At 40.0% G+C, this 266,507-nt stretch overlaps 18 protein-coding genes, 2 long non-coding RNA genes and 2 other non-coding genes across 38 annotated transcripts; 9 read left to right on the forward strand and 13 right to left on the reverse strand.

Annotated features, from left to right (window-relative positions):
• The first annotated feature begins 9,130 nt into the window (after window positions 1-9,130).
• On the forward strand, window positions 9,131-12,710 carry LOC103716255 (cyclin-dependent kinase inhibitor 5-like). The gene is made up of 3 exons (XM_008804182.3): window positions 9,131-9,608; window positions 11,701-11,904; window positions 12,190-12,710. Exons 1-3 carry the CDS (start codon window positions 9,271-9,273, stop codon window positions 12,257-12,259), a joined length of 612 nt encoding a protein of 203 aa, XP_008802404.1. The 5' UTR covers window positions 9,131-9,270; the 3' UTR covers window positions 12,260-12,710.
• Window positions 12,711-20,717: 8,007 nt separating this feature from the next.
• LOC103716254 (protein NPGR2) lies at window positions 20,718-40,952 on the forward strand. Of its 6 annotated transcripts, none has more exons than XR_005507397.1 (8): window positions 20,718-21,182; window positions 22,111-22,431; window positions 23,590-23,839; window positions 26,696-27,920; window positions 28,178-28,328; window positions 31,519-31,865; window positions 36,952-36,998; window positions 38,259-40,952. XR_005507397.1 is itself a non-coding variant. In XM_039117007.1 (7 exons), the coding sequence occupies exons 2-6, from the start codon at window positions 22,177-22,179 to the stop codon at window positions 31,833-31,835; spliced, it is 2,190 nt and encodes a 729-aa protein (XP_038972935.1). In that variant the 5' UTR covers window positions 20,718-21,182; window positions 22,111-22,176; the 3' UTR covers window positions 31,836-31,865; window positions 36,952-40,952. The 6 variants fall into 6 exon arrangements, 3 of the variants coding, with proteins under 3 accessions (XP_038972935.1, XP_008802400.2, XP_038972940.1); XR_005507388.1 differs by having other exon boundaries at window positions 26,696-27,912; XR_005507391.1 differs by having other exon boundaries at window positions 26,696-27,912; window positions 38,539-40,952.
• Window positions 40,953-44,652: 3,700 nt separating this feature from the next.
• On the reverse strand, window positions 44,653-62,038 carry LOC103716253. The gene is given in 16 exon segments (XM_039115780.1): window positions 44,653-45,142; window positions 45,145-45,442; window positions 45,746-45,839; window positions 45,932-45,965; window positions 45,968-46,010; window positions 46,134-46,277; window positions 46,376-46,483; window positions 46,576-46,617; window positions 46,619-46,666; window positions 46,865-46,932; window positions 48,590-48,713; window positions 48,807-48,861; window positions 49,925-49,995; window positions 59,226-59,363; window positions 59,480-60,996; window positions 61,834-62,038. Coding segments are annotated over 15 exon segments (2,784 nt in total). The 5' UTR covers window positions 60,860-60,996; window positions 61,834-62,038; the 3' UTR covers window positions 44,653-45,005.
• Window positions 62,039-65,501: 3,463 nt separating this feature from the next.
• On the forward strand, window positions 65,502-80,788 carry LOC103716252 (DExH-box ATP-dependent RNA helicase DExH1). 2 transcript variants are annotated; one of them, XM_008804176.4, is made up of 16 exons: window positions 65,502-65,799; window positions 67,865-68,010; window positions 68,399-68,502; window positions 68,591-68,806; window positions 68,937-69,032; window positions 70,575-70,850; window positions 72,443-72,646; window positions 72,738-72,893; window positions 73,324-73,416; window positions 75,338-75,552; window positions 76,298-76,457; window positions 76,544-76,817; window positions 76,955-77,147; window positions 77,740-77,926; window positions 79,135-79,503; window positions 80,276-80,788. In XM_008804176.4, exons 4-16 carry the CDS (start codon window positions 68,597-68,599, stop codon window positions 80,405-80,407), a joined length of 2,565 nt encoding a protein of 854 aa, XP_008802398.1. In that variant the 5' UTR covers window positions 65,502-65,799; window positions 67,865-68,010; window positions 68,399-68,502; window positions 68,591-68,596; the 3' UTR covers window positions 80,408-80,788. The 2 variants fall into 2 exon arrangements, with proteins under 2 accessions (XP_008802398.1, XP_008802397.2); XM_008804175.4 differs by having other exon boundaries at window positions 68,403-68,502.
• Window positions 80,789-82,820: 2,032 nt separating this feature from the next.
• Window positions 82,821-90,107, forward strand: LOC103716250 (protein BREAST CANCER SUSCEPTIBILITY 1 homolog). 2 transcript variants are annotated; one of them, XM_039117017.1, is made up of 13 exons: window positions 82,821-82,952; window positions 84,309-84,362; window positions 84,437-84,507; window positions 84,583-84,690; window positions 84,798-85,117; window positions 86,205-86,483; window positions 86,663-86,763; window positions 87,195-87,381; window positions 87,513-87,607; window positions 87,714-87,843; window positions 88,058-88,223; window positions 89,402-89,520; window positions 89,679-90,107. In XM_039117017.1, the coding sequence occupies exons 1-13, from the start codon at window positions 82,864-82,866 to the stop codon at window positions 89,988-89,990; spliced, it is 2,031 nt and encodes a 676-aa protein (XP_038972945.1). In that variant the 5' UTR covers window positions 82,821-82,863; the 3' UTR covers window positions 89,991-90,107. The 2 variants fall into 2 exon arrangements, with proteins under 2 accessions (XP_038972945.1, XP_038972947.1); XM_039117019.1 differs by having other exon boundaries at window positions 84,816-85,117.
• On the reverse strand, window positions 87,845-87,947 carry LOC113463329. The gene has a single exon (XR_003387416.1). It is a non-coding gene; the product is annotated as a U6 spliceosomal RNA (small nuclear RNA).
• Window positions 90,108-90,177: 70 nt separating the features above from the next.
• On the forward strand, window positions 90,178-106,963 carry LOC103716272 (actin-related protein 2/3 complex subunit 2B). 3 transcript variants are annotated; one of them, XM_026808167.2, is made up of 10 exons: window positions 90,178-90,462; window positions 95,670-95,736; window positions 96,088-96,295; window positions 98,655-98,824; window positions 100,020-100,097; window positions 100,179-100,311; window positions 100,675-100,766; window positions 100,840-100,896; window positions 101,616-101,667; window positions 103,293-103,624. In XM_026808167.2, exons 1-10 carry the CDS (start codon window positions 90,458-90,460, stop codon window positions 103,487-103,489), a joined length of 1,059 nt encoding a protein of 352 aa, XP_026663968.2. In that variant the 5' UTR covers window positions 90,178-90,457; the 3' UTR covers window positions 103,490-103,624. The 3 variants fall into 3 exon arrangements, with proteins under 3 accessions (XP_026663968.2, XP_026663969.2, XP_017700487.2); XM_026808168.2 differs by lacking the exons at window positions 90,178-90,462; window positions 103,293-103,624 and adding exons at window positions 94,168-94,244; window positions 106,164-106,963; XM_017844998.3 differs by lacking the exon at window positions 90,178-90,462 and adding an exon at window positions 94,168-94,244.
• On the reverse strand, window positions 92,825-104,008 carry LOC108511613. 6 transcript variants are annotated; one of them, XR_003387399.2, is made up of 7 exons: window positions 103,709-104,008; window positions 101,720-101,824; window positions 96,729-96,976; window positions 96,258-96,435; window positions 96,053-96,183; window positions 94,070-94,260; window positions 92,825-93,123 (listed from the first exon to the last, which is right to left on the reverse strand). It is a non-coding gene; the product is annotated as an uncharacterized LOC108511613 (long non-coding RNA). The 6 variants fall into 6 exon arrangements; XR_003387400.2 differs by lacking the exon at window positions 96,729-96,976 and having other exon boundaries at window positions 96,053-96,176; window positions 103,709-103,994; XR_003387398.2 differs by lacking the exon at window positions 96,729-96,976 and having other exon boundaries at window positions 101,720-101,830; window positions 103,709-103,993.
• Window positions 106,964-116,413: 9,450 nt separating the features above from the next.
• Window positions 116,414-118,114, forward strand: LOC120104381. The gene is made up of 3 exons (XR_005506787.1): window positions 116,414-116,649; window positions 117,126-117,232; window positions 118,080-118,114. It is a non-coding gene; the product is annotated as an uncharacterized LOC120104381 (long non-coding RNA).
• A 1,410-nt stretch (window positions 118,115-119,524) lies between these two features.
• LOC103716271 (bifunctional lysine-specific demethylase and histidyl-hydroxylase NO66) lies at window positions 119,525-121,903 on the forward strand. The gene is made up of 4 exons (XM_008804206.2): window positions 119,525-119,810; window positions 119,896-120,008; window positions 120,241-121,300; window positions 121,379-121,903. Exons 1-4 carry the CDS (start codon window positions 119,727-119,729, stop codon window positions 121,454-121,456), a joined length of 1,335 nt encoding a protein of 444 aa, XP_008802428.2. The 5' UTR covers window positions 119,525-119,726; the 3' UTR covers window positions 121,457-121,903.
• Window positions 121,904-124,702: 2,799 nt separating this feature from the next.
• On the reverse strand, window positions 124,703-135,419 carry LOC103716247 (heterogeneous nuclear ribonucleoprotein 1). Of its 3 annotated transcripts, XR_605486.4 has the most exons (4): window positions 134,978-135,419; window positions 127,745-129,045; window positions 126,835-127,046; window positions 124,703-125,147 (listed from the first exon to the last, which is right to left on the reverse strand). XR_605486.4 is itself a non-coding variant. In XM_008804170.4 (2 exons), exons 1-2 carry the CDS (start codon window positions 135,197-135,199, stop codon window positions 127,888-127,890), a joined length of 1,380 nt encoding a protein of 459 aa, XP_008802392.2. In that variant the 5' UTR covers window positions 135,200-135,419; the 3' UTR covers window positions 127,435-127,887. The 3 variants fall into 3 exon arrangements, 1 of the variants encoding a protein (XP_008802392.2); XR_605485.3 differs by lacking the exon at window positions 124,703-125,147 and having other exon boundaries at window positions 126,520-127,046; XM_008804170.4 differs by lacking the exons at window positions 124,703-125,147; window positions 126,835-127,046 and having other exon boundaries at window positions 127,435-129,045.
• A 16,010-nt stretch (window positions 135,420-151,429) lies between these two features.
• Window positions 151,430-154,969, reverse strand: LOC103716270 (MDIS1-interacting receptor like kinase 2-like). Its single transcript, XM_008804205.4, has 2 exons — window positions 152,482-154,969; window positions 151,430-151,725 (listed from the first exon to the last, which is right to left on the reverse strand). The coding sequence occupies exons 1-2, from the start codon at window positions 154,967-154,969 to the stop codon at window positions 151,430-151,432; spliced, it is 2,784 nt and encodes a 927-aa protein (XP_008802427.2).
• A 1,624-nt stretch (window positions 154,970-156,593) lies between these two features.
• Window positions 156,594-165,104, reverse strand: LOC103716245 (protein NRT1/ PTR FAMILY 5.2-like). Its single transcript, XM_008804168.4, has 4 exons — window positions 164,929-165,104; window positions 164,188-164,405; window positions 160,564-161,117; window positions 156,594-157,782 (listed from the first exon to the last, which is right to left on the reverse strand). Exons 1-4 carry the CDS (start codon window positions 165,047-165,049, stop codon window positions 156,915-156,917), a joined length of 1,761 nt encoding a protein of 586 aa, XP_008802390.3. The 5' UTR covers window positions 165,050-165,104; the 3' UTR covers window positions 156,594-156,914.
• Window positions 165,105-172,044: 6,940 nt separating this feature from the next.
• On the forward strand, window positions 172,045-177,145 carry LOC103716269 (MDIS1-interacting receptor like kinase 2-like). The gene is made up of 2 exons (XM_039117054.1): window positions 172,045-175,505; window positions 176,252-177,145. Exons 1-2 carry the CDS (start codon window positions 172,139-172,141, stop codon window positions 176,617-176,619), a joined length of 3,735 nt encoding a protein of 1,244 aa, XP_038972982.1. The 5' UTR covers window positions 172,045-172,138; the 3' UTR covers window positions 176,620-177,145.
• Window positions 177,146-178,427: 1,282 nt separating this feature from the next.
• On the reverse strand, window positions 178,428-180,047 carry LOC103716268 (probable LRR receptor-like serine/threonine-protein kinase At1g34110). The gene has a single exon (XM_017844991.2). It carries the CDS (start codon window positions 180,045-180,047, stop codon window positions 178,428-178,430), a length of 1,620 nt encoding a protein of 539 aa, XP_017700480.2.
• Window positions 180,048-191,902: 11,855 nt separating this feature from the next.
• Window positions 191,903-196,947, forward strand: LOC103715442 (MDIS1-interacting receptor like kinase 2-like). Its single transcript, XM_039117049.1, has 2 exons — window positions 191,903-195,434; window positions 196,187-196,947. The coding sequence occupies exons 1-2, from the start codon at window positions 191,939-191,941 to the stop codon at window positions 196,552-196,554; spliced, it is 3,864 nt and encodes a 1,287-aa protein (XP_038972977.1). The 5' UTR covers window positions 191,903-191,938; the 3' UTR covers window positions 196,555-196,947.
• A 4,586-nt stretch (window positions 196,948-201,533) lies between these two features.
• On the reverse strand, window positions 201,534-203,591 carry LOC103715445 (probable leucine-rich repeat receptor-like protein kinase At1g35710). The gene has a single exon (XM_017844782.2). The coding sequence runs from the start codon at window positions 203,589-203,591 to the stop codon at window positions 201,534-201,536; it is 2,058 nt and encodes a 685-aa protein (XP_017700271.2).
• A 7,677-nt stretch (window positions 203,592-211,268) lies between these two features.
• LOC103715446 (LRR receptor-like serine/threonine-protein kinase GSO1) lies at window positions 211,269-214,284 on the reverse strand. The gene has a single exon (XM_017844783.2). It carries the CDS (start codon window positions 214,203-214,205, stop codon window positions 211,269-211,271), a length of 2,937 nt encoding a protein of 978 aa, XP_017700272.2. The 5' UTR covers window positions 214,206-214,284.
• Window positions 214,285-225,721: 11,437 nt separating this feature from the next.
• LOC120105017 (receptor-like protein 35) lies at window positions 225,722-227,162 on the reverse strand. Its single transcript, XM_039117061.1, has 2 exons — window positions 226,525-227,162; window positions 225,722-226,372 (listed from the first exon to the last, which is right to left on the reverse strand). Exons 1-2 carry the CDS (start codon window positions 226,996-226,998, stop codon window positions 226,370-226,372), a joined length of 477 nt encoding a protein of 158 aa, XP_038972989.1. The 5' UTR covers window positions 226,999-227,162; the 3' UTR covers window positions 225,722-226,369.
• A 345-nt stretch (window positions 227,163-227,507) lies between these two features.
• LOC113463267 lies at window positions 227,508-227,591 on the reverse strand. Its single transcript, XR_003387235.1, has one exon. It is a non-coding gene; the product is annotated as a small nucleolar RNA snoR114 (small nucleolar RNA).
• A 14,728-nt stretch (window positions 227,592-242,319) lies between these two features.
• LOC103715447 (LRR receptor-like serine/threonine-protein kinase GSO1) lies at window positions 242,320-245,354 on the reverse strand. The gene has a single exon (XM_039117064.1). It carries the CDS (start codon window positions 245,301-245,303, stop codon window positions 242,820-242,822), a length of 2,484 nt encoding a protein of 827 aa, XP_038972992.1. The 5' UTR covers window positions 245,304-245,354; the 3' UTR covers window positions 242,320-242,819.
• Window positions 245,355-256,070: 10,716 nt separating this feature from the next.
• Window positions 256,071-259,115, reverse strand: LOC103715449 (probable leucine-rich repeat receptor-like protein kinase At1g35710). The gene has a single exon (XM_039115793.1). It carries the CDS (start codon window positions 259,090-259,092, stop codon window positions 256,171-256,173), a length of 2,922 nt encoding a protein of 973 aa, XP_038971721.1. The 5' UTR covers window positions 259,093-259,115; the 3' UTR covers window positions 256,071-256,170.
• Window positions 259,116-266,507: the final 7,392 nt, after the last annotated feature.

Genomic DNA, 266,507 nt, shown 5'->3' on the forward strand with positions numbered 1-266,507 from the left:
GAAATACACAAACTAGCATGGTGCAATTTCATTAATCAGCAGGGTGCTGCGAACTTGGGAACTCATCATTGTCGCACTAGAAAGCATCAAACAGCCCCGTCGATAACAGCTACCTCAACTCATGGAGGCACAAATTACGAGGCACTGATATGATTCATGATCGGCCATTGCCTTCCTGCTGTTTCTATAGTTTGAGGACTGATGCCATCATGACTTGAGTTTGGAAAGGAGTCGAGATTTGGTTGGAGCACGGCCTTTGATAACTCATATATTTTTTTTTTACTCTTGCAAAATTTAGGAAGGCAATGTGGGTGAGTTTAATTAGGATCCTGCTGCTATGCCCGTTTGCCAACTCCTCATGATTGTTGCTTGTTAATATTATTTTGAAGGGAGCTACCGTACTAGCTTTAGACCGTTGCAATCTGATATTTACAAGCTCTTAGCTGCTTGTGAATTCGCGGAGGCTAAATACATTTACGAAAAGATAAATAATATGGCTAATTGGGTGGCCTCATTCGCAGTCCATCATACTGAAAGCAAGATACCTCACACCTTGTGTCGTTTATTTTTTTATTTTTATTTTTTTTGATTCTGTTAGTTTTATTCGTGACTGGGAGCAGCTGATATAAATGTTAAAAAAGAAAAGAAAAAAAAAAAAAAAGAAAAGAAGAAGAAGAATGAGAGGGGGGGGGGGGGGGGGGGGGGGGGGAGGAATCCATGGGGAGTTTGGGTTTGGCAGAGGCATGATTGGCCAAATGGCTCAGCGGCAGCTTGTACGGGGAATGGCGATAAAACTCGTGCCACCGGGTTTTTTTTAATTTAGTTATTTTTTGTGACACGTGAACTAGGGTTAGGGTTTCAGGATATTTGCCCTTTCCGCAAGGGGCAGGTCTGTGGGCTTTGGATTCGGTTCCGCTTTCGTTTTGAGGGGGAAACTCGAAAATGGCGGGGTTTGGCACGGGTGCGGAACGCGGCGGGTTGTTGGCGGGAAGTCGCCACGTGCGGCGACTGGAAGAAGAAAAGCGGGGGGTGGGGGGCGGATTTTTGGCGGGAAGTTCGATTCCTCTGCGTGGCGTCTGGGCAAGCATATCAAGGTTGGATTCCCCTTGGATTCCCTTCAAGAGAGAGAGAGAGAGATGGATTTGTTTTACTTTAAATTATTAAGTAGGGTTTTTGAGGATTCTGGTTCCACTTTCTAATTACGACTTTGTGGACTTCAGAGGCCTTCACTTAACTTCTACCAAAAAAAAAAAAAAAACAAAGCTCTCCCTTTAATTATTTCTGTACCGTTATTTGGGTGTTGGCTTGTTATAGTCATCATTATGCAACAAAGATTATGGCTATTGTTTGATTTTCTTTTTTTATTATGTGTATATTAGTTTGAAACAATGGTATTATTTTTATATTTCTATCGTCAGTAGCGATCAATAATAATCGTTTAATCCCACAAATGATAAAAGATTGTTAATGTTTCGAAATAAAGTAAAGAGGTAGGTTAAATGGACAAACAATAGGCTTCATTTTTGCCATAATAGGAAATAAGGATAATAGAGGAACTAAAAAATAAAATAAAAAAATTTAGTTTTCTCCATAAAGAGATTTAAACCAAAAAGTGATCATGTAAGCAACCTCGTGAGGCCATGCTTATAATTGCTATTTGCTCGCTCTAGCTTACAATTGGATTTTTTTTTTTTAAGATAGAACGGTAATCATTACAATGATCGTTATGATCTCTCTTGCAAAGAAAAACAATATACAATATCACCAAAATAACAATGTTAATTGACAAAATTTTTGCTAAAGTATCCTGACAATACATTGTAAACCTATTTTGAAAATGATGAAGAAGATCAAATAGTGTCCATTTCATAAATGCTCATCAAAGTGGGCTTCCGAATTATTTTAATATATGTTTTAAAAGAGTCATATTGTAAATGGTGATGAATATATCAAATCATCTAAGTTCATTTTGATATATAAAGAAGGGCCGGTCTAACTATGTATTCTTTGCCTTTAATTGAACCTTATTTGAGAGTGCCGGCTAATATAGTTGGTAGAGTTAAGTAGGAGTCGGTACAAATGACTTGCATGCAAATTCCACCTTCATCCAATTTTCAATCATATTTTCTTCCATTCTAGTTCTTAAAATAAAGTAAAATAACTTGATATATGCACTTTCCACTTAAATTACTTTTGCCGCAGCTTAGGAAATACGTTTTGCTCTTGGCTTTTTTTCTCTCAAAAAAACTGTTTTAATCCAAGGAAGAAAAACTGTGAATTACTGGACGGTCATACGATGCAAAAGAAAAATAAAAAAAAGGAAAATAAACCAAAGTTTTGATTGAATGATTCAATTGACAATGATTCAAGGTCTAATAGGAGGACCAAAATAGAGAAAATATATTTAGCTAAAAATATACATGCATACGAAAACATTACCATGAATTTTATAATAGCAAATGAAGAACTAATTGCTTATTTTTCCCCCAGACGAAGAAATAGATTATATCTACCTTCTGGGATTTTCCCTCTAAATTTAGAGGGAATGGTAGATCATCAAAGATCTACTGCTAGATTTTCTTTATTCCATACCACAAACGTATACGTAGGAAGTCCACATGGTTCTTTTCATGCACGGGTAAGCATAGGATTCCATGACAAAAGTCCTTGGATGCAGAGGCTTGAAACCTCCTGGCTAAATGTGACGACACAGGGAAGTGTGTGTGGAAAAATATAATTTATGGGGAGAAGTGAAGGCCCAAAGATGTTGCTCTGTGCATGGGTAGTCAGGTAAGTTAATTTCTCCTAAATATGTGAGCATGGAAGCTTAAAAAAAATTCCACATAGTGCATATGAGCCTCCTTGTTCGTGGGATCAAACGAAATAAATGGTGTCACCTCTAGATTTGGGTTCACAAACTTCCAAATCTCAAAATTGGATACAAAAAAAAAAAAAAAGTTCAGCTAAATTACATGCAGTTGCACGAAAACCAGCTGTAAACCTTTAATTAAGATCTGCTGTAATGTGATAAAACTCAATATAAGTTTCACATTTCAAGTATGTCATAATTATTGTTTTGACCGAGTAACAAAAATTTATTTAGTCTGACGACAAGTTATCGATGTCTTGACTAGATCGAAGCTTCGATGCTACGTTAATGCTTCTTTTAACAAAAAAAGGAAGGGGAAGATCCCCACTAGATGCTATGTGTGAATCACCCCAATGTTCTTTTAAAGAGAATGGAACTTCTAAAAGTCAGCAGCATGGGCCCAATAGTTTTCTTTCAGCAAACAGGAAGACAGTTCATGCATCTAACATGCATGAAATTTGTACATTAATATGAATAATAATAATAATAAAGAGGATGCCCTCATAATGAACAAGTTAATACATATATAGGATTGCTTTTATTTGTAAGCAAAAGCCAACTCATGACTCATCCTCATTGGATGATTAGAAATATTGTTTTTTGACCAGCCAAATGGAGCTGGAATCCTTTTAGCAACCCATGATGTCAGTATTGCATTTGAATGAGGTAGGCTATTTGAATGATGCCATTATTTTAACCAAAAAAAAATGAGGTAGGCTATTTGAGAGTAGGAGCATGGTAATTAAATTCGCCCAGGAGTCATTTATGTATAGTATAAATAGGATTTAACTTCATATGATGATGTGTCAAACTTGTGCAAATCCCTAGGCCGGACAAGTAGATCAATGCATCAAAATTGATTGTTTTCATGCTGTCCTTCTATCCTGACTTTAGGTTATATCCTTTCTTGTATGCTAGATAGGATTCAATACTACAACTTGGACATGATTAAGACAAGATCTTAGTTAGAGCTTAAATGATAGTCTCTTCATGCTAATGATGGCTATCTGCCAATTTTAAGGACAAGTATCAATCTAGAAGAGTGCTTAGAGGATAGCATAAGAGAATTCTACTCAAACTACAAAGTTGCAGTTTCACATCCATGCATGGAATAAAAAGCTACCACTCACAAAATGAATGATAAGTAATCTTATAATTGCACTCAATTGTCTCATGATGTTAAAACAAGCCATCTGGCCAAATAATCTCTTTTCAAGCTACCCTACACAAAAGCGAGCCATAGCGTAGCAGCTGCACATGAGGGAGGAGGTTTTGTGTTTTTTTTTAAACAAATAATGTATTTCAGCACCGGCAGATGTTTTCAAGCATTCAACATAATTAATTTTGTATAGTAATTCTTATTTAATGTGTATGAATTATATAGTTTTTGGAAAAAATATTATGTATTCAAAGAAACAAAAATTATTCTCAAGTATACCTGTATCTCTAACACCCTAGTTAAAAAAAAAAAAAAAAAAACAAATTGCAAGGTAACATGGCCTTCCCCATTGACGGTAAATTTATAAAAATTTTAAAAAATAAATTATAAAAAATTTTCTAAAATTTATATTTATTATATTTATATCTAATAGTTCGTAAAATTTGTACTTACATCTAGTTAAATTAACAGTATTAGTAAAACTGTTTGTCTTATATAAAAAGTCGAAATTAATTTTAAATGAGAAAAACGATGCATACATTTTTTTTATATTAAGCGGTTCTTATGTCATTTAAGAATCTTTTTGTTATTTAAAAAAAATCTAATATAATATTTAGATTCTATATAAGGTTAATAATTTGACCAATATTTCATTAAATTATAGATTAATGATAAAATTAAATTTTAAAAAGAACAAGTTTATGTTTTTCGAATGGATGTAGGTGCAATTGATCTTTGATAGAGTTTTTTATAATTGCTGGAATTAAAAGGGATTATGGGGAGACTTTGGCTGGGTCAAGATTTCCGTTGGATTCTGCACTCATCCAAATTAGATTTATGGACACATTCAAGTGCCGAGTTAGGAACCGCTCAGATACGGTTCCAGAGATCATTGAAGGTAGACTTTAAGATCATTCAATTATATTGAGAGAAAATATTCAGTACCATCCGTTCATTTTAATCATGACAGGGGAAGGAGACCGAGAGGGCGAGAGACAAGGAGGAGGCACCATCGTGCTGCGGTGAGAGTAACCAGGAGGTTACCAAACCCACCACACTCATTCCGCCAAGAAATTTAAAACCTTTTAGAGAGAGAAAGAGGGGTTCCACTTCCACTGGCACTAAAACCCAACCTAGCTTTCCACTTCTCTCCATTAGGGATGAGCATCCAATGACTTGAAGGTCAAGTCACATCTCCTCCTCCTCTTCCTAATTTCTCTTCGTCTCATTTATTTCGCTCGGATAAATTGGGAGGAGACGATAATTTGACATGTCATCCTTTCATTGATACCGCTTATGCTATATTGACTAAAAATAGCAATTACTTATCCAAAAAAAACTAAAACTAGTAATTAGAATTTATTGAAAAACAAAAATAGCAAGTGAAAATTAGGAGACACGTTCATTGGACAATTGGACAGTGATTGAACACATGTCATGCTCCTAGCAATGAGTTGGATGTGTATACCTCTATAAATATTTGAATTTATATTTGTCTGCTAAAAATATTTCAGTCATTTAAATTTTAAAAACTTTCTCTCAAAAAAAATATATATGCAAAACTAGTTTTTTTATAAAAATAGACATGAAAATAGAAATTTATAAGAATATTTATGTAAATTCACAATTCTTTGCACGTCTTTGTGAAATTGTAGAAAAGTTCGAAGGTGCTTTTTTATAGTTATATTTATTTATCTTAGTTTGAAGAAACCTATTTTGTCAAATTAATTTAAATCAAATACTTTTGGTCCTATTTTTTTCTTCATTTTTGCCAATGGAGCTTAATTCTCTTATTTAAATAACCCATATAAAACTATATTTCAAGAAAACTAATGATATACCTTATTAGATATTCGACTTTTACCGTTCATTGATAAATAATATGAGATTTCTATCTTTTTATTATTGTTAGAATATGGTGCCTCCCGCGAAGGCAGGTTCTATAACTATTTCCTGATGTTTCTTTTTACTTTATTGGTTGAGTTAGATGGGACGTGCATGGTGCATTGAGGGCTGCTAACAAAAGTGAATGAGGTCATGCATGGACTTGGCATGATTCATGAGGGTTGGGTCAAATTTTAGCCCACGTCAGATGAGTGATTGGATGTATGGCAGCAATGCTTGCTGCCACCTTTTTTTTTTATATATAGAAACAACATTATAGATATAGCATAAAGATGGTCAATAAATCTACAAGTGACTATTAGTTTTGGAATTTTAATTTTTGAAAAAAATTACAATTTAAAAATAAAAACCAATCCTATCATCTATTTGTTATTTATTCAAAAACTTTAAAAAAAAATTTTAAATCCCATATCAGATGTGTGAAAGCAAGTCTTTTTGCTTAAATAGAAATTTTTTTCTAAAAAGCTTAAGTTGGGCTTTGAGAGAAGTGAGCTAGCGATCACGCGCACTAGGTCATTCAGGTCAATTCACCTAGAGATTGTGCTTGTTAGAGAAGAATCGAACTAAATTAGGTTGTTGTATATAGAGGAGGAATCATGTTCTTAGGATAGGCTAAACTTAGTTATTTAGTAGTTTGAATACAATGACTTGGGTCATTGATGATAGCAAAACATAATACAGGCCTTTGAGTGCCCTCTCTAAGCAAATAACATGCTGATATAAGGAGCTAAACAACATGTCCAAATGAACAAGAATAAATACCAAACTCCAATATCGTATTTACCATAGATTTATTCATGCCCTCGCATGGATCTTGAAGGTTGTGATGTATCCAAATAAGATGCCGTCACTCTAGAAAGAAGCTAGAATTTTATAGTAAGATTTAAGCATGTGTATTAATAGCATGAATATATAAATGTCGAGACGTATGGCCTGAATGTTACCTTAGTGGTTTTACCTTTCCACGTAGGAACTATTTGGAAAATCTAACAAAATTAGATTAGATTTTATATAAAAATCAGGCTTGTCGGCCTATCCAGCCTATATTCTTCTAAAGGCCTATTCTGATCTTAACTTAAATCTTCTCTATCAGCCTGTTGGCCTGTAAGGAGAAAAAAAAAATTATTATTGGTTTTTTTTTCTCCTACAAAAATTGAATTGAGAAAGTAGTGGATTAGTATAGGGCTACTCAAATAGATTGATCACTTCATGAATTTAATGAGAGATCTAGTCCATCTTATTGTATTTGTCAACCATACTCTTATAAATGTGAGGTGAGGGCTTTGGATATTGAGTGGCATATTTTATGATGCTCCAAATAATCAATTACCAAAAAAATTCTTTTAAGTGGGGTTCCCTCGTTGGAGCTCCGTCCTATCATCACACACACACACACAAGTTAATATTGTTGGGATTTTTTGATGGATTCAAATATTCCAGTTGCTAATTATAATCCTCATGCATTGGCTATATCTAAACATCTTATGATTTTTTATGGATTCGAATTCTTTATTTGCATACCATGGCCTCATATTTTAATTGCACAAATATCTAAATTTTATTCACTTCTGAGATTTACAAGACCCCTCGATTAAAAAGCAAAGTTATACGCAATCAATCTTTGACCGCATGGATATCTAAATATCAACACCTAAGATTTTTAATGGACTCAAAACCTTCGGTCACAAAACATAACTGACGCATTGATTACATGAAGATCTAAACGTCAGCACTGAAGATTTTTACTAGATTCGAACCCTTTGACCACAAAGCAAACTGTCATGTACCCAAGTATTGGCCGCATGATCAAATATCAGCACCCTTAAGATTACGATTAGATCCGAACCCTTCAGTTACGAAGCAAAGCTATCATGCAACCAAATACTGAATGAATGCGTTAATATGTAAATATCGAAGCTCTTAAGATTATCAGAGATTCGCACTTATAAAATTTTCAATAGATTTTAACCATTTTATTAAAAAGCACAAGTATCATAGATTAACTGCATAAATATCTAAATGTTAATGCTTTTAAGATTTTCACAAAATTCGAACATTTTAATTGTAAAATATATGTTTTATTTGTTGACCGCAAGAATATGTAAATATCAACACTCATAGGATTTAGAATGTACCTCGACCTTCTGGTTCCCAACCTCAAACTTTACTCATGGACTAGATGAATTTCTAAAAAGATGTTGAGACGCACTTGTTACATGGATATGTAAGATTTCTCAAATCCACTAACACCAACTTGCCAATTTTATAACAAATCAACTTCATCCATCGCAATAGAGAATTATTTGTATTCACAAATAGAAACCCCAAGCATGGGTGACATTTAAATGCTAGAACTAACAATTAGTCCCAATACATGTATCTCATGCCATAATTACAAGAAAATCACAACATAATTACAAGAAAAAAATATAATATTACACACACACACACACACACACATATATATATATATATATATATAATATTACTTAGGGTCTATTTGGATGATTGAACTAAAAATCCTACGAGATTCATGGACTGGGCCAATACAACTAATAAAATCACAACATTATAGACCGGACTAGGTCTATATTTATATATATTTAGGACTGATTTTGGAGTGGGTTGGTATAAATTCCGCATGAAGAAAAAAAATAGAAATTTATGAATATAGGCCTAGCATAGTCTATAATTTTATAATTTTATTAGTTGTACTAATCTAATTTACGAGTCTTATAGAATTTTCAATTCTATTGTGTTTATGTGAATAAAGTAATTTTAGACTTACTAAAAGCATTTTATTGGCTACACTTCGGTACATCGGTAGCTCACACATAACGGATATGAGCAGTGCCCAAAAAGTCAGGAAGTAAAATAGACTGCAGAAAAGATGAGATAGGTCCATCCAGATGAAGCCGAGCCGTATAGGAGGCCACCTACAAATAAAGTTCCTTAGATTCTCTTAAAAAGAAAAAAAAAAATTACTTCCTTATTTTTGATTAAAAAGCCTTTGTCTTATCTCCTTGATTCTCCTACTCTTCCCACCATTCAATTTCTCCCCAAAATATCTCCTCCTCGATACATTGAAAGTACACACTCTTCGCCCCCCCACCCCCTACAAATACAATAAGAAACCTTCCCCCTTTCCCCCTCTTTCTCTCTCTCTTACCTAAGCACTCCTCTCTCTCTCTCTCTCTCTCTCTCTCCTGCTTCTCCTTCTTCCCTCCACCTTTTCCCTCGTTTCCTTCCCCTCCACCTCTCTCTCTCTCTCTCTCTCTCTCTCTCTCTCTCTAAAAGCCTTCGTGGGAGAGCTTGGGAGGAGGAGATAGAGATAGGCATGGGAAAGTACATGAGGAAGGCGAAGGTGTCGGGGGAGGTGGCGGTGATGGAGGTCTCCGCCCAGTCCTCCCTGGGCGTCCGCACCCGCGCCCGCACCCTCGCACTCCAGCGCCTACAGAAGCCCTCCCCGGTGCCGGACTCCTCCTCCTACCTCGAGCTCCGCAGCCGCCGCCTCGAGAAGCCACCGCCCCTCGCCCCCAAAGCCCCCCCGGCCAGGCCCCCCCATCGAACCAAAGTGGCGAATACCGCCGACTCCGACAAGGGCTCGCCGGAGGCCTCGCCGGATGCCGAGGTGTCGTCCGGGGAGAATGTTCTCGAGGCCGAAGCAAGGGACAGGTGGGTTTTGTTCGACAACTTGCTCGCGAAATCAGGCTTCTTTACTTGAGGGTTTCGGTCTCTTGGCTTATTGCTAAGTATGGTTTCTCGTTCAAAAATCTATTGGGGGATTTTGGAGTCGCAATAAATCATTTCTTTTTTGTTTTAATCACCATGGGCAAGGTTAGATGCCTCTAATTTTATTTTCCCCTCTTTCTAAAATTTCTACTTTTCAGGGTTTCAGAGAGAGGGAGAGAGAATCACTTATTCATTGCAGGCTTTAAAAAAAAATATTGGGGTTTGAAACATGTCTTTTGATCTTAGTCATGCTTTGCCTTCATGCTTCTTTCTGCTGAAGGGCTCTATTTTTTTTTTTTTTAGTCTATATCTAAGCTCTTTCATGCTTTGGAGGTCTTTAAAAAAACAAAAAAGAAACCCTGTTCTAGGGATTTAGGTTAGGGTTTTCATCTTTGAAATTTTTCTTTTTTTCATGCATTGGATTCTCTTTTTCTGGTGCTGGTGCCAGGCTTTACCATGTCTAATTTAAAAAGATTTGCTTTCTATTAATTTCTTACTGTATGATTTGGTGGCTGCTGAGACCTTTAGATGTAATATAAGTCTTCAGTCTCTCTCCCGAAAAGTTCTTTCTATTGTTGGAAAAAATTTCTCCTGCACAAAAAGGTTTAGTTTTTCTCTCTCCCCTTCTCTTCTTTTGGTTTTCAGGCCTGTTCCTTAAAATCGGAGACCACGAATCTCATCTTTAATGTGATCGTATTTCTGTTGGTGAAGCCTTGGTCCCATGTTTGTATTACTGTAGAATCTCTGACTTTTGGCTTGTTTACCTCTTTCACTGGCGTTTTGGTGGTTCTTCGATTTGGTTTCTGGAACAGAGTACCGCATGCAACTTGTGGCTAGGTCCATCTTCCGTCATGCTCTTCTATTATCACTAGGTTGATTATGTAAGGGGGTTTTCCTCTTGTTCTTTGAGTGCTGGATGGGCCCTCCTCCTTTGGTGATCAGTGGTTTTTCCATTGTTTGACATGGCCTGAACTTGATGACTTCATGCTTCCTGCTTATGAGGTGTTCTCAGAGTCGTCTTAGTAGTCTTGTGGAACTTTTATGCCCATATAACTTGGTTTACCAAACTAAAATCACACTTTTTGCTTATTTTTCACTGGGAAACTTGAGTGGCTTTCTGATGTTTTAAATGTTATTCTAGTTCTATGACTTTTCCCGCTTTCTTCATGGAAGACTTGCTGGTTCGCCTTGGCAAATAACCCGAATAAAACGAGATGGATTTAGTGGGCCTTGCTATTTTGTTACTACGTGCGATCTTTGACAAAAGTTGGCTGATTAATCTTCACAGTCCGGGGAACCGTAAATCTGAAAGCTTTAATGCATTTGTACCAAGTATCTGCACAGAAATGGTCTTCCTCTGTTCAAATCTTGTTTTGTTAAAAAATGAAGTCACGCTGGGACCATCCTCTGGCTGCATGTCGCCGGATTTGCCGCATGGGCCATGCTTCGCTATATGCGACATTTAAAGAACAGGTTAAGAAAATTAATAGGAGCAAACTCAACAATTTTCAGGTTTATCAAACTGCTTGTAGCTTGCTGACACACTTCATCACCTATGGTATTAGTGATCATGCTTGTAGCTTAAAGATTTTGCATTTTTTTCTTGTGATGCTTGTGGGATGTTTTCATTTTGAAGTGATATCATGTAAATGAGCAGGTCCGAGCACTTGTGATTTTTAGTTTAAATTTTTGTAGCCATGATTGGAGGGCTGTTGCTCATGGTAGACAGAACCATCGTCTTTAGAACTGTTTTCTGGTCCCTTTTTGTGATTAAGCCTAATTATTGAGGCTGATTTAGCTGTCTTTAAACTACCAATAAACTGTGCATTAAGTACTGTTAATTCTGCTTGTGTTCTAGTTTTTTGAGGCTTATGGCGATTGCTTATGATAAATAATGCTCCCCCCTTCCTTTTGTTTGTTTCTTCTCTTTCGAATCCTATACTTTGGGAAGTGGTGAAGAAATGGAGATTTTACATGTGGACAACTGCAGAGTAGTGATGTGATAAGGGTTTTTTGTGCTATTACTTGATTGCAGGAGTGTCAGGGAGACTACGCCTTGCAGTTTGATAAGGAATTCAGAAACCATAGGAACTCCTGGTTCTACAACGAGGCCCACCAGCTCAACTGCCACCAACCGGAGAATGCAGAATTCAATGCGCAGGAACATCCCAACGGCCCATGAGATGGAAGAATTTTTTGCTGGGGCTGAGCTACTCCAACAACAAATATTTATGGAGAAGTATACATTCCTTGGTTCTCTACTTTTGCGATATTATTGTTTGCTAAGCTCATGGCTATCCTGTGCAACAAGTGCATAATCTGAATCAAAAGGACAGGTTGATGAATGAGCTTTTAGGCTAAAGCTCACTTGTATAAGCATCAGCATGTCCTATAGGCCTTAAGTAGTTGTTGGGCATAACTTGATCAGAGATAGCAATGTTGGAAGATAGATGATGATATGCACAATCTCAGTTATATCGGCGATTCACAATATTTGTTTTGGTTGTTTTAATCCTTCTTGCAGGTACAACTTTGATCCAGTGAATGACCACCCACTTCCTGGCCGGTATGAATGGGTGGAACTGGACTCTTAGGCTGCGGATCTCCACCTTGGTGCTGCTTCTTTTCCTGCAGCTTCTTCATTGATCTCTGCCCAGGGCTTTCAAGGGAGGGCTGGGCTGCAGCAGTGGTGGTGGTGGCTATCACTACCCTTTCTTTTATGTTGTAAAAAAACCAGTAGTCCCAAAGGAACTTTGCAATCTAATGGTCTGTAACCCATATAGAGCTGATGAGCTACATCTAGAGAAGAAAAACCCACAGGTTCAAACTCACTGCAACTCTAACAGATCATGCAGAGGGGAAAAAAAGTAGGGTCAATCTTTTTATAGTTTTCCTTGATAGAACCAGTTATGTATTAGGCTCTTTTGTTGGGTAGGAGGTATACATTGCTGCATCTGATCTTGTATTTTGTCTATACTGCTGCTGATGGACCTGAAAAGCTCATTGGGAAATAAAGTGACCCATTTGCCCTTGTATTCTGCCCCTGAAATATCTCTTCTTGGATTCCATCTTTCCATATAACAATGCTCCGTACCTTGGTGAATGCCTTGTTTCTGCCGGAGTTTTGAGTTGTTGTCTTTGTTTCTACTGTAGGTACTTGTTTCTGCCGGTGTTTGAGGTGCTCTTTGTTTCACTCGATGAGATTACTCGCTTGTACTTTTTACTGTTTGATGATTCTGTGGTAGAAACATGCTTGTTCACCACTGGCAAATCTTGGGTCATCAAGGGATGTCTTCTGTAGTTCATTTGGTTTTTTATTACCTTCTGAAAGACTGTCCATTCAAGACTATGCTCGCGGGATACCGTCCGTTTGCATTCCAAGACCTCAAGTGCATGGAAAGAAAAGTATGAGCGCGACTTTTTATTAAAACACTGCCTGACACCGAGCAAGAAATGGAAGAGTGATTTAATTTTGTTCGGATACAAGTTTTTAGTTTGTTAGGGGCTCCTGTTTCACTTCATGGGGTCGCATGAGGTTTTTCACATGAATTCCAAAGTCTTCTTTTGTTTGATGGTTTCAAAAGTTCTTTGCTTGTCCAACCTCTAAGCCCATTTGTCCATTGTTCTCACCCATCGTTTCGTATGCCATCGACCTATGAAGCTGTGGCGAGTTGGCATCAATACAATTATCATCTTCTCTACATGTTCTAAGTAATTCGAAGATATTTCAAAACCTCGAAAGATCGTCCGTTCTATTTCATCACTGGAAGTAGAGGATATAAGGTAGATCTTGCATCACCAATCAGAAACTTTCTGCGTTCTGACTCCTTCCATTCTTGCAGCCGGCCAATCCATAAGTCTATTTCTTTCTTTGAACATCTGGCGCTCTTGGTTCCTTCATTTAGTAACCTTTTATATCTGTGTTGGATGCAGCTTCTGTTCTCCAAACCATCTCCCTTTGGTAGCCTAGATGGATTCAGTTTTGCTTGAATATATGATTCTTTTTTGTAAGAAATCTCTTAATATCTTTTGTCTTGTATCTAATTTCTGTTCTCCAAACCATCTTCCTTGGGGTACCCTAGATGGATTCAGTCTTACTTGCGTTTATGAAGTTCATGAATTTGGGTACCTGCTGACAGCACATACTGTTTGTTGATCAGTTTGTGCATTTCACTTCATGCAGTCGGCCGTGTTAGTCGGAGAGAGTTTCATTGAGGCTTGCTATTGTTTGATTAGTGCAACTCCATCGGCGAGTATGCGCTTTACAGAATGCAGCCACCAATTCATTTGAGTGAGTCTTTCTTGCTACTGGAGTCCCTATCTCTTAAAGCCCCATCAGATTTCCAATCCGAACCCTATTTTCGACTGAACAAAATTTTATATGATCTCAAACAAGCCCCTAGAGTCCGTGTGCCTAGGTTGTGCCTAACCCTAAAGCCCATTGTTGGGAAGGGCTGCACTCTATCATGCAGCCCACAATAACCAATGGATTAATGTAGCATAAAAGCTAACTTTGGTCGGCCATTTAACTCCCTAGACCTTCCAACCCTACATTAGCTAGTCCTAAGCTCCCCTGAGCTGGGCAAGTTGAACCTAATTGGCTAATATATCACCAGCAAGATGTACTCTTGTTCATTTTTTCCCTGTAATATCCTGTAGCTGCAAGCGCTATTATCTTGTCACAAAGTTAATATTGAGCGAATTGACTCGTGGAATGAGGGGAGCATGCTACTCTATCCTTCTATTGTGCTGAATTACATGCCTCCAATTGGAAAAGGCAACACCACAAATCCTGAGATTGTCATCACTGATTGATTCAAACAGCAATAGGAGTGAAGTATTAAGCTTGAAAAAGGATTGTACAGAGTATTAGGTTGATCAATTCATGTATCTAATATAATAGTACTACGAGGTGATAAGCAATGAATAGCCTTTGAGACTTTGGAGTAGCATTTGTTGTTAAGAAAAAAAAGGCTGTTACTAGAGACTCAACAGACCCGAGAAAGGACAGCAAAAGGTCAGTTTTCTCAATCAGATGTTCAAAAGTCAAGAGAAAATAAGAAAATTTCTTCTGAAGAGTTATCAAAATTGTTCGCATTCAAAATTTTCCACCTATGCCACCAAAAGGTCAGTTTTCTCAATCAGATGTTCAAATCTTAGCTACACATGATTAATATTAGATAGACCATTACCAAGGTACTTTGACCTGTTGCTCTGAGCAGAAATGTGAATCCCAAGCATAATTTTGGTATTTTTTGGGTCAAAGTTGGTTTCTAAAGCTCATGGATGAAGTTTAGGATCGACGGCTAAGATTTAAATTATTTGATATGGTTAGTTGTAGTTATAGGTTTAATTTAAGATATTGAGTGTCTTCTTTATAATAATGTGAGGAGTAGAACAGTGTCCAGCATTATGAATATTTATACTAAGTTCAATAATTTCTCAAGCCTTTCGTTTGATCTTTGGCTTTATTATGGATTTATGATCTTCATCTTCTCCTTATTTTCTTCACCTCTTCATTCTGTTCTTTTATGACTCACAAATAGTACAGAGTTCACCTACACCGTATCTTATATGATAGAAGGTTAGATAAGAAGCTTATGGTGAGACAAATGGATTGGATAAAAGTAAGGAGATCTAAAGGTCCTAAAAGCCGGAAGTACATGGACTTGATGCGGGTAAACTTATGGAGCTTACCTAAAGTTGTCTTGTTAGCTCACTCTTGTTCTACCCTGATGAAAAGAAAGTTAAGTAGTTGAAATAGGTGTAGAATTGCATGCCAGCTGAAGTAGATTGACCGCGCCAACTCAAAATTCAGAACAAACACCAAACATTAAAAACAATATTTGTAGTGGAAGAAAAAAAAATTGGAAGGAAACATAATTCTATTCAAAAGAAAATAAAAGCCAAAACAATGTGTTTGGCCCTCTCTCACAAAGATGCCTCACTAGAGAGGCTCCACATACAAAAATTATTCTCTCCTCAACTCTTCACATGGCTTTCTCCTCCCCAATTATAAAACCATAATATCTCTCCTATTACATGACAAAAACATCACTATTTCTCTCCAGCTAAAAAACAAACTCAAATATATTAATTCTAAGACTCAACCTAACAAAAGTGGACTAGCACTAAAAGATACACAATTCCAACTAGATTGGAATAGAATCCTAGTATAAGTAGGACAAATAATGGACTTCTAACAATAGATACCACGAAGTGACAACTCATAGATGGTGATGGGAGTGGAAATGAGTGAAAAAAGAGGATTTGTTTGTAAGGGTTTCTTAGCAAATTCAAGTCCCCTTGGTCCGTGGTAACGAGATGTAGTTATAGAGGACTGCCAATAATTAGACATTTAAAGATGATAAGTGATTGGGTGCCTTGCATGGTCTCTCATGTATGGAAGGTGTTTTGAGTGACAAGGAGAGCAAGGAGGCTTAAAATGAAGAGGCTCTTGGAAGAGCATATAAATTTAAAGTGATACGAGTGCGAGGCATCAGAAGGAAATGAGAATATTTTAGAAAAAGATCTTTCTAGCACTGACTACAGATTGGATTCAAAAAGGTGATGATGTATCGAACTGGGATGAAAATTTGAGTAATAAACTAGAATTACTTTCAAGGTAATGGATGGGGAGATCATCAGTTCATCATGATTGGTACAAGCATGAGATTCTCATGTTTCCAACTAGAAAAGTAGTAGTAACTTCTTATCGCATAGTATGATAATTTCATTAATCTATGCCATGCCTATTACGTGATGTTGAGGGTTTCACGACTTGCTTTTGGAGTTGTGTAGGCATTAAATTAGTGACAATCTTAAACTAAAAAAATATTGATGGAAAAATGAACAATATGATCTTTATATGTACCCTTGAGTAGTCCTCTATTTACAAAGGTGAACAAATGCATAATAGATAATGATACAAGCTTTTTACAATATATGAATTATAGTCAGTTACAAAAGATGGTATATTAATCTATTTAAGGTCAGATAGATCATCTGGAAAAGGCATCATATCAAGTTAAATAAGATAAGAGGACAAACATGGAAGATAACCATGAGACTAACAAGGAAGATAACAATGTGAGTCGGCCTTAGATTGCTTTCTTTAACACAAAGTTCTGCTTGCTAAGCTAAACTTAAGTGCCAACATAAGTGCTAGTTATGCTGGATATGCATCTGTCTTCATGGACAATCCAAAGACCCACAACCAAAGGCCTTGATGCAAAAGTTAGATGAGTAAACTCTGCATCCATAATTCCATATAGAGGCGATTCTATTGCTCGTAATTGCCTAAGGTCCAACAATGGTGTAAATCATGTTAGAGACGTTTTGATCTGCTATCCTTGTGTGTCAACTGGCCTACAACAAATATTTATCCTTAAGGGAAAAAAAAAAACTCAAAATCTTTATCTTGCCCTTTCTGCCTTTCTTTTTGAAACACAAAAGTTCAAAAATTTTTGAGAGCTCAATCATTTTCAAGTAAGTGTTAGAAGGAGAAAAGAAAGGATACAAAGTGATAAGAAGAATAAATAAAGAAATTAGAAAATTCTATCCAAAGTAGAAATTTCTGATTCTGAAACTGAGTGATTTTTCCGGATTTGACTGCATTAAAAGTCCCAGTAGTCTAAAAATAAAAATTCATAATTACAAAAGAAAGTAGCAAAATTAAGGTAATATTATCATTTTATAGTATGCCCAAGCAAACCCTAATTGGTCCTTGTCATTTAAGATATTTTGTAGATATTTCATATTGCATTATGTTTTCATCATTTCCTTCTATAAAAGTTAAATTGGAACAATGAAAGGGCTAACCCTATTTATGAGAGAGAAACATATCTAATTTTCTTAATGAAGTAGGAGAGGGAGAAATTTAATGACGATGAGATGGATTTCTCCAAACTGTATTTTACTACGTAGATGTTTCATATAACAACAACAAAGTAAACTAAAGATGCATAAAACATAACAAACAAAATTAGCTAGAGATAGGCCACCGAGTTAATGTTGCCTAAGTGATGTTATAACTCTAAACTTTTTTGTTGAAAAGTATCAATAATTCGCCATATCACAACCCTCTTAAAAACAATATTATCTTTGTATTCTTGATTATTCCTCTTCCATTAATTTTTTAAAATATGTATGCCAACCTAAGTCAAAATACACCATCAGATGTTGGTTTTATTTAAGACTAGTTTATAATTATATTCTTTTACCATCTATCTATTTTACTTGTAATAATATAAGGACCATATAAAGGTGCCAACTACCTTGTTGTTAAAGTTTCTTGACAGTTGTATTAAGTCATGGAGGTGGATTTGGCTCTCGTTTAGTTTGGAATGGAATTAGAGGTATCTAAACTTTGTATAAAAATCCCATATATTACTTAATTAAAATAACAAAAATAGAATATTCATACATTAGGTGGTTAATTAGAGTTGATACATTGGTAAGCAGAAATAAAACATACTAAAGCTATTACAGAGGCTACAATAACAATACTACCACTATGGTAATGAAGGTTGGATGGCATTTAAATTCATATTGAGATGAGTATAGCAAAGACTATGTATGATATGGTTGAGCCAAGTAATAAAGGTTGCATGACACATGCCTCTTGGAAAGACCCTAGTTGTATTAGACCGTCAAATGATTGAGTTAGCATCGAATCTAACTCTTTACAATAATTTAAAAGCACCCATCCTACTTATATCAAAGTTCTAAATGATGTATTGTACCATTATAACATACCAATATTGAAACCTTTATTGATCGTATTCTGTAACAATTGTAATGATCATTATTTGCTTTAAACTGGTATTCCAAAATTTATACTAGAAGTCTAGAATAATCATTATTGCAATAAATATTCTAGAAATGATTTGGTCAAAAATAAAGGACAATAATGGAAAAGTTATGGTGTCATCTTTTCATTCATTTTTGGATAAAATATATATTTGCTATCATACAATCAATTTTGAAGAGGAATTTGATCAAAAAATAGTATTTTATTTTGAGAAGAGGTACAAGTGAAAACAATATCTATTAAATGTATTATAATATATATTATAATGGTAAATGATGCATTAAAATGTAAGGTTTTAAATTCTGTGGGATGGAGGTATTCTGTTTTCTCCATAGAACAGTGTGCTCTCCTGTCTTACCCCATCCTAACGGCAGTCTCGATCATGTATCCCGATAAATTTTCCTATCTTTCTTTCCTTCTTTTGTTCTTTCTTTTTCTTCTTTCTGTACTTTATTCTTTTTTTTCTTTTTCTTTCTTTTTATTTTTGAGAAGAGGTACAAGTGAAAATAATATCTATTAAATGCATTATAATAGATATTATAATGGTAAATGATGCATTAAAATGTAATATTTTAAATTCTGTAGGATGGATATATTCTGCTTTCTCCATGGAACAATGTGCTCCTCTGTCTTACCCCATCTTAACGGCAGTCTCAATCATGTATCCCGATAAATATTCCTATCTCTCTTTCCTTCTTTTGTCCTTTTTTTTTCTTCTTTCTGTATTTTATTCCTTTCTTTCCTTTTCTTTCTTTTTATTTTTTAGAAGAGGTACAAGTGAAAACAATATCTATTAAATGCATTATAATAGATATTATAATGGTAAATAATGCATTAAAATGTAAGGTTTTAAATCCTGTGGGATAGAGATATTCTGGTTTCTCCATGGAATAGTGTGCTCCCCTGTTTTTTCCATCTTAGCGGCAGTCTCGATCATATATCCCGATAAATATTTCTATTTCTCTTTCCTTCTTTTGTTTTTTCTTTTTCTTCTTTTTGTGCTTTATTCCTTTCTTTTTTTTTAATTTTCTTTCTTTTTTTATCTTGTATTTCTTTTTCTTTTTCTTTTTTTATTTTTGAATTCTTTTTTTTATTTTTTTATTTTTCTTTCTACTTCTCTTCATGCATGATAGGTTTCGGAGTTCTGGCTCCATCTTAGTTTTATTTTTTAAAGAAATAGGATGGAATGGCCGGAATACATTTTGTCTTGTCGAAACGTAAAATTTTGTTGAAATGTTTAATACCTATCTTTATTTTTCTCATACATACATACATACATACATACATACATATATATATATATACATACATACATACATATATATATATATATATATACATATATATATATATACATATATATATATATACATATATATATATATATATACATATATATATATATACATAGATATATATATACATACATATATATATACATACATATATATATATATATACATATATATATATATACATACATATATATATATATATACATATATATATATATATATATGTATATATATATGTATATACATACATATATATATATATATATATATATATATATATATATATATATACATACATATATATATATATATATATATATATATATATATATATATATATACACACATATATATATATATATACATATATATATATATATACACATATATATATATATATATATATATATATACATATATATATATATATGTATATATACACACACACATATAAATATATATGTATGTATGTATGTATGTATGTATGTATATATAATTCTGTCAGCATGTTGCAGACAAAAAAAAGAAAAATAAAATATCCAGTCCCCGTCGGAAGGAGAAGAAATTATTAGTTGAACCGTTTCTGAACGGAGAGGTAGAGCAGCTCAACGGAAAAGCGCGGCCGGCAGTGAGCTGTAAAACTTGCAAGCAAAAGTTGAAGGAAGCGCTTTTCGAACTTTCTTTTGCAAAGCAAAGGCAGAGAGAAGCCACTCCCCGGAGCAGTACGTCACAGCCCGGGAAACGAAAAAAACGGAGCGATTCCACAAGGGAGAGGGAACACAAGTTATTCTCGTGAGAAACGCGTTTCCCCAAAGCCGTCGCACGCGGGGGGCATGTGGGACAGGAATGCCACGTGGCGGCAGCCTAGCCGCACTCAGACTTTGGAAACGGGGCCCACTAGAAGTTTTTATTTCTTTCTTTTTCTCCGATTCTAAAGTTCTCTCCGTCCCATATCCTCCTTCTCTGACCAAATTTATCTAACTCCTTTCTTCCCCCTTATTCTTTTCTTGACTCTTTCCTTCGTATTTGATTGTTTCTTTCTCCTTCTCGTTCCTACCACCCCTTTTTCTCCAAATCTGATGCTCGGCGGATTATTTAACAAAAAAGAGTAGCGTTTTCTTCTGAGTTCTGTTTGGTATATCTTTTGTAAGAAATCGCGATTTCTTGGCAAGATTTTTGGAGGTCGAATTTTCTTGGTGGTAAAGTTGGGCCGGATGGAGGAATTGAAGAACTGGGTTGGTGGCCTGCAACAGCGTCGTGTGGTAAAGAAACGTCCTTTTTAATGTCTCGTTGTGTCGGCTCTCTCTTTAATTCGTAGGTTTTTGGAATCGGCGTTAACTCCGGCAGGTTGGGAAGGTGGAGGAGATCTCCCATCTGGGCCGAATTTCGTCTGCGGTGCGGCAGATTGAGGTGAAGTTTCTTTGCCTTTCTAGGGTTAGAGTTTGCAGGGGATGGAGTTTCTGGGTTCTGGAACGTGTTTGTGGTTATGAAGTGTTTCTGGGGTTCCAGGATTCTGGGTTTTAGGGTTGAAATTGGTGGGTTTTAAGGGTCAGGCGTTTGGATTCTTTTTCTTTCTCTTTGTTTTTTGTGGAGTTTGGGGAAGCAACGCTATCATCTGTTTTGAAATTTATTCCATGGAGAATTTTCTAGTGCAAGTTTAGCATTATTGGTCCTCGTTCCAGTTTCTTTCATTTGGAGGTTTCTTCTGGTAGTTGATTTTTGGAGGAGCAAGGGTTAATTGTTCACTGCTGCGTTGATTTTCTCCTCGTTCTTCTTTCTTTCTTTCCACACGCCCCCTCACCTTCTAAATTATGTGGGTCAGGACATGTTTGCAAATCTGATTATTATTTTTGTGCTTTTTGGTGCATGGAGGAGTAAAATTCGTAGGGTTTTGTGTGGGATCTGTTGAGGTGATGGGGCAGGTTTTGAAGGGAACAGATTTGGTAATTTGTTGTTGGTCCATGCATCTCTGTACTGCTTATGATTTGTATGAGTTCAGAATTCAATGATTTTATTCTTCTCATCTTGGGATAACTTTATTGGGCTTGGAAAAAATTATTTTCTTTCTTTTCCTTTTCTTTCCTCGAAGAGCGGGGTGATATATTTTGTGGAAGGGTAATTTCTGCAGGAACAAGAATTCGGTGTTCTCTTTTAGTTGTTTTGGTGTCCAACACTGAAACTTGGCAACTTCCTTGTTAGTCCTTGCTCCTTAGGATGCGATATCTAAAGCTTTTAATTTTTCAACAATTGTTTTCTCGTTAACTTCAGTATATTCAACCTTTGGTTCCCTATTGAATTCTCTGATTGTTATGTTAGCTGTTCTTTTCTCATGTTACAGAGGTATTTCTGATATCAGACAGCTGGGGTATAATGGTGAAATGAGTGTTGTTTATGACTAAGCAGCATGCATGGTAGGAAATGGAAGAAGGGACAGGCAATCTCCAGTAGATTAATTCCACACAACAAAATGAAGTGCTTGTGTTCTGGGGAACAACTGAAAGTGGATGAAATGATTCAGTCGTCTGAGTCTGTCACTACCAAGGATCGCTCAGCCAGTGGGTATTCTTCTCAAAATGGTGAGGGTGAGCAGAGGCTTGACACTAGCAACATTGAAGAAGCTGAATCTTCTCTCCGTGAGGGTGTACGTCTGAATTATGAGGTTGGTCTTTCCTTGTGGTTTTCTTTTTTAACCTTTGCTGTTATGGAACTTCATGGGGAACGGGCAATTTATGCTGACAACTTATGGTGCAGAAACAATGGCTTTGCTGTTACCTTTAGTAGTTTTATTATACATTATATGGTTTCTGTTGAATCCACATAGCTAACTGTCTTAAGAAGCAAGACTCTCATAACATTCAGGAGTCTCTATATATAGTGTTTTGTTGAGTACTCAGCAAACTATGGCTTTTCATTTCTAGACAGTTATATCTAGCATGGATTAGTTTTTTTCGTCATTCATCTTTAGTTACAGAACTGTAGTAAAAGATGCACAATTTGATTATTAGTCAGCTCTGTTTACACAAATCCTAGCAGAGCCTCTATTCCTGTCCTTATTTCCTATTTTGCTATCCTCTTTGGCCTTAAGCGCATAAAATACTTTTTAGGATCTATATTTCAGTTACTGAAAAGAAACATATCCTTTCTGTGGTGCTTTTACAAAAATGTTCTACTTGTAGTTGAATTTGTAGAATCATTATTTGAGAATACTATAATTAATACATTATTTTTTTTTGTATGATAGAATTTTGTGTCTTTTAATTCTAAGGTCATGTCCTCCAGTGATGCTTCCATAAATTTGTATTGACATCGATATTCATTATTGTGCATATCTGTATGAAATCTTAGAATTTGTTTCCTGTTGGAAAAGGAGTGAGCAGGGGTGCTGCTGCATGTTTCATCTGTTCTGATATATTGGCTAGGATGGATTTCTGCTAAATTAGCTCTCTCGAAATTAAACATGAGCAAATAAGTTCACTGAGATTTACCCTTCTTCTTTTGATTGGTCCTTTTTTTTGGGATTGATGTTGTTATCTAAACACTATGGTTTTAACTGCCCATCTTTTAGAGATAGGACCTCGTGCTTTTACTGAAGCTTGCATACATAGATCACTTGTTTGTATAAGCATTTAAATGTTGAGCAATGAAACAACAGATTCTAGATAGATATCCTTTTCAGAACCATATGGAGTTGTGAAATACAGACACCACGGCCATGCAGATGACTGTGATCAATAGGATTTCACCATGCACATCATTTAGGTGCATGGCTTCTGCACTGTCCCTGTTAGTGAAACTCATCTAACTTGATATTTTGCAGGAAGCTAGAGCATTGCTTGGAAGATTAGAATATCAGAGAGGAAATACAGAAGCTGCACTTCGTGTATTTGATGGAATAGACATAGCTGCAATAGCCCCTAAGATGAAAATATCCATTTCTAAAAGAACAGAACGTCGCAAGTTTCGTTCACACTGGGATGTGCCACTGATGTCGAAACATGCTGTTAGTCTGCTTGTTGAAGCAATATACCTTAAAGCAAGAGCACTGCAAGATCTTGGCAGGTTTAAAGGTATAAGCACATTAATTTTTGAGCAGGTTAATATGCATTACTATGCTCAATTTAATCTTTAGCCTGAAGTTCCTTAGCCTTTTTGTTTTTAATCAAGGAGGGCCAGCTGGATCAGTAATACGATTTATATTGCTTCCATTAATGAATCTTGGAACCGGAACCTCTTCCAATAAATGCCACTGAGTAGTGCAGGGCCAAATTGGCGGACCAGAGTCACTTTGACCATTCCATACACTTTTTGAATTATATTTTTAATATTTCAATAATCTAAATCCACATCAAATCTGTCATTAGTTTTAGTTTTATATCAAGTAAGGACTGGCCCTTGTGATGGTTCTGTTTCCCTTTTAGATTCTCTAGCTTTAATCTAGATGTTCTCTGGCCCCTTTTACTCTTTTTACTCTCAATATGTGTTTCCATTTCCACTCTTATGTATTGGTTGGCCAAGCCACCCCCAGGTTAGGTATATATTCCTAGATCATATTCCTTTTTTTGTTATAATAAGAAAGTTGTATAATGCCAAGTATTCACGGCACTCATTAGAATTACAATGTCAGCAGCACATGTAATTGAACTGTTGGAGTATGACCTGTCTATTTTCTGTTATTTGCAAATATCCTGTGTATACATTATGGATTTAAATATTTATATTCTTTGTACCTTATCATTAGAATGAAGGCAATACAGGTTTCTTGCCATTTATGTTAAGGTGATGCAAAAAATCAAGGACAATTGACAGATATTATAAACAGGGGTGGAACCAGAATTTTTAGGGGGGGGGGGTGCAAAAATATTGATATATCAAATCAAAAACCCAGTAATCAACCTGTTTGTCAAAAAGTTTAACGACATCATGAATAATCTCAATGAAGCAGGATTATTAAAACATTGACAATCAATGAAACCATTAAGTCTCATAATTTATTTAAAGATGTATTTGATTTATAAAATAAAATTTCTATCTTTATTACATTTTACATGTGATTGAAAATGGAGTGTATCATAGCATTATGTGGGCGAGAGGAAGAGGATGATTTGAGGAGCTCCCTTTGATTTTGAATTCTAACAAAGGAAGCAAAAAATTAAGAAGAGACAATATTTGAAGTTTGGTTTGTATCTTAGCCTATTATGTAAACTATAGATGGTGCTGCTTCCTTTTCTTTGTCTATAAAAGAGGTGGAGGAGGATTTGCCCTTTTTTTAAAAAAAATAATTTTGAATGAGAGGACAATGAAACCATGAGAGAGGAGCATCCAGGTTTGTGATTTTATTATTTGATGCATATGGTTCTGAGAAAGGAGCATTTGATGTATAGCTTTGAACCGACTAGCGTTACTTCACTAGTTTTAATAAAGGGACTACTAATTTACTTAGAACTCATATTTTTAACTTGCTTGAGATTAAGTAAGAGCGGTGTACTTATTAAAAGAATGGTCGTACTCTATGAGAGAACAAGGCATGGAGACTAGAGACATTTAGAGGGAGACATGGGACGATAGGCTGAAGTGGGTTTTTGATTTGGTATTGGATTAACTAGTAAGAAAATTCTCCCTCTCTCTCTCTCTATGGATTAGATAAGTTTCCAAGATTTTAGAGAAGATAAAATTATAAATAACTCAACTAGTTAAGAGACTAATTAGGTAATTATTTAGATGCCAGCTTTTATTTGAAGCAAAATTTTAGGGCAGGGGGCCTGGTTTAATTACGATATAACTGTGGTTGATCTTATTTGAAGGGTGCCACCTATTAAACTATAAAAGAAATCCCCATGGGTGTGTTTTGGGGTTTTTTTTTTGTGGGGGGGGGGGGGGTGCGGGTGCCTGGTCCCCTTGGTTCTGCCCTTGATTATTGAAGGCGTACTCAGTTCTATTCTAGAAAGGTCAATCATTTGAGATGTGTTATCTCTAAGGCAGTTAACAGGGAAACTTCAAAAAAAGGAAAGCACATATACATAGTTTTTTCATCTTAGGTAAAGTATATATCATGACTTCTGGAAAAGTTAATTTGATGGATATAATATACAAGATTCTTTTATAGACATCCTGACATGTACTAGGGAGCTATGAAATTATTAGAAGTACCAAGTTTCTAATTGCAGCAGTCTACACTGAGGGTTGACGGTATATCCTCTAAAATCTTGTCCTTGATTTCTGATATTTCAGAATATGCTGCATTTTGCGTCTCACTGTCTGAATGGTGTTGATCTTTGCATTGAAAACATTGGAATGCTGAACAGGAAAGTTGAAGGAACATGGTTCTAAAAAAATAATCAAACCAATAATGAAGTATTTGGGGTATGTGTCTTCTCAAATACAAATGAAAATGGTCATGAGGTCAGAATTATAGCCATAGAATACACTAGAGTGAAATCATCTTTATCTTGGTTAGATAGAAAATCTTCTAGTCTTTACCACTGCTTGATTGGTTTTGGTCATACCATCTCTACCTTGTCTTTGAACTTGCTCGCTCTTCTAATAGTGGGCACTGCTATAGAAGCACGGGACTCATTAGCTGATAAGTGCAACCCATTTCTCGGAGATGCGCAAAGGTGTTGCTATTAAAATAGTAAAAATCATTGAACCTACTTAGAATCCCTTCATGTGTGTGACTATTAAAAGTCGATCATAGCTTTGCATGTTAAATCATGCCATCAATCTTAGCTTCTCATGCTGCCACAATTTGAGCCGTTTTATGTGCCAATTTGTAGCTAAGAGCAACGGGATGACCTAGATAATCTGATGGATAGATGGAGTGGTGTGCTTTAGAGTGCTTTATGTGGGTTTGCATGGTCAAGCTTAAGAAGTAAATATTAAAATGTGTAATATGTGGCTAATCTTATTTGATTATCGTTTTGCAGAAGCTGCTCAAACATGCAACATTATTCTGGATACTGTGGAATCTGCATCACCTGAAGGCCTACCTGAGAACTTTACTACTGACTGTAAATTACAGGAGACAGTGTGCAAGGCAGTTGAGTTGCTCCCAGAGCTATGGAAGCTGGCTGGCTTCTCCCATGAAGGCATCTTGTCATACCGGAGGGCCCTTCTTAGTCACTGGAGCCTTGATGCTGAGTCTGTTGCAAAGATACAAAAAGAATTTGCTATTTTTCTTCTTTATGGAGGTTGTGATGCAAGTCCTCCTAACCTCCGGTCCCAAATGGATGGTTCGTTTATACCTAGAAACAATATAGAAGAGGCTATTCTTCTATTGATGATTCTCCTGAGGAAGTTTAGTCTCAAGAGGATTGAGTGGGACCCATCTATCATTGATCATCTCATTTTTGCTCTATCTGTATCTGGGCAGCTAAATTCTCTAGCCAGTCAGATTGAAGAGTTATTACCTGGTGTCTTGGATAGGAAAGAACGGTATTATACCCTTGCATTATGTTACTTAGGGGAAGATGATAATTTAACTGCTTTGAATCTACTGAAAAAGTTATTGAGCGCCATGGAGGACCCAAACTGTGTTAAAGCATTATTGCTAGCTTCAAAGGTTTGTGGGGGGAACAGTGCTTATGCAGAAGAAGGTGTTTCTTTTGCACGCAGGGCACTTTCTAATTTGGATAGAGGTTGTGACCAAATGGAAAGTGTTGCCAATTGTCTACTAGGTATTTCTCTTTCATCTCAGGCTAGATCTTCTGCCTCTGATTCAGAGAGAGTTTCAAGGCAGAATGAAGCGCTTGAGGTTTTGGAAAAGGCTGAACGAATGATGCTTGGAAAAGATCATAGGATATTATTTAATCTCAGCCTAGAAAATGCTGAGCAGAGGAAGTTGGATGCAGCACTTCGTTATGCAAAGCAGCTTTTGAAATTAGAGGCTGGCTCAAATGTCAAGGGATGGATTCTATTAGCTCGAATATTTTCTGCTCAAAAGAGGTTTGTTGATGCTGAGACTATAGTGAATGCTGCCCTGGATCAGACTGGAAAGTGGAGCCAGGGAGAACTATTGAGAAGTAAAGCTAAAGTCCAGATTGCACAGGGGAAACTGAAGAATGCAGTTGACACGTACACTCATCTTCTTGCCACTATTCAACTTCGGACCAAAATCTCTAGTGTTGGGATAAAGTCTTCAAAGGTTGTACAGTACCAAGTTCTTTCTCTGGAGCCTGTTATGAAGTTGTTCTGCAAAATACTTACTCATATTTCATTAAGTGGCCTTTTGATCTAATAAAATATACTCAATTTTCATTTAGCTAAAAATTATTTTACATGATATTGTTTTTGATACTTCATCACTATTCTCAGTATGTAACTGATGAATGTGGCTTAATGTAATGCCTTCTTTATTTGAATTTATGGATACTTTCTTTTATGCTTACTTTCCATGTCATTGGTGACAGGGTGGGAAATGTGACAGAAGTTTGGAAATAGAGACATGGCATGATCTAGCTAACATCTACATAAGCATGTCTCAATGGAGGGATGCAGAAGTTTGCCTTTCTAAATTAAAAAGTACTAGTCCATACTCTGCTTTTGGGTGGCATGCCACAGGTAATTTGACTATTGCTTTTTCACTTCTTAATGCCTTTCTTGCATCATTTATATGAAGTTGCATGCTAGCTCAAGGTGCATGCTTTTGTATAGGCTGTGGTGTGATTAAGTATTTTTGGTGTGACTATTGCTGTTTCACTTCTTAAGGCCTTTCTTGCATCATTTATATGAAGTTGCATCCTAGCTCAAGGTGCACACTTTTATATAGGCTGTGGTATGATTAAGTATTGAATTTTGAGGTTTTATTATTTTTGTAAGTCCTTAGTAGCTAGAATTGAGGGCAGGTGTGGGTGCGGGTGTGGATTCAGGGAAGCAGATAATTTGGAAATCCAATTAGTGAAGAAGCGCTTTAAAAGCAGGGGTGGGTTGGAATTCTCGGAAGATTCAGAAATAGGTGTATTCACCTATGTAGAAGATGTGGGCCATAGAATTATTGCATATAAAACCCTTCTTTTACATATTTACTAATTAAGACCTCCCTTAGCCCAGAAATTCTCCAATAGGACCCCAAGTTAAATTTCTGCCACCCAATATTGAGTATGTACTGCATTTTCTCCCATATATCTTCTCACTCAACCCTTTGGAGCTTACATGCACTGAGCTTCTCATGATCCAAAGTGTGGTCATCTTTAGGTTTGAGCTATAATTGAAATCTCAACTTTATTAGCAGTGGTGGAATTGAGGAGCTGACTAGTTCACTAGCTAGAAACTCCTAAGGGCTGAGTAAGGAGAGACATGGGAAAAAACACAGTAAATGTTTTGTTATGGCTAATGCAAAGTTAGCTTGGGGTCCTTCTGCAGAGTTTCTAATGTAAGGGGGGTGTCGATCTGCAAATATGTAAAAAAAGGGGCATTTATATGCAAATAACCCAAAAAATTAATAATGTTTCTTTACTATTAAATGACTGCAAAATTTAATAAGACTCCTTGAGTGATATGGTCCTGCTGGAATTGCCATCGTTTATAGGATATCAGGATTCTCGCAGAAACACAAGTGATGAGATTTTTGGCCTGTTAAGTTTACTTGGTTACAGAAGTCTAATTCTTTTTAATCTGCACGGAACTATAAGCTTCAATAGTGCTTCAAAGACTAAATGGAGATTGAAATTTGGTATATGTATAATTGCAAATTATGTGATAGGATTTTTGAAGAATGATTGTGTCACAAATGGATCCATGGGTGCAAAACAAGTTTAATAGAATATCTAAAATGATGAGATTTTGTCTGATATGTTAAAATAAAGATATAATGCAAGTCAATGTTATCGCAATTATTGATGCTGCAAAAACTATGTAAATTTATTAAACAAGGTTGACATCCACCTCTTGGATTATGTATTTTAGTTGCATAGAGGAAGTGTATTCAGTTGCATTTGTCTTATAATATCCCATGTGTTGAGATTTATACTATTATAGAGTAAATTCTGTGTGCATTTTGGGTGATTTAACATGCAATTACTGAAACTCGCACATAAAGTGCTAACATATGTTACTTTTCTAAGGAGACAACGGGTCTTTTTTCCTCTCTATGGGATTTGGGCCGGTCCACCCCAAAACCACTCCTAGGTATTTATGAATATAGGCCTAGCCCAGCCTGTAATCTTATGATTTTGTTGGTTATATTAGCGCAACCCACAAATTCCATAGAATTTCAGCCTAATTATCCAAACAAGCCTTTAGTCTCTGATTGTGCTTCGCACCCTGATATAGGTTTACTTGCTGGAATTAATAGTTAGACACAAGGTTCGGCGTCTCAGTACTGGACATCGTACCAGTACCGCACTAGTACAGTATCAGTACGAGATTTTTTTAGCGCTCCGAGTGTCGATACGCCGCTTATACCGGGTACTGGTATTGAACCGGTATGGTACGCTCCGTGCCATCCGGTTCGGGCCAGTACATCATTATCATGGTTAGACAGTTCCATAACTTATTTATTGAAATGATATTGCTTGTGTTCATGGTTTCTAAAATTTTACACTTCTCTGCCCACCTGCAGTTGCATGCTAACTTGATTGCTGGTGGGTTGGGGGTGCAAAGTTGAGGAGGCTTAAAATAGGGTCATGCTTGACAATAAATGTTACATCCCATTAAACACTTGGAAGTGCATATTCATGTTCAATAAGAACTTATTTTTGTACGTTTGTTCCTCTAAATTTGTGTTACATAGACCGAATTTGTGCTCATTCCACTAAATTTTTGATAATGCTTTTGTTCACGGCCTCTAATCAATGATATGAAATCATTTCTCGCTGCCCACCTGCCGTCGCATGCTAACTTGATTGCTGGTGGGGTTGGAGGCCCAAAGTTGGGGAGGCTTAAAATAGGGTCATACTTGACAATAAATGTTACATCGCATTAAACACTTGGAAGTGCATATTCATGTTCAATAAGAACTTTTTCTGTACGTTTGTTTCTCTAAATTTGTGTTACATAGGCCGAACTTGTGCTCATTCCACTAAATTTTTGATGGTGCTTTTGTTCACGACCTCTAATCAATGATATGAAATCATCTCTCAAGAAAATAATATAATTTTTTTCTAAATGGATACTTGTGCCAGCTTTCTCGCACGTGTATATTTGGTTTATATTTGATTGATTAATGTCATATCACATTAAAAATTTAGAAGTTCATTTACATAATCTTTTTCTGTATCTGCTTGTTCCTTTAGATTTGTGTTAGACAAAAAAGATGGACCCTCAAAAAGTTATAAAGTATTAATTCTATGTTGTTTCCTATTCTTGTATTTAACCTTTTTGTAGTCAGCAAAAAATTCATGGTGCTGCTATTTTACTTGTATTATATGAGCCATGAGTGAAATTGATTTTGTGATGCAATCCCAATTAGTGTATTTTCAAAGAAAAAAACCCGAAGGACTCCATAACACCAGCTGAATTTCTGGTTCTTTGCTTAAAGTATATGAATGGTTTGCTGTACAATACAAGAAGAAAGTTGCACTTACCTCAACATGCTATCCTATGAGCAGACATTTTGATGCCAGTAAATCTGCCTTTATCCTTTAATTTTGCTCACATCATTGATCCTGCTCGTCAAGAACATTATCAAATTTTCCTTTTCACTTTGTTCTTTGCTTTTGTGTAAAATCTCTTCATTTCATGGTTAGAAATTACTGCTTTCAATGTTATGTGAAGCCCTAGTCTTATTTTAATCCCACTGATCATATCTCAGGGAAGCTATATGAAGCAAAAGGCCTGCTCAAAAAAGCTCTAGGAGCTTATACCAAAGCACTAGATTTAGAGCCCACCCATGTTGCAAGTTTGGTCTCTACAGCAACAGTTCTGAGACAGCTCGGCAATCGGCCAATGGCTGTTGTGAGAAGTTTCTTGACTGATGCATTGCAGCTGGACAGAACTAACCACATTACCTGGTTTAATCTAGGTCTTCTTTATAAAGCTGAGGGTGGCAGATCAGTACTTGAGGCCGCTGAGTGTTTTCAGGCTGCTGCTCTTCTTGAAGAGACTGCACCAGTCGAGCCATTCAGATGACATCTTTATCTAATGGAGGAATTTTATCCTGTAAGCTATTGTACAGCTACAAGGGTACATTCATTTTCTAGAAAATACTATCATATTGCAGTTCAGAGATTGTGGCTTTCTGGAAAGATTACAGCATATCAACACTGTGAGAGTACTTAAACATTGTGGGATTTCATTGTTCACAGGTGTTTGCATTTTCTGAAATAAAAAAGGCATTTTTTGCAGTTTAACAAACGAGATGTCTTATTCTTATGTCAGTAGGTGATAATTGAAGTTTGATTCAGAAAGGAGAACTGAACTAAAGATGATGAACTCAAGAAAAATAGGTTCTCAATTCAGGCTGAGTGGTAGTTTTGTTGATAATGGGTGGTGAAACAAAGTGAGATAAAAAGAAATATAATACTGGAAACTCTGAATATTAATAACTGGATACTCTTGAAAATGAAGAGTTGCTTGCCTCTTTCAGGATGCACCAATTGGACTTATATATATGTAAACCATTTGAATTTGAACTTCCAACTTCTAAAGCATCAAACTAATTCTTTTCTTTTAATGTAAATTTAAAAATGTCATTGCTTGCTTATGTTAACTAGCAGATACTCATGCTTATGTCCAGAAATAGTCTTCTCTTTTACTTTTTTATGTTTTCATTAGCCTCCACACGCACCATGTCACATGGACCCATTATTAAGCATCTAGTTGCATGAATCTTGGAAAAGCCAATTGCTGAGCTCATCATGCTTTTGTTTCATGCAATAAACCTGGATAGAAAGTTTAACATGGGTAAGGTTGTCCATCTTTAGTGTCCTAACAATTAATATTTTGTTACTCATTCAAGTAATATCATTTTACTCGAACAAACACCATCATGCCCTGGACCCATCATAATTTCATTGAACTCATCATTCATTTCATCACTGAATGTGGATTGTCTATAGATATTAGAACTTGGAAAAATACTTTCTCATATTAAATTGAGTTATAGCCTTAAAGGCTACACATGGTTGTTCTCAATTCAATTTGGACAAAAAGAAAGTACATTTGAGACTATAGGGGATTTTTCTTTATGCTTGGTGATCCGCAGATATGTTACTACCTTATTGGCTTCCACAAAAGAGAGTTGGAAAGGCAACTAGAATTTTCTTGGGTATGTTAGTTCACTAAAAAAGTGTGGGCATAATCCCAAAGCAGCTTGATTTTCTCAAAAAGAGAAAGGTAAGGCTTGCTTTTGTATATAGAGAGAATTAGGAATCTGCTTCTCTGGAAATCTCGATTTGATGTCTAATTGTACCCTCCTGCAGCTGTTTATACCCCAATGCAAATACTTCCATTTATCTTTTAGGTGATCATCACTTGCTCTGAGTGCAAGACATGAATGCATCAACCTCTAAATGGGCCTTTTCTAAATATTTATTTTCTTTTTGACTTTTAATTCTCTTAAATACTATCAAAAATATTAAGATTATGGGACGACTGATTGAGATTTGAACTGTCAACTTGTAAAAATGTGATGATTGATATTAACGGAATCATGGACTGGTGTACCGCCCGATATAGGGCGTATCATACCATACCGGAAGAAAATTGGTACAAAACTTAACTTTAAGTCGGTACAAGCCCCGTACTAAGGTGTATCGACCTGTACTGAGGCATACCGAGTTGTGTACCGGTCTGTACTGAGGCGTATCAATCCATACCGAGTTATACTGAGATAAAAAAATGAGAAAAATGGTTAGAGAGCTATTTCGGTACAAAGGTGTACCATATCGAGATTGTTGACCTTGGATGGGATGTTGGTGATGATGCTTTCAAGATTTGTTTGGGTACTTAAAACTATTCATCTTATAATTCTAGCTGGTAGCTGAGTTGCATCTTGGGGGTTGCTTCTTGGTGATTTCTTTATGATTCGCATATGTAGAAAAATCCTTGGTGCTATTATCATGAACAAACATTGGATGAAGGAAAAGATTGGTTCTTTTTCTTCTTATACCGCCTTGCATTGCAGAGGTGTGTGTAGAATCGATATTATGCTTCTAGGGATGTAGGTCATAAGTGGAGGAAGAGGTAGTGGTGGTTGGGTGATGGCTTAGGTGGTGGTGAGTGATGTGGCCAAGGAGGAGATTGGTGGTGGTGGTGATACAGTTAGGTAGTGTTGCTAAGATGGGTGTTGGAGGAGGAGGTGGTGGCCTGCGGATGTGATGTGACCATGGTGGGATGGGGAGAGGGAAAGGTAGACATGAAGGAGTAGAGGTGGGCGGTGGTAGTGGTGGTCAGGTGATGGCAGCTGGGTAAGGATGAGGGAGGCGGAGGGGCCACTGATGGAGGTTGACCTCAGGTGGCAGCAGCACGCGCACGAGAGAGGGAGAGAGAGGTCTTTGGTAGCAGTGATAATGGTGAAGGTTTGGCTGCCTTGGATGCTAGATGTGCCCTAGAAAGAGAAGGGAACAAAACTTAGCTGCTTGGTGAGTAGAAGAAAGAAAAGAAAAGGGGTGTAAGGCTCAACACTGTCTACCATCAGTTTTTTTTTCCATACATTCTCAGTCCTCCAGGATGTAGGCTAATCCTACCTTATGCCCCTATTTAAATAGTCCATAGTGGGTTGCGCTAGTGATGTAAGTACTCATTTTTCTTCGTGGTATATGACTTGGGTTGGGCTATATTTTATTTGAGATGGATTTGTATACAAAATTATTATTGTTGACTTTGTATTATCGTGGGTGGTATCCCACGGTAGCATATTTGTATTATGTTTTGAATTTGGGGTGTGTTATATCCCTATGGACGAACCTAGGCCATGACCCATGTGGATTAGAAATACTACAACACGTGATATTTGAGCAACCACGAGCTAATCATGGTATTTGTGATTGGGTTTAGACCTTTAATTTAGCGAGGATGTCAGGGCTTAAATAGAGATAGTATGTGAGGACCCATACAAGAATGTGTTTAGTCCCACAATGACTATGCACTGGATAGATCTTGGGTATCTATACATGGCCGAGAATCTTAAATAACACCTTTTAGGTAGTCTTTTTGGGCAAGATTCTTGGTTGTTACAGAAGGCTTAGACTTAAGATTGATCTGTCAAATAAATAAAAGGATATAATAAGATCATGTGAGGATGAAAGTTACTAATCTTATAGATGCAAGATTTCGGATTTTTAATTTTTGGCGTCGTTTTGACATAACTAATATCAATATTTTTGTGGAGCAAACATAATCAGTAATTTTACTCCTTAAGTTGTATGGTTCAACAATAGTTTCTTGTTTGTTAAGGTGCATCCATGTTCTGCAAGGTAAACAAATGGCAGCAGTTTCAATCAATACTGTGATGGTTTGTGGGATCCTAGCCTATAGACAATCTATTAAGTGAACATACATAGTTTATTGTTGGTTGATTGCTGTTGGAGATAATTGGACCACAATATCTGAATCAAGTTGGTTTTCTTATGTATTATTTAATATCAGAAAATCTTAGTTTATTGTAAACTCTAGGAAATAGAAATGACTTATTGCCTCATTTTTCTTTGTTTCGAATAGTAAAATATAAAAAATTGAATCACCTGGCATTTCCTTTTGAGTATACATAAGGATATCTAGAGATTTTTACAGCTTTATTAGTGTATGATTGCCAAATTATTTTGTTCTTCATGGCTTTCTTTTAATACTTCCCAACAAACGAATAGTTCTGTGAGCCCTGTCAAAACTTGTAGTTGTAGGTCTCACATGGGTACGTAAGGAAGACTGCTTTGATTAATCAGGAAACAAGTCACTAAACAAAGTGTTGAGCTTTTCAGCTCAATGTTTGTTTATATTAAGTGATGGAGGACGTTGGTAGCATCCATTGAAGACCTATAAAAGGCATCCTAAGACTGGTTCTAGTGCTCAGCCTTGATTTGGACTGTATTGGATGAGGTGGGGCTCTCTTGGAACCTTGCTTAGGGTCAATTAGCCATTATAGAATCTTAATTTTTTGTTTTTCAGTAGTATTATATTGATCGTTCAGTTTTATTAACATTTTCTTAAGTGTTTAGAGTTAGGGGTATTTTCTAGATTTTCTGGACATGAGCTGTCATATGGCTCATGGGCCACATGTTAATTTTATTCATGTTTTGGGGCTTTATTTATGGTCTTTAGTTGGGTTTTATTAGTCACATTTATAGATTTATTTTTTGGAGTTTAAGTCCTAGTAGAAGTAAGGGTATTAGAACTCTATAAATGAGGTTGTAATTTCTCATTATTAAAAAGAGGTGGTTAAAATTTCAGATGCAATTATGCTTTCTCTTAGAGTTCTGTGATGCAATTCTAACCTTAGATGTGATGCCTACAGGATTCTAGATGTGATGCCTAGAAATTCTCTCTTTTATTCTTTTTTTTTTAATTACAGCACCCTAAAACCTCAAATTTAGATCTGATTTCATCCCCACTGAACCCTATCTACCAAAAGCAAGAAAACCCATTGTTACCCATCCATCAATTAGCCTTCAAATTCAGGAATCAAAACAAAAATTTTATTCCCTTTTATTTACTTCCAGCTCACATAAAATCCTCAATACTTCATCTTTGTGTCTCTAGTTTGCACCCAATTTTTTTCCATCCGCATACCAACATAAACCCTAGCTTTTTACATAATTTCCCTACGCTTTTAGCCCAAAACAACCCGTTAAACATCCCTAATTTTTCCTAATCAAGGCTGTCCTACATCATTAAGTGGTGATCTCATCGATTGTACTTGTTGATAGATATCTCTTTGCAAAAACCTCTTTCTGGGAGACTTGCTTGCAGGCTCTATATTCATAAAAAAAACGTGTAAAGCTCCTTTGTCTACAAAGGAAAGAGATATAAAATCTTTCTTGTACTTCATCGGAAGTGATGTAGTTCACTCCAATATTGTTCACAGTGTGACTTAGAAGCATGAACCAAATTGAACTTGAACTCAAAATGTATATTAGCGACCATCTGCATTAATTGCATGGTGTGAGTAATAGAGGGAGTGGTATGAAAGATCTTCAAATACAAAGTTACAGATTTAGAGCTGGATGAGACACAAAGTGCAGCTTATTTTTCTATTATTTTATGCTGCTTCAATCACTTTATGGATTGGTAATTTCCATGGATTCTTCAGCATGCAGATTCAGATGCAAAGGACAGATCAATTTACAAGAGTTTTAGGTGAGAATTTGTTATCTGAATTATTTTTAGTATCGCTATACCTGAAAATTTCCATGAATAATGTGTATATGCTAAATTTCCTAATAAAATTATCATGGTAAAGCATGCAATGTCTCTTCTTGATGTATACTCATAATTAGGTTTTAGATAGGCCTCCAACTTGATTGTTTCTTGTTTTCAGAGACACCACGGTAGTTGACATCATTCGGTTGATAACAGGGCTTTAATCTAAGAAAGAAATAGAGCTAACATCTTGTTTCGATATATTCTTTGATGTTCGTAGTTTTTTTAATTTGGCATAGGATACCTTTGTGTTTTTTGAAAAGATCTTTCTATAAAAAATGAAAGAAAGAAAGAGGATAGGAGTTTTCTAAGTTACGTAGAAATTAATGTATTACTCATGTAGAAATAAGAAATTTAAAAGTGCAAACTGTGAGTGAGAAGAGAACCAGAGGAACCATGGGAAAGTGGGCATTTCCATAAGCAAGCATCATAAGTTACCGTCATTCATATGTGGGTCAGATGGGAACCATGGGATTAAGGGTCAGTATTAATGGCAAATTCTGTATCTGGAAGCTAGCATTATGTTCTATTAAAGCTACTGTTCCTGTACGAGCAGTGGAATCAATAACAGTGAAAGTCATTTTGGAATCGCTGAATTGGGTAAAAGAAAAGAGGAGACTGAAAAAAAAATTTGAGAGTAGTGGGAGACTGAATAATTAAAAAGAAAAAAAAAGGTCTTTACCTTTGACTAGAAAAGGAAAGAGGAACTACTAAATTGGGACCATCTTGACCCTAACCAATCCAACTCAAATCACCTTCTAGGCCATTTGTGACCTAGCTGTAGCAGGTTTGGACCACAGAGTCCATTGCTTTGAGCCAAGGTGCCAGGCCAGCATGTTGGATGATGTTATATATACCCTTCATGTTTCTGTTACTGGAATTCGGTAAACAAGATATTCACAGAGCCGTGGTTTCATTCACTTTATGTATATTTACCTAGGTCCCATGGGGGTAATACTTTGTTGAGTTTTATATTCAGGGCACCCACCCTTGAAATAAATTTATGCTTTCTCACTAATTTGGGGAACTATTATGCTGGTTTAACTTCCTCATCCTTGTTTATGATTTTACTCTATGCTGTAGTCTATAGATGTTCCTGGTAGACATTTGCTAATTGTTATAATTGAGTTCCAGAATGCTCATTCACAATAGTATTAATTTTTGGCTTCACGAAATAATATTTGTCATGTCAATCAGCGAGTCTCTGTTTGGTTGCTGAGGAAGTGAAAGAACAGAAAGACGGATCTTTTCTATTCTTTAATACTGGAAAGAAAAATAAGGAGAAGAACAAAGAGATAATAATGAGCCAAATTTTTCCAACTAGCCTAGTATTTTTCCATCGAAAGCTAATAACTTTGAGAGATCAACAAAGGCAAGTGGTTCAATGATGAGAACTTTCTCTACAACTCTGCAATGTCGTTTGAAATCAAACATGAGAAATTTTGATATGTTCTTTTCTTGCACTGATTTTTTCCAGCTCGCTGCAACCAAACAGAGCCTAAGAGTGTAAAACATATATCTGCTGGTAGCCCGGCAAGAATTGATCATGCTTGTAGAGAGTTTTATAAAAGTGGTTTTCTGTATATATTGCACTCCAAGATGGCAAGAGAAGCCCAAAAGGTAAGCTCCCATCTATTTTAAGAAAAACTTGACAGTAAGAAAAGTCTTTTTTTTCATACAAAGTGGTTTCTTGGTGGTTTAAACTATTTTGATGGATTAGCATGGAATTTCTAGGAGAATAATAATACACTAGTTGTGATACTCTGGGAGAACAATAACGTAAAAGACCATACCAAGGAAAGCTAGTATTTTCATTAACTTTTTTTAATTTTCATTGCCAGCCTATTGCAGTTTTGTTTTGAAGACCTGCTCATTGAAGAAATTTGCATTGTTGTTGATTTATTTTGGATTTACTTTGCTTGTATCCTTGTATAAAATGATCTCATTTCCTTTTTAGTATTCCCTATCCCCTATTTCTGTATTTTTCTTATTCCTTACATCCACTTCCTTCAAACTTTTTCCTAACTGCCAAATCTTTTGTAGATATGAAGTAAAATTCCAGGTCTCCTTTGTGACTAAGAGGCAACTACATTATAGTACAAAAAGGCAAAAATGCATGCTATGTTCATCTTATTTATAGATTCCCTTCTTTTTTTTTTCGTGCTAGACGAAAGGGAGAGAGGGGGGGAGGGAAACCTCACTGCGTAGCAGCCCCCACCTCCCTTCCATCAGAGAATGTTCGATGCGGGTAAAAAATTTTGTTTATACCCTCCCCGATCCGTGGGTCACCCCATGTGTGAGTACGTCACCCCTAGCGCCAGCTAGAACCAGATAGCATTTCCACCGAGCGTGTCCAGGCGGAGGCATCTGTCCCCACATATTATCGACGCCTGCGAGTTTCGAACCTGGACCGCGCCGATGGAAGAAAAGCCCTATTTAACTGTGCTACCACCTTGGTGCTTGAACTTTTGCAAGTTCTGACTGCTACATATGGTGGTAGTATTAACAATAATGTTGTTGTAATTATATGTAATTCATTTCATCATCTGTCATTCAGGGAGCTGAGTTCAAAAGCACCGCCAACAGGGTGCCTGGTTGGCCTTGATTGGTGCTTTTGAGTACCTACCAGTTGCATCATCTTGTGGAACTTGCCTGATCATTCTCTTCAAATTGATACTCGAGGCACTCACTGTCAAGAATAAGGATGATTGGCACTGGTAATTGTACTTGCTGAGAATAGCTTATGGCTTCATCTGTGTACTGAGAATAATTCAACATTTTCTGACACGGTATCAGCGTAGTTTGGTACGGGTCCCAGTTTATTAAAGTTGATTCTGGCATCATAGTTGTAGTTGATATGAAGGTCAGATGAATTTCGGCTTCTCAGCATTGAATGAGAAAATCCAATCCTGCATATTACGGTCCAATAATTGTTAATTAGCTTTCATGTGATTCTTCATTTCACTTCTTGCACCCAAAGAAAGATGGCTTTACTAAGAGATTCTGATTGGCTTCTCAATGTCTCTCTACTTATGCCCTTAAATCCAACTCTTTTCATTGCTGGTAAAGTGATCTACGTATTTCATGATCACAGCTGAAACAGATCAATAGTACCTGGACCTGGAAATAAGGGGCGGAAGAGAGTATTCTTTCTTAACTTTTTGGGTGTGATCAGAGTGATGATCAATGAATAAATCAGCCCATGGCAAGTTTGGAAGGATCCGGGTTGGCTATTAGCATTCAAACCGGTCATTGTTTACCTGATTTATCTTGATATTTTTTCCACAATATGATCTGCTTGAATACATTATTTTCTATATCCTGCATCCTCCTAGCAGTTGTTATATTCCCTTAATATCTGTTTTGCTGGCCCCAGGCTTGCTGATCAAGTGGAAGGGGAGCAAACCCAGATCATAACAGGTTGACGGGTTTCTGTTATTCTTTGCATGATAACTAAAATGAGGGGACGGACCTCAAATATCGAGTACAATGTGTTGCACAGAGTACGACGAAGAAGTCAATACGACTTTGGAGAAACTTCTCCAAGATATAAATTTTATAATAACAAAGTCCGGTATATATGAGGCATGGAAGAGCCTATCGTGTGCGCTCCCAAGTGGAGTTTGGAAATTGGAATCCATTGTTTTCAAACAGCCTGACTACTTACTGGTCCAGGGAGAAATCCTGGCTTCTGAAAGAAAGGTTAGGGACATGGCCTGTGCAGATGGTACCAATATTTTTCTCTCTTGCTCTTCTTTATTTTTCCTTCAACACAAAAAAAGGGTTAACCATGAGCCTGCCTGACTTGCAGGGTTGCAGATCTCACTGCACTTTTTAGCTTATTGTTTGAAACAATGAAATGAAATGTTTAAAAGTCTATTGATTCTTGTTTGCTCGGGGTGGGTAATTTTCTTTGCTTTAGCTAACTAAGTTGTCCTACACAGCATCTTAAAATTTATTTTTGTTAATGTTTATGTATGAATATCAGTTTTCATTTAATTTATTAATATTTCCTGATAGATTGGTCTAGATTTTCAAGATATACAAGAGTAATAAATAAAGAAGCATTTGCAAGAGGCGGGCCGCATGATTTTTTTTTTTTTTTTGGCAAACGCTCCCAGTGGGCTGATTGAATGAATCTTCTCATAAAATTTCTGATGTGCTGGGCCAACGCTTCTATATACATTAAATGTTGGGGTACCGATTTGTTTCATACCAATCAGCTATTCGCTCCCAATTTAATGATTCAGATAAGTAGGCTTCTAGATGACGTTAGACATTAGTGATGGCAATCGGGTCGGGTCAGGCATAAATGAGGTCGGTGTCAAAAATTATAATTTGAATCTGACCTATTTATTAAAACAGGTCAGAAATTACAATGTAAATCCGACCTGTTTATTAAGCATGTTAATCCAATTCGAGTTTAACCTGTTTAATAAACAGAGAATCTATTTAAACCGTTTCTTCTTGGCCTTTTAAACAGCCCACCCGACCTCCTCCCCTCCCCGTTCTCTCCTCACCCGTCTCTTTTTTTTTTGAGGGGTTAAAATCTCACCTGTCTCCTCCAAGACCTCCTTTCTCATCCTTCCAGCCCCAAAGACGTCGCCTTTCTCACTTCATCCACCTCTCCCTCCGTCCGCCGCCAACAGCCGCCGCCTACAATCCCGGAAGTTCCCGTCTCGGAAGCCGGAAGGTTCCACGACCCCAACCGCGGCCTCAGAAGTCGGAAGTTCCCACGACCCCCAACCGCGGCAAGCCCTGGGCCATCAATCCGTGCGTCTCCCTCCGCGGCCACCGCTCGCTCCTCCGACGACCCCATCGGATCCTCGATGAAATCCTCCGACCTTGGCCTCCGACGCGGCGGCGGCCCATCGTCGCGTCGAGTTCCCTCCTCATCGACCTCCTCGGTATCATCGAAGCCTGGCGTCCTCGGATCTTCTGCTTCTCCTCGGCATCATCGAGTCCCCCCTCACCGATCTCTTCAGCTCGTTTGTTCGTCAAATCTGAAGGGACCAAGGTCAAAATCCCACGAAAAGCTTAGATCTGATGGGACGAGAGTGCCAGCAATCGGCAGAGGAGGCACATGGCCGGCTCCACTCGATGGAAGGGGCGACGCTTGAGGGAGACTTTCAGGGGCTCGGCAGCCAGGAGAGGAACGAGAGGGGAGAGGATGGAGGAGGGAAAGAGGGAAAGAGCCTAGGGGCTCTAGGTTTGTTTTAGTTAGGTTTTGATGTGGTAATCTCATCTCCTGCTCCCAGCCGTTGGATCTTGGAATTGTTAGCCTCCATCTGTTTATTTGGGATAAAATCAGGCCCAATGAGGCCCATATATAAACTGTTATACGGGTTAAATGGGTTAGACATCTAAAACCTGTATCCGACTTAATTAATAAACAGGTTAAACGGGTCAACCTGTTTATGATCCGAACCTGTTTGGACTAAACCCAAACCTATTTATGGTGGATCGAACACGGGTCGAGTTGGCGGGTCGGGTTATATTTTGCCACCCCTAGTTAGACATCGAATAAACCTAGTTCGAAACTAATGAGTATGGCAGGAGAAATATTAAGGGACAGTCTCTTTCCTTTTTTTTTTCCCTCTTCCTTTTTCCTTTTCTTTTTTTTCCCCTCTTCCTTTTTCCTTTTGTTTTTTTGGCATGCCCTTCGAAACTAAGCCCCATTTGGGGGAGCTTTTGGAGGGCCAATAAGCACTTTCTGACCCTCCAAAAGTATTTTTAGATAAAAAAGGATATTTGGTAAAAATTTCAAAAAACTGTTTTTAGCTTTTTTAGAAAACTAAAAACAGCTTTTTGGGAGAAGCTCCATTTTGAAGCTTTTCGAAAACGCTATTTTCAACTTGTCGGGAAGCTATTTTTTTATCAAAATACCCCTATTTAAAAATCTCAAAACCCTCCATTCCACCGCCTTTCCCTCTCTCTCTCCCTCTTTATCTCCTTCTCAACGCTGCTTGTCATTTCTTTTTTTCTTTTTTTTTAGTGAACCCATAGCTGCCCATGGTGGCAGCCACCACCCGTGGCCGGCGATCCCTCCGCAGATCGTCATGACGCCACCCGTGGCGCAGCGACCGGCCTGTGGAGCAGTTGGCTCGGTCGTGGGGTGGCCGGGCCTCCGCCAGCCGCAGGACCACAGCGTCCCAACCGCAGGATCGAGGAGGCAAGTTGCAGCGAAGCCCCATGGCGGGTCGACCGTGGGGTGCTCTTTTGGGCGGCGACGTGCCGTTGCGGTGGAGCTGTGGGGCGGTGGTGGCAGCCGCCTCGGCTCCCTTCCGCTGAGACTGCCGCTAGCCAACCGCGACCGCTGCCAGCCATGACCCGACCCCTTCCTGCGACTGCCACGGCCCGGCCCCTTCCGATGCTGTCGGCCTTGCGGGAAGAGAAAAAAGGAGAAAAAAGGGAGAGAAGGAAGGAGAAGAAGAGAAGAAAAAGAAGAAAAAAAAAAAAAAAAAAAAAAAAAAAAAAAAAAAAAAAAGAAAAAAAAAAAAAAAAAAAAAAAAAAAAAAAAAAACAAAAAGAAAAAAAAAAAAAAAAAAAAAAAAGGAAAAAAAAAAAAAAAAAAAAAAAAAAAAAAAAAAAAAAAAAAAAAAAAAAAAAAAGAAAAAAAGAAAAAAAAAGAAAAAAAAAAAAAAAAAAAAAAAAAAAAAAAAAAAAAAAAAAAAAAAAAAAAAAAAAAAAAAAAAAAAGAATAATAAATAAATAAATAAATGCATAAATAAATATGTATATAAATGAACGAAATAAATAAATAAATGCATAAATAAATATGTATATAAATGAACAAATATAATAAATAAATAAGATAATAAATAAATATATTTCAATGAAATAAAAAATAAATAAATAATAAATAAAAATATTAGTAATTTTTTAACTAATTTTACCACCTAGCTAAAAAATTTGTTAAAGAAATAAATGATCATCAGAAGGGTAAATAAATTTACACTAATAATTATAATATTTTATACATTTATTATTGTATTATACTATAAATATAATATTATATTATATTATATCATAATATATTGATATATTATGCTAAATAATTTAATATTATATTAAAGTATTATCCTATAGTATATAATGTTATGTACTATATTATAATAATATTATATTACATTATATTAGTATTATACTATATCATATATTTATATATTAATACATATTACATTTCATTATGCTCTGTTGTATAATACTAATAATATCCTTTATGATCATTTTGTTATACAAAAATACTTTCTCAGTTTGTTTACCAAACATATGTTAAAGTACCACAGCACTTTAGAAATATAGTTACCAAACAGCAAACAACTTTTTATAAAAGTCCTAATTCCAACAGCTTTACTTTCAAAAATCTACTGCCAACAGCTCCCCCAAACAGAATCTAAGCAATTCCATTAGCCTTAGTTACAAAATAACAAGAGCTTCAATTTATTATAGTAATTCACCAAAAAGGAAAAGTAATCCATCCATTATCTTCTGCCCCAAGCAACGAGGATCTGGATCTCCTTGGTACTTCGGATTATGTCCCTACCTCTTTGTTTAGAGAGCGAAACCATAAACAAGCAAGACAGCATAAGATCTCAATTAAGTTCTATGAAGGTTAAGGATATAAATAAGCAGTATGGTACAGGGCAAAAAATTTAGTCAGATTACAAAAGGCTACTCCCCACAACTTCATTCTACGGAAACCTAATCAGTTTGATCTTATGACAATTAAAATAGGTTACTCTAAAATCAATAGACATCATGTTTGAACAGATTATATCTGTATATCCACTCTATCAAATGACGAACCTATCTTGTCAGCTCAAATCACAAGAGCCCTCGTCTACAGGAATGTCTCATTATGGGTATCAAATCACCAGAATATCTGACCAAGAAAACAAAAAAACCGCCTCATGATTCATCAAACGGCCAGCATCCTAGCGTTCATCTTGGGAACCGTGACAGGTAGAGATCAGGTGGGACATAGCCAGCTGTCACGATCCGCTCACTGTAGGTCCGGCCATGTAGGCTGTGTGCTGCCATGCAAGCTGCCTCTTTCCTCATGAATTCTACAAGAACAACCCTGGTTCGAACACATCGAGATCCTGAACCTGATTATCATCATCGCCATTGCTTGCACCTGTTTTGTCAACAGCTTTGTCGACAGCAGTACTCAGAGTTGCATTTTCAATGGACATGCAGTCATAATCTCCTTTGCTTAAATTTGCTCCATCTCTAACAGTAGTTTTTGAATCGACATTCTCCATCAACATGTGCTCGCCATCTCCTCTGCTTGCCTCTTGTTTGGCAGCAGAACTATTCAAATCAGCATCTTCGGCAATCGTGGTATCCACCTCCAGTTTTGGTGATGATTTCGGAAACTATGTCGTTCTCCACTCCAACACTTTCTTCTCTTTCAGCATCTACATTATCATCGAGCTCAGTTCGAGGGTCTCCTGAAGGTTCATTAAGCTGTTGAGCATCTTGAAAAAACAACGACACTATCAGATGGAGAAAGTCAGCAGATTCCTTCTCAAGATCCTTTGTGGAAGTCTCATGATTACTTTGTCTGTCTTCTGAAACATCCCTGGCATCTTGAGGCTCATTTGGCATCATTTGTGGCAGGTATATTTCCATCTTCCTCGGAATCACTTCTAGACTTGCTGCTGTAGATTCTATCTCGGTTGAGCCAGCAAGGGTTTCTGGTTCAGAAGCTTTAGGAGCAGTTCAACAGTGCTTGTAAACCTTATTATATTCACAGATTTGACAGCTCCAAACCTGCAAGTTTAGAGCAGAAAGTAATTGTTGCCACTGTGCTTTTACAGAGCATGCAAGAGAGATTGAAATCAAGTATCTAAAACATAATGCACCTTCCACACTCTAACCGAATATCTTCCAATGTTCCTCCAATTCAGATTCTGATAGCAGCAAAAATTCCTCTCGGTTGAACTAATTTAAATTGATGGAGATATCAGCAGTGTCACAGTCCGAGAAAATAAAGCAAAAATATGAAATACCTAATGATAGCTATATAATAAACAAACAAATCCATTTTGGTAGGTTGGTAGAAACCAAAAATGAAATATTTATATTAGCTTGGATTATGGGAAAATATAACATACCACATTTTTTAAGCTGCAGGACCTTTGTGGAGTCAGCAAGTAATGGCTTTGCATGCATGGGAATACCATATGATGGAGCGCTTTCAGTGTTTTCCTGTGAAACCAATATGGTTATGGTTAAGATGATAATCAATCAATAAAATAAGAGATTACAATATCAGAGTGGAAAGAAGATTTGGAAAATTAGAAAACCTCCACATGGGCACTGGGAAGAGCTTGAACTGCAGTTAAAATGCACCCACCAAGCTTCATTCCATTAAGTCCAGCACATGCCTTCCGAGTAACTGAAGGATCTGCATACTGCAATATCAAATGTAGCTATTAGTCAGAATTACTAGCATGCCTCGAGAAAAAAGGCAGATCAACGACATCAAGGATTGGAACTGACATACCTCTAGAAAGGCACATGGTCCATTCAGCTCCTCATTAAAACTTGTAGTGGTATGCTCTCAAAGACCCAAAGGCACTAACAATCTCCAAAAGCTAAAAGAATGGAAAAAACCAGTTTTTACTTTTTAGGTAGATGGGCAAAGAGTTCCACACACAAGCGTGCATTGGGAGTGCGGAGCAGTGAGAGAGAGAGAGAGAGAGAGAGAGACTGGATAAGCAGCACGAAGGTCTGATGGTCATTAGGATTTAGATTTTTTATAAGAATAAGATCTTCGTATTACATTAACTTACCATGTCAGACGACAGAGCCTTGGAAATTCCACCAATGAAAATCTGCAACAGCAAAAAAGCCATGTCACCTAATATCACGACAATATAAGTGAATGAGAAGCAGCAAAAAAGTCATGTAGCCCACCAGGATGAAATAGAAAATTCCAAGTTTTTGTTGCTTAGAAGGGTTTCTAAGAACTCAGGTGGTCAGATAGTAATAAAAAGTGGCCCAATGCAGAATTTAGGGGAGACACTCATATCAGTTGAGTTCCAATCAGGCAAGACACACTTAATGTGCATAAACAGAGTAGTTTACTCGATTTCATTAAACTAAAAGAACTCTAAAATCAGAAAAACGGGTGATGAAACATTAAGGTCAAGAAATAAGTCCTTGAAGAGTATGCTCAAATGATGAGAAAAAGGCGACCTTTAACTCGATTTCATTTCTGACCATTATGTGACGACTCCTTAGCACTTGATAAGTAACTAGAACTTCAAGAAATAACAGATTATTCCTAACAAAGTCAACATACAGATCAATATTTTGGAAACAATCTGTAGTTAGCACATGGAAATCAAATAGTCTAGAATCTAAGGAGAATACAAATTAACATGCGATGCAACATGGTAACCCACTTATTCTGAACCAAGAAAAAAAAATACAAGCAAAGAAAAAAAGTAGATATTTTTTGATAGATTAATTTTTGCTTCTATATTTCCAATATTTCTATTATACTGGTAAAAGCAAATACAGGCAATATTTTCCTTTCCCCTTCTATAGGCAGCATTCCTTGCTAGAGCACCCTCTATAACAAAACCTCTATAAAAAATCAGCTATGATAGGAATAGCCTGTTAATATGGTTTGCCACAAAACACGATACATGAGTTCATACTAAAATAATAATAATACTCACGTAATTAAATACATTGCATTTTGACAGCACAACTTAGTCAAGTATCTATACTCTTCTCGTGGGTTTTAGAAATTACCAATGATTCAAATAATTCAGGAAAGTGTTGTGTCCAGAAATTCTCTATTTATATAAAGACTCCCATGCCTTACAATGTTACAAGGTAGTCCAAACGGTTTATCAATTCCTATCTCACCCTGTTATTTTCCTCCATCTGCTTTTGGAAAGAATGAGAGACGGGTGAAATGAAAGGCAAAGGATGGTGGCAATAAGTTAGAAGAAAAACAACAGAGGCATCAAAGGAGAGAAAGAAAAGGGTCACAAGTTTGGTAATTCCTTCATCCATTTTCCAACAAGCATTATCTTGGCCTACTACCACAACAATGTTCCTCCCGTTACAACCCATCCCGCTCCTCCTCCCACTCAGACTGCTCAGGCATTGTTCATCACCTCCCCTCTACCTAGGCTCATCAGCCATGAAATTGGGATCATGATAAAGGGACAAGGAGAGGGCAGGATGGAAGGTATGTCTAGCCATTTTGGTCCCTCGGTCTACATCCTCCCAGACAGCCAAGGACACCAATGACATCACCTCCCAACTATAGAGCATTGTAGAGCTGGATCGGAGCTGTCCACCAGCCAAGACAAACAATATCTGCCACCTGTCCTTAGTTCGCGTGCTCTTCAGGTCATAGACTAAGTCATCAAAGTACTCAACGACCTCCAAGAACTCTTTAGCGCATGATGGACTGATGGCTATTGTTGAGCAATGGCCTGATCAAGATCACTGCCACCTGAGGAGAAGCAGAGGTGGATAGCATTAAGACAGCTAACTGCCTCCACAGAATGAACCAGCACCAGTGTCCAGAATGGCGTGGCATCGGAAGGACATCCAGTTGACAAAGTTGGCAGCAGCAGCACCATGGAACAGCTGGTTGAGAGCATGGTCATCCAGGCACTGACATCAGGGTGGGGGCAGCAACCTCAACGCAGTTGAAGGCAACAGTGAGGCAAAGGCTGAATGGTGGTCACTGAGCCATAACCTGAACACCTGCTGTTCATTCCTGGCAGTAATGGAGCCAACATCAAGAAACCCCTTACACCACCTTGAACCAGAAGAAGCACTTGGAGGCAGCGACCACTAGAAGGTGGAGGGAGACAAGGACAGATATTATATTGGTGTATGGCTAGAAGGATTTTAGTGTGAGTCTAGCACAGCTTCATTTCCTCCTTTTTTTTCATCTCGAGCATCTCTCGTCCTTTCCATTTTCTCCATGTAAAAGCTAATGGAATAAAGTAGGATAAGGAGAGAAATTGGTAACTTTATGACTGCCTTCAAACGCTAAAGGGCATGAAGTCTTTTTCTATAAATAGACAACTAATTGCTCTGGATGTAGCAAAACCTGCTCTGGTGTCATCACTACCTATAATTTAAACTGAAAACAAAAAGGGAAAAAGCTGAACTTTGCAGCTAGCTCATATAATTATATCTGTCCCATTTTATATTTTACTCTACATCAAATTCAATCTGGATTTCTATCTGACCTGATCAAACTGGAACATCAGCTTAAGCTTGAACAGGAACTTTTGTCAATTGACCAGTGTAAGACTTTGGCAGAGCATACCAACCTAGAGAGATTGCATTTCATCTATCTTAGTTTTGGCATATGCAAAGTAAACACTAAGATGTCAAGTAGATGATAAATGCTTAAAGTTTGCAAGCATCTATTCCAGGGGACTGCATAAAGTGTGACATCTTATATATTACACCATCACATTGTTAAACACTGGACCATGGTTCAATGCTTATCGTTATTCAGACTCAATATATGGTTTTCTGCTGAACATTAACATGTTAATGAATCCCCATTTTCTCCCCTTTAATTACAAGAGAACTGACAGCAATTTGAGAGGAAGTAATTGCCATACAAAGTGAAATCAAATAATTAGAGAAGGATGACATACACCAACCTCATTAATTTATCACATTCCTGTACATTTCTATTCAATGTAAATAAAAAATCAGCAATCACAAATGGGCAAAGGCAAAAATGACACGTTGAATCAGCCATTAAAAGACAAAATTCTAGGAAATATTAAGCACTGAGAAAAAAAAAATTAAAACTAAACGAGCCAACTACAGGCTGCATTAGAATATGCCTCGGATACCTTTTGGGTGAATCCTTCACAACATCAGATATTGCTTTAGCCTCTTCCACTGGTTTCTCTGGGGCTCCAGTCTGCATGAAAATAGGAATTGTCTGAAAACCTGGTACAGGAGTATTGACCATAATATACCTCAGAAAGCTTCATTAGTTAAATAAAATGCATAGCAAACAAGAAGCTATCATGATGATCAAGCACAAAACAAAGGCATGCCAAAACATAGAGAGGTATGAAATCACAAACTGAAATGGATGGCATGAGAACCGTTTGTAGCCTATCCTGATGATAAAGGAAAGTACAGAAACAAGAGTTTATAAATATGTTTGTGTCAAATCTAAGAAAATCCAAACGAGCAAAATCCAGTAGTTTTTCATGAAACACAATACAATATATGGACTTATAAAAATGTAGGACCAACAAAAAGAACTGAACATTTGCTTGCTGAAATAAGATAAACTGCCCACTAATTGAAATGCCTTAACATGCAAGACAAACAATGTGACAAACTGTTTATTACAAATTTCACAAAGCATTAACACATCAGAGGACAAGAAATTTTCGAAATATGGGTTTTGTCCAAGTGAAAATGATCGATTCAAGTTCAAAGTGCCATAGTTTACCACCAATTAAAGCAAGTAGACATCTAAATGAGAAAAGTAGATTTTTCCATAATTTGATAACATTAATGATGTGATGTTCCTGCTAAATTGTCACCTTACAGAGTGAAGTGAAATTACAATCAAGATATCTGCTCAATGAAGCTTCCTGTAATTTTAACTTTCCCTTGCAACTTATCCTACACAAACTTACTACCAGGACGATTGACAATTATTTTAAAGCTAAACCAAAATAATAAAGGGACCATCCTCAGAAAGTTCTTCAGAACACTCTCAATTAACAAATTTTCATAGATTATGAAGCTGATAATTACCATTGCAGGTGCTTTATTAGTTGCCAAGCCAAGTAACTGTAGTGGTTGCTGAATTCACATCATAATCACCATAATTTGCCTCAGCTAATGAATCCAGTGATATAGCACTTATCACTCAGGAAAGCATCTAATGTAGCCACGGTACAACTAGTACCAAGTTTCTAGGAAAGATGTTAGCCATTTCAACCAAAGAAACATGTTCGGATACTGGTCTTATCCCTATAACTGGGAAATATCTAGGAAACTTGTGGGATTACTAGTGGTAAAGTGGACTAATATATGTCAAGAATAATAGGAAAACTACTTTGACACAATTCTTACATGTTCCATAATTGTTTTCACAGCATTTGATATGTTCCCCATTTGTTACCAATTTTTGTTAACCTCATCAACTGCATTTCCACATCACATCTTCAGCATTGGGTTTGAAATCACTTCCCCACGCTTGTTTCATAACATGGTTAGTTTGTCTGAACTTTTTTGCAAACAGTAAATATTATTAATAGTCCTCTGACTAGTTAGCCTAGAACCCCAGAACTCTCTATTCAACAGCTTGTCGACTGGTAATGCAATTAGAACATTGAATCTTAGAAGTAAAATTATTTGATTTTAGGACACCGTACCTCCTCTAGCATACTTGATATGGTTTCATTGATGCAGTGACTAGAAAACAACAGATATCATTAGAAGGGGTTCACTAAGGCATAATCATCAATAAAGACATGAACCTTTAAGATGATCCTGATAGTTTGAACATCAAATTCTTTATCAGAAACAAAGAATCAGATCAACAGGGAGGATATATACTGCATGCACTTCCATTAAACAACACACACCTAATACAAGCCGCCAGAGAAGAAATGGCAAACAGGACTTCAAGTTGAAGTATTTTTTAACCATGTCAAGCTTTCTAAAATGGTCGCACTTTTTAATTTTGGTTAAGCAAAGAAATTAAAATGCCACATTCATTACTGCACCGTCAAGTTTCATTAGTGCTCAAATAAAACCTTTTGCATGGCAATGAGGGAACTATTCTAAGAAAGGGCATTAAAAAAATCATTCTACATAACCTCAACCTTCTATTTGTGAGCTTACAAACAACAAAGTTAAATTTCATTTACATCTACTCATTAGTAAGCACTACTGATACTGCACAGTATTACAGTGGCATGTGCAGATCAAGATGGGATCAAATAGAAGGATGCAGAACAACAATTAATGTAAAGCTAGTTTAAGCAAAGATATAGTATGATACCCACACATGGTCACCAAGTAAGAAAACAATCTTGCATAGGAGAAGAGAAATGTTTGAAAAACTTTCAAAATTAGCTGATGTATTTTGATTTAATCTTAACATATACTTCAGTTCAGGAAAGAGACAAATAAAAACTCAGTAACTTCTTGTTTTAAGCCAATTTGTATTGGTATTTTAGTTAAATTAGTTAAAAATATTTAATTTAAACAACTCTCATTCGCTTTGATAAAAAGTTATTATAAAATCTAAAGCAGACATAGGCAATGTTGGATTGAAACAGTTCTTGAAAATCCTTAATTTAAATCAGATTTCAGTCAAGATCATCATGGTGCATACTTAAAGTCACAGGATTGTATCTGATAAGTTCTTACATGGTAGAAAGGCTTTATAGGACAATCTTGACAGAATACAACTAGAATATCAATTCATAATGCACCATTATACACAAACCATTTTCGTCATACTGATGGAATACAAACCCCATATGCATAGTACCAGTCATACAAAGCCTTGCTAAGCACCAGTGAACTATGCAAGCTCACATGAGTTGATACCGTATTAGATTGTCACTATTGACCCAACTATAAGAAGACCAAACAAAATCAAACAATCCAAACTCAATTATTTGAGTTTGATTCATCTGGGATGACCCTCTGTGTCCCCTCATTTTTTCTGATCTTTATTCTAAAAAAATGTTAAAAGCAGTTGTTTAATAATCAATATCACATAAAAACAGAAAACAGGCATAAGCAAAGCTTTTCTAACAAATCATCAATCTGCACTTATATTAAGCAGGACTCAAGAAACTTAGAGTTGAATTTGTTTATCCTATTTTTTACTCGTGTTTGGTTGTCTTAAAGTTCATCCAATATAAACCCAGAAAGAAGGGTTTGAATTTTGAATAGCATACTTTTAAGCACGGAACAATTTGTGAAAAATTAAGAATAATTTTAAAATATTTGGAAGGTGGTATTGATCTGCTTATCCCTTATATACAAGACAAGTTCCTTTCTAAGTACTTATGGTGCTCTAGCAATATGAGAAAAATAGTTTTAGGAGCATAATGTTAGTACTTCAGTGAAGTGGTTAAGTGCATCATATACAATTTTATTTATGATTTATATTGTTCACACACATATAAAATATATCTCTATATACTTGTCTATTTCATATTACATATTAAGCATTATTTGTTGTCAATGATTATAAATATTAGTTTCTATTAATAAATTTTATTTTGGTTCCTATTGTTCACAGAACAAAAAAAATCTCAAACATTTTACGCATTACTCCCCAAAATGCCTAAGTGTTGTCATTTGTGTATGGGCACAGAAAAAAGAGGACTCTATAAGATAAACCAGAGTTTATTAGTATGCCTATCCATGTACCATGTAGCAAGATCTCAACTGATAGATAAGGTCACTAAACAAAGCTGCATGAGCAGCAATCAGGAATAGAATGACACTTAAACGTTCAAGTAGCAGAGAACCTAAAGATGGAGTGCCACATATGCTAGAGACTTTGATAAGCCATGGAACCGAGAAAGAAGTAAGATGCTTGCAATCTTTGAAGCACCAACAAAGAGGAATATTATCCACGATAACAAATATATATTATATGTGTCTTAATATATATGTGTGTGTGTGTGTGGGTGGGTATGTATATACATGCACACATACACAAAGATGCATAAATATATACACATTTATTTCATATTAATTTGAATAACATCAAGAGAAATTGCTTTCAAGTGAATCAAATCTATTTAAGTATCATGCTTTAACATTGTTGAGGCATTCGAGCACATCACCTTTCCTCTCATTGCACAATATCCTATTATAATAATATATAAATCGAGAAACATGATAAGCATATACCCTTGTGTTGGTCACGATCCCTAAGACACCCTATGTTAATGACTACAATGAGCAGGTTGGAGAATTTCTATCTATTAGCAGTTCTCTAATTAAATTTGCAATAATATTATTGATGGAAAATAAATTTAACCTTCAGAAAATCATTTTCACCCCAAACAGCAATCTTCTGATTTGCTGATTTTAAATTTGATACACTAGTATCACACCTTCATGAAATAACCCCAGTGTACAGCAGACAGAATCTATAATCTTTGAATTTTTCCCATCATACTTGCACTATGTCTGTTGAATTCCTCAATCAGAATACTACTATTTAACATGTCTCAAGACTTCAAGTGACTGTTTGATGTTGCAGTTTTCATTTACTACCAATGTGTACATGAAGATTATCAGATATAGAAAACAAACATTATTATGGAAGATTGTGGATTGATTTGGTGAATGGGACCAAATTATAGCATATTATACCAGCATGAAACATAAATGAAAACTATAATCATCATAAATAAAAGCTCCTACCAAATTTAGCCATCTGAAATGAATATCAATAGAAATCCACAAACTAAAAGATTCACCAATTTCCGCCACATGGCATTTCTAATTATGATAAGTTTGGCAATGATCGCATCAAAAATGATCCAATTTTTCCAATCCAATCTCCATTATGCTCAAGTTTGACATCTTCTAAAGTCATTGCATGCAGGTAACCATCATTGCCTCCTGTCACTGTACCAGGCATCTAGCCATTTGCCATGTCAGGAGTTCAAAAGTGCTCTGGTATCATAAAAAAATCTTAGCACTCGATCAGAGTGCAACATTTTGTGAAAAACTTGACATAAGCAGAAAACTTGCAGACATGCTCAGGCACACAGTGCATATGCTTGGCTATGAAACAACCAGACATATGCAAGCAACAAGCATCACCTCATGTTATTAAGTGTACCTGGCACTTGGCCATCTAGGAGTTTCGGAGGCACTAGAGTAGCATACGAGGTATAGGACAAAAACAGCAAGCATAGAGATGGCAGTGTGTTTGTTTAGTAGGACTCAACAATGAGCATAGTATTTTGTTAAGGAATCTCCAAAGTTCACAGAAGACAAAGTTTTAGACCAAAACAAATGAGAGAAAATAAACTCATTGAGAAAGTTATCCAGAGAGAAAGTATGGGAATACAAAGATTTAAAGCACATCTAGAGACTACTTTAACAATGGATTATGGCAAGCAATTCCATAGCCAAATAGATAATAGGCCATCCACCACCTTTTTTTAACATCATCAAAAAGAATTAGTAGTCAAGGAATTTAGATAACTAGGTGACAAAAAGTGAACTAAATCACAAGATATAAATTACCTGTATCAAGCCCAAACAACAAATGTTCAGATATGTTCGGCTGGCAAAAATCATTCAAAACTATTTCTTAAAGAAAAGAAGAATCATTAAATGAATCTATAGAAGGTTAATCTCAGATAGAGCTGAAAGAAACATGAAATGATGGTTGGGTTACTTAAAACTGGCTCCTATATCACATGCAATTAATTATATTCCAGATAAAGGCAAGTGGCCTCAAATCTTAGCCAAAGTAATGTGTCAGGTCAATTTTGTACTTTCACAGAAAACTAGGAAATGATAATAGGCAAATGAAAATTTGTTCACTTTTCTGAATTGAATACTCCTCTATCTAACACCTAATACTGAAAAATATTATTGTTTTGAAGCAGATAAAATATTAACCAGGAGAGAATAGACTGAACAGAAGAATCTCAACCACAAAAGCTAGAAAAAAGGTGGTAGCATGGGTAGATAATAGAGCACAAAAAGGAATTTTCCATAGCTCCATTTCAATTTGATACTTTAAAACACCTTTGCATACAAGACATGCAGTAAGGATAAAAAACACATTGTTGCTGGCTTTTATTACAGTTACACCCTTAGACCAGATTTTTTTGCATTAATGACAGCAATGTCATCACCATCTGCAACCTAAATGTCTCTATCCACAATTACGGATGAAGAATAGATAAGCTGAATGCTTTTCTTTCAGAAGTCAAAGACAAATAAAAGCCTTAGTAGTTAACTTTGTTGATTGGACCCTGTGATATTAAACCCTCAAGTGGTGCAAAAGTGCCAGCCAGCATTCTAAGAGCTCATCTAATATAACTTTGTAAAGTTTGCTATCAAATTAAAGCAAACGCCATGGAATGAGTCACCAGAAAGGACTCTACCAAGTCAAAATGAGCCACCAGAAACTAGTTTTGAAAATAAGCAGCAATCATCAACATTGCACTACACCTGGAAGTCTGCTTTATATAGTCCTCGCTTTGTCGCGATCCTGAATGTGAATTATGACACACCCAATAAAAATACCCTATTTAAAAGAGATTCCAACATGATTGTCAGATAAGATTTCACCTATAAATACAAAGATATCATGTCTTGCACAAACCAAAAACTACTGAAATTGAAAAAAAATAGCTGTGAAAGCTTAGAAAACAATCTTTAGTAACCTTTCGAGTGCAAGGAGTTGTAAGTTGCAGTAGAATAAGCAATCATTTTCAAAAACAATAAACTATGGCATGAGACATGTATTTTTTGAGAAGTTTGTAAGGCAATCTTTAATGATTTTTCAAGATGCAAGGAGTTGTAAGATAATAGATGAAGCACATTATCTTGAGAACACCAAGCTATAGCATGAGACATGCTTTCAAATTTCACTCTTGATTATGAAAATGTCAAATAGTCAATAGAAAACATCACAACAAAATTAAGATAAAAAATTCTAAATGTTAAGAAACAATAGTAAATAAAAATAAAGCAGTTTCTCCACTTTGGGTGCATAAGTCATTTGCACACTTTTTCAAGTTATGTAGAGTAGATACTGAATAAGTTAATGGTTTAATAATAAATCAATGTGACAGGATAGACATTCTGCAATTCTGTTCAAGTGTAGATGAGCAGCGGAAAAGGAATACAGAAAATTAACTTTTTAAACATTACAACTATTGTAGTGGCAACAGAGGCAGATACAGAAGTGCCTCAAGAAAAGAATAGCTAAAAGAAGGTGACAGCAGCAGAACTGAACTCATGCATAAGTAGCATAAAGAAAAAACATGATATACATGCATCACATTGTCAAGTGATTAGGTCAGAAAGAAGCTACAAAGCATTGCGAACTCAATTAAGCTGCAAAATAAAATGACAGTTGTAGGAACATTTTTCTAGTTCTAGTCCTCACAGTACAGATGAATATGAATCAAATGAATCAGCAAAGAATGCATAACTACCAACTGAGAAGATCATGACCTTAGATAAGGATTTTTTTTATATAAACAGCGATTATTTCCTACTGGACTAAATGGGTCCCATATATCATGAAAATGAAGAGACAGTTCATGAGGTACTGAGAAACGAGAACCAGCTCACATAGAGCAAATGAAAGGAGATAGAAGAAGATAAAATAAACTCAAAGAATTAATAAAGAGGGTGGCTCAATGCACAAGGCTCCCACCAGTGAGGGGTCTAGGGAGGATCAAATATATACACCTTACCCCCACCACGCGGAAAGGCTATTTCTGTGTTCTGAACCCATAACACCCAGGTTACAAATGGAGAAACTTTACCATTGCACCAAGGCTCACCCTTGAGTTCACCCTCTAAACTCAAAGAATTCACTCCCAAAATTTAAATGAGAACTAGTTACCTTGCATATGATCGTTCATATACATAAAACATCCCAACTAGACATAATTGAATTTATTTAAACTCTGCAACAGGCAACAATTAAGGAAGCCAACAATTTTTTTTGAAAGACGTGAAGTACTTTTTTGAGAAATGATGGTCAAATACAATCTTGTATAAAGGACTAGGTAGAAATCATCAAGAGTCTGGAATTTTGGAGGATGAGATTTACAGAGTGCCAGTATGGAGGTTTCTTAAAAACTAGAACTGTTGGCGTTAACAATGTGAGAAGATGACAGAAATTATAAAAACTGAAAAAAATTTACGTATAATTCTTGCAAAGTGTTAAAGGAAAAAATGTACAAGTAAGAAGAATCTCTTGCATGAACAGCCAGGATAATTGTTCATGTAAAGTACATGTTTTTCTTGAAAATTGATAATATAATTACTTAACATCATATATGGCAGATGACCTAATGAATAAAAGAGGTCAGGCATATGTGGTGCACTGTCAAGTTGCTAATTTTATGTTGGACATAGAATCAGGGTCAGCCATACTAAAGGACTGTTATATATATGAGACATAACGCTGCCCTTATGCTAGAGCATATAATAACTCCCATGCCTATCTAGGGATGCTAATCTTACATCTTCACATAAGACGATCCATTGATCCTCCCTTTCTCATGATATAACCGCAATTCACTTTTATATTCCTTATAGGCTTTTAGAGCCATCCAACATAGTTTGGAAAGGCTGGATGGTTATGGTTATGCCTTATAGGCTTTTAGAACACAAGATTGCTTCTCTGTGAAGAACAGTGTTAAATAGTCTGTCAGTGACAAACTATTTCCCAAAATCGAAGTACATGAATTTTCAGCCATCAGAAATTTTCCAAAAAATATCTTATTAATTAGCACCTCACAAGATATGTAAAAGGGATGCATAGCAATAACAACAACAACAACATACCTCAACTTCAAGCTTGTAAACCATGCAAAGTTGACAAATTACTCAACATCACATAGTATCTATGACAAGAAGTTTTGCCCATTCCTGACACTTTTTTTTTTCGATTCACTAGTTGTAACCTGACATCATCCATAGTTGTCAAAGCACAAGTAACTACTTATATCCGCAAAATGAAATTCTGGAATGTCTTTTTATCCGAAGAAGCAGTAGATCCAATAAAATCAATATGGGTAGACATGAAGTTTCAACTCCTCATGCTAAAAACGAGGTTATGAAAAATGAAAGGACAAAAAGAAAAGAAAATGGGCATGGAAACTGGAGCACACCAAAAAAAAAAAAAAAGCCTCCAAATCAGTGTTTAAATCTTCAAGCCAAGAAAAAGGAACACGGTTCCTTGGGGGAAAAGAAAACAAAAGTCAGCCAAAACAAACTCATGCACAATCAGCACATACACCAGAAAAATATATTGATACTCTCAGCAATTAACATAATAAACATGTATCATAATTAAAACTCCTTATTGATATTAGTATAGAGAATGATAGGTTTAAAACAGGAAATAAAAAGGATGAGCACAATTAGAATTCTTACTGCTGCCTCAACAAAATCTCTAGGGCGCCTGATTTTGAGAACAGATCCAAACAGAGATCTGCCATCAAAAGAAAGAGCTGCAGTAGCATCCTCTGGTGTGAGAAATTCAACAAGAGCCTGGCACTTCTCTTTGTTTATCTGCAGTAGAATAACATGAGGATGATGACTAGACCAATAACACAACTTCCTCGCATAATGAATTCTAAAGGTAAACATAAGATCACTTGTTTACATGAGCTAAAGTATGCACTTACTAGACAGCTAATGCATGGATTAGCTCCTTGGATACGATTAACACCATATGAGAGTAAGAAATCATTAAGGCAATCAATCACAGTTTTCTCAGAGGCTAATGGTGGCAAATTTTCTATATAAAGTCTTCTTATGGGACGGGTTGCCTGTGTTAGCTGAACAGAGTCGACAGAAGCACTCATCACTACTGATGTGGTCTCTTTTGAAGGAGTAGGCCGGGATTTTGCTGTGGCAGGTGTGATAGATGACTGGAAATTGGCAAGTGTGGATCCCAAACCAGCATGGTTTGCTCCTGGAGGAGGCTGATCCCATGTGGCAGTTTTCTTTTCTGGGGAGCGAATAGGTGGAGAGGGAGTCCTAATTGCTGCCTCAGTTCTTCTCTTCCTTGGTGAGTAGCCACCAAGCCCACTCCCATATTTGCGGTGATGGCCACTAGCATATCCACCATTTCCAGAAGCTCTATGCTTATCACCATCAGAGTACTTCCCTCTTGACTTATCTTTAAGTGAAGGGAATGGCGACTCTTCATAATCCCGTCCATGGAATGAACGTTTATTTGCCCTAGGTGAATGTGACACAGACCTCCTATCTCGCTCTCGATCAAACTCCCGGCTCCTAGACCTTCTCCTTTTTGACCTCAGCTCTTCAAAATAAGCTTTTGAATGCTCTTTCTTCCGGTCATTTCTTTCTGAATACTCATCTCGTGATTTTCCAGAATCATGTTTCTTCGAATTTGAGCCATCAATCTCTGATCTACTTTTTTCATCATTATGACCATGGTACTTTCTTTTTGCCTCCCCTTTAGGCCTTCTGTCTCTCTCCTTGCCTTTATCTTTTTCCACTATATCTTTGGGTCGTTTCTTTTCGAATTCTTTCTCAGAATCAGCTTCCAACCAGTCACCAGTTCTGCTCCTATGGTGGCTCTGCCTTTCAGTTTTGCTTTCTCTATCGCCACTCCTCTTACTATAGCTGGACTTCGCCTTAATGTTAGCTTCATGATCAAGCTTTCCCTTCTCTTTACCTTCTGCTCGGTACCCGTCCCTTTTAGAAACCACTTCTTCCATCTTCCTGGAGCTCCCTTTGAACTGATCTCCCTCCCTTTTTATGACTACGTCTTCCGTCCTTCTAGAGCTCCCTCTCACTGTGTCTTTCAGAACCCTTGGGCTCTTGTAGGCCTCATCAGGTTCTGCACGATCTGAGGCACCTTTGGCATCATGTTTCACATACGGCTCCCTCAATCCACTGGCTCCTTCTGCGCCTGCTGCAAGTTTCTTTTTTCGTCTCAACATAATCTCCTCAAAGCTGAGAGGTCTTGTACGTGCTGCACTGCCTTCATTAGAGTTCCTCCTATGAGCCTCTTTGCTCCTTTCTGTTCTCTTCATTTTGTTCCAGAATAGATGTCATACACCAGTAGTCAATTCACAGTAGCTTTTACCAAAAGAATCCCAATTTACAGCCCGCGCGAGTCATCTGCACATGCTCTTATGTTTCTTGACGCACCGCGCACCAAGAAAAATTACTGCAAAAAGAGACATCAAGTACTTAAATCTGATTAGAGACAGCAAGTTCTTCAAAGAAACCTGTACAGCTGAATGGTGAGTTATCTAGGGGCACGTGGGACCATGCTAATTCTTAGTGAGTCCAACTTTGAAATAACAATTAGAACATTAGACATAAGAGGAAAACTATGCAACATGGTTAGCCATAGGGATAAGAAGAAATATATAAGGCATTTAACTTGATAATGCACCGGGCTTAGAATACATCTGCGCTAAATCAAATGGTGATTTGCATAAAGTGTTATTACTCTACATATAAAAGTAGATCAAGATCCTAATTTGATCATTTGGGCATATAGTAGGGAGGCGCTGCATCATTAACTAGCCCTAGATGATTGAAATCGGAACCAGACAACAGCAAGGAAAGGTTTTCTATAGGACGGGGCTGAACTTAGGCCATAAGCTCTCAAGTCTAAAGAATATCGAGGAAAGAGAGTGGAGATATTGATGACTAATATTTAGGATTGCCCCTTCCTTGATTTCTGGAAAAATAGATACTCATACCGATTTCGGCACCGGAGGGTCAACTGTCGCGGATTCGGACTGAATGTAGAATAGAAGAGATAAAAGGGAGCATATATATATATATCAATAGAAACCGACACGGATGTACTGATTTAATTTAGATTCACCTATCCGGAACTAAGCAACACCAAAATCCGGAAAAAAACTATATATGATTATAGGCATGGAAACAAAACCTACTTGAGATCCCATCTCGAAAGAGGTGCGAGTCCTCTGTTTAGGGTTTTGCGTCTACGAGAAGAAGGAAGAACCTGGAAGAGAAGGGTAGTTACCTTAGGACGTGGCGTGGGAGCGGAATCGCCTCTTCTCTCCCGAGAGGCCCAAGAGGCGGAGCGGTGCGAGAGAGAGATCGTCCCCTGGGTGCGAGGCGATTGGGGTAGAAGCGTGTAGGAATAGCTGTGGCTCGGGCGAGGATGGACGTCCAGGATCGATCGTGGGACGGCCTTGGTGATCGATCCCTAATTGCTTCTCCTTGGGTGGATAATTATCGGGGCCGCCCGTCAAAACCCAGCCTCTCTCTCTCTCTCTCGGTGCTTAAAAAAAATAATAATAAGGAAGTCCGTCACTGTCAAAAAAAAAAAAAAAAAAAACAAAAAAACAACTTCTGATGCTAACCGCTAAGTGCAAGAAAAAAATAAATATAAATCATTTATTGTAGCACCAAAATAATAGTATAGTAGAAACGGAGCTTTGATGCCACCAGAATGGCTCAAGTTCGAAATATACGGACGTCGATTAAATATGAAGACCGGATGCCCCCGTGATCTGCTTGGTTACTTAGGTGGTGCTGGTGTCTGTATTGAATATTCTTCAGCGAAAAAGGGGCCAGTGAAAGTTACTTTGCAGGTGAGGTTTTTTTCACTCCCTCTATTTTTTTTTTTGTGAGAAAAAAAAAAATGGCATCCATTGTCCTGGTTAGCAACGTCAGCAATAAGCCGAGCCCATCATATATTTATGCAGTCTTTGGTTACCGTCCTCGTTAGACCTTGTGTGACATCTCACTGTATTTTCTTTTCTAATGTTATGAAAATACTTTTAGTTATAAAGATTGATTGATGAATGTAATTAAATTGGATTGTGAGTTTAAAGATGGAGAATGAAATGTGATTATGGAAACTAACAAATATTAAATTTTCATAAATCCCGTGATCTATTTGTTTGGTGTTCGCTAAAGTGGAGCCAACTTGGATGACACTGAAAATGATATACGCAAAATCAAATAATGTATGTTGAATTTAAGGCATGAAAAAATGCATCATTTTTTTATTCTAACTTGAATAGGTAGTTGTATTGAAAAGTTTAGATTGATAAAATCTTTGACATGCTAATGTCCGGCATCATTTTTATTTTTTATATTTTTGAAATCAAAAATAATTTTTTTATTTCTATTTTTTAAGTTTTAAATATAAATATGCTTGGTTTAATCAATTATTTTTTAAAATATAAACATAGCGGTGGTGGCGAAAATATCATTAGTAATGATTGAGGTAATAGAACTAATAGGGTGGCAGCAGTATGGTGAAGGTGGTGATAATAGTTGCGACTGTGCGGAGGCAATGGCAGTGGTGATGAGATACTTACGATGCGACTAAAGACAATAACAATGATGTTATTTGTATGGTGGATGCGATGGGGTTGATTGGTGGCAATAATGATGAAAGGAGGCCTGCAGTGTAGTGAAGGCAATGAAAATAACAACTCTAGTTTGGCGACGATTATGAAGATATGGTTGCGACAGCAGTGAGATGGCAAAGACAACAGGGTTGGAAATAGTGTTGTCGGTCGTAGTAAAAAATATGATTTTTTTATTTTTTAAATTATTGAAAGTATGAATTTTTTTATTTTTAAAAATAACAAAAATACTTTCTCAAAGAATAAAAAATAAAATAAAGATTTATTGGAATTGAAATGCCGTTTTGACCAAAAAATAAAAAATAAAACACAACAATATCACGCATGTTTTTGTTTTTGTTTATGTGATTTTGTTGTAAAAATAAAAAAAAATAGAGGTGATGCCAGACATGCCCTCACCGTTTAATTTGGTTTAGGTCGTATGCTGCATTTGGACGATGAATGTTAGAAAAAGAAAAAAAAAACGAAATAGAGGTTGTTTGGCATATTGCAAGATTGCACTGCATGTCTAGTTGCAGGGCGAGCTATTATAAACCCGCAGCTGGACCTCGAGCTACAAATCAAGCTGCAAATCTGCAATGCCCTTGTAGATCCTATCTTTCACCATCCTACCTTCTCTCTTGCCTCCTATCTTAGTCCCCTCCTTGGCTGCCACTCCTCCTAGCAGTTTTCACCATCCCAATGGGATACAAGGGAAAGGTTTAAGAAGTTGCCTTGATCCAAATACAACAATGGATTCAAGTAAATCAACCATATGCAATTTGAGTTCCATCCAAACTTCAACTATAAATAAGAGGGAAAGTATGGTTGATGCTAAATGTGGATGAGATTCATGCATGCACATAAATATTTAGCAATTTTCTTCTTCAATTCTCCTGATACAGAGCACTTCATTGTATTATAGCTTTCTCTTGCAAAATGTAAAAAGAAAACAAAATGAAAAATATCAAAACCTGGAATGTAGCCTGACTAGAATTTCTAAAAGAGATATGAAAAATATACCAAGTGTTTAATGGTCGCAGCAATAAGGGCAAGTGATGGCTAATAGATGTGGTGGTAATATAAAGGACAAGATGCATAGGGCTTGTTTTGATTATTCTTTTTATAGGCTTGATAAACAAGCATCGCTAAAGAATAGGGATGGAAGTGGCTTGGAGGGATCAGGAATGGAGATAACCCAGATCTAACTCATATTTGAATCAGGTAAAAAAAAAAAAAAAACCTAAATTAGTAACCTCCGGGCTTGATTAGATGAGAAGCGATATTAATTTTATTAATCCATTAGATTTTGGGTCAAATTAAATCAAAAGTAATCCAAGCACAAACTATTATAAATATATGTAAGTTTGTTACTTAAATATATTATAAACATATCATGCAATAAAACAGTAGTAAACAACATGTAAATATTATAAAGACTAAAATTTGATCGACAACCATACAAAATTATAATAAACAATATATATTCTCGACAAATTATATCGTGAAATAAAGACTAATTTCATATACATAATAATATACCTACTTGGGATCAATTCGAGTCAATTTGCATTCCGATTGAGAATTTAAGACTCCAAACCTAATCTACATATGAAATGGGTCATGTTTCTGAATTCGAGCCTAATCTAATTAACTCCTATTCGATTGTACTAGATCAAGGTTAGATTGATTCTAGATGAAAATCAAGTTAATCCAATCTACTTGCAACCTTATAAAAATATTATGTATTTTTGTGACAAGTTTTGTCTAATTACATTAAACCATGTAAACATTCTTGCGTGTTGAGAATACATGTATATTTATGCTTCTGCATCCGGAAAGAAAAATAATTCTTGCTTGTAAAAATTGACCATCTAATTCCTAGAGATTGAACTACACTTGAATTACTATTATCAATGACACTTTGTCTCCATGAACTCAAATTCCCAAGGTGTACTATATTTATCATTTTCTCTAGCAAGAAACGTGCGCATAATTTAATTTGCTCATCGGAGTGATACTCAACTGACGCTTTACTGTATAATCCAAAAGTCGAAGGTGCATTTACAAACAGGAATCATATCCATCCATGCTCACTTTTTATGCGATCACCAACCGTTCGTGTACCCTCTTGCATCCGGCACACCACGTGCGTCTCACACGTGCTGTTCCCCTGACAGAAGACATGCTTTTAGCACGTGATAGGGCTAAAGTTGGGCCGGACCGGGAATTTATAGCTACAGTCGCACATAAGCCTAATCCCATGGGCTCAGCCGTTCCAGAAACCACCGTATAAAGTTGCCCTATAAGTTCGTCCTGGTTTTTTCCTAATGTCCGTTGGCTGTGGTCACCGCACCTTGGCTTATTGGACAAACCCTCTGCGTCTCCGTCTTCCCCTGGGGATCGCTCTTCGGCATCCTTGTGCCATGTCGTACCGCCCCAACTACCAGGGCGGCCGCAGAGGCGGCGGCGGAAGAGGTGGAGGCGGCGGCGGAAGAGGAGGCGGCGGAAGAGGTGGCGGCGGCGGCAGGGGCGGCGGGGGAAGGGGTGGCGGCGGAGGCCGCGGGGAGCAGCGGTGGTGGGATCCCCAGTGGAGAGCCGAGCGCCTCCGGCAGATGGCCGGCGAGGTGACACCCTTCCCCCCCTCTTTCAATGTCCCTTTCCCCGTTCTTCTTTTCTATTTCATAACCGTGTACATATATGTTCTTTTAGCACGCAATTCTTAAAAGAAAGAGTTTTTAATTCCTAGAGTATAACTCACCCTCATTAGGCCCCTTGTATTCGGTTTTTCAAACTTGATTCACCCACCTCTCTCAGTTGGAGTTCTTGGTATTCCATGGGTTGGACTAATTTCTTGGTCAAGAATCTTCTTTAGAGATTTGATGTTCGGAATCATCAATCTAGTTTTTGAAATTTCTCGTGATTAGAGTCTTTAGGTGCTCTCTGTTAAGCTATCCCTGATCATGGAGGACTCCCCTCTTTCAATTATGACGAAGTTGCAAAACGTTGTTGGGTCTTCAGGTTGTCCTTCAAGGTATGTTTTCAGCTTAGCCGCTAGGTTATTTCTTTCTTCCTTCGTAATGGAAGGAAAGATTGACAAGATCTTGGCTGTATCTCCTTTTTTTTCTTCTTCTTCTTTTTTTTTTCTGAAAAAAGAAGAAGCCAAATTTGTGGAGGTTGTCTAGCGTAGTGACAACCATACAGATCAAACTTTTTAGTAAAGGGGGGCGTTTGTGTTACTCTGGACTTAGTGTCAATGGTCCAATTGGTGAATAGATTGTAAAAAGTTTATAATGGTGAATAGATTATAACAGGGTCTTTTGTTGTAAGATATAATTATTTCTGGAGATTGATAATGCATCTTAGGTGCTATACACATACTGCTAGTGCTATGGGAATCTCATTCTTCTGATCAAAATTTAGAGAAGCTTCGTATGCTATGTGTTACCTTGACTTCTAACCTTTTGTCTGGAGTATATTATCATGTCCATTATGAAGTTTGGGTCTTTAAATCCTCATAGAGAAAACAAAAAGGGAATATGAACTTCCTTGCTACTATGTGCCTTCATTCTCACCTTTCTCACCTTTCACACTTCATTTTATGACTTTGTAAAAGACAACATCCTTGACTAATGCAATTGAGGACTATAATAGTATTCTTATCAGGCTTCTCTTTAAACTCAGGTTTTAGGCTATGTTCCTTCATCATCTTTGCCACTTGAGGAGTATCTTCCACTCATCCTTTCTAAGTCCTATAGTTTTAGCTTGCATATGTTTACGATACATCAAAGCATCTTTCTAAAATGTAACATGAGGTGATAAATGTGATCCATCACAATATCATTAGATGATTTGAATTTTCTTGCATATGTCTTGCCTGGAGGCAAATTCAAATATCTGGACAACCTTTAGGTCAGTAATGTTCCCCTCCTTTTCTATGACCTAAAATGGTGCAAAGCTAGGATATTAGATGATGCTGTCTCAGTTTTCTTCACCAGAACTTCCTTAATCTCCATATGCCATGGAGTTACCCCCATGTTGAATATCAAGGTATGGCTATTCACCTTCTCATCATAGTGAGCCTCATGATCATATAAACATGGACAAGGATATCTACAACTTTATTTTGATATTAAAAGGGCTCAATACAGCCTCATCATTGAGACCGAGATACTATTCATTAACACACAAGCTTCTATGCTTGTTGATATCGGAAGCTGTAACAACCAACTGTCTTTTATGAACTCATTCTTATCAGTTATGCGATGTCAGTCCTTCCTTTTTGTACTGAATGGAAGATGTTTATGTAGCCATTCTTCCTTGTTGGGAATAGTCAAAAATTCCTCCAAACAACAATATTAGGTCCCTGTCTTAACTTCTGTACTGGACGCATGGTTTTTTTCCTCTGTCCTTGCCCTTCCTCTGTTATCTGTTATTGAATTTTCCTACTTCTAAACCAGCTCTCCCACACTCACCGGCCCAAATCAACAGACTCTGGTTTGATAGATATCAAGCTTATTATTTTATTGTTAACTTGCTAACTTTTGTTACGGCTGTCCCATAACCTGGAAACCTCCTCATCAGTTCATTCTATAGGGATTAAACTTTAATTTTTTAATGTTAAAGTTTTGATCTGTGCTACTATTCTAATATAACGAGTTGATCCATGTTGCTTGCTTGTACCTCTTTCAGGTGGAAAAGCTGGATGAGAATGAATGGTGGAACAAAATAAAACAATTGAAGGAAGGCGGGCAGCAGGAGCTGATAGTTAAGCGGAATTTCGGGCGTGATGGGCAGAATGTTCTTGCAGATATGGCTCAAAGACAAGGCCTGCACTTGTAAGGATTTTTAATTTTGTTTGCTTTGGTTGTTTCACTTAAATAGCATATTCTATTCCTTTCAAATCAGTCTTTTATACTGTACATTATCCTATGGTTTCTACTATAGTTTCATTTCTTATTTTTTACTGCTCAGAATATGATTATATAAACTATATTGTCGCTCTATTATCAAACATGATGTTGTTCAATGCTCTCTGTTATTCAAGGAAAAACCATTCTATGCATCTGTGTCAGATTACTGTCAGTGCCTAGAATTTTGAGCCTTCTTGCTTGTGTCTGGAACTCTTCTTGCTTTGGCTGTTATCTACTTGTTAATAGACTGCAAGCAGCCAAGATCTACATCTGATGATCCTTTCCTTTTTATGGTTTACTTATTTGGGGGAAGAAAGCCATGCATACAACAAAGGAAAGACACTTGTGTTTAGCAAAGTTCCTTTGCCAGATTACCGGGCCGATCTTGATGAACGACATGGATCAACACAGAAAGAGGTATATCATATTTTAATTTATTAGTCGGTTACATATTATATCCGGATGCAGAGATAACATTGTTTTGTTATCCATCACATCTGTGCAGATTAAGATGTCTACAGAGACTGAGAGAAGAGTGGAAAACCTCTTAGCTAGATCAAAAGAAACATTGACTATTAATGATACCGCCAGCACATCCATTCAGATGGCCAGACAATCTGTGCCTAACATGGCTGTATCTAAACCTGAATTAACAGAAGATGATAATGCCTTCAAGGAGAAGTTCAATATTGAACTTAGGGACTTGCAACACTCTCGGAAGGTACATCTGTAGAAGCCACTAATTTGCTTCACTATCCAAATGCTGCATGAAATGAGATGAACAAGGTTGCTTTGGACTGTGAGTCAAGTCTCAGCCACTTATCATTTAAACTGTCTTTTTTTTTTAACAGGCAACCCCAAGTGCAAGAGCAATGCAGTCTTTCAGGGAGAAACTACCAGCATTCAAAGTGAAAGATGAATTTTTAAAAGCTATAGCAGATAATCAGGTATAAGATGCTTTTGTGATCTGGAAAGAACAAATTAGCCTAAAGCTAGGATGACAATTTATGATCCAGCCCGCCAACCTGACCTTCAACTAACGTGAGATAAGCAGGTTAAGTTTTGGCACAAACAAGTCCAAGTTGTAAATAGGTTGACCCAACTTAACCTGTTCATTAAATGGGTTGGATTCATGTTTAGAGTCCTGAGCTATCTAGCCTATTTTAACATGTTTAATAATTGGATCGGGTTGAAAAGTCATGACTTGAGCAGTTCGAGAGCTATTTAACCTATTTAAACCGTTAAACTCTTTAGCATGATCCAACCTGTTTATTAAATAGGATATATGGGTTTGGCCGGGTTACCTATTTAATAAAGAGGTCAAGTTCAATTTTGGATATTTGATTTGTTTAATAAATGGATCAAGTTCGAGTTGATAGTTATCCAACCCGACCCTCATGTTCACCCAACTTGACCCATTGCTACCCTTACCTGAAGCTGCATATCTCAATTGATGTTTTAATACTTTCCCTATATTATTTTCTTCTTATTTTAGTTCTTGTTTTGCACTTCTTTTTGTTTGCTTTTATTTTTTTGTTGTTTTTCTGTATGTTCATTCTAGTTTTACTTGTAGGTATAATCTATTTTGTCAATTCTGTTTTTTATTTTATTTTATTTTGATATTCATTTTCTACTTTATGGATTTTTTTGTACTACTTTGCATTCCTAGTTCCCATTTTGCACTTTTAGATTAATATATTTGTATCATGTTCTTTTATTCTTTATTTTCTATATTGTCTCATAATTTTTGAATTTAATTTAGTTTTTTTTAATTTCCAATTTATTCCATTTTAACTGTTTGTATCTAATACAGTAATCTGAATAGTTTATAGACTTATTTTATTTGTTTTAATCATGCATTATATGTGCCTCTTTGCTAGTACATATAATGGTAACTATAAGTTCTAGATTAAATTTATAATATTTAAATATTTTGTTCATCAGAAGGCCTATCTGAGTACCTCCCATGCTTAATAGAAAAGTATCTTTTATACTTCATCACCTCTTTTTTTTATAACAAAGAAATGGATGCTAATATCAACCATTAGATAGTTATCGCATCATCATAGATGAGAATTGATTTTATTCTGCAATGGGAAATATATCCTTCTTTGGCTATCACATAGCTATTTGCACAAACTATTGATTTCATAACCAGCATCAATCTTCACCTTTATTTTAGATACACAAAATTTAAATGCTATCAGTAAGGGAGCAATGCTGCTTACCCATATAAAACTGTTGTCCAACTTATAGTAGCTTAGTAATCTCTTTCAACTAATTTGGTATGCTTACAAAGTTCTTGTTCCCTTTTTGTACTTTTTCATGAACTGACTCCCTTTCTCAGAAACCTCTCATATTAACTGTTTAACTTGTTCAAGCATATTGAATGTATTCAAGTTGTCTTTTTCTTAGAGCAAGTGTCCTTTTCTTAAAGTTGCTTTATAATTTGTGATTACTTGACATTCCAATTTGTTCTGGGAGTCTAGGTACTTGTTGTATCTGGAGAGACTGGTTGTGGCAAAACTACACAGCTACCTCAGTTCATACTGGAGGAGGAAATAGAACGTCTTCGTGGGGCAGAGTGCAACATAATATGTACTCAACCACGTCGAATATCTGCTATATCTGTTGCAGCACGAATTGCATCTGAAAGGGGTGAGAATCTTGGAGAAACTGTTGGTTACCAGATCCGATTGGAAGCAAAACGTTCAGCTCAAACACGTCTTCTATTTTGCACAACTGGAGTACTGCTTCGGAGACTGGTACTGAGGATATTTCCCATTTGAATGTCTATTCCTGCCATGATGCTGTTATCTGTTTTTGTTTTAATTAATTTCATTTTTTTTAATGAGATCAATACCTGATAAACTTTAGTTTGTTGGGCATTTGATTTTCGAGTTGTTGATACTGCTTTTTTGGGCAACTTAAAACAGCTACACCCTATTCCTTGTGGTTCTATTTCGATCATTCTTATTATTTTCCTATTCTTATATGACACTTTAATCATTTTTTCCCCATCTATGAATATTTAAATTTTAAGAAATTAAAACTATATCATCTTATGCTGCTGAACTTGATATTTGCCAGAGAGGTTGAAGAAACAGCATGTTTTCAATGTCCTGTCTTCTGTGTGTAACACAAGTAAGAGTTTGCTAGATTTTCTGATTAAATAACTCTCAGCATTGTGTCAGCTATTCATTAAGTGAATAAAATTGTACAGTATTATTGATGGGCATAGCTGTTGCTATGGTTCATAAGTTGGTTGCTCGCATCATCTTTTTCTCTTCTTTAGTGGTTTGGTTAATTTGGGTTTGTTCTACAACCTCAAGATTGAAATAAAACCTTGTAGGCTATCTTTAATATTGCACTAGCCCTAGCATATAAGATAGCTTGGATGTGGTTATCCACGTCAGGCTAACAATGAAGGGACAAAGGCTGAGGTACATTGCAATTTTTATCTCCGCTATGTTTTTTTATAAAACTACATATTAGGTCTTCCATGCCTATGTTCAAGTTTAGATGTCCCAGTTCTGTCGAATAATATATTCTACCTCCTTCTACCAACATTTTCACTACTTTATTTTCTCATATGCATCAAATATTGTGATGCTCACTTTTATGAGCAAAATATTTGTTCTCCCCCGAAACCTCCCCAAAATGTTCAGCTCATGGTTCTTTTCTGAACCATCAAACATATTAGCTGGCTCTGTGATCCTAAATTAACAACCAACCCTCTGTATATGGTGTGAAGAGAACCATTTTTACACCCTTTCTGGAGGGTTCTTAGGAAACATAGCAGTTTCCTTTTTATAAACTATGTAAATTTAATCCATTGAGTTTTTTTGAGTTTCTAGAAACCAGGGATCAAGGACAAGATAGCTGTATATAGGAACATTGAAGGTTGCAAATAAAATACTCTCTTCCAATTATCATCTTTATGTCAAGAAACTTGTATTAGCAGATGGATCAACTAGTAAGGAAATAATGTTAGCATCCTTCCATATTTTTTTTTGGTGGAAAAAAATGTTTTTTTTGGGGGGGGGGAGAAATTGAGCAAGAGTTATTGGCGTGCCTGAAAATTCATTTGAAGCAAAATAATGCAACATAAGCGTAAGAGTTTTGAAAGAGATAGAGTTGAAACCAGGGTTATAACAGATATCTTCCCTTTGTGCCAAAGCTTTGGACTGTTTTGAATGAAACAATTATTTTAATATTTTGCCTAGAGCTGATCAGAACCTTACCGCCATGAAACTTATTGGTTTGCTTTTGTTTGAATTATGCTTTGCATATTATTATTCTACATCTAGGCATAATCTATTTCAAATCTTACCTTTTGCTACTTTATGGATGGCAGGTTCAGGAGCCATATTTAGGAGGTGTCAGTCATTTACTGGTGGATGAAATTCATGAAAGGGGTATGAATGAGGATTTCCTTATTATAATTTTGCGTGACCTTCTGCCCAGGCGTCCGGATCTTCGTCTAATATTAATGAGCGCCACAATAAATGCTGAGCTCTTCTCTACATACTTTGGGAATGCACCAATCATCCATATACCAGTATAGTATCATATAACCCACACATAGAACAAAGGAATTGACTTGGATCATGTCTTCCACAATACTATTCAATGACTTTATGCTTTTACAGGGGCTGACTTATCCTGTAGCAGAAGCGTTTCTGGAAGATGTTCTGGAGAAAACACGGTACAAGATTAAGTCAGAGTTTGACAATTTTCAGGCGAACTCAAGAAGAAGAAGAAGACAACCATCAACCAAAAATGATCCATTGACTGAGATGTTTGAGGTGAATCCAAATTCATATCTGAATATCATTCTTATATTCTGTGCTGAAATTTTAGTCAATGCAAAACAACTAATTATTTCCGCGAAGTCAAAAACTCAACATCTTTTCCTTTTCTGCTTATATATGCATATGCACTACGCCTTTTCTGCTTAACCATAACCATAATTATTATAATCCTTATTTCCAAGATATTCCTATTGAGAGCCACTGCCTGGTATTATTGCAAGCTTTTTCAAATTTATTTTCACAACTCCCATTCATGCTACCCTAGTCTTACCCTTTTGCTGACACATATTTTAGTACCTCTTCTTAATGGGTAGTTTCCTTATGTAGCAATGGATTCGACTGCTTTTTGATCATACTCTGGTATTTTATTCTTTCTTGGTTGTCTAAGGTTACAGTATCATTTTTTTTCTTTTTTTACATGTAGGATGTTGATATTGATGCCCAATACAAAAACTACAGCATATCTACAAGGCAATCTCTCGAAACCTGGGATGGTGTGCAACTAGATTTGGGTCTTGTAAGTAACTTCGAATTTATTAGTAATTCTCTGTAAAGTTCTTCTATTAAATATGCTTGCATGCAGATTTATTTTCTCTGAGATAACTTCATCCTGGTCATATTTTATTTTTTGTAATAAAGGTACAAATATTCGGTTGATGGAGAAATGCAGAATTGCTTGATTCTTATGACCCTTAGACAATCTTGAAGCTTTAAAGATGTGTTTGGTGTTGCTTCTGCTTTTTTTAAAAGTAATTTTCAAAATTCTCATCCATTCAAGTTCTTAAATGAAAAATGCGTTTTGGCATGGCTTTTAGTCTTATTATTGGACCCATATTTGTAGGTTACAGGTATGGGTTGCATCGATACTGTACACACCCATACTGATGCATGGTACACTGCTGGAGGCAAGACAGCAACTGTACCATGTGTCAGTACAGTACTGTATTGAGCCCCCTAATATACCAACTTATCAGATGGGTAAAATTTGCCCAATACCAGGCGGTATGGGTCGGTACAGAAAACCTTGCCTTTTGGTATAATCTCAGAAAAGAAGAAACTCGAGGTTAAATTTCTAGCTTCTCCTAAAAGCGCTTGTTTTGCTAATACCTGTTCTAGAAGAATTTCTCAAATGACATTACCAAACACTTTTTTTTTCTTTATGAAATGCTTTGTCTACTTTAAAAGTTATAAAAAAGGCTTCTTCCAAGCGGCACCAAACATGCCCTAAGTGTCCAATAATGAAAATGCTTTTTCCTGGGATTTCATTACCATGGACAGCTCAAGAATAAGCTATCATATTGTGAAAGTTTCTTGGAGATGAAACATTATAGCCATGTAATTTCATCTTTAGGGAAAAGTTGTCTCTTTCCTTGTCTTGTTTTTGAATTATCATCAATTTGCCAAACACGCTCCTTGTGGATCATTGTAAATTCATGTGTCATTGATTTCCTCATAGTAGCTGGAGGAAGCAATTGTGAAGGAAAACAATAGCCTCCATCATGACGACCCATGGAAGCTAGTGTCTTTTTCAGGGGGTATGAAGTAGGATACACATGAACCTAATTACTAAACATCAGATTAGTAAAATTACAAAGAGACCCATAGTATATATGTATCTTGTTTCCCTGGTTTTCTATTAATTTCTACAACTATGGTAAAATGTTCATCTCAACCAGTGTTAATGAATGAAGATATCATTAGTACACATTACAATGAACATTTTGATTTGGGATGAATGTTTGGCATCACTGGCACCTGCCTGAAGAGTGATAGATGTATGCCTTGACTCATGTCATCAAAATAGCAAACACAAAGTTATTTAGTCTAAAGACGCAGCTTTCAATTTTCACATGATTGGAAGGGCTGTAAACAGCTGGAGGACCGAGGACGTACTCAGATTGATGGGAGTAAAAACAGCCCTTCGGCGTTATTAACAGTGAGGAAGGTTCCTAATAATTATGTGAAGTTGATAAGATAAGGCTTATTGATTTTAGATGAAGTTACCATGAAGTTTTAATATAATTGTTGTTGCAGCAGTCTTAGCATGCTTTACAGTAACCACGATTTCATGATTTTTTTTTTCTTACCAAAATGGTTCAGTCTTCTTGATGGTTCTTTCTTCTTCCATATTAGAGTGTTTTGTAAATCATAATTTTAGCTTTATGCTTTTTCATGCTTCCCTGCATGCACAAATCTGTTGGCATTTATGGTAATGTCCCTAGTCTCGTTGGATCTCATGCACATTGTTTGCTAGATATTTATATGCTTCATGGAACCTGATTTTCGTTTGCCCAAAAATAGTTTTCTTCTAATGTCATTGGCTATAGGGATGCCATATCTTTTTTCCTAGAAACCCTTTTATACTGCCACTTTCTGCTTCTTAAATTTATATTAATTGCCCAATCTTGTATACTAGCTGATTATACCATATGTTTTAGGTGGAAGCAACAATAGAATATATTTGCCGCCATGAAAAAGATGGAGCAATCCTAGTGTTCCTTACGGGTTGGGATGAGATATCTAAGCTGCTCGACAAAATTAAGGGGAACAGTTTCCTCGGGAATTCTAGCAAGTTTCTAGTTCTTCCATTGCATGGTTCCATGCCAACTGTAAATCAGCGCGAAATTTTTGACAGACCACCAAGTAATATGAGGCAAGTGCTCTTCATTTTCTATTTCCTAAACATTTGTTATGAATGACTCATTATGTGAGAGATTTTGTAATCAAGTACTATTATGGATGTCACTTTCTGAGCTTTTGGTTTATGTACATAATGCACCTGATTTGATTCATTCTATTATATTTATTGCTTTGATGTTCCATGAAATATGATATATCATTGGTTTTATGTGCATCATGCAATGCTAAGAATAGTGGGAAACTACTTGCTATGTAGATATGATAATGAGAAATGAGAACATCTTGTATGAATAAGACAAGCTTAAAGACATCTTATTGCATCTCAGCAGCTCATGCACTTTGAGTGGATGGTAGCATTTGTATATACAGTTGTAGACATTGGACTTGTTTTTGTTTATATCATTGCTGGATAAATTACCTAAAAAACTCAAGCTCATGAAAACAACTAACATTTAATTAATGCTATCGCAGAAAGTGTATTTCTAAGAACACAATAATTTCTTAAAAATAACCTGAGCATTGGTTTGGCTTATTAGAATCTGGAAAGACATGGAAGCTTTTTGCACCATGGACATTTGTTGTTCATCTTGTGCTTTTGATTTGCATATTGCTTTTATATTCATTTCAAAAATAGTGGCACAAAAAGTTCCTCCTAGCGATCAGACATGTTCAAAGCCATATAAACTTATGTTAAGATCCTCACTGAATTATTTAAAGAAATCAATGATTCATTTGCTATATTCTGTTAATAATTGCAGGAAAATTGTTCTAGCAACAAATATAGCAGAAAGCAGTATTACTATAGATGATGTTGTGTATGTTATTGACTGTGGGAAGGCAAAGGAAACAAGTTATGATGCTCTGAATAAGTTGGCATGCTTGTTACCATCATGGATATCAAAGGCTTCAGCACATCAGGTAAATCAATTTTTTGAACCTTGTAGTTACATTGATTGTCAATGAAGACTCATATCTGATAGTTCATGCGGGGGCTGTTCATACAGAGGCGGGGGCGTGCAGGGCGTGTTCAACCTGGTGTTTGCTATAGGCTGTACCCAAAAGTTATACATGATGCAATGCCACAATATCAATTGCCTGAAATTCTTCGAACTCCATTGCAAGAACTATGCCTTAATATTAAAAGCCTACAGCTTGGAGCAGTTGCCACATTCTTAGCCAAGGCACTTCAGCCACCTGATCCACTCTCCGTTAAAAATGCACTCGAACTTCTCAAAACAATAGGGGCACTAGATGAAATGGAGGAACTCACTCCTCTCGGTCTGTATATATGCAATATAAAACATATTGCCACTAGATTACAGTATTTTGTCATTATTAATTCTAGTTTTCTTATGAATCATTGCTTTTATGATTACTTTGTTAGTGTTGTTATTGATTTTTTCCAACTAATGCAGGACGTCATCTTTGTACACTGCCATTGGATCCAAATATTGGAAAAATGCTGCTCATTGGATCTGTATTCCAATGTCTAGATCCAGCATTGACAATTGCTGCTGCTCTTGCACATCGAGACCCATTTGTCCTACCAATGAACAGGAAAGAGGAAGCAGATGCTGCAAAGAGATCCTTTGCTGGTGATTCTTGCAGGTCATTTTATCCACTCCACTCAGCTGTGCTTTGTAAACTTTTTGTAGGATTTACTGAGATACGTTTGGTTAATCTTATGATATTGTTAATGTCTGCCCATTGACTTTTAGAATTCAACTATAATGGAATGCCGAAACTTGGCAGTATGATTTTGGCAATCATGGAATGTTCCAAAGTATGTGCTCTGTTGCCATGGTTTATAGAAAATTTAAAATCACAATTTTCATGTTAGAGACCCTAACCTTTTGAAAAATGATCATCAAAAAGTTTTGAAAGCTATTCTCATATGACAGATGGGTGCTAAGCACAGGAATATGATTTGGTTGCCACTTGTTTGCAGAAAGCTGCTGAAGTTTTATTACTCCTAGCTCAAATATACCTGAATTAACTGTTAGATACAGTTTAACAAAACCTGCCTGATGGATGAAGGATGATGGAGTATTTTTTTTATAAATTTTCTGTAGGATCTTTAGAGAATATATTTTCAGCTCATTAATATGTTCTTTCAATAATAATCCTTCGCATTGACCAAATGTATTTGCTGATGGTTAAAGCATGTCCAAATGTCTGATGGGCTCCAAACCTTTTGCAGTGATCATATAGCTCTTTTAAAAGCTTTTGGAGCATGGAAGGATGCGAAATGTAGTGGAAGGGAACGTGCTTTCTGTTGGGAGAATTTCTTATCCCCCATGACATTGCAGATGATGGAAGACATGCGAAATCAGTTTCTTGATTTATTATCTGACATAGGTTTTGTAAACAAGGCTAGAGGAGTCAAGGTATACATTTCTAACTCTTAATTCTTGAGCATCCACAAGGTTTCTGATATCCGCCTTTTAAGTTAAATGATAACTTGGCCTGCATCATGGTACCATATTTGGTTATTCGAGGACTGTCCCTTGGCTATGCCTAAAATTTAGAGGCACCTGACATTGGCTGCTTCAGAATCTTAGCTTCTTTTTTGCAAGACTTTATGCAAAGTTGGGGTATCATTGTGATTTATGATGGTAATCACCTGCCAGGTTTGTCTGATTTACTATTTTAACTGATCTGAAAGGATTTAAAACTTGAGGTATGGACCATGCCAGTCACTAGCCAGAACGGTGCCTACTATGGTATGGGGCCAGCACCAGCCAGTTCAAATTAACATCAAAAAAAGGTGTAGTGGGTACGGGGTTAGTTTTCCTGCTGAACCATCTCAAGAGGGATTGCGTATCAATTCCTGGTACAACACATATGAGTGGTATGGGGCTGGTATGGGCAGTATGTTAGTCCTTGTCTGAAACATTGATTTCATATGCTTGTAGACCTTTTTCTTTAGCATATACTCAAAAATGTCAACCACATATGCAGTAGGGCTTCATTCTGAAAATCAAAGGAATCAATGTAGTAGCTCTGAATCTTTTGGTAAGGTCACTGGGTGTTGCATACCGGTGACCTAGGTTTGAGTCTCGTGACCTCACCCAGTCTCAAACCAAAGCTCTAAGGAAAGTAATATTTTCTTTTGTTTTATCTTCATTTTTTTCCTTTAATTATTTCATTTTTCCTATGAGCGTTAAATTTAGTTTCAGATTGTTATGTTAATTTGGGTTTGTGAAGAGAGAAAAATATCGGTCATCTGCTTACATTCATTCAAGCATGCCTTCCTTCTGAATAAGTTCTATATGTTTAAAGTCTTCCATGTTTCTGTAATTTCGTTTTTAGTTTAGGTTTTGATAATGATCTGATAAAACCATATCAGTTGCATTGTTTGTTTATGAACTTGATTTTTAACTTTCCACAATGAAAATTAGTTAGGTAATGTGAATGCTTTTCCCCATTTTATGGTTGCTTCCTCTTAAGCAATATCCTGGCTCTGCTACTAGGCTCACGCATGCTTGTAGTAGGTTGACTGTATGCCAGGGTCCACTACTTTCCATGCTATTTATAATTTTAAACATTTATTTCAGCAATGTCTAATTTTCATGTGTTATCTTTTTCATGCTAGACATATAACCAATATGGCGATGATCTGGAAATGGTATGTGCTGTCCTTTGTGCTGGGCTTTATCCCAATGTCATCCAGTGCAAAAGGAGAGGGAAGAGGACAGCATTCTACAGTAAAGAAGTTGGAAAAGTCGATATACATCCATCTTCTGTGAATGCAGGGGTCCATTTATTCCCTTTGCCTTACATGGTTTATAGTGAAAAGGTGAAGACTACAGGCATTTATATTAGGGACTCGACAAATATATCGGATTATGCTTTACTTCTCTTTGGAGGAAGCCTCATGCCGAGCAAGACTGGAGAGGGCATCGAGATGCTAGGAGGCTATCTTCATTTCTCTGCACCAAAAAGCATAGTCCAACTAATTCAGGTAACAAAGTGCTACCATTGCAGGAAATGCCAGCATGTGCTGTTCAAATTAGATGATAATTATTATGGTCCTATACAAGGTCCGCAATTTCGGTATCGGGTATTGTATCGGAACTTTATCGGTTCCGTATGGTATAGTACGGTACACCGCTGTACCGAAATAGCTTTCTAATCATTTTTTTCAATATTTATCTCGGTACACCTCAATATAGGTCGGTTTGCCTTAGTACGGGCCGGTACGCACCTCGATATATCTCGGTATAGGTCAGTACACCTCAGTACATAGTTTGTACCGACTTGAAATTAAGTTTTGTACCAATTTTTTTTCGGTACGGTACGGTATGCTCTGTATCGGATGGTATGGCAGACCATTGTCGTATACTTTTTTTTCTTTTGGTAGCAATTATGAGTTTAATCTTTTGTTACAGGGGAAAAGAGGTCAAAACAAACTTCATACATGATAACATATTAACTTAGATGTAGATGTGTAAGATCAAGTTCTGATTATAAAGAGCGGATGAAATTAATAGCATACCATGTCAATGCCATAGTGTAACCACTAAAAGAAAAAAATTGTTGTTGCTTGTTGGCTGCTCAGAAGATGGAAAGGTAAGAACAATTGATGGAAGAAAACAGAAGGGGTCAAGGGGAAGGAGCGATACTCTTTTTAACTTGTTCTATATATCAGAATATGATGCTTATATACATAGCCTTAAAATCTTGTGTGCTTTCTTCTTTCGCATTATTAAAGCTGTTCTATTTGATTCTGACAGAGGTTAAGAGGAGAACTCGACAAACTTCTGCAGAGGAAAATTGAGGAGCCAGGGCTCGATATCCCTGCAGAGGGAAAGGCTGTTGTTGCTGCAGCTGTTGAGTTATTGCACAACCAAAATGTTTACCACTAGAAGGATTTTCGCAGATTATCGACCTCTTTGGAAAATCTCTGGGCTATCCTTAATTTTTTCTCCATGACAAGAAGAGCTGCACCAGCTATTCGCTTTCTTGATGAATTATTCTTTGTATTTTCTGACAAAAAATGTGCACCAGCAGCATATTACATCAGGCCACCGTATTTTACAGTTAATATAGTGCTCTTTAACGTACATGTTGGTTTTGAGGAAGGACATTATCAGTTGAAACAACTATGCTTTGTTATACAAGGAGTATGAAACTCCCATGGAATTATAGAATGTGAGATGTTCATGCAAGGCAGAACATAGGCAACGATTTCTCTCAGTTGTATTTTTCTTAGTTTTTATGCTGATGATGGAATCTTTTTAACCATAGGTGACCCTTGCTGGACTTGCCGAAAAATCTACAGTGGCCATTCTACTTATTCCATTGTTGCAGGCCATGGGAGGGTTGAAGTTAAAGCTAGCGGAGTGTTCCATATTTTTATGCAAATGATCCGTTGTCACCAGATTTTACCATAGATTTGTCACTAGTTCAATGAAACTAATTGCACAATAAGACTGGTGCTGTCATGGATGACCATCGAGGTATAGAGTTTTGGACTTTTGGAAAGAGCACCCGCCAGCCGTCCATTGAACCAAGCTGGTACTTCATAAATGACACGTATTTCTAGTGCTCTCGACCTACTCTTTAAGCCTACCATTCTGGCCTTGAGGCTTCTGCAAATCACGCGAATTGTGAAAGCTACGGCATGGTCGTAACGAAGGCTCTGAGCTTTGGTTCTTGCCTTGTCTCATCTCGGATGTCTGATTCCCAGTCACCAAAATCCCCATGGGTTCTTGAAGGTGAATTTTGATGGCTCTCTCCGAAACAATCATCCGAGATCATACCAGCTGGTTGATTATGGTGGGTTCGAGGCAGCCGGGTGCTTTCTGGCTGCTTTGGCATCCTGACCAAATTAAGAGCAGCTTGGGAGAGGCTCACCTTAGCTATTTATCAACTGCAGTGTAGAGATCTGATCTTAACAGGTAATTCTGCCACAGTAGTTTCTTGGATTTCGAAAGCTCACCCACATGTTCCTGATGTTCCACTGCTTGCAGGATATAAAATATATGATTTTCGATGTGTCCGTCAAAGCAGTGCATGTATATAGGGAAGCTAATTTGATCGTGGATTATTTTGGCTGGTATGGGTTCTGTAACTGACTTCGTCGCCAACTCAATCATTCCCTTCAGATCTTGCTCGGTTGATTACCTTGGATGTTGCTGGTTTTTGTTATCTTTGTTGTATTTAGTTTTCTGTTCTTTCTCTTCATTATTGTTCTCTTACCCAAACCCAAAAAAAAAAATCCCTTAATGGTTGCTGTCTTATTTCTTCCCAGACGAGGGAGGCATTTGAGAGCTGTTAATCTGGACTCAAATGAGTGTATTGCAAAACTAATCAAGAGGCGTCCATTTTCCATGACTTGTCGCCATTTACGCTCCTCCACCAAAATCCTCAAAAAGCAAAGTTTGTTCCACAAGCTAGCTTTTTTTTTTTTTTTGGTACAACAGCTGCTCACACTACTTTAGTATAAGCGCAGCCCACAGAGTCGAGAGAAAAAAAGTGACGTAAAAGTGGAGGGGCGGCTACAAAGGATGTCCAAAAGTCATTTATTTTTATTCCAAAATTCAACTCTCTTTCACCAAATATGCTTTGGATGGATGACCCATCATCTTCGTACAATGAAATAACTTTTTGAGGGCTATTTGATACTTGAAAAGAGTAGAATTTTTTTTTTTTTGGGGGGGGTACAACGGCCACTCGCATCCTATATATATATATATATGTGACTAACGACCAATAAAATTGGAAAATAAAAGACTATATAAAGACTTTGATGTAGACACGTGGTTCATTCAGATAAAATTTTCAGAGTGATGAACAACAAAAGAAACAATCCAGTCATCAATATAGTTTGCCTCCCTATAAACATGCGTAGCCAATTAGAAGCCACACTCCACAATAGTCGATGGATGCTATAAAGCAGCGATCTTTTCTCAGCAGTGTATGGCTATGCCAAGCTTGTTTTTCTATGGATATTATTAGCACATGACATGGACATTAACTATGCCTCATCGTGAGCCATGCGCTCCGTATACATTTGGGGTGGTCCAAAGTTGAAGGCGAAAGCCGGGATTTTTCAGCAACTCCTAAATCCAAATGTTACCTCCAAATGAACGTGGACTTGCCGCGCTCAAAGTGATTCCAACGGTTCACTCAAACCGGGCTCCCGCGCTATTTTTCGTCCCGGAGGAGACGTGGAAAGATCCCCGCCGCCTGCGTCTCCGAAAAAATGCCATCTCCCGCGCTTTCGTGTTTTCTATGCCATTTTCGCGAGTACGACGTCCTTTCCTTTAAAAACCCAAATCCTCACTCCGCGTGCGTGCGAGCGAGAGCGAGAGAGAGTATGGCGGATCTAGAGGGTTTCAGGAGATTGCTAAACCCTTTGGTACTTAATCTGCAGAAGATGGAGTTGGAGCTCACGTGTCCCATCTGGTATCTCTGATTTTCTCCCTCGATTTCATTTCGTTGATCAAAATCCGGTGTTGATTTTTGGATTTTCATGCTACTATCCGTTGGTTTCTTTCTATTTTCTGTGATGAAATGATGATTTTTGACCGAAATTCTGATAAAAATTAGACCTTTGACTCGTTTCTTATGCCAGTGATACTGAATTCATAAATTTTTTTCTTTGATAAATTCTGCTAATTTAAGACAGTTCTTGTTTGAAGCCATGTTAGACAGTCTCTCTCTCCTTCTCTCTCTCTCTCTCTCTCTGCGCCTATGGCCTGTGATTCTTTTAAATAATTATTCTGTTGTTTTAAGTTGGTTGCTAACCCCATAAAAGAGAGGAGATGAGAGTGCCAGTTTGTTTTTCGTGTACATGTATGTAAAGAATCATTTTTTTGTTTTTTATTGGTGTACTCTTTTTATCCCTTCGATATATGCATACACTTTCTTATTCAACATGATATTATCATTTGAAAATAATAAAAAAGATGAGAAATTTACGATTTCTTTAGGAAAATTATGCATACTTGAGTTCATGTGCATTATGAGCGGTATGTTTATCAGGAGTTTTAACTGTACAATAGGACTTACGAAGGATTATATGGGTCTTTAAGCACCAAATAAAAAAAAGACAGGATTGCAACTTGCATGGAAGGTTAAATTAAATCATGGTACTATATTTCTCTTCAAAATATGGTGGGATCTCTCATGCCATAACAAGAATGCGCAGAAATTGTGCAGTGAAAGAAAGAGAACTGACCTTTGGATAACTAGGAGAGGATTGCTGCTTAATGTGTGTTTAAGGGTTCAGAGTTCTGCTTGGTTGAGTTAAAAAAGCTGAATAATAATTAAAGGTAAAAACTGAATGAAAGAGAAGAAACCTTACTGCTGGAGAGAAAACATCTACTCGTGATGATTTTTTCTAAGTTTGATTATCAACTAGCCAACAAATAATAAGATTTAGAGGATATTGTTTTCCTCTATCAGCATAGATTTTCAGTGGAAAAATCAAGTTTTTTTAGATAAATTAGCATAAACTTGAGGACCCCTGGCATTTGAATTAGATAATTTGATAGAGTATATACTAACATATTTGTCATTTTCATTTTTTCAAGTTAAAAAATGGTTGCACTTACTAACAATATTCATGGAACAATGAAGGCAGGAAGTAATGTTATTTTCTTAGTTTTATAGATTTTTGCACACAGCGTGCTAATCTTGCATCATTTTTTTTCTCCGGTAATTATTTTTTTATGGAGGCCTAGTCTCAGGTCGTGATGCATTAATTATAGAGTAACTATCATTTTTATAACTGTTGATCTATATATTTTCTTGTGGCAGTTTAAAGTTGCTTAACATGCCAAGGTTGTTGCCATGTAATCACATTTCGTGCAGGTTTTTTTTTCCCCTCAACCTTTTTTTTTTCTACGGTATTCCAGATAGTTATTTATTTTCTTGTTTATATGCAGTCCTTGTGTCACTACTTCAACCATGCATGGGCATGACTGTCCTATTTGTAAAGTACCTTTTCATCATCAAGGTATTTTCTGGTTTGGGTAAAGTTTTTGTCCAGTTAGATCTCATTGCTTTTGTAAGCTCTTAAAATTTCTTGCAGATTTGAGGCCTGCTGTTCATGTTGAAATAATGGTGAACATATATAAAAGCATGAATTCAGCTATTGGTCCTATCCTTGTACAAAGAGGGGAACAAGTTGCTATCTCTGGTATTTCAAATATTTTCTTACATACGCAACATTGTAACCATACGATCTAAAACTTTTTTTTTCTAAATTCACTTTAATAGCTGTATAATTTGTAATATAATAAACAGACACAAAGATGCCTTCAGGTGGTAGTCCAGATTTTGGTGACAGAAATGATGAGGAGAAATCTGAAGAGGAACTGATGCATAACAGGGCTGGAGAGGGTTCAAAATATATGCCATCACATGCACCATTTTTTGGGAATTTTAGAACTGGGAATCCAAGATGTGAAGGGGAGAAAAATGAGCCGGCAATGAATGTAAGCAAGAAAGATGTGAAAAACAATGGAGTGGAAGCATTTCTTAAAGAAGAGGATCCATACAGTCCACAATCATCTGGTGACCAGAAAGATTCAGATTATGACAGCAATGACCTGGGAAATGAACCTGTAAGTTAGCACACAATTACCTATTTTCAAGAAAGGTTCAAAAACTATTTCCACTCACTTAAGCTCATCCTCATCCTGAATACACAAGTATTAACTTTGATTCATTTTGTCAACAAAAAAGGGATTATTGCATGGCACAATACATATTCATACAAACTTTCTAGGTCATTCTTCTGTTTCTTTCTTTACTTTTTTCCCTCAAGGAAAAGGTGTTTTTGTCTGTCTTTTTCCTAATTTCTTTTTATTTATTTTTTTAAAGTTAAGCTTGGTGCTTATTGCTTATTTGTAGAATATTAACATAAAAGATTGCCTATACTCAGGATAATGTATATACAATTATATATGTTGTGAAAGATATATCCATTGAAAAATTCTGTAGATAAGACTTGCTTCATGTTCCAATCAAAGAATCAGGTTGGGTCTCCCTAACTCCTTTCTCAAACAAAAAAAGAAAAAGACTTGCTTTAAAGTTGGGAAAATGGGACCTGAAAGATACATGACCACAATCTTATGTGCTTAGCAGTTATAAGCTGCCACAAGGAAATGATACTAATCAAAACACCTAAAAATTGTAACCATGATTTAAAAAAAAATGTAACTTATAACGCATTACTTGTAATGCAGGCATACGCTTTCTAACTGTTTAAGTCAATAACATATTCTTGTGACTGCTTTAAGTTAGTATGCTGATATTGTTGCTGTTGCCATATAACCATGCAACTTGCAGTTTTGATTTGTTTCCTCAACTTATAATATCTATTTAGTGGTAATTTGTTTCCTTTTTTCTTTTTGATGATATAGTGGTAATTGGTTTTCATAACAATATCTAAATTTTTCTTGAGCATGTGTAGGCTGAGTCTGCGCCATTACATTGGTTATTCTTGGGTATTATTGTCCTGTTTGTAAAGACATATGCAGCAAGAGCAATGGTTGTCAATTAGTAATAAATGTCCAAAAATAGCTCTCCTACTTGTATTGATTATAGCTTATGTTATTTGACATGTTTACCCCCTCTCTCTCATGCACACACACACATGCACACATACACATGAATTTGAACCTTTCTTCTTTTTTCTTTTTGATTCAGAGAAATGGTAATGATTCATGCAAGAGAGGTTCAAAAGTTGGAACTATTCAAACAGGAGAAGACTATAATAGAGAATTAAAAAGGCAAAAATTGCATAATGCAGTTGATGTTGGAGATATTAGTGGTGATGTCCAGGCTAAGGATTTTTCAGTATTTAATTCTGAATCTGAACATGAACATCAAAGATGCCCAAACATCAAGTCATTGCATACAACTGTTCATGAAGACACAAATGGGGTTTTTAGTTGTGCATTTTGCTATTCTTCTAGAACAACTGAGGTGAGATATGCTAGCTTTTCCTTTCTCCTTCTTCATTCATTAGAAAAGCCAGTTTTGTTCTCGACAATAATTTGCTGGCTTAATAATTGCGCTAAAGTTACATCTATTACACGTTAAGTTGCTGAGATTCGTGCTTTGTTGGGTTTAAACAAAATTCTTAGATCATAGTGATGTTTCAGGCTTCTGGACCAATGTTACATTATATCGATGGAAAACCAGTGTCAGATGATCAAGCATTGCAGCTCAATGTCTTACACGTGCATCAGAAATGCATTGAATGGTATTTATTACATTTAGCAATTATTATCTAATTTCGTGAATTTTATTTATTGCATTTGAGCAGCTATTATCCAGTGGACATTTGGTTAATCATTCGTGAGTTATTTTCTTGTGAAAGATATACTTTATGCTACTTAGCAATTTAATATGAATTGAGATCTAGCTGAACAATTGCTCATGCAAGTTTTGTTTTTATAACACTCTCTTATGATTGTTTAAGCAAGTACAAGATTATTATCTTTCATGCTGTTCTGTCTATATGTATTTTGGGTTTCTTTTTTCTCTAAAAGAAATTAATGCTAGTAATTTGTTGACAAGTGGTTGTTTTGGTAATGATATATTTTTGTAATGTTGGAACAACTAGTCCTAGTTGTAGCTGTATTTTGCTGTATCTTCAAGATTTTCTGTTTGATGTCCATTGTCTGTGCACAGGGCACCACAAGTATTCTTTGTTGGTGAGACTGCTGTGAATTTAGAGGCTGAACTTTTACGTGCATCAAAAATCAAATGTAGCAGCTGTGGACTCAAGGGAGCAGCTCTTGGTTGCTATGTCAAGAGCTGCCGAAGAAGCTTTCATGTCCCATGTGCTGCTGATATCCAAGATTGTCGATGGGATGCTGTAAGCTTTTGCTTTTATCTTCTTCAAGCCTTGTTGTTGTAGAAGTTGCCAACTTCTTTCCTACTGTATCTTTGGTATTTATACTGTCAGCGTTTGAAATATTTAAAAAGTGATGATTTTTCTTCGATCAGGAAAATTTTCTTTTGCTGTGTCCTGTTCATTTTTCACACAAGCTGCCATGTGATAGATCAAAGGCTAGAAAGAGGACAAAGGCTAATCGTTCCTTGTATGACCTCTCTGCATATGTTTTAATGGATTATCTCTGTTTTGACCTCAATTGACATTGGTCATATTTTCTTTGTTTGACCTTGATCATTGCTTCTTTATGCTAGATGCTATTCCAGTTCACCAGGTGATTTAACTTCACCTACAAAGCAACAGAGTGATAAGCTTTGGACAGCTTCACCCGGTGTGACTCAAGAATGGTTGCTATGCGGATCTTCACTCTCTAACTTGGAGAAGGTAGTCATTCTAGAAATTCTTTTGTCCATGTCATCCTTGCACAGGAACCATGCTAATCTTCTCTGGGTCGTTCAAATTTTGTCAAATGTTTTGGAAGTGACATCATTCTAGCAATTCTTACCTTTGGTTCTTGTCCCTTCGCTGATTTTTTATACTGGTTTGCTTTTAACTTAATTGTTCTCAATTCTCATGTCATTAACTTGAATTTGTGCAGGATATTCTAAATGACTTTGTGAGCCTAACTGGTGCCTCTGTAACCAATACGTGGAAGCCAAATGTAACACATGTGATTGCTGCCACTGATGAGCATGGTGCTTGCAGCAGAACACTTAAGTTGCTCATGGCTATATTGGGTGGAAAATGGGTTCTAAGTGTAGAATGTAAGTATCACTTTGATAAAGCTAATCTTTTTTTTTTGAAAAAAGTAGCAACTGTTTTTTTTTGAGAGAAAGAGATCTAGATCTAGCAGAAACATTTTTGTGTTTTCTATTTAATTAAAAAAAGGAAAGTGAAAGGGGTGCCAAACACAAAACTAAACCCTAAAGCCTAACCAAAGTGACCTGTAAAGTGAGTGTTATGCTCTGTTTTACAGTTCAACATATCTTGCCCATTTGCCTAGGCATAGTGCTAATATTGCATATTATTTGGATCATAGATGTTAAGGAATCACACAACCGTCTCCAGTGAAAATAACTAAACTGAATTAAACTTGCTTTTCTTGAAAATTGGGAAAATCCTGGAGAAACAGTTGGAGAAAATGAAGAGGGATGCCACTCAGGAACATGATTAAATATAAGAGCAAGGGGAACACTGAGAACCAGTTTTTTTCATTTATTTCTCAGAGGTTTCTTAACTTTCTTGTGGTTCCTAGATCTTTCAATTTATTATTTCAAATTCATTTCAACATATTGTGATAATCTTAATCACTCATATCCAGCTGCGGAATTCACTTTATAGTCTCCATACTTTTCCCCAAGTGGCAAATACTATCTCGGTTCTAGCATGTTTCTTTGCTATTTGGAGGACAGGATTTATTTAGAAACTACTGAGAAAACATTTGCTATACTTATGGTTCAAGACAAGTTCAAACATTCACCAAGAAATCCTTGTATGCAAACCAGCAAACCATATGCTTCCAAGCATGAACTTCTGTGAAATTCTTGGTCCCCTCCAGTATATCCTACATGTTGATATCTGACTTTATATGTGGTCGGAGAATGCACAAGCATGTTTACGCTTGAAAGCCATGTTGGTATTATTGATCTTATAACTATGTGCTCTAACATTAACGAGCATTCAAAAGTGCTGGCCTACCAAGTTGGTAAAGTCCTCAGTAGTTGTACCAAGGAACCAAGTATTTGAATCTTGCCTTTACCATGATTTGGGGTTTAGTGGTATTTGGGTAAGGGCTACCCATCTATTATGTAGCTCATTTACCTATGGGCCATTTCTATCATAAAAAAATGAGTGTCCAAAGTTTTGTGAATTAGCTACGTTTTGTTTTTTACCCTCTTTTCTAGTTCATTGCTATATATGATCCTCCCACTGTTGCTGACAGGGCTTAAAGCATGCATGAAGGCTGGGCACCCGGTTCCAGAGGAGCCTCATGAAATCAGCCATGACATTCATGGAGCCTTTGATGGACCCAGAAACGGAAGAATAAGAGCTATACAAAAGGTTCCTCTCTTTCTCTTATAATACCGGCAACTAGCAAGAAGAGCTTCTATAGAAGATTCATCTGTATAGACTTTTTAATTGCTTGTCACTTGAGCTCGTCTTTGCATCTGTACATGGGTTACTGACTGGTGTTAATTTTTGGGGCTATTCTCTTGAAGGCACCAAAACTGTTTACAGGATTAACCTTTTATTTTAGTGGTCACTTTATGCCATACTACAAGGACCATCTTGAAGATTTGATTCTTGCTGCTGGTGGAACTGTATTGGAGAAGAGTGAAATCACTCCTACAACTTCTATTGTTTATAGTACAGAACCTCCGCAAGGAAGCAATTCAGATGATCAGCATGAGGTTATAAAGAAGAGAAAAGAAGAGGCCGTAGATTTAGCATCCAGAATTGGCTCTCTGGTCATCCCTCACACATGGCTTCTGGATTCCATTGCTTCCTGCAATGTACAACTAAACTTGTAGACTATTTTTCTCAACAAAAAATGCTGATGTTATCTGTAACTGCTTTCTTGCTGGATGAATTATGTCACAATTCTTATCGATTCATGCCGGCCTTCTTATACATATGAAACAAGTATCTGAAGTGGGTTTGTTCTGTTCATTAATTTGTTTCACAGAATCAACAAAAGCTGATTTCAAATAGAAATACACCAAAATTCATCACTTACAGAGGTGGCTCTAAACCGCCCACTTAATTTCACGTTTGATGCCATATTGAAATTACCTCATCCTTTCCCACTTTCTGCTTCTAATTCCAGACACCTGTTTTGATTTGGCTTCTTATTGTTTTGATAAGCTCCCTGCTATCCTTTATGCTGTGTCATCAAAAACTGGTGGCTATAAATTTCCAATCATCCATATAAGGCTTAAGCCATGAGATCTTATTATAGCTCGCCTTTACCGTTGATTGCCACTGCATCCTTCCTTTCATGAGGTATGAAGTATCCCACTCCTATTTATTTTTTTCTCTGGTCTTTTCCCTTCTCCACTGAGTAGGTTTCGGTCGAATTCTACCGATAAATCGGTCGAAAATCCATTAAGAAAACCCCCTGTTCTGCTTTTTCTGTTTTTCTGGCTATTCTTTCCCTTTTTCCAGTTGTCGACAAAGTCCCCCACAACAAAGTCGTGGCCGCTGGTGAATGGCCCAAAACAAATAAAAAAACTCATTCCCCTATCTTTTTAGTTCTTCCCTTATTCTTGCCGGTCGATCACCATTGCCGGCCGTCCACTGCGTCCGGCAGCCGACCATGCCCCCTGGCATGATCCCGGGCAATCCCAGCCTCTCATTCCTCTTATAAGAAAGGCGAAGCTTCCCTCTCTCTCTCTTCTCCCACACTTTCTCTAGGCAGAACCATGAATCCCAGTTTAGAGTCTTGTCTCTTTTTCCTGGGAACCCAAGATGACCGGAGACGCCCTAAACCATCCTGATGCCTCGGCAATCTGTTGGACCGCTCATCCCGGTCCCGTATCGAGTGTCTCTGAAATTCACTGTTGATGATCCCCATCGAATAATCTTGGCCTTAATCGAGTCCCTGCTTCATGATTCCGATCGAATTATTTAGCTCTGACCCATCCAGAGACGTCACCCTGCCCGACTAACAAATAAGCTCATTTTCTTGTTATTTTAATACTATTAAAATTATCATATAGGAATTAATTTTGCTTTTAGTATTTTAAATAAATTTAGCAGATTTGCTTGATAAATTTTTAAGGTTCAAATCAGAGAAAGTAAGTTACACTCCTTATTAATTGTCAAATTATCACATATTTGACATGCATATGGTTTATCAGTGGTGATATAATTTTTCTTAAAATAAATGATCGGCAGATGTATCATGAAAATTATATTTTATTATGAAAAGTAGTTTTATGAATGTTTTTATTGAAAATAGGATATTTATGAAGCACGAATTTTAATATTTTATCATATTATTTAGTATTTTTTTATCTACTTATATGTATGTTTTAAGAAAAAAGATATAAATATTTCAAAAGCTCGTAGATAGCTATCTATGAACCCTAGAATTGGGAAAGATCAATATCTGAAAGTAGTTCCACACATACACAAGTCCTGTTAGCAGGTATTAAGTTGGCATATGAAATATGATAATTTGTTGATTACGAACACAAATCTTGTCAAAGTATAAAATGATCTTAGCATGAATATTCGTGAGCAATATTTTAAATTATGATATAGCTAAATGATAACGTGATTTATGATTGTTTTGTGTAGTATACTTGGAACAATGGTCTGCCGTACAGGTCCAGCCTGGGACCGGTACCGGATCAGCGTGAAATCTAGTATCGATAGTTTATTGTCTCGGTATGGGACCGGTACGGAACCGATATGGGATCGATACGTACCGGTATGGAAGCGGTACGTACCAGTCCGAGCCGCTACCGGTACGCCGACCGGCACCGATACGACAAATCTTGCTTGGAACTATATTTATGAAATTTTGATGACTTAGGCATGCATGATTGGCATCATGACTTGCTTTATCATATAACAATATGAAATATTTTATTTTGCAATAATTATTATTTTTTCTAAATGATGCATAGATTCATATAAAAAATTATGCTTAATTGAGTTAAGTAGTGCAAGTTTTACTTATTGAACGGTGTAGCTCATCGCTTTCTATTTTCTTTTTCTAGACGAATAGAATCATTAAGAATGAAAAATAATCCTAGCTTGAAGTTCGTGCCAGTAAGTTTAGTAATTTTGTAACAAAATTTTAACTTTTTAATTGACTATAAAATTATAGCAGATGACTTTCTAAATTTTAAGATTATGAATTTTGATATTTAAATTTAAATTTAGATGTTCTGAATTAGTTTCTATTTAATTATTTGATAGATGATTAATTTGAATCTTTTATTTTATTTGAGATTATGATTGCTGGCTTCATATTATTATGGGCTATACCCTCGCTAGCATGGCTATATTATGTTCTGGATTTGAGGTGTGACAAGCTTAAGCTGAACATGGTACATTTATTTATGTTCACCCCACCCCTTGTCCCAAAATGAATCCATTGTACATGCCTTGGGAGCCAAAGGCTTGATGAGCGCAAGCTAACCGACAGCAACATGGTAAACATGATTGATATTTCATTTTATTTTTCCCCAACAAAGTCGTAATAAAGATATCAACTCTGGGGATCCCGGAGTTAGTTGAGCATAAGTTTTGAAGGCCTACGGAACTTAAAGCCAAAAAAAAAAAAAAAAATGCTGAGCGTGATTTTTTTGCTTAATGTGAGAAAGGAAGCTCAATAGCAGGTATACGGTAAAAATAATCTGAAAGGTCATAACGAGGAGAACAAGTTTCGGTAGTATTTGGCTTTGTAGTGATCGATAAATCAATAACTTTGGCACCAGAATTAAAAGAGAATTGCACAATGCATCATGGTCGCAGCAACAGAGGCAATAATGAGCTTGAATTCAAGTTCGTAAAGGTTTCCATCTGGAGCTCTTTAACTAAAGCATCCTAAGCTTAGAAGATTGCAAGAATCAATCCTGGGCATGGTGAGGCACCACCAAGCCTCTTGTCATGCTCAGAGTATCTTTAGCTTGGGAACTCGACTCGAGCTGCCTGTGTTGCAGAAAAAGAAGATATATGTCAAAGTACTGATAGGTAAAATCACCGAAAGAATTCTTCTCAATGAAAGATTCAGGTACCACCAAGGTGGTAGCCCAGTTGGAACGGAGTGTTTGCTTCCAACCAAGTGGTTCCAGGTTCGAAACGCGCGGGCGTCGATTAAATTTGGGTACCGGATGCCCCATGCCTGGGCACGGGGTCTGGAAGCGCTACTGGTCGGCTGGTAGCCTGGGTGGTGCCAGGTGTGACGTACTCACACGGACGGTCGGGTCAGGTAACTGAGCCGGCCCACGGGTGGGGAGAGTATGAGTAAAATAGGTCGGGGTGCCCAACACACGACTCGGTCTACCCGTATCGAACATTCTCCTGGCGGGGTGGGGGCCCAGTGGTCGGGGCTGCTACGTGGGGGTGGGCTTGTCCCTTCCTTCCCCCTTCCCCTTTTCTTTAGCAAAAAAAAAAAAAAAAAAAAAAAAAAAGATTCAGGTCCCTGTGGGATGGTGGGATGTCCAACCATTCCGAGTGTAAGGACAGGAACGGGACAAGGACAGGGCATCCATGAACACAGGAGTGTTGTTCCATGGAAAAAACAGAGGGCCCCATCCCACAGTATTTGAATCCTCGTTCTCAGGTACAGACACCAAAGATTTCCTATCATGATCAAAGGATGTTGATGGCTGGAATGACTACAGGTGAGCTCAGCTTTGGGACCACCTGTGATAAGCGTTTGTCCTCGATTGGGTTTATTTAGGAGGCCTTTTTACAAGAGAAGATTCAGAGCAGCACAGCAGGTATTACACCACCATGAGTCCTCATGACATGATCAAAGATGAAGATATCATTGTGGAGTGTTTTTGAAACAAAGCAATGAATATGATAAAAAGGAGAGGTTTGCTTCAGAGAGAGTATATCATTAGGAACTAGGAAGGGATATCCCACTCACCTCAGTCTTTTTGCCAATTTAAAATTCAAACAGCCCTTGACACAAGCAACAATGACGTCCCGCTCAGCATATCTTTATATAGAATTCTCCATGGACTCTCGGAGGCCGTAAGGAGGATGGCATGCTTCAAAAGGGCATCACCAGCACTGGTGGCGATCCTGAACAAATTGGACAGGTAAGCCTTCATACCCCTGAAAATCGAATTGCACAGGTAAGCCTTCATATTACAAATATTCACACTTGCAAAAGCAGGTTAGATCGTCTTGTTTCTGTGATATAGCAAAAAAAGTGTACTCCATGCAATCAGTTTAAGTCGCATATCAAGGAGGTATATCAGAATTCCTTGGGGTTCATGAAATATTGAAAAAGATTGCAAACAATAAAAACACGCAAACTACCGATATTTATGTCAGAAGCGAGACTAATATTCTCAAACACCAGCATATCGAAATTCATGTTGTCAAAAATGAATTCGGCAAAGCACTAAGGGTTACTATAAAGCTGAGGAATACAACGTTTCTCTAAAATGAAGATTTTGGGTGTCTGGATTTCATGGTCTGTGTTGATGAACATGACAAGTTTAAGATTGTTTTTTTTTTTTTTTTTGAGAGAGAGCTGGGCTTTGCCCAACCTAGTTGCATGAAGACAATGAATGAGGATACAAGATACCAGGACCGAACAGAGAAAAATAGCTAGCAGAAGAGTATCAGATTATATTAATTGGATGAAAAATCCAGATTAATCCTCGAGATCTTCAAGCTAGGTAAGGGTCTCCATAAGACACTAATCCAAATTTAGTCAGGATTAACCCTTCCCATCTTCTCTAAAAAAATTTAGATATATCCAATATCTTTCCCAGTTCGATAACTTTGGATCCTCAAATCATAGGTCCCTGTAATTTTCTAAGCCTTGAGATAATGTTTCGAGACATACTTCACTTGACTTGTGGCTGGGAACCCCTTGAGTGCCTACTAGGAGCATCTAGCATCTCTTGTACCCCGCTCAATAGGCTCTTTGTTTCTTTCTTCCCATGATGGGATCCAAGATCCTCTTTCTATTCTTCTTTCTTTCATTTGGCTCATCATCTTGTAGGCTTAATTTAAGAGACGTCCCATCATTATTGATTTGCCAATTCTCAAATATTTCATTGGGCTAATATGTTGTGTACCTAGCTTCTTAAAATTCTCAAGAGACCAGTACAACAGGATCGCATAATAAACTAGCACCAATTTTAGCTTTGTGTCAACTAGTGTCTGGGCAACTATCTCCACTCCACGAAAGTAGGGTGCTGATAAGTGCACTCTCACTTTTGTAAGGAGCAATTTCTTTCTGAAAGAGAACCAAAACTTGTGCTTTTGCTTTCCAATCCAAAAAAGGCCCCACTTTAAATCGCTATGTAAATCTACGAGCTATGCCATGCAATCAGTTCCAACTCTACAAGATTATTTATTTTAAGAGCTGTTACGCTTCCTCATTCTGTACCTAAGAAAATTCATTTCATTCAAATGCTCTTTTTTTTAAAAGAAAAATGCAAGCATATACATACTGAACTTCAGCTTGCATCTCATATTGAAGTCCTCTAACTGTGTATTGCTGATAGTGCGGAAAAACCAACAGATACAGATCACAACTTATATGAATTTGGGTCAGTGCGGTATCATGTTCAGGTACTTTCAGGCATTCTCTGTATCTTTTTAATTTTTTATAGAAGCAAAATTCTTTTGCGTAGTTTTGTACAATATCCAATATCATAACTGTTACCAATAGTATTCAGGATATGTTGACTCACAGAATTTTGATGTTAAATCAAATCATAAACTTTTACGAATATTCCTACTACTTTTGCATAGATTCAAACAATTTCTATAATCAAACAGGAGTAACTGACTAATTTGAAATGAGAAACCATCATAAAATGAATTGTTGTTAGAAGAAAACAATAGCTCTTCTCAAGGAGAGAAAACATTCATGATTATTACTCACATTCTGGCCATGAAAATAACAGTAGCTCTGCGCAGGCTTCAGCATCTGATCCCGAAATTATATACTTGTCCATATCTACACCACCATTGTCTCCAGAAGTTTTGCTTCGAAATGGTCTTCCTGACTGCACCCTACAGGATATTAGAAGAGGGTACTGTGATATTGCAGATATTGTTGAACCTCCAAAAGAAGGATTTGTACTTACTCTCAGACTCGACTTTGCAAAACTTCCACATAGCAGAGGTATGAAATCTTAATTTTCTACGTTCATCTTAGCCAGAAGATATCTTCATAGTGGGACATGATCTTTGCCTGTGAATGATTTTTAATAATGTTATCATCATGTGCTGTTGCAAACCATATCAGCATTGCAAATGCCTTCTCTGAAAAAGAAAACATACTCAATGTGGTTATCTTTTCAAAGGTTGCACGCTGAGCCCTACTAGGTACCATGTTGGAAGAGAATGGTATTAACCTATTCTTAACACTTGGAAGCAACTTTTATTGATCCGATATTAGTATCTAATTACTGAATCAACTTGCAAGATCAATGAGAACCACAGGGGTTTATTTCTATAGCACGAAGTTATTAGATCCACAAAATAGCAAAAGGGCCCCAAAATTGGCAAACATGAATTTTGAAAGAGGAAAAAGGGGGGTAGAATTAGGTATATACCCTTCACAATCAACTTTTTCTGAAGTTTTGGAGCTGGAAGCAGTGACCTCCACAATCAAATTTGTTGTGGCACTTAAATTGGGCCGCTTTATAGCAGTTAACCACAAAATTTTATTCCTCTCCCTACTTGATGAAGTGATATTTCTACATCTCATAATTAGTTTCTTTTAGCATAAAAGACGAGTGTTAAGTCTTGCTTTGAATAGGAGGCCTGGTATGAGTAGAAATGCACCGTGCCTGGCTAGCACCTTGTCATTAGTAAACTCAATGTTTCATTTGTGTTCAGTAAAGACAGAAGAAAATTAAAATTTCAGATTTCTCACAATTGGTCCAGAAAGAACTTAACCATGTTAAGAATGATTTAAGGAAAAGGCAATTGTAGCCAATAAAAATCTAACGGAATCTCTTTAATTTAGAGACTTGTGCTAGTTCTTTTTTTCTAAACTTGACAAGAGGAAGGGAGTATAAGTGAAATGACCTTAACCCTAGTTTAACCTTGAGGATTAGATTTGTTTCCACACTTACAATCAGCTTGACCTAGCTTACTCTGAACCTCGGATTAGATGAGCATAACCTGTTTGTGTAAAATTTCCAAGGCTAGGCCCCATAGTGTAAACCATCTTATTTCTGCTTAATTCCACGATTTGGAATCAACTGCATGATAAGAATTAGTTTGAAAACTGGACAGAAAGCAGGTCATGGTCACTGAAAGGTTTAACTGGTGAATGCTCTCAGGAATTACCTAGATGCATCCTATGCTTACTTGTGGAAGAGGCTTATACTACCCCGACAATTTAATTGCTGATTGCTATCACCCTAGGGTAATGTCATCAAAAGGATTTAATTTTATGTATGTGTATGAACAAAGAATGTAAAGTCTTCTGTTTTCTTCTGAATACGTGATGAGGATTAAACCTGCGAACCGGACCTCTGGCTGGTCCTGTTTTTATAAAAGACTGGAAATGCGGCTCAACCACTTGAGAACCGCCTATACAGCCGAGTGAAAGTGGGCGGAATGGTCTATTCACAAATATTCTAAAACTTGTTGAAATTGTGGTTAAGAAGGGATTCATGACCCTTGACCAAGGGTTGACTCCTAGGTCTCTCAACCAATTGATCAAGGGATTTGTAACCATATAATATGACACTAATTTGTCTTGTGATAACTTTTGAAGCAAAAACGTTATGTCTACATTATTTAAAATGAGGAAAGGCAAAGCCTATAAAGCAAGATGGCGAAGCCTTGTTCAGAATGTTTCCAAGAAAAAGTGATGTGGTGAACGCTAGAATTTCAAAGGCAATGGCTATTATGGAGTCAAACTGACTAGGTACAATGGAAGAGTCTGAGTTCAGCACATAGGATAATATAAATTATTTGTAGCATATTATTGTTTAATTGTATGATGATGGATGATGGCAGGAAATAAAAAGAACAGGCTGCGAATTGGAAAAAGAAAGCATGAGTAAGCACTATTGATGAATCTATCAGAAAGAGTGCAGGAGATATTGCAATTCTGAGAAAAACAAAATGAATATGACTACTTTAGAACAAGAATAATGTAAGAAATGGTTATTACTGTCTAGTACAAAGAACAAAATGATCAAAAGTTTTTCCTGCAAACACATGACCCCAACAATCAATGTGAAAGAAACTTAGCAGAAACTCGGTTACTTTTCTTTGGGATTCATGGTCTTAAAAGAGACCATTATTACCCCTTACAATCTACTCATCATTACCCCTTACAATCTACCCACAATCTTAGACACCACTAAAGTCTATCCAAGAAATAATTTGTATGGACTTTGAAAAGTAGCTTAACCTAGGATGGTTTTTTTGTATATTTGTTTTAAAGTGACAAGCAAATATATTTGATACTATTGGTTATTCCATTTCTAATGAAACACTAATCTTTTGAACTGTTTCAGAAGATCGTATCAAAGCCATCAGCAAGATTTCCTCACTACAAGCAGTAATACTGAGCTCCCAACTGAAAGATATGTTATGGAATCTTGGTTCACAAGATATGGCTTATGGAATGTGCAAGCCTATCAAACTTGTCTATCACCCAAGAGAGCCTTTCTTTGTTATTAGAATGGTATTTCATGTGTGATGCTTTATATCTCTCAAAATATATAATTTCATTGATAAGAACCAGGAAAAAAGGGCAGCAAGTAATTACTAAATCAACAACAATGTAAATCTCTTTATTTTTGTTTCTAATTATTACATAGAGGTTAAATAATTCTTCATTAATATCATCCATGTTAAGTCATAATTTATATCTTCATCTCAGGCACCTCATACTATTAAATCAAATTTTATAGCTTTTTCAGAGTTGAAATATAAGGGAATATTAGGTTAAAATGTTTTCATGCCATTATACTACTCCAGAAATAAATTTTTCTTCCCTTCACAGTTGTCCTCTATTTAGAACCTGGTCCATGTTTTAATTTGTTTCCATATAGCTATCGTACAAAAGAAAAGCTTGTTATTCCCCCTATCTGGATTTGGTATCAAGTAATCAACTAGACCAATTGTTCTTTCCTTAGTATTGATCCACCACTTTTCGTCCACATACTTTCAGATTATCGATCTATCTGGTATGATGATAAAGATACTAATATAAGAAACAATGGACTAATTTTTTTTATTTGAAACTTAGTGGATCTCATTTCGTCTCCCAAGTTCTAACCTGAAAGTATGCTTAAGGAACGACAAGTCATCGGTACACCATCCTTTCTCGTGTTAAAAGTACCAAATAATGAGAAGATAGTTAAACATCATTGCAAAACTAATGGCCTTTTGCATAGTGTCAGCTAAAAACGTGGCATGAGAGTCAACTGTTCAGGTGTTACAAATTGTCTAAGAAATCAATCTCCAAAACAAGACAGACACCCCATTTTTGAGGTGCCCAGAAGTGTCATGATAATCTCATGGCAGTCATGTGTGCCCAAGTTTCTAAAAGTGTCAATACTTTAGAAATTATAAGAGCTAAAGTGTCCCCTAATACTGTATTTCTAGTACACACTATCCTATCATATTAAAAATCCATACTATCTTTATTATCCAATATCAGATTTGACCCTTTATGAATCTTGTCATGCTAGTCGAGCATGAAGGCAGTAAAATACATCACAAACAAGCTTAAGATGATTCTTATGTAATTCCAGAAGTCACTTAGTATCTATGTTATAACATGACAATTTTCATTAGTAGAAGTCTTTGTATCTATCCTGTAGTATTTTACTAATGCTAGAGATACTGACAAGAACTGGCACTATGTGATACAGCCAGAAAAGCTAAAAGCAATATTTCCCATGCGATTCAAGGATAATTCAGATGTGATTCTTGCAACATCATTGTTTCAGGTAAGTTGCTGCATGATACACCTAAACTAATTAATGCTAACATATGCTATTTTTTCTCAAAGTAGAGGAACTGGATCACAGGAACTCATGGATATGGGCCATTCAGCAGCTTTTACCAAAGCACCACGTTGCACCTGGTCACCAATCCCTCCTCCAGAGTTAAGAGGAGAACCTTTCGAATATTTGACTACTAATGGAGGATTTGTGTCTTTTGGTAAGTATATAACTTGCAAACTGCAGCTTTCTGTGTGGCAGTCCTCAAGATAAAAGCCTCAAGGCAACCATTTTACATGAAAAAAGTTACCATAAATACTAAGCAAAGAAGGATTTGTAAAGCCCGCGCCAAGGTGTTTTAGTGATGGAAAGCACATGCAGTATGCAGTTCTCTCAGCAAACTAAACCACACAAAAGTTTCAACAAACAATTAATGGATGCATTAGGTTTGAAAGAAACAGGCACACGTGTTGATGCAATGACTGCTGATCCACCAACTTATCCCTAAGCATTATCCCAGAAAGATTAACGTGTAGAGTTTTTCTGATGGTCTAAAAATATTTTCCTTTTGGCTTCTATCCAGACATTTTATCACATCACGTTAAAGGTGCAAAAGTAGACAGAACTGTCTGGATTCTATTGAACTTCTATGCCCATGTGAAATATTATGTAAAGGTATGTGTTCAAAGAGGATACTTGCTAACGTATATTATATTCCAGACCAGTAACTTAACTCACTTGTCTGCAGTGTACCAGAGGTTTTATCCAGATAAAAATGAGGCAGCGCCTGGAGAGCCTAGTAGAGGTTAGGATTTTTCTCTTAGTATGAGGAATGCTTCTTTTTTAACAACAGCTTCATATCATAAGCAAAGTATGCTGAACCAGGCCAAAACCGGTGGTGAACTGGATCAGTTCGGCCCTAAATTTTGAAACCCTTCCTGAATCGCTCCGAACCGCCCCGAACCAGAAAGTTCGGAGCGGAACCGGTGCGAACCGCTCGGTTCCCACCTGTTTGAACCGGTTTGGGTCTCCCCATCTCTTTAAAAGGCTAGAATCAGGGTCTATTGAACCGAGGTGAACTGCCCGGTTCATTCCATACCACACCGGTAGCCAACCGGCGAGAGTTCTGCATCGGTTTGACGGACCTTGATCATGAGTCTTACTAACATACATCTATGCTAAAAAAAACATGGATCTGTTGATGGAGCTTTGTACTTTTCTATGTATATGTCGACAATACATTTTTATTCTTCTTACTCTGTGCTTCTGAGCATTCATTCGCATACTTTTTGAGACATAGATAGTGAAATGGAATCATTTCTAGCACAAAAGATGAGCATCGAAAACAGAGAAGGTATCTGCATGCAGTGAATAAAAAAGTTGCAGAAATATTTAACCATAATTTCATGTTCATCTTTGATAATCCAGCATAACTGCATGATTCCCTGCCTATACCACATGGTAAAACTGTTAGAGAAAATTCACCGCTGAATCATGGTCCTTATGTATTGTTGATCATTACAGGTGATGCAAAATGCAAGGATAAGAGGAGGCGGAGATGATAAGAAACTCCAAAGTGAGTAATCTGAGACAAGAACATTTGTTTTATTATAGTTTATCTAACATACCTAATAATGATGCCTTGCTTCCATTGGGTCTCGATCTAAAGTAGAACATTAGAGATATTAAGCTCACCAAGGTATTCCAATTTATTCCAACACGGACATATAGACCTGTCCCTAAGCAGAAAATTTAGAATCTACAGTTACATAGTATAAATGACTTTACAACCAATAATATAGTTAAAATTCCTTTATTGCCACGTTATTCAAAGAATATATAGCTAAAAGCAAGTAGAAACATTTATACTTATACATTTATGCATTCAAAAGCCATAGATGCAAGCAAGACCAAAGGACCACTTCTCTTAGATCATATCTTTCTATCCTGTTTAATTGAGCAAAACTGACTTATGCAATCAAATCCACCATATCCCCCACCCCAACACCATTGCTATAGGAGAAAAGAGTTTCAAGAAGTCAAATAACAGAGCCAAATAAATTGATAAAAGAAATACTTTGGTGTTCGGAACATGCATCCCTTTTTATGCGAGATATTGGCCAATATTGTCTGCCTACTGTGAAACCAAATGAAAAGTCTTGGCCTTTTGTCTCCATTTCTTCTTCCTCGTCTTGTTTCTAACCCTATATGGCTATATGCCTGTCATTACCGTGTTCTTCTATACTATTGCTTTTCAAATAAAATGTATTGAACTCTCCTTAGTCTATAACAAAAATTCATGAAAGACATGTTGAGACTAAGTAAACCAAGAAGTCATAAATATCAGAGTCAGTTATTTATCCATTGTCTAGCCTTTCAACATTGTCTAGTCTAGAGTGTACTAACTCAATTACCTAAAAGAAATATCGACACATCCTGTTTTCATTATAAATTCATTAACATGAATGACCATATAAACTTGGGGAGTAAAATTGAAGAGTGTACAATAACAGCTTAGCCAACAACCCATTTCCATATAGAAATTGAGGTAAATTTGCCTGTCTAAATGAGGCTAGAACAATCTAAATTAGATGTATACTTTGTATTAAGTTACAGATTTTGTCATAAGCAGTAACTTTTCATATAATTAGTTGATAATTCTATTAAAACTAGATTCAGGATACTTCAGGTTTGTCCCTTTAATGATCTAAATTCAACTCAGAGGAACTAAAATGTTTTGTAGGTTGTCACCAAATCTATGACTCAAAGTCCCATTAAAATAAATGAATCCTAAAAAAAATCAGAATTCTAAATTCTATATCTTGCTTGACAGATTCTTGATATGACTGATTATTGGGGCCTTCACAAGTTTGTGAAGACACCTCTACATCAATGACATAGGCTGCACTACATTAAAATAAAAATGCTATAGCCTCAATTCTGAACCCTTATCTGTTGTCAAAAAAAGTCAAAATTAAGAAAGAAGGGCATAAAGAAAAGATTAAAGTTAACTAGAATCAAACATGTAGAAGTTTTGCGGCACTGATAGGCCTAATACAGATTAAAGAAAAGAAAGTTGGAAAGCCTTAATTAACAATCTGCTACTTATTGGCCAAAAAGATGGGTAAATGAAATTGGCTCCTTCATCCTCACGGAAACTTCCCTTTTTCTCTCATTCTTCATACTGTCTACGTGTATCAGACCCAGGCTGCAAACGTGTGAAGAAATGGATGAGCTTCTCGAAGTCGAAGATCCTAAAAAGGAGATGCAGCGCAATTGCTAATCAAATCAAGAGGATGCGCGCTCGGATCAGAATAAAGGGATTGGACCGGTTCCGAAGGAAATGGTTCAGGGTTCCTAAATTCCCTTCCTTGAAAAAATACACCAAATTGGAATGACCATACTCGTCGTTTATTGGAGAGAAAGAGACAAATTCATATGTCGAATGTCATAATTTTTATCCCACATTGAACCCTTGTAGCTGGATCAAGAAACCAAAATATAAAGATTTCTCAGCTTTGCCGTCGATCAAACAATCCAATCGCTATGCATTCATACAAGAAGAACATGGGAAAGAAAAAGGAAAGGAAGGAAGAAAGAACGAACGAAAGGGAGACCTCTTTTCGTCTTTTCAGGAGAAGAGCGGAGCCGCCGGTGCTCTCCCGACGTCGTCGCGATCGGCTACCATGGAGGCCCCCACGACTGCCTCCGGGTGGTGGAGGCGGCAGTTCCGCCGTTGAGCGGCGCGGAGAGGGAGAGGACGGTGGTGCCGGACTCGATCTGAGGAAAGGGGGCCTGGCTAAACAGGCTTATCAGTTACGCCGTTATCACCATCAAAACGGCCCTTCCCTAAAACCGTTCTTGATTGTTTTTATTAAGTTGCAAAGTATTGGTCCAGGTTTTAACCTGAGTCGAATAATGACAACAATAACCGTCATTATTAACTAAAGCTTATATATATATATATATATATATATATATATATATATATACTTAATAACAAAAGTAACGGCGATCGATGCACGTTAGCCGGACTCCTGGCTATATTTGCGAGAACGCCGGGGAAGAAGTGGCCTCCCGCCCGCCTCCTCCTTCTTGGCCCCCCACACCTTCTCCTCCTCGTAATTTCCTCCCATTTTATTTTGTTTTTTTTAAAAAAAAATCCCCAATCTGTTTCTTGTCAATTGTTTCCTCGATTGGGATATTTCTTCCCACAGTCGATCCATTCGCCGCCGAAATTTTTCTTATTTTTCTGCGGATTTTTCTGCAATTAAGCGATCCATTTCCAGGATTCCTACCTGGGAAAAGGGGGAAAACCCGATTTTTTATCCCCATTTAATCGTTTTATGGGTCTGAGTGTCGAAGTTATCGAGGAAATTTAGCAGTCGGCTTTCACGGCTTGTGGTGGAGAAGAAAGGATCTGCTGCGCCGTGGGAGCTATAAAGCCGGCTAAATGGGGAAGTCCTCTGCTGCTGAGGGGCCTGTGGATGGAGTAAATAGGAGGGAAGAGGAGGAAGACGAGAGGAGATCCCTTTTGCCGCCGGCTGCCAAGGGAGGAATCGCCGGAAAGAGGAAAAGGTCTGCGAGGAGGAAAGTCCAGTGGAATGATTGCAACGGGAATAAGCTTGTCGAAATCTTGGAATTCCATCCCAGGTTAGTCCTCATTCCCGACCATCAATGTAATATTTTGTTTCGTGATATATATGAAAAATTACCTAATTATATCTTCGGAGATTGCTTTTCTAATTGCGCGAATAATTATCAGCTGCTAGGTAAGGGATCCATTGAAAAATTGTTTTTTTTTTTTTTTAATTGTACGAGTAGCTCAGACTAAGGACAAAAAATCATAGAAGTTTCATGAGAAATTGGTAGATGATCCATTATTGTTTACAGCAATCTGCTAGTTTATCTCACTTGTAATTATCAAAGTGCAACTATAAGAAGCATGGTTAAGTTCCAACCAGTGTCAGATCATGATAAGTGAAATACATAAAGCATAGTGTATTAATGAAAGTTGCCTGAAAATTTAGAGTTTGAGTTTGAGCTTTTGAGAATCTTGGTCATGATGCCTAAAAATGTTGAAACAATGCAAAACACCAATGTGTCTGACCATGATTTCGTATCTTTGACAAAAATTTGGAAGCATCCATAACTGTAACAATAACCATCCGCCCTTTTCTCGACTGTTTGGGGCCGGCTTTATAGATCTTCATTCGGCAAGTATACCGATTTGGATCTAGACACCGAGTTGAATTGAATTAAATAGAAAATTAGAAACCTAAAATTGTGCTTTTTATTATTTTTAATAATTCAACAATGGGATTGAGTAACTCTAGCCTGCAAGAATTTATTTAACAAGGTGAAAAAATACATATTTTCTAAATTTTGGCCTGTAATGTGGGAAGTCATGATATAGGTTGGTTTTGCAACAGCAAACTAGATGCTGGTGACATTGAAATCGTTTCAAGACCGCTAATTTCAGGTTTAACAGGGATTAAATGAGGCCACTATATTCAGGGTTGCTCTTAGGAAAGATCTTAAAATCAAGAAGGGAAATCAGATAATGGAAGATTCAATAAGCTTTTCTCGGAAAATGAAAAACAATGCAGAGAATGAATTGAAATCTATTCCTGAAAACCTTTTTATAATTGAGAGAATAAATAGGATTGAAGCTTAAATTTGTTGAATACACTGTTTTGGTCTTAGATACGATCAAAAAATTCAGGTATCTAGATAAGGATGCAATGATTTGTCAGGTTTGCAAATGCCCATTTATGTAATAGTGTATTAGGTAATGCCCTGGCTATCACATCCCTCTCCTTGGAGGATGTCCCGGATTCAAGTCTTGGGTGGTGCAGCTCCAAGTATTTGGACCTCGATAATTTATCTTGGTAGATCTTCCCTCGCAATTTCTCAAAAAATATGCATTGGATCTTGACCTGCCAAGGATTGAAAGGAACTACCAAAAAGGAAGTTTACCTTTTTAATGTTCTTACCTTATTTCATAGAATTAATGGTCATCCGTTCTTGATATTCTTCTCATCCATCATATATCTTTGTTGGTATTTACAGTGATTCGAGTGACTCGGAGGATGAGTATTTGGATTTTTGTATATGTGCGGTAATGTAAATCTCTTGCACAAAGTTTCAGTTTCGGCCATGGCTTCAGAAATGGCAGAAAATAATAACAGGCTGCCGTGTTCGAAGTTGCTGTTGCCTCTTGGGGGCTGATTTTCTGACATGAACCACCACTACTATCACTTTTGTTGAGATGACATTTTTTTCATTCACGTTAACAGGATTAAAAGCTTTTTAAGGTGGTTTGATCTGACTAATAGGTGTTACAGGCAGCATTTGGGAACAACCATACATTCGTGCTGGTTTTCAGACTGATCACATAGGGAGAAAATTTTTTATTTACTCTCTGTAAGATTATAAATTACTCAAAATTTGCTGCAGCCCTTTTTTTTCAAATCTTATTCCAACTATATGACAATAACATGTTGCATCTTTCATGGCAGCACATGTTCTTTCTGTGCTTGATATAATTCTGATTTATTTTATTTGTTCTTTATGCCTATGTCCTTTGTAAACTAAATGATGTTTCAATGATTTTGTCTAATCTAACGGTGAACGAAATTGGTTGGATTACCGAACCTGTTCAATCCTAGCCAAAGTTTCATTCTGAACCTATAACATGTGATTGCTATTATTCCACAAATATCAGGATGTGCTTCTTGTAGGGCAGGGCAAAGAGAAAATGTCAGATGAAGGGTTTGCCTTGTTAACTTTTATGATGATTCAGGGGAAATTTTAGTCATGTTTTAAACTTCTTCATTGCTAAGGAATTGTGAAGGTTTGGATATCGCTCTGATTATATTGGAACTATTCTTGGAAGAGGATTAAGTGCATGCTTTTAATTGTTGCTACTTGTCGATTTTCCTGATACATAGGACTTGGAAATTCAAACATCTAGAAAAAGGACTGTTGTCTTTTTTTTTTTTTTATGTTTACTGAAATGAATGTATCATATAGTATGGATATGGATATAATCAAAAAATAAAAAAATAATAAATTTCAGAATGCACTAGGCAACTCTTTCTTTCCAACCAAAAAAGTATTTCGGAGGGGATGTCCTTTTTTTTTTTTAATGCATGAGAGTACTGAAAGAAAAAGGAGTTATCAAGGAACATTTTGTTTATTTTTTAATAAAAATAGAGACATATATGGATCTAGGTTGCAGCATAAAACTCTCGGTCTCATCTCCACAACCAGGCGCTGTAATGATTCATGGTCGCACACCTAAGCTGGCCACATTTTGTGGGTTCCAGCTATGTACGATTGATATCACGAGTGTTTGCTGCCTGAATCCACCACAAGGAGAGAACACCTAATAAAATTCGTAGCATGTTAAATTACTGAAAGTTAGTTCCCTCTTTTAAGTTTGTGTGATTGCGTCAGCCATTACAACCAGCCATTAATTTTCTAATCAATGCATGAACTTCAAATGTTGTCAACTCGCCATGAGCCATGTTTCCTAGCTCGCTGGAATCTGGTTAAATTTTCAGCATTTTTAAATTCTTAGCACAGTTAAGATTCAAAACTCGCCATGAGCCATGTTTCCTAGCTCGCTGGAATCTGGTTAAATTTTCAGCATATTTAAATTCTTAGCACAGTTAAGATTCAAAACTCGCCATGAGCCATGTTTCAGCATATTTTCAGCTGCACGCATGTGCAGATCCATCGCTCCTTCCATTACAAAGAGAGTTTTGAAGTTATAATTTATTACAATTGGGTTAAATTACATTCCACATAAGTTATATATAAAAAGTTAAGAGTTATTTCAATTTTGACATCATCATACATGACCCGAATCCAGCTTAATTTGACATGACCTAAACTTGAAATCAAGATATGAGTTTGGATAGGATTAAGGCATACATGCAAACATATATCGCCACGGGAGACTTAGAACCACCAACCCTCAGAGGCGGCAATTCAAATGATCTGCTTTACGTAGATTCAGGTTTGATATAAATAGATTTAAATCATAAATAGGTCATTATGTCTAGATTTGTCTCTTAAACGAATTGAGTTCAGATTTAGAATTTTGGCCCCTTTAATAATTAGATCAAATTATTTAATAATTTAAAACCTGCTTAATCTATTTTTATTCTATTTAATCCAACTCGTTTAACATGTTTAATTTCTTTATATCTATGTAATCCGTAAAAATCCACTTAACTTGTTTAACCCATATAACCTTACTCGACATGTTTAATAAACGAGTTATATAGATTGAGTCTTGTTACCTGTTTAATAAATATATGAGCTCGGATTTGAATCTTTGACTTACCTGAATCTTTGACCTGCATAATAAACGGGCCGGCTTCAGGTTTGCAAAATTTCGATTTGATCTTTATCCGATCCGACCAGATTGCCACCCCTACCAACCATGTTGCTACTCACCACCCAAAATCATCCCATATGGCTATCTGCAAAATCAAAGACAGGTGCGGCGAGGCATATGACTACACATGAAAATAGAAGATGACTTAAAAATGCTATACACCAATGACATATAAAAAATTTATTATACATATAGATTGCCTTGCCTCAAAATAAATACTGACTCCTATATCTCAAACAGATTTTGAGAAGTAGCTTAGATCATGTGGTCCCTTATCCAACCTGAAAATGTCGTGTTGGGTATTGACAATATACAGTTAGTTGGTGCAATTTATTCAGGTTCTAACATGTGCTCCCGACCGGGATGATCAAATCCTCCTCAACGGGTGGTTTTTATATTTGCACCAAATGGGCCCCGTGGTTCTACAGGGCACTCCACCACCACTTCCTCTATTCTCGCTGCCGCTCCCAGCCTCCCACCACCATGCCTCCATCGTCACCGAGCCCATCACATGTAAGTTTATCGAGCGATCTCTGGTGCGGATATCAGACCGTCTGTTATGTGGGCCACGGTCGTTGCAGGAAGACAGTCCAATCACTTTCGTTGTGGTTGGATTGATTTATTTTATTTTATTTTATTTTATTTTATGTTGATTGAACTTATTTGCATATTGTCATTTAGGGGTCTTTATGAGATTGTTATCTTTGTAGGGGTCTTTTTATTATTTTGTGACCCTATATATATGGATCAATGTACTTGTTTAGGATTATTGAATGATTGAATGAAAATAGCCTCATTTTCTCTAAAGGCAAATGAGACAACTTGTTCCAGAAATATTAATTGCTTCCAAAAGACAATTTGTTCCATTAAAAATTACTAAAATAGCATCATGTCACCATGGGCAGAGTAGGCACAAAAGCAATCATGGTGGTATGCACTGAACCTTGCCATTTCATTTTTATTCTTTCTTAATGGGCAAAGTAGGAAATGGAAAAAAGATGGGAGTTTTACTTTTATTTTTAATTTCTCTCTCCATTTAATATAATATTGGAATGATATATTACATTAAATGAAGATTCCACTTTATTTCTTGGAAAAAATATAGTGAAGATAGTTAGAGACTAATTAATATTCCTTAACCAGGCGATGGTTAGCGGGATCCATTACATTAAATGAAGATTCCACTTTATTTCTTGGAAAAAATACAGTGAAAGTAGTTAGAGACTAATTAATATTCCTTAACTATCGCCCCGGGGCCCGGGGGCGATGGTTAGCGGGATCCTTCTCTAAAACTCTAGTGTGAAGCTACGGTCAGAGCCAGGTAAGAAGCCTGGTTCTTCTTCTCCTTCTTCTTCTCTTTTTTTTCATCCTTTCCTCTCCTTCCTGCAATTGTCCTGCATCAATCTCCCTACACATTCCCTACCTAGCTTCCATGAGCAGCAGCACTTTGCTACACCCATTCACCCCCTCACCAACGTGTTGATGTTGGGGGCTTACATGTAGGGGTGGCAAAATATGGCCCGACCCGCCAACCCGACCCGTGTTCGACCCGCCATAAACAGGTTTGGGTTTGGCCTAAACAGATTCGGGTCGTAAACAGGTCGACCCGTTTAACCTGTTTATTAATTGGGTCGGATACGGGTTTTAGATGTCTGACCCGTTTAAACCGTTTAACCCATTTAACTATTGGACAGGTTAAACAGGTCTAAACAGGTTAAACGGGTTAAACAGGTTAAACGGGTTAAACGGGTCTAAACAGGTCTAAACAGGTTAAACGGGTCTAAACAGGTCTAAACAGGTCGGGTTGGGCAGGTTAAACAGGTTGGGTTGGACAGATTAAACAGGTCTAAACAGGTTAAACGGGTCAGGTTGGGCAAACAGGTTAAACAGGTCGGGTCGGGTTGGGTAAACAGGTTACCTGTTTATTAAACAGGTTAAACGGGTCGGGTCGGGTTACCTGTTTAATAAACAGGTCAGGTTCAGGTTTGCAATTCCTGACCCGTTTAATAAACAGGTCGGGTTCAGATTTATAGTTTTCTGACCCGACCTGTATTTGACCCGACCTGTTATATCCGTGGTACAGATATTCTACTTATGTAAAGTAGAATTTTTATGCCTGACCCGACCCGATTGCCACCCCTACTTACATGAGTCGGCTAAGTCTCTCAAGTCATCCTGTGAAAGTGGTTTTGTTGGTTTCTCTACTGATAGAACATTTTTGGTTATACAACCGTGTTTATACTTGTGGCTACAGTAGCCTTTACGCTTTGTCGGCACGAAATATGAATTGGAGGAAGGTTGAATGAAGGAGAGGATGGATGGATCTTCCGTCCATCCTTCTGTGTCTAATGAAACATGAAAAGATAAAAAGGAATAATTTCTTTGTTTGGAGTAGAAGGAATGAAAGGGATGGTGACAGAACTGTAGTACGGGCGAGAAGGACTTACGTGGCGCTCCAAGACTGTTATCTTTTGATTTTTTTTGGATGTATTCATATCCGTCATATATGATATTTATTTAAAAAATAAAAATTTGCAGTACAATCCTATATAACAACTAGCCGGTTTGCTTTTACCAATCCCATAAGCTTGCAAGCAGGCAGTTTCTACAATCATGCTACAAACTATAATCTCTATCAAGTTGTTGTTACCCAGCTTAACATGGACAGATGCACAATACCTGATGCTGGTTTACCATATTCTTGGCAGCTTGCATTGTGGCAACCGTCGGCTATATTGTATATGCTGATTTCATGAACAATTTGGGGCACTGCATTGTGGAAAATTACGCACCAAGGGTTTTAGTAGGAAGAATTATGTTGTATGAATATAATACACCCACACTAGCTCGTGTGATGTAAAACATGAGCATTTTAATTTTTTAATCATTCAGATTCATCGAGATTATTTTGAAGGTTTTGTCCAATGTTATCCGAACCTACGCCCTTATCTCCTGTGAGGGCCCACATTTTATTGGGCTTGGGACACCAGCCCGACCCATGAGAAAAGGGGAGGGAGACTCCCGAGTGGGTCTTCTCCCTCCCCTGTTTCCATCTATTCCTCCTCCCCAAATCCAACGGAAGGAAAAAAAAAAAAAAAAAAAAGAAAAGAAAAAGGGGATCAAATCCTACCTAAAGTGAGCCTATTTCTTGCCTATAAAGGGACTAGAAGGGCAAGACATACCATACAAATCACGGCTTCGGCTGCTGCTCCCCTTCCCTAGGAAAGTGACTGACGGCAAAAAAGCCAGGTTTTTGTGAAATGTTCCGTTTCCGAAGTCAAGTGATGAGTCCCCTATTTCACTTACGAAGCAACCGGGCTCGCCTCAACAAGAAACCCACTTTTGTTGTCAGGGCGTTTCAGGAATAGAAGTTGTTGATGTAGTTGCTTGATTTTTCATCGAGATTGGGATTAGGCTGGCGATGGGCTTTGGGGGAACTCATGGCATTCTTCTTTTTACCAGTGGATTATCATTCCCTACTAACCCAACAATCAAAGAAAGTCTCCCAAAACATAGTTGACAAGCAATCCAATCCAAGACTGCATAGTCCATTTCACTTATGAGATCGAGCGACCCGCGGCATCGCTCATCGAGGCTCCATCGGCTTATCAAAAGAAATATTCCACCAAAAAGTTTGATTTTAGTTCAAAATGATCAATATGTAGAATCAGAACAAGTTCCCCTCTTCCTTGGCTTCAATCGTGAGAGCCCTTCCATAGGAGGATTGACTGCCAAGCATTCCGTGAGAGGAGATCGGAGTATTCGCTGCCAATCTCGCCGGAGGAACTCGCCGGACGCAAGGTAAGCACCGTCTTCTCCTTCTTCTTTGTCTTTGGGCCATTATTTCTTAGGGAATACGGCCGGTAAGCCGCCGGATTGATGGAGAAACCGAACCTATGTTCGGTCTTCTTCCTCCTTCCATTCGGCCGGCCGTCGCTGGGCCGCCGGCACCACCACGGGCCGACGACCATGGGGCGCTGCCGGCCATGGGCTGCCCGGTGCCAAGCACCGTCTCCCTTTCCGTCGGGAAGAAGGAAGAAGAGAGAAAGAGAAAGGGAGTTTTCTTCCCCTTTCTCTTATTAATCTTCTCTCTCTTCTCTCAAAGCTTTCCCACTTCATGTTTTCTCTCTCTACACTTGGATCCAGGAAGATCATTGCTTTGAGGACTCTAGATAGTCCTGGGATGCTAGATTTTAGAGTATTGTTTAGAGGATCAAATAGGGGTCCTGGATTGTTATATATCTTTGACAAATTTTAATTATGACTTGGTTCTGTAGGGAAAAAAATCTGTTGGACGAGAGGACGCTAAGCGGGATCCTGCACATCCCGGTTCATAGATCGCCATGAGGGCGGGTGATTAGTTTGTCTGAGTTTTCAATAAAAAGTAAGGATCCTTGTACGCCAATCCTGCATGATATAATATTTTTATACTTAGATATGTATGATATGCTATGATCCAGACAAATCAAAAATAGTTTTATATTAAATTATATTTTGATCGTGTTGGCTTGTGATTGGTAGTATGATGGATGCATGCATGTGTATAACTTATACCTGCATAATTGAATTTATGGATGTGGTGGTATGGACTAACCATGTTATATTGATTGCCCTATCACGGGCCGGAAACGTGACCATGGTTAGTCTAGGCCGGAAATAAAGTGGAAAAAGGGAATGGATGTTGTTTGTGAATTGATTAAATGAACAGGGATTTTAGGCTTATCTCGTTATTATTGATTGCCCCATCACAGGCTGGAAATGTGATATTATCGATTGCCCCGTCACAGGCTGGAAATGTGATACCATCGATTGCCCCGTCACAGGCTGGAAATGTGATACCATCGATTGCTCCGTCACAGGCCGAAAATGTGATACTATCGATTGCTCTGTCACGGGCCGGAAACGTGACCGGGATGTAGCCCAAAGTCGGAAAGATAATTGATCCGGATCAAGTTAATATAGCATGGAAAGAAAAAGCATTGAAAACATTAATGAAGATTTATGAGCTATCGTATGCTATATCATTCTTGCGTGGTTGGACTTTCATTGATATTTGACGTACATACTTATATTGATTATTTGAGCCTTTTGATAGCCGGTTTATGATTTCATGAAATGTGCATCGATTTGTCGTGGCTTTCAAATTCATATTATTATTGTGTTGGTATGGATGTGTAGGGATTCTTACTGGGCTGTAAAGCTCACCCCCTTTTCTTCTTTTTCTTTACCAGAGTTGCAGGATGCATAGTTTTGGATGGGATGGGCGCAGAGTGCGAGCACCAGAGTCATTAGTTAGTTAGTTGTTTATCCTTCTTTGATGTCGATGAACATTTGAAGAGCTCGTAATTGAACTAATTTATTTATTTGGACATGTCGGATTTGTCTATTTGAATTTCTAAATTAGTTGTGGATTTATTGGAATTTTTGTTAATCATAGGCCTTGCATGATCTTTAGGGCACTGCTCTAGGGCTCATGCGGCCGGTCGCGTACCGGACCCGGGTGCTGGGTTCGGAGCGTGACAGAGTGGTATCAGAGCTTAAGGTTAAGGTATCCTAGGGTTTAGGTTCAGGTGAGTGTGAGTGGGGAATTATGATAGGAAAACTATCATAGTCTTGGTTTATAATCACTTGAGATTGTAACAGGAATGATATTATAATCTAAGGTTTAAAACCACTAAGGACTGTGGCCTTAGTGGCATTTGAGTTTGAGGTTTAAGATCATTGGGGATAGTGACAAAATTAGAATCTGAGCATATGTTTAAGATCACTAAGGATTGTGACAGAAATATATCATAGCTTAAGGTTATGTTCACTTGGGACATGACAATAAAATTCAGTGCTTAAGGTGTAAGATCACTGGGCATTATGATAAAATGTACGCATCGGGTTTGGTTTTTGATGAGTGTGGAAGGAAAGTATAAATTGTCTTTGATCATGATAAGAGGGGTTTGACCTAAGATAAGTGTAGGAAGGTCAACAATGGCATATCGGTTATACCATGCTCATATATTATTTAAATGACTTGAAAGTTCAAACTTGATATAGATTTTGATGTGATTGTACTTTTGATTTTGCTACTAATTATTAGAGTGAGATTTGTACGTAGATCTTCCATAGTATTGGAGTGAGCTAAGAAGATTTCATAATATTGAAAGGAATGTTCTTTGAAGTTGAATATGTATGTAGATTATATCTGCTATTGGCATGTTGGATATTGCAAATAGGTCTATTTTCTATTGATGTATTTGATTATTTTGAGGCCATAGAGTATGCATATTGACGGGGGAATTCTAATTATTTGAATTCTCATGTTCGGATTGGGCTACTGGATTTTACTTATAATTGTAGAAGACTATTTGATGTGTTAAATTTAAAACTCAAGCCTAGGTTTAAGATTTGAGCAGGGATCTTTTGTCATTATTGATGAAGCCACTAATAAATGTCACATTGAGTAGAGACTTCGGTCATGAGATGCTTATATGAATTATCATATATAGCATTGCTGATGGATGTTGAGAATCTTGGTGAAGAAAGATCTGGAGATCGATAGAGTTAATTTCTAATCATAGTGTATTGGCTTAATGACCTCTAATCCATTGAATTTGAAGTAAATCTTTTTGGAAAGAAGATCAAAGTAGATTGTCTAATCGAATTGCGGAGGAAATCCAAGGTTAATTTATTTTAAATTAAACCTAGATATTTTGGATTCTTAAATGGTTGTGAAGGTCAAGTAGTGACTTTAAACATGATTAATGGCTTGAGTGCTAGTTATGGTTAGTGTACTCTACATAAATTGAGGAGAGAGAGATCTGGAGTTTCTGCTCAATTAAAGTTTTGAAATTTGGATTTTCTTACTCCTAGTGCAAAGCGATATTTCGGTCATAAATCATTTAGAGGCTTTAGAGTATTTAATGGATTAAATCAGAGTACGCAGCGGAAGTGTAGTGGTTTGAGTTATTTTGAAACTGGTTAAGGACATTAATATTTGATCTAAAAGGTATTATGATGGAACACTTGAGTTAGTTTCTAGTAGAGGAGAATGTTGTTGATTTTACGAATGATCTAGAGATAGCTATGTAATTTTCACCGGTGGGTTCTTCTATTGTTGACAACTTTTGGAAGAATCATGGGCGTTAACGGTTGATGATTCCTTGATTGGTCTTAGACTTGGAATATTTTAACATGGATCTTCTATTTGTTGGGATGATGTGGGCGAGAGAAAATTATTAGGCCCAGAGATAGTGCAACAGACCATAGATAAGGTGCAAGTGATCAGAAAATAACTTCGTACAGCATAAAGTGTTAAAAGAGTTATGTTGATAATAGAAGGAGAGAACTGAAATTTTAAATTGGAGAATCATGTTTTCTTGAGAGTGTCACCCACTAAAAGAGTGATGAGATTTGAGGTTCATGGTAAATTGGGCTCTAAGTATGTTAGTCCGTTTGAGATTTTGAACAAGGTTGGAGATGTGGCATATCGACTGGCTTTATCACCGGCTTTATCCAGTGTGCACAATATTTTTCATGTGTCAATGTTGAAGAAATACATCCCAGATCCGAGTAATGTGATAGCATATGAGCCATTACATCTTCATGAGGATTTGACCTATGAGGAGTTCCCCATATGAATTGTGGACAGAAAAGATTAGGTACTACGATATCAAACCATTTCTTTTGTGAAGGTGCAATAAAACAATCATACGGAAAGAGAGGCTACCTGAGAGCTCGAAAAAGAGATGAAGGTCAAGCATCCACAACTATTTGAAACCTCAGGTATGCTAATTTCGAGGACGAAATTTTCTTTTAGGGGGTGAAAATGTGAGGGCCCACATTTTATTGGGCTTAGGACACCAGCCCGACCCATGAGAAAAGGGGAGGGAGACTCCCGAGTGGGTCTTCTCCCTCCCCTGTTTCCATCTATTCCTCCTCCCCAAATCCACCGAAAGGACAAAAAAAAAAAGAAAAAGAAAAAGGGGATCAAATCCTACCTAAAGTGAGCCTATTTCTTGCCTATAAAGGAACCCTTCCCCTCTTCCTTGGCTTCAATCGTGAGAGCCCTTCCATAGGAGGATTGACTGCCAAGCATTCCGTGAGAGGAGATCGGAGTATTCGCTGCCAATCTCGCCGGAGGAACTCGCCGGAGGCAAGGTAAGCACCGTCTTCTCCTTCTTCTTTGTCTTTGGGCCATTATTTCTTTGGGAATATGGCCGGTAAGCCGCCGGATTGATGGGGAAACCGAACCTATGTTCGGTCTTCTTCCTCCTTCCATTCGGCCGGCCGTCGCTGGGCCGCCGGCACCACCACGGGCCGACGACCATGGGGCGCTGCCGGCCATGGGCTGCCCGGTGCCAAGCACCGTCTCCCTTTCCGTCGGGAAGAAGGAAGAAGAGAGAAAGAGAAAGGGAGTTTTCTTCCCCTTTCTCTTATTAATCTTCTCTCTCTTCTCTCAAAGCTTTCCCACTTCATGTTTTCTCTCTCTACACTTGGATCCAGGAAGATCATTGCTTTGAGGACTCTAGATAGTCCTGGGATGCTAGATTTTAGAGTATTGTTTAGAGGATCAAATAGGGGTCCTGGATTGTTATATATCTTTGACAAATTTTAATTATGACTTGGTTCTGTAGGGAAAAAAATCTGTTGGACGAGAGGACGCTAAGCGGGATCCTGCGCATCCCGGTTCATAGATCGCCATGAGGGCGGGTGATTAGTTTGTCTGAGTTTTCAATAAAAAGTAAGGATCCTTGTACGCCAATCCTGCATGATATAATATTTTTATGCTTAGATATGTATGATATGCTATGATCCAGACAAATCAAAAATAGTTTTATATTAAATTATATTTTGATCGTGTTGGCTTGTGATTGGTAGTATGATGGATGCATGCATGTGTATAACTTATACCTGCATAATTGAATTTATGGATGTGGTGGTATGGACTAACCATGTTATATTGATTGCCCTATCACGGGCCGGAAACGTGACCATGGTTAGTCTAGGCCGGAAATAAAGTGGAAAAAGGGAATGGATGTTGTTTGTGAATTGATTAAATGAACAGGGATTTTAGGCTTATCTCGTTATTATTGATTGCCCCATCACAGGCTGGAAATGTGATATTATCGATTGCCCCGTCACAGGCTGGAAATGTGATACCATCGATTGCCCCGTTACAGGCTGGAAATGTGATACCATCGATTGCCCCGTCACAGGCCGAAAATGTGATACTATCTATTGCCCCGTCACGGGCCGGAAACGTGACTGGGATGTAGCCCAAAGTCGGAAAGATAATTGATCCGGATCAAGTTAATATAGAATGGAAAGAAAAAGCATTGAAAACATTAATGAAGATTTATGAGCTATCGTATGCTATATCATTCTTGCGTGGTTGGACTTTCATTGATATTTGACGTACATACTTATATTGATTATTTGAGCCTTTTGATAGCCGGTTTATGATTTCATGAAATGTGCATCGATTTGTCGTGGCTTTCAAATTCATATTATTATTGTGTTGGTATGGATGTGTAGGGATTCTTACTGGGCTGTAAAGCTCACCCCCTTTTCTTCTTTTTCTTTACCAGAGTTGCAGGATGCATAGTTTTGGATGGGAAGGGCGCAGAGTGCGAGCACCAGAGTCATTAGTTAGTTAATTGTTTATCCTTCTTTGATGTCGATGAACATTTGAAGAGCTCGTAATTGAACTAATTTGTTTATTTGGACATGTCGGATTTGTCTATTTGAATTTCTAAATTAGTTGTGGATTTATTAGAATTTTTGTTAATCATAGGCCTTGCATGATCTTTAGGGCACTGCTCTAGGGCTCATGCGGCCGGTCGCGTACCGGACCCGGGTGCTGGGTTCGGGGCGTGACATCTCCTAACAGCAATGTCATCAGATTTTTATCCCCAAATTTCATATAACAAAATATTTGACCATGCCAAATGCCATAGCTGCTCGCCCACAACAAGATTATCAAACCCTAATCCTCTAGCTTTAGAGAGAGAGAGAGAGAGAACCTTGGAAAGGGTCAAGAGATGGATGGAGAGAAAGGCGGGGTCCGACAGTAGAGCGAATGAGGGCGGAGAACTGATCCGGGGTTTGAGTTTTTGCCATGTGTTGAATGTATATTTTTATAAATAATTTTTTTTGCATGTTTATCTAATAATGGTATTTTTGTCATTTTAATTCTAAACTGCTAATTTTTTATCGGCGTTAGAGAGCATGGATACATACGTAAAAAAAAAATAAGGATATACATATAAAATAAGTATTTGATGAGAATATGCATGCAAATATCAATGTTAGGAAGGTATTTATGCAAATTTTAATATTTAAATTATGTATGCAAAAAATTTTATGAAATAATATTAATATCATTTGCTTCCATTGCATTATATAGATATAGGCATTCATGCATTAGAAAGCTGTGATTTGCCTGCTAATAAAGTCTCATACGTAACATAGAGATTTCTGGATTGAATTACAGATGCATTAAATATGTTAAAAATTTGCAAAATATTTGGATATTTGAATATCAGAAAAAAGAGGCGAGAGAGAATAAACCATTAGAAGCAATACAGTCGTCTGCTACGGAGTATGGTGGGTCGGGCATTATAGAGCCGGGCAATAGGCTACCCGGTCCCCCCCTACCACACTTGGCAATCCCCCATTGGCCCGAAAGACAGTGGCGCCCACCTTTGGACCAGCCACAAGTTGGCACGTCCTCGGATGCTGTGCTGGACTGACCGAACGGGCCGCGCCGGCACGTAGGCACCATTTAAGACAGCTGGATCGCAATATCCACAACCTTCCCCACTCTATCCAAACACCCAAAACGTACCCCGAACTATAACTCCAGACGCACATAAATCTCAACTCCACGTGGCATATTTCTATTGGATGGTTAACGGTCTGCGTACACCCAGGTTAACTGTTATTTAGAAGAGAAGGCGCCCCCCTCATCATGGCTCCTCCAACGGTCATATTCGCCAAGCTCAAAAAGTCCATCAGGACTTGGTGACCGTTTCGTCGTCCACTTTTAAATCTTGATCTCTCTCCTATTCCTCCAAGGAAACTTCCGAAGCTTTCTTCCTCTCTTCTCCGATTCCTTCTCCCTTTCTCTTTAATCCGATCCTCCCTTTTCCTCCCATGAGGAAGCTCTAGAGGAGGCACCTTGGCTCTCTTCAAACCGATTCAAATAGAGGGCAAAGGGGTTGGTTTCCTTGCTTATGGGGTGCTTTCTTGCCTGCTTTGGGGGTGCCAAGGATCGAAAGAGACGAAGACCAGGAAATAAAACGCTATCAGTAGATCGGGTAGGTTTGATTCAGAGCTTTAACCACTTGTTTTCGCTTCATCTTATATAATCTCGATCCTTCATACTTACTATGCTCTTCTTAGGTATGCGAGAGTTACAAGCCTCTGCGACGGAGTCCTACTCCGAAGCAACTCACACCGAGTCCTCCAAAGAAACCTGTCTCAGAAGCAGTGTTAGATTCAACTTCGGAGCTGAGGTATTTTTAATTCCTTGTTCATTTGAACCCTTCTTTTGAAATTTACTAATGTTTACACCTCATCGGTACTATTCTCGATTAATTTAAGGCTTTGGACTGTGAGACTTGCGGGCTTCTGGCTACCACATTCTATATTCTTGCTAGTTTGTTACTTAATACCTCTATATTGCTTTGATCTTTTTGGCTCTTTCAGTTCGAGCTAGGATTCAGTATTTGTCTTCTATATTTGCAGAGATAATTATGAACAGGGGAGCTTTAGCAGCAGCAAGAAGAAAGTAACATTTGATTTGAACGTAAGAACATATGCAGAGATCTTAGTCGATGAAGATCCAGGGCATTCATCGGAGGATAACAAAGAGGATGAAGCGACAGGAGAAGGAAGGAAGACTGAGGAAGGTGATGGTAAATCTATTCCAAAGTCGGGAGCTGCTTTCCCCTCAAAGCATAGGTATCAAAATTGCGGAAGTAGCGATGATGATGATGATGGTGATGATATTGGCTACGGTGATGAAGAAGAAGACTTCGAGGAGGAGGAGGATTATGAGGACTCTGATTTAGATGAGGAAGATGGTGCTGTCATCATAGAGGGAAATGAGGAAGAGTCTTATGATTCTTTTTTTTCGCTACCGATGGAGAAAGAACATCAGTGTATTCAGGAAGTTAACAGTCCAAAACCCAAGAGCGTCTCTTCCCCTGATAGACAGCCATCCCTTTTGGCCATAGGTACTGCACGCGACAGGAGCCAATATGTCCATTCTGTGCTGAATCCTGTAGAAAATCTCACTCAGTGGAAGGAAGTTAAGGTGCGCGCAGCTCCAATGAAGAATCCGAAGAAGGAAAATATCAATTCAGTCATAGAGAACAAGATGACTTTCACTCCTGAGTCTACATTTAAGATCGAGAAGTTCGAAAAGCTTGCTAGTTCAAATCCAAGTCCTAATTGCCCTGCCAAACAGGATGTTGCAGTGGATGCTAGCCTGTCTAACTGGCTGGTCTCGTCGGATAATTCAACCAAGGAAGACCCCCAGAAAAGCAATTCTCATTTCTCCAACTCATCGGTCAGTCGAGAGGATCGACCTATTTTAGGTGCCTTAACTGTTGAAGATCTGAAACAATCATCAGTGACATCGTCGCCGAGAAGGTCCCCGAGCAGGAGTCCTGATGAAATCCCCATTGTGGGTACTGTTGGTAGTTACTGGAGCTGTATAAACCAGAGAAGTGATTCAGGTTCTTCTTGTCAATCTGGTTCGGAGATCAAAGGGATTCCAAATACCACAAGCAAATACAAGGAGGTATGTCAAGTAGCAGAGAACATTAGTTTTAAATATCACTGGCGAGTGCTAACCTTTTTTTTATATGTACTAATGCAGGACAAGAGAGTGAACTGGCACGCTACTCCTTTTGAGGTAAGGCTGGAAAGAGCTCTCAACAAAGGTGCTGCAGCTTAAGCTCTTGCCCAAGTGGCTGTGCTCTTGGTGGATTCTGATATGTGAGTTGAATTGTTGTGTGATTACCAGTTGAATTGTTGTGTGATTACCAAAGTTGTTTCCTTTTTCCTCATCATCATGTGGCCTGATACTTTCCACTTTTCGAATTACACTGAGCAAAGTTGTCCCTAAAGCTTATCTGGATCATCCTTTCAGTCCAAGTTCAGTGTGAATCCAACTGTTCTACTGTATCTTCTATCACCATCTGATGGGTTATGATGTCGCTTTGTACTGTCAATAAGGTGTTGTGTCTTCATTCATGTCTGTGTGAGAAGCAAACAATAACTGAAATCAAGCGCAGTGTTGAGATATGTACCAGTTGATTTTATTTTTTCCTATTCAGAGACAAGATTTGTAATGAACTATTCTTGATAGATGGTATACATAAAAGTATGTAACAAGTGGAGCAAGAAGTCGAATTTTTAGTATATGTAATTTCAGTATTGGAAAATTGGGGGGAGAGGTTTAGGTGCTTATCGGACCAGCAGGTTTTTAGTTTTAGTCGGAATCTTAGGCGGTTCTCGAAAAAAAATAGTGAAAAAAATTATCCCTAAAGTCGAGATTAAAAGGAATGTATAAACCAATGCTTCCGGTGCAGCTATGGAGAGTTGGATCACCATCATGATCCATGCTGGTGCAGGCTGTGATGCAGTGTTGGGGCACTCCCTGATATCACAAATCTTGAAGTTCGATAATCATGCATCGCTGCATTGGACGACCTGCTGCTCCGCTCCGATGAGCGTTGGACCTAAACCGCTCCCTGTAAAGAAGGATGGCAAAATTTGCAGTTTCTCTTGGCATTCAAAGCTAAACCGTATGCCACTTGAATGTGATATGTTTGGTTCTCTCTATGGAGCAATTCTTCGAGTCTTATTATCATTTAGTGTATGAGAGAGAGAACGAATCAAGTAGGATCAAGGTAAAGAACATTGATGCAGAACTTTCTGCAATATCAGGAATTTAACTTGATCGATCTTAGCCAACTCCTAGATCAGGTGATATATGATCAACAAATCATGTGACTATATAACAAGAGAGTCATTGGTGTAGGTCGATCATCTTAAAGTTCTGAATTGTTTCCACAGCTGCACATATTCCTTTTCTATTGATGCAACTGATAAATTGGAGACAATTTTACCAAGGGTCATGCCCATTAGAATCATGATTAACTACATAAACCAGAGTTGGCCTCACTCGACCCTCTCCTGATATGTGGAGCTTTTAAGACAATCAATTCCCTAGTTCTCCTTGTTAAAACAAAGAAGACATGACAGGCAATTTTCGCAAGAAATTATTCTCTCCATCCAAATCTAAAAAGAAGGAAAGAAAGAAAAAAAGAAGGTAAAGACAGAAGCTAAAATACCAAGGAGACATCACATGGGTGATCCTCTACAACAAAGAGGAATATGTCCAAACAGCCATAGGCATCAATGCATCGTTCTAGTTGTGCCGTATTTCCGTAACAATATAATCTCAATATGTCGAGGTTTATAATTTATCAACTGAATAATTTCAAAGGTGTTTTTTTTTGGGGGGGGTACATCAGCAGCTCATACTGCTCTCACATGAATACAGTCAGCTACATCACTAGCAAGATTTCAAAGATGCTTTACCATAACTCTTTTTTGAGAATAGAATTGGAGGGAAGAGACCAAAAATTCTCCTCGCCCCAACCCAAAAAAACAAAAAAATAAAAAATAAAAGAGAAGAGAACATGCGGAAAAGGGTGTTAGTGTTTTGGTATAACTTGAAATGTTCAGCATTAGTGTTTATGTCGCTCTATCAAAGCATAGGTTGGGTTTGTTGTAGCACAGTGTAATGACAACTAATGAGCCATGCAAAACTAAACATTTTGAATCTCCTTTTACAATGCATGTAACATGACTCGCATAAGATGCACAAGAAGCACTACATAATCCAAGACAAACAAGAGAGCACAAGACAAGGCAACAAGTACAAGGTTCAACAGAATGCTTATCTAGATGTTTTAAGGAAAATAATGCTCATACAGATAGGAAGAGAGGGTTCTTTAGAACAAGAACAGAAAAGCCTTTAACTGTTTGCCTTCTCCAGATCCAAAGCAGAAATGCTCCACGTCCTTTATATTACTCCGAGAGTCCGAAGTGATCCTTCCACTGGCCAGATAAGGCCGGAATCTCTTCTATTTGGAGTCTTCTCCTTCTCCGCTGTTGAATGATTATGAGGGCTTATGTGCATGTTTAGGTGTACGAGCTTTCTAATAATTGATATGGTAATCATTCTGTTTGGTATTGTTGATTGATGATTACTTATGATATAGTAGGTCCGAATTGTTACTGAGCTGGAAAAACTCATAGCCTTTCTTGCTTTTTTTTTTTTTTTCCGAGTCACGGAAGGCATGATTTCGATTGGAAGGGACTCAGAGTTCGCGTTGTTAGTAGTTAGTTAGCTAGATATCTTTTTTTTTTGCTGATATCGATGGATATTTGAAAATCTATAATTGATCTAGTTGATTATTTAATATTAGTAGTATCATTGGATCGATTTGATTATTATTGATATTTTATTGATATTGTTCATTTTAGGCCTCGCTTCGCTTTAGGGATTATGTGGCTGCGTCATGCAGTCGACCCGGAAGACGGGTTTGGGGTGTGACAGAATAATCCACAATGTTCGCTTCACCTAGGTGCTATTCTAGGGATACAACATAACTAGGGAAATCGAACCAGACCTAATATGTGCAGCACTAGCAAATGCCCGTCGAGGTGGAGGTGGCTGATGATGCAAAGTGGTCTGACCGTGAGCCTAACTAATTGGAGTTGAAAAACCACTCAAAAAAAAAAAAAAATCTTTTTTCTACTACACATCTCTATGTAGCTAAAGCGTGCAATCGATGTGTGCAGAGACGATCATAACATTAGAACTGAACACTTAGAGTGACAAAAAATGAGATTAGATCGTTGCTAGTCCCCTTGGCTATGGGATCGCACTCCGTGTGAACCATAAAGCCCGTACGAATCTTCTCCTCCCCTGCTTAAAGAAAGAAGATTTTTATGGATCGAGCGAGGGAATCATAGTGGAATGTCAGAGGTTGGTTGCATCCAGAAATAGGCGCCAAACTTCTATATGATTCTATCAACCTGATTGAATTTTGGGGTCTGAATGTCATTCCTCGATACAAAATCTCTATGATTTTGCTTATATTAATCACCGTGGTGCATAACTCAATTAGAAAAGAAAGATGTAATAACCCTTTCTATATACGAAATTTTTGGCGTGTTGACGACAACGGAGGGGACGACGACGAGTTCGATAAGGAAACTTTGGCAACAGGGATAACATACTTTCAGATATGCGTCTGAGCTTCCTTGAGAAATGGATTCAGTTAGAAGTCCGTCATACTTTGAAGGTTTCTTCTACATTATGCATCTCTTGGGCTGCCCTTGGTACATGTGGCAGAGGAGGTCGTCGACAGGGAGGTGGTGGAGATGGCGAGGGGATAGCGGGGCTGGAGCTGCCAAAAGAGCAGCCGATAAAGAGCATTTCAGCATCGCTGCTTGCGAAGCGAGTGGCTCCGGAGGGGGAGGGCACGAGTGAGTTGCCAATGCCTCCGACAACAGGGAGGTGGAGCCGGGCTGACCTCAAAACAAATACTGAGGGTGCCGAGCGATACCTGCAGGTTTAATGGCAAAACAGAAGGTAATGTTGAAATTTATCACGAATAATATGTAGAGAAGAGCCTTTATTTTATATTCTATTAAAATCACTATATCAAACAGATCGGAATTTTAAAGCCTATCTCAATATCTTTCTAACAAGATTTTTGAGATCGCCATTACAGGTAGCTGGGACAAGCTTTTTGATGGTTAAGATAGATCACCAAAATATTGATTTAATAAATCACATTGATTTTTCAAGTCCTCAAAATAAAATGCTGCGCTGGCCATTTTAAGATCAGAAAAGAATGATAAATATGTTCTCCCTTACCATCCATTCGGTTCCATTCGTTACGGATGTAGCAAGAATGAAACATGACAAGAACTTTTGCCTGATCTGGGAGAAACATGTTGGAACACTTGCATTGTTATCCTTGCCAAAAAATCTTTTCCAAGTGGATAAGCATTATTTAACCATCAAACATGGATTGCTAGTGGCTAAAAAGCACCAGATTCTGGAAACCCAGGTAAGAATGATGCAAGTTACCTTTGAAGAAAGAGGACACTGCAAATTAAGGTAGAATAACGTACACAGCTAATTCATACTTCATTCTCCGATTTTTACTGCCAAGGCATATTTCAAAAGATACTGTAATAATCATTTAAAATTAAGAGTTGAATGACGGGGCCAAAAGCTCATTTAAAATGAAGGCTAGTTTAGAGGTTTACTGACATCCACGCTAAAGACTATCATAAAGAGTTTTCTCTATAACTCGCAACTGACAATGAGGAAACAAACAGGTAGAATTGGGTAAGCAGCAGGAAGGAAATTAGTCCTAGAAATCCTAATCAACCAGTACGCACCAAAATCACAGTTGTTAACTTGTTATCATGCATCAACAGAAAATTTAAGGATTCTTGGTTCTACACCTGGTTGGAGGCAACTGACAGTAGTACCGTTAGGAGCCAGCTATTGGTTAAAGTGAAAATAGTGAAGTCGGATAAAGAAAACTTCATATCTTAAAGACTGCCTTCGATTAAATGATTAAAAATTTTAATAACAAGAATGCAAGATAGTTATTAGCCTACCTGATTGCGACAAAATGGCAATAGCATAAAGACAACACTAGCAGCAAAGAATCCCATTCTCTTAAATAACATCAACTTGCTTAGAGTTTCCTAAGAAGCTAGTCTAGATCAAATTCCTTAGTGCGGATGAATGGTTCTACCCGGTCCTGATCAGGGTATACCAGAGGGTTGTACAACTATGATATTCAGCATGTACGACAAAACTTCCTACACAAATGCACACCATCAGTTTTCATTTAACCAACAGTGTATGCGTGCACGACCTGCATGCATAAGCATATACACCTCCTACCAATCACATTAACGCTAAATAGTATTTCATATATCAGTAAACTGATGCATATGAAAATCTACAAAGAATGACACAATAAATAGAGCCAAACCTCACCAGCCACCTCTCTTTTGCGAGTATGGATGAAAACTGAAAAGTTTCATGGTTATCAAGCCTAATAAGACAAAGATTTGTTCAATCAAATTTTAATCAATTATTTCACAAGGCTCATTAACAATCCCTAAAATAATTTTTAAATAAATCCTATAGTATTAGCAACAAAAATGAATGAGGCTACCCAATAGGTGATGAAGGAGACGGGATCATTCACTTCAAAAAATCACCTGCTGTGAAGTGCAAGCAACACCCTTCAGCAATTGGTTTAGTCAAGAGCCACTTTCAGTGTGATGAATAAAAACAAATTATCAGGTTTGGAAGCATCCTCCAGCGCTCAAGTAATCGCCAGACTATGCATAGAGGTTCCTCAGTGCTTTACAAGCTCACCCGATGAAAGGCTTCAATGTTGGTGGAGAAGATAGAACAAGAGCAGCGGCCCCTGTACAAAAGGGAAATACAGGAGGAAAGAAACGATTATGTTTTGTACTATGAATGGCAAATTTTCTAGCTCCTACTCCATCCTTAAAACTAGCCTTCATTACCCACTACATCTCTAATTCTCTATTTCATATCGCAGTGCTAAGAAGTTACGTATAAGAAGCCATGAAGGGAGTAGTCTACATCTTTATCACAAATATAGAGTAGCTACTGAAGGAAATATAAATCTGTAACCCTCTATCACATATTGATAAACTACTGAAGGCAGTTTACATCTCTACCATCCATACCAGAGAAGGTGCTGCATGATGTTTCAGTATTTATTTCTTATCATGTGCCAAAACTAAAATAGTTCTAAGAAGTGTCAAACAGAATCAAGAGAAATTGCCAAGATCCCTATCATCAGGTTCTTAGTATTAATAGCATTACCATTAACATAGTAAATAACTATGATCAAACCACGCAAGACAGCAATAGAAAGTCTAAGATAAGCTACACTAGCTTTAAGACCAGAGGAAAACTAGGGCAATCAACTCCAGAAAACTGCTTTGAAAAAACACCTACATGCCGACAAATGTAATATAAGAAACTTAAAAGCAAGCAGTAGTATGAGGCATATGCTACTCCTCATAACAGCTACTTATTATATACTAGAAAGATAGGGTACTACTAAAATACTGAGGATTTAAGCATTCCAACCCGTCCCAGAAAACTGCTTTCCTCAGCAACAGTCAGTCCTCCTAACAGGCAAGAAAACCAAGTGATGCAGGCCTCGTCACGAAATTCGACAACCAATTCTTGAGGCTGAATTCCAAGGTGGAATTATGATCCCACCATCATGATCACTGCTGCTGAGCCTGCCTTGACTGAGCACCACCATAGGCACCGCCATAACCAGTTGGCCCACCAGGAGGCCCGGTGACTTGGCTAGTTCCATAACCCACTCCTTGAGAAGGGTCAGTTCTCCAAGAATTTGGATTACCAGAGCCACCACTTGCATCGCCATAGCCGCCACCCATGTAGCCAGAACCAGCCCCTTGTTCTCCTGAGCCACCAGTTGGACCGCCACTGCCACGTCCGCCAACAGGCCCATAGCCCCCATGACTGCCATAAGAACCTTCAGCTCCACCATATCCACCATACCCATAACCCTGATTCCCATATCCAGTAGTCCCGCTGGGAGACTGACCAGTAGGTGGGGCTGCTCCACCACCACCTGCTGCATTCCATGAAGCCGGCGCCCCATAGCCTGTATTTGCACCATACCCTGCAGAGCCATAAGCAGATTGAGCTTGGCTGCTCCATGGGCTTCGAGGTGCACCTGGTGGACCACTTGCATAACCTGCAGCTGGGGCATTTGGATTTCCATAGGCTCCAGCAGGTCCACCATATCCAGCTGTAGGACTTCCATAGCCACCAACACCATAACCTCCATATCCTACACCATTGTTTGCCGCTCCATACCCATATCCAGGTGTACCATAGCCTGTTGAACCATATGCTGGGTAACCACCACCAGCAGCTTGTGGCTGCATATACCTACCTGCATCAGCTCTACCATCATAGGAACTCATATTAACACCAGAAGCACTGTTGGTTTGATAGGGACCTCCAGTTATTGAACGACCACTAGCATTGCTAGGGTTTGCATCCTTTGGGAGAGCACGCTTGACCTCCACAAGTTTCCCATTGAGCTCATGGAAGGTCTTGTGTAAAACTCGATCAACAGCATCTTCTGATTTAAAAGAGATAAAACCAAACCCTCGAGGGCGATGGGTGTTTTGATCATACATCACCACAACATCATCCACCTCTCCATAGCCCTGAAAGTACTGACGAAATGTTTCTTCTGTTAAAGTTGGGGGTAACCCTCCTACAAATATTTTTTTAGTCCTAAAGTTACCACCACTAACAGGTCCTCCGCCACTTCTGCCAACATTAGGGTTTCCAGATTTGGAGGCCTGTTGTTCCTCTCTTGAGAGAGCCCTTTTTGCTTCCACCTGGAAATCAAAGCAGAAGTTTCATAGAAACACAGGCAATAAAAGCAAATATCTAAAACCATGCAAGAAATTTGCAATGACAGAACAAAAAAAGAACCTAAAGCTTCGTCATACAACTAGCATGATATCATTCAATAATGAAAAGTATATATAAATCATGAATTTAAAAAAAAGCTACCCAAATAAACTATGAAAGAATAACTTGCAGAAACAAATTGAAAAATAAATAATAAAGGAATTTAAGAGCCAGCAAAAGAATTTCATCTTTTAAACTTTTAACATATCTCATAATATAAAAGACTTTCTTCTTATCCTATAAAAGATGGGAAAGCTCATAACCTGTCAATTAAGAGAATGACGCAAGCACACTAAAAAGGGAACTAAGGTTCCTAATGTGTGTATAATAAAAAACTACTATACACTGTTAAGGCATGCAATGGACCGAAATGTATCATTCTTTTGCCAAGAGTAACCATAAGCCATACATCATCGAATAATCTCTTCTAAATAATAACTTGTAAACAATTTAAAATAAATATCAACAATGGTAAAACAATAAAGGAGACGGATGCAGTTGGAGTATTACACAAATTGCCACTTCAAAAAAATTGAACTTAATGACCACAAAGTCAACTCTTCATGCTTCCACTACCAAAGTTCAATATGTGCATGTTACCTTAGCTGTAAAGAGAATTATCAATACATGAAAATTTACAAAATATAGCAAATAGTTGAGCAAAAAGGGAAGAGAAAAAGGTAAGATTGCCCGAAATGTCATGTCACTATCTGATTTCATAACAAGATAAAAATCAGTACAGTTCTAACAAAGTCATCCATGAAGCGCAGCAACTCTAAAAAAACACTCACAAACTTAGTATATAACCGACAATGCTGCAACTACTCTAGTAGCTGGAGGGATGATGAAGGAGAAGCATCCTCGGATATTTTGGACCTCATGTGCAGCCTATTCCATTGATTTGATGCTAAAGACACCTCCAAGTAAAGAAAGATTAAGGCTGCAATTTAAAAGGCAAAGACCCTCAAAATTGTCATATACGGTCACCACAAAAAACTAAGTTTGACGCAGAAGTATTCTCAAAAAAGGGGGATTATGAGGCCCAGAGCCACTAGATTTGCTACATCCTTCCTCACTTGGAAAGTCCTACAGATAAAAAGGAAAAATTAAGGCTCACGTTCACATCTGATGATTGGAAGGCAATAAAATGGTCTAAGAATTGCAAGGGGGAGATGGCTGCAGATATATCGTAAGCACATAATTCTGAAAACAAGCGGCGCTAGCCCTTTAGGCATTCACACCTTTAGCGAAAGACTTCAAATTGTTGATGATGACAAGAAGCCAGCAATGGGATTTATTTATGGTGGCTGAGAAGATGCTAAGAGAGACATCAAGGCATTTTCCAAAAATCTGGAGTCTCCCATAAGCCTTATGTTAATCCCACAGATCAGTACATAAAGCTTGATGATCCTTTACATGTCTCTGGCTACTATATTTATCCCTATTACTATTTCAATGAAGGCAACAATGTAGAATCAAAAAACCATTATCATGGATGTCTTATTAACGTGCATTGAGACATTGTCTCCTGAGCCTACCATTCAAAGATCATGTTATCAAAGTGGAATTGAAGGCCTATAAGGATGCAAGCGGACTTTTTGGAAGGCCAATTGCTGTGAGGCAAAGGACGGAGATTGATGATTATTATAACCCAGGAAGGAGTTTAATAGTTTAACCATAAGCTATAACTTTTACATATCTAGCTTATGACTTCATATTTCAGCTAATAGACTTCTAATATAGTTGTCGTCATTGGAATGACAGCTCATTAGTTGTCAATGTGTGGATCTCAAATGTCACATTTAAAATCAATGATGATAAAGATCCCTATCTTGACAAGCAGCTCCTCTAGATGTGAAAGGAATTGAACACATTTGAGAGGCTGAGTGCTTAGATCCTTAAAGGATGTATTTGATTAATAGATTTTGCCAATTTGATTGAATATTGAGTATCAATTAGTCACCACACTTGTTTGCATATTCATACCCCCTAAAAAGGAAGAGACTAGAAGTGTGGAGGTTGAATGATTTAGTATATATCCACTCCAATTCAAAGCTAAAGGAAAGCCAGAGGGAGAAGGGGGAGATCCTATGTTGGCAAAGGAATTTCAAGGCCATGCTAGGGGGCGGTTTGTTGATGTTCCTCCAAATGAAGAAAAGGTCTTTGCTGGAACAGGTTTGACATGGGGTCTAGTTTAATTAGCTTCAGGAGCTGATGAGGTCATACAACAAGGAGGAGCCTAGGCCAACTAATGCTAGTGCTTGCGATGCTTCTGCTTTCACCTCTAGGGCTAGAAACACTAATGAGTAGTTAGATGAGTATGATGATGAGACAAAGGAGGAGAATAATTGTGGCTTTTGATGATGATTTTGATGATGGGTTGTTATTTGAGAAATCAATTCCTGGAGGAGAGGGACCTTTGATTTTAGTGTGTCTTTTTGACAATTAGCACCTTCGTACTGTGTCCATACATTATGTCACTACTTATGTTTTGTCACTGTTGTTTATGAAGTATCTGTGTCAAAGTTTAAAGTTTAAAACTTGATCTGGACTTCTAAAAACGCTTTGTGGCAACCTATTTTATATTTTCATGTTCATCAAGATAATTTGTCATTTCTTATATTGATGTTGCATCAGTATAAGCATGGATTACACTTCATAGGAATTGTGACTCTAACAGATTAACATGTCCAACCATGCTAGAATATGCACTAAAGTGAGAATGAGTAATATTTAATTTTTATTATTTATTTCTGAATTTTAATGATGTAATTCTATTTTTTAACTATTTATTATTTATTTTTAAATATGAAAAAACATGAACAGCATATGCACCTACAAATGCACCCCGCATATCGCATGTCCTATGCATTGATTTGACCACCTGCATACTATGGCCGCTTTTCTAAAATACTGATCACGACCATCCATCAATCGGCTTCCTTTTGAATTAGAGTGATTGCAACCATCAAATAATCCTCAAGTCTCAAGTACACCAAAATCAAAGAAGGCAACGAGAGCATGAGAAGAGAAGAGAAGAGAAGAGGAAGCTAGTGTCACCCATTTTCAAATTGACTTCTTTCTTTCTCTCCCCTATGATGGAAAGAGTGAAGAGCATTTTTCCCCTTATTATCTTCCTCTCCCCTGATAGGAAAGAAAATCATGAGGAAGGTGGGAGGAAGAAAAGTGGGATTTGCAAAGTCCTCTAATAAATTCATCAATATTTGATCCATGATCATTGGTGAGTGGCAAGGCTAACAAAATACCAGATTAGTTAGGTTTCTTCCATGCAATATCTAATCTTTTTATTTTATCTGATAATATGCAAAAAGCAGAAGTAACTGCCAATATATAAATTTTAGACGATAAAATACCCATTGAAAATTTATGGAAGGGAAGTCATTTTGTTTTCTTTTTTTTTTGGGTTGGGTTGGGGGGGGGGGGGTTTAGAACTTATGCAAACGAGAGTGTATATTGGTTTTTCTGGATCCAGGGAGCATGGCCCCCCAACGCCCCATTGGCTCCATCCTTCTTGGCATGCATGCACAAGCATGTGCTCATGCCACATGCAAATTAGGCCTTGCCATGGTACATGCCAATCCTTGCTTCTCCCATCTGCTTCCCCTCACCCTAATTATTTAATCAACAACGCCACTCCATTAGCAGTAGCTATTGCTACGGCCTTCACCATGTACAAGAGCCGTGCTTGCCGTTGTCATTGCTGTTGAGGCCATCATCTTAACCTCGGGACACTAGCCTTATGCTTAAGTACCCTTGGTTCAATTTCCTAGAGTCTCATAGAACAATGAGAAATATTTATTATTTTTCTTTAAATATAAAAGATGATCATTAAGCGATTAAGCAATCTGCCTAAATCACTTAAAGCTTGTCTAGCCTTGTTCATAACCTTGTCCACATGCCCCCCCTTCCCCATTATCCTACCCCTCATAAACATCATTAAAAACAACATGCTCTTCTTGCCCAACATAATTTAGCTTATCATCCCAAGTCTAACATATACCCCTTTGAACATGTTCCATTGATGCGAATCACCATTTTCCTCTTAGATTCTCCCTACAGAGGGATTACGGTTTCTTCTCTTTATCTAATGGAAAAGAGGATTTTGTAGTTAACACACCAATTTCGCAATTGCAATAAAAAATTTCCAAAGTGATCATGAGAGATGAGATTTGGTGAAAGATGGTTCAGCATAAAGGTACAAGGTGAGTATACATTTGTATGCATAGAGAGTGGAGCAAGGGACAACTATGATGTTTGCAAAGCTTTGGTGGAGAAGATAATAAGCCTTTCATGTAGGGAATTTACAGGATGAGGAGTTTGGGGATCAATAGATAGAACATGTGGAAACGGAAGCAAGAACAACACAATTATTTTAAATGGCCATGATGCTCATTTAGGGGTTTTACAGTTTGGTTTTAGTTCAAGGTTTGGGTGCTCATTAGCTAAATTGCTCATCTAGAACATTCAAGCTTAGGAACCATCTATTAGAAAAGCAAAAAAGAAAGGCACATATATCAACTCCATAGATGTAACCACTCTGATAGAAGAATGGGTAAAATTAAAAAATAAAATATGTACCAAGTACGCATGTCATATCGTATATAGATAATCAATATATGCATACTTAATTCAAGTTTTGTTCAATCATATTTTAAACACCAATTTACATATGAATTGGAATCTACATTTAGGTGTCAATCTGCAGACAATTTTGAGCCTAAACACCTGATCACTATGTCAATTTGACAGATGTAGAGCACCTTAAGCTTGATTTCAAACTTGAACATCTAGTCATGATATTAATTCTTCTTCCAAATTCAGCCACTATTCTAAGCTCAGCCCCAATCTATTCCATGTAACATTTCAACAACTACAAAACCCCACTATATGTAAGACATCTATCAGTATAAACAAAAATAATGATGATGAACACAGCCAACAAAAATAATGGTTCCATGGGTAATTAAGAGAAACAAAAAGAGGAAAAAGTAGTTAAAAGTGCCATACAATTACTCATATAACAGGAAATCGAACAAATAGAAGAGGTTAAGACCAAGTTTCCAAGGATGCCACAATAACTCAGCAAAGACCACCAATAAAAGAAAATAGCGTAGATTCATAATTATCAATTTGAAATACGAAACATGCATAAACCTAAACCGAAGCAATAAAAGTTTCACTCCAACACCCTCAGACATAAATTAAATGACCAGCAAGTGGAGGTCTCTCTTGCAAAATATAATAAAACGATGACAATAACAGCAAGAACTCGAGGACTTACTACCAAAATGTTGAGAAGCATGCATATAGTCTTTATTGGAAAAACCCCCATATTAATTATCAACAGGGGGGAGAGGGATAGAGAGAGAGTTGAAGACATCCTCTATTATTCATAACTCACAAACAACTGAATTAGTTCTCTCTTAGAATTAAAAAGAAAATGAGAAACCAATTTAAATAATTAAAAGAGACCACTAGAACTTAAATAATCAATATTTCGTTCATTGGGTCCGGAATAGAGGGGGAAACCTACAATATTAGTCGGTTAACGGAATTCGAAAGAGTTTTTCACTGCTCAGAAACCCTAAAAAAAACACGATCCATCATCCAGAGAACCAAACACATAAATAAAACCCCAAAAAAATCAATTATTTCCAAATCACGGCCACATCAGGAGTTGTCATCGCTTTAATTAAAATCAAGAAAAACCACCAGCCCAAGAACAAAACCTAAATTTTCTGCTGAAAACCTAAAAAATCGAAGTTTTAACTCGCGGGCGCTGCCGACTAGATCGGATCTGAGGGAAGGGACGGAAGAGAGGGACTGGGGGCTCACCGTCCGGCCGTCGATGGTGTGCTTGTCCTGGAGGACGCGGTCGAGGACGGAGAGATCGGCGAAGACGACGAAGCCGAAGCCCCTGGGGCGACCCGTCATCTTATCCCTCATGATCACCGTCTGCAGCACCTCCCCGTACTCGGAGAAGTACTCCTTCATCTTCTCCTCCGTCGTCTCCCAAGATATCCCCCCGATGAACAGCTTTCCCTGATCCGAATCCATCGCTCCCTCTTCTTAAACTCCCTCCTATAAAGAGATCGAGATCGAGGGGGATTTCCTTTCTTCTAGGGTTTCTCCTTCCGACAAGAAGGAAGGAGAAGAGGAGAAGAATTTTAGGGTTTTTGAGGCGAGCCGCCAACGACGGCTATAGGAAAGACAAATATCTCAGAGGAGAGCTAGAAATGAATAAGAGGCGAGGGCAGAGAGGCGGAGAAATTGGACGGTGATGGTGCTTCCTGTAAGAGACAGGGGAGCGGAACGAACGGCGGAGATCTGATAGAGGGTTTTTTAGGTGCGGAACGTGCGGTGCACGTGCGGAGTTAGAGATGCCTTATCATAGGGGGTAAAGATTTATTTTATTTTATTTTTTATTTTTACAACCGCATAAAGAATAAAGACGTAGACACGTGGTTCTTTCATAAGTAAGTGGTGAGCCGGAAAAAAAACAATATACTCAGCAGCACTGATTCACCTCTCTGTAGACATGTGTATATCTGATAGGGGCTACACTCTCTTAAAAGTCTATGAATGTGCTTTTAAGAGCTTTTTTGTGCCCATGGTTGGAGATTCCTCTTGTATTAGGATGGTAAGGATGGTTGTGATTCTTTTAATTTCATTATCTTCTTTGTTATTTATAACTTTCATATGCCACCTCTCAACCTTATGAACTTTTTATATTATTCATAAGTTTGTCATATGTTTCCCCATGATCATGTCTAGATCGGCATGGGGTAGTCATTTATCAGCAGTCTGGTTGTATCTCTTGTTTCCTAGGGATATTATGATGAGAGATTCATGATTGCAAGGTCAAATGGAGACTTATCAGTTGGTCAGTTCATCACATAAAATAGTTGTATACAAGTGTATAAGGAAATGTAGGATAGCTTATATACATGTACTGTGAGGACAGTTGAAACTCCTTTATCATCAACTCTTATGCGACAACTTCTCGGAAAAATAAATTTGTCCTGAAACTATTTAGATGATTGAGTTAAAAATCTTATAAAATTTATGAGTTGGCCAGTATAACCAGTAAAATTATAGGATTACAGGTTAGGTTAGGTCTATATTTATAAATACCAAAAATAGCTTTGGAGTGGTTTGATCCGAATTTTACATGCGCAAAAAAAAACTGCTGCAAAAAAAAAACTAGTCTATCTTGTAATCTTATGATTTTGTTTGTTGTATTGGTCTAATTCACGATTTTTTTAAGATTTTCAGCCCAATCGTCCAAATAGGCTCATAGTGTTTAAACTTTTCATCAAATTACCATTGATAACTGTTACGGGGGAACTTAGCCACCATGCCCCACGTGACCGGCACGCGCGCCCGGGAAGACTACGGCTGCTCCTTGATCCAGCAATCCGACCTCGGGTCGGATATCTTCGGCTCCGCAGCCCGACCCCGAGTCGGCTGCCCCTTGATCCAGCAATCCGACCTTGGGTCGGATATCTTCGGCTCCGCAGCCCGACCCCGAGTCGGCTGCCCCTTGATCCAGCAATCCGACCTTGGGTCGGATATCTTTGGCTCCGCAGCCCGACCCCGAGTCGGGTGCCCCTTGATCCAGCAATCCGACCTCGGGTCGGATATCTTCGGCTCCGCAGCCCGACCCCGAGTCGGGTGCCCCTTGATCCAGCAATCCGACCCCAAGTCGGCAATCTCTTGACAACAACAGAATGTTCCCCTGAGGCACGCCGCGGCCCCCTGCTCCACTACTCCCTGCAACGGTCGTATCCGGCGCTGCCCCACGATCCCCTGTAACAGCCGTACAAAGCGGAGCTCCACTACGCCCTGCCATGGCCGTACCCGGCGCTGCCCCACGACGCCCTGTAACGACCATGTCAGTGGCAACCCCATCGTGCCACACGATGACCAATCCCCAAAAAAACCCCCCAGCCTGATATATATGCGGCTGGGGGGGGAAGGGGAGGGTAAGCAAGATTTTCCAGAGTATTATCTTACCTGCTACCTCTTCTTCTCCTTCGATCTCTCCTAACTTGATCGTCGGAGGGCCCCCACTACCCCGGTGGTGGTGCGAGGCTTGCTTGCAGGTCTCCCGGCGGAAGGCGGAGCGCAACCGAAGTAATTCCAAGGGAACCCCATTCACACCGCTGTGCCAATCGTTCTCGGTTTGGACCCCCAGCAACAGTTGGCGCTAGAGGAAGGGCCCGGATCTCAGAGCGATCGTAATGGCACGGCGAGGTGGTCGTGGAGCTTCCAATGCTCCCGGTCGCGGGGCCTCTCGCGCCTCTGGCCGGGAGGCCGCTGCATCTCCAACACACTCTCAGCAACACTCCACCGCCCCACCGCCCATTCAGACGGTCGAAGCCGCCCAGTTCGACCAGCTAGCCCAGCAGGTTCGCACCCTCGCGGAGGCGGTGCAGAATCTGCAGGGTGCGATGTCCCGGGCGCCGCAGCGGGCTCAGGAGCCGCTGCTGCCTGAGCGTTCGCCTGTCCTCCTCAACCCGCGCTCCTTCCTCTCCCATGAGGAGGAGCGCCGGCGCGAGGAGGATTCTCGAGCACGCTCCATTCTGCCGGGACCTTCCCACCGGAGCTGCGCGGGGTACGAGAGGCGGGCCCGGGCGCGTTCCCAGACCCCCCAGTCCTCGAGGAACCCGCGCTCCAGTCGGTCCCCCTCTCGCCGCTCCTTGTCTCCCACCCACCGGTCGCGCTCCCTGGACCGGCGGGTGGACGATCTCCACCGACAACTCCAGGTCCTGAAGGGCCATTCTAAAGATCCCTTCGCCGACTTAGAGATCTCCTCCCAGCCGGCGCTTGCCTCGAGGATCCTGCGGACCCCGAATCCGCCGGGGTTCAAAATGCCGGCGATCGAGCTCTATGACGGGGCGGCGGACCCGCGGGATCACGTCGAGAGTTTCAGGACCCTTATGCTCCTCCACGGAGCATCAGATCCCCTTCTCTGCAAGGCTTTCCCGGCAACCCTCCGTGGCCCGGCGAGGGCGTGGTTCGCCGGGCTGGAGGCTGACTCAATCCGGTCCTTCGACCAGTTCACCCGCCTCTTCATCACTCATTTCGCCGTCAGTAGCCGGCGGCGACTGGTCTCCGACTCCCTCTTTGATGTCCGGCAAAACGAGGGAGAAAGCCTGCGGGATTATCTTACCCGCTTCAACAGGGCTACGCTGGAGGTCCGGAACCTGAGTCAGGAGGTAGCTCTTTCAGCCCTGAAGCGTGGCTTCCGGAAGGGCAGACTCACCTTCTCCCTGGACAAACGCCTGCCGCGGAGCTTCCCAGAGCTGTTGTCCCGGGCGAACCAGTATGCGGACGCCGAGGAGGCGGCCGCCCACCGGAGCAAGGAGGCCGTCGAGATCCCTCCAAAGCTTGGGAAGAAAAGGCGGAAAGAGGCACGCCAGAGGAGGAGCCCGACGCCCCAGCGTCGGCGCAGAAGCCCGTCGCCGGCGAAGAACCACGGCGCCCCACGCCCTCGTTCTCCGCCCCGACGTTTCAACCGGTACACCCCTCTCCTGACTCCTCGGGCCCAGATCCTTATGGAGATCAAGGGGCGGGAGGACCTCCCGGCCCCGAGACAGATGCGGAGGATACCTGGGAAGAGGCCCTCCCGGGCGTACTGTGAGTACCACCGAGACCACGGCCACGACACAGAGGACTGCTTCCAGCTTCGGGACGAGATCGAGGCTCTCATCCGTCAGGGGCGTCTCGGTCGATATGTGAGCGACCGACGTCCCCCCGCAGACCCGCGTCCGGCCGACCCGGCTCCTCCGGAGCCTCGGGAGCAGAATCGACCCGTTGCGGGGGTGATCCACACTATCACTGGGGGCTGCCCCCGGCCCGTGAGGAACGCAGGGGGCTCGACGGAGGCGTCAGGGGCGGCCGTCGCAAAGAGGCAGAGGGTCGGCAATGTAATCACCTTTTGTGATGAGGATGTAAAGGGGGTTCAGACCCCCCACGATGACGCCATGGTGATCTCCCTCACTATGGCAAACTATGATGTAAGGCGTGTTCTTATGGATAGTGGAAGCTCAGCTGATATCTTGTTTTACGAGGCCTTCCAAAAGATGGGCTTGTCCAGACAATTGTTGCACAAAATATCCATCCCCCTCATAGGATTCACCGGTGACGCTGTCCCGGCGGAAGGTGTCGTTGAGCTGCCTGTGACTGCGGGCGTCGCACCCGCAGAAGCCATGGTGCGACTCGGGTTCTTGGTCGTCCGTGTTCCCTCGGCCTACAACGCTATCCTCGGACGACCCGGACTGAACGCCCTTCGCGCGGTGGTCTCTACGTACCACTTGCTCATGCGGTTCCCCACGGCGGTCGGGATCGGGGAGGTCCGAGGCGACCAACCGACCGCACGGCAATGTTTCCTAGCGACCCTCAAAGGGAAGAAGCCCGCAGAAGCCCTAAGCGTCGAGTCCCTTGATGCCAGAGATGAGGTGGCCTTGCGGCAGGGGGAGCCGGCCGAGGGTGTGGTCGAAGTTCCCCTCGAGGAAGGCCGCCGGGACCGGGTGGTCCGGGTCGGCGCCAATCTCGACCCGGGAGCTCGGGCCCGGTTGGTGGAATTCCTCCGAGCCAATGCCGATGTATTTGCCTGGTCGGCGGCCGATGTACCTGGGATCGGCCCGGAGGTCATTTCTCACGCCCTCAACGTCGACCCGACCCACCGGCCAGTGAAGCAGAAGAAGAGACACTGTGCCCCGGATCGGATCCGGGTGGTCGACCAGGAGGTAGACAAACTCTTGGAGGCAGGATTCATAAGGGAGGTGAGTTACCCCGAGTGGCTGGCAAATGTTGTACTTGTCCGGAAGGCGAGCGGGAAGTGGAGGATGTGCGTCGACTATACCGACCTGAACAAGGCGTGCCCTAAGGATAGTTTCCCGCTTCCGCGGATAGACCAACTGGTCGACGCGACTTCCGGATATCAGCTGCTGTCTTTCATAGACGCCTTCTCCGGTTACAACCAGATAATGATGGCCCCACAGGACGAGGAGAAAACTGCCTTTATAACGGACCGGGGGCTGTACTGCTACAAGGTAATGCCATTCGGTCTGAAGAATTCTGGCGCCACTTACCAGCGCCTCGTCAACAAAATCTTCAAAGAGCAAATCGGCCGGAACATGGAGGTGTACGTGGACGATATGCTGGTGAAGAGCCGCCAGGCAGACCAGCACATCGTGGATCTGGAGGAGACTTTCACCACCTTACGGAAGTTTCGCATGAAGCTGAACCCAGCGAAGTGCGCCTTTGGCGCTTCGGCCGGGAGGTTCCTTGTTTCATTGTCAACCAGCGGGGTATCGAAGCCAACCCGGACAAAATCGAGGCCATCCAAGGTATGTCCCCTCCGACCAAAGTGAAGGAGGTTCAGGAGCTCGCTGGAAGGGTCGCCGCGCTCGGACGATTTGTGGCGAAATCGGCCGAACGCTGCCAACCATTCTTCAAGGTGTTAAAACGCCCGAAAGACTTCCTCTGGATGGCCGAATGTCAAGCAGCATTCGACCAGCTCAAGGAATACCTGGCGTCTCCTCCCCTACTGTCCAAGCCGCAAGAAGGGGAGATGCTCTACCTCTATCTGGCGGTCTCCCCAACCGCGGTCAGTGCGGTGCTGATTCGGGAAGAGGCAAAGCTCCAGAAGCCTGTGTACTACATCAGCCGGGTCCTACGGGACGCCGAGACGCGGTATACGAAGGCTGAAAAGATCGCTTTCGCGCTGCTGACCGCGACCAGGAGGCTCCGCCCCTATTTTCAGGCCCATTCTGTCACCCTCTTAACTGATCAACCACTACGACAGATCCTCAGCAACCCCGAGAATGCGGGACGGCTGGTGAAGTGGGCAGTAGAACTCGGTGAGTTCGACATCCGCTACCAGCCTCGACCCGCCATCAAGGCCCAGGTGCTCGCGGACTTCCTCGCTGAGTGCACGGTGCAGGAGGCGGAACCTAGACCGCCGGAAACGCCCAGCCTCGACCTCCCGACCTGGACGCTTCACATCGATGGGTCGTCGAACCCCGAGGGTGGAGGGGCCGGGCTGGTCCTTACCAGTCCTGATGGAGTGATAGCCGAGTATGCCTTGAGGTTTGGATTTCTAGTTACCAACAACGAGGCGGAATACGAGGCCCTAGTCGCGGGACTCAAACTCACCGGGGAGCTCGGCATCCGGCGTTTGAAGGTCTTCACCGACTCCCAGCTGGTGGTCGGGCAGGTCCGTGGGGAGTTCGAGGCCCGGAGCCCGACCATGCAGAACTACGTCCGGAAGGTGCAAGCACTCATTCCCGACCTCGGCAGTGTCGACATCCAGCAGGTCCCCAGAAGCGAAAATGCCAGGGCCGACAGGTTGTCCCGCTTGGTGGGCGCAGAGGCGCACAACTTGTCGAGGGCAATCTACCTGGAGACCCTGGATGCCCCGAGCATCGGCGAGGCTGGAGCGGTGATGGCGATTGACCCGGAGCCGTCTTGGATGGACCCGCTCGTCGCCTACCTCGCCGAAGGGATCCTTCCTGAAGACGAAGATTAAGCTCGGCGACTTGTCAAGAAGTCCGCCCACTACGTACTCTATGAAGGGAGGCTGTATCGGACCTCGTTTACCGCCCCCCTCTTAAGGTGCCTCCGCCCCTCGGAGGCGGCCTACGTCCTCGGCGAAGTCCACGAGGGCGTCTGCGGATCCCACTCGGGGGCTAGGTCCTTGGCGCACAAGATCATGAGGCAAGGCTATTATTGGCCTACCTTGTTGGAGGACTCAAAGGATGATGTACGGAAATGCGACGCCTGCCAGCGCCACGCCAACGTCCAGAGAGTCCCTTCTGTCCCCTTGGCACCAATCACCGCACCCTGGCCCTTCGCACAGTGGGGAATGGATATCCTCGGACCATTTCTCGTCGCTTCAGCCCAGCGGAAATTCTTGATTGTTGCAATCGACTACTTCACCAAGTGGGTGGAGGCGGAGCCGCTGGCCACTATCACGGAGGCGCAAGTCCGGAAGTTCGTAAAGAAAAATATTATTGTCCGATTTGGGGTACCCCGGGTCCTCATCTCGGATAATGGTCGACAGTTCGACAACAAGCATTTCCGTGACTTCTGCGAGGAGTTCAGGATCGAGCATCGGTTCACATCTGTGTCGCATCCCCAAACCAACGGTGAGGCCGAGGTGACAAACCGGACAATCCTCCAAGGAATTAAGGCGCGAATCGGTCGGACGGGGCAAGCTTGGGTCGAAGAACTCGAGAACGTCCTTTGGGCGTATCGGACCACGCATCGGACCCCTATCGGGGAGACGCCTTTCAGCCTAACCTATGGCACGGAAGCGGTTGTCCCCGTGGAGCTCGGACTCTCCTCGCCCCGGGTGGCTGCGCACCGACCCGAGGCCAATTCGGAGCAACTCCGAGGGAACCTGGACCTCTTGGAAGAAGCGAGGGAAATGGCGCAGGTCCGGATGGCGATGTATCAGCGGAGGGTGGCCCGGTATTATAACTCCAAGGTCCGACCAAAACTTTTCAGAATCGGAGATCTGGTGCTAAGGCGGGCCAAAGCATCTCAGCCCGCGGAAGGTGGGAAGCTGGCGCCAAATTGGGAAGGCCCGTATAGGGTTCGCTGGGTAAACCGACCTGGCTCCTACCAGTTGGAGGCACTAGATGGTCGAGAAATTCCAAGGAGCTGGAATTCCGCTAACCTGCGGGTATATTACCAGTAGAAAGACAAAGCCGGAAAGACAGTTCAAAAAATATATAGTTCTTTTCATTTCAATAATTCCTGGTTACAATGGCGTGTTCGTGTGATTACAAAGAATTCCCAGAGGGGGATTGGGGAGTAAAGAAACTAAGGAAGAGGTGGGAACTCCGTGGAGCTGAAGATCCAGGATCTCGAACCCTCCATCCGAAGCAGCTGCAATCCCACCGGACGTGGGTGCTTTCCACCGGAGGCGCCATCGACGCCTCACGCAAAAGACGAAGAGCCGGCGCGGACGAAGAAGTTCGCACTGCTTCTAGAGGAACGCCACATCCAAGGGATATTCCGGTCCTCCCCAGGAGAAGGGGAGGAAAGGAATACAAGGGAGAAGAGCGCGAGGAGGCGCGATCCCGGATGAAGCGTCTAGCGCTGAGCTCAATCGGGAGGTAGGACTGAAAAGAGGGGGGATGTGATCCTGGATGAAACGCCTAGAGCGGAGTTCCACCGGAGAGAATCTCCCTGTTGATCCCAGATGAAACGACTAGTTGGCGGAAGTTGCGAGGGGCGCGCCTCCCGTTCCTCCGGCGGGGGTTTTCCAGCCACGCGTCGGAGAGGAGGTCCACGATTCATGGCAACCTGAACAGCTCCGGCTTGGCAGGCTCCACCGCACCTGCGCTTATATTTATAGCCAAACTGTGGCCCCCTGGTCGTTCCGATGTGGGTGGCTCCAATAAATGCGGGCACATCGAATCAGGAGCCGTTCCGGCTCTCGAGGTTTATCCCCCCACGATCTCCTAAGCGTCGTTCTCCTTAATTGCATTCTTCGTGCAGGACACTCCGGGCGGCGTGTATCCCGCGGCCCACATATCTCCGCACGCGTCCAGGCCGCATCCGCCTCGAAGAACGCGCATATCGCGGCCGCTTAACTGGCACTCCTCGCAAGCAGCAACTGGCCGGTCCGATTTCCCAGGTAACGCCTCCATTAGCATTTAATGGCCTTCTGGTGTTCCCCAGGCGACGCTTCGAGAGGAGGAGAAACACGATCGCAGCTGGCCACGGAGAAACCCCGTCGAGCGGCAAGTGATAGGGGCGCGACCAACGAGCGGAATTCCCCGAGGCTCGGCCCTCGGATGCCAGGCTAACCCGATGATCATCCCGGGAGCAGACTAGCCTGAAGCCCCGACCGGTCGCCTCGGCTTGCGCCAGCCTTGGCCGACCAACGAGCGGAATTCCCCGAGGCTCGGCCCTCGGATGCCAGGCTAACCCGATGATCATCCCGGGAGCAGACTAGCCTGAAGCCCCGACCGGTCGCCTCGGCTTGCGCCAGCCTTGGCCGACCAACGAGCGGAATTCTCCGAGGCTCGGCCCTCGGATGCCAGGCTAACCCGATGATCATCCCGGGAGCAGACTAGCCTGAAGCCCCGACCGGTCGCCTCGGCTTGCGCCAGCCTTGGCCGACCAACGAGCGGAATTCCCCGAGGCTCGGTCCTCGGATGCCAGGCTAACCCGATGACCATCCCGGGAGCAGACTAGCCTGAAGCCCCGACCGGTCGCCTCGGCTTGCGCCAGCCTTTGCCGACCAACGAGCAGAATTCCCCGAGGCTCGGCCCTCGGATGCCAGGCTAACCCGATGATCATCCCGGGAGCAGACTAACCTGAAGCCCCGACCGGTCGCCTCGGCTTGCGCCAGCCTTGGCCGACCAACGAGCGGAATTCCCCGAGGCTCGGCCCTCGGATGCCAGGCTAACCCGATGATCATCCCGGGAGCAGACTAGCCTGAAGCCCCGACCGGTCGCCTCGGCTTGCGCCAGCCTTGGCCGACCAACGAGCGGAATTCCCCGAGGCTTGGTCCTCGGATGCCAGGCTAACCCGATGACCATCCCGGGAGCAGACTAGCCTGAAGCCCCGACCGGTCGCCTCGGCTTGCGCTAGCCTTGGCCGACCAACGAGCGGAATTCCCCGAGGCTTGGTCCTCGGATGCCAGGCTAACCCGATGACCATCCCGGGAGCAGACTAGCCTGAAGCCCCGACCGGTCGCCTCGGCTTGCGCCAGCCTTGGCCGACCAACGAGCGAAATTTTCCGAGGCTCGGCCCTCGGATGCCAGGCTAACCCGATGACCATCCCGGGAGCAGACTAGCCTGAAGCCCCGACCGGTCGCCTCGGCTTGCGCCAGCCTTGGCCGACCAACGAGCGAAATTCTCCGAGGCTCGGTCCTCGGATGCCAGGCTAACCCGATGATCATCCTAGGAGCAGACTAGCCTGAAGCCCCGACCGGTCGCCTCGGCTTGCGCCAGCCTTGGCCGACCAATGGCCTAGCGCCGGAAGAACTTCAAGAGTCAGGAGTCGGCGAGGCGCTACCAGGAGTTAAAAAGAGGAAGGACGAAAGTGAAATGAGGAAACACTTTGTTTGCATTAACTTTCGTTGCATCAGGGTCGAGACCCATACAACGTGGCAAAACACCAACATACAAAGAAAAGAACAAAGAAAAGTACAGAGAGTCAGCTTGGAGGAACCCCTGGGTCGGGAACGGCGAGCGCGTCCGCGAAGGGTAGGGAGACGGTTGGAGAATCGGCAGGCAATGGCATCGGAGGGGAGTCGAGGAGGGAGACCCCACTCAGGTCAATTCCGGGGTATTTAGCGGACACCCTTGCCAGGCCTTCATCGAAGCCTAAGACAAAGGAGTCGGACCCCGCGTCCGACATGTCACGGATGAACTCGGCGGACTGACGATAGGCCTGTACCGCCTGACGCCCGATTTCCGCGCTCTTCTCGGCCAGCGCCGCCTCCGCTCGCTCCGTAATCTGAGCTTTCGCTTCCATGACCTTCGCCACAATCCGGTCGTCCGCCTCGGAGGAGACCCTCAGCAGATCGGCCCGAGCCTCCATGTGCTTCGCCTCGGCAGCGACGCGAGCAGCCTCAGCCTCCTCCAGGCGCGAATGAAGCTCCTGGTTGCTCGCACGAGTCCCCTCAAAGGCCGACTCCAATTCGGTCAGCTTGGCTTCAAGAGATCGGGTTCGGTTGCGGGCGTTGTCGGCCGACTGCTGGGCCTTCTCCCACCTCTCCCGGAAGTCGGCAGCCTTCCGGGACTGCTTTTCGGCCCGCTCCTCCGCCTTCCTGATCTCGCTTTCGAGACCCGAGGCAACCTTGAGTTGCTCCTGAGCCTCCAACAGTTGCCTCTCGAGGGCGGCGAAGCCGAGTGCCCGCTCTTCGGCCACCTGGAGCCTCGTCTCGAGGTCCCTGGTCGTCCTCCTCGCCGCAGCCCGGCCTCCCTCCTCTACAGCTTTCAATCGGCTCTCGGCCCTCGCCAGAAGCCTCGCCTGTTCCTCGTGGCTCTCCTCCAGGCGGATCATGTATTGGGCGAGCTAAGAGGTAGGAAAAATGAGAGCGTCAGACGGGGATCAATAGAGCCTATAAATGATGAAAGCGACCAAAAGAACACTCACCGACATGAGACAGACGCAGCTGGCAGCTCCAACTTCAGGGATACCCATCTGCCGGACCTGCCTACGGTCCCCCTCCAGCAGCACCGTCTCGACGAGGTTTCGGGCGCCGGCGAAAGTGAAGGCCGACCCCGACTTCGCCCCGGAGCCGGATGGTGGTTCTGCAGCCTTACCCTTACCCATCGCTTGGGGGAGAGTCATGCCGACCGTGCTCGGGGCGGGGGCCGCGCCAGAAATCGACAGGGTCCCGCTCGGCCGGGGCCTCGGCGCGCCCCTCCTTCCCGTATCATCCGAAGCCGACCGAGTCGAAGGCCGGGCTGGGGACCGACCGCGTCCGACCCGGCCGTCTCGGGCGCGCCCGGATGACACCTCCAGAAAAACGGTAGTCTCATCACCGGAGGGCTGATGCGACGTCAACTGTCGGTCCGAGCCCGCGGCGTCCCCCTGATCGGTGGGCCCGGACCCGTCTGTCGGCGTCGGAGTCGCCTGCTGGCGGGGCTTCTTCGCCGGTGGGACCCCGCTCGGAGAAGTCCGTTTCTTCCTCCGGACCGCTTCCAGTAGGGACGCCCTACTAACAGCCATTGCCTTGTCCGACTGCATAACGTCGTCGATTTCTGCAAAAAGGACGAGATGGTTAGAAACCGAGAAACTGATGGAAAGAAGAAATGAAAGAGGAGAAAAGAGCTAAAAAGAAGAAGTGGTGGCGGGCTCACGGTCGGCGGGGACCGAGCTCAGACCGACGTTCACCAAGGCATCCTCGGAAATAAGGCGAGCCACCGGGGGGAGCCGGCCCTCGGCAACCAACCCCCTCAAGACGGCGACGCCATCGGACTCCTCCCTCGACAACCTCGATAGGCCGATCGGGGACTTCATCGGCGTCTCCCAGGTTGTCCCGATTCCCCAAGAGGGATCTACGTCGATGAAAAAGAAACGCTCCTTCCGGCCATGAATGGAGGAAGGAGCCTCCTTGACGAGGCCGCACCCTCGCCGCGCCGCAAAGCACCACCACCCTCTGTCCCGGGGGTGGCCGTTCAGGCCGTAGCATTCCTAAAAGACGTTCAGGGTGGCGGGAACCTCGTGCATGCGGCAGAAAACCTGGAAGGCCGTCAGGGTACGCAATGAGTTCGGCACCAGTTGCGTCGGCGCCACTCTTAAACCTCGAAGCACCTGCACGACTAAGTCCGAGAGGGGAAAGCGGAACCCAGCCCGAAGGATGTCCTCATTGATGGCGACCTTCCCTGGAGAAGGATGGGACATCCTCTCCTCAGGCCCCGGAAGCGTAACGTTGCAGGCTTCGGGAAGGTGGTACCGGGCCACGAACCTATCTAGGTCTTCGGGGACCAGCTCCGACTGAATGCGGTCCGCTCTTACTTCGTCCATCCTTAACGGCCAGTGAATCTACGGTCAGGACGGGGTCAAGAGGGGAGAAGGGACCGGAACGATTGGGGTACACTAATACGAAAGGAGAAAGTACGGAGAGCCCTAAATTGAAGAGTGGGGCAACTCACCGGAAGGGAAGGAAGAACGGCTCCGAGAGCGTCAAAGGAGGAGCGAACGAACAGTCCGACGGCAACGGCAGCAGCACAAGGGAGAAACTCGAGGACGCCTGTGAAGAGAAAGGCGGACGGGGGAGGGCCCCCGGTTAAATAGGCAGAAAGGCGGGTGACGCCTCGGTGACGCCAGAGGACGCCTGGCTACCGAAGGATCGTTCGCGCCCCAAAGGCGAATCGACGCCATTAAGGAAGGATGTCCGCCGAAATCCGCAGACCGCCAGATCAGCGACAACCGCCATACGCGATAAAGAAGGCGGGGAGCTCGGAGCGCGCGCGCCTTTCCGAGGGATGGCGGCAATCTCGAAGCATCACTCCCTTCACCCGTTCCCCTCCTGGTTCCAGGCTCGGAAGTGGGGGGCTACTGTTACGGGGGAACTTAGCCACCATGCCCCACGTGACCGGCACGCGCGCCCGGAAAGACTACGGCTGCCCCTTGATCCAGCAATCCGACCTCGGGTCGGATATCTTCGGCTCCGCAGCCCGACCCCGAGTCGGCTGCCCCTTGATCCAGCAATCCGACCTTGGGTCGGATTTCTTCGGCTCCGCAGCCCGACCCCGAGTCGGCTGCCCCTTGATCCAGCAATCCGACCTCGGGTCGGATATCTTCGGCTCCGCAGCCCGACCCCGAGTCGGGTGCCCCTTGATCCAGCAATCCGACCCCAAGTCGGCAATCTCTTGACAACAACAGACTGTTCCCCTGAGGCACGCCGCGGCCCCCTGCTCCACTACTCCCTGCAACGGCCGTATCCGGCGCTGCCCCACGATCCCCTGTAACAGCCGTACAAAGCGGAGCTCCACTACGCCCTGCCATGGCCGTACCCGGCGCTGCCCCACGACGCCATGTAACGACTATGTCAGTGGCAACCCCATCGTGCCACACGATGACCAATCCCCAAAAAAACCCCCCAGCCTGATATATATGCGGCTGGGGGGGAAGGGGAGGGTAAGCAAGATTTTTCAGAGTATTATCTTACCTGCTACCTCTTCTTCTCCTTCGATCTCTCCTAACTTGATCGTCGGAGGGCCCCCACTACCCCGGTGGTGGTGCGAAGCTTGCTTGCAGGTCTCCCGGCGGAAGGCGGAGCGCAACCGAAGTAATTCCAAGGGAACCCCATTCACACCGCTGTGCCAATCGTTCTCGGTTTGGACCCCCAGCAACAGACAAATCCCCACCACTCCTTTTTGCGGGATTTCTGTTGAAAAAAAAGGGGAAAAGCAGAGCTCCACTCTCTTCATTAGTGAATAAAGATAAAGAAGAGATCACAAGAATTGATTTTAGAAGAGGAGCAGAACAACCAAAAGGATACATGAAAATTACAGAATTAAGGGGAGGAGTTCCTGTTTCAGATTTGATAGAACTATAAGAGGAGAATTTATTAGAATAAATCCGAAGTGATGACAAACTTGTGTCACACAAAATTTAATTTATAAGGATTCGAGGTCTAAGATGTCCACAAGATCAAAATGATGTTTCAATTTTACTTTCAATCTGGTGCTACCAAGACAGCTGTCAATGATATTGTTTGGAAGATAAGATCTTATAGGCTTGAATGGATCTCTATTGAATCTCCTAGAAAGTCCTTAGAATTTTTCTCTGGTGTCTATTTGATTTACTTAGACTTCTTGTACCCATTTCATTTCTAATGAAATAAATCGAACGGGCTTTGCCATCTTTATTCCGAAAAAATAAAACAAAAAAAGCCTCTCTTGATGAGTACTCCAAAGAGAGAGATGTAAGAACAACTTGATGTAAGGCCTTATCTTCTCAAATATGAGAGAGTTATTAGATGATTTTTACAAATTACAAAATAAAAAAAATCAAAGATTATAATATAAATGGTGAACAGGTGTTGGATTATAGGACGAGTTGATATGCTGAGATCAATAGGTCTGATGCGAAGGAAGAGAAAGTGAATCTGTCTCTAATTGAATTTCAATCAAGAAAATTCTCAAAGGGGATTAACATGAACTATACGCAAGGGAAATATCTTTGAAAGCAGAGATCAAGATTGCAGTGGCTCAAAGAAGGAGATAAAAATATAGAATTTTTCACATGGTAGCTTCTTCTAGGAAACAGCATAATTGGATTAGCTTCTATAATTGAAACTTATATTCTCAATTGTTACTTTTTTTTTTGTTGCTTCTTTTGCTTTCCTCAATTGTTAGAAGATGTTTTCGCTTAAGCGGAGGATAGTCTCTTATCCTTTGGCTGGAACTTGTATCCGAAGAAGCGTAGATTGATCTTTCTCAACTTGTAAATTCTCAGTATGGAGAAAGTTAAAGAAACTGTATTCTCGCTAGGCAAATCTAAATCCCTTGATATAGATGGTTTTGATCATTGCTTTCTATAAAAAATTCTGGGATAAACTTCATCTTGACCTTCCGACTCTCTTTTGAGATTTCTTCGATGAAATTTTCGGCTTAAAGTGGCTTAATTTTTCTTAACTTGCTCTAATTTTTAAGGAGGTTTAAATCGCTAGGGATGTCCTTGCAATCAGGCTAGCTAAGTTTTTATAGACGTTGGTCGACGACATCCATAGAAAAATATATGCGGACATCTGCACGTGAGATCCTTACGTGAAAACAGTAGCCAATGGCCAGAGCATCACCATAAACCTCTTGTGAGGACGCGCGCATAACATTTGCGTCTGCAGTTCGATAATCGGCATATAAATTATATGCGGGAATACGCACGACTGGCAGTGTGAATAATGAGTAGAGAGCCGCGCATAAAATCTCCATGCGGAAGTCCCGGTAGAAAGATAATCCCCAGAGCATTTCAGGGGAGCAGAGGAACTCGTTGTGTAGGGCGAGCAAATTGAGCAGCCGCTCCACGTCCTATCCTGATCTTCTGGCGGCCGTGCCTGCTCTCCGGCGAACTCCTCAGCCCTCGCCGCTGCCCTCATCTGAAGATTTGAAGAAGGTGGGCTATGTGAAAGGTGGTAGAGTAATCAAGCACGGCATGTGTTCGATGAAATGCGCGAGAGAAACTTGGCTTCGCAGTTCGTTGGTCTTGCGACCTGCGCAGTGCACGCTTGGATCGAAGTCCGCAACAGCAGTGGCTAGGTCGCCATTCTCTGCTCCTTCAACACTTGGATATACGAAAGAATGCCGACACTCTAGATTTTGGCAGCTTCCCATCTCAGACATAACGTAAGGAGAAGTTCTGGTTGGGTTGAGGGGTTCAGGGAGGCGAAGTAGGATAAGTACGTGGGTTGGCGGATTCTATACTAGCAGAGAACAGGGAGGAATGCCTGAAAGGAAGGAATAATTGATCTTACGAAAGGTATTGTTTTTTCTTAAAGCCCCCTCTCTCATCTTATTCCAATAGGTGCAGATGGAACTGACACAAGTCATTTAGTTATTCTACACAAAATCATGTAACAATATGCCATAAAGATTTTGCTGCAGGAACCCATTGCAACTGATCCAGTTCAATTTACAAACCATTTTACTATTTAATATATGCCAAGTAACATGTATTGCTATAGGCATAGTAAACTATAAGCAGAAAATCAGAGAGTAAAATAATATAACTATCATGAGCTACTAATTCAATTTACTAGCTATAGAGGATTCAATTGTGTGGAATGTATTATGAGAAGCTCATCCTCCTGCAGAAAGCTCCTGAGATATCTGTTGCATGCTTGGTCGATATTGTGGATCAGGATTTATGCATTCAACTGCCAGCGCCATTGCTGAGGTGATATCATTCATATACTCTTTCGTAGGGGGTGGGAGACGATGGTCCAATAAATCTTGTATTAATATGTTTCCATGACTTTTTGAAGGCAGAGAAGTGATTAGTTCTCCTGGGTGCCTTCCCATCAACACCTCCACTGCTACAACTCCAAAGCTATATACATCACATCTCATGGTGACTATCCCTGTGTAAGCTAGCTCTGCAAATAATTGAGCCAAATCATTTTGATAATCTTACATCGATCAACTAAATGAAGTAACTCTCATACTAGAACTATGTGATATATGTTCTTTCAATTATTATTTGAGCTAAAAGAAGATAACAATTTGAAAATTAACACTTTTAATGAAATTACTTACACTGCGGACAGATCAGAAACTTCAAATACAGCTAAATAAATATCTCATCTAGGAGTACAACAATGGTAACAGAAGAAACATCCCTTTCTATATATTTCTCTGTGCTCGTGCTAAGGTAATTAACATATAAAATTTCTTAAATACTATTATAATATTAATTTTTACTTAAATTTTCCCCCAAAAGGGAACTCTTTTAGAAAACCTTGTGGAGAAACATATCCAAACACAATTTATTTTGATGGTAAAATAGTTAATAACATAATTTTGAGTCTGATATATAGTAATTTGAAGCCATGATTGAGAAATATGAACCATTTTTTCTATATCACGATCATCTTTTCTTTTCTTCTCCTCTTTTTGGAGAAGATTCTATTATCACTATCATCATTATATGATAAATCTAGCTCTACATAATATCAACGTCTTGCTATTTCTAAATGTTGCACATTCGAGTACCTTCTTTTTGTGTATTTGTGTGTGTGTGTGTGTGTGAGAGAGAGAGAGAGAGAGAGAGAGAGAGAGAGAGAGAGAGAGAGATCACTACATTTATGTGCATATTATAAAAATCAAAGTTACAGGATCCTTTTACATGTTACCTGGAGCAGCATATCCATATGTGCCTGCAAATGTGGTCCAGTTTGAAGAGTCAGGCTTCAAAATCCTAGCAGTGCCAAAGTCTGAGATGACAGCCTCAAAATCGTGATTCACAAGTACATTTTTGCTTGATATGTCTCGATGTACTATCCTAGGGTTGCAGTCATTGTGCATATAAGATAAAGCATGAGCCATGCCTTTAATTATCTGGAGTCTCTTAGGCCATTCTAACTCAAGAGCTCTTTCATCACTTTCTAATATAGTTTTTAAGCTTCCTCTTTCTATGTAATCGTACATAAGAAAAAAACATTGAGCATGGGAACAGTATCCATATAGCTTCACAATGTTCCGGTGTCGAATTTTCATCAGAGTCAGTATCTCATTTTTAGATTCTTGATCAAAATAACTTCCATCTTCTGATCGATGAGGTTTTTTCACAGCTAGAACTTTTCCGTTTCGCAGTTGCGTCTTGTAAACAGTCCCACATCCTCCTACCCCAATGCAATATTTATTATCAAAATTCTCAGTTGCTTCAATGATGTCTCTGTAGACAATTCTCCCATCATAATTCCATTCTAAAAGCCGATCTTCGCTGCTCACTTGGCTATTTATGATGTGAGACCTCTTCAATCTCCATTTTGAAAAACCAAAGCCTCCAACTGATACTAGTAGGATCACAAGAGCACTTGGAATTAGAATAATTATGATCATCATATGATGCTTGTTTTTTGAATGCCTCACACTGGTATATGAGGAGTTACAAGGTGATAGACCTTTTATTTCACCGCATAGGTCTTTGTTATTCATAAATGCATCTATTGAAGCTTGCTTGAAGACTCTGCCATTTGGGAGGGGGCCTTCTAAATCATTGTAGGATAGGTCAATGGTTGACAAGCTGAACATACTCCCTAAAGAGGAGGGGATAAGTCCTGATAACTTATTGTGTGACAGATTCAAGCTTTCCAACATTTGTAGATTTCCAATTTGTGGTGTTATCTCCCCACTTAGTGAGTTCTGACTAAGATCTAGTAAACTTTGTAGATGCTCTAGATTACCCATCTGATTTGGAATGCGTCCACTCAATTCATTGTTGCTCAATTTTAAGTATTGCAATTTGATGCAGTTGCCCAATTGTGTTGGTATATTTCCAGTCAAATTATTAGCTGATATGTCAAGAAGTTGTAGATTTGACAACTCTCCAATCTCAGCTGGTATCCTCCCTGCCAAATTGTTACCACTTAAGCTCAAGTTGTATAACTGGCCCAGTTTACCTATCTCCTTTGGAATATCCCCTGATAGCTGGTTCAAAGAAAGGTCAAGCACCCCTAGTTGAGTCAGTTCCCCAAGCTCAGCTGGAATGCTTCCAGAAATCCTATTCTTAGACATTTTTATCGCCGTCAAGTCTTGTAAATATCGCCAGTTCCTAGAGATTTCACCATAGAAATCGTTGGAACTGAGGTCGATATACCGTAGTCTTGGATACAGTCCAAATGCTTCAGAGATATTGCCTGTGAACTTATTTTTGTTGAGCCTTAGTCTAGTTAAACTAGTGCAGTTCGCAAGGCTTGTTGGGATGGAGCCTGTGAACTGGTTGTTATCTGCTGTAAAGAACTTCAGGGAACAGCCATAACATAATCCCTCTGGCAAAGAGCCAGAGAATTGATTCAGACTTGCATATAGTGCAACCAACTTGGTTAAATTGGCCAATTCTTGTGGCAGCGAGCCTGATAGACTGTTTTCACATATAAAGAGCACTGTCAGACTGCTCAAGTTACCGATAGCTGGAGGGAGCGAACCACTCAGTTTGTTTATATGAAGTGCAAGTGTACTGAGATTTCTCAAATTCCAAATTTCTGGTGGTATTGGACCATAAATCTGATTAATAGAGAGGTCTAGATAGAGTAGCCTAGCCAAGTTTCCCAAGGAAGATGGGATCAAACCATTGAAATGGTTATTGGAGAGTGATAAGTATGATAGGCTAGTTAAGTTACCCAGTGATGGGGGCACATGACCAGTGAGATCATTTGCAGCTAAATTAAGAGAGACCATGTTTTTCAAACTTGCGAGTGAAAGTGGTAAGGCACCACTGAACATATTAGAGGAGAGGTCAAGTGTACTCAGATTTGTAAGAGCACCAACGCCGGGTGGTATTGCTCCATAGAGTTCATTAAAGCTTAGATTAAGGTGGATGAGACTTGGAAAGGAGGAGAAGCTGAAGTTATTTAGCGTACCATTCAAGCTGAGGTTTTGTAGGCTTAACCCTGTAATGCTTCCAAGATTGTTGCAAGTAATTCTTGTCCAGTTGCATGGGCTTGTGCTGCTAGCATTAGCGAGCGGCCAAGAATTGAGCGGTCGATCGGAAATAGTGGATCTCCATCGGAGAAGAGCCTCGGCTTCTGATTCAGCAACTGCTCCATTGGAAGAGAGTGAGATGGCAAGATGTAAGATTAGAGGGAAAGCAAGAAAGGAGAAGCATCTTGGTGCAACCATGGTATTATTGGTTTTGGCAGATGTTGTATGCTGCTGCTGCTTTTAATGAGGTCCGGAGGATGCTTCTACCGATGTTTCATTCATCAGGTCAACATTTTTCTGTCACAAAATTCAAAGGATAAGATTCAGAACTTTCATAATATTTGTTGGTTTTGTTTAGTCCAAACATAAAAAAGCATTTTTAATGGGGTAATGAAGTTTTCACGCTGCTGCTGCTGCATTGCATTAGGTGTGAATGTTGTTTCTAGTGATGTTCCATTGGTCTAGGTCAGGAGATTGGTGCCTAAAAATTCTTCGGAGAAGTCAACTAAATTGCAGTCTCTAGGTTGATTACTGGATCATTTCACACCTACCTACTTGCGACTCACTTCTAATAGCTTGGTGTCTAAGAAAAGATTATGGTTTTCTTTAGGAGAGACCTGGGAATTAATTAAGTAAACAGGAGAGTTCTGATGTAGGATGCTGATGTAAGAAATGATGGAAGGAACTTAAGTTGCATTCGTTCTTTTATTTTTTTCCCCTTTTGATGTATCTAAGTAACACTCAGGGAACAAATATTCTTTCAGAACATTATGATCTTAGAGAAGATTTTGCCCTTCTGTGACAAGTTTCAATCCACTCTCAAGATATAAAGATTACTCAATAAAAGAGCGGTCCAGTGTATGAAGCTCCCACCATTGCAAAATTTGAGGAGGGTCGGGCATCTGCAGCCTTTCTCCTACGTACGGAGAGATGGTTTTCATGATGGAATAATATTATTGTGACACCAAGACTCAATCTCAATACAAATATTTACTCAATCCACACTTGTATTAGGAGCATTTTCTTGGGTCTGGAAGAACGGAAGTTTGCCTATATTTGTCGAGCTAATTATAGTCCTGTCTTTCCTCTTTCCTTAACCTAGCTAGATGGCTTTGATTCAGGCTCAGCTTGGTTAACCTGGTTCCCAAGCTAGGAAATGACTCGACTGAGATCTCCAGGGGCTTTCAATCAGGAGGAGAAGAAACTGAAGTAGAGATAGTATTCAATACTGTAGTCAATGCCTTCATCCCTCTCTACCAACAACTCCAAGAAACACACATCACCAAAAAAACACTCACACCACCACCATAGAAGATAAGCCAATGAGGTGGTGGGGCAGTTCTAAAAAGCTTCTGTGTTTGGTCTTATTATTGTTTGCGTTCCAAACCAATCCGGAAAACACCAGCACCCGCCAAAGTTCCATTCTTCTTTGCATTGAGCTATTTAAAGTAAAGCAAATGAGAGAATAAGGGACTTGTAACCAGCAATCAAAAGCTGGCAAACAAATAGGCTTTGTTGAGGCAAAACCATTAACTTGTACATAATACGTGCAACCAACTACAGAGGCTCCATCTTTCTTGAAAAAAAGGAAGAGAGAGAGAGAGACTCCATGACAAGACTACTGCCGAGAGCTTGACTCATTCATCAAGAGCATAGTCTAGAAGAAGAATGAGTTGATGAAAATTTATTTGTTTTCAGACAAGTGAAGCCTATTTCCATAGAAGCACACAAAAATATAGTAGAATGTCCTCTAGTTTAACAACCCAATCTTCCTTCCACCCAAGTTTGAGCATATATAATATCAGAAGAGGCATTTACACAGTTGGAAATCCATCCTTCTCTGGAGTAGAGATTCATTTTGTAAATTGAAGGAGATATAAAGCTACTAGCATGTAGAACTTTCTTACAAGTCATATTACAAGATGAAAGCAGAAGTATTTCATATATTTAGAAAATCTACATACATAAATGTATCCTTGACCTCCCCTTATTCCCTATGCTTGTTTCCACAAGCAGGTCCTTGGAAGCAACCACCATGTAAACAGTACAACCCTTAGCTTCTCAAAGATTCACTTCAGCCATAAAATAAACTGGTCATTTGGCCTTTAATCTGCTGCACTCAATAGATTGAAAGCATTTAGCTTTAGGTACACAATTCCCTCTGAGCATATGGTGCCCCTTGATGCTCCCTAGATGCATCAACTGATTCAAATAGCTCCACTTTGTAGGAGTAAATTTTACTCACATATAAGAAGTACATGAAATTTAGGACAGTAAGGATGGTAAGGAATCCGTAATAGTAATCCAGATGAGAGGCATTCAGATTATTTAGAACCCACCCTTTACCATGTCTGCTCGTGATATTAGAGACTAACTTTAAGAGAAAACTGCTGAGGAAGTTACCCACACCAAAAGCAGTCAAAGAATATGAAGTTCCCAAGCTCTTCATGCTCTCTGGAGCTTGGTCATAGAAGAATTCTATCTTCCCCACAATCAAGAAAGCATCAGCCATTCCCATAAGCACAAACTGAGGAATTAGTATGAAGATAGTAACAGGAACTTGTCCCCCAGTCTTGTCCAGTCCATGACTTCTAGCAATGCTTAGCCTACTCTTCTCAGTTATGGAGGCGACTAGCATTAATATGATTTGGAGAACAAGTCCTACTCCCATTCTTTGAAGGAGTGTGATTCCCCTAGGATTCTTTGTCCAAACCTTCATGGCCTTCACAAAGTAACGGTCATAGAGAACAACAGAGACAAGCATGGATATTGTCACAAATGCTTGAAGGCATGCAGGGGGGATTTGGAAGTGAGGTCCAATGTGTCGATTCAGAGTGGTACCTTGTTTAATAAAAAGGGTATTGGTTTGAGCAATCACCGTGCACGGGATGAACATTGCAGTCAAAATTGGAAGCATCCGAAGGATTCGTTTTGTCTCCTCCACTTGCGTCACGGAGCACAATGTCCATGGGGTGTCGGAGCCGCCTTTGACTGCAGCTTTATTGAGGAACCTGCGTTTGTTCATGAAAAAAGGAAGCTAAAAGTTACTAGCACTAGATTTGCGAATAATGCTTATAAAGTTTGGTAAAATAATAAAATAACTTTCTTTATATTTACAGTTAACAGTCAAACTAGTTTTTAAAATCTTAATAATCACTATCCCAAAATATCTAACGTAATAATGTAGATTTTTTTTTTTGTTGTTGACCACCAACGTAATTTTGCCGGATGGAAAGTTACTAGACTGTCTTGGGAAATAATGCTTTGCCATTTGGACTATTTATATCTAGACCCCAAAAGTTAAAAAAATGCTAATTAGCCACCAAAACTTCAAGTTCGCTATCTATCTTCATAATAAAATAACTAAATTTTATAAAACATCAAAACTACCCTTCCCACCAACTTAGCAAGGGGTGTGGATGGATGCTTTGATATTAGTACAAGTAGATGAATGATAAAGAACAGACTGCTCTGAGCTCTATGCAAGATGATGGATGACAGAGGATGGAGTGTTTTGAAATCTATGCAGGCAGATGAACGGCAAAGGATGTAGTGCTTTAAGATCTGTGTAGTTGGATGGATGATAAAGAATGGGACGTTTTGAGATTTATGTAGGCGAATGGATGATAGAGGACGGGATGCTTTGAGATCTATGCAGGTGGATGGATGATAGAGGATGAAACACTTTAAGATCTATGCAAACAGATGAATGAGAGAAGATGGAGTGCTTTGAAATCTGTGCATGCGAACAAATGACAAAAGATGGAGCACTTTGAGATCTGTGCAAGTTGATGGACGACAAAGGATGGAGTGCTTTGAGATATGCACAAGCGGATGGATGACAAAGGATGGAGTGCTTTGAGATCTGTGTAGTTGGATGGATGATAGAGGATTCGAGTGCTTTGAGATTTGTGCGCTTGGATGGATGATAGAGGATGGAGCACTTTGACATCTGTGTGGTTGGATGGATGATGTAAGATGGAGCACTTTGACATCTGTGCAGGCGGATGGATTATAGAGGATGAAACGCTTTTAAGATCTGTGCAAGCAGATGGATGAGAGGATGAAGCGCTTTGAGATCTATGCAGGAGAATGGATGATAGAGAATGCAGCTCTTTGAGATTTCTGCAAGTCGATGGATGATAAAGGATGGAGTGCTATGAGATCTGTGTAAGTGGATGGATGATAAAGAATGAGGTGCTTTGAGATCTGTGAAGATGGATGAACGATAGAGGAGGTGCTTTGAAATCTGTGCAAGCAGATTTGTGTAGGTTGATGGAGTGCTTTGAGATTTATGCAGATGGATGGATGATAGAGGCTGATGTCTTGAGATTTCTGTAGGTTGGTGGATGATAGAAAACGATGCATTTTGAGATTTGTGTAGGCAGTCGAATGATAAAGAATAGTGCTTTAATATCTGTGCAAGCGGATGGATGATAGAGGAGCATTTTGAGATTTGTGTAGGAATAGATGACATACAGGATGCTTTGATATTTGCGCATATGGACAGATGAGAGGATGAGGTGCTTTGAGATCTGTGCAGGTTGATGGATGATAGAGAATGAAGCATTTTGTGATATGTGTAGCTGATTGAATGATAAAGAATGAGGTGCTTTAAGATGTGTGCAATGGATGAACGATAGATGAGGAGTGCTTTGAGATTTGTGCAGCATGAGTGGACAATAAACAGAGTGCTTTGAGATTTGTGCAGATGGATGAATGATAGATGATGGAGCGCTTTGAGATCTATGTAAGCAGATGGATAATAGAGGATAGAGTCTTTGAGATATGTGCAGGTGGATGGATGATAGAGGATAGAGCAATTTGAGATATGTACAAATGGATAAATTATATAAGATGGAGCGCTTTAAGATCTGTGCGTGGATGAATCATAAAGAATGGAGCGCTATGAGATCACATAAAAGCTACAATCAGGCCTCTCTGAGTCAAGGATATTTTGGTCTTTTTCTCAGTCTGTTAATGATGCCAAATTTTAGATAGATGGCTAGTTATATTGCAACAAAAATAAAGTTTTGTTGGCTAATTGAATTTTTTAAAACTTTTGGGATCTAAGTGTAACTAGCCCAAATTTAGAGGGGTGTCTTTGTAATTTTTCTAAACTTTATTTAGTAGCCAAACTAGTTTTATTTGATATTTGTCAACTTTAAAATTTTGTACTACAGTATCTCTATTCCGACCTTCACATGGCAACTCTGAATTTGATTTTCATATTATGGTAAAATTCTAGTTGGTGATTTTGGATTGCTAATGAGTACTGATTTAGCAAAAACTTAGAACTTTAATGGTAATGTACTTGGAAAAGAACGTATGGCCATGGCATATGTTCAGTGCACTTAAAATATAATCTAAGGTTCTGAGTTCTTGTATAAGTAAAGGTTGTGACCAAATTACTAATGAAAGATAAGAAATTTTACCAAGAGGACCACTAGTACACCACATATATGTGGGATTTTAGGCTTCAATATTCACGAAAGACTGCTAAGATAACGGGACTTAAAACATACAATTATCTCATTCGAGAACTAAAATAATTCTGCTTGCACATAATGGAAACAAATGGTGAAGATTGGCTTATTGCCATCATTGTAATAGTTTGTAAGGTGTGCAATGTGCAAGTAACAAAATCATTTTAGCAATTATATAAGAACAAGAAAAAAAGGATAAATTTGTGATTTTCTCAAATAAAAGTTAAATTTGTGAAATTGCAGAAAAATTAACCTCGAAATTCAAAGAAAGTTTCTAATTTTCGGGATAATTGTAGTGTTACTAACCTTATTGAATTGGTGGAGTCAATTCTAAACTTCCCCTTCCTTGTGTACACCTCTAAATCCAGCTCATGAAGTTCCTTTGGGTCATTTGGAATGGGAAGTTTCCACTTCCTCACTGCAGCCACCATAACCCTAACCATCCTAGTAAATGGACTTCCTTGTGACACCTTGTGCCTGTAAAATGGTGTGCCGGCCAAGAAAATGATTACTGAGATTATAAGACCAAGAGTTGGAATTCCATATCCAACAGTCCAGCCAACATTGTCCTGCAGATAGATCAGGAATGTATTGGCAAACAGTGTCCCCAGGAAGATGCTAAACATCCACCAATTGAAGAAGGAAAGCTTGTGCATCCTCTCCTTTGGATCGAACTCATCAAACTGGCCTGCACCTATGGTTGAAATGTTGGGTTTGGTTCCACCATTTCCCAGTGCAAGTATGTACAGTCCCCCAAAAAACACACATAGTTGCAATGTCGAAGCAGGTTCGCAGGTGGCTCTGCAAGGTGGTGGCTTGAATGTTGGTACAGAAACCGCTAGTGTTAGCAAGCACATTCCCTGTTAGCACATATAAGATCAGTAATGGCTGCTGTTCTGAAAAATGAAGAGTTTAATGTAGTGCATAAAAGAACATGTCTCCATTTTGAACTCGTCGTCACCGAGATCATGGAATGAGAAAACTAGCATTACATGGAATGAGCATAACGGTACTCGGTACAGGAGGCGTACTAACACTCAATATGCCAAAAAAACTCCGTGCCGTATCGTACTGATACAGTGCTAGTGTGGCACTAGTACGTGTCCGGTATCAAGACGGTGAATTTTATATTTAGAACCAGAGATAAGGTTTCACAATTAGATAGTTAGGACATATGGAGATGAATTAGTTTTTTGTATGAAAAATAAACTTCATGTTCTTTTCATATTTGAAGATTGTGGTCTAGTTCTTATGGTTGATTATTAGCACTGCTAAAATGATAGTGCCCTCTTGGAAGACTTGGATCAAATACAGATGGTTGGTTTAAACAGGAAACTGATACAAGTGACTTGGGATTTGGAATGTTTATAACCAGTTTATGTGTCAACTAAGATTATAGAGGACCCGTTGCCCAACTTCTCTGTTGGCATGGAAAGTTACTGATAACGATAGGTTGAAGAAGAAATATGTAGTGGTGTTACCTAATGCATGCATGCATGCAAGATGGCTCCAAAAGGAATAGAGAGGAGAATTCAGGCAAAGAGTGAAATGGAGATGAGCAGAATGAAAAGGATTTCTTATACTACTTCAGACCCACATGTGCTCTGCGAGATGCTTTATATATCAATCCTGATACTACTATGCTGTCCTATTTATTTGGAAACCTATAAGTTTTATTGGTATGAAATTATTCTAAGATGTCATTCCAAGTTTCAGCTAGGCATATGAGAAGTTTAAAAAAACATTGTCTCATAATTTGAGATTTCCGAAGTCGTAACCAAATTGAAAGCCATACAAGTTTTCTGGGTGGTGTTAATTAAGAGACATAAAACTAGCAGTTCTATTTTCGGCGAACAAGTAGATGATGTGTGTGAAGATCCGTGCATGCGTGTATTTAGTCCCACATCGGTTATTCGCTGGATAAATTTTGGATATTTATACAGGATTAAGGAACCCAAATAATACTTTTCGGCTAGTCATTTTTGGTGAGGTCCTAGATTGTTACAGATAGTATCAGAGCGAACTTGGCCCATAATCTACGTGAACTAGAGGACACTGCAGCACGAATTTTTTAGGGCTGATCACAAGCCGATCATGGTGCTTGTAATTAGATTTGAATAGATTATTATACTGTGTCTTTTGAAAAGGTAAATTTGTACATCCTACAAAACATACTGATGAGAGTGCCAACAATTATCTCAAATAATGAGACATACGTGTCACATGTGTCATGCACTTGGATAAACATCATGCAATATGATATGTCGAGCGGTTTCCTCCTAGTGACATCATGAGAGCTCTTCAACCCAACCCATAGAGATTGGACCATGAAGAATGATTAAATGAGAAAGAGAGAGGACGAATGGTAGTCTAAAAAGGACAAAAACATCACATGAACAAGTTGTCCAAGATTCGATATTCATTAATGTACTTTGACGCTGATCCAAGAGGTTCAGCACAATAAGTCAAGCAGATGGTTGGATCAAAAAAATCAAGACTGGACTATTCAGCACACCAATTAAGGGCAAGGGACATAAGTAACCTTGGACAGGTCTGTATGGTTACCTAAGGCCAACGGCAATGTTAGGGAGGAAAAGTCTACGGAGTAAAGACCACAGGCTAAGGACCAATCTCTTGAGTCCAGGCAACTTGGAAGGTGACTACTTTGTCCGTATGTCCTCATGGAAGTAGATTGAACTGACCATCATTGGTTAAATGGAATAAGAAACAAAATAGCTATATTTGAAATAACAATAGGTGCTCTCAGGAGTATCTGATTACTACCTATCCACTAGCATGTGAAATGTAAAGCCTGGTCAGGAGGTGCCACTTCATAAACCGAAGACTCGTTTGGTTCGCAAGAAATGAAGAGGAAAAAGTATAGTCAACGAAAAAATAAAGAAATACCTCTAGTTGAGTTTTCAAAAAAGAGCGATAGAAAAGTAGCTTTTTTATGGAAATAAGATTTCTATATTTCATGAGAAAGAAAAACTTATATAGGATATGGAAAAGTCCAATTCTCATCGGCTGAAAATTAGAATTTTTTTTCCCCAAAAATATCCTTAAGTCTGGAGATAGTATAGGATAAGGTCTTTCCTTTTATTAAAGGCATAACAGGTATTTTACACAACTTTTTTAGAAAAGTAGATACTCAATCAAACATAAGCCATCTTGAAATGTCCCATTTTTTCATAGCCAACCAAACATGCAGAAATTACTTTTCCAGGCATCATATACCCATGCATCAGTTTTTCAGAAAAAAACATTCTAGAAAGGAGAATTTTTTCCATGAACCAAATAACTCTTGAATGTGACCATGCAGCAAAGCACATATTTTGTGTTCTAATAGTACATGGTGCGAGGCCTATAGAAGTACTGACCAATTAGAACATTATGGGTTCTGCTCTAGGTTCTATTCCATGATAATCACCTAAAAGTTTCAAGTAAAAGCTTCACAAGTTGAGTTAAATATATTGTTAATCGATCACGACGGTATTTTTTCTTTTGGAAAGAGAGGACCGAAGATTGGGTTGGATTCATTAGGCTTTCATTACTATATACGAATCAACGCATCTAAATAATACATCTATTTTTAAGTTACAATTAGACCGAGTTCAGCCTGAGCTCAGCCTTTCCATAATGAAGGGAAAAAATAACCATAGAGAATAAGATTCATATAATCCATATGAAACCACTTTCACATAGAAAGGCATACACAGTTTTCTTCATTAGCCAGAAACATAAAGACGAAGAACCTGTAACTGGTGCTTAGTAAAATTAATTCATCATAACATCTGGAACATAAATAAAGAGGCAATTTTGTAGAAACAATACTAGTAATCATGCAAAGATAGAACCAAAGAATCACAACCAAATGATTTTGCTGAGATGAAACAGATCATAAATACAGATGATAAGCAAAATAATTACCACAAGATAGATGGCAGATCCGCTGACAAAGGTCCAATAACGACCTAGATGGGCATCGGCGATGTACGCACCCAATACGGGTGTCAAGAACACGGTGCCGACCCAGTTAGTCACATTGTTTGATGCAGTGACAGTGCCCTGATGAAGCACCTTTGTGAGATAAATCACCAAGTTTGATGATATGCCATAGTATGCCATCCTCTCAAACACCTCATACACTACAGCCACCATTAGAACAAATCAATAACATCAGAGGAAGAAAGACAAATTATTTAGAAAGACTACATGTTCTATGCAACTATGTTTTAAGTATTGCTGAACAGTTAAACCAAAGAAAAGAAAAAGGAAAACCAACAACAGTAAATATAAACCTGAGTTTCTTTCTAAAGGGTTTCAGACTTTCAGAAGAGAGTCATTTAAGGGTTTTTACAGGTAGCACAGTAACATGAAGGCAGCATAATGGAACATTAGCTATGCAAATCACATGGTAGGTTAAGAAGGCTCTATCAACTATATACTCTTGGAGGCTCTACCATAGTAAAAACCCTGGCTTAAATTATGCGTGAAGTGTTGAGGAGCAGCTGTTTGTAACTCAGTAGTATTGCAAAAGAGTGTACATAGTAGCTTATTTCGGTATTAAGATCATTAAAGCAGAAGCATGAGATGTAACTTAGAAAAGAATATGGGAAATGCTGAAAGCTTTGGAAGCATGGCACAAATGGAATAGTTTGGAGGCATTACCCACAACAAAAGAGCAGGCAGTCCATCCTCCTCTTTTGGACCTAAGAACAGGATTCCCTCTTAGATCCACAGAGCCATCCTTGGCGTACTCACCCTGCCTTGTTTCCAAGCTCTCTGCCATTGTTTTGCTGTGACCTTAGCTTCTCTGAGAGGTAGCCATTTTATAGACTTTGTCCACTGAGATTTTGCAAAGGTGTGTTCCAGAGCAATGGAGTGTTATTACGGGACCTGCCATTGCTCTCTTGTCGGTTTCATTGATGGCTCATTGAAGCGGACAGGTGAGGAAGCTCTCAGTAATCGTAAAAAAACCTATATTCGCGGTCGTTCCAAGCGGCAATCCGCAGTCCACGCCGGCGCACTGGTATGCGGTGTATGCGGTTTTGTCGCTCGCTGGATTATGTATGGTCAACTTGTTTTCATGCTGCATCATTTTTCCAATCTCCTTTTGCATTCTTTTTTTCTTTTAGATTTAATTAGATTAGAAAGAGACTAATTCCCAACTTTTTTTTTGAATCTTTGTACCTATCCTATCTTTCAATGGCTAACTTCGATCAGAGCCGAACCTTTGTCCCCTTATCTAAGTAACAACAATCGATCTTATTTGAGCAAACATTCAGTGATGTTGTAATTATGAAATTTTTGTATACCCAAGCATGTAACCAAAATGCATGCTAAACTAGGTTTTATTGCCATATAAGAGGTTTGCCGGACATTCTAAGGATTAATGCCTTCCGGCGTAGACTAATTTGAAAGTAAAATATCTCATATTGATCCTAAATTATAGGTTGATATGATATAAAAATCAATTGATAGTTTTCAATCTCTCTCTCTCTCTCTCTCTCTCTCTTTTGGATATTTTTTTTGGCAAACATTAAACTCTTATGTTGTAAAAATTCACTAATGTGGGATTAAACACATGTCTACATGGGTCCTCACATACTCCTATTTCAGTTCTGACGTTCTCATCAGGCTAAGAGTTCAAATCCATTTAAATCTGATCACAAGCATTATAATCGGCTCGTGGCCAATTCTAATATATCCGTGCTGCAATATTTCCTAGTTCATAGATGTTACAATTTGTAATAGCCCAACATTTTGTTCGAAATGACTAGCTGAAAGGTATTATTTGTATTTTTTTATTCTATATAAGTACCCAAAACCTATTTACTATAGAACTAAATATACGGTTCCGCATATGTTGTGACTAATTTAATGGTTCCACTGTATACGTCGCATATGGGCACAAGTTTTGTTTGTGATTTGTTTTTTTTAATGGGAAAGGAGTCTCCCCAGTCAACACGGTTTTGCTGACACAGTTCACAGGTTCTTGCACACGAAACACAGCCGCCAGCCAGCCTCGGTGGGGCGTACGTCGCCGGGGTCGAGAGGGATGCAATCCAAGAGCTCATTGGATCTCTCATCGAATGGTCCAATTTAGTACTTGTGGGGCAAAATCATGTCCTCTAGTGTCTTTCCCATCTCCGTGTGAGCTGTAGCATGAGACTGCCTATCATTTCCAAGAGTAAGAAGAGAAAACAAATTGACACATCTCTTGGTAAAAAGTCAAATTTAAGAGAGCAGTTTAACGTCATGCTACCTCAATTGAATTCTCCATATGATTTTTGCCCCAGAAGTATCCTGCAAGGCACAAGCCAGAATTATGAGACAATAGATCTTGATCTTCTTTACGTAGAGACGAAACTGGCCAATTGGCTAAAATGTCTTGGAGTAAATTATAAAAAAATCTCTAAAATTTATATTCATAATACTTATACTCAATAATTATAAAACCCATACTCATTAGTTTACTGTTATTTCATTTAAGATTATTTTAATTATTTTTAAAATTTAAGGTTAATAGTTTGATTAACAATATGTTAAGTTATGGATAAGTATTGGATAAAAATAAGTCTCAGATGGATAAACATTGGTTTTTTAAATTATTGAATATATATGTAATTCACTTTTAATCTTAATTTTTTTTTGTAATTTACTTATTTTAATATGTTGATTTTTTAAGATCAACCGTTGACAAGTTATATGCACACGTCGCATTTACCAGCTGGAAGGAACCGTCAGCTTTTGCCTCAGAAAAGATGGTGTAAATTTTGTACTCTGGAGGAAGAAAACGTCATGGCTGTGACAAGGAGACCAGATACCGCCGTTTTTCTAGAAGTTATGGACTTCGTTGGTGGTCCGGCATGAACGAGGGTGATTCTTCAAGACTCTCTATCATTAATTACGAAGCAAAGGAAGATGACTGCATAGATATTGGAAGGGACGGACTCCATTTTATGGATTGTGAGCAAGGTAAGTTAATCAATTTCAATTATAGTGCGAGTGCGTTGCTAATGGTGAGCGAGAGAGAGACTCCTGCAAAGCTGAAGCTTCGAGCGGGATTCCTGCAACTCTAATGGGTCACCCAATTAGTGCCTTAGGATCACCGCCATCACCTAGGATAACAAACCCATTTATGTTGCTTTTGACAACCGAGTTTGAGGTCAATGAAGAAATGCTATTAAGGGCTTAATTTGGATATATTCCACTGCCATACTCCATCCTGTGCTCAATGTCTGTGGGCATACGTAGATGCCCATTTGTGGGCATAGAATTTCTATAAATGGGCCATATAAAAGGCTTTGCATGACCCACCACGTCAGCTTAAATTGGCATACTAAAGTGAAACAAGCGAATAACGAGGGAGAAATTTTATTTTGGTCCTCCAGGGATCAAAATAATGCTGCCACATGTCCACGAATAAAATAATTAGAAAAAAATCAAACCGGCCCAAAGTTGCTGAAGGATTGCAGTGGAGTGGTTCGGAAAGATGGGGATGGCGCAGGCGGAGATGCCGTGGTTCCAAAGCTCATCGGCGCCGGAGAAGTGGAGGCAGTGGGGTGTCGGCCTCGATGGCTGCGGCGGACAAGCGGACATGCATGGAAGGGACGAGCCATGAGGTGAACAAAGGTGACGGTTTCAGAAAAGATGATGGTGCGGAGCAGAGGGACTGGGAGCAGCACTGGTCCATGAGCTCGAAGCTGAGGATGCCCTTGGGAAAGTTGGGGAAGTCACCGCCGAGGCTGGTGCAAGTGTTGGAAAAATACCTAGAAACTATTATATCTTTATTTTATATTTTTTTTAAAAAATATAATTTATTAGAATAAAATTAAATGATTGAAAAAGCTTGGCTGAATCGAGACATATGATATATACTATTCTTACGTGATTCGCCCCCTACGTACTGGTCTATGACGATCTCGTTCCTGAGTTATGACAACCGGCTCAGCCCGATTCTCCTCTAACAAGCACGATCGCTGGGAGGTTTAATTCGACCAACTTCTTTAGATATCTAGAAAATAAAAAAATAAAAAGCAGAAAGTTAGAAGAGTGAAAAAACTTTCTATTTGTAGAAGAAATTCTTGGAAGATAGAATACGGAAAAAAATAAAAGAGATTAGATTGTTTTTGAATTAATCATGGACGAGACTATTTATATGCTCTATTTAGAAGACAGAAGATATGCGATGATTTCGAAGATATGTAATGTTTCAGAAACACCGTATCTTTTTGAAAACTAACATTCTTTTTTAAAAAGCCATGACTCTTGTAAAAAAGACATCTCACAAAAAAAAATATTTAAAATAATTAAAATTTAGAGAATAAAAAAATTTATCGGATCTACCGTTGGAGGGGAAGCGGAGATGAGGAGGGTGGTGAAAGGAGAAGAATCGAAGAGGGGGTCAGACATCCGGCATATGCTAGAAGGATGTAGCACCTTTCAGGTTGTGCATGTTTACCGGAAGGCAAACCGAGCCACCAATTGAGTGGCTACATATGCAGTTCAACATTCTGAAGAGATCCTTTAGACTTATTAGAGGATCCTTCCTGCACTGCTAGGTTAGATTCTTGCTCTTGATTCGGTTGGCTGCACCTATACTAGAATATGTTAAATAAAATAAAATAAAATAAAATAAAAGGTCAGGGTGCTGAGATAGGTTCCTTTCATTCGGAAGGGGGAGCAAAAGCATCTGCCAAATGTATTTTCCTTTTTTTTATTACGTTGAGCTGGCCAACATATTCATATGGCAGTATATTATTATCGGACCTACCGTTGAGCTGATAGATCGGATATAAGAAATAATTTCTCGACTTTCGCCAGTCCCATGCTTTAAGCGCAACCCGTCCTTTCCCTCTACGGCTCTACCTCTACCGCACAAATCTTCGCCCCCACTTGTAGGGCTGTTAATGAGCCGAGCCCGAGCCTCCCTCGGGCTCGGCTCGGCTCGTTTCAAAAAATCTCAGGCTCGGGCTTAGTACCGAGCCCTGTATTGAGCTCGAGCTCAAGCTTGTTTGGCATAGCAAAGGCTTGGATTTGAGCTTGTAAAGCTCGTTTGCCTGAGCCTGAGCCCAAACCCGAGCCCAAGCTCGAGCCCGCCCCATCCCCATCCCCGAGCTCGGTTCGTCGTCGGAGAGAAGAACGAAGGAAAGAAAAAAAGAAAGAAAAGAAGAAGAAAGAAGGAAAGAAAGAACGAAAGAAAAAAGAAAAGAGAAGAAAGGACTCACCGGTTCGTCGTCGCATGCGGCGGCCACTGGCTTCGGCCGTGAGCACCGCCGGCGCGGGCGTCGGCCGCGGGCGTTGCCGGCCGTGGCCCGACCCTCCTGTGCGAGGGACTCCTCCTCTGATTCGTCGGTGGAGGAGGCCTTCTCCTCTCCTCCTTTATCGCGTTAGAACGGAAAGGAGGAGTCGGCAAAGAGAGGAAAAGAAAGGGGGAGAAAGGGAGAACGGAGAAGAAAGAGGCGCCCTCGCTGGAAGGTTCTGGAGAAACCGAGAAGAAAGGAGAAGAAAAGAAAAAGAAAGAGGAGGAGGAGGGAATGGGTTAACGGGTTGGGTTCGGGTTAATGGGTTAAGTCCGAACCCAAACCAATCCAATCCGATTTAAAGAAATTAAATGAATTTGGGTTAGCTCGGGTTGGGTCTAATCTAAATCCAATTGGGCTCAATCAGATTGGGATTTAAATTGATTAAGCCAAATAAAATTTAATTGGGTTGAGTTCAAGTTTAGTTGGGACCCAATTAACTTGTTAATTGGACTGAGCCCTCATTTGGGCTCGTGAGCTGCTCGGGCTCGGATTTAAACGGGTCTCATTTTAGGCTCGGGCTCGGGCTTGTTTGACTAACAAGCCGAGCTCGAGCCGGACTTTTACCGAGCCGGGCCCGAGCAACTCGGCCTATTAACAGTCCTACCCACTTGTCACCTTCCGGCAGGGACAGAGAAAAGCCAGCGGCGCTGAAATCTAATCTCTAACATCTATCACTTTCATCAACCTACGTTCAAACTTCTAATAGTCTTATCTGCTTCAAAGGAAACGTTCATACCCTTCCTAAAAAAAGAGAGTCAAGGTTTTGGTTGTCGATGGAGATGACACAGAGATCTCCCTTTCCTAGGGCAGAATTAAACCCCCCACCCAACAAGATGACAAGCGGGTCAAGCAGGAGTTTTTAATATTTTTTTAATTAAAAAGTGGATATTTACCCCCCTCAGTTATTATTAGTAGGTATAATGGATGCCAAGTTACCTGACTTGTTTTATTTTTTTAATTTGAACGGCACGAATCCCTATGTAGCTCTCTCTCCCTCTCCCCTCCCACCGTTCACTGCCGTCTCTCTCTCTCTCTGTGAAGAAATTAGAATACTTTATACTTACCACACTTATACTTGACTTGCCACCATCTGCAATCGGTTGCTACGAGACAAAGCAAGATCATTTATTATACAAGGAAAAATTTCAAAAAAAATATCCTGCAAATCTTCTAGAATGCACTGCAGCAAATCCTGATCAAGTAACATCAAATCTAGCAATAACATCCATCATGATGATTAAAAAAATATCCATTATAAAATTAAAGACTTCGGAGAGCTAACATCAGATCTCTGAATTGCTTGTACTCACTTGTAACAGAACTTTGTTTCCTCTTTGGAATGCTGCGTTCTCCTCTTACAATTGACTCTTTGTACTCTTTGGCTTAATCAAAAAAAAAAAAAATCACCACCCTAAAAAATGATATAAAATTTTATTCATCATATTTAACTAAATAAAGCAATATGTTTAAATTCAAAATCTTGATCAAGTTGAAAATAATTTTTTCAGTCAACAGTCAAAACTATTTTTTTTATTCAATCTGCATTTATCGAGGTACTTCGGCATGTGGGATGACTGGTATATGATATTGCATAGCAAACTAAAAGTGTTTTCATATTTGTTTTCACAGATTTTTTTCAAAATAGCATTTTTCAGAAGATTCTAAAATCATTATATGGCCGTAAAGAAGATCACCAACAATTCAGCCCTGGGTTTCTAAGATCTCAATCAGGCATACAATGTAAACCATTTAATCCTTTTTTTTTTTTTTTTTTTTTGATAGTGAGGAAGGCAACTGCCTCCCAGTATTCATTAAAATGTTAAAAAGGAACAGAGTTACAGCAGAGAGCAACAGAGGATTAGAGAATTTACTTCAGAAAGAGGAAGAAAAAATAACACTAGAGGAACAGCAACCCAGTTGCTTGGAGTGGACCAAACAGAGGGCTAGCAGATTTCTGAAGGAATTGCAGAAGGATTAGGAAACCCAAGAACAGCCAAAGTCTTGGAATTAACTCTGCTATTTTACCAACCACCACAAACTGCATAGAAACTCATATTTTCTTAGAAAGGATGGCAACTGTTATTTTGGACGTCACCATTGACGTGAACGAGGCTGCGACACGAACATGTGGGTAGATTAGAGAATGCAGCGCGAGTAATGTCAATATAGATTTATTTTAATGTGTTAGCTGCCATTGCTGACAATGTTATTAAACTCGGCAACCCCTACCCTTGGTTAATGTATTTCCAGATGATGGTTGGACTCTCTTCCAGTTGATACCAATATTCAATGAGAAAGCAAAGCCAAGAAAGTCTAAATGATTTAACATTTCCTTGTAGAAAGTCTCACAAAAACATGGCCCTGGGCCATGCATCAGGCCAGTGGGTGGGCTGTTGACTCATAACGCCATTATATTTGTCCTGGTCAAGCACTGCGACTCTGAGAGGAACCTTCTTCCCTCTGCCCTCGGCCACTAATTAATCAAAGCCACACCCCAAACCTTTCACACCCAGCAACCAAGCTTCCTTTTCTGACTCCCTCTCGGTATCCTCCCTACCACTCCCTCATTCATGATAACTATGAGCAACACTGCATTTTGCCGTGAAAACAAGGTAACAGAACCAAAACCAATCTCTCTGAAATCCTCCATCTCTGTCATGAAGACAGTCCAGATCCAACCTTTTCTCCTCCCCCTCCTTTTATTCTTCTCCCTCTCGTTTCTGGAGGCTGGAGCACAGAGCGAAGCACAAGCTCTCCTCAAATGGAAGTCCAGCTTGCTTCAGCCAGATGCTCTGAGCTCATGGTCCCTTGCCAACTCTACCAGCCCATGCAGATGGTTTGGTGTCCGCTGCAACTCCGCAGGCAGCATCGTGCAGCTGAGCCTACCCAATGCCAACCTCGACGGCACCCTCGATGAATTAGATTTTGCTTCTCTGCCCAGCCTCACCAAGCTTGACCTCAATACCAACCTCCTCAACGGCTCCATTCCTTCAAATATCTCTGTTCTCTCCAACCTCACCTCTTTAGACCTCAGCAGCAACAACTTCGTTGAATCCATTCCGCCAGAGATCGGTCAGCTCTCCGAGATGCTCGACCTCCGTCTCTACAACAACAATCTCGCTGGGCCGATCCCATATCAGCTCAGCAATCTCCGAAAGGTACGCCACTTTGATCTTGGATCCAATTACTTGGAGAACCCAGACTACACCAAGTTCACCCCATTGCCTTCAGTGACGCACTTATCTCTATACCTCAACAGTTTGACAGGGAAATTCCCACCATTCGTACTCAACTGCACCAATTTATCGTACCTTGACCTCTCGCAGAACAACCTGACGGGTAAAATACCCGACTCGTTGTCGACCAAGCTAGTTTATCTCGAGTCCCTGAATCTTACCTCTAACTTCTTTAAAGGAGTCATTCCCGTTTCCCTCGCAAATTTGCCGAGGCTTCAAAACCTTCATCTTGGATCGAATAATCTCACCGGAGGGATCCCGCCTATCCTCGGGTCCATCTCCGGCCTTCAATTGCTCGAACTCTATAACAATCCACTTGGTGGACCGATCCCTTCTTCTCTAGGACAGCTGAGGATGCTTGAGCGCATCGATATCAAAGCAGCAGCATTGAACTCCACTATTCCTCCGGAGCTCGGCCAGTGTACTAATATCACCTACCTTGAGCTGTCCCTTAATCAACTCACAGGTGGCCTGCCACAATCCTTCTCGGAGCTAACCAAAATGAGCGAGTTCGGGATCTCGAGCAATTTGCTCTCTGGTGAGATCTCGCCGGACTTCTTCACAAATTGGACGGAGCTTATTTCCTTTCAGATACAGAACAACGAGTTCGTTGGGCGAATCCCACCGGAGATTGGATCGGCCACAAAGCTGCAAATCCTATTCCTCTACAACAACAACCTATCAGGTCTAATCCCTCCAGAGATTGGGAGGTTGGCCGACTTGCAGGTGTTAGATCTGTCGGCAAATATTCTTAGCGGTCCAATCCCCAAAACAATAGGAAACCTCACACAGCTCACTTCCCTGGCCCTCTTCTACAACAGCCTGAACGGTGCAATCCCAGCAGAGATCGGAAACATGACGGCACTGGCTAATCTAGACTTCAACACCAACCAATTGGAGGGGGAGCTGCCGGCCACCATTGCTCAGCTTCCAAATCTTGAGCTCATATCAGTCTTCGACAACAACCTCAGCGGTGGCATCCCTCGAGACCTCGGCCAGAATGGGCGTCTGTACAATGTCAGCTTTTCAAACAATAGCTTCTCAGGGGAATTGCCTCCAGATTTATGCAAAGGCTTCGCTCTTCAACACTTCACAGCGGATCACAACAACTTCACAGGCTCGCTCCCGGCGTGCTTGCGCAATTGCTCGGGACTTGGACGAGTCCGGTTGGAGTCGAACCACTTCACTGGAGACATATCAGAAGCTTTCAGCGTCCATCCTATACTAAACTACTTGGATCTCAGCGGCAATCAGTTCATGGGCACGCTCTCTCCAGACTGGGGCGAATGCAAGAATCTCACGTACTTGCACATGGATGGTAACAGCATCTCTGGCGACATTCCTGCGGCATTCGGGAACACGACCAACTTACAGGACCTGAGCTTAGCTTCCAACTTATTGTCCGGAGCAATCCCACCTCAACTGGGGAACTTGAGTCTCTTATACAAGCTCAATTTGAGCAGTAATCAGTTATCAAGCTCCATTCCTTCAGAGTTAGGTGATCTTCCCCAGCTCGCTTATCTTGATCTTTCAGAAAACAAACTCACCGGTCCGATACCAACCAAGCTTGGCAATCCAGAGCGTCTTATATTGTTGGATTTAAGCAGGAATAACCTATCTGGAGAGATACCATATCAGCTTGGCAATTTGGCGGCTCTTCAAATCCTGTTAGATTTGAGTGGCAATTCCCTCTCTGGACAGATTCCTTCTAATCTAGATAAGCTCGCATATCTGCAGGCGCTCAATCTGTCCCACAATGATCTCTCCGGTCAAATTCCACCAGCTTTGGCCCGTATGTCCAGCTTAGAGTCTGTGGACTTCTCTTACAACAGTCTAACAGGAGCCATTCCGGGGGGAAAGGCCTTCAAGAATGCCTCTTCCTTTGCTGGAAACAAAGGGCTATGTGGAAATGTGAGAGGACTGCGTTCCTGCGAGTCTAGTTCCTCTGGTGGTGGTTCTCACAAGGATCATAAGAAACTCATCATTGCTATTGTTGTTCCAGTTGTGGGAGTTCTGGTACTGGCAATTGGAGTTACAACTATTCTTCTAGCTTGCAGGAAGAGACGGCGTGGAAAGTTGGAGATGGAGAACGCCGCCAGGGAGACATCCCAGTCATTGATATGGGAAAGAGAAGGAAAGTTCGCATTTTCAGATATCATGAATGCCACAGATGACTTCAGCGAAGTCTTCTGCATTGGAAAGGGAAGCTTCGGGATCGTTTACAAAGCTGAGCTATCGTCGGGTTATGTAGTCGCTGTGAAACGCATCCAAATATCGGACCCTGATGAGGTTCCAGAGGCAAACATAAAGAGCTTCGAAAACGAGATCCGAGCTCTTACAGAGGTGAGGCACCGAAACATAGTGAAGTTGCATGGGTTTTGTTTGAAGGGAGGGAACATGTACCTGGTGTACGAGTACTTGGAGAGGGGAAGCTTGGGGAAGGTGTTGTATGGGCAAGAAGAGGGGAAGAAGTTTGATTGGGCTATGAGGGTGAAGGTTCTTCAGGGTGTGGCTCATGCCTTGGCCTATTTGCACCATGACTGCAACCCACCTATTGTGCACCGGGATATAACGGTGAACAATATCTTGTTGGAGTCAGAGTTTGAGCCTCGTGTCTCTGATTTTGGGACTGCGAAGTTGCTGAATCCAAATTCTTCCAATTGGACCTCGGTAGCAGGATCTTATGGCTATATGGCACCGGGTAATTCTGCCCTCATCTGCTTTTCTTTGTTCTCGGCAATTTGTTGTCTGTGCCCTTTGTTTTTTTCCCCTGAAACTCTGCTGAACTTGGCATCTTTCTCACGGTATGATTAGGAAATAATAGCATTTACACTGGAGAGACATTTCGATAAAAAGGTTTTCGATAATCAAATTGCCAGTTCTTGATTATTACCCAGAAATTAGAGTAACCACTGTTTGCGAGATCTTTGGCAATTTTTTTTTTCATAAAAAAAAAACCATCAAGCCAATATCTGGCATACAATGTGCAACTAGCAACTTGATTTCAGCAAAACTCGACATGCACATAAATCTGATCTGGATGATTTATGCAGGTAGCCATTAAAGTTTAAACACTATGCTACCTTGGCTTTTACGATATCTTCAGCGTCTTCTTTTTTATGAGTACAATCCTGTAGTCTGATATGCATATTTTTAAGCCTCTGTCTGACAAGAATGTTATAATTCACTAATACGAAAACATTCATTTAGAAGTGTGATTAGCTGAATTGCATGAGACTACTGAGAAGGAAAGCTGAAAATATTTAGATAATCAGCTGATCTACCGGACAAATAAATTACTTGTCATTTTGTTTGCTTCAGAAAACTTATTTACTACGATACCCATTCTCGAGCACTTATATTTTGGAAAATCTCGGCAAATGACTAGTTCTATTCGAGTAATGGTGTTTTACATTAACTTATTTCAATGTGTTCCATTATCTGCAGAGCTAGCTTACACGATGAAGGTCACAGATAAATGTGATGTATATAGCTTCGGAGTGGTGGCGCTCGAAGTCATGATGGGGAAGCACCCAGGAGAACTTATTTCCTCTTTGCCATCTTTGGCTTCATCAGAGGGAAAGGACGTGCTGCTGATGGATGTTTTGGACCAAAGGTTAGTGCCTCCAACAGGCCAATTAGCAGAGGAGGTGGTCTTCATCATAAAGGTAGCCCTAGCATGCACTCGGACCGATCCAGAATCTCGACCTTCAATGCGTTTTGTAGCGCAGGAGTTATCTGCTCACACACAAGCCTATCTCCCTGAACCATTGCGAATGATCACAATCAGCAAGCTGACTTCCTTCCAGAAATGATCTGTCTTCTGAAACAGTGAAGGCTCTGCTTGCCTCTAGAATCACAAGGAAGAGGACTTTGTGCATAATAGTCCTTGCAAATCTTGAAGAGTACCTCTGGAATCACAAGGAAGAGGACTTTGTGCATGATAGTCCTTGGAAATCTTGAAGAGTAAAAGGGGCCTCAGATTGCCTTTTATGAAATGATTCATGAATATGTCTCAGCATTGCATGATGGGGAAGGAAGATAGGCATTTGCCTGTAGTTAGTGGCAAATGGTTGTAGAAAATGGCTCACCAACTATCACTGGGTGAAGATAGTTGGACTTATTACAACTTAAAATCATGCACAATCTCGTCTCTCATTGTATATACGATATTAGGTATCACAGCTGCCACATATTGTATACTCAATATTAGTATATCAGCTCAGATCAATCTCCAAAAATTATGGGATCTGATTGTCATATTCAAATTTAGTATTTATATTTAATCATATGATTTTGTTATTGTATTATACTATATTTGGTCACTAGTATTTTTCTCGTAATCTTGGGATTTTATTGTTGTATTCTACTGTATCTTGGGGCTTAACTTGTATATATAGCATATCAGTATTATGAACGGCACAAATAATTCAAATCATATTTTCAATATAAATTTCTTAGGACTTATGATATACCTTACGAAATCTATTGATATAGAATCCTCTTCTGCATATGACTGATGTGCAATGAAGTATCATTTTGCATAATGCACGATCCTTAATGCCAAATCATCCTCATTTCCTTAGTTAATACATTGTCAATTGCTTATTTCTCACTAGTAACTACATTAAAAATTCTCCTTTAAAGGGGTGTCACAACCTCCCAAACGAGTCAGCTATGACACATTTCATGCTACTATTTTTCATAAATTGATCAAAGAACATAAACTAAAAAGCCGTTAATTCGCTCTATTGGATTCATCTTGAAACAGGCCCATCATGACGTCCTCCACCATTAAAGGCATCCATAAAAATCTTGCACCGGCCTATCCATTTTTTGCAGTGGTAAAAGGTCAAGGAAATTCATCTGAAGGGAAACTCATGAGTTAGCTGATTCATATGATTTGCTTACAGCTATCCATTGTTTTTTTTTTCTTTTTTTGATTGATAACAAATATACAATTTTAGCAGATAAAGTTTTGTTATAATAAAACTAAATTTTATATAGAACACCACTGCAAGGGGGGTAAGTACATTGTTTGCATAGGACCAGAACTGGTGAACTGGGCAGTGATAGGATGGGAAATTTTTAGCATGGAAAATATTTCAGGGTACCCATTATGTGCACACAAATAGTTCATAGGATCTATAACTGATGATTTGTCAACTTCATCATCGACTGAATAAATCTATGAGTTGCATTAATCATCTCTTGCCATATGGCAAGAGAATTGTTCATACGCATACAAGGGGAGCAACATAGCATTACTCATTTAACATTATTATTGTACATTGATTGATCTTGGCATGACTAAAGGAGCTTTTAATAGAAATTCTTTCTGGCCATCATAAAAAATATTATTTTGCTGCCTCCTAAAGACTTGGTTACATAAGATCCACTACTAACAGCCAGTACACATCAGCAAATAAAGAGCTTTTAATGGAAGTTCTTTCTGGCATCATAAAAAATATTATTTTGTTGCCTCCTAAAGACTTGGAAACACAAAGACCCACTTCTAACAGCTAGTACACATCAGCAAATAAACAGGAGACTCATTCAAAATAAAAAACTACAAACTCAACTCCACGTGCATGATAGATGGTGGGATTTGCATCACACTTCATCACCTCATTAATATCCTAGAGAAGCTATCATATACATCATCAATGTATCGGAAATAGGCAAGCCTCAAGGATCTCTTAAAGAATAAAATACCAAAGAACCCCCAAGATCCCACCACAAATCCTAGTCCTATGCTAAGATACAACCATATTTTTTCATCATCATCATCAGTTGACAATTGAACATCGGATGCTTGGATACTTGAACAACTTTTGGTGAGGGGAAATCCACAAAGTTCACTATTGCCACTATAGATGGATGGATCATCAAGTGTTTGTAGTTGATTGCCGGATGGTATCCGCCCCGACAAGTGGTTGTTTGATAGGTTGAAGGAATCTAAGAATGTCAGAGAAGTGATGCTCAGAGGAATTGTACTTGATAAGTAATTCATGGACAGGTCAAGAATTTCTAGTTTTTTTAAGTTACCGATCATCTCTGGAATACTTCCATCCAAAAGATTCCTTGAGAGATTCAGAAAAACTAGCTCTGAAAGATTTGTTAGCTCTGTAGGAATCGCATGACGGAGATAATTCTCGGAAAGATCGATTCCCACAACTAATGAAAGCCTGTTTTGAAAAGCAACCTCTCTTCCTTTCCAGACTATGGAAACGCTGTTACTGTAGTAAACGGGGTAAGAGAAGTTCGTTGTTTTTTTTCTTTCTTGAATGCCTTCTGCCATTGCGGTGAGATTGCCCAAACTCTGCGGGATACTTCCAGAGATATTATTGTGTGCAAGGTCTAAGAGCTGAAGCGAAGATAGAAGTGATAGCTGAGGAGGAATGCTACCACTTAACATATTCGATGTTAGACGGAGGACCCTCAATGATGAAAGTTTCTCTCCTAACCATTCTGGAATATTTCCATAGATTCCATTCTCCCCGAGGTCCAAAACAACCAGCTGCTTGCAGTTCTTCAATGAAGAAGGTATTTCTCCAATCAAACTGTTGTTGCTCAAGTGCAGTGATTGGAGCTGGGCAAGATTACCAAGCTCGGTTGGTATCGGACCAATCAAACTGTTATTGTTCAAGTGCAATGATCGGAGCAGGGTAAGATTACCAAGCTCGGTTGGTATCGGACCAATCAATCTGTTATTGTTCAAGTGCAGTGATCGGAGCAGGGTAAGATTACCAAGCTCGGTTGGTATCGGACCAATCAGACTGTTATTGTTCACGCGCAGTGATTGGAGCTGAACAAGATTACCAAGCTTGCTTGGTATCGGACTAGTGATTTTGCTTCCTGAAATATAGAGATAAATCAGTGCCGTCATGTTTCCGATCTCTGATGGGATGGTGCCGTTCAGGTTGTTGTAGACGAGGGCCAGATAAATGAGCCGTGTGAGGTTTCCTATTGATCTGGGAATTGGACCGGTAAGAAAATTTTCCGACAGATTCAATTCCTGCAAGTCGACCAACCTCCCAATCTTTGGAGGGATCGGACCTGATAGGTTGTTGCTCCAGAGGAATAGGATTTGCAGCTTTGTGGCCCATCCAATCTCCGGTGGGATTCGTCCAACGAACTTGTTGTTCCCTATATCAAAGGCAATAAGCTCCGTCCAATTTGTGAAGAAGTCCAGCGAGATCTCACCAAAGAGCGAATTGCTCCAGATCCAGAACTCGCTCATTTTAGTTAGCTCCGAGAAGGATTGTGGATGATCGAAGTGTTTTCTGCTGGGTCCTTTTTATTTTGGTTAGGGAGGGCGTTCTCGATCATTTAGGTTTTGGTTCTGTTCTTGGTTTTTGATATCTGAGATCTGGTTCTTGATGTTCTCTGTGTGGATTTCTGGTATGGAGTTCTTGAAAGTTGGGGTTTTTTTATGTGGCTCAGCCAACAGCAACTAAGCCGCCTTCTCTTGGAAAGTCAACGATTTTTCTTATCATAGGTGGGATTTTTGATAACTTTTCCTTGTTCATCAAGAATCCAAGATCTCTCCCTTTTCTTTCCCTCAGTTTTTTCTGCTGTGTCCATGTTCTTGCGGGACTTTCTTGAAAAGAAAACGGTTTTTTTTTTCTTTTTTGGTTTATATTGAGAAATTGATTGGTTTTGCTTTTTTTCTTTTAAAATTATGTCCCGTGTTATTAATTCTCCATCATAGATTCATAGCTCGATTGGTTTGCGTTCTAAATCATCAGGGAGAACAATAATTGTGGTTTAATTTAGAGATGGGCACTGGGCCGGGCCGCCCACGGCCCGGCACGGCACGGCACGAAGCGGGCCGTGCCGTGGGCGGCCCGGCCCAGTGCCTGGCACGGCCCCTTTGAGAGGGCCGTGCTGGGCTAGAGGGTCCTGGCCAGCGGGCTGTGCCTGGCACGGCCTGCTTCGGGCCTGGGCCGGCACGGCCCGGTCTAGGCCCGCGGGCCAAGCACGGCACGGCCCGCGGGCCAGCACGGCACGGCCCATAAGGGCCTGGGCCGGGCTGGCACGCGGGCCTGGCACGGTCCGGGCCTGGGCCCGGCTCGGCCCGATAAAAATTAATGCTTCATAAATTTTTTTAATAAATTAATAAATATTGAACACTAAGAATTTATGATTTATGAATATAAAGCCACCTTAATGGTGGGGGGTTTGGCATTAGGGCTGTTAACGAGCCGAGCCGAGCCCGAGCCTCCGCAGGCTCGGCTCGGCTCGTTTCACCAACTTCCCGGCTCGGGCTCGGGCTCGGGCTCGGTACCGAGCCCAGGATTGGGCTCGGGCTCGGGCTCGGGCTCGGGCGGCATAGCTCGGGCTCGGGCTCGTGAAGCTCGTTTGCCCGAGCCCGAGCCCGAGCCCGAGCGGCGAGCCCGAGCCCGCCCCATCCCCAGCCCCATCCGGCCATCCCCGTCCCTGTCTCCGTCGACCGTCGGAGAGAAGAACGAGCAGCCGCCAGCCGAGCTCAGTTCCGGCGGTTCGTCGGAGAAGAATGAAGGAAGGAAAGAGAAGAAGAAGAGAAGAAGGATAGAAAGAAATTAAAAAAAGGAGAAGAATGACTCACCTTCTTCTTCTGAGACGAACGAAGGGCGGCGGAGGGAGCTCGGATCTGGAGAGCTCGCGGTCGTTAACAGCCCTAACGACCGGTGCCTTCTTCTGAGACGAACGAAGGGCGGCGGAGGGAGCTCGGATCTGGAGAGAGGGAGAGGGAGAGACGAACGAAGGCGACTCAGAAGAAAGAAATAAAAAAAGAGAAGACTCACCTCGTCGGCCGGTGCCTTCTTCTGAGACGAACGAAGGGCGGCGGAGGGAGCTCGGATCTGGAGAGCTCGCGGTCGTTAACAGCCCTAGCGACCGGTGCCTTCTTCTTCTGAGACGAATGAAGGGCGGCGGAGGGAGCTCGGATCTGGAGAGAGGGAGAGGGAGAGACGAACGAAGGCGACTTAGAAAGAAATAAAAAAAAAGGAGAAGACTCACCTCGTCGGCCGGTGCCTTCTTCTGATACGAACGAAGGGCGGCGGAGGGAGCTCGGATCTGGAGAGCTCGCGGTCGTTAACAGCCCTAACGACCGGTGCCTTCTTCTTCTGAGACGAACGAAGGGCGGCGGAGGGAGCTCGGATCTGGAGAGAGGGAGAGGGAGAGACGAACGAAGGCGACTCAGAAGAAAGAAATAAAAAAAAAGGAGAAGACTCACCTCGTCGGCCGGTGCCTTCTTCTGAGACGAACGAAGGGCGGCGGAGGGAGCTCGGATCTGGAGAGCTCGCGAAAGCGACGATCGCCGGTGGAGGAGTCGGCAAAGAGGGGAAAAGAGAGAGGGGAGAAACGGAACCGAGCTCGGCATCGGCGGCGGAGGGAGGCAGCGAGTCATCGGCGGCGGAGGAGAAAGGCGAGAGGGGAGGGGAGGGACACCCGGAGGGGAGGAGGGGAGGGACACCCGGAAGAGGGGAGGGGAGGGCACCGGAAGCTTCTGGAGAAACCCAGAAGAAAGGAGAAGAAAAAAATAAAAAAAAAAGAGGAGGTGGTCAGCCAATCAGGTGGGAGGGAAGGATTAACGGATTGGGTTTGGATTAACGGGCTAAGTCCCAACCCAAACCAATCCAATTCGATTTTGGAGCTCTCTTTTGGGCTCGTTTGGGCTCGCGAGCTGCTCGGGCTCGAGCTCGGGCTCGGGCTCAGATTTAAACGGGCCTCATTTTGGGCTCGGGCTCGGGCTCGTTTGACTAACGAGCCGAGCTCGAGCTGGGCTTTTACCGAGCCGGGCCCGAGCCGAGCCCGAGCAGCTCGGCCCGTTTGACAGCCCTATTTGGCATAGACCCCTACCAGTTTATTAATTTAAATCAAAATGGTACATGAAGGGAGGTTTGGACCTTGGTCTGACCTCTAGAATACAATAAGAAACTAAGAAAGTGCCGAGGTTTGGACCTTGGTCTGACCTCCAGAATACAATAAAAATGTACAATTATAAAAAATTAAGAAATCTTACTAATCATTAGTGATTCAGTGAATCAGTATTCACTCTTCAGTCTTCAGTCTTCAGTCTTCAGTAGTGTTTGTATCATCATCATCAGAGGATGTTATATTATGTCCACCTTTATCTTGAAGTCTTGCCTCAGCATCCAGCCAATCCTTGAAGCAGAGAAGCATCTCCACCGTTTCGCCCGTCATCCTACTTCTCTTTTCGTCAAGAACACGCCGACCTGCACTAAAAGCGGATTCCGATGCTACCGTGGACATCGGCACAGCTAAAATATTGCGTGCAATTGCAGACATAACAGGATATTGATTTCTAACACTCTTCCACCAAGATAATACATCTAGATTCTCTATTTGATTTTCATCATATGCAGAATGAAGATCATTTCGTAAATAAAATTCTAGTTCACTACTTAAAGATGAAGAAGATGAAGAGGAACTTGAAGCATGTGTGTGTCTTCTCTGTGCAATGAATGAAAAAATAGATGACGAACGAGAACTACTAGAAGGAGAAATAGAGGTTTGTATTTGTGTTCTAGATCCACGAATTTTTTCATCATATATAGCATAAATATCATAAAGAAGTTTTTTTACCTCATCTTTAGCAGATTCAGCATCTTGATTCATATTTTCAGAGTATGCATCAAGTAAAATTAGCACGCCATTTAATTTAACTCTAGGATCAAATACAGCAGCTAAGTTATGCATAGGACATATCCTGTCCCGATACTCATTCCATTTAGATTCCATTATGTCAATAATAGGCATTAAAACATCATCATATCTATGTTCTGCAAATTTTTGACTAATTATATATGCTTGTTGTAAAAATGAACATGAAGTAGGGTAATAAATACCAGAAAGAACATTGGTAGCATTATAAAAACTAAGCAAAAAATCTTCCAAAATTATTTCTTTATTCCAATCAGTTTCAGTCAATGTAAATCCTAATCCACGATCATTAATATATGCACTTAATAAATTTTTATATGGGCATGCATCATGTATCATGCTATATGTGGAGTTCCAACGAGTAATTACATCAAGTTTAAATTTTTTAAAACGTTTACCATGATTTATGCATAATTCCTTAAATTCTTGAAGTCTTGATCTAGAAGCATGAATAAAAGAAACTGCATTTCTAATTTTTGAAATCACATCTTGAATCATGCCCATGCCAGCTTGAACAGAAAGATTTAAGATATGACATGCACATCTAATATGCAGTAAATTTCCATCTAATATGGGATGCAATGAGTCAGCAGAATTATTATTAGATGCATTATCAAAAGTAATAGACATAATTTTATCATTAATATTATATGAACATGCAGTTTGATAAATTATATTTGAAATTTGTTGCCCAGAATGTGGAAAATCAAAAGCACGAAAAGCAAGAATACGTTTATTTAATTGCCAATCATTATCAATATAATGAGCAGTAATGGCAATAAAACAATTACTACCTACAGATGCTGACCAAATATCAGAAGTTAATGAAATTTTTACATTTAAAGTAAAAAGTGTTTCAATTAAATTTTGTTTCATTGCTAAAAAATTGGTCATAGCTACTCTTCTAAATGTACGCCTACTAGTTCTTTTGTAAGCAGGTTGTAGGTTTAATTGAACATATTCTTCAAAATTAAAAGATTCACATAAACTAAAAGGTAATTCATCCTTAACTATCCATTTTACAAGTGCTTTTCTTTGATTTTCATGATTATATGCAAAATTACCTACAAGTAATCCCCCTTGTATATTAAGGGTACTTTGAGTTTGAGCATGAGAATCATGCATCCTATGACTCTCTTGATGTCTTTTTAAATGCCCTGTTCCCCCACTACTACTACAACTATAAAGTTTGGCACATTTTTTACATTTAGCTTTCCAGACTCCCTCAACCATAACTCTATCAAATTCATTCCATACAGTACTAGTCCTCTTACGAGAAGAGGTTTGACCTTCACTCGGTTCACCAGTTCTAGAGGAACTAGGAACAGGGGGTTAGGGATTAGTTTCTTCTCCCTCAGAAACAGGAATGCCAAACTGACTTTCCTCAAAAGATGACATATCTATGATTAATTCAAAAAATAAAAACTAACCGCAAGGAGGAATTGAGTAGAGGGTCGGAGGGCAGAGGCAGAGCCGAGATTCCGAGCTTCCTCTTGTGCTCTCAACAGAAGCGACCTTCTCTTCTCAACAGGAACTTCCTCTTGTGTAGCACTTGAACAAACTAAAAATTAAATTGCTAGAAGAGCACTTTAGAAGAGATAAATAATAGCAGTAGAGAAGGAGAGAATGAGAGGTTTGGTGTGGTGAGAATGAGGGAGGAATGGGCTATTTATAGAAGCCCCAAATTTTTTTTTCCCAAAATACCCCTCAATTCAGTCGTTATTGGACTGTTGGGAGGGGTAAAAGGGTCATTTTCACGAAAATAGCCGTTGGAAACGGCTATTTTTCTCCCCCCTCTCCAGACGGGCCGTGCCTGGCACGGCCCGTCTGGAGCCGTTATGGGCCGTGCCAGGCACGGCCCGTTTGGAGACGTTGCGGGCCGTGCCGTGCCCGGCCCGGCCCACCAATAGAGGGGCCTGGGGCCGGGCCGGGCTGGCCTTCCGTGCTGGACGGGCCGTGCCAGGCACGGCCCGTTTAGTTTTTGGGCCCGGGGGGCCTGGGCCGGGCCGGCCCGGCACGGCCCGTTGCCCACCTCTAGTTTGATTGAACAAGTAAAGAGCCTGGCTTAATATCCGGTTTGATGGGGGTTTTCTTTCATCTTCTTGAAGTGTTTGCTGGGCTTTGTTCCTTTTTATTCGAGAGAGTTGTTTGCATCTGGCCGGAGGTCAAAAGTTGATGGGGATTGGGGGGGCAGTTCATACCTGCGTCTGGAAGTGAAAGTGTTAATGGTTTTAAGAATTAATCTGGTTGAGTCTTGTCTATTCAATCACAGTCAATTGGGTGACAAGATCCAAACTTGGTCTAGCACAATGCAAAATAGTGTAGTGGATTGTACGGTTCTTTAACATGATACAGGTATGGTTTTGCATTTGTTATCCAACTAGCATGTAGTGGATTGAGTGATCAAACTAAGAGATTATTTTCTTCTTTTTGTGTCATTGGTACAGGTATGGTTTTGCATTTTTTTAGTCCCAATGTCAGTTTTCACAGTCATGCTGTTGATTCTGGATGTATGATCCATTTTTATTATATGCTTCATATTTCATTGTGCCCTTCCAGAGAAAATATGGAGACTGTTCAGTGTATTTTAGAAGATATATAAAGTGTGATGTAGAGGTGGTGGCTGGATGAGCCTACATATTCCTTGATCACTCCTTGATGTATCTTGACCTGGTGTGATGTAGAGATACTGAATATTGATTAGAGTATCCTCTTGCCTAGAAAAGTCAATTCCCATCTTGTTTCTGTAGATTTTGCTCTGCGATAACTTGCACCATTAATTGCACCATGGAACTTTGTTGAATATTTAAACATGCTTGTTTTACTTCTATTTCTTTCCATTTCCCTTCCAAACAGCATTGAAACATGTCGTTTTGTTTTTCTTTTTAACAGGATGATAGCAGAGAAGCTAATTGCAATCACTTAGCTATTTCCAACCATGCATATGCCTCTTTGGATAATCATGTAGACAATTTATAAGTTGAATAATTTTTTGTTTGTTTACTGCTGCAGGCCGGGCTGAGGCCCTTCTAATTGGTGCATATGGAAAAGGCCTTGGAAGAAAGAATATAAAGCAGTCTGAGAATTGCCCTGTTTTCCAAAGCAGCTTCTATGACCAAAACGCTAACAACTTTGTTTTGGAAATGGAAATGAGGAGCGCCCACATTGATATTGATTTGACTCGTGGGAAGCTTGTGCATGTTCCAGTGCTTCTGACATTGGGTGGCTCTGTGGCTTTTGCCTTACTCCTGTGATCACATTTTGTAACTAATATATTTTTGCAACTAGAAAACCATCAGATTCCAATTAGTAAAATTGTGTTATATTATTATATGAATGAGCATATCTGCAGCTTTGTGGTATGAGCCTGATGTTGTCGTTACTGTCCGAACTATCGGAACTTCTATGCATTTCATTATCTCAGCTTTATGTGTTTGATTTTAAAGTTCTTGAGTTTGTCAGTGTTAATCAACCTTTTTTAGCTTTAGTGATCGCCAAGCAACAATTTTTTCAACTGATTTTCTTAATTACTGATAGCTTTAGACAAACAAATTAAATAGGTCGGGTTGAGTTGGGCAAACAGGTTAAACAGGTCGGATCGGGTTGGATAAAAAGGTTAAACAGGTCGGATCAAGATGGGTTGGGCTAAACAGGTTAAACAGGTCGGGTCGGGTTGGGCAAACAGGTTACCTGTTTATTAAACAGGTTAAACGAATTGGGTCGAGTTACCTATTTATTAAATAGGTCAGGTTCAGGTTGTAATTTCTGACATGTTTAATAAATAAGTCGGGTTCAGATTTATGATTTTCTGACCCGACATGATCCGACCCGTTTGTGTCCAACCCGTCCCGATTGCCACCCCTATCCATAATTAATATGGCTCTCGAGGTGTTCCGTATGTGGTTTTTTAGTTCTGCTGGTTGGTACCGAAATGGGGATTCGAAAACCCTATTTATAGACCTGGAGAGCGTGTTTGGACTCGATCCTTCTAATCCTGTTTCTATATGGTCATTAGTTATTGTTTAATTTTTCAAATCTGTGTCCCGACGACTCTTCGGCAGTTCGCTAGTGCTGTTGCTTTTTTGAGCACAAGTGCTGTTTTTGATTTGATTACAGATCACTAGTGCTGTGTGAACCAAGAAGAAGGGTTTACCCAAGTGAACCTACGCCACATGCACGATGGCAATGACAGCCCGCTCGTTCCAAGCCTTCCTATCTAACGGCTTGATTTTCTTTAGGTTGTTCAGAGCGCATGAAGATTAGAAGGCCAGCCATTGAGATTTAGACTGGTGGTTAGAGAAGACCATCTGCCTCTAGTAAATGGGATCTTCTAGAACAAAGCCTAAAAGAGTTCGCAATGTCCTACAACTTTAGTAATCAAAAGTGGCCGGTTAACTTGCCGGTCTGCTTCACTCCTAAGTAACATCTTTAGTAATAAAATCTACAACTGTTGGTGCAGAGTCTATTTTGTTTGAGATCATAACCCAACAAATTTCAGAATTTGTGTTTGCTTAATTTGCTCTAGCAGGAAAACTTAAAAATTCATTTTTTGACGGCTTCATCGTACCTTTCACTAGAATAGTAGCAATTAAAAATAATAGCAAACTGTTTTATATTTAAAAGTGTTTATGCCAAGATGCAAAGATAGTGTATCTGTTGGTGATTCTCGTGGATTATGAAGGGTTTAGATAGCTTGGAGAACATGATTGTAATTTATTTTGGTAAACTATCTATTACTATCGCTCATGTGTTACAAAAAAGTATGCAATTCTCTCTTGCATTCCATCGTGAGGACAACGTCTGCGACTTTGATGGGGGCTATATATCAGCCCTTGTGACACGGTTTCTTTGCTTTCCGTATCCTTCCAAAAGGCTTGCCACCTGTTCGCCACATATTTCTCCAAGTCAAAGTCTCCCCTCCAAACAAGAAAAGACCAGAGCATCTTGACTTTAATCTTTATGGGGCCATGATTTGCGAAAGTCGCCCATGATTTTGAAAGCAACCAGGAAAATCTGAAAATAGAATTTAGCATTAGTGATTGCGCAGGGGCATGTTGCTCGGTTGATTAGCTTCAATTGACTTTGATATGAAGCATATTTAATTTCCATGCGATACCTGTCCTGCACAATTGCTTGCTTGGCTATCTTACCCTCTCCTTTAGTGATTTTGAGACCCAACACGATGGTTGGCCTGTGGTAGTTTCATTTCATCAAGCTGATGAAATTATTTGGAGCTTTTTAATTCAAATGATCCACAAAAACAACTTACACATAAGCAACTATCTTTTATTCAAACCATACCAAAGTTATAGGACAAGCAACATTTGCATGATTGAAATCCTGTAATTCTCGCAGAATAGATTTCCAGCCAAGAACCTAGTCTATATTATTATGTTCTCGATAATAAGTCAAAAATCATGCATACCGTTTTGATTAATAAATTTTGGGGGATGTGTCTCACTTCCTCCGTCATTCCTCAGAAGAAGAATAATGAGTCAAAATCAGTTCATATTAGTTGGTTTATTGTTCAACTTTTTTCTCAAAAATGTTGTTTAAGTATTGGTAGATGACCTGAACACCAGCCAAGAATCAATCTACTGCAGAGCTGCTCTCATTAATGGCTGCTTCTTCTCTTCGACGCTTTAGAGATAGAGACCAATTGGTGACAACCACATCTTTCTCCTCTCCCTTTCTATGATTGCTCAAGTTTTGTTTTGGTGTAAGGAATTTTGAAGATTCCTCCCTTATCATTAATGGTCGGGTGGCCTCTTTTGCCTCCCTTATCATCACAAAAAAAAAAAAAAACCTCCCTAATAATCATGTGGTGATGGAAAAGTCAAGCAGACCATCTCCTATTAGATTAGAATTAACGACATTCACGTCTTTTTCCTCTCCTTTTCTATGATTACTCATGTTTTGTTTTGGGGTAAAGAACTTTGAAGATTCCTCGTCTTTTTCCTCTCCCTTTTCTGTGAATACTCATGTTTTGTTTTGGGGTAAAGAGCTTTGAAGATTCCTCCCTTATCACTAATGGTCAGATGGCTTCTTTTGCCTCCCTTATTATCACACACACACAAAAAAAAAACCTCCCTAATTATCATGTGGTGATCGAAAAGTCAAGCAGAAGAACAATTAGCCAAATTTCATACACTTTATTAGATTAGAAAGAAAAAAAAAAGTCAAGCAGGCCATCCTCTATTAGATTAGAATTGATGACACCCACGTCTTTTTTCTCTCCTTTTCTATGATTACTCATGTTTTGTTTTGGGGTAAAGAACTTTAAAGATTCCTTCCTTATCATTAATGGTCAGGTGGCTCTTTTTGCCTACCTTATCATCACACACACACACACACAAAAAAAAAATCCTCCCTAATTGTCGAAGTGGTTATGGAAAGGTCAAGCAGTCCATCGTACACATTAGATTAGAAATTTAGAGGCTTGTAGTAGCCAGCAGAGCCAGAGGGTGATTGAAAATTGAAAGGGAACTTTAATCCACGAAGCATCGATGTCTCATGATTGAGAAAGTCGTCCATGATGGAGAGAGTCGTCCGTGATGGAGAGAGTCATACATGATTGAGAGAGTCATCCGTGATGGAGAGCAGAGAGTAGGGGAGGGCGACTAGGCTCGATTGAATACTTTTATGATCTAACAAAAAGTTTGGATCTTACAATTGGAAACGGATGAAAAATTCCAAGAATAGCCACAGGAAACGGTGCTTCTCGCGATAATGCCTTTTTTGGGTGCATATCTTACTCAATTGGAGGGCAGGTTGCTTTGGGTCAGGTCTAGCTTTTTTGTCTGGTCAACTATATGGTCGTCCGTTCTCAATGAGTTTTTTCTTGGGTTCAATTGGATATTTTAAGTTGGGCAGAATTTATCTTGAAGGAATGCTAATAGAAGATGAGCCATACCTTCCCACGGAGGTTTAGTCTAATCAAGAATAATTGAGCCGATTGCAGTCTGAGTTTTTCTGTAACCCAAGCTACTTTGAGCCCCACACCTTGGATTTTGTTTCACGCCATTGGGGTCTGCTATCTTAGTTGACATGGCAGTGTCCTTTGCTACGAAATTGAATCCAAGGTACGGAAGCAGTCATTGGATTTCTAAGAACTGGTAGGATCCTAGAATGGCGTTGGAGATGAGCATGCTTTAAATTTTGGGGAGGCACACGTGGTATTAGTTTTGCACGTCAAATATGAGCTGGTTGAGGTAGTATATGAAATCTATATGAAGCATTTCCAACATAATGCTTTGGATGAAGACATAGATCATATTTATTTTTTTAAGTCATCCAAAATGAAAAATGATCTGAAAAATCAAGTATCAAACTTCTCGTTTAATAATCAGTAGTTGTATCACAGCCATCCATCAAATCCTTCTGCCATTTTGGTCATTTATTTGCTTTGCATATAATGGGATCGCGGCGGCAGTCGTTTTGGTATGTGCAACAATAATCAGATCTTGGGGACAAGAAAACCCACAATCCCAAAAATTTCATTAGCCATCGTCGGCACATGAAGTAGTTGCATTTAGTGGGTCTGCTCCCATCAACTAATTGTACCGTGTTAAATTAGTCCCATGCATTGAATGCGATGGATTCAAGTTGAATAGTGAGCTCATGCCACTTAGGTCACTTGAAAACTAAGTCGTCATGCCATGTGAAGTCGTGCATGACTCTCTCTTCTCTCTCTGTGTCATTCTCGACTAAGGACTTTGGAACAAAATCTTCCTAAGAAATTTACGAAGCCAGATGTTATATATTATCTTTTTTTTTTAATGCAAAGGGAGGGTTAGATCACCCTTTTTTTTATATAAAGGGGAATATATACAGAAGTGTTATATTACCAAGAAGGGGTTGGCCACAGAAGTTTCCGAAGACACAAATGAAATTTATTTTTTATTAATAAATTCTTTTAATAGCTAAATATATAAATTCTTATACTGATCTGTATGATTTTCCAGTATCATTGGTGTCTCGTCCTTCGGTAAACTGGAAAATGCGTTTCTGATCTCTTCGTTGATCCAAGTCAGCCAAGTCGATATGCTCGCCCGCGAATAAATTTCCCCATTGGGCAGCTAAGCTCGTTTTAGTCAAAGATCCAAAGAGCTCGGTGCAATGTTCAATACAAGAGACTTTGATTTGATCCTGTTTGACTAAAAGGTCGTCATGGTGCTTGACTAAAGGCAATGTGCAAACCACGTGCTTTGCGCCTTGACTTCATCTACTTGATCAAAGCATGAACTCTAGAAATTCGCAAAAGCAACATTCAGGGCTGTGTACCGCCACGCAGACATCAAGAGTTCTTAATTTTTCACACCCTTCAACCAAGCTTCGTTGGGACTCCCTCTCGGCATCCTCCCTACCCCTCCCTCGTTCATATTATATATATGAGCAATACTCCATTTAGCCGTGAAAACAAAATAACGAAAACCAGTCTCTCTGAAATCCTCCATCTTCGTCATGAAGAGAGTCCAAATCCAACCTTTTCTCCTCCCCCTCCTTTTGTTCTTCTCCCTCTCCTTTTTGGAGGCCGGAGCACAGAGCGAAGCACAAGCTCTCCTCAAATGGAAGTCCAGCTTGTTTCAGGCAGATGCTCTGAGCTCATGGTCCCTTGCCAACTCTACCAGCCCATGCAGATGGTTTGGTGTCCGCTGCAACTCCGCAGGCAGCATCGTGCAGCTGAGCTTACCCAATGCCAACCTCAACGGCACCCTCGATGAATTCGACTTTGCTTCTCTGCCCAGCCTCACCAAGCTCGACCTCTATACCAACCTCCTCAACGGCTCCATTCCTTCAAACATCTCTGCTCTCTCCAACCTCACCTCTTTAGACCTCACCAGCAACTATCTCGCTGGGCCGATCCCATATCAGCTCAGCAATCTCCGAAAGGTGCGCCATTTTAATCTTGGATTCAATTCCTTGGAGAACCCAGACTACACCAAGTTCACCCCATTGCCTTCGGTGACAAACTTATCTCTATACAACAACAGTCTGACAGGGAAATTCCCACCATTCGTACTCAACTGCACCAATTTAACGTACCTTGACCTCTCATATAACAACCTGACGGGTAAAATACCCGACTCACTCTCGACCAATCTAGTTTACCTCGAGTCCCTCAATCTTACCGATAACTTCTTTGAAGGAGTCATTCCCGTTTCCCTTGCAAATTTGCCGAGGCTTCAAAACCTTCATCTTGGATTGAACAATCTCACCGGAGGGATCCCGCCTATCCTCGGGTCCATCTCTGGCCTTCGAATACTCGAACTCTATAACAATTCACTTAGTGGACCGATCCCTTCTTCTCTGGGACAGCTCCGGATGCTTGAGCGCATCGATATCAGTGCAGCAGCGTTGAACTCCACTATTCCTCCGGAGCTCGGCCTGTGTACTAATCTCACCTACCTTGAGCTGTCCCGCAATCAACTCACAGGTGGCCTGCCACAATCCTTCTCGGAGCTAACCAAAATGAGCGAGTTCTGGATCTGGAGCAATTCGCTCTCTGGTGAGATCTTGCCGGACTTCTTCACAAATTGGACGGAGCTTATTGCCTTTGATATACGGAGCAACAAGTTCGTTGGGCGAATCCCACCGGAGATTGGATGGGCCACAAAGCTGCAAATCCTACTCCTCTGGAGCAACAACCTATCAGGTCCAATCCCTCTAGAGATTGGGAGGTTGGCCGACTTGCAGAAATTGTCTCTCTCGGAAAATATTCTTAGCGGTCCAATCCCCAGAACAATAGGAAACCTCACAAAGCTGCAAATCCTATTCCTCTGGAGCAACAACCTATCAGGCCCAATCCCTCCAGAGATTGGGAGGTTGGCCGACTTGCAGAAATTGTCTCTCTCGGAAAATATTCTTAGCGGTCCAATCCCCAGAACAATAGGAAACCTCACAAAGCTGCAAATCCTATTCCTCTGGAGCAACAACCTATCAGGCCCAATCCCTCCAGAGATTGGGAGGTTGGCCGACTTGCAGAAATTGTCTCTCTCGGCAAATATTCTTAGCGGTCCAATCCCCAAAACAATAGGAAACCTCACACAGCTCACTTCCCTGGCCCTCTTCTACAACAGCCTGAACGGCGCAATCCCAGCAGAGATCGGAAACATGACGGCACTGGCTAATCTAGACTTCAACACCAACCAATTGGAGGGGGAGCTGCCGGCCACCATTGCTCAGCTTCCAAATCTTGAGATCATATCAGTCTTCGACAACAACCTCAGCGGTGGCATCCCTCGAGACCTCGGCCAGAATGGGCGTTTAATCAGAGTCAGCTTTTCGAACAATAGCTTCTCAGGGGAATTGCCTCCAGATTTATGCAAGGGCTTCGCTCTTCAAAACTTCACAGCGCATCACAACAACATCACAGGCTCGCTGCCGGCGTGCTTGCGCAACTGCTCGGGACTTTTCCGAGTCCGGTTGGAGTCGAACCACTTCACTGGAGACATATCAGAAGCTTTCAGCGTCCATCCTGCACTAAACTACTTGGATCTCAGCGGCAATCAGTTGATGGGCACGCTCTCTCCAGACTGGGGTGAATGCAAGAATCTCGCGTTCTTGCACATGGATGGTAACAGCATCTCTGGCGACATTCCTGTGGCATTCGGGAACACGACCAAATTACAAGACCTGAGCTTAGCTTCCAACTTATTGTCCGGAGCAATCCCACCTCAACTGGGGAACTTGAGTCTCTTGTACAAGCTCAATTTGAGCAGTAATCAGTTATCAACCTCCATTCCTTCAGAGTTAGGTGATCTTGCCCAGCTCGCTTCTCTTGATCTTTCAGAAAACAAGCTCACCGGTCCGATACCAACCGAGCTTGGGAATCTGAGGCGTCTTATATTGTTGGATTTAAGCAGGAATAACCTATCTGGAGAGATACCATATCAGCTTGGCAATTTGGCGGCTTTTCAAATCCTGTTAGATTTGAGTGGCAATTCCCTCTCTGGACAGATTCCTTCTAATCTAGATAAGCTCGCATATCTGCAGGCGCTCAATCTGTCCCACAATGATCTCTCCGGTCAAATTCCACCAGCTTTGGCCGGTATGTCCAGCTTAGAGTCTGTGGACTTCTCTTACAACAATCTAACAGGAGCCATTCCGGGGGGAAAGGCCTTCAAGAATGCCTCTTCCTTTGCTGGAAACATAGGGCTATGTGGAAATGTGAGAGGACTGCGTTCCTGCGAGTCTAGTTCCTCTGGTGGTGGTTCTCACAAGGATCATAAGAAACTCATCATTGCTATTGTTGTTCCAGTTGTGGGAGTTCTGGTACTGGCAATTGAAGTTACAACTATTCTTCTAGCTTGCAGGAAGAGACGGCGTGGAAAGTTGGAGATGGAGAGCGCCGCCAGGGAGACATCCCAGTCATTGATATGGGAAAGAGAAGGAAAGTTCGCATTTTCAGATATCATGAATGCCACAGATGACTTCAGCGAAGTCTTCTGCATTGGAAAGGGAAGCTTCGGGATCGTTTACAAAGCTGAGCTATCGTCGGGTTATGTAGTCGCTGTGAAACGCATCCAAATATCGGACCCTGATGAGGTTCCAGAGGCAAACATAAAGAGCTTCGAAAACGAGATCCGAGCTCTTACAGAGGTGAGGCACCGAAACATAGTGAAGTTGCATGGGTTTTGTTTGAAGGGAGGGAACATGTACCTGGTGTACGAGTACTTGGAGAGGGGAAGCTTGGGGAAGGTGTTGTATGGGCAAGAAGAGGGGAAGAAGTTTGATTGGGCTATGAGGGTGAAGGTTCTTCAGGGTGTGGCTCATGCCTTGGCCTATTTGCACGATGACTGCAACCCACCTATTGTGCACCGGGATATAACGGTGAACAATATCTTGTTGGAGTCAGAGTTTGAGCCTCGTGTCTCTGATTTTGGGACTGCGAAGTTGCTGAATCCAAATTCTTCCAATTGGACCTCGGTAGCAGGATCTTATGGCTACATGGCACCGGGTAATTCTGCCCTCATCTGCTTTTCTTTGTTCTCGGCAATTTGTTGTCTGTGCCCTTTGTTTTTTTCCCATGAAACTCTGCTGAACTTGGCATCTTTCTCACGGTATGATTAGGAAATAATAGCATTTACACTGGAGAGACATTTCGATAAAAAGGTTTTCGATAATCAAATTGCCAGTTCTTGATTATTACCCAGAAATTAGAGTAACCACTGTTTGCGAGATCTTTGGCAATTTTTTTTTTTCATAAAAAAAAAAAACCATCAAGCCAATATCTGGCATACAATGTGCAACTAGCAACTCGATTTCAGCACAACTCGACATGCACATAAATCTGATCTGGATGATTTATGCAAGTAGCCATCAAAGTTTAAACACTATGCTACCTTAGCTTTTACGATATCTTCAGCATCTTCTTTTTTATGAGTTCAATCCTGTAGACCGATATGCATATTTTTAAGCCTCTGTCTGACAAGAATGTTATAATTCACTAATACGAAAACATTCATTTAGAAGTGTGATCAGCTGAATTGCATGAGACTACTGAAATGAAAGCTGAAAATATTTAGACAATCAGATGATCTACCAGACAAATAAATTACTTGTCATTTTGTTTGCTTCAGAAAACTTATTTACTACGATACCCATTCTCGAGCACTTATATTTTGGAAAATCTCAGCAAATGACTAGTTCTATTTGAGTAATGGCCGGCGTTTTACGTTTACTTATTTCAATGTGTTCTATTATCTGCAGAGCTAGCTTACACGATGAAGGTGACGGATAAATGTGACGTATATAGCTTCGGAGTGGTGGCGCTCGAAGTCATGATGGGGAAGCACCCAGGAGAACTTATTTCCTCTTTGCCATCTTTGGCTTCATCAGAGGGAAAGGACGTGCTGCTGATGGATGTTTTGGACCAAAGGTTAGTGCCTCCAACAGGCCAATTAGCAGAGGAGGTGGTCTTCATCATAAAGGTAGCCCTAGCATGCACTCGGACCGATCCAGAATCTCGACCTTCAATGCGTTTTGTAGCGCAGGAGTTATCTGCTCGCACACAAGCCTATCTCCCTGAACCATTGCGAATGATCACAATCAGCGAGCTGACTTCCTTCCAGAAATGATCAGTCTTCTGAGACAGTGAAGGCTCTGATTGCCTGTGGAATCACAAGGAAGAGGAATTTGTGCATAATAGTCCTTGGAAATCTTGAAGAGTAAAAGAGGGCTCAGACTGCTTCTTATGAAATGATTCATGAATATGTCTCAGCATCACATGATGGGGACGGAAGATAGGCATTTGCCTGTAGTTAGTGGGAAATGGTTGTAGAAAATGGCTCACCAACTGTGTCACTACGTAAAAATAGTTGAACTTATTATAGCTCAGAATCAGGCACAATCTCTCCTATTATATTATATACGATATTAGATATTACAACTGGCATTTATTGCATGCACAATCTTGGTATATCAGCTCAGTTCAATTTTCAGAAATTATGGGATCTGATTGTCATATTCGAATTTAGTATTTATTTCAAATTATAGAATTTTGCTTTTGTATTATACTATATTTGGTCTGTAGTATTTTTTTCACAGCACAAGCAATTCAAATTATATTTCCAATACAAATTTCTCAGGACTTATGATGTACCTTTCGAAATCTATTGATATAGAATCCTCTTCTGCACAAGGAGTTACATGCTAGTATATAGGTATATAATCCATTGACAGTGTCATGCCCCGAACCCATCACCCGGGTCCGGTACGCGACCGGCCGCATGAGCCCTAGAGCAGTGTCCTAATGATCATGCAAGGCCTAAAATAAACAAAAATTTCAATAAATCCACAACTAATTACTCAATTCAAATTGACAAATCCGAAATGTCCAAATAAACAATCGGTTCAATTGCAAGATCTTCAAATGTTCATCAATAAAAGATAAGCTGCTTCTAACTATCTAGCAGTCTGACTCCAGATCGAGCTCACTTCTTGTCCCACCCGACAGATTCTACGAATCCAGTGCCTCTGAAAAAAATGTAAGTGTAGTATAAGTTTTTCCAGCCCAGTAAGAATCCCAACAGCCACACACAATAATAATAATAAAATAATCAAAGCATCAAAATAAATGTCATTTCATCATTTCAAAGGCTCAATAAACAACAAATATATATAACCATTTAATATTCATAAATCCTTTTTCACATTATGTGATCCATTCCCGTATTATTCTGATTCCCAAGTTTTCAGACTTTTCACTTCTGGCTTTGGACTAACCAAGTTCATGACCCAGTCTAAGACTGCACAAATCCCACGCATAAGCTCGTGGCAGCTATCCCACGCGTAAGCCCGTGGAGGCTATCCTACGCATAAGCTCGTAGAGGCTATCCAACGCGTAAGCCCGTGGAGGCTATCCTACGCATAAGCTCGTAGAAGCTATCCCACGCGTAAGCCCGTCGAGGCTATCCCATGACAAGGTTAGTCCAACCCATTCTTCATGTCTAGTTTTACATGTTTAATCAAATTCCAATCACATCACATATTTTCTTAAATTCTCAAAAATATGTTAATTCTTTCCAATTTGATTATTTCAATATTTTCATAACAAAATGCACATCTCATATGTGTCATACAAGCTCATAAAATTAATATCAACATACTGATAAGTTATAACCAACGATAATTTCCATACATGCATAAATAGGGTGCTCAGTTGTAGGGATTCTTATAGAAGTTTGTGGACTGACACAAGCACAGATCCGAATCACAACCTACGCGCTGGGGTGCTGAGTCCCCTGATCAAAATCTTCTGGCACCGCTGACTCTTCCCCTACAACATCAATTATATTTCACAGACTAAATTATTCAATATTTAAATATTCTAAAACCATAATTCACATTTACTATGGGGTCCATCACTAGGTCCCCAAACATCTTAATCTCTCCAGATCTAGGGACAGTTGGGGTGGCTCGACACCCCACCTTGTACCACCGGTCTATGTCGTCGCCAGCCGTGGCTGCTGCCACGCCGGCGATGATGGCCGGTCCCGGTGAAGAGACCAAAACAAAGGGATGATCCCTCTCTCTTCATGGTTGGGAGTACATCTTCCCTTCCTCCATTTCTTTGGTCTAAGGCAGCAGCCATGATAGCTGTGCCCTCTCCTTCCCCAACCCGACAACACCACTGGCCGAACCATCGCCGGCCGCCACTGTTGCAGTCGCCGGCGATGGTGGCCGGCCAAGAGAGAGAGAAAGAGGTGGTCCCTTCCTCTTCTTCTCCCAAGAACCGGCATGACCTCTTTCCTCCCTTCCCCCCTCCTCCATCATCAACGGCAGACGACCCTGATGGTGGCTCGGCTCCCCCACCCGACGGCAGCCACAGTGGCTCTCACCGTCATCACCGGCCGACAGCCAACCGACGAGAGGAAGAGGGAAAGGGGATGGGATCACGAGGGAGAAAGCCTCGGATCCACACTTCCCATCTTCAGTTAACCCTAGAAATTCCTCACCAAAACCTCCCACAGTTCCGATTCAACCCAGCTTCCATGGATCCGGCCAACCCGGCGGTCGGCAGCGGCGGCAAGATCCGAAAAAGAGAAGCCAAAACAGGGGTTCCCTGTTTCGAACTCTTCTCCGGCGATTTCACCGGCCAAACCCCTCCAACGTCTCCCCAAATCTAGGAAATGAAGCACAAGGGACTTACCTCAGTCCGACGGGATGCTCTGGCGACCCTTCCGGCGAGGAATCGGTGGAGAAATCCGTGAGTAAACCCACGGATCCGAGGCCTCTTCGTGCGATTGGTGGGGATCCTCGTTATCCTCCTTGACCGGCCGGCTCACGAGATCTGCCGCCTTCCCCCACGATCGCCCTCTTCTCCGACGATCAACCTCCCCCGCCGCCGCCCTCCCCTCACGCCGCCGCCCTCCCCCTGTAACCCCTTCTCCCCCGATCGTGCCCTAGGCACGATCGTAATAAGTGGATGGGCCCGGTCTTTTCGGGCCGGCCCGTCCACCACTTTTTTTTTTTTTCCTGGGTTTTACAGACAGACTAGCTTTTGTTTTCAAATCTGGAATCATAGGAAGCCATTTGTTTGAGAGCAGGCGAGCAAGGGGATCTTAAGGGAATTGCCGTACTTTGTTAGTTCAATTAAGGAAAGTTTTACCCAGATATCTGCATAATATGTTCACTGAGAGCAGTTTAAAAACCACTGCCTAGAAAAGCCACAGAGCTTTCAACGCTTCTCATTATATCTGAATCTCTCTTTCCCTCGCTTACTTGCTGCCTTTCTCAGTGCTGATCCAAGGCTGGTACAAGTGAGGGAAAGGCTGTAATAACCCCCAAAAAAAAAAAAAATTCTTTTAGGGCTCGTGGGCCGGCCCGAAGTGGCCAGGCCCAGCCAGTGGGCTTGTTGGCCGGCTGAAGAGGCGATGGGTATATAAGCTAATTAGATTTTTTACGGTGTTTATCCTTCAAAAAATATGCTCAAAAGTTGTTATCTGTATATGACTGATGTGCAATGAAGTATCATTTTGCATAATGCACGATCCTTAATGCCAAATCATCCTTATTTCCTTAGTGAATACATTGTTAATTGCTTATTTCTCACTAATAACTACATAAAAAATTCTCCTTTAAAGGGGTGTCACAAACTCCCAAACGAGTCAGCTATGAAACATTTCATGCTACTATTTTTCATAAATTGATCAATGAACATAAACTAAAAAGCCGTTAATTCGCTCTATTTGACTCATCTTGAAACAGGCCCATCATGACGTCCTCCACCATTAAAGGCATCCATAAAAATCTTGCACCGGCCTATCCATTTTTTGCACAGCTGGTAAAAGGTCAAGGAAATTCATCTGAAGGGAAACTTATGAGTTAGCTGATTCATATGATTTGCTAACAGCTATCCATTGTTTTTTTTTCTTTTTTTGATTGATAACAAATATACAATTTTAGCAGATAAAGTTTTGTTATAATAAAACTAAATTTTATATAGAACACCACTGCAAGGGGGGTAAGTACATTGTTTGCATAGGACCAGAACTGGTGAACTGGGCAGCGATAGGATGGGGAATTTTTAGCATGGAAAATATTTCAGGGTACCCATTATGCGCACACAAATAGTTCATAGGATCTATAATTGATGATTTGTCAACTTCATCATCAACTGAATAATCTATGAGTTGCATTAATCATCTCTCGCCATATGGCAAGAGAATTGTTCATACGCATACAAGGGGAGCAACATAGCATTACTCATTTAACATTTTTATTGTACATCGATTGATCTTGGCATGACTAAAGGAGCTTTTAATGGAAATTCTTTCTGGCCATCATAAAAAATATTATTTTGCTGCCTCCTAAAGACTTGGTAACATAAGGCCTACTACTAATAGCTAGTGCACATCAGCAAATAAAGAGCTTTTAATAGAAGTTCTTTCTGGCCATCAAAAAAAATATTATTTTGCTGCCTCCTAAAGACATGGTAACACAAGACCCAATACTAACAGCTAGTATACATCAGCAAATAAACAAAACTCATTCAAAATAAAAAACTGCAGACTCAACTCCACGTGCATAATAGGTGGTGTGATTTGCATCACACTTCATCACCTCATTGATACCCTAGAGAAGCTATCATATACATCATCAATGTATTGGAAATAGGCAAGCCTCAAGGATCTCTTAAAGAATAAAATACCAAAGAACCCCCAAAATCCCACCACAAATCCTGGTCCCATGCTAAGATACACCCATATTTTTTCATCATCATCATCAGTTGACAATTGAACATCGGATGCTTGGCTACTTGAACAACTTTTGATGAGTGGAAATCCACAAAGTTCACCATTGCCACTATAGATGGATGGATCATCAAGTGTTTGTAGTTGATTGCCGGATGGTATCCGTCCCGACAAGTGGTTGTTTGATAAGTTCAAGCAATCTAAGAATGTCAGATAAGAGATGCTCAGAGGAATTGTACCTAATAAGTAATTCATGGACAAGTCAAGAATTTCTAGATTTTGTAAGTTACCGATCATCTCTGGAATACTTCCATCCAAAAGATTCCTTGAGAGATTCAGAAAAACTAGCCCTGAAAGATTTGTTAGCTCTGTAGGGATCGCATGACGGAGATTATCCCGGAAAGATCGATTCCAGCAACTGATGAAAGCGTTTTTTGGAAAACAGTCTCTCTTTGTTTCCAAACTATGGAAATGCTCTCTTTGTAGTAAAAGGGGTGCTTGGAGTTCATTGTTTTTGCCCTTTCTTGAATGCCTTCTGCCATCGCGGTGAGATTGCCCAAACTCTGCGGGATCCTTCCAGAGATATTATTGTGTGCAAGGTCTAAGAGCTGAAGCGAAGACAGGAGTGATAGCTGAGGAGGAATGCTATCGCTTAACATATTCGATCTTAGATTGAGGACCCTTAATGATGAAAGTTTCTCTCCTAACCATTTTGGAATATTTCCAGAGATTCTATTGTCCTCGAGGTCCAAAACGACCAGCTGCGTGCAGTTCTTCAATGAAGAAGGTATTTCTCCAATCAAACTGTTGTTGTTCAAGTGCAGTGATTGGAGCCGGGCAAGATTACCAAGCTTGGTTGGTATCGGACCAGTGAGTTTGTTTTTTGAAAGATCAAGAGTATTGAGCACGGCAGCATCACCTAACTCTGATGGAACCGGCCCAGAGAGGGAATTGTCGCAGACTAATAAGAGCTTAAGATTTGGAAGCTGAGCAATGGTGGCCGGCAGCTCCCCCTCCAAGTGGTTGGTGGTGAAGTCTAGAGTAGCCAGTGCCGTCATGTTTCCGATCTCTGCTGGGATTGCGCCGTTCAGGTTGTTGTAGAAGAGGGCCAGGGCAGTGAGCTGTGTGAGGTTTTCTATTGTTCTGGGGATTGGACCGCTAAGAAAATTTGCCGACAGATCCAATTGCAGCAAGTCGGCCAACCTCCCAATCTCTGGAGGGATTGGACCTGATAGGGTGTTGTTGTAGAGGTATAGGATTTGCAGCTTTGTGGCCGATCTAATCTCCGGTGGGATTCGCCCAACGAACTTGTTGTTCTGTATCTGAAAGGAAATAAGCTGCGTCCAATTTGTGAAGAAGTCCGGCGAGATCTCGCCAGAGAGCAAATTGCTCGAGATCCCGAACTCGCTCATTTTGGTTAGCTCCGAGAAGGATTGTGGCAGGCCACCTGTGAGTTGATTGAGGGACAGCTCAAGGTAGGTGAGATTAGTACACAGGCCGAGCTCCGGAGGAATAGTGGAGTTCAATGCTGCTGCTTTGATATCGATGCGCTCAAGCATCCGGAGCTGTCCTAGAGAAGAAGGGATCGGTCCACCAAGTGAATTGTTATAGAGTTCGAGTATTCGAAGGCCGGAGATGGACCCGAGGATGGGCGGGATCCCTCCGGTGAGATTGTTCAGTCCAAGATGAAGGTTTTGAAGCCTCGGCAAATTCGCGAGGGAAACGGGAATGACTCCTTTAAAGAAGTTAGCGGTAAGATCCAGGGACTCGAGATAAACTAGATTGGTCGACAACGAGTCGGGTATTTTACCCGTCAGGTTGTTCTGCGAGAGGTCAAGGTACGTTAAATTGGTGCAGTTGAGTACGAATGGTGGGAATTTCCCTGTCAGACTGTTGACGCAGAGAGACAAGTATGTCACCGAAGGCAGCGGGCTGAACTTGGTGTAGTCTGGGTTCTCCAAGTAATTGGCTCCAAGATCAAAGTGGCGTACCTTTTGGAGATTGCTGAGCTGATATGGGATCGGCCCAGCGAGATAGTTGCTGCTGAGGTCTAAAGAGGTGAGGTTGGAGAGAGCAGAGATGTTTGAAGGAATGGAGCCGTTGAGGAGGTTGGTATTGAGGTCGAGCTTGGTGAGGCTGGGCAGAGAAGCAAAATCTAATTCATCGAGGGTGCCGTCGAGGTTGGCATTGGGTAAGCTTAGCTGCACGATGCTGCCTGCGGAGTTGCAGCGAACACCAAACCATCTGCATGGGCTGGTAGAGTTGGCAAGGGACCATGAGCTCAGAGCATCTGCCTGAAACAAGCTGGACTTCCATTTGAGGAGAGCTTGTGCTTCGCTCTGTGCTCCGGCCTCCAAAAAGGAGAGGAAGAAGAACAAAAGAAGGGGGAGGAGAAAAGGTTGGATATGGACTCTCTCCATGACTAAGATGGAGGATTTCAGAGAGATTGGTTTTGTTACTTTGTTTTTACGGCTAAATGGAGTACTGCTTATATAAATTATGAATGAGGGAGGGGTGGGGAGGATGCCGAGAGGGAGTCAAACGGAAGCTTGGTTGAAGGGTGTGAAAAAATTAAAAAATCTTAATGTCTGCGTGACGGTACACAGCCTCTATGTTGCTTTTGCGAATTTCTAGAGTTCATACTTTGATCAAGTAGATGAAGTCATGGCGCAGAGCACGTGGTTTGCACATTTACCTTTTAGTCAGGCAGCATGACGGCCTTTTAGAAGAACGGGATCAAATCAAGGTCTCTTTCATTGAACATTGCACCGAGCATATCGACTAAAACGAGCTTAGCTGCTCAAGATCACTATGAGAATTTATGTATTTTCCAGTTTATCGAAGGCCGAGACACCAATGATACTGGAAACTGATAAAGATCACTAAAAGAATTTATGTATTTTGCTATTAAAATAATTTATTAATAAAAAATAAATTTCAGTTTGTCTTCGGGAACTGCTGTGGCCAACACCTTCTTAGTAACTGGCCAATGCAGTTTTCCTTTGCAATATAACACTTCTGTATATATTCCCCTTTAATAAAAAAGGGTGATCTAACCCTCCCTTTGCATTAAAAAAAAAGATAATATATAACATCTGCTTCGTAAATTTCTTTAGAAGATTTTGATCCAAAGTCCGTAGTCGGGAATGACCGAGAGAAAGAGAGAGAAGAGAGAGTCATGCACGACTTTACATAGCATGACGCCTTACTTTACATGGTTATATCAATTGGGGACAATTTCTCAAGTTGGATACTTATGTTGAAAAATTTCATCGATGTTACTTTCTAAATGTTTGACCGAGTAGATTATTAGGGAACTGTGTTATTTTTGTAGATGTGCCGCATATATTGAAAATTTTGCTCTCTTAAAATGATAGAAATAGTGAAAAATTCTTTGTTGCAATGGTGGAACATTAAAGAAGAATATGAAGGTCCAATATATTTTTCAAAAAGTTATGCATAGTCTCAGCTTAGGGATCCTAATTAACTTGCAACCTCTAGAGTGACAGCATATCACTAAAGCACCTTAATTCTCTAATAATAGACTGAAAATTCTGCTCCACTATAGCAAACAAAATCTATAACGATGAAATTTTAGTAATACTCGGCAAAATCAATTACAATAAATGCTTTCTAGCAACAGTTTTAAAAATATTATAAAAGATATATCATATTTTCACGGTTCATCAGGAGTATTTTTTTTTTTTTTTTGAGGATAAGGGAGGCTGAAAAAAGGCCACCCAGGGTTCATCAGGAGTGTTGCTAAAAGTAACTGTATGGTAACGGCATCTTGTAATTGCTAAAAGAAATTTTTATTCTATAGTAGTTATTTTAAAAATTATTGCAAAAAATTATAATATTGTAATGATTATTTATGGATATTGCTAAAGTTTTGATGTTGCGCTTATAAGCATAGTATTTTCAGATTAAATAGAATTTAATTAGCAATATATATAGTTTTGTTGCTGAATCTCATAAAATAATATGTCAGTGATTCAAGCTTATACACAAGTCACCCATTGTGAGAAAAAGAGCGGGGCCATCTTACTAAAAGAAGATTTTGCTCCAAAATCCAAGGTCAGAGAATGAGAGAGAGAGAGAGAGAGAGAGAGAGAGAGAGTCATGCCCGACTTCACATGGGCATGACAGACTTAATTTGCCTGGCTATTAATTGGGGATGCTATTTTCCAGGTTAAATGACAAGTTGACAACTCGTTTTTCCAGCTTGATTCTTCTGCTGAGAAATTGCACTCACGCTGCCTTCTAACGTTAGGGAACTGAGCTGTTCTTGTAGAAGTGTTGCACACGTCGAAAATTTTGCTTTCTTGAAAATATCAGACACAGCAACTGAGGTGGTAGCCTAATGGGAGCATGGCCTTACTTCTAACCAAGTAGTTCCGAGTTCGAAACACATAGGCGTCGATTAAATTGTGGAAACCGGATGCTCTCTGCTCGGACACGGGGTCTGGAAGGGTGTATCGCTCTGCTGGTAGCCTCGGTGGTGCCAGGTGTGACGTACTCATACGTGGTATTCGTGCCGGAGCCCAGAGGAGTAACTGAGCCGGGCCTACGGGTGGGGAGTGTATGAGTAAAACCGGCCGGGGTTCCCAACACACGGTTATTTCTGCCCGCATCGAACATTCTCCTGGCAGGGTGGGGGCTGCTACGCGGGGATGGCTTATCTCTTTCTCTCCCCTTCCCCTTTTTTTTCACCAAAAAAAAATAAAAAATGACAGACACATAGATCTATAAAGTTGAAGCATCTAGCCTCACGCGATGACCTTCTCGTTGCAAATTGATTTGGGTTCATGATTGGGTCAATTTGATTAAACCAAGGATTGTGCGGATTTTAAAGACCACATGTCGTCGTAGGATGAATATGACTTAAGTCGTGTTCGCACTATGCGGACTTTAAAGTCCATATGGCGTCGTAGGATGCATGCTCCCAAATCAATTAATTCTCCTAATGAGATTAGGAATCCTAATATGATTAGGAAATTAATCAATTGATTAAGTGGACACATATCATGCATCTATGAGCACAAGGATTAGACCCTTGGCATTAATCCAAGGGTGGGTTATAGTCCCATACTCCTAATAAGATTAGGAGATAGCAAGGGAGACATTATTAAAAAATTCTCTCCTCTTCCTCTCCATGCCTCCCTTCCTCTTTTCTTCTCCCTTCCCACGGCAGCAAGAGGCTTCCCCTCTTCTTCCCACGGCAGCAAGGGAGATCAAGTTCATCTTCTTCCAAGTGTTGGAAAGAAAGAAAGAAGAAGAACCTAGGAAGAGATCAATTCGCCCAAGGAAAGGAGTTCTTTCCTCCACGCCCAAGCCCATTCTTCCTCCTTCTCCACGGCAGCAAGGGGGTCCTTTGCATCCTCTTCTTCCACGGCATCAAGGCAAGGAAGATCCACGCGCAAAGGTTCCTCCTTCCTCTTCCTCCATTGCGAGTAAGATCAAAGAAGAAAGGATTCTTCTTCAAGGAGGTATGTTGCAGATTTCTTCCAATCTATTTGATAGTCATGAGAGGTCTTTGCAAGGAGCTAGCACTCCGGTAAGACCCTATCTCAGATGATTAGATCCTCGTGTGGATACCTGTAGAAGCCGGACAATTGTGCGGCTCAAACAGAAACCTAGAATAGATCATCAGGCTGCGGTGTTTTACACTTGCAGAATATTTGAAGATGAGATCTTCAAAACTAAAACTTTTGATTTTTGTTTCAGTTTCATAAATCTTAATCAACCTTCCTCAGATTCTAATCTCACCTTCCTAATGAGTTCAAAGATCTTCTGGATTTGGATCCGAAAAATTTTTTGAATTCTACGATCCGAGGCGCGTTCATACGATGAACAACGTTCCGTTCGAATTCCGCTGCGAACGTCGCATCGAACGGGGCGTAACTCAGCAGACCCGACCCAAAAAATGATTCGGATCCAATTTTAGGACCCGACCCGGATCCGCAGGTCCTAAAATTCGAGTCGGGTCGGGTCGGATCGGGTCACCGATCAACTCGACCCATTTGCAGCCTTAGTTGTGATATCATACCAAGATTGTGCATGCAATATGTAGCACTTGTGATATCATACCAAGATTGTGAATGCAATATGTGGCAGTTGTGATATCATACCAAGATTGTGCATTCAATATGTGGCAGTTGTGATATCATATCAAGATTGTGCATTCAATATGTGGCAGTTGTAATATCATACAAAGATTGTGCATGCAATCTGTAACAGTTGTGATATCATACCAAGATTGTGCATGCAATATGTAGCAGTTGTGATATCATACCAAGATTGTGCATGCAATATGTGGAAATTGTGATATCATACTAAGATTATGTATGCAATATGTGGCGGAATGTCTAATAAATGTTGCAATTTAAAATCTAGTGCTAACAGCACATGAACTTTTCTGAATTGTTAGCCTAGATGCACAAATATAATTCATAAATCAATAATTCAATATTTCTAATATTCATAAACAGTAAACAAGAAGAACAAACTAGCAAATTATTTACTTAACAATAGAATAAGAAAATGAAGAAATGAAGGAAGATGACCTATGGATCGAAGCACGCTGACGCGCTGTCCCAAAAAAGTTTATGCCCCCCAACCCAGTACAGAACCACGTCTTCCCCATCAGTGCCCTCCAGGAAAAAAAAAGAGCACGTTCACGCTTGCAGATAGCTCAAAAGAAATTCAGAAAAATAATTAAAATTAAGAGGAGAAGTGATTAAGAACAAGAGGGAGAAGAGAAATTTTTTATTGCGTTTGAAATGATCCTTAAAGCTCTTTATATACGCTTGTGGGCCACCAAAAAAAGATAACAGGCGTTGACCAAGTTAAAGCAGATGCGGGCCAAAAGAAGTAGAATCTCCTCCCACGGATTGATAACATGTCTTCTTGTGCTCCTTTGATCCTACCGTCTATTTCCATATTTGCTCCCTTGTTTGCGCGCGGATGCTTGATACTTGGCCGTTGACCAAGTCAAAGCAGTCGCGGGCCAAAAGTAGCAAAGAGCCCACTGGCCCGGTTCAATCCCGCGAAAAGGAAAGAAATCGGAAAAAAAAAGTGGGAATTAAATGCGGCACGGTTTTCAAAAAGGTTTAAAATATTTAATTTAATTCAACAATATGATGTACCTTATGAAATCTATTGATATAGAATCCTCTTCTGCATGAGGAGTTACATGCTAGTACATAGGTATATAATCCACTGGCAGACTAGCTTTTGTTTTCAAATCTAGAATCACTTTAGGAAGCCATTTGGCTGAGAGCAGGCGAGCAGGGGGCTCTTAAGAGAATTGCAGTACTTTGTTAGTTCAATTAATGATATCTGCATTATGTCCACTGAGAGCAGTTAAAAACCACGGCCTAGAAAAGCCACAGAGCTTCTCAACGCTTCTCCTTGTAAACTCCCGAAGAGTTGCCACATTCCTAGAAAGCTCTCTTCCCACTGACGCCCTCACTCTCTCTCTCTGAATCTCTCTTTCCCTCGCTTACTTGCTGCCTTTCTCAGTGCTGATCTAAGGCTGGTGCTTGGAAGAAGTACAAGTGAGGGGAAGGCTGTAATAACCCAGAACAAATTGCTTTTAGGGCTCGTGGGCCGGCCCGAAGTGGCTAGGCCCCGCCCAATCCTCTAGCCCAGTTAGTGGGCTTGTGGGCCGGCTGAAGACGCCTGTCCCAGCCTGATGATGCATGGGCGAAGAAGCAGACTCCGACGGGTATATAAGCTAATTAGATTTTTTTACGGTGTTTATCCTTCAAAAAATATGCCCAGCTTTATTTCAAAAGTTGTTATCTGTATACGGCTGATGTGCAATGAAGTATCATTTTGCATAATGCACGATCCTTAATGCCAAATCATCCTTATTTCCTTAGTTAATACATTGTTAATTGCTTATTTCTCACTAATAACTACATAAAAAATTCTCCTTTAAAAGGGTGTCACAACCTCCCAAACGAGTCAGCTATGAAATATTTCATGCTACTATTTTTCATAAATTGGTCAAAGAACATAAACTAAAAGCCGTTAAACAACCACTTTCACGCTCGCAAGAGCTAATTCGCTCTATTTGACTCATCTTGAAACAGACCCATCATGGCATTCTCTATTCTGCCATTAAAGACATCCATAAAAATCTTGCACCGGCCTATCCATTTTTTGCACTGGTAAAACGTCGAGGAAATTCATCTGAAGGGAAACTTATGAGTTAGCTGATTCATATGATTTGCTAACAGCTATCCATTGTCTTCTTTTTCCCTTTTTTCTGATTGATAACAAATATGCAATTTTAGTAGATAAAGTTTTGTTATAATAAAACTAAATTTGATATAGGACACCACGGAAAGGGGGGGTAAGTGCATTGTTTGCATAGGACCAGAACTGGCGAACTTGGTAGTGATAGGATGGGAAATCTCTAGCATGAAAAATATTTTGGGGTACCTATTATGCACACATAAATAGTTTATAGGGTCTACAACTGATGATTTTTCAACATCATCATCGACTGAATAAATCTATGAGTTGCACTTTTCATCTCTCGCCATATGGTAAAAGAATTGTTCCTACGCATGAAAGGGGAGCAACATAGCATTACTCATTTAGAATTTTTATTTTACATCAATTAATCTGGGCATGACTAAAGGAGATTTTAATGGAAGTTCTTTCTGGTCATCATATAAAGTATTATTTTGCTGGCTAATCACTAACTCCTTAACCAACTCTTGATGCAACAGATTTAAACACTGCTGTCGAACACTTTCCATCATGATCAACTTCCTTCGCACTCCTCAGCGATCTTCATCGTCCACCACGAATGTCTCTATTCTATGGTTTTATTTGACCTAGTGGTCTTTCTTCCCCTTTTCTTTTTGAGTGAAACTACGTATTATATTAGTAAATTAAGTTCTGCTTTCAGGTCAACATAATTGATTAGGTTGTGATTATTTTGGTTAATGGTGCAGTTGAGACCATAGTTGTGGCTGAATTTCTGATTTTAATTCTCATTCTGGGCATGCATGGTGAGTGCTTTTGCTTTAGCTAAATAGAGGAAGCAGAAGCCTTTATACGTTGCCATTCTACTATTTATCATATATGATCGTTCAAAATAAAAAACTATTTATCATGTGTGCTGTCTACCCTTTTAATTTGCTTCTACAGAATTTTGGATTAAGGCCTCTGATTCAAGCGCAGGATGGCCCGGCCGCACCAGAGAAAAGAATAGAAGAAGCATTTGACTCTTTCATGCATACTCTACAAGTTGGATGTCTAATTGTCCAGGCAATAATGATAGTATACCGGTGGCTCACTTTTTCTATATAATAGGGAAGAGGATCGAAACATGCCACCAAAAGACTTTATGAGACAAAAAGATGGGCTGCCAAGAATATAGAGGAAGTAGGATTGTCAGTTAGTGAGATCAAGTTTGGATTGTACATGGATGATAGTTGGAGTCGGCGGCTCTCTTAGGTTCCTCATCTAGGATCCCTGAGGAAGAAGATCAAATTGGCCTTTGTGAATAGCTTGATGCACTATCTCTCTTCAACCCTTTGAGCGAAATGTGGCAAAAGGAAGGAAAATCCATGGACTGATCCCATCGTCTCCGCCCCATAGGAACTACGAGATCACCCCAAGGATGCCTTCAGCATCCGAGTTGTTTCTTATTTTCTGTAAAGCTTGAATCTCGTTTTAATTTAGTATTTTATTTCTGCAGAACCAGCAATAATCTTCCTGTAGAATACTAGTTTGGAAACATAAGGATGGAAAATTTATGTAGAACATACCAAATTTCTCATGGGAGATGAACATGCCAATCTACCAAGAACAAGTCTGCGATCCTTACATTACATCACGAAAAAAAAAGTCTGCAGTCCTTACATGTTCCTCATTGATATCCTAGAGAAGCTATCATATATATATATATATATATATATATATATATATATATATATATATATATATATATATATATATATATATATATATATATATATATATATATATATCATCAATGTATCGGAAATAGGCAAGCCTCAAGGATCTCTTAAAGAATAAAATACCAAAGAACCCCCAAAATCCCACCACAAATCCTAGTCCCATGCTAAGATACAACCATATTTTTCATCATCATCATCAGTTAACAATTGAACATCGGATGCTTGGATACTTGAACAACTTTTGGTGAGGGGAAATCCACAAAGTTCACCATTGCCACTATAGATGGATGGATCATCAAGTGTTTGTAGTTGATGACCGGATGGTATCCGTCCCGACAAGTGGTTGCTTGATAAGTTCAAGGAATCTAAGAATGTTAGAGAAGAGATGCTCGGAGGAATTGTACCTGACAAGTAATTCATGGACAGGTCAAGAATTTCTAGTTTTTTTAAGTTACCGATCATCTTTGGAATACTTCCATCCAAAAGATTTCTTGAGAGATTCAGAAAAACTAGCCCTGAAAGATTTGTTAGCTCTGTAGGGATCGCATGACGGAGATAATTCCCGGAAAGATCGATTCCCACAACTAATGAAAGCGTTTTTTGAAAAGCAGCCTCTCTTCCTTTCCAGACTATAGAAACGCTCTCTCTGTAGTAAAAGCGGTACAAGGAGTTCGTTGTTTTTTTCCTTTCTTGCATGCCTTCTACCATCGCAGTGAGTTTGCCCAAACTCTGCGGGATACTTCCAGAGATATTATTGTCTGCAAGGCCTAAGAGCTGAAGCGAAGACAGAAGTGATAGCTGAGGAGGAATGCTACCGCTTAACATATTCGATCTTAGACAGAGGACCCTCAATGATGAAAGTTTCTCTCCTAACCATTCTAGAATATTTCCAGGGATTCCATTGTCCCCGAGGTCCAAAACAACCAGCTGCTTGCAGTTCTTCAATGAAGAAGGTATTTCTCCAATCAAATTGTTATTGTTCAAGTGCAGTGATTGGAGCTGGGCAAGATTACCAATTTCGTTTGGTATTGGACCAATCAAACTGTTTTTGTTCAAGTGCAGTGATTGGAGCTGGGCAAGATTACCAAGCTTGGTTGGTATCGGACCGGTGAGTTTGTTTTCTGAAAGATCAAGATAAGTGAGCTGGGCAAGATTACCAAGCTTGGTTGGTATCGGACCAGTGAGTTTGTTTTCTGAAAGATCAAGATAAGTGAGCTGGGCAAGATTACCAAGCTTGGTTGGTATCGGACCGGTGAGTTTGTTTTCTGAAAGATCAAGATAAGTGAGCTGGGCAAGATTACCAAGCTTGGTTGGTATCGGACCAGTGTATTTGTTTTCTGAAAGATCAAGATAAGTGAGCTGGGTAGCATCACCTAACTCTGAAGGAATCGACCCAAAGAAGTGGTTCGACCCCAACTGGAGTCGGAGAAGTCCCGAGCAGTTGCCCAAGCAAGCCGGCAGCGAGCCTGTGAAGTTGTTGTGATCCGCTGTGAAGTGCTGAAGAGCGAAGCCGTTGCATAAAGCTGGAGGCAATTCCCCTGAGAAGCTATTGTTTGAAAAGCTGACATTGTACAGACGCCCATTCTGGCCGAGGTCTCGAGGGATGCCACCGCTGAGGTGGTTGTCGAAGACTGATATGAGCTCAAGATTTGGAAGCTGGGCAATGGTGGCCGGCAGCTCCCCCTCCAATTGGTTGGTGTTGAAGTCTAGAGTAGCCAGTGCCGTCATGTTTCCGATCTCTGCTGGGATTGTGCCGTTCAGGCTGTTGTAGAAGAGGGCCAGGGAAGTGAGCTGTGTGAGGTTTCCTATTGTTTTGGGGATTGGACCGCTAAGAAAATTTGCCGACAGATCCAACACCTGCAAGTCGGCCAACCTCCCAATCTCTGGAGGGATTAGACCTGATAGGTGGTTGTTGTAGAGGAATAGGAATTGCAGCTTTGTGGCCGATCCAATCTCCGGTGGGATTCGCCCAACGAACTCGTTGTTCTGTATCTGGAAGGAAATAAGCTCCGTCCAATTTGTGAAGAAGTCCGGCGAGATCTCACCAGAGAGCGAATTGCCCGAGATCACGAACTCGCTCATTTTGGTTAGCACCGAGAAGGATTGTGGCAGGCCACCTGTGAGTTGATTGAGGGACAGCTCAAGGTAGGTGAGATTAGTACACAGGCCGAGCTCCGGAGGAATAGTGGAGTTCAATGCTGCTGCTTTGATATCGATGCGCTCAAGCATCCGCAGCTGCCCTAGAGAAGAAGGGATCGGTCCACCGAGTGAATTGTTATAGAGTTCGAGTATTCGAAGGCCGGAGATGGACCCGAGGATAGGCGGGATCCCTCCGGTGAGATTGTTCGATCCAATATGAAGGTTTTGAAGCCTCGGCAAATTTGCAAGGGAAACGGGAATGACTTCTTCAAAGAAGTTATCGGTAAGATTCAGGGACTCGAGGTAAAATAGATTGGTCGAGAGTGAGTCGGGTATTTTACCCATCAGGTTGTTATATGAGAGGTCAAGGTACGTTAAATTGGTGCAGTTGAGTACGAATGGTGGGAATTTCCCTGTCAGACTGTTGTTGTATAGAGATAAGTTTGTCACTGAAGGCAATGGGGTGAACTTGGTGTAGTCTGGGTTCTCCAAGGAATTGAATCCAAGATTTAAATGGCGCACTTTTCGGAGATTGCTGAGCTGATATGGGATCGGCCCAGCGAGATAGTTGCTGCTGAGGTCTAAAGAGGTGAGGTTGGAGAGAGCAGAGATATTTGAAGGAATGGAGCCGTTGAGGAGGTTGGTATTGAGGTCGAGCATGGTGAGGCTGGGCAGAGAAGCAAAGTCGAATTCATCGAGGGTGCCGTTGAGGTTGGCATTGGGTAAGCTCAGCTGCACGATGCTGCCTGCGGAGTTGCAGCGGACACCAAACCATCTGCATGCGCTGGTAGAGTTGGCAAGGGACCATGAGCTCAGAGCATCTGCCTGAAACAAGCTGGACTTCCATTTGAGGAGAGCTTGTGCTTCGCTCTGTGCTTCGGCCTCCAAAAAGGAGAGGGAGAAGAACAAAAGGATGGGGAGGAGAAAAGGTTGGATATGGACTCTCTCCATGACTAAGATGGAGGATTTCAGAGAGATTGGTTTTGTTACTTTGTTTTCACAGCTAAATGGAGTATTGCTTATATATATAATGAATGAAGGAGGGGTAGGGAGGATGTCGACAGGGAGTCAAAGGAAGCTTGGTTGAAGGGCGTGAAAAAATTAAAAAATCTTAATGTCTGCCCTCTATGTTGATTTTGCCAATTTTTAGAGTTCATACTTTGACCTTTTTGTCAAGCACCATGACGTCCTTTTAGTCAAACAGGATCAAATCAAAGTCTCTTTCATTGAACATTGCACCGAGCTCTTTGGATCTTTGGCTAAAACGAGCTTAGCCGCCCAATGGGAAAATTTATTCGCGAGTGAGCATACCGACTTAGCTGACTTGGATCAACGAAGAGATCAGCAACGCATTTCCAGTTTATCAAGGACGAGACACCAATGATACTGGAAACTGATAAAGATCACTATAAGAATTTATGTATTTAGCTATTAAAAAAAATTATTAATAAAAAATAAATTTTATTTGTGTCTTCGGGAACTGCCTTCTTGGTAACTGGCCAACGCAGTTTTCCTTTGTAATACAAAACTTCTGTATATATTCCCCTTTAATAAAAAAAGGTGGTCTAACCCTCCCTTTGCATTAAAAAAAATAATAATATATAACATCCGGCTTCGTAAATTTCTTAAGAAGATTTTGATCCAAAGTCCATAGTCGAAAATGAGAGAGAGAGAGAGACAAGCGAGAGTTATGCACGACTTCACACGACATGACGACTTAGTTTACATGGTTATATCAATTGGAGACGCTATTTTCTCAAGTTAAACACTTCTGCTGAGAAATTTCAGCGATGTTTCTTTCTAAATATTTGACCGAGTAGATTATTAGAGAACTGAGCTATTCTTGTTGATGTTTCGCATATGTTGAAAATTTTGCTCTCTTGAAAATGATGGAAACGGTGAAAAATTCTCTGTTGCAATGGTAGAACATTAAAGAAGAATATAAAGGTCCAATATATTTAAAAAAAGTTATCCATAGTCTGGGCTTCTGTATCCTAACCTTTAACCTCTAGAGTGACATCATATCACTAAAGCACCTTAATTCTCCAATAATAGACTGAAAATTCTGCATCACTGCAACAAACAAAATCTATAACAATTAAATTTTAGTAATACTCGGCAAAATCAATTACAATAAATGCTTTCTAGTAACGGTTCCAAAAATATTATAACAAATATATAATATTTTGGTGGTTCATCACGAGTGTTGTTGTTTTTTTTTTTTTTTTTTGAGGATAAGGGAGGCTGGAAAAAAGGCCACCCAGGGTTCATCAGGAGTATTATTAAAAGTAACTGTATGGTAACAGTATCTTGTAATTGCTGAAAGAAATTTTTATTCTATACTAGTTATTTTAAAAATTATTGCAAAAAATCTATAATATTTTAATGATTATTTATGGATATTGCTAAAGTTTTGATGTTGCGCTTATAAGGATAGTATTTTCAGATTAAATAGAATTTAATTAGCAATATATATAGTTTTGTTGCTGAATCTCATAAAATAATATGTCAGCGATTCAAGCATATACACAAGTCACCCATTGTGAGAAAAGAGCGGGGTCATATTACTGGAAGAAGATTTTGATCCAAAATCCAAGGTCAGAGAATGTGAGAGAGAGAGTCATGCCCGACGTCACACGGGCATGACAGACTTAATTTACCTGGCTATCAATTGGGGATGCTACTTTCCATGTTGAATGACAACTCGTTTTTCCCGCTTGATTCTTTTGCTGAGAAATTGCACTCACGCGGCTTTCTAACTGTTTGACCGAGTAGAATTTTAGGGAACTAAGCTGTTCTTGTAGAAGTGTTGCACACGTTGAAAATTTTGCTTCCTTGAAAGTTACAGACTGTGAGCAATTCTTTGTTGCAAATGGTGGAAGATATCATAAAGAAGAATATGAAGGTCTAGTATACTTTTCAGAGAGAGATCCATAGTCTGGGCACTGAGATCCTAGTCTTTAACGTCCGGAGGGACGTCATATCTACGACTAACGCTCATCAATTCTCCAATAATAGACTGGAAGTTCTACATGGAATAATCAAACGTTTGACCTCATCGTTGTTCGGTTTGGTCTCTTCCGTGGCTCTCGGTGCTTTCTCATGCACTGGAGAAAGGTCCGTCAATGATGGATCCCAAAAAACCAATCAAAGCCCGTGGAAGATCTATAAAGTTGAAGCATCTAGCCTTACGCAATGACCTTCTTCTTGTCGTTAAGTGGTGACTTCTAAATTCCTCCGTGAGTCTTGGCATAGCAGAAGCTTGACACTGATGTTAATATTGTTGATACAATCCTGAATAATACTTGAATCATTCTTTTTTTTTTTTTTGTTAGAAGGAAATGGAGGAAGCAAAGTGCTTCCCCCTGCTACTTAAAAGGAACAGAATTTACAAAGCAAGAAGAACAAGATAAAAGTTACAGATTAAAAAATAAGTTGCCTAAGAATTATTTCATCAGAAGAGAGCCAAGAAGACCCCGCAGAGATTGATAGCTGTCTTTGGTTTTCTCAGAGCACAAGCTTTCCCACTGAGTAAAAGAGAGCAGGGCTTTGCAGGATCGTATTGATGGAAGATTGTTTCCGAAGAAAGACTCCCGATCGAATTCCTTTCCAGCCACAGGTGCCATCAAACGGCCATTGCCAACTGGTCCTATCACGACCCGATTCCAAATCAGTCATAAAGCAATGCATGTCCAATCATGCAAGTTCATAAATATGGATGCGCATCATAAAACATTGCCATTATTCTATGCTTTGAAAGCTTCAGATGGTAGTATAGCTATAGTCACTATTATTATCTGTGATAGGGCCATATGCCGAGTTATTATAACTCGCTGGTAAGGGCCCATGCCAAGCTATTGTAACCCACTGACGAGGGCCGTATGCCGAGCTACTGTAACCCGCTGGCGAAGGCTATATGCCGAGCTACTATAACCTGCTGGCGAGGGCCATATGCCGAGCTACTATAACCTGCTGGCGATAGCCGTACATAACAATCTGAGAGTCCATAATTCATTATTCTTTTTCTCAAATCATACTTTCATAATAGGTTAAAAAATGACAAATGGCATCGTAATTTATAAAATTCATGATCATGCCACAAATTTTATTTTCAAGCAATCTATCATAATCATAATTCAGACCCAATTATATATTCATGAAGGAATGCTATTTAATCAAATTTATGAGTTACATGCAATCCTATGCTTGATCCTAATTTTGAGAAAATACATCATATCAAATACAATTTTATAATTTCATATGTACAGTTAAATAGTGATTTGAAATCAATAAGATCGTGCCAAGGTTACTTACCACAGTTCGTTCACCAATTTTTAGGTTTAGATGTCAATTCTTCAACACCTAACAATAACACAACAATCCAATTATTTGTTACTTGGTCTTTTAATTTTTTATTAATTTATTTAACTTTTATTCTACTTCTTCTACTATTTTTCCACCTCTAATTATTATATTTTATTTCTATATAATTACACCCTTTCCTTAATTCAATTCTTTAATATTCTTTTTATTTTTCATAATTTACGGTCCATCCAAATGACACATATTTCCTTTTTAGCCCCATGGTCCAATTATAAACTAACCCTTCATTCAGGCCCATGGCCTGATAAATTTCTGGTTCAATTACCGGGCTCAATTATATCCAGGCCCATGGCCTACTTAAATTTCTGGATCAGGTCTAACCCAATTTTTGGTTCAGGTCTGACCCAAATCTTTGGTTCTGGTCCAATCAAGTTTTCTGATTTATGTCTGACCCAATGTCAGATTCTGGTCTAATCAATTTTCTGGTTTAGGTCTGACCCAATATTTAGTTCAGGTCTCATCAATTTTTGGTTTAGGTCTAGGCTCATTTGCATTCAGGCCCAAAGTTTATTCAATTTTGATTCAGGCCCCTTGTATGATTCAGTTACTGGGCCCATTTTCATTTAGGCTTAGAACTTAATTAATTTCTGGAACAGGCCCTTAGCCTGATTCAGTCACTCGGCTTGTTTCTATTCAGGCCCAGTAATTTAAATAATGGGTTTTCAATCTAGCCCGTAGCTCAAATATTCTTTTTCTTTTACTCCGCCCAAGTCCAGTTACAGAGCTGATTATTATTTTAAATCTCTATTTATTTATTGACTATTTAATTATGTATTTTTTTCTTTTTCTTTTTCTTTTTCCTTTTCTTCCTTTCCTTTTCTTTTCCTTCCTTTTCTTTTCTTTTCTTTCCTTCTCTTTTTCCTTCCTTTCCTTCTCTATTTCTTCTCAAAACTTCCCCTCTCTCCTTCCTTTCCTTCTCCCGACTTCTTCTCAAACCTTCTCCTTCTTTGTTTCTTCTTCCCCCTTCCCCTTTTCTTTTACATCCTGTGCAAATGATTCCACGAGCAATGAGTTACCAAATGGAATTTAATTCATCTATTTTGTTTTTTCCCCTTAGTAATTGCATGATGAAAATATCACAATTTTACCTAACTAGTTAGAATGCACGTGTTGATGCAAGCTGCTGCTAAACATTATAGACTTAGAATAACTTAAGTATAATTTAGTTTTAGAGACTAAAAACATTTAATTAATAATTATTTTTTAACTAATACATTATATCATATCCGAATCTGTCAGCTTAGAAGTTTTCTTAAAAGATCAGATGTATTTGAACTTTTATATAGTACAAGGATTCAGTATAAAAAAACCTTATCCTTTGGTTAAGAATTTAAATGACCCACAACTTTTAGTTCTTTAACAAACTCATGGATCTGCGCCTTTGGCTGCCAAATATATTTACAAAATCCACATGAACAAAGCGGCTGGATCTCCAAATTATGGGAAATTAATGGATCATATATTGGATGCTGTTTTGACCTCATCCGCATTCAAATTTTGAGCCACTAGGTTGGGTATGGATTAGTTGACAATGTCAATGGTAACTTTTAAAAAAATAATATCTAACTTAGGGAAGCTTAAAATTATATAAATTTTAGACTTGAGGATTTTGATTTTATCTTGTATAACATTAGTTATATGATAACACTGAATTTGCCCCTAAAATGGAAATAATGGCCATTATTGGCTCAATTGAATTTACCCCTAAAATAGAAATAACCAATATCAACCAGTAGAATAGGAAATAATGGTTAACAATGAAAAACTGCTGCCATTATTTTTATTTACTTTTTGAAAGGACGGTATCCTAATTTATTGAAGCCATCAAGATCATTATTTACATAGTAAAAAAATAAGTGTGGCAAAATTTAATTGAAAATATTGATTTGTTTGGGTGAGCAAAGGGAGCTTCTAAATAAGGGGCAATACTTATTTATTCAATAGCCATTACAGCATGGTAGTTAAATAACAATTCGTTCAACTTTTAAAAACATTATTAATTTTTAATTTTTCGAGAAATATTTTCATAAATGGTTGCGGATGACATGAGGTAAACCACTATGAAATAGTATTCACATTTTTTTTCAATCAAAAAAATTCAACAAATAAAGATACATATATGTAGCTTGTTACGCCGGCGAGAATCCTCCAATGCGTCCATGGATGAGGAAGAGATAGTGGGAGGTCTCGTGGCAAGGATGGAAGAAGGAAAAATAGAAAAAATTATTAAGCTTCATGAAAAATAAAAAGTTAGAGAGATTCCTTTTGTTTGGTTAAAGTTTTTAAAGAAGTGAGATGAAAAAATAGATTAGAAAAACCCATGCAATATAGGAAACTCCAATTCCTTCCCGCCGAGAATTTAGATTTTTTTTCAAAAATATCATTAAGCTTTTAGATGGAATAAGGTAAGATTTTTTCTCTTATTAAGAGCATAACATATATTTTACACAACTTTGTACGAAAGTAAATGCTCAACTAAATATAAGCTACTTTGGAATATACTATGTTTTTATGATCAACCAAATATGCAAAAAATATTTTTTTATTTTTTTAAAAAAATATTTCAGTGAGGAAAAATTCTTTCTGCGAACTATTTCAGTGATTTATAGGTGATGAGATGGTTGAGCTCCACCCTTCACCAATTGTGAGTTGGGGTTCAAGGTTTTGTGTGGAAGAGAAATTAGCTCTTTGGGCACCTTTGGATCCTAAGTTCTTACTACGAGCTAAGGCTAGCAGGTGACCCGTGGCACCAAAAGGCCTACCACACGTATCCTACCCCACAAAAATGTGTGAGAGTCTATTTTTTTTTCTCCTTAAAAAGTAAAAGTGAGCAGATATCCAGAGATGATGTTGTCTACGTAAGGGAATGCGATGGAGATGTCACAACGAATCCTTAGGCTCACTTTTATCAACTAAAATATTAAAAAGCTAGCATAGGATAGATCATAGATTAGTAGATACTATAGCTCTGATAAATTTTGACCTCCGTGTTATCAGAGAATGATAAAAAAAAAAAAAAAAATGTTTCATGCATTTTTGCTAGTAGTGCTAATTTTCGAAGCAGTGATTCTAATGCTCACTAAGGACATTAGGCAGGGATCCACACTACTTGTACCTCTCATTGCTTCCTCCCATTCAAAGCCATGTTCAAATTTATGTGCCTTTATATCTGTGATTTACCTGGCAAGAGGCAGGGGCTGCTAATAGAGGGAAGAAATTTAGGTGGTCATCGCCAACATCTACAGCTATTCTATGAAGGGAGATTAAGAGTTATGGTTTGGATTTGAATTTTGGCACTTCCTATTGTATTATTTCCTAAGTGAAGCAAGGAACAAGCACAATATCCGGGGAAAAAGGGGTGTTGGGGCATCATGGGACCTGAATTTGGGATTCCAACATTCTTTCAAGTCTTCGCATTGTTTCTGTGATCAACTTTCTTGAAACACATGTTTCTTAGAATTTATGATTTTTGATAACAAAATGAAATTTAGTTATAGTGTGCTAATTAGTTACATAAAAGTCAGTTATTGATTTATATGTCAACTCAGTCATATCCATCAATTCTTCCTAATTATAGTAACAAATCTCGCTTTTGGATCCTGTTCAAATCTCTCTATAACGGATCTTGCAAGTTTTTAAGAAATGTAGCAAGAACACCATCACTTGGATTTGAATCTAAGACCTCCTCCATGTTGGGATGATGGGATTACAATGTCATGTCGTAACTCGTAAGTAGGATTATTCTATGAAGTGGTTAGGACCCATTAAATTTTAGACAATTCATGGATTGTTTGCGTCTCTAGGAACAATAGCACATGGTATGATGTATGTTTTGAGGTCTTAAAGTGTACCATACGTGCCTTTTTGAGGAGAATGGTGGCCTTCAATGCAACCATCTCAATGCAAGAGCCCTAAACCCTGTCACCAATTTCCTATTTATCTAACTCTATCCATTAAAAATAGAAAAATATATGTCCATAATTGCGCTGTGACCCCAAAAGATTCTCGTTCCCCAAGATTTCTCTTGACGGGTATTGTTATATTAAGACGGTTAATTACCGTTTCAACAAAAATATAAGTCATATTTTTCATGCCAGTGTAGAACAGGATTTTAACGGGCTAGCGTTTAAGTATTCGGTGTTGGGGATTTTCTGGGCTATTTTCTTCTATAGTTAATGCAATGGAAGGGAGTGTCCATAAAGTGGAGTAGTGGACTAAACGGGATTTAAGGAATGTTTTACTTTCACATGGAAGCATCCGTACATTCTTCGAATTGCACTCTGATACCATTCCTAACAACCTAGGATTTCATCCAAAATAGCTAGTCAGAAGATAATATTTGGGTTCCTTGATCCTATATAAGTATCCAAGATATATCTAACGAACAACCGATGTGGGACTAAATACACACCGGCATGAGTCCTTACATAGACACTTTTTTGGTAATGCCATCCTATGGATTTGCAAATAGATTATACTATGCTTTGATGTGTAAGTTGAAAGAGCCCATTAAAGCGCAAATAGGAAATTTCATTGTTTGCTTCAGAAAACTTATTTACTACGATACCTATTCTCCAGCACCTATATTTTGGAAAATCTCAGCAAATGACTAGTTCTCGTCGAGTAATGGTGTTTTACATTTACTTATTTCAATGTCTTCCATTATCTGCAGAGCTAGCTTACACGATGAAGGTCACGGATAAATGTGATGTATATAGCTTCGGAGTGCGCTCGAAGTCATGATGGGGAAGCACCCAGGAGAACTTATTTCCTCTTTGCCATCTTTGTCTTCATCAGAGGGAAAGGATGTGCTGCTGATGGATGTTTTGGACCAATGGTTAGTACCTCCAACAGGCCAATTAGCAGAGGAGGGGGTCTTCATCATAAAGGTAGCCCTAGCATGCACTCGGACCGATCCAGAATCTCGACCTTCAATGCGTTTTGTAGCGCAGAAGTTATCTGCTCGCACAGAAGCCTATCTCCCTGAACCATTGCGAATGATCACAATCAGCAAGCTAACTTCCTTCCAGAAATGATCTGTCATCTGAAACAGTGAAGGCTCTGATTGCCTGTGGAATCACAAGAGGACTTTGTGCATAATAGTCCTTGGAAATCTGGAAGAGCAAAAGGGGCCTCAGATTGCTTTTTATGAAATGATTCATGAATATGTCTCAGCATTGCATGATGGGAAAGGAAGATAGGCATTTGCCTGTAGTTAGTGGCAAGTGGTTGTAGAAAATAGCTCACCAAATGTGTCACTAGGTGAAGATAGTTGGACTTATTACAGCTCAGAATCATGCACAATCTCCCCTATTATAGTATATACGAATCGAATATCACAGCTGCAACTTATTGTATGCACAATCTTAGTATATCAGTTCAAATCAATCTTAAAAAATTATGAAATTTTATTGTCAAATTAAAATTTAGTATTTATATCAAATCATAAGATTTTGCTATTGTATTATACTATATTTGGTCAGTAGTATTTTTCTCATAATCTTGGGGCTCAACTTGTATAAATAGCATATCGGTGTTATGAACAGCACGAATAATTCAAATCATATTTTCAATATAAATTTCTTAGGACTTATGATATACCTTACGAAATCTATTGATATAGAATCCTCTTCTGCACGAGGAGTTACATGCTAGTGTATAGGTATATAATCCACTGGCAGACTAGCTTTTGTTTTCACATCTGGAATCACTTTAGGAAGCCATTTGGCTGAGAGCAGGCGAGCAGGGGGCTCTTAAGGGAATTGCAGTACTTTGTTAGTTCAATTAATGAAAGTTTTATTCAGATATCTGCATAATATCTCCGCTGAGAGCAGTTAAAAATCTACTGCCTAGAAAAGCCACAGAGCATCTCAACGCTTCTCATTATAGACTCCTGCCACGTTCCTAGAAACCTCTCTTCCCACTGACGCCCTCTCTCTCTCTCTCTCTCTCTCTGAATCTCTCTTTCCCTCGCTTACTTGCTGCCTTTCTCAGTCCCTGATCTAAGGCTGGCGCTTGGAAGAAGTACAAGTGAGGAAAGGCTGCAATAACCCAGAAAAAAATTACTTTTAGGGCTCGTGGGCCGGCCCGAAGTAGCCGGGCCCAGCCCAATCATCTAGCCCAATCCTTATTTCCTTATTTAATACATTGTTAATTGCTTATTTCTCACTAATAACTACATAAAAAAAATTCTCCTTTAAAGGGGTGTCACAACCTCCCAAACGAGTCAGCTATGAAACATTTCATGCTACTATTTTTCATAAATTGATCAATGAACATAAACTAAAAAGCCGTTAATTCACTCTATTTGACTCATCTTGAAACAGGCCCATCATGACATTCCCCACCATTAAAGCCATCCATAAAAATCTTGCACCGGCCTATCCATTTTTTGCACTGGTAAGAGGTCAAGGAAACTCATCTGAAGGGAAACTTATTAGTTAGCTGATTCATATGATTTGCTAACAGCTGTACATTGTCTTCCTTTTCCTTTTTTTTTGATTGATAAAAAATATGCAATTTTAGTAGATAAAATTTTGTTATAATAAACCTAAATTTTATATAGAACACCGCTGCAAGGGGGGCAAGTACATCGTTTGCATTGGACCAGAACCAATGAACTTGGCAGTGATAGGGTGGGAAATTTTTAGCACAGAAAATATTTCAGGGTACCCATTATGCGCACACAAATAGTTCATTGGGTTTATAACTGATGATTTGTCAACTTCATCATCGATTGAATAAATCTATGAGTTGCGCTAATCATGATCTCTCGCCATATGGTAAGAGAATTGTTCATACGCATGAAAGGGGAGCAACATAGCATTACTCATTTAGCATTTTTATTTTACATCAATTGATCTTAGCATGACTAAAAGAGCTTTTAATGGAAGTTCTTTCTGGCCATCATATAAAATATTATTTTGCTGGCTAATCACTGATCCCTAAACCAACTCTTGATGCAGCAGATTTGAACACCGTTGTCGAACACTTTCCATCATGGTCAACTTCCTTCACACTACTCAGTGATCTTCATCATCCACCACAAATGTCTCTGTTCTATTGTTTTATTTGACCTAGTGGTCTTTCTTCCCCTTTTTTTTTGAGTGAAACTACGTATTATATTAGTAAATTAAGCTCTACTTTTAGGTCAACATAATTGATTAAGTTCTGATTATTTTGGTTAATGGTGCAGTTGAGACCATAGTTGTGGCTGAATTTCTGATTTTGATTCTCATTCTGGGCATGCATGGTGAGTGCTTTTGCTTTAGCTAAATGGAGGAAGCAGAAGCTTTTATACGTTGCCATTCTACTATTTATCATATGTGATCATTCAAAATAAAGAACTATTTATCACGTGTGCTGCCTACCCTTTTCATTTACTTCTGCAGAATTTTGGATTAAGGCCTCTGATTCAAGTGCAGGATGGCTCAGTTGCACCAAGAAAAAAAATAGAAGAAGCATCTAACTCTTTCATGCATACTTTATAGGTTGGCTGTCTAATTGTCTAGGCAATAATGATAGTATACCGGCTCACTTTTTCTATATAATAGGGAAGAGGATCGAAACATGCCACCAAAAGACTTTACTGAGACAAAAAGATGGGTTGTCAAGAATATAGAGGAGGTAGGATTGTCAATTGGTGAGATCTAGTATGGATCGTATATAGACGATAGTTGGAGCCGGCAGCTCTCCTAGGGTTCTCTCATATGGGATCCTCAAGGAAGAGGATCAAGTTGGCCTTTGTGAATAGCTTGATGCACTATCTCTCTTTAATCCTTTGAGCGAAATGTGGTAAAAGAAAAAAAAATCCATGGACTGATCACATCGTCTCCGCCCCATACGAACTAGGAGATCACCCCAAGGACACCTTCAACATCCAAGTTGTTTCTTATTTTCTATAAAGCTTGCATCTCATTTTGGTTTAGTATTTTATTTCTGAAGAACCAGCAATAATCTTCCTGTATAATAGTAGTTTGGAAACATAAGGATGGAAGATTCATGTAGAACATACCAAATTTCTCATGGGAAATGAACATGTCAATCTACCAGGAACAAGTCTGCGATCCTTATGTTACATCACAAAAAAAAAAAAAAAAGAAGTCTGCAGTCTTTACATGTTCCTCATTGATATCCTAGAGAAGCTATCATATATATCATCAATGTATCGGAAATAGGCAAGCCTCAAGGATCTCTTAAAGAATAAAATACCAAAGAACCCCCAAAATCCCACCACAAATCCTGGTCCCATGCTAAGATACAGCCATATTTTTTCATCACCATCATCAGTTGACAATTGAACATCGGATGCTTGGCTACTTGAACAACTTTTGGTGAGTGGAAATCCACAAAGCTCACCATTGCCACTATAGATGGATGGATCAACAAGTGTTTGTAGTTGATGACCGGATGGTATCCGTCCCGACAAGTGGTTGTTTGATAAGTTCAAGCAATCTAAGAATGTCAGAGAAGAGATGCTCCGAGGAATTGTACCTGATAAGTAATTCATGAATAGGTCAAGAATTTCCAGATTTTGTAAGTTACCGATCATCTCTGGAATACTTCCATCCAAACGATTCCTTGAGAGATTCAGAAAAACTAGCCCTGAAAGATTTGTCAGCTCTGTAGGGATCGCATGACGGAGATAATTGTTGGAAAGCTCGATTCCCACAATTAATGAAAGCGTATTTTGAAAAGCAGCCTCTCTTCCTTTCCAGACTATGGAAACGCTGTCACTGTAGTAAAAGGGGTAAGAGGAGTTCGTTGTTTTTTCCCTTTCTCGAATGCCTTCTGCCATCGCGGTGAGATTGCCCAAACTCTGTGGGATACTTCCAGAGATATTATTATGTGCAAGGTCTAAGAGCTGAAGCGAAGACAGAAGTGATACCTGAGGAGGAATGCTACCACTTAACATATTCGATCTTAGACGGAGGACCCTCAATGATGAAAGTTTCTCTCCTAACCATTCTGGAATATTTCCATAGATTCCATTCTCCCCGAGGTCCAAAACAACTAGCTGCTTGCAGTTCTTCAATGAAGAAGGTATTTCTCCAATCAAACTGTTGTTGTTCAAGTGCAGTGATTGGAGCCGGGCAAGATTACCAAGCTTGGTTGGTATCGGACCAGTGAGTTTGTTTTCTGAAAGATGAAGATAAGTGAGTTGGGAAAGATCACCTAACTCTGCTGGGATTGCGCCGTTCAGGTTGTTGTAGGAGAGGTCCAGGGAAGTGAGCTGTGTGAGGTTTCCTATTGTTCTGGGGATTGGACCGCTAAGCGAATTTGCAGACAGAGCCTCCAAAAAGGAGAGGGAGAAGAATAAAAGGAGGGGGAGGAGAAAAGGTTGGATATGGACTCTCTCCATGACTAAGATGGAGGATTTCAGAGAGATTGGTTTTGATGCTTTGTTTTCACGGCTAAATGGAGTATTGCTTATATAAATAATGAATGAGGGAGGGGTAGGGAGGATGCGGAGAGGGAGTCAAAGGAAGCTTGGTTGAAGGGTGTGAAAAAATTAAAAAATCTTAATGTCTGTGTGACGGTACACAGCCCTCTATGTTGCTTTTGCGAATTTATTAAAAGAATTTATGTATTTAGCTATTAAAAGAATTTATTAATAAAAAATAGGTTTCATTTGTGTCTTCGGGAACTGCTGTGGCCAGCACCTTCTTGGTAACTGGCCAACGCAGTTTTCCTTTGTAATATAACACTCATGTATATATTCCCCTTTAATAAAAAAGGATGATCTAACCCTCCCTTTGCATTAAAAAAAAAAAAGATAATATATAACTTCTGGCTTATAAATTTCTTAGGAAGATTTTTTTTTTTTTTTTTTTGCTAAAGACGGGTTTTCATACAATACAACTGGAAAACGAGCCCAGGAGCGCTGTCATCGTCCGATGATCAGACGGTTGTGATGCGCCCAGCATCACTCGAGCGCGGTTGTCCTCATCGCTCTTAGGAAGATTTTGATCCAAAGTCCATAGTCGAGAATGAGAGAGAGAGAGAGAGAGAGAGAGAGAGAGAGGAGAAAGTCATGCACAGCTTCACAGGGCATGACAACTTGTTTTACATGGTTACATCAATTGGGGACACTATTTTTCCAAGTTGGATACTTTTGTTGAGAAATTTCACCGATGTTTTTTTCTAAATGTTTGACCGAGTAGATTTTTAGGGAACTGGGCTATTCTTATAGGTGTGTCGTATATGTTGAAAATTTTGCTCCTTTGAAAATGATGGAAACAGTGAAAAATTTTCTGACCTTGAATTAACCAAGGTTAGAGAATGAGAGAGAGAGAGAGAGAGAGAGAGAGAGAGAGAGAGTCATGCCCGACTTCACATAGGCATGACAGACTTAATTTACCTGGTTATCAATTGGGGATGCCATTTTCCAGGTTGAATGAGTCGTTTTCCCAGCTTGATTCTTGTGCCGAGAAATTGCACTCATGCTGCTTTCTAACTGTTTGACCGAGTAGAATTTTAGGGAACCGAGCAGCAGAAGTGTTGCACACGTCGAAAATTTTGCTTTCTTGAAAATGACAAGAGTGAAAAATTCTTTGTTGCAAATGGTGGAAGCTGCAAATGGTGGAAGATATCATAAAGATGAATATGAAGGCCCAGCATACTTTTCAGAGAGAGATCCTAGTCTTTATAACGTCCGGAGGGACGTCATATCTACCACTAAAGCTCATCAATTCTCCAATAATTGACTGGAAGTTCTACATGGAATAATCAAACGTTTGCCCTTATCGTCGTTCGGTTTGGTCTCTTCCGTGGCTCTCGGAGCTTTCTCATGCACTGGAGAAAGGTCCGTCAATGATGGATCCCATAAAACCAATCAAAGCCCGTGGAAGATCTATAAAGATAAGCATCTAGCCTTACGCGATGACCTTCTTCTTGTCGTAAGTGATGACTACTAAATTCCTCCGCGAGTCTTGGCATGGTAGAAGCATGACACTGATGTTAATACTGTTGATACAATCCTGTATAGTACTTGAACCATTCTTTTTTTTTTACAAATTAAGTGCCTCCCCCAGCTACTTAAAAGAGCAGAATTTACAAAGCAAGAAGAACAAGATAAAATTTACGGATTAAAAAATAAGTTGCCAAAGAATTATTTCAGTAGACGGTGTTAGAATAATTTGAAAATATGGGCTTATACTGATTGCGAATTTTTGTTTTATAAAACGGATTAGACGTATGGCTCAGAATGGTACTATAGTTAAGCCCAATATGATATGTGATCACTTTGTTTTATGGGTTTAGTGTACCTTGGATATATAGGATTAAATCCTATTTATTGTGGTATTTTTGGTATGTAGGCCAGAAAACACAATTAAGATTTAGAGCCCTTAATGATGAGAAGGCTCTCTTATGTTTTCTATATAAAGGCTAGGTCCCTCTCTCCTCTTCATATGGTTGATAGCCTGCTCCATTCACAGCTATCTTTTGTGAGGATCAAGAAAATGAAGATCCAGCCACTATTATTCTAGGTGATTGAAGAATTATATTCAATATGTCTTCGTATATCTCTCAAACTTAAATACAGTGTTATTATGATTCTAAATCTTAGCATGTTATTATTTATATATAACAATTGATATCAGAGCCTCCATGCTAGGATTAGAATCCTTCATACATAATTATTATTTTATCTGGATTTACGGATTGATTTTATGCACGGGTGATATATGATGAATGGATCTTCTGCATATATCTTTATGCACTGGATCTGCCTTTGATAATCAAATATCTAGTTTGATTTTATTTCAGGTTTGCAAGCAATATAATTGAATATTATTTTTTGGATTAAAAAAAAAAAAACCTCGGTTTTCTTCTCCTCCCGTTTCCGACCGCACGCCCACCCTATTTCCTTCATCGTTCTCTAATCCCCTTTTTTCTAGATTTGTTTATGGGGAAGAAGAAGAAGAAGATGAAAGGATGGAAGGGGGCTTCTCGCCGCCGGCCGGCGCCCTCAACCCAATCGTCGGCGACAGGAGCAAACCCCAAGCGGACGGCGCGGCCAAGGGGAGGCTTCCTGCTGCCCGCTGGTGCCCCTGCGCCATGCTCCCGCGGCTGGGACGCCGCGGTCTCACGGCTGGCGGAGGCCCGGCCACCCCACGGCCGGGGCCGGCTGCGCGCCACAGGTGGCGTCGCGGCAAACCATGGGGGCTCGGCCATGCCATTCCACGGGCCAGCTGCGGGCCTCGTGGTGTCGCGGCGGCCCGGCGAGAGTCGCCGGCCACGGGTGGTGGCCGGCGTGGTGGCTGCCGTGGGTGGCAGCCACGGGCTGCCTCCCGAAACAACTCAAAAAAAAAAAAAAAAAAAAAAAAATTGGTGGGCGGCGGCTAGAGGAAGATGATAGAGAAAAATTGTTTAAGGTTTCCTTTTGATTGGGTTTGGGCTTGTAAATCCCAATCCGAATGGGTCCATAGTTGCGGGTTGGGCTCTTTTATATGGCCAGCCCAGTTTTATTTAATGGACCAGAATGAATTTTGGACCTAAGGCTAAGAGTTAGTAAACCATCTAATTATTTTTTTAATATTAAATATTTTGAATTAAGGCCCTCATGCATATTAATTATTGAGGTGTTAAATTTTAGACATATCTTGCTACCATATATGTCTTGAATTTTGTGATTAATATATTTGCGTGATCAATCACATTTGATTTTGATTGCGATTATAGTTGATGATTATTATTTTGTCACATAACCATTATTTTTGTAATTGAAATTTATTGGGCATAAAAACTATTCTTATTTTTTAATTAAAAAAATATTTTGAAATTGAAGTGGGTGGTAGCCGCCAAAGTGGCACACTCATTGATATTTAAGATACTTGGTGTAAAGATCTAATTATCCAATAAATCCCTAAGTCCAAGGAAAGAGAATAGAATAAACACTAATGTCAAGCCCAGTTGCAAAAAGCATGGTTTGAATCCTATGCTCGTACCTTTTTTTTTTTCCCGATGGTTACCAAGTTAATATCAAAGTGATGATTTTCTTGTGAGTCTTTGTGGCTCTTAATTTGGAGCTCATCTTCAAAATCATCCTCATCAGCCCCATCATCTTCTTCCCCTTCAACTCTTGTACATCCTGTGCAAATGATTCCACGAGCAATGAGTTACCAAATGGAATTTAATTCATCTATTTTGTTTTTTCCCCTTAGTAATTGCATGATGAAAATATCACAATTTTACCTAACTCGTTAGAATGCACGTGTTGATGCAAGCCGCTGCTAAACATTTTACACTTAGAATAACTTAATTATAATTTAGTTTTAGAGACTAAAAACATTTAATTAATAATTACCTTTTAACAAATACATTATATCTCATCCGAACCTGTCAGATTAGAAGTTTTCTTCAAAGGTCAGATGGATTTGAACTTTTATACAGTACAAGGATTTAGCATAAAAAAACTTATCCTTCGGTTAAGAATTTAAACGACCCATTACTTTTAGTTCTTTAACAAACTCATGGATCTGCGCCTTTGGTTGCCGAATATATTTACAAAATCCACATGAACAAATCGGCTGGATCTCCAAATTACGGGAAATTAATGGATCATATATTGGATGCTGTTTTGACCTCATCCACATTCAAATTTGGAGCCACTAGGTTGGGTATGAATTAGTTGGCAATGTCAATGGTAACTTTAAAAAAAATAATATTTAACTTAGAGAAGCTTAAAATTACATAAATTTTGGACTTGAGGATTTTGATATTATCCTTGTATAACATTAGTTATATGATAACACTGAATTTGCCCCTAAAATGGAAATAATGGCCATTATTGGCTCAATCTAATTTACTCCTAAAATAGAAATAACCAGTAGAATAGGAAATAGTGGTTAACAATAAAAACTGCTGCCATTATTTATATTTACTTTTTGAAAGGGCAGTATCCTAATTTATTGAAGCCATCAAGATCATCATTTACATAGTAAAAAAATAGGTGTGGCAAAATTTAATTGAAAATATTGATTTGTTTGGGTGAGCAAACGAAGCTTCTAAATAAAGGGCAAAACTTATTTATTCAATAGCCATCACAGCATAGGAGTTAAATAACAATTTGCTCGACTTTTAAAAACATTATTAATTTTTAATTTTTGGAGAAATCTTTTATAAATGGTTGCGGATGACATGAGGTAAACCACTATGAAATAGTATCCATATTTTTTTTCAGTAAAAAAAATTCAACAAATAAAGATATAGACATGTAGCTTGTTACGCCGGTGAGACCCCTCCAACGTGTCCATGGATAAGGAAGAGATAGTGGGAGGTCTCGTGAAAAGGATGAAGGGAGAAGGAAAAATAAAAAAAAATTATTAAGCTTCATGAAAAATAGAAAATTAGAGAGATGCCTTATGTTTGGTTGAAATTTTTAAAGAAGTGAGATGAAAAAATGGATTAGAAAAACCCATGCAATGTAGGAAACTCCAATTCCCTCCTGCCAAGAATTTAGATTTTTTTCCAAAAATATTATTAAGCTTTTAGATGGAATAAGGTAAGATTTTTTTTCTTATTAAAAGCATAATATATATTTGCACAACTTTCTACGAAAGTAGATGCTTAACTAAACATAAGCCACTTTGAAATATATCATTTTTTTATGATCAACCAAATATGCAAAAATTATTTTTTCTATTTTTTAGAAAAAAATATTTTAGTGAGAAAAAATTCTTTCTGCGAACCAAACCAATAATTTATAGGTGATGAGATGGTCGAGCTCCACCCTTCACCAATTGTGAGTTGGGGTTTGAGGTTTGTGTCGAAGAGAAGTAAGCTCTTTGGGCTCCTTTGGATCCTAAGTTGTTACTACGAGCTAAGGCTAGCAGGTGACCCATGGCACCACGCTTGAACCAAAAGGCCTACCACACGTATCCTACCCCACAAAAATGTGTGATAGTCTAATTTTTTTGATCTCCTTAAAAGAAAAATTGAGCAGATATCCAGAGATGATGTTGTCTACGTAAGGGAATGTGATGGAGATGTCACAACGAATCCTTAGGCTCACTTTTATTGCCTAAAATATTAAAAAGCTAGCATAGGATAGATCATAGATTAGTAGATACTATAGCTCTGATAAATTTTGACCTCCGTGTTATCAGAGAATGATAAAAAAAAAAAAGAAGTTTCATGCATTTTTGCTAGTAGTGCTAATTTTCGAAGCAGGGATTCTAATGCTCACTAAGGACATTAGGCAGGGATCCACCCTACTTGTACCTCTCATTGCTTCCTCCCATTCAAAGCCGTGTTTAAATTTATGTGCCTTTATATCTGTGATTTACCTGGCAAGAGGCAGGGGCTGCTAATAGAGGGAAGAAATTTAGGTGGTCATCGCCAACATCTACAGCTATTCTATGAAGGGAGATTAAGAGTTATGGTTTGGATTTGAATTTTGGCACTTCCTATTGCATTATTTCCTAGCGGAAGCAAGGAACAAGCACAATATCCGGGGATAAAGGGGTGTTGGGGCATCATGGGACCTAAACTGCGTCCCCAATCTCTTTTCAAATTTGGGTTACCGTTGACAAGGTTGGCAACCCAAAGCCTCTTTCTATTGCATGACCAATGAAAACAGAGGGAGGATCTAGGGACTAGCAAGGGCATTTGGTTTCCTCCATTTTTTAAGGATCTGAGAGTTCACAAATGATCTCCAACATCCCAAAAAATTTGGGATTCCAACGATCTTTCAAGTCTTCGCATTGTTTCTCATGATGTCACACCAGTATGGCACTGTAGCATTTCAGATATGCTTGATGTTTAATTTGACACTAAAACAAATGTCTGTGTCTTATTTAGTTCACCATCGCATGCAATCAACTTTCTTGAAACACATGTTTCTTAAAATTTATGAATTTTGATAACAAAATGGCATTTAGTTATAGTGTGCTAATTAGTTATATAAAAGTCAGTTATTGATTTATATGTCAACTCTGTCTGCAGTCATACCGATCAATTCTTCCTAATTATAGTAACAAATCTTGCTTTTGGATCATGTTCAAATCTCTCTGTAACAGATCTTGCAAGTTTTTAATGTAGCAAGAACACCATCATTTGGATTTGAATCTAAGACCTCCTCCATGTGGAGATGATGCGATTACAATGTCATGCCAAAAGTAGGATTATTCTATGAACTTATTCATTGAAGTGGTTTGGACCCATTAAATTTTAGACAATTCATGGATTGTTTGTGTCTCTAGGAACAATAGCACATGGTATGATGTATGTTTTGAGGTCTTAAAGTGTACCATACGTGCCTTTTTGAGGAGAATGGTGGCCTTCAATGCAACCATCTCAATGCAAGAGCCCTAAACCCTGTCACCAATTACCTATTTATCTAACTCTATCCATTAAAAATAGAAAAATATATATCCATAATTGCGCCGTGACTCCCAAAGATTCTCGTTCCCCAAGATTTCTCTTGACGGGTATTGTTATATTAAGACGATTAATTACCGTTTCAACAAAAATATAAGTCATATTTTTCATGCCAGTGTAGAACAGGATTTTAACGAGCTAGCGTTCAAGTATTGGGAGTTAGGGATCTTCTGGGCTATTTTCTTCTATAGTTAATGCAATGGAAGGGTCTTGTCCCATTGGTCATACCTCTATGTAGCAACTAGAGGCTCTGGGTTCCAATCTTGAACAGTGCATCCCCCAGTACAGCGAGGATGAGCCTTCCTTTCTCAATTTTTTTTTTTTTTTTCAAAAAAGAGGTCTGGTTGCAATAGCCTCTTCTTTTTTCCCTAAGTTTCAATGTATGGATACTTTTTTGGTAATGCTATCCTAAGGATTTGGATTTGCAAATAGATGATACTTCCGCTTTGATGTGTCAGTTGAAAGAGCCCATTAAAGCACAAATAGAAAATTTCATTGTTTGCTTCAGAAAACTTATTTACTACCATACCATTCTCGAGCACTTAAATTTTGGAAAATCTCAGCAAATGACTAGTTCTATTCGAGTAATGGCGTTTTACATTTACTTATTTCAATGCGTCCATCATCTGCAGAGCTAGCTTGCACGATGAAGGTCATGGATAAATGTGATGTATATAGCTTCGGAGTGGTGGCGCTCGAAGTCATGATGGGGAAGCACCCAGGAGAACTTATTTCCTCTTTGCCATCTTTGTCATCATAAGAGGGACTTCGGAGTGGTGGCGCTCGAAGTCATGATGACTAACTTTTGTTTTTAAATCTGGAATCACTTTAGGAAGCCCTTTGGCTGAGCAGGTGAGCAGGGTGCTCTTAAGAGAATTGCAGTACTTTGTTAGTTCAATTAATGATATCTGCATCATGTCTACTGAGAGCAGTTAAAAAACCACAGCCTAGAAAAGCCACAGCATCTCAACGCTTCTCATTATGAACTCCCGAAGAGCTGCCACGTTCCTAGAAACCTCTCTTCCCACTGATGCTCGCTCGCTCGCTCTCTCTCTCTCTCTCTCGCTTACTTGCTGCCTTTCTCAGTGCTGATCAAAGGCTGGTGCTTGGAAGAAGTACAAGTGAGGGAAAGGCTAAGCAATTGAAACCACTATTAAGGTAAGACCCCAATCCCTTCTTTTAAGTCAAACTTTTGACAATGTAGAACCAAATCTTGGAGGGTTTAGGGTAAGATTTAAATTCTAAGACTTTACATATATTGGGTAGCACTAGATTAGGGACGAGTGAGGATTTTGTGTTTTCTGATAGTGATCTCAGGGTGGACAAGTAACCCCACTTAGACATAGGATTTGGTCATTGAATTCTGCAATTTGGATGTTAGATGAATATAGTTATTTTGGCAATTTTAAGATTCTCTTATAAGGCCAAATGATTTTTTGGATTAAGGTCGCCGGAGGGCCGGGACCGTGCCCTGGTGGAGGGGCCCTGGGTGGTGGCGGGGCAACTTCTTGCCCTGGAGCCGTGGTCGCCGGATTTCTTACCTAGGGAAAATCCGGTGAACACGGCGGTTGTCTGGCTTCGGCTTCCCGGGCTTCCTCCAGAATACTGGTCGACTTCGACCATCATGGATATAGCTGCCAAGGCAGGGCGGCCTTTGGCAGTGGATGGTGTTACGGAGGGACGCCGTTCCATGGGGTTTGCGCGTGTCAAGGTGGCGATTGACGCCTCCGCCCCCCTCCTCCCCGGAATCCGGATACTCGGAAGGACGAAGGTTCTCTGGCAGCCGTTCGTCTTCGAGAATATCCCGGATTTCTGCGTGCAGTGTGGTAGGATCGGCCACCCCGAGCTAGGATGCCCATTTGGGGTTCCGGCGACGACGGGAGTGAACCTACCGGGGGAGGGGGCTCCCGGGCCGATCTATGGCCCTTGGTTGGTGACATCCCGCGCCCGGCAGCCACGGGAGCAAGCTCCACGGTCGGGGAAGGCGACGGAGCCCTCGCGTGGGTCGCCGACGCAAGCGGGGAAGGTGTCGGAGCCCTCGGGTGGGCTTCCCCCTTCTCGGCCCTCCTTGCCGGCCGCCTCGCCTAGGCCTCCGGTGTCACCACCGGACCTAGAAGGTTGGCAAAAGCCGGCCAAAGTGGCCCGTCGCCACTCCCCGCCGGTGGTGGTAGAGGCCCCGGCTCCCGGTGGGCAGAGAGGGGGCTCCCGAGTTGACACAGTCATGGGATGTGTTGACTCGGCAACAGGGGCGAGTTCAAGCACGAGTGGGCCAGGTGAGGTCCGGGCCGGCCAGTTGATTCAGGCCGGGCCGGCTGCTGGTTGGGTGGGCCCGCACATGGACCAGTCCAAGAAGCGGCCCAGAAATGCTGGGCCGCTACTGGATGTGGCCCGTCAACCCGGTAAGGGGCGCGCGGGTCCCACGGGCGACCGCGTGAACCGTGTGGTTCACGCGGTGAATCGCGCGACGGGCTCCCAGGCCCGTCGCGCGGTGGAGAACGCGTGGCCCAGTTTGGCTGGGCCACGCGTAGTGGACTCAGGGAAGGCCCCTGTGGACGGGGGCCTTCCACTGTTCATGGCCCACTTGGGGCCTGCTGTTGGGCCTGAGTCATTGGCTTTGTTGGCGGGGCCCAGTGAGTCTGGGTTCCAGTTTAGGGCTCAGGCCCTGGGGGTGGTTCCGCCGTCTGAGGTTCCCATTACTTTGGGCCCTCTAGAGGTGGAGGTGGGACAGGGGGTTGTGGTCGCGAGTGGGCCCGATTTGGGCAATGCGACTATGGCTAGTGCACTCCCTGTTTGCGGAGACTGCCCTGCGAGGGACCCTCTGGCAGGGCGGGACGCGCCTGCATTCATGGAGCCAGGGGTGGGGGACTCGAGTAGCCTTGAGGCGACGGTTAGTAGGTCCGCTGATCATTCGACGGTTGTTCAACGGGTGAAGGCGGCAGTATTACGAGTCGTGTCCGGGGCTAGCGTCGATGAGGGTCTGCGAGACGACCCTGATCATGAGTTGATGATGGACCCTGCGGCCCAGAGGGTGGATGCACCTGTGGCCGACCTCTCGGATTTTTCCCCATGAGGATTCTTGCGTGGAATTGTAGAGGGGCGGCTAAGCCGGCCTTCATGTCTTCCTTTAGGCGGTTGGTTCAGATCCATAGTCCAGAGATCTGCCTTCTCTATGAAATACGACTATCCGGTAGTGGACTGGATCGTGTAGTACGCCGGTTTCAGGTCGACTGGGAGTCATATGTAGTTGAGTCCCAGGGGCTGTCCGGGGGTATCGTGGCTCTGTGGAAGCGGGGTGGGGCTACAGTCGATGTGTTCCATAACTGCTCCCAACAGGTCCTGATGATTATTACGGCACCTAACGCCGCACCATGGGTCCTGAGTGGTGTGTATGCTAGCACTGACCATCGGACCAGGAGGGTCCTATGGGATGAGCTCACCCACTTAATCGCTCAGGGTCTTCCAACGGCGATAGTGGGTGATTTTAATTGTATCTTGGAGGGGAGTGAGAAACGTGGAGGTAGGGCTTTTACTGACACTGTGGATAGGAGGGAGTTCCGAGACTTTCTCTCGCGAAACGGCCTAGTGGATCTCGGATTCTCTGGCCCGCGATTTACTTGGTGTAATAACCAGTCTGGCCAAGCCAGGGTGTGGGAGCGGCTCGATAGGGCTATTGCTTCCCCTGACTGGCTTACCAGATTTCCGTCCTACAGGGTTAGTCATCTACCCCGGATTGCTTCGGACCACTGTCCTTTGTTGATTTCGACTGTATCTGGTTCTTCTCACCAGTGCCCCTTCCGCTTTAAGAAGGTTTGGTTGTCTCTCCCTCAATCCTGGGACATTGTCCGAGGAGCTTGGAGTCAGCCGGTTCGTGGTGACCCCATGCAGAGGGTTTCACGTAAATTGGAATTGACTAAGCGTCGGTTACGGCGTTGGAACCGTGAGGTAGTGGGGGATATCTTCAGGAGGTTAGAGGAGGTGGAGGCTGCGATTGCCGACCACCAAAGTAGAGAAGACCAGTTGGGTGCGCTCCCCGAGGCCGATATGGTTAGCCTTCGGGGTCTCCTCGCCACTCACCACTCAATCTTGCGGCAACATGAGATCTTCTGGAGGCAAAAATCCAGAATTCAATGGGTCAGAGAGGGTGATCGAAATACTAGTTTCTTTCACCGCTCTACGATTATCAGGAGGCAGAGGAACATGATTCGATCCTTGCGGGATGAGCAGGGGCACCGGGTTGAAGGCGATTCGGCCATCACCCATATCCTGCTTGATTTCTTTCGCTCTCGTTGGACGGAGGATTGTGAGTCCGATCCTGCCGGTCAGCTCCCGAGGGCTGCTTCCCAAATCAATACGACTAAGAACGCTATGTTGGTTCGTCCAGTGACGGAGGGGGAGGTGCGTGAGGCTATCTGGGCACTGGGTGCGGATAGGGCCCCTGGTCCAGATGGTTTCCCACCTTTCTTTTTCCGGAGATACTGGGGTATCGTTCGGACTGCAGTGGTGGAAGCGGTCTTGTGTTTTTTCAATCAGGCAGGTATGCCCGACGATTGGAAAGCCACATTTGTCACGCTTATACCAAAGCGTCAGGACGCGGCCGAGCCGAGTCATTTTAGGCCGATCAGCTTGTGTAATACTTTATACAAAGTTGTCGCAAGAATACTGATGGATCGAATGAAGCCCCTCCTCTCCGGCATTATCTGTCAGGAGCAGGGTGCTTTTGTGAGGGGTCGGAGTATCTCCGATAACGTTATGGTGGCCCAGGAGATGATGTGGGATCTTCGACGGGCCTCGCAGCGGCGGAGTTTGATGGCCGTCAAGCTAGATATGGAACGAGCTTATGATAGAATCAGGTGGAGTTTTCTTAGGCTAGCTTTGGAGAGCCTGGGGTTCCATGAGACTTGGATTGGGTGGGTTCTGGGGTGTGTCCGGGGACCGAGGTTCTCTATCTTGGTCAATGGCTCCCCATCTCCTTTCTTCAGTTCTACTATGGGGCTTCGGCAGGGATGCCCGTTATCTCCGTATCTATTTATTATTTGCTCTGATGTCTTGTCTCGGGCATTGCGGGCTGCGTGTGCCGCCGGTGAGTTGGGGGCCTATGTCCCAGCTCCGGGGGCCCAGCCGATATCACACTTACTATTTGCCGATGACTGTCTCCTCCTGACCCGGGCTCGCGTAGCTGATGCTCAGGCTATCAGGAGGGTGGTGGGTGCCTATTGCACGGTATCCAGTCAGAGAGTTAATGGCCAGAAATCCTCCATCTCTTTTAGCCCTAGCACACCACTCAGGGTTCGACGGGGGATTCGGAGGATTCTGGAGATGCCTGAGCAGGATGGGACCTGGACCTATCTGGGTGTTCCGATCTCGGGCAGGAGATTGCAAGTTTCTGAGTGCACCGGGATGGTGCAGCGGGTTCAGAGCAGACTAGAGGGCTGGCGGGCAGCGTCCCTGTCTATGATGGGCAGAGTCATGCTGATTCGAGCTGTTCTGGGCTCCATGCCCATTTATCTTATGGCAAATACGGTGGTGCCAAGGTCTGTCTTATTGAAGATTGAGCAACTTCTTCGGGGCTTCTTATGGGGCTCACATGGAGGGGGTCGTGGGGTGCACATGGTGGCATGGGAGCGCATCTGCCTTCCCCTCAGGGAGGGTGGTCTAGGGGTGGTGTCTCTCCTAGAGAGACGAGAGCTACTTCTTGCCCAGCATGCTTCCCGTCTTATCCTGGAGCCGCAGGGGCTCTGGAGCCGGATTATGACTATCCGTTATGGGGGGGCAAGCCCGGAGGGCTGGGCCCGAGGAGGGCGGAGATGCTCCTTTCTATGGCGTGAGATAGCGACGTACTTGCCATTGGTGTCGAGTCACACCCGATGGCTGATAGGCGACGGACGTAGCATCGACGTAGCTGGAGACCCATGGGTCGACGGCCTCCCGCTGCGACTTTGGCCGACTATGGTTAGTGTCGAGGCTGGGGTGGGTCTGCAGGTTTGTGATCTCATGACCCCCGGGGTGGCTGGTTGGGATGAGACTCAGTTGGCCCGTTTGTTCGGGCAGTTTTTGGCAGAGCGGGTTCGCTCACTACCGTTACCACAGAGTGGCGGACCAGATGTACGTGTGTGGGGTTCCTCGACCAGATCCAGGGTCAGGATGGGCGATCTCTCCCATATCCTACGGCAGGATTATGAGCCTGGCCCGGATTTTGCCTGGATCTGGCGATTGGGGCTCCACCCGAGGGTCGCGTTGTTCCTCTGGAAGGTGGCCTGGGACCGTCTTCCTACGAGAGCTGTACTCGCAGGTCGAGGAGTGAGGATCCCATCGGTATGTGGGGCTTGTGGTGTGGCCGAGACGGTGGACCATGCCCTGTTTCGGTGCACATGGGCTAGGGGCACTTGGCGGTTGGCAGGGGTTCCACCGGTGGTATGGCGATGTAGGGACCTGTTCTTACAGGCCATGCGTCAGGGTTCGGAGTCCTTGGTGCTGCGTCAGGAGGCTGTCCGAGCTACCTGTATTGCCTACCAGATCTGGTTGGCCAGGAATGCTCGTACTTTCAGCGAACGACGTATGTCGCCGCGATTTGTTGTCGAGAGTGCCCGCGCTCAGGCGGCGGAGCTGTGTTACACTATCCCTGTTGGAGGGACCTTGATAGCTCGGGACACCTGGGGTTCCCACTCTGCTTCGGCAGCCTCTCGTACGGTGTTTTTCACCTGGGAGCCCCCACCCCCGAGTTTCCTCAAGGTCAATTTTGATGGGTCTGTTTTGGATGGTGGCACGCGGGGAGGCGCGGGTTTTGTTATCCGGGACCCGTGTGCCAGGGTTGTGGCTGCCGGTGGCAGTCAGTTATTTGACACTTCAGTTCCCAGCGCGGAGCTGACAGCAGCCTGGGCAGGCCTTCGCCATGCCCGGTGTGTCTTACGGGCCAGGTCCATTATCCTGGAGGGTGACTCAGCCACCATTGTCAGTTGGATCCAGGGGGGTCCAAGGCGTGGCGGGTGTGACCATCCCTTGCTCCGTGACATTTGGGTTATGGCGAGGGATGGATGGGCCTTTCGGGCCAAGCATATTTACCGTGAAGGTAATGCTGCTGCGGATTGGGTAGCTGCGTATGTAGCTTCTCACTCCGGAAGCACCTTATGGAGTGGCGATAGGGAGGTGCCTCTGGCACTCCGAGGTATTTTATTTTCTGACTTTATTGGGTGTATCCGGTCTCGTCAGGTCTGATCCACCCGCATTAGCAAAAAAAAAAAAAAAAAAACTAAATTTTATATAGAACACCGCTGCAAGGGGGTTAAGTACATCGTTTGCATAGGACCAGAACCGGTGAACTTGGCAGTGATAGGATGGGAAATTTTTAGTATAGAAAATATTTCCAGGTACCCATTATGCGCACACAAATAGTTCATAGGATTTATAACTGATGATTTGTCAACTTCATCATCGACTGAATAAATCTATGAGTTCAACTAATCATCTCTCGCCATATGATAAGAGAATTGTTCATACGCATGAAAGGAGAGCAACATTACTCATTTAGCATTTTTATTTTACATCAATTGATCTTGGCATGACTAATTAAAGGAGCATTTAATGGAAGTTCTTTCTGGCCATCATATAAAATAATATTTTGCTGGCTAATCACTACTCCTAAACCAACTCTTGATGCAACAGATTTGAACACTGCCGTCGAACACTTTCCATCATGATCCACTTCCTTCGCACTTCTCAGTGATCTTCATCGTCCACCACAAATGTCTCTGTTCTATGGTTTTATTTGACCTAGTGGTATTTTTTCCCCTTTTCTTTTTGAGTGAAACTATGTATTATATTAGTAAATTAAGCTCTGCTATTAGGTCAACATAATCAATTAGGTTGTGATTATTTTGGTTAATGGTGTAGTTGAGACCATAGTTGTGGCTGAACTTTTGATTTTGATCCTCATTCTGGGCATGCATGGTGAGCGCTTTTGCTTTAGCTAAATGGAGGAAGCAGAAGCCTTTATATGTTGGCATTCTACTATTCATCATATGTGATCATTAAAAATAAAGAACCATTTATCACGTGTGATGTCTACCCTTTTAATTTACTTCTGCAGAATTTTGGATTAAGGTCTTTGATTCAAGTGCAGGATGGCCCAGCTGCGCCCGGGAAAAAAATAGAAGAAGCATCTGACTCTGTCATGCATACTCTACAGGTTGGATGTCTAATTATCCGGGCGGTTATGATAGTATGCCGGTGGATCACGCGCATTTTCTAAATAATGGGGAAGAGGATCAAAACGTGCCATTGAAGACTTTACTGAGACAAAAAGATGGGCTGTCAAGAACGTAGAGAAGGTAGGATGGGCAATTGCTGAGATCTAGTATTGATCGTACATAGATGATAATTGGAGTCGGCAGCTCTCCTAAGTTTTGCTCATCTGGGATTCTTGAGGAAGAGGATCAAGTTGGCCTTTATGAATAGCTTAATGCACTATCTCCCTTCAACCCTCTGAGCGACGTGGCAAAAGGAAAATTCATGGACCGATCCCATCGTCTCCACCCCATAGGGACTACGAGATCACCCCAAGGACGCCTTCATCATCCGAGTTGTTTCTTATTTTTGTAAAGCTTGCATCTCGTTTTAATTTAGTAATTTTATTTCTGCAGAACCAGCAATAATCTTCCTGTATGATATTAGTTTGGAAACATAAGGATGGAAGATTCATGTAGAGCATACCAAATTTCTCATGGGAAATGAACATGTCAATCTACCAGGAACAAGTCTGCGATCCTTACGTTACATCACAAAAAAAAAAAAAAGTTGCAGTCCTTACATGTTCCTCATTGATCTCCTAGAGAAGCTATCATATATATCATCAATGTATCGGAAATAGGCAAGCCGCAAGGATCTCTTAAAGAATAAAATACCAAAGAACCCCCAAAATGCCACCACAAATCCTAGTCCCATGCTAAGATACACCCATATTTTTTCATCATCATCATCAGTTGACAATTGAACATCGGATGCTTGGCTACTTGAACAACTTTTGGTGAGGGGAAATCCACAAAGTTCACTATTGCCACTATAGATGGATGGATCATCAAGTGTTTGTAGTTGATTGCCGGATGGTATCCGTCCCGACAAGTGGTTGTTTGATAAGTTCAAGGAATCTAAGAATGTCAGAGAAGTGATGCTCGGAGGAATTGCACCTGATAAGTAATTCATGGACAGGTCAAAAATTTCTAGATTTTTTAAGTTACCGATCATCTCCGGAATACTTCCATCCAAAAGATTCCTTGAGAGATTCAGAAAAACTAGCCCTGAAAGATTTGTTAGCTCTGTAGGGATCGCATGACGGAGATAATTCCCGGAAAGATCGATTCCCACAACTAATGAAAGCGTTTTTTGAAAGGCAGCCTCTCTTCCTTTCCAGACTATGGAAATGCTATTGCTGTAGTAAAAGGGGTACAAGGAGTTCGTTGTTTTTTCCCTTTCTTGCATGCCTTCTGCCATCGCGGTGAGATTGCCCAAACTCTGCGGGATACTTCCAGAGATATTATTGTCTGCAAGGCCTAAGAGCTGAAGCGAAGACAGAAGTGATAGCTGAGGAGGAATGCTACCACTTAACATATTCGATCTTAGACAGAGGACCCTCAATGATGAAAGTTTCTCTCCTAACCATTCTGGAATATTTCCAGAGATTCCATTGTCCCCAAGGTCCACAACGACCAGCTGCTTGCAGTTCTTCAATGAAGAAGGTATTTCTCCAATCAAATTGTTATTGTTTAAGTGCAGTGATTGGAGCTGGGCAAGATTACCAAGTTCGCTTGGTATCGGACCAATCAAACTGTTATTGTTCAAGTGCAGTGATTGGAGCTGGGCAAGATTACCAAGCTTGGTTGGTATCGGACCGGTGAGTTTGTTTTTTGAAAGGTCAAGATAAGTGAGCTGGGCAAGATTACCAAGGTTGGTTGGTATCGGGCCAGTGAATTTGTTTTCTGAAAGATCAAGATAAGTGAGCTGGGTAGCATCACCTAACTCTGAAGGAATCGACCCAGAGAAGTGGTTCGACCCCAACCGGAGTCGGAGAATTCCCGGGCAGTTGCGCAAGCAAGCCGGCAGCGAGCCTGTGAAGTTGTTGTGATCTGCTGTGAAGTGCTGAAGAGCGAAGCCCTTGCATAAATCTGGAGGCAATTCCCCTGAAAAGCTATTGTTCGAAAAGCTGACTCCGATCAAATGCCCATTCTGGCCGAGGTCTCGAGGGATGCCACCGCTGAGGTTGTTGTTAAAGACTGATATGAGCTCAAGATTTGGAAGCTGAGCAATGGTGTCCGGCAGCTCACCCTCCAATTGGTTGGTGTTGAAGTCTAGATTAGCCAGTGCCGTCATGTTTCCGATCTCTGCTGGGATTGCGCCGTTCAGGTTGTTGTAGAAGAGGACCAGGGAAGTGAGCTGTGTAAGGTTTCCTATTGATCTGGGGATTGGACCACTAAGAAAATTTTCCGACAGATCCAACATCTGCAAGTCGGCCAACCTCCCAATCTCTGGAGGGATTGGACCTGATAGGTTGTTGCTGTAGAGGAATAGGCTTTGCAGCTTTGTGGCCGATCCAATCTCCGGAGGGATTGGACCTGATAGGTTGTTCTGCGAGAGGTCAAGGTACGTTAAATTGGTGCAGTTGAGCACGAATGGTGGGAATTTCCCTGTCAGACTGTTGTTGTATAGAGATAAGTTTGTCACCGAAGGCAATGGGGTGAACTTGGTGTAGTCTGGGTTCTCTAAGTGATTGGATCCAAGATCAAAGTGGCGTACATTTCGGAGATTGCTGAGCTGATATGGGATCGGCCCAGCGAGATTGTTGTGGTAGAGACGGAGGTCGAGCATCTCGGAGAGCTGACCGATCTCTGGCGGAATGGATTCAACGAAGCTGTTGCTGCTGAGGTCTAAAGAGGCGAGGTTGGAGAGAGCAGAGATGTTTGAAGGAATGGAGCCGTTGAGGAGGTTGGCATTGAGGTCGAGCTTGGTGAGGCTGGGCAGAGAAGCAAAGTCGAATTCATCGAGGGTGCCGTTGAGGTTGGCATTGGGTAAGCTCAGCTGCACGATGCTGCCTGCGGAGTTGCAGCGGACACCAAACCATCTGCATGGGCTGGTAGAGTTGGCAAGGGACCATGAACTCAGAGCATCTGGCTGAAACAAGCTGGACTTCCATTTGAGGAGAGCTTGTGCTTCGCTCTGTGCTCCGGCCTCCAAAAAGGAGAGGAAGAAGAACAAAAGTAGGGGGAGGAGAAAAGGTTGGATATGGACTCTCTTCATGACTATGATGGAGGATTTCAGAGAGATTGGTTTTGTTGCTTTGTTTTCACGGCTAAATGGAGTATCGCTTATGTACATAACGAATGAGGGAGGGGTAGGGAGGATGCCGAGAGGGAGTCAAAGGAAGCTTGTTTGAAGGGTGTGAAAAAATTAAAAACTCTTAATGCCTGCGTGACGGTACAGAATTTTAGAGTTCAAGTAGATGAAGTCATGGTCCAAAGCATTTGGTTTGCACCTTGACCTTTTAGTCAAACAGGATCAAATCAAAGTCTCTTTCATTGAATGAGCTTAGCTGCCCAACGTGGACCAGATACTGGAGGAAGAAAATGTCATGGCTGTCAGGCTGTGACAAGGTGACCAGATACTGCCGTTTTTCCAGAAGTTATGGACTTGGTTGGCGGTCCGGCATGAACGAGGGTGATTCTGATTTGGTTCCAGTGGGTGGTGATTCGTTCTGGTCCACTCAAGAGCAAACTAGAAAACCTTACCTTCAAGAGTTCAAATTTTTACATAGACAAGCAAAGAATTCATGTCTAATAAAACGACATAAACACAAATTAAACTACAGCCAGAATAAAATCCAGACCAGCGTTCTGATCCCAGCTTTATGAGCTCTAGAAATTTGCAAAAGCAACATAGAGGGCCAAAAAGCAACATAGAGCTCCAAAAGCACTTTATGACCCTCCAAAAACACTTTTGCGAATTTAAAGGACCAAAAAGCACTTTATGACCTTCCAAAAGCACTTTTAGATGAAAAAAAGTGTTTGGTAAAAATTTCGAGAAGTTGTTTTAGCTTTTTCAGAAAGCTAAAAATAACTTTTTGGGAGAAGCTCTATTTTGGACATTTTCGAAAATGCTGTTTTGAGCTTTGTCAGGAAGCTACTTTTTTGACCAAAATACTCATAATAAAATGTAACAATTACATACTTTGTCTCTTTATAAATCTAAAAATTTGCTGGAGCCCTAACAAAGAACTCTAGCCGTGGATCAAACTCCCTTCTGTGCGAAAAAAGGTATTCTTGTTTCCTATTATTATTTTATATCTTTATTATTATATTATACTATAAATATAATATTATATTACATTATATCATATGTTATGTTAAATAATTTAATATTATGTTATGTTATGAGAAATTAATATACGTTAATAATTATAATATTTTGTACCTTTATTATTGTATTATACTATAAATATAATATTATATTACATTATATCATAATACATTGATATGTTATGTTAAATAATTTAATATTATATTAAATTATTATGCTATAGTATACAATGTTATATTACTATATTATAATAATATTATATTACATTATAGTAATATTATATTATATCATATATTTATATATTAATATATATTATATATTATTATGCTCTGTTGTATAATATTATGCAATGTCCTTTATGGTAATTTTGCCATATAAAAATACTTTCTCAGCTTGTTGTGTTAAAGTGCCACGATACTTTAGAAATGTAGTTAACAAACAGCAAATAGCTTTTTATAAAAGCTCTGTTTCACATGGGCATGATAGACTTAATTTATCCGCTTATCAATTGAGGATGCCTTTTTTCAGGTTGAAGGACAAGTCGTTTTTCCAGCTTGATTCTTCTGCCGAGAAATTGCACTCATGCTGCTTTCTAACCGTTTGACCGAGTATAATTTTAGGGAACCGAGCAGTTCTTAGAAGTGTTGCACACGTCGAAAATTTTGCTTTCTTGAAAATGACAGACTCTGAAAAATTCTTTGTTGCAAATGGTGGAAGATATCATAAAGAAGAATATGAAGGCCCAACATACTTTTCAGAGAGAGATCCTAGTCTTTAACGTCCAGAGGGAGGTCATATCTACCACTAAAGCTCATCAATTCTCCAATAATTGACTGGAAGTTCTACATGGAACAATCAAACGTTTGACCTCATCGTTGTTCGGTTTGGTCTCTTCCGTGGCTCTCGGTGCTTTCTCATGCACTGGAGAAAGGTCCGTCAATGATGGATCCCATAAAACCAATCAAAGCCCGTGGAAGATCTATAAAGATGAAGCATCTAGCCTTGCGCGATGACCTTCTTCTTGTCGTAAGTGATGACTTCTAAATTCCTCCGTGAGTCTTGCCATAGCAGAAGCATGACACTGATGTTAATACTGTTGATACAATCCTGAATAGTACTTGAACCATTCTTTCTTTCTTTTTTCTTTTTTTTTGAAGGTAATGGAGGAAGCAAAGTGCTTCCCCCAGCTACTTAAAAAGGAACAGAAGTTACAAAGCAAGAAGAACAAGATAAAAGTTACAGATTAAAAAATAAGTTGCCTAAGAATTATTTCATCAGAAGAGAGCTAAGAAGACCCCGTAGAGATTGATAGCTGTCTTTGGTTTTCTCAGAACACAAGCTTTCCCACTGAGTAAAAGAGAGCAGGGCTTTGCAGGATCGTATTGATGGAAGATTGTTTCCGAAGAAAGACTATGGAATTCCTTTCCAGCCAGAGGTGCCATCAAACGGCCATTGCCTACTGGTCCTATCACGACCCGGATCCAAATCAGTCATAAACAATGCATGTCCAATCATGCAAGTTCATAAATATGGATGCGCATCATAAAACATTGCCATTATTCTATGCTTTGAAAACCGTACTCTTAGATAGTAGTGCAGCTATGGTCACTATTATTATCTGTGACAGGGCCATATGCCGAGCTATTATAAATCGCTGGTGAGGGCCGTATGCCGAGCTACTGTAACCCGCTGGCGAGGGCCGTATGCCGAGCTACTGTAACCTGCTGGCGAAGGCCGTATGTCGAGCTACTGTAACCTGCTGACGAAGGCCGTATGCCGAGCTACTCTAATCCGCTGGCGAGGGCCATATGCCGAGCTACTATAACCTGTTGACAATAGCAATCTAAGAGTTCATAATTCATTATTCTTTTTCACAAATCATACTTTCATAATAGGTTGAAAAATGACAAATGGCATCGTAATTTATAAAATTCATGATCATGCAACAAATCTTATTTTCAAGCAATCTATCATAATCATAATTCATACCCAATCATATATTCATGAAGGAATGCTATTTAATCAAATTCATGAGTTACATGCAATCCTATGCTTGATCCTAATTTTGAGAAAATACATCATATCAAATACAATTTCATAATTTCATACTTACAGTTAAACAGTGATTTGAAATCGATAAGATTGTGCCAAGATTACTTACCACAGTTCGCTCACCAATTTTTAGGTTTAGATATCAATTCTTCAACACCTAACAATAACACAACAATCCAATTATTTGTTACTTGCTCCTTTAATTTCTTATTAATTTATTTAACTTTTATTCTATTTCTTCTACTATTTTTCCACCTCTAATTATTATATTTTATTTCTATATAATTACACCCTTTCCTTAATTCAATTCTTTAATATTCTTTTTATTTTTCATAATTTACAGTCCATCCAAAAGACACATATTTCCTTTTTAGCCCCATGGCCCAATTATAAACTAACCCTTTATTCAGGCCCATGGCCTGATAAATTTCTGGTTCAATTATTGGGCTCAATTATATCCAGGCCTGTGGCCTGCTTAAATTTTTGGATCAGGTCTAACCCAATTTTTGGTTCAGATCTGACCCAAAGCTTTGGTTCTGGTCCAATCAAGTTTTCTGATTTAGGTCTGACCCAATGTCAGATTCTGGTCTAATCAATTTTCTGGTTTAGGTCTGATCCAATGTTTAGTTCAGGTCTCATCAATTTTTGGTTTAGGTTTGATCAGATTCCTGGTTTGGGTCTGATCAAATGTCTAGTTTAGGTCTAGGCTCATTTGCATTCAGGCCCAAAGTTTATTCAATTTTGATTCAAGCCCCTTGTATGATTCAGTTACTAGGCCCATTTTCATTTAGGCTTAGAACTTAATTAATTTCTGGAACATGCCCTTAGCCTGATTCAGTCACTTTGCTTGTTTCTATTCAGGCCCAGTAATTTAAATAATGGGTTTACAATCTGGCCCATAACTCAAATATTCTTTTTCTTTGACTCTGCCCAAGTCAAGTTACAGAGCTGATTATTATTTTAAATCTCTATTTATTTATTGACTATTTAATTATGTATTTTTTATCCTTTCTTTTTTTTTCCTTTTCTTCATTTTTCTTTTTCTTTTCTTCCTTTCCTTTTCTTTTCCTTCCTTTTCTTTTATTTTCTTTCCTTCTCTTTTTCTTTTCTTTCCTTCACTGTTTCTTCCCGAAACCTCCCCTCTCTCCTTCCTTTTCTTCTCCCGACTTCTTCTCAAACCTTCTCCTTCTTTCTTTCTTCTTCCCCCTTCCCCTCTTCTTTTACATCCTGTGCAAATGATTCCACGAGCAATGAGTTACCAAATGGAATTTAATTCATCTATTTTGTTTTTTCCCCTTAGTAATTGCATGATGAAATATCACAATTTTACCTTAACTCGTTAGAATGCACATGTTGATGCAAGCTGCTGCTAAACATTTTAGACTTACAATAACTTAAGTATAATTTAGTTTTAGATACTAAAAACATTTAATTAATAATTATTTTTTAACTAATACATTATATCTTATCCGAGCCTGTAAGTTTAGAAGTTTTCTTAAAAGACCAGATGGATTTGAACTTTTGTATGGTGCAAGGATTTAGCATAAAATAACTTATCCTTTGGTTAAGAATTTAAAATGACCCACTACTTTTAGTTCTTTAATATCAAGGATTTTGATATTATCCTTGTATAACATTAGTTATATGATAACACTGAATTTGCCCCTAAAATGGAAATAATGGCCATTATTGGCTCAATCGAATTTACCCCTAAAATAGAAATAACCAATATCAACCAGTAGAATGGGAAATAATGGTTAACAATGAAAAACTGCTGCTATTATTTTTATTTACTTTTTGAAAGGACGGTATCCTAATTTATTGAAGCCATCAAAATCATTATTTACATAGTAAAAAAATAAGTGTGGCAAAATTTAATTGAAAATATTGATTTGTTTGGGTGAGCAAACAAAGCTTCTAAATAAGGGGCAATGCTTATTTATTCAATAGCCATTACAACATAGCAGCTAAATAACAATTTGTTTGACTTTTAAAAACATTATTAATTTTTAATTTTTCAAGAAATTTTTCATAAATGGTTGTGGATGACGTGAGGTAAACCACTATGAAATAGTATTCACATTTTTTTTCAATCAAAAAAATGCAACAAATAAAGATACAGACATGTAGCTTGTTACGCCGGCGAGAACCCTCCAATGCGTCCATGGATGAGGAAGAGATAGTGGGAGGTCTCGTGGCAAGGATGGAAGAAGGAAAAATAGAAAAAATTATTAAGCTTCATGAAAAATAGAAAGTTAGAGAGATTCCTTTTGTTTGGTTGAAGTTTTTAAAAAATTGTAATGAAAAAATAGATTAGAAAAACCCATGCAATATAGGAAACTCCAATTCCTTCCCGCCGAGAATTTAGATTTTTTTTCAAAAATATCATTAAGCTTTTAGATGGAATAAGATAAGATTTTTTCTCTTATAAAGAGCATAACATATATTTTACACAACTTTCTACGAAAGTAAATACTCAACTAAACATAAGCCACTTTGGAATATACCATTTTTTTTTATGATCAACCAAATATGCAAAAATTATTATTTTTTATTTTTTTAAAAAAAATATTTCAATGAGAAATTTTTTTTTCCATGAACCAAATCAGTGATTTATAGATGATGAGATGGTTGAGCTCCACCCTTCACCAATTGTGAGTTGGGGTTCGAGGTTTTGTGTCGAAGAGAAATTAGCTCTTTGGGCTCCTTTGGATCCTAAGTTCTTACTACGAGCTAAGGCTAATAGGTGACCTGTGGCACCACGCTTGAACCAAAAGGCCTACCACACGTATCCTACCCCACAAAAATGTGTGATAAGTCTTTTTTTTTTCTCCTTAAAAAGAAAAAGTGAGCGGATATCCAGAGATGATGTTGTCTACGTAAGGGAATGCGATGGAGATGTCACAAGGAATCCTTAGGCTCACTTTCATCAACTAAAATATTAAAAAGCTAGCATAGGATAGATCATAGATTAGTAGATGCTATAGCTCTGATAAATTTTGACCTCCGTGTTATCAGAGAATGATATAAAAAAAAAAAAGAAGTTTCATGCATTTTTGCTAGTAGTGCTAATTTTCGAAGCAGGGATTCTAATGCTCACTAAGGACATTAGGCAGGGATCCACACTACTTGTACCTCTCATTGCTTCCTCCCATTCAAAGCCGTGTTTAAATTTATGTGCCTTTATATCTGTGATTTACCTGGCAAGAGGCAGGGGCTGCTAATGGAGGGAAGAAATTTAGGTGGTCATCGCCAACATCTACAGCTATTCTATGAAGGGAGATTAAGAGTTATGGTTTGGATTTGAATTTTGGCACTTCCTATTGCATTATTTCCTAAGTGAAGCAAGGAACAAGCACAATATCCGGGAAAAAAGGCGTGTTGGGGCATCATGGGACCTAAACTGCATCCCCAATCTCTGTTCAAATTTGGGTTACCGTTGCCAAGGTTGGCAACCCAAAGCCTCTTTCTATTGCATGACCAATGAAAACAGAGGGAGGATCTAGGGACTAGCAAGGGCATTTGGTTTCCTCCATTTTTTAAGGATCTGAGAGTTCACAAATGATCTCCAACATCCCAAAAAATTTGGGATTCCAACGATCTTTCAAGTCTTCGCATTGTTTCTCATGATGTCACACCAGTATGGCACTGTAGCATTTCAGATATGCTTGTTGTATAATTTGACACTAAAACAAAAGTTTATGTCTTATTTAGTTCACCATCACATGTGATCAACTTTCTTGAAACACATGTTTCTTAGAATTTATGAATTTGGATAACAAAATGACATTTAGTTATAGTGTGCTAATTAGTTATATAAAAGTCACTTTATTGATTTATATATCAATTCTATCTGTAGTCATATCAATCAATTCTTTTTAATTATAGTAACGGATCGATATCTTTCTGTATTGGATCTTGCAAATTCTTAAGAAATGCAGCAAGAACACCATCACTTAGATTTGAATCCAAAACCTCCTCCATGCGGAGACGATGCGATTACAATGTCATGTCGCAAGTAGGATTATTCTATGGACTTATTCATTGAAGTGGTTTGGACCCATTAAATTGTAGACAATTCATGGCTTGTTTGTGTGTCTAGGAACAATAGCATATTATGAGGTCTTAAAATGTATTATACGTGCCTTTTTGAGGAGAATGGTGGCCTTCAATGCAACCACCTCAATGCAACGATTTGTTCGACGAGCACTTAACCCTGTCACCAATTTCCTATTTATCTAACTCTTTCCATTAAAAATAGAAAAATATGTATCCATAATTGTGCCGTGACTCCCAAAGATTCTCGTTCCCCAAGATTTCTCTTGACGGGTATTGCTAAATTAAGACGGTTAATTACCGTTTCAACAAAAATATAAGGAAATGTTTTATTTTGACATGGAAGCACCCGTACATTCTTCGACTTGCACTCTCTGCCGGCATTGGTGGTCTTCTATTTGGCAACGATACAGCTACACAATTCAACTTTCGTTGTCTGTTCAGTGTCATATTGAAAGAATAGCACTTCTTTGTTTTCTAGATGAGGTTCGTTATGAGTTACACATTGCAAAGTTTAATTGCTCATATAATATGATCTGATATGCATATTATTGTCGAGAGATGGTGAAGGCACTTTAGGACATGGTGGCCCAAAACATTGATCTTTCTTTAAACAATTTCTTCAGGGGGATAATGGATGGTTCTTGTCCCATTGGTCATACCACTTTGTATTAACTAGAGGTTCTGGGTTCAAATCTTGGACAGTGCATCCCCCAGTACAGTGAGGATGAGCTTTCCTTTCTCTCTTTTTCTTTTTTTTAAAAAAAAAGGAGGTCCGGTTGCAATAACCTCTTCTCTTTTTCCTAAGTTCCAATGTATGGATACTTATTTGGTAATGCTATCCTAAGGATTTGCAAATAGATTATACTTCTGCTTTGATGTGTAAGTTGAAAGAGCCCATTAAAGCACAAATAGAAAATTTCTTTGTTTGCTTCAGAAAACTTATTTACTACAATACCATTCTCGAGCACTTAAATTTTGGAAAATCTCAGCAAATGACTAGTTCCATTCAAGTAATGGTGTTTTACATTTACTTATTTCAATGTGTTCCATTATCTGCAGGGCTAGCTTACACAATGAAGGTCATGGATAAATGTGATGTATATAGCTTCGAAGTGGTGGCGCTCGAAGTCATGATGGGGAAGCACCCAGGAGAACTTATTTCCTCTTTGCCATCTTTGTCTTCATTAGAGGGAAAGGATGTGCTGCTGATGGATGTTTTGGACCAAAGGTTAGTACCTCCAACAGGCCAATTAGCAGAGGAGGTGGTCTTCATCATAAAGGTAGCCCTAGCATGCACTCGGACCGATCCAGAATCTCGACCTTCAATTTATTTTCTCGCACACAAGCCTATCTCCCTGAACCACTGCGAATGGTCACAATCAGCAAGCTGACTTCCTTCCAGAAATGATCTGTCTTCTGAAACAGTGAAGGCTCTGATTGCCTCTGGAATCACAAGGAAGAGGACTTTGTGCATAATAGTCCTTAGAAATCTTGAAGAGTAAAAGGGGCCTCAGATTGCTTTTTATGAAATGATTCATGAATATGTCTCAGCATCGCATGATGGGGAAGGAAGGTAGGCATTTGCCTGTAGTTAGTGAGAAAGGTTGTAGAAAATGTCTCACCAACTGTGTCATTGGGTAAAGATAGTTGGACTTATTACAGCTGAGAATCATGCACAATTTTGCCTATTATAGTATGTATGATATTGGATATCACAGCTGCCACATATTAAATGCACAACCATAGTATATCAGCTCAAATCAATCTCTAAAAATTATAGAATCTGATTATCATATTAAAATTTAATATTTATATCAAATCATAGAATTTTACTATTATATTATATTATATTTAGTTCATAGTATTTTTTCATAATTCTCAGATTTTATTATTATATTATACTATATCTTGGGGCTTAACTTGTATATAAAGCACATCAGTGCTATAAATAGCGCAAGCAATTCAAATTATATTTTCATTACAAATTTCGCAGGACTTATGATGTACCTTATGAAATCTATTGATATAGAATCTTCTTCCGCACAAGGAGTTACATGCTAGTATATGGGTATATAATCCACTGGCAGACTATTTCAAATCTGGAATCACTTTAGGAAGCCATTTGGCTGAGAGCAGGCGAGCAGGGGGCTCTTAAGAGAATTGCAGTGCTTTGTTGGTTCGATTAATGAAAGTTTTACTCAAATATCTGCATAATATGTCCACAGTTAAAAAACCACTGCCTAGAAAAGCCAGAGATTCTCAACGCTTCTCATTATAAACTCCCGAAGAGTTGCCATGTTCCTAGAAACCTCTCTTCCAGTTCCCACTGACGCCCTCTCTCTCTCTCTCTCTCTCTCTCTCTCTCTCTCTCTCTGAATCTCTCTTTCCCTCGCTTACTTGCTGCCTTTCTCAGTGCTGATCTAAGGCTGGTGCTTGGAAGAAGTACAAGTGAGGGAAAGGCTGCAAGAACCCAGAAACAAACCTTGCTTTTAGGGATCGTGGGCCGGCCCGAAGTGGCCTGGCCCAGCCCAATCCCTTAGCCCAGCCAGTGGGCTTGTGGGCAGGCCGAAGAGGCCTAGCCCAGCCCGATGATGCACGGAGAAGAAGATTCCGATGGGTATATAAGCTAATTAGATTTTTTAACGGTGTTTATCCTTCAAAAAATATGCCCAGCGATAGGCTTTATTTCAAAGTTGTTATCTGTATATGACTGATGTGCAATGAAGTATCATTTTGCATAATGCACGATCCTTAATGCCAAATCAACCTTATTTCCTTAGTTAATATATTGTTAATTTCTTATTTCTCACTAATAACTACATAAAAAATTATCCTTTAAAGGGGTCTCACAACCTCCCAAACGAGTCGGCTATGAAACATTTCATGCTACTATTTTTCATAAATTGATCAACGAACATAAACTAAAAAGCCGTTAATTCACTCTATTTGACTCATCTTGAAACAGGCCCATCATGACATTCTCCACCATTAAAGCCATCCATAAAAATGTTGCACCGGCCCATTTTTTGCACTGGTAAAGGTCAAGGAAATTCATCTGAAGGGAAACTTATGAGTTAGCTGATTCATATGATTTGCTAACAGCTATCCATTGTTTTTTTTTTTCTTTTTTTGATTGATAACAAATATACAATTTTAGCAGATAAAGTTTTGTTATCATAAAACTAAATTTTATATAGAACACCACTGCAAGGGGGGTAAGTACATTGTTTGCATGGGACCAGAACTGGTGAACTGGGCAGTGATACGATGGGAAATTTTTAGCATGGAAAATATTTCAGGGTACCCATTATGTGCACACAAATAGTTCATAGGGTCTATAACTGATGATTTGTCAACTTCATCATCGACTGAATAAATTTATGAGTTGCACTAATCATTTCTCGCCATATGGTAAGAGAATTGTTCATACGTATGCAAGGGGAGCAACATAGCATTACTCATTTAGCATTTTTATTGTACATCGATTGATCTTGTTGGCATGACCAAAGGAGCTTTTAATGAAAGTTCTTTCTGGCCATCATAAAAAATATTATTTTACTGCCTCCTAAAGACTTGGTAACACAAGACCCACTACTAACAGCTAGTATACATCAGCAAATAAACAGGACTCATTCAAAATAAAAAACTACAGACTCAACTCCACGTGCATAATAGGTGGTGTGATTTGCATCACACTTCATCACCTCATTGATATCCTAGAGAAGCTATCATATACATCATCAATGTATCGGAAATAGCCAAGCCTCAAGGATCTCTTAAAGAATAAAATACCAAAGAACCCCCAAAATCCCACCACAAATCCTGGTCCCATGCTAAGATACAGCCATATTTTTTCATCACCGTCATCAGCTGACAATTGAACATCGGATGCTTGGCTACTTGAACAACTTTTGATGAGGGGAAATCCACAAAGTTCACCATTGCCACTATAGATGGATGGATCATCAAGCGTTTGTAGTTGATTGCCGGATGGTATCCGTCCCGACAAGTGGTTGTTTGATAAGTTCAAGCAATCTAAGAATGTCAGATAAGAGATGCCCAAAGGAATTGTACCTGATAAGTAATTCATGGACAGGTCAAGAATTTCTAGAATTTTCAAGTTACTGATCATCTCTGGAATACTTCCATCCAAACAATTCCTCGAGAGATTCAGAAAAACTAGCCCTGAAAGATTTGTCAGCTCTGTAGGGATCGCATGACAGAGATAATTGTTGGAAAGATCGATTCCCACAACTAATGAAAGCGTTTTTTGAAAAACAGCCTCTCTTCCTTTCCAAACTATGGAAATGCAGTAACTGTAGTAAATGGGGTAAGAGGAGTTCGTTGTTTTTTCCCTTTCTTGAATGCCTTCTGCCATCGCGGTGAGATTGGCCAAACTCTGCGGGATACTTCCAGAGATATTATTGTGTGCAAGGTCTAAGAGCTGAAGCGAAGACAGAAGTGATAGCTGGGGAGGAATGCTACCACTTAACATATTCGATCTTAGACGGAGGACCCTCAATGATGAAAGTTTCTCTCCTAACCATTCTGGAATATTTCCATAGATTCCATTCTCCCCGAGGTCCAAAACGACCAGCTGCTTGCAGTTCTTCAATGAAGAAGGTATTTCTCCAATCAAACTGTTATTGCTCAAGAGCAGTGTTTGGAGCTGGGCAAGATTACCAAGCTTGGTTGGTAGCGGACCAGTGAGTTTGTTGTCTGAAAGATCAAGAAAGGTGAGCTGGGCAAGATTACCAAGGTTGGTTGGTATCGGACCAGTGAATTTGTTTTCTGAAAGATCAAGATAAATGAGCTGGGTAGCATCACCTAACTCGGAAGGAATCAACCCAGAGAAGTGGTTCGACCCCAACCGGAGTTGGAGAAGTCCCGAGCAGTTGCGCAAGCAAGCCGGCAGCGAGCCTGTGAAGTTGTTGTGATCCGCTGTGAAGTGCTGAAGAGCGAAGCCCTTACATAAATCTGGAGGCAATTCCCCTGATAAGCTATTGTTCGAAAAGTTGACTCTGATCAAACGCCCATTCTGGCCGAGGTCTCGGGGGATGCCACCGCTGAGGTTGATGTTGAAGACTGATATGAACTCAAGATTTGGAAGCTGAGCAATGGTGGCCGGCAGCTCACCCTCCAATTGGTTGGTACCGGCGTATAATTTAACCAGTGCCGTCATGTTTCCGATCTCTGCTGGGATTGCACCGTTCAGGTAGTTGTAGGAGAGGGCCAGATAAGTGAGCTGTGTGAGGTTTCCTATTGATCTGGGGATTGGACCGAGAAGAAAATTTTCCGACAGCTCCAATAGCTGCAAGTCGGCCAACCTCCCAATCTCTGAAGGGATTGGGCCTGATAGGTTGTTGCTCCGGAGCCATAGGTTTTGCAGCTTTGTGGCCCATCCAATCTCCAGTGGGATTCGCCCAGCGAACTTGTTCTCTGATATATCAAAGAAAATAAGCTCCGTCCAATTTGTGAAGAAGTCCGGCGAGATCTCACCAGAGAGCGAATTGCTCCAGATCAAGAACTGGCTCATTTTGGTTAGCTCCGAGAAGGATTGTGGCAGGCCTCCTGTGAGTTGATTGAGGGACAGGTCGAGGTAGGTGAGATTAGTACACAAGCCGAGCTCCGGAGGAACAGTGGAGTTCAATGCTGCTGCAGCGATACCGATGCGCTCAAGCATCCGGAGCTGTCCTAGAGAAGAAGGGATCGGTCCGCCGAGTGAATTGTTATGGAGTTCGAGTGTTCGAAGGCTGGAGATGGACCCGAGGATAGGTGGGATCCCTCCGGTGAGATTGTTCAATCCAAGATGAAGGTTTTGAAGCCTCGGCAAATTTGCAAGCGAAACGGGAATGACTCCTTCAAAGAAGTTATCGGTAAGATTCAGGGACTCGAGGTAAACTAGACTGGTCGAGAGTGAGTCGGGTATTTTACCCGTCAGATTGTTATATGAGAGGTCAAGGTACGTTAAATTGGTGCAGTTGAGTACGGATGGTGGGAATTTCCCTGTCAGACGGTTGTTGTATAGAGATAAGTTTGTCACCGAAGGCAATGGGGTGAACTTGGTGTAGTCTGGGTTCTCCAAGGAATTGTTTCCAAGATCAAAATGGCGTACCTTACGGAGATTGCTGAGCTGATATGGGATCGGCCCAGCGAGATAGTTGCTGGTGAGGTCTAAAGAGGTGAGGTTGGAGAGAGCAGAGATGTTTGAAGGAATGGAGCCGTTGAGGAGGTTGGTATTGAGGTCGAGCTTGGTGAGGCTGGGCAGAGAAGCAAAGTCGAATTCATCGAGGGTGCCGTTGAGTTTGGCATTGGGTAAGCTCAGCTGCACGATGCTGCCTGCGGAGTTGCAGCGGACACCAAACCATCTGCATGGGCTGGTAGAGTTGGCAAGGGACCATGAGCTCAGAGCATCTGCCTGAAACAAGCTGGACTTCCATTTGAGGAGAGCTTGTGCTTCGCTCTGTGCTCCGGCCTCCAAAAAGGAGAGGGAGAAGAACAAAAGGATGGGGGGGAGAAAAGGTTGGATATGGACTCTCTCCATGACTAAGATGGAGGATTTCAGTGAGATTTGTTTTGTTGCTTTGTTTCCACGGCTAAATGGAGCATCGCTTATATACATAATGAATGAGGGAGGGGTAGGGAGGGTGCCGAGAGGGAGTCACGGCCCTCTACGTTGCTTTTGCGAATTTCTAGAGTTCGTACTTTGATCAGGTAGATAAAGTCATGTCACAAAGCACGTGGTTTACACATTGACCTTTTAGTCAGGCACCATGATGCCCTTTTAGTCGAACGGAATCCAATCAAAGTCCCCATTTGGAAAAACTTTCGAAGGGCTAAAAAATACCTTCAGTCTCTCCAAAAATATTTTTAAATAAAAAAAATATTTGGTAAAAATTTCAAGCAGCTGTTTTAGCTTTTTTCATAAAGCTAAAAACAACTTTTTGAAAGAAGCACTATTTTGGAGCTTTTCGAAAAATCTATTTTGAGCTTTGTCATAAGCTATTTTTTTACCAAAATATATATAATAAAATATAATAATTACATACTTTATCTTTTTATAAATCTAAAAATCTGCTGAATACTTAACAAAGAACTCTAGCCGTGAATCAAACTTCCTTCCGTGCAAAAAAATATATTCTTGTTTTCTATTATTATTTTATACCTTTATTATTATATTATACTATAAATATAATATTATATTACATTATATCATAATACATTAATATGTTATATTAAATAATTTAATATTATGTTATATAACGGAAAATTAATGTATGCTAATAATTATAATATTTTGTACTTTTATTATTATATTATACTATAAATATAATATTATATTACATTATATCATAATACATTGATATGTTATGTAAAATAATTTAATATTATATTAAATTATTATGCTATAGTATACAATGTTATATTACTATATTATAATAATATTATATTACATTACAGTAATATTATATTATATCATATATTTATATATTAATATATATTATATTTTATTATGTTATGTTGTATAATACTATGTAATATCTTTTATGGTAATTTTGTTGTACAAAAATACTTTCTCAGTTTGTTTACCAAACACATGTTAAAGTGCCACAACACTTTAAAAATATAATTACCAAAGAGTAAATTACTTTTTATAAAAGTTCTACTTCACATGGGCATGACAGACTTAATTTAATCTGTTCATCAATTGGGGATGCCATTTTCCAGGTTGAATGACAAGTCATTTTCCAGTTTGATTCTTCTGCCGAGAAATTGCACTCATGCTGCTTTCTAACCATTTGACCGAGTAGAATTTTAGGGAACCGAGCAGTTCTTAGAAGTGTTGCACACGTCGAAAATTTTTCTTTCTTAAAAATGACAGGCAGTGAAAAATTCTTTATTGCAAATGGTGGAAGATATAATGTGAAGAATATGAAGGCCCAACATACTTTTCAGAGAGAGATCATAGTCTTTAATGTCCGGGGGGATGTCATATCTATCACTAAGGTCTCATTTGGTTCGCGGAAAACTCCAATCAAACAAAAGACATTTTATTATTTTTTCGTTGACCACATTTTCTCCTCTTCTTTTCCCGCGAACCAAACGAGCCCTAAAGCTCATCAATTCTCCAATAATTGGCTGGAAGTTCTACATGGAATAATCAAACGTTTGACCTTATCGTTGTTCGGTTTGGTCTCTTCCGTGGCTCTCGGTGCTTTCTCATGCACTGGAGAAAGGTCTGTCGATGATGGATCCCATAAAACCAATCAAAGCCCGTGGAAGATCTATAAAGATGAAGCATCTAGCCTTACGCGATGACCTTCTTCTTGTCGTAAGTGATGACTTCTAAATTCCTCCGTGAGTCTCGGCATAGCAGAAGCATGACACTGACGTTAATACTGTTCATACAATCCTGAATGGTACTTGAACCATTCTTTCTTTCTTTTTCTTTTTTTTTTGAAGGTAATGGAGGAAGCAAAGTGCTTCCCCCTGCTCCTTAAAAGGAACAGAATTTACAAAGCAAGAAGAACAAGATAAAAGTTACAGATTAAAAAATAAGTTGCCTAAGAACTATTTCATTAGAAGAGAGCCAAGAAGACCCCGCAGAGATTGATAGCTGTCTTTGGTTTTCTCAGATCCCAAGCTTTCTCACTTAGTAAATGTGAGCAGGGCTTTGCAGGATCGTATTGATGGAAGATTGTTTCCGAAGAAAGACTCTCGAATTCCTTTCCAGCCAGAGGTGCCATCAAACGGCCATTGCCAACTGGTCCCAACCTTTTCTAAAGTTGCATTTGACTCGTCTTTTCCGCCATGTTGTCCATATATCCTTGATATCCTTTGACCAACCTATTATATTAAGCTGAGTTTTGAGGGCAAACCATAAGCTCTTATCACAAGAACTTGAACCATCCATCTCTCCTATTTAACACTTCAGAAGAATATAATTAACAATTATTCCCTTCGTGGAGCCTTTAATATCCCTTTATCAACACACACACACACACACACACACACACATATATATATATATGCGGGCTTTAATACATTGATCCTGTTCTTAGCTTATTTCTTATTTTTCTTATTACAATTTTGCTAGAACGTCTTATGATTGGCATCACTCTCCGGGTTCAAACTCAGAGAGTTGCACTCCACCATCTTTCTCGAAAGAACTAAAAACGAAATTCAGAAAATATTACACACAATTATTGACTCTTCAATTTTCAAAAACCTTTCTTTTTTTCTGCAAAATGTATCAAAAAGCTCTTGTATTCAACAAAATTTACATGGTGAAGTACCATCCCAGACAGTTTAAAATTCCGCGCCAGAGTACTCTGTAATCTCATATAATACTTTCTTACGCTCCACACCGGGAATGATGCAAAGTAAAATGAGAAGAAACAGATCAAACGCCAGGAGGGATTCCTTAGCACTCCACTCCCACACTGCTTGAGAATGGGTCTCTGCTGTTTGGAAAACAAGGAACGATTCGGACCCAGACCAAAGAGAAGATGGACGGCAGAAGAATAGACCAGAGAACCACTATGGTTGGAGTCTTGTTCTACCTCCCCATCAACCCCTTCAAGAAAGGATACAAGTGAACAATGGCCCAGAAGGCAAGAAGAGTAGGTGAGCTGGGCAGCATCACCCAACTCTGCTGGGATTGCGCCGAGCTCTTTGGATCTTTGACTAAAACAAGCTTAGCATCCCAATGGGGAAATTTATTCGCGGGCGAGCGTATCGACTTAGCTGACTTGGATCAACGAAGAGATCAGAAATATATTTTCCAGTTTATCGAAGGACGAGACACCAATGATACTGGAAACTGATAAAGATCACTCTAAGAATTTATGTATTAAGCTATTAAAAGAATTTATTAATAAAAAATAAATTTCATTTGTATCTTCGGGAACTGCTGTGGCCGACACCTTCTTGGTAACTGGCCAACGCAGTTTTCCTTTGTAATATAAAACTTCTGTATACATTCCCCTTTAATAAAAGAGGGTGATCTAACCCTCCCTTTGCATAAATAAAAAAGATAATATATAGCATCTGGCTTTGTAAATTTCTTAAGAAGATTTTGATCCAAAGTCCATAGTCGAGAATGAGAGAGAGAGAGAGAGAGAGAGAGAGATGCACGGCTTCACAAGGCATGACCACTTAGGCTCCGTTTGAAAACTTAGAATTGAGAAGAAAGGAATGGAATGAAAGGAAAAGTTAAAATTTTGATGTTTGGAAGTTTTTTTGTGGAGAGAAAGGAAAAGAAAAAAAATAAATAGAAGGGAAAATTTTGAGCTCCAATTTCCTCCTTTCTTTCCTCCCATAAGTGGGAAGATTTGGAGAGAAAGGAATTGGAACTTAATAAAAAAATTTAATACCTATTTTACCCTTAAATTAGAAAAGTACCAAATTAAAAGGACAAATATATATCCTAGGACATCTTTAGATCTAGACCCAACCCGACCCAATCTGATTTTCTAGTGGGTTGGGTCTGGGTCTAAAATTAGGAACCGAATAAGGATTCAGGTTGGGTCGGGGCCACTCATGACCCGATTCAACCCGATCCATTTGCACCTCTACTCATAAGCATGCTCCTTTTATAATAAGGGTATTTTAGTAAAAGTGTTAAATGTATGCTTTCTTTTCTTCTCTCTTCGAACTTTCAAACAAGAGAAAGGAAAGTACTTTCTCTTCCCTCTTAAAACTTCCAAACAAGAAGAGAGAAAAGTCTATTCTATTTCTTTCTTTTCTTTTCCCTCCTCATTAAAGTTTTTCTTTTTTTTTCTTTTCTCCCCAAAACTCCCAAACGGAGGGGTAGTTTACATGGTTATATCAATAGGGACACTATTTTCTCAAGTTGGATACTTCTGAGAAATTTCATCGATGTTGCTTTCTAATTGTTTGACCGAGTAGATTTTTAGAGAATTGAGCTATTCTTGTAGATGTGTCGCATATGTTGAAAATTTTGATCTCTTGAAAATGATGGAAACAGTGAAATTCTTTGTTGCAATGGTGGAACATTAAAGAAGAATATGAAGGCCCAAAATTTATTGAAACCATCAAGATCATTATTGACATAGTAAAAAAAATAAGTGTGGCAAAATTTAATTCAAAATATTGATTTGTTTGGGTGAATGACGAAGCTTCTAAATAAGGGGTAATACTTATTTATTCAATTGCCATTATATAACAATTCGTTTGACTTTTAGAAACATTAATAATTTTAAATTTTTCGACTTTTTTTTCATAAATGGTTGTAGATGACGTAAGGTAAACCATTATGAAATAGTTTCCACATATTTCTTTTTTTATGAAATGGTTTCCATATATTTCTTTTTTCGGTAATAAAAAATTGATACAATAAGAACTAACCTCCTCTTAGTCATGAGCTTGTTTTGCTGGCGAGACCCCTCCAACGCGTCCATGAGAAAAAGAAAAAATGGATAGATGACTCATGTTTGGTTGAAGTTTTTAAAGCAACGAGATGAAAAAGTAGCTTTTCGATGAAAATAAGATTTTCACAAAAAAGAAAAACCAATGTGAAACATGAAAAACTCTAATTCCTCCGAGAATTTGGATTTTTTTCTAAAAATATCAACAAGCTTTTAGATATAATAGGATAAGATTTTTCTATTATTAAGGGCATACTATATATGTTACACAACTTTTCACCAAAGTAGATGCTTAACTAAACATAAGCCACTTTGGAACATAACAATTTTTTATGATTAACTAAATATGCAAAAAAAGATTCAACTTTTTAGAAAAAATATTTTAGTGAGGAAAATTTTTTTCTATGAACCAAACAAGTGATTTATGGGCGATGAGGTGGTTGAGCTCAATCCTTCACCAATTATGAGTTGGGGTTCGAGGTTTTGAGTCCAAGAGAACTTAGCTCTTTTGGACTCCTTTGGATCCTAAGTTCTTACTACCAGCTAAGGCTAGCAGGTGACCCGTGGCGCCACGCTTAAACCAAAAGGCCTACCACACGTAGCCTACCCCACAAAAATGTGTGATAGTCTAATTTTTTTCTCCTAAAAAAAAAGTGAGCGGATATCCAGAGATGATGTGGTCTACGTAAGGGAATGTGATGGAGATGTCACAACGAATCCTTGGGCTTACTTTTATCACATAAAATATTTAAAAACTAGCATAAGATAGATTTAGTTATAGTATGCTAATTAGTTCAATTGGTAAAGTCACTAATCAAAAACCTGAGCTCTCGAGCACTTATCAGCATTCGAGCAATTTATATTTGCAAATAAAAGTCAGTTATTGATTTATATATCAACTCTGTCTGCAGTCATATCAATCAATTCCTTTTAATTATGGTTACAAATCTTGCTTCCGTATCCTATTCTGTAATGGATCTTGCAAGTTTTTAAGAAATGTAGCAAGAACACCATGGATTTGAATCCAAAACCTCCTCCATGCGGAGACGATGCGATTACAATGTCATGCAGTAAGTAGGATTATTCTATGAACTTATTCATTGAAGTGGTTTGGACCCATTAAATTGTAGACAATTCATGGCTTGTTTGTGTGTCTAGGAACAATAGCATATTATGAGGTCTTAAAATGTGTTATACGTGCCTTTTTGAGGAGAATGGTGGCCTTCAAGGCAACCACCTCAATGCAACGAGCTGTTCGACGAGCACTTAACCCTGTCACCAATTTCCTATTTATCTAACTCTATCCATTAAAAATAGAAAAATATATATCCATAATTGCGCCGTGACTCCCAAATATGCTCGCCCCCCAAGATTTCGCTTGACGGGTATTGTTATATTAAGACGGTTAATTACCGTTCCAACAAGAATATAAGTCATATTTACTCGCTCCAGTATGAGATAATATTGAGATATTCGGCAAAAACTAATGGGAGGTACTAATGAAAATCTTATCATATTCTTGGATTGTAATAATTTTTTACGAACAGATCTGCACACACTTGGCTGGTGCGAGTTCGAGCTTGAAGTATAGATACAGTTTAATCGATTGTCATCTCTCATGCAGGATTGGCGAAAAAAGTGAAGATTAGAGGGATGAATTTTAGCATTTTTCATCGAACTAAATTTAAATTGTCATTGAAAGCTTGAAGCGAGGAAAATACCATTTTAGTTCTATAAAGGTTTTGTTCAAAACTAATTGCATAAACAGTAGAAAAAGATCAATTATTAATGATTATTCTTATTCTCTTCCGGTCATTGCTAATAATAACAGCTGATATTAAAAGCCAAAATAACAAAGTTTATGGAATTGTTTTTAAAGTAAATAATATTCTGCAACAATTATTCATGTTAGTTAGAAGAACATCCTTTTAAATCATGTCTTTACTAAATGAAAGAAATATTTATTTCATAAATAGAAAAACAACTTTTGGTGCATGAAAACGTTAAATCCCTCAGCATAGTTATTTGTCAATTTTGCTCTCTCTTTTTCCCCTAAAATAGAGGTGCCATACATAACGTATACGAATACATCCAAAAAATCAAAAAGTAATACATCACGAAGAGTACTAGGCAACTCCGCCTCGCCTACCCATAGATAGTTTTCCCTCGAATATTGGACTAGGCTACTTACGGCTCCGAACCTGTCTTCTTTCCTCTCCTTTCTGTGGAACCGAGTTTACCGGAATGGTCAGCAACAAAAGAAGCCACCCAATCAGCGGCCCCATTGGCCTTTCTGAACACATGTCTCGCCTGGATCGCCATCCCATCAGCAACCATAGCCCGGATGTCTCTCAGCAACGGGTGGTAATCACCAACTCCACCCAATGCTTGTAGAATCCACCCAATGACCGTCGCAGAGTCACCCTCCAAGAGAACCTCTCGTCCTAGCAAAGCACACTAAATATACCTCAATCCCAACTAGGCCGCTCTCAACTCCGTCGCTAGCACTGAAATGTCGAACAAGCGGCAGCCCCTGGCCACGATCACCCTAGAATCGGAGCCTCTGACTACGAAGCCCGCACCTCCACATCTGCCGCCCTGCAAGATGCATCCGTCGAAGTTGACCTTGAAGAAACTCGGAGGTGGG

The sequence above is a fragment of the Phoenix dactylifera genome, chromosome 2 (assembly GCF_009389715.1).
Source record: "Phoenix dactylifera cultivar Barhee BC4 chromosome 2, palm_55x_up_171113_PBpolish2nd_filt_p, whole genome shotgun sequence".
Lineage (NCBI taxonomy): Eukaryota > Viridiplantae > Streptophyta > Magnoliopsida > Arecales > Arecaceae > Phoenix > Phoenix dactylifera.

Bases quoted from the DNA above. Each gene is read 5' to 3' on its own strand.
- LOC103716255 (XM_008804182.3), top strand. From the start codon at position 9,271: ATGGGAAAGTACATGAGGAAGGCGAAGGTGTCGGGGGAGGTGGCGGTG. The intron at 9,609-11,700 runs GTGGGTTTTGTT...ACTTGATTGCAG, and splicing joins GAGGCCGAAGCAAGGGACAG to GAGTGTCAGGGAGACTACGC. The intron at 11,905-12,189 runs GTATACATTCCT...TCCTTCTTGCAG, and splicing joins CAACAAATATTTATGGAGAA to GTACAACTTTGATCCAGTGA.
- LOC103716254 (XM_039117007.1), top strand. From the start codon at position 22,177: ATGCATGGTAGGAAATGGAAGAAGGGACAGGCAATCTCCAGTAGATTA. The intron at 22,432-23,589 runs GTTGGTCTTTCC...GATATTTTGCAG, and splicing joins GTGTACGTCTGAATTATGAG to GAAGCTAGAGCATTGCTTGG. The intron at 23,840-26,695 runs GTATAAGCACAT...ATCGTTTTGCAG, and splicing joins AGATCTTGGCAGGTTTAAAG to AAGCTGCTCAAACATGCAAC.
- LOC103716252 (XM_008804175.4), top strand. From the start codon at position 65,503: ATGTCCGTTGGCTGTGGTCACCGCACCTTGGCTTATTGGACAAACCCT. The intron at 68,503-68,590 runs GTATATCATATT...ACATCTGTGCAG, and splicing joins ATGGATCAACACAGAAAGAG to ATTAAGATGTCTACAGAGAC. The intron at 75,553-76,297 runs GCAAGTGCTCTT...TAATAATTGCAG, and splicing joins AGACCACCAAGTAATATGAG to GAAAATTGTTCTAGCAACAA.
- LOC103716250 (XM_039117017.1), top strand. From the start codon at position 82,864: ATGGCGGATCTAGAGGGTTTCAGGAGATTGCTAAACCCTTTGGTACTT. The intron at 82,953-84,308 runs GTATCTCTGATT...TTCTTGTGGCAG, and splicing joins GAGCTCACGTGTCCCATCTG to TTTAAAGTTGCTTAACATGC. The intron at 87,608-87,713 runs GTATGACCTCTC...TCTTTATGCTAG, and splicing joins ACAAAGGCTAATCGTTCCTT to ATGCTATTCCAGTTCACCAG.
- LOC103716272 (XM_017844998.3), top strand. From the start codon at position 94,186: ATGGCATGCTTCAAAAGGGCATCACCAGCACTGGTGGCGATCCTGAAC. The intron at 100,098-100,178 runs GTAAGTTGCTGC...ACTGGATCACAG, and splicing joins TTGCAACATCATTGTTTCAG to GAACTCATGGATATGGGCCA. The intron at 100,767-100,839 runs GTATGTGTTCAA...ACTTGTCTGCAG, and splicing joins ATGTGAAATATTATGTAAAG to TGTACCAGAGGTTTTATCCA.
- LOC103716271 (XM_008804206.2), top strand. From the start codon at position 119,727: ATGGGGTGCTTTCTTGCCTGCTTTGGGGGTGCCAAGGATCGAAAGAGA. The intron at 119,811-119,895 runs GTAGGTTTGATT...TGCTCTTCTTAG, and splicing joins AAACGCTATCAGTAGATCGG to GTATGCGAGAGTTACAAGCC. The intron at 121,301-121,378 runs GTATGTCAAGTA...GTACTAATGCAG, and splicing joins CCACAAGCAAATACAAGGAG to GACAAGAGAGTGAACTGGCA.
- LOC103716247 (XM_008804170.4), bottom strand. From the start codon at position 135,199: ATGGATTCGGATCAGGGAAAGCTGTTCATCGGGGGGATATCTTGGGAG. The intron at 129,046-134,977 runs GTGAGCCCCCAG...TTTGATTTCCAG, and splicing joins ACACCATCGACGGCCGGACG to GTGGAAGCAAAAAGGGCTCT.
- LOC103716270 (XM_008804205.4), bottom strand. From the start codon at position 154,969: ATGGTTGCACCAAGATGCTTCTCCTTTCTTGCTTTCCCTCTAATCTTA. The intron at 151,726-152,481 runs GTAACATGTAAA...AATTATTTGCAG, and splicing joins ATATGGATATGCTGCTCCAG to AGCTAGCTTACACAGGGATA.
- LOC103716245 (XM_008804168.4), bottom strand. From the start codon at position 165,049: ATGGCAGAGAGCTTGGAAACAAGGCAGGGTGAGTACGCCAAGGATGGC. The intron at 164,406-164,928 runs GTAATGCCTCCA...TGGTGGCTGTAG, and splicing joins TGCCTGCTCTTTTGTTGTGG to TGTATGAGGTGTTTGAGAGG. The intron at 161,118-164,187 runs GTAATTATTTTG...ATGTGCTAACAG, and splicing joins GATCTGCCATCTATCTTGTG to GGAATGTGCTTGCTAACACT.
- LOC103716269 (XM_039117054.1), top strand. From the start codon at position 172,139: ATGATAACTATGAGCAACACTGCATTTTGCCGTGAAAACAAGGTAACA. The intron at 175,506-176,251 runs GTAATTCTGCCC...CATTATCTGCAG, and splicing joins TTATGGCTATATGGCACCGG to AGCTAGCTTACACGATGAAG.
- LOC103716268 (XM_017844991.2), bottom strand. From the start codon at position 180,047: ATGAGCGAGTTCTGGATCTGGAGCAATTCGCTCTTTGGTGAGATCTCG.
- LOC103715442 (XM_039117049.1), top strand. From the start codon at position 191,939: ATGAAGAGAGTCCAAATCCAACCTTTTCTCCTCCCCCTCCTTTTGTTC. The intron at 195,435-196,186 runs GTAATTCTGCCC...TATTATCTGCAG, and splicing joins TTATGGCTACATGGCACCGG to AGCTAGCTTACACGATGAAG.
- LOC103715445 (XM_017844782.2), bottom strand. From the start codon at position 203,591: ATGGAGAGAGTCCATATCCAACCTTTTCTCCTCCCCCTTCTTTTGTTC.
- LOC103715446 (XM_017844783.2), bottom strand. From the start codon at position 214,205: ATGGAGAGAGTCCATATCCAACCTTTTCTCCTCCCCATCCTTTTGTTC.
- LOC120105017 (XM_039117061.1), bottom strand. From the start codon at position 226,998: ATGGAGAGAGTCCATATCCAACCTTTTCTCCTCCCCCTCCTTTTATTC.
- LOC103715447 (XM_039117064.1), bottom strand. From the start codon at position 245,303: ATGAAGAGAGTCCATATCCAACCTTTTCTCCTCCCCCTACTTTTGTTC.
- LOC103715449 (XM_039115793.1), bottom strand. From the start codon at position 259,092: ATGTATATAAGCGATGCTCCATTTAGCCGTGGAAACAAAGCAACAAAA.